Raw genomic sequence first — 288358 nt, forward strand, 5'->3', positions numbered from 1 at the left:
TGTTATTCGAGGGGTCCTTTTGGGGTGAATTTGTCATTCCAAATACTAATACGAGCTCCATTTCCAGTGTTCCAACTGGTGATCAAGGATTAATGGAGCAACCCCTTTACACAATTTCAAAATTTTGGATCCTACGTCTTCCCATTCAACTGCTTTGACTCTGAGCATTCAATTTATATGGAAGTGTTTTCTAATGTAATATCGCTTCCACCATTCTTTGTAATTGGATAACAAGCACCATAATATCATCACCCCAAGCGCAAGATTTATAAAATGAGGATCCATTATAGCGAGACATCCATACATTTTTGGGAGCTAAACAACATTCCAGTGTACCAGATGAAACTTTTTTTTGTTATGTTTTACCCCTTGCCACATAAATTTTCAGATGAGAGATCCTATTTGATTGACCACATATTTGGGGGCTAATAGACCAGAGCACAGATATATCGGAAGTGCATATAATATACATTTAATTAAAATTGTTCAGCCCACTGTATTGAGCCAATTCACCCCCCATATCTCCTTTTGAGTTTCTGTATAACTCCACTCCAATCTTTCATACTCATAGTCCCAATTAATATGAGGGTTCCCATATACTTGAAGAATATCCACTTATTCTATATTGGGAATTCAAGGGCACTAAAAGTTTATTTCATAGTTGTATCTGAGCAATTCTATCCATATATTTGACTTTTTTTTTATTCACAAGCCCTCTCGAGAGATCCAGGCATGAGTCAAACACTCACTTGAATTTGGAAGAAATTATTTTTTAGGATCCCCCTAAAAGAAGCTTGTCATCCACGAACTAAGAATGATTTACCTCTTTTATGTCTTGAGCAATGTTGAGTCCCCTCATTCTACCTTTCGATCTTGCTAATTCCAATTTTTTCCTTAAGATTTCTACTACTAGTATATAAAAAAGGGGGAAAAGAGGGAAACTTTTTCTTAGGCCCCTTGAATCAGAGAAGAAGGGAGAAGGTATGTCATTAAGTAATAGAGCTATCCAAGGTGTGCAAATACAAGCCTTTACCCAACTAACAAATTCAGAGCTTAAGCCAAATTTTTCCATGACAAAAAATAGGAAAAAGTGTCGTAGCCGATCAAATGCGTTGGCCATGTCCAGTTTGGTGATGATTCTTGGATCCTATCTTTATTTTCTTGAGTGGATGGCCTCTTGGACCAATATAAAATTATCCAAAATTCGGTGATTATGCACAAATCCACCTTGATTTTCCAAAATTAATGCTGACATGATGCTATTTAACCGATTTGCTATAATTTTTGTGAGGATCTTGTATGCTACATTACATAGAGAGTCGGGCCTAAAACAAGAGAAATTGGTGGGCCTTGATTCTTTAGGCATCAAGGCAAGAAAGGAGAAATTTGTGCCTCCTCCCAATTTTTCCTATTTCATGGATTAGTTGAGAATCCTCATTAATTCCTTTTTTATTAGATTCCAAAAGGCTCTATAGAAACTGAAGGTGAAGTCGTTTGGTCCAGGGGCCATATCCATATCTAAAGACCATATGGCCTCAATAAGTTCTTCATCCTCAATTTTATTCATAAGTAGTTGATTTTGTTAATCAAAGATGAGTGTTTGCCGATTTGAGAGGAATTCCTTTGCTTTTTCCAGATCATTTTCTTTTCCCTCAGAATATAATACCTAAAAGTGTAAATATGCTTCATGCTTTATCTCAGCAAAGGATGAATTTTTTTGCTTTCCTTCTAGGGTGATTTCTTTGACTTGGTTGTGTATTTCCCTTTCCTTAGCTTGCTTGTGAAAATAGGACATTTTTTATCCCCAGCCTTAAGCCATGTGTTATGTGATTTGAGCCTCCAATAGTTTTCCTCCTATATATTTTCTTTATGCATCTTTTGGCTTAACTCATTTTCCTTTACTATATGTGAATCCTCCACCAAACCAATCTCCATTAAGAGATAATGTTGCTCCAATAACTTGATAAGTTCATATTTTTCTTAACCAGGGGGTTTGTATTTTTTCTTTACCCATGGTTTGTAATTGACTACTCTTAACTTGCACTCCTAGACAAAAGTGGGGGATCCAACTACCAGGGTTATCCATGCCTATTTTATAAAATCTACAACCCCCTCATTCTGTAGCCATCCTGGATTATATCGAAATCGAATCAGGGCCAAAATATCTTTTGGGATACATCTCCAATTCTATTAGTTGACGATACAAGTCATTGTGCACCAATATTGAAAAGGAACACTCCATTCTTTTAATTAACCAATTTTTATGAAATAAGAACCAATCCAACCTTGTTGCTATATGCCTGCCTCCACTTCTTCTATTAGACCACATGTATTTGCCTCTTTTTGGAAAAATGTTAATAAGGTCCCATTCATTCACCAGATCCTCCATCTTCTCATAAAAGGGATCCCTTATTACATTGCCCCTATTTTCTTATTATTATCCCTTATTATGCAATCTTTTAGTGTGAAGTGTGAGTTCATCCAAAAGGTGGCCAGTCCACTAGATGCTCCTCACTAGTTTTGGGCTACTCCTAAGAAATCCCTCTAGAAGCTTCTCGAGAGGTTCAACAACTTACATTCTTCTAGTTTTATTCAAGAAGGAGAAGAATTTGCGGATTTTCCTGCTTGACTATATCTTGTATTGATTAGGATTTAACAGGGTTCCCTAGTTCCCTTGTATTCCAAGAAATAATTTTCACTTATTTTTGGAAGAGTTGGGCTTACCTCCTCTTGACTTAGTACCTCCTTGATCCCTATTTGCTACATTTTTGAATTCTTCCGTGATTTTAGGCTGAGCTCTCTCTCTCTCTCTCTCTCTCTCTCTCTCTCTCTCTCTCTCTCTCTCTCTCTCTCTCTCTCTCTCTCTCTCTCTCTCTCTCTCTTCTTTTTTGGAATTCCTATCTCGCCCCTTTTTATTACTATGTAGTTCATTGTTGGTAGAAGCATTCCCCTAACTCACTTATTTTCCTACATTTATTGTCATTATTTTCCAACACTTATCTCTACTTCCTTTCTTACCAAGGTTGAGTCTTTTGCCCCCTGTTTTTGTGTGGATCATTAGAGGCTTGATTCTTATTCTAATCTAGAGTTAGCATCTTTTTTGGAGTGTTTATGTCCCCTTCGGGTTCTGAATCTTGGATCTCTCTTTCTTCCTCTTCCAGTGTCAACTCATCCTCGTACATGATCTCCTCTCTCTCTCTCTCTCTCTCTCTCTCTCTTCTTTTTTGGAATTCCTATCTCGCCCCTTTTTATTACTATGTAGTTCATTGTTGGTAGAAGCATTCCCCTAACTCACTTATTTTCCTACATTTATTGTCATTATTTTCCAAGGTTGAGTCTTTTGCCCCCTGTTTTTGTGTGGATCATTAGAGGCTTGATTCTTATTCTGATCCAGAGTTAGCATCTTTTCTGGAGTGTTTATGTCCCCTTCGGGTTTTGAATCTTGGATCTCTCTTTCTTCCTCTTCCAGTGTCAACTCATCCTCGTACATGATCTCCTCTCCCTATTTAGAGGTGTTTTTATCCTTCTCTTATTGATTTTGAAGGTCCTCATAGGGGTTTTTTGTAGCCATAAATTTATTTATGCCTTGTGCTAGTGGGGGTTTACTCATAGTCACTTTCCCTTTATGTCCCGGTTTTCAATGTGTTTTCCACTACACTTCCTGAGATGTAGTGTCTCCCTTGTCAAATTGTGCTTTTTTACAATCCCTAGTGAAAGCCAATATTCATGGAAAATCATCCATTTAAATGGAAGTTGTTCATAATTTAGTACCTTTCAATGGCTCCACTCTCCTTGTGTCAGGTTGATATCCAAAGGCAAACCTTTTCCAGATTGACTTCTACATATATTTGGCACAAGAAAAGTGGTTTCCCTTAGGCTTAGCTTGATCTATGTATTTTCCCACTCCGTTTCCAATAGCTTTCATAAATTTGTCACTCCAGCATGAGAGCGGGAGTCTTGGGAGCTTGACCCAGAATCGTATTGAAATCAGAATATCATCATTTGGATTGAAATCTAATGACCATGAGTTCAAGTATATCCCTCTGGTCCCAAATATATAGGGCCCATTCTTGAATATTTCGTCTTTATCTTCCCTTTTTTCAAAGAGAAAAAGAAAAAAAAAGCATTGTTGCAGGTGAAGAGTCCAACATTACCTTTCATCATTGGTTTCCAGGCTTTCAGGCTGGCCACATGCCCATGAAATTTCCAACTAAGGCCCTACCCGTGAAATTCATAGTTGTTCAAAAAAATCCAGCCATGAGAGTGATTGAGGGAATTTTTTCTGCACTCTTAACGAAACGAGAATGATTCTCTTTCACTTGCGGCCTTTTATTGAGAGAAGCCACAAGGGCATGAAAAACAGTTGCATCATCGATTGGAGGGGAAGACACCCCTTCGAAGGCTATTTCCATGGACACATAATCGATCTCTCGCCAGAAAGTGCAGGGTTAAAGTTTTTGTAGAGCAGGAGCAGAGAAATGTATGCCACAATCTAGCTTAATCTTTGATTGTAACAATCATTGTATTTTTAAAACATGTGTCTTACTAGTTTTGGAAGCATACATGATTTAAGAATAAATTTATATCTTGAACATCGACTCCTCTTAAATAAGGTTTTTAAATTACACTTTAAAACTTTGTGACATTGTTTTGTATGAGACATGATACATGGTTGAGAGATCATAAAGAAAAAAGTCCAAACTTTGAGCACATGAAATTTAGAACAACACATCTCAGTAATGCATTCTTCAATAAACTTAAGTTATATATATATATATATATATAATCCAAATTTTATTGACTATAAGTCAATTAATAGAAACATAATCTATTGATTATCAAAAGGTAAAATCCGCTCAGTGAAAATACAAACCCCATACATGCATTTTACCCTTCAACTTCAATTCCATAGAAAATTCCTCGTAATAAAATGAGGAAATCTAAACCACTATTTTAAATAATATAGTAAATATTTATTTTAATCTTAACGATGAATCATATTGAGTAGTTCAAAACACCTTGACACAATAATTTATATTTAATTTTTTACCAAAATATTTTCAAAATTTACAATATAGATAAAAAAAAACCTAAATTAAAAAAAATGCATTACTAATTAAATAATAAAGCATTTAATCATAGTTGACTGACCATTGGGTTCACATGGTTCGCTGTGAATATTTAAAAAGGTTTCATAACAAAGTTTTGTTGTGATGACATGCACAAACAAAATGGGTTGAACAAGACTTTAAGAGACAAAGGTCAATATGTTTGGAAGGTAAGGAAAGGCCAGCTTTAACATCATAAGATTAAGCAATTATAACATTGGGACCATGTGACATCACTCTTCCATCACCAGGATTGCGTAATCATTAATCAATTATTGAGCCAAGCATCTTATTCCTAGTTTGGTCATTTATTATGTAATATTAAATTATTGATATTTTTAAGTTAAAATAGTGTGAGAAGTTTTTACTATGTTCATGTTTGTCGTGTATGAATACTTGCAACTTTAATTAAAGTGAGGCACAAATATCAAGAGAATCTAATCGAATAGATATTTAACTATATTAATTTTATTAAAGACTTATTTTCATAGATTCACATATTGTGCCTGTATGGACGAGAAGTATATATTAAAAAATGGAAGTTTTTATTAGAGTTTAAATTTTATTTAATGTAAAAATATTTTTTAATTTATTTTATTTAAAATTGAGTAGGAATTTATTGGAATTGTAGGTTTGATTTATATAGTGGAACATAAGAAGGATAAAATTTTGTAGTTTTTGGAGAAAACACTATGTTGTGGCATGAAAGAATGAGATCTATTGGAGAGAAGGACCTTTGAATATTACATGGTAATGATATGGTAGAAGGTATGTTTAATTTCTCTTTGGATTTTTATTTCTGTGAACATTATGTATATGTAAAGCAGAATTGGGTGAGATTCTCCTCTGGTGCTAAGAGGGCAAAATAAATATTTTAGTTAGTGCCCAGAGATGTGTTTGGACCTATGTTGGTTTCATCACTGGGAAAATTTGTTTACTACGTCTCGTTTATAGATGATTTCTCCAGGAATACATGGATATATTTCCTTAGCAATAAATTTGAAGACTTTGACAGGTTTAAGGAAGGAATTCAAAGAGTTTTGTAAGAAGTGTGGTATAGCGTGGTAGAAGACTACTCCATACATGCCTCAACAAAATGGAGTTGCAAAAAGGATGAACAAGACGTGATGGAAAAGCAAGGAGCATTCTCAATGGTGTTGGGTTAGGACAAAAATTATGGGAAAAAGTAGTGGATACTACATGTTACTTGATTAATAGACCACCTTCATCAACATTGGAGGATAAGACTTCACATGAGGTATGGACTAGTAAGAAAACCTCTCTCTCACATCTCAAGATGTTTGGCTACGATGCATATGTACATGTTCGAAAGGAGAAATAACCAAGTTGGATAGTAAATATGAAAGATGCATCTTTATTGGGTATAAAGATGGTTTTAAATGTTACAAGGTTTGGAACGCATAAATAAAGAAGGTTATGTATAGTTGAGACATGGTATTTAGAGAAGTGAATGATGTCATGAAACAGGAAGTCCTACCAAGGGAAAAGGAACCAAAGAAGTTAGAGTTTGAACTAAAGGATGAAGAATTAGACTCCTTAGAAGAACAATAATAATAAGAAGAAGAACCACATACTCCAGATTTGAGAAGATTAGTGTGGGAAAGAAGGCAACCAAAAAGGTATACTCCACTTGATTTCCGTTCAAATGTTGCTTTATTTATTACTAATGATGAGCCTAAAATTGTTAGGGAGGCAGTGGATTTAGAGGATGGAAAACTTTGGAAAAATGTCATGGTTGAAGAAATGGAAGCATTGGACAAGAATGAGGATTAGGATCTGGTGGAGTTGCCAACAGGAATAAAACATATCGGAAAAAATTGGGGGTTTAAGAAGAAGTTGAATGCAAAAGGAAAAGTGGAGAAATACAAAGCTAGGTTAATAACAAAAGGTTATTCCTAGGTGTAGGGAATTGATTTTGGTGATATTTTTTCTCCTATTGCCAAGTTAGCTTCTATTAGATTTCTTTTATCTATTGGTGCTACTACAGATTTTGAGGTAGAATAGAGGGATGTGAAGACAACATTCCTGCATGGGGATCTGGAAGAAGAGATCTACATGAAGCATCCATAAGGCTTTGAAGTGAAGGGTAAGAAAGAATTGGTATGCAGCCTAAAAAAGTCTTTGTATGGGTTAAAGCAATCACCAAGATGTGGTATAAAAAAATTGATACATATATATAGGGACTTGCCTTCACAAGGAGCGAAGGGGATCGCTCTGTGTATTTAAATTAGTTGGTGATTGTGTTATTTATCTGGTCTTGTATGTGGATGATATGTTGCTGATTGGAAATGATAGAGAAATTATCCAACATGTGAAGACCCAATCGTCCTCTAAATTTGACATGAAGGATCTTGGTTCTACACATTTTATTTTGGGCATGGAAATTAAAAGAGATCAAGCAAAGAGGAAACTCTGGTTAAATAAGAGGACGTATGTCAAGACAATATCATAGAGGTTTAATATGTAGGAAAGTAAATCAATGAAGGTCCTTTTTCCAGTAGGTGTAAAGTTAGTTGCAGAATAGTGTCCCAAGACATAAGAAGAGGAAGAGGACATATCCCGTGTTCCATATGTGAGTTTTGTTGTAAGTTTGATGTATGCAATGCTCTATACCATGCCAGATATTTCACATGTAGTGGGAATATTGAGCAAGTTTATATCAAAATTAGGGAAGGAAAATTGGACAACAATAAAGAGGGTTTTTAGGTATCTGCATGGCACCAATGATAATGGTTTGTGCTACCAAGGAAGACCAGGATTGGATAGAGTGTTGGATATATGTGGCTTTTTTGATGCAAACTGGGTTGGAGACATGGATCATATACTATCTACAAGTGGGTATGTTTTTAACCTATTTTGAGGAGCAAAAGACAATATGTAGTGGAACTTTCAACTACAAAAGTTGAATACATGGCAACCACTCATGCAAGCAAGGAAGCAATTTTTTTACATAAACTGTGTTCAGGTATAGGCTTGGTACAACAAGCTATAAGGATATATTGTGACAACCAAAGTGCAATTTTCTTGGCAAAGAACCTTGCTTATCATTCGCAAACAAAGCATATTGATGTTCAATATCACTTTGTGAGTGATATGGGTTGAAAATAAAAGAGGTGTTGATGGTAAAGGTGGACACTTTGAAGAATGTTGTAGATGCATTGACAAAGTCTATGAGCACTAAGAAGTTCTATTGGTGTAGAGAAACAATGGGTGTTACTTCCCTAGATTGGTGACCGTGTACTCTTGTGACCCCCTACGTGCAAAGAAAATAACAAGTGGGAGAATGTTGGGTATGTCTTATATTCTTTGCACGACTATCCCCACACACGATACATATGTGTAGGGAACAATGTGAGGGGGATATCCCCCCGTGTCAGGGTGTTTGCAGGGGATGGTAGCCCCTTGCACTAGGTTTGGGACAATGCCCCCCAGTGTGTGTATATATATATATATATATATAATTGGGCGGTTTTTTCTTTTATTTTCAGTGGTTTACAACAAGTGATTTTCACTGTTTGCAATTTTTGGGCGCATGGTGCTTTGGCCCATGGTTTTATAGATCTGGTCAAAGGAACTACGATTATATTTTAATCTAGGGTTAATGGATTGGGGGTTTATGAAGGCTACGACATGTATATAATGTATTATAACATTGTAAAGGAAGAAAATGAAAAATCAATATGGTTTTCCCTGTTTTGTGTTACGGGAGAAAAATCTATGTGTATACTTTTTGTGATTTCCATTGTTATTCTATATTAGATATAATAATTTGTTTGCAGGTATTATCTATATAGGGTTAAAACCTACACAATATTGTGTTGTTAAATTGATCCACTGTTGTTTTGTTCCATTGTTATCCTATTGTTGTTACTTTATTGATGGATCGAGGAGGGATTGTTGTATAATTTGTTCGTCTCAATGATGTGTATTTTAATGCTTAATCTCTTTGGGTCTTTCTTGGATATGTATTATGTTGATTATAATGGCATTGGAGAGGGAATATAAGATAGAAACTCACAGTCTAAGTTATTTCATTAGGGTGTATAATCCCCACTATAATGTGTGTTCATGCTATTTTTTGTTAATATAAAATTTCTTGAGGTTTTTGGCAAGTTTCTCATGACTCTATTGTATTACAGTTTTGTACCAAGGAATGAATGAATCATAGATTTTTGGCTGAGAGTTCTTGGCAAATGTTCCGAATCAATATGTTGTAATTAATGAGAATGTATGTGTATGAATGAACTCAATGCCCTCTATTTTGCATCGAAGTTATTTTTTGAGCCATTTGAATCTCAAGCTACATTGCATCCTAATTAATAAATACATGTCTCAACAAACCTTATTTCAATTTTCAAGTGGGGGGGAAGGACTTATAAGGATGTGGCCTCATCCTTCTTACATTCACAAAATTAATTATTTCTCTTTCTTTCGTTTCCCTTATTATGGATTATTATTGAAGAGGTGGGAAAATTGTTGGCATGCAAGGGTGACCCAAGGTTCAGATGTAATCTAACAAATCCCCCTCGGACATCGGTATTTTCAACACTTGCGAGAAGGTGAGTTCTCACCCAAGGTATACTAATGGGTTTTCAAGAGGTTTTGAAGGTTATGCAAGGGAAGGGGAAATATACATGACTCTAGTGCAAAAAAACCCACCCCAAATTTTTTCATCCACCATATGTTGCAAATCTATTCATTAAATGGAAGTACATTCTAAAACCTTTACAACATAAGTCGAAACATTCCCAGTAAACTACAACATGCATCAGTTGAATAAATTACATTGTTTAACCAAAAAAGTGAGCATTCAACATGATTTCATTGTCTAAGTGAAAAAATAACTTCAATGCAAAATAGAGGACATTGAGTTCATTCATACACATATATTCTCATTAATTACAACATATTGATTCAGAACATTTGCCAAGAACTCTCAGCCAAAAATCTATCATTCATTCATTCCTTGATACGGAAGTGTAATACAACAGAGTCATGAGAAACTTGCCAAAAACCTCAAGAAATTTTATATTAACAAAAAATATCATGAATACACATTATAGTGGGGATTATACACCCCAATGAAATAACTTAGACTGTCAGTTTCTATCTTATATGCCCTCTCCAATTCCATTATAATCAACATAATACATATCCAAGAAAGACCCAAAAAGATTAAGCATTAACATACACATCATTGAGCCGAACGAATTATACAACAATCCCTCCTTGATCCATCAATAAAGTAACAACAATAGGATAACAATGGAACAAAACAATAGTGGATCAATTTAACAACACAATTTTGTGTAGGTTTTAACCTTATATAGATAATACCTGCAAACAAATTCTTATTTCTAATAGAAAATATACAATGGAAATCACAAAAATTATACACATATTTTTCTCCCGCAACCCAAAACAGGGAAAACCATATTGATTTTTCATTATCTTCCTTTACAATGTTATAATACATTATATACATGTCGTAGCGTTCATAAACCCCCAATCCATTAACCCTAGATTAAAATATAATCGTAGTTCCTTTGACCGGATCTATAAATCCATGGGCAAAAGAACAATGCACCCAAAAATTGCTAACAGTGAAAACCGCTTGCTGTAAACTACTAAAATAAAATAAAAAACCGCCAAATTATATATATATATATATATAGAGCTAGTTATTTATTTTTTTCCTGACCCCTTGCAAGAGAGAGGTGGATTCTTTGGCTAACAAATCAACTTGAGTGTTGTGATCTCATATAAAATAGAACTTGATAGAATTAAACTCTACACGTACTTTTGGATTCCTTCTTAATTCTTCCAATGATTGAGGGTAGCTAGTATTATTTCAAAGTTGTATTTATTGGTTGATGTTCTTAGTCCCTAGGAAAAGGTTACTTTTATTCTTCCTATAGGATGAAATATAATCCCCTCCACACTTGCCACACCTCTTCTTAGTAATGTTATTTTTCAGAATTGCATGCAAAATCATTTATTTACTGATGACATTTGAATATCGAACAACATTTAATGATTTTATGTTGGAGTCCTTTGCAAGGAGGAGACTATAGAAAGGAGCATAAGCTTCATCCTAATTCTTTGTTGATGTTCCTTTTTTAAAAGGGAAATAGTTAGGAAATTTTATTAAAGAAAGAAGTTAGGATTTAGCCCAAAACTGTTACATTGCTTCAAAATTTCTAATATTCCTTACTAGAGTGAGATAAAATTTAACCCATTGTACAAAAATTTTAGTCCTATTCCAGGTATAAATTTTCCAGAACACTCCCAAGATCCAAATGCATTTACATTCCATCACTAATATGATTTATAAACATGAAGGGATTATCTTCCACCAATATGATGACCTCATTGATTTGAGGTTGACTTCTAGATTTTTTATTTATTTTTTCTTCTGCCTCTCTGATTTCCTTCTTAGAGTGTCTCCCCAATCCTTTTTTGGAGCTTCCCATTTCTGGGTTAATTTTTCATCTCCCCAATTCATATTTTTATTTGCCTATCCAGCCAATACTTTCTCGATACTTACCTCTTGATCCTTTGGTATTGTAGGCATGTTTCCCATTTTCTTCACCTTATTCCCTACAGATATGTCCATTTGTTCTAAAACTAGAGTGTTTTTATTGTTGATCTGATCCATGGATAGAGATTACTCCTTTACCAACGAATTCATTTTCCCTTTTGGATCATTTCCAGGAATTCCTCCTTCTTTTCATCTCTTGTGGAGACTACATATTGGATTTCCTTATCTTCTTCCTCAATCTTTTCTTCTTCATTACTCAGTGCTTCTTCCCCTTTCTTTGGAACTTCTTTTTCCAATTCTTATTAACTTTGCAGGACCTCATAGGGATTAGTTGAAGATGAGGCCTCATTCTATTTTTCCCCTTAGGGTTTCAATTAGAGACTCCTTTCCCTTTGGATGCTCCCCTTCATCAAGTCTGCCAATGCTCATCCTGGGTTGTGACCACATCATCCCCTTTTCCAGATTGATATTTCTTTCAATCCCTTGCAAAATGTCCATACTCGTGCCTTATTTTTCACTTTAAAGGCAACCGCTCATAATCGAGAACTTGGCGATGGCTCCATTCCCCTTGTGTTAGGTTGATCTTTGAGGGTAATTCTTTTTCTAAGTCAACCTCTACACATATTTTTGCACAAAAGAACTATTGACCTTTTGGTTTGACACGATCCAAATAACGACCTAGTCCATTTCCAATTTCCTTCAAACAATCATCACTCCATCATGCAAGTAGAGGTCTTGAAAGTTTAACCCACACAGATACTGCATTTGGGATGTCTTCATCTAGGTCAAAATCTGATGACCATGCATTCAAGTACATTCCTTTAGATCTGAAAAATATGGGTCGTTTATGAAGATAACATCTTTGTCCTCTTAATATTCAAAGAGGAAGGCAAAAAACCCATTTCCCACAACATAAATACTGAGGTTTCCTATTATCTTTGGTTTCCAGGTATTTTCATACCATTTCTCTATGGTTTTTGGAGACGGTCACATTCCTATAAACTTACCCATAAGGGCTCTGTCAAAGAATGATATTGAAGACCTGCAAAACCCGGAAGGAAGAGTGTCAAAGGGGATATTTTCCAACCTATTAATGAATCAAGATTGTGAATTAGGGCACAATACTTTTCTTAGTGAGGCCGCGAACGCATGGAAGACCTCCACTTCATCACAAGGAGGAGTGGGGTAGGACCCTCCTGTGTTGACTGCCATGACGGATTAGCAGAGCAATGACCGTAGAGAAGGTTGGCCAATGATTCAAGGTAGAAATTCAAATGATATATCCACGACTGTCTTATTCACCAAATTTCCTTCAAGACCGACTTGAATCCTGTGCCCGCAACATGAAAATTTCAGCGGTTAGGGAAACCTTAGTTTCCATGGCCCAACAAATGTAGAGCTCTGCATCTTGTTTTTACAAGATTTGTTTGTTCATGTTCCTAGTCCCTAGGCAAAGGTGAATTTAGTTCTTCCCTTAGGATCACAAATAATCCCCTGAACACTTGCCACTCGTTTTCTTAGTAATGTACTTACTAACTAGTAAAAAATTAATTGTGATATAAGGAATGTATATGACATAACATATTACAATTGATTTTATTTTAAAATAATGGTCATATCACATATTCCACTAACTTTAACAAAGTTACAAACAACAATTTTACATTTACAATCTCTAATCAACAATATAAGAAGACTCTTATTATAAAAATTATTTGTTGAAATAGATAAAAGAAATTGAGCACACACATCATTGTAACTATTTGGAATTACTAGAATTATTCACATTTGTGTTATCTATAATGAGATTTACCTAACTAGCGGTTCAATCTTGATTATAATTAAGGTAGTGATTTACCATTTCACATTTTCAAAAAAAAGGAGTGAATTATACTTTTCCTATTTTCACTAGAACAAGGGAGGGAAAGGGTTTTAGAAGGTCCCCTTGTAAAAAATGGAAATGCTTAAGCTTGTTTTATGTTTCATTAAGTGAAGGAAGAGATTGTAAGAGGAATCCTCTTAAAATATATGATGGTAGGTGTTTGGTTTTGCCTAGGGTTTTGAGCATTGTGGACTGGATTGAGAGAGATTAGTGCCCCCACAAATGATTTTTCATCATTGTGGTCTCATGACCTTTTATAGGAGTGGCATCTACAACAAAGCTCTTCACATAAAAACACCATAAAACTTATGAGCTAAAAACACAACAACAATCATGGTAATTTTAACCGCATGTATCTTACTAGTCGAAAGTGTATAGAATTCAAGAATTAATTTATATCATGAACATCAATTCCTTCTCTTTAAAACTTTGTAACATTGTTTTCGACCAGACTTGATACATGGTTGACAGATTAAAATGTATAAAGTTCAAACATTGAGCACATGAAATACAGGGCAACACATCTCAGTGATGCATTCTTCAATAAACTTAAGTTTGATTAAAAAAAAAACACAAAAAACAAAAAACAACACTATTATTTATTGACTAAAATGATTAAGACAAGTCAACAAACAAAATGGGTTGACCTAAGTCTTTAAGAGATAGGTGTCAACTTGTTTGGTAGGTAAGGAGGGTTTCAAAAGTAGGTAAGGAGGGTTTCAATACCATGTTTGGTAGGTAAGGAGGGTTTCAATGTTTGGTAGGTAAGGAGGGTTTCAATACAAAAATGAGTTGTGTTCACACGAAGAAAAGGAATGGGTTAACAAATTGGGTTGTGGTCACATTAACAAAAAAACAAAAAAAAGGGTTGACAAAAGTCTTTAAGAGATAGAGTTCAACATGGTTGGAAAGTTTGAAAGGTCAGCTTTCACATTATAAGGTGAAGCCATTAGAACATTGGGACCATGTGACATCACCCTTCCATCACCAAAATTATGTAATCATTAATTAATTATTGAGCCAAGCATCTTATTCCATGGTTGGTCTAATTTAATATTTTTAAAGTTAATAAGGTTAAAATAGTGTTAGAAGTTTTTGAATATGTACACATGTTCATGTTTCTCGTGTATCTATATGTGCCACTTTAATTAAAGTGAGCTACAAATATCAAGAGAATCTAATCGAATATATTTACTTATAATAATTTTATTAAAGACTTATTTTCACATATTATGTGTTTGTATTGACACGAAACATTTATCAGAAAAGTTTTTATTAGGGTTTAAGTTTTACTTAATGTAAGTTTAAGTTAAATTAATAATATTTTTAAAAGTTAATGAAGTTAAAATGGTGTTAGAATCTTTTATTAAGTACACATGTTCAAGTTTGTCGTTTATCAACATGTGGACTTTAATTAAAGTTAGGTACAATTATTAAGAGAATCTAATCGAATAGATATTTAATTATAATATTTTTATTAATAATTTATTTTTAATTTGTATTGACAAGATGTATCTATAAGAACAAGAGTTATCTGGTGTCAATGTCTTTTGCACATTGGTATCACGTGGTTTTTGTTTATTGTGTAATGTTGTGTAATATATATGGTGTGTGGTTGAACAATGACATTGTTAATAATATGATTAGTTGTAATGCTTATTTATGTATACTTTAATTTAGTTAATAATGAGGTAAACCAAAATTGATTTCAATGAATAATAATTATAATATATTAAATATTACTCAAATAATTACATAAAGGAGAAACATGTTAGTTCTTCTTAAATTATTAGGAATATCTCATTTTTACTTATTAATTAATTTATTAAAATTTTAATCTTATAAATAATTTATATACTAATATTATTTTATAATTATATATTTTTAAAATATATATTTGATGATAATACCATTTTTTTTAGGAAAATAAGACTAAGTTGTAATCAATTTTTAATTTCAACAAATCCATGTATGAGGGGAAAGCTAAATAATTTTCTTTATGACGATCTCTCAAATGATGTGATTTTAGTAGATTATCATGGACTCACATGATGCAATCTTTCTCAAAATTCTATTTTAAAATTAATAAAATTATTATTTAATATAAAAATTAAGTCATTATCCTCCAATATTTACGCATGATGTGATTTTAGTAGATTATCATGGACTCACATGATGCAATCTTTCTCAAAATTCTATTTTAAAATTAATAAAATTATTATTTAATATAAAAATTAAGTCATTATCCTCCAATATTTACGCCGTAAGGCATTCCCCTCTGAAATCAACCCCTCTGAAATCAACTCCCCTCAGTGCCACCTTGCACCATTATGCACCTTCAGATTTAATGTTAGATGATTGAACAAAAATCAACCATTAGATTAATAATCAGTTAATAGTTAATAATAATTTTAAGTTAATAGTTAGTAATAATTAACTTAAAATTTAACTACTCAGAACTCATTTTAACGATTTTCCTTAAGTGTCTTAATATGGAGAGAGGGAGATAGCAAAAATCTGAAAAAAAAAAACACAGTGAAGTCAGTTTTGTGGCCGGTATTATGGAAAAAGCAGAATACTTCTTGTACGCACTAGATTTAGTTGGAAGAACTTGGAAAGATTTAGTTGGGGTCGAAATTGCAGTGAAGTTATGCATTTTTTCCACTTTATATATAAATTCCCAAATAGATTTAGTTGGAGGAACTTGGAAAGATTTAGTTGGGGTCGAGATTGCAACGAAGGTATGCATCTACTAACATCTCTGTGTTTTTTCCACTTTATATATAAATTTCCAAATAATTTTTATGACGATGAGTTACTGGCTTGTGAAGGAGCCCGAGAGATTGCAAGAAGAGCTTCTGTTGCGCATCGATGAAGAGTGTTCGGGTAATGGTGATCTCCATCTGAAAATGAGTGTCAAAAATCTGCAAAGGAAATCGGAGGAGCGACGGAGCCTTCTGTCGAGAAGGGGACAATGGTGAGTTTAATGGGTCCTAGCGGTAACAGTAAATCCACATCCCTCAGGGCATTGAACAGCTCTGCGAACTGCCCGCGGTTAGAAGGAGAGCATTTATATTATGATGCTTCCTTTGGACATCCAACCAAGTTGGCACGTAGGTTTTCAGATGTACCTCTTGCTGCCAATCAGGTTGGCACGTAGGTTTTCAGATGTACTTCTCGCTACATTCTGAGAAAGGGAAAAGGTAAGAGGCCATTGCAGGCACCGGAACTGGACAAACTCTGTATCACATCCAGATCGCCCAAAATGGGGAAGATGGAGACGAAATGCATTAAAAACGCCATAGTCTAACTAGCCGGAGGAATTGCCCGGAAAGTTATGGAAATTCTTGTCATATTTAGAGAATATCCGGCAAGGATTTTTGTAAATCCAAGTTATAGTTGTTAAACTTCAAAATTTTAGGTGTCCTAGACGTTTTTGATGGTGCTGAATCCATTTCTACCATCAAAAACACGATTCAAACAATGCCTCTACAAGATTTTTTGGAATTTTTTTGCCTGAATTCCGTCACTTTTGGCTGTCCAGACAATTCCTCCACCTCGGTAGATGACTCTATTAAAAACCCTAGCCACGACCAAGTTACTTTCTCCAAACACAAGAATTGATTGGTAACAAAGGCATATGATTGGAGATAAACTTTTTATAATTTTGATTGGAGATAAAAAAAAAATTAACTCTGACATCATTTTTTTACTTTAATTGTTATATGTGTTTAAATAATTGTAGTATATTTAATAAAAGTGAAGTCATTTGTTCAGAAAATTAGTTAAAAGAATATTACTTCATTTTTAAGTTGAGAAATTTTAAATCTATGAATAGAAATATAATAATTCTAATTTTTCATAAAAAGTTTTATTTTCTATTTAAATATTATATTAATTTTTTTGATATGTTATTTTATGATTTTTAGTAAGTAAATATTTTTAATATTTAGTATAATAGTAGAATTTTTCTGGGCAAATAATCACTTGCTATTCAATATATTTTTAATATATTTTTAGAGTTGTTTGTTTTTTTGAATAGTGTTTAGGAGGCAAAAGTGATGGTTGATATGTGCAAGGAATTACAAAATTGAAAAATAAAATTTGTTTAAAAAAAAGTTATTTTCATTATATATATATATATATATATTTCAAAAGGCTTTGTATTAAAATAAAATCCCTAAATTTTATGGATACTAAATCAAGAATAATTATTTTGAAGTTTATTTTCATATAATAATCCTAATTTTTTTATAAGAAGTTTTACTTTCTATTTAAATATTTTAATAATTTTTTTGATATTTTATTTTATGAACCATAATAAATTGTTGATGAGTGTTAGTTAAAGGAAAATTACTTCATTTAATTCATTTAAGTTGAGAAAGGTTAAAAGTGTGAGTAGAAATATAATAATCCTAATTTTTCATAAAAAAAATTACTTTCTATTTAAATATTTTAATAAATTTTTTGATATTTTATTTTATGATTTTTAGTAAGAAAATATTTTAATATTTAGTATAATAGTAGAATTCTTCTGGGCAAATAATGACTTGTTATTTATTATATTTTTAAATTTGTTAGTTTTTTTTAATTAAAATAAAATCCCTAAATCTTATGGATACTAAATCAAAGATAGATATTTTGAAGTTTATTTTCATATAATAATCCTAATTTTTTAAAAGAAGTTTTACTTTCTATTTAAATATTTTAATAATTTTTTTGATATTTTATTTTATGAACCATAATAAATTGTTAATGAGTGTTAGTTAAAGGAAAATTACTTCATTTAAGTTGAGAAAGGTTAAAACTGTGAGTAGAAATATAATAATCCTAATTTTTCATAAAAAAAATTACTTTCTATTTAAATATTTTAATAATTTTTTTGATATTTTATTTTATGATTTTTAGTAAGAAAATATTTTTAATATTTGGTATAATAGTAGAATTTTTCTCTTCAAATAATGACAAAAGTGATGGTTGATATGTGCAAGGAATTACGAAATTGAAAAATAAATTTTGTTTAAAAAAAAATAATTTTCATTATATATATTTTTCAATAGACTTTGTATAAAAAAAAATCACTAAATCTTATGAGTACTAGATCAAGAATAAATATTTTGAAGTTTATTTTCATATAATAGTAAATAAGAGGCTCTATCGAACTGAGAACGTGTACGTCGCTGATTGTTGGGGCAAAGTGATTGTCTGTCATTTAATTTGTCAACCCGGGGGTTTCATAAACTTGTGAAGCATGCGTGCACTGTGTGCGTTAGAAGTTGTCTTTCAGTTTAGATCAATCTAACTACAAAATAACGAAAACCAATTCATCTAATCTATGAAATCAAATAAGGAAAATGAAATTCAACTAACCTGTGAAACCAAAAGTAGCTAATGTATACTTAGTTACTCCAGCATTCAATTATGAAGTGTTACCTTCTTGAGATGATGTATAAGCAACTATTTATACTTTAACTTCTAATGTCCTAGAAAAGCAAGTAAAGTGTGCAGAAAATAACTCAGTAATTACATGTATCAAATATTCAACCATTCAATCTTGAAATATGATTAAATCAATTTCTTAGAATGATCTTTAGGAATATCAGCTAATGCAATTAAATGAGGATTTTAAAAGCAAATACATAGGTTGAACATTCAATCACCCAATTTGAAGTCACCTTCTTGGCCTGATCCTTTATTCAATTATACAATGAATTGATGGTTTGATCTAAGAAAGTAAATAACATAACATGAAAGGAAACTAAATAACTATGAGCCCTTGCCTCAAACTTAATCCAATTAGAAAATGCATAAATCTTCCCTATTGAAATGTTTTTAGAAAAGCAAAGATTACATAGTCATTCTAAAACTAATGCTAAGAAAGCAAATGAACATTAATCTATAAAAGCAATTAAATCTCACAATCATTAGATGGCCATTCCAATGGTGTATGAGGATGGCAAGTGAAGAAGCTCCATATGTAAGCAAAACTAAATCTTCAAATCTCCAAGTATAAGCTCCAAATTCTCTATTAAAAACATGAGCATTTCTCCAACTTTACACATGTCTTTCAAAAGAGAAGGCTCTCCTATTTATACAAAAACATAAGAAGCTACCCTATTTAATGAGGATCCACTAAAATCTCATATAGTTCAACCAAATGACTCATAATGAGACACATATCCCATAGGTGTCTCATAGAGTTCTAATCCAAATAAGAAATGATGAGACACCTCATAGAGTTACAATCCAAATAAGACACATATCCTTCTTTGACCTTTATCCAAATCTCCTTTGAAGGGAATTTGAGCATTGGAGGCCACATAAGGGTGCCTTGGAAGCTTCCAAATAACCTACACATATCATGAAACTCAAACCACATAAATAGATACATGAAATAATGTTAATTTCCTAGTTTTTAATCATAAATTCACTTTAAACACATAACATAAATAACTTTGGTAAATAAGGATCCTAACCCATATATTTATGAAAATAGTGGCCAATGAAAGGTTATATGGTTATGGAGTTGTGACATGTGAGTGAAATGGTGGCGATAAAGGTGAAAGTGGATGTCATTTTGAAGACATTTTGGAGGCCAACATACCCCCAACTAGAGTAATTGCATGTCCTAATGCAAATATTGCATTAATTCTTTTGATTTGCGTGCAACATCTTTGCTTTTGAATGAGCTTGACTTATATCATATGTCCTTAAACTTTGCATTTGACAATTTATTTATTTTTGCAAATTATTCCTTATCATACATTGAACTGCAACATGTTTGGTTGGTTCTTACGTTTCAACCAAATTCTAATTGGTATTGGTTCTTGTGTTTCAATACCTTGTTTCTTTTTGTTGCAGCAAGATTCATTGAACATATTTAAGAATGCATCTTTAAAATTAGTCATATAGTGTGCTTGAGGCATTATTTGCAAATCATTTAACTTTTTGAACCATAATGCAATCATAATTGATTAGGACAAGTATGTTAGGATGAAATGAAAATGTGTGAGGGTGTATGATATATGAATATGAAATGATGTCCCTTCCCCCCAACTAAATATATGACAATGTGAAAGAGGAAGTGAGGAATTTCTCAAAGTTATAATTTTAGTATCTTAAGGAATTGCATGACTAAAAATTAGAAAACCACATACTGTCACTTACCTTCAATGTGCATGAGTTATAGAAATTAACAAGTGTGGCTGCTTCTGGATCATGGAATGAAATGTAGAATTCATCTGCTTCTTGGTTGCATAAATGGTGGATGAGGTTGTGAAGTGGATTATTTATTTCTACTGCTAAATCTGTTGTATCTACTGCAAAATGTTGAAATGATATAGTCTTCAATCGCTATAAAACTGATGGTACAACTCTAGTCATGCGAATAAATGTGTCGGTGTCGAGCATGAAGAGAGGTCATTGGATTACCGACCATTGATGAATGTCGTTAACCAATGCGAGACAAACTCACCATTAATGTCAACGAGTGCCAAGGTACCTAAGTACATCTTGCAAAGGGCAAATAAATGAGCTGATGTCGAGCCACTTGCAAGATCCAACAATCAAGGGACATTGATGTATTCCCATGATTGTTGGTGAGAGAGCCTGTCATTAAGGCATACAAGCCTCAAGGTACTAATGAGGACTCTAGCCCTGAACCTAGATAATGTGTCGATGTTGATAGGCCAAGGCTTGTTAGAAGGAAGGCTTTAAGGAATCCTCCATCATCTAACGCGAGCATGAAAAAATGATTTTGAAGGACTATGAATGGAAAATTTTGCAGTGGATCAAGGTTTATTTAACAGAAAGGAAAATGACAAGTGAATGGAAAGTAAAAGGACAAATCAACATGTAAGTGAGCTGAATGTCTTTATGAAAATGGGTTATGAGTTAGTGAAAGCAAGGCAGGAAAATATAGTTTCTATGAATAAAAATGAGCAGTGAAGGAAAATGAGATGAGAATTTTTATTGACTGACTAAGTCAAATGCAATGCGATGGCAAATGAAATGAGATGAAGGTTTTATTGATTGAAGGAGTATGGATGCAATGGAAACACTGGCATCTGAAAGGCTTGGAACTATTGGATCTGATATGCATTATCATGTGCTCATGCATTAATGTTTCATCTCTGTTGCTGCTTTGATCATTTTCTTGTGAAATAAATGTGGTCTTTGAGAGACACTATTTGCTTATGGTCATCTGTTCTTTCTCTTGGAATCTGCAAAAACTAGTACTTCTTCTCCAATGGATTGTAAAGTTATCAAAATAGAGAGGTGATCAATCTCTTTGTTAATGACATTTACATAAAAAAAAAAAAAAGAATCGGTACTATTAAACAAGTTCATGAAAGAAAACCAAAAGAGTTTATACCTGTGTCAAAAGTAGTGCCTCAAGTTACATGTTGTTTCTTTTCAGCAATTTTTTCATTCTTTAATGTTTCAAAATCTGATAATAGCTTCCTCATTTTGTAGATCTCGTCGTGATCTTTCCAACAATGCTTGAATCATCGAATTTCGATGTCGTATGAGAAAGTTAGACTGTTTTGAAATTTTTATGAAACAGTGAAAATTGTCATGTAAAATGTGGCATGGAAAAACAATGCTACAATGAAAGATGATGTAAGCAGATGAAATGTCATGTTGATCATGATTTTCTAGTTAGAATGCATTGTTTGAAAAATAAATCATTGAGTTAAATGCATAGCTTTAGAATTGTTTTCCAGCTGTAGAATTGTTTTCTAGCTGCAGAATTGTCGATTCGCTACATAATCGTCATTCAGCTGCAGAATGTGCACAGTTTCTGTAGCTAAAATCTTGTCGATCTTCTTTGGCTGTGCCATGGCATAAGATTTTTCATTTGTAATGCCTTCATCTTTTGTACCTGCAAGACTCAAAGAAACATGATCATTCTTGTATAGAAACATGTTTAGCATAAAGCTATTAACCTAATCCAACCCAATCAACATAAGAAAGGGTTACAAAACCGCTAGCAAAGGCAAGGGCTATGTGCATCTGCTGGCTGGAAATTTGGTTAGATAATTTATCCTTGCAAGAACCTTCCAAGGGATACATCAAAGCTTCCATAGTACTTGATACGAGATATCTGGTTCCTCTCACATACTGTCCCCTTCAAAATACAACGTCGAGATAATGAAACCAAGATACTTGGATGATCAGAACAGGAAGGTGTTATTGCTGCTTTAGAGAATCCTGTTCTTTCTTATGTTCAAATGTGTATTGAGGTTGTAATGAAATAGAATCGGCCTTCTTATCAATTAATTCCTTCATTCTTTAACTGCATGAGGTATCAAATAGTGAATATCACTGAACCATTATTCGATCTCTTGAAATCCCTTCTCATTCTATCTCACGGTGGCTCCTTCAATGGAGGAAATTAACAATGCCAACGCACAGTGGATGACTTGGCACAAGCGATTGGGGCACCCAAACTCAAATCATTTTCTCCAACTGTCTCAAGCTGGAATTTAGCTAGGGAAATTAGATCTGGGCAGATATTTCTCAGAGAAATCGGAATATGGCCGCAACTGTGCATTAATTAAAACTGTTTTTCCTCACACAGTCAGCAAAACAGGGTCTCGAAGAATCTCAGATTTCTCTCAAATAGTTGCTAAATTAAGGAAACCATTTTTGGGTTATCTAATTCACCCTGTTCCTAAAAAAACCCATGTCTTAGTTTTCCTAAATTCGTTTTCATTTGGCCAGAAATCACGTTTAAAAATTGATGTTTTTCAGTTGTTACGCATTTCCTCTGCAAGTATTGCACTCGGGCTTTCTGGGTTCGATTTGCTGTGTGGTGGCTCTCGAGGCTAGTTATGTATCTATCCAGTAAGGAGATACACATCTAATGGGATACACATATAATTGATTTCATCAATGCACTGATTCTACTTCTTCCATAAGCATGGATACAGACACCTCTGTGCAAGCCTCAAGATCTTTAGGGATGAAGTCGATAGGACTGGCCACATAAAAAACTTCATCAAAGCCATGAATGGAAGCCACGAAACTACTGTCTAGTAGATCCATTGTGAAGAGCTTGATCAGCTTCTCCCCAACGTCTGGTTCGACTGTTATTCTTCAAACAGATTATGGTAGCTTCGATTCTTATTTCTGAAATTGTGAATTTTTATAGAAATGATTAATGGTTCTCAATTTCAGGCAACTAAGGCTTCAAAGTGAATGTACTGGAACCTGAAAACAGGGTTGTCAACAAGCAAGTGTCAAACCAGGATCTGGACGAAAGGGTAGACAAAGAGTCCTATTGCTTCCAGGTTTCATATGTTTGACTCCACCTTTGACTGTGGTCTTGAGCTGGCTTTTTTATTGATCTGGGCTGGGTGATTAGGATAGAATTCATGTCGAGACGATTCCAGAGATGCCCATGTGGCCGGTTTCTTCGTTTGACACCTGTAACTTGTTAAACCATGGAAGTAGCTACGGAACACACACTTAGCTGCAGAATAGGTTGCATTCTGTAGCTAATTTGCAAAATCATTAATTGATTAATTACAAAATCTTATTCAAATATCCAAATTAGCTGCGAAACACAGCGTTTAACAATCACTATTTTGACCTAGCCTAAAATTATCTTTTAGAAATAATAAACAATGTGTTGTAATCAATAGAAAATTCCACAATGTATCCTTCTTTTTCCAAGGCAAATGTATCCTTATATGATTTACTCAAACTAGAAGTCAATATTGCGGACCTCCTTATTATGTATGGTTTTCAAATTCTCTACTTGCTCTCAACTCGATAGAATACTCTCTCCAAAATAAAGTGTAATGTCAATCTTGGTCTATATTTTGATCCATTCATGCAATAAATAAGATAACTCAATAAAGAAAATATCATGCTTATTTGAATAAATTTATATATCTTTCCACTATTTAAGATATGCATAAAGTTCTTTGTCTCTTCCCAGACAAACTCAACTTCTTTGTTGATTATTCAATCCTAGATCTCCTATCACGAGGGCTTCCATGACATGTATGTATTTATTCTTGCAAAAAAACCATTATTTCTTAATAACAAAAAAATATTAACACTAAGCATTAGAACCGAAGTTCAAGGTGCGAGCCAATAATAGATTTTAGTAATATCAACATTTTCATACCTTAAAAGGGATAAGGTCTCACAACCTCACTTGAGACATTAATAACATTACACAAATAAATAAATATGACAAAGAAACTAGATATAAATCATAAACATACATTAAACCTTCACATATCACTCATCATACATTATCTTTCATGGGAGAATTAACACATCATCCTTTCCTTTCTATTCCAATAAAAACCTTACATATAATTATCCTTGTCACTCCTTATAAACATCCAACGTCTATCTCTATAATAACAATAACCATACTTATTAATAACTAATGGACAAGTCTACGGAGGTGGAGGAATTGTCCGGACGACCATTTTTTGTCAGAATTCGGGAAAAAACATTTCCGCAAATCTTGTAGAAGCAATGATTAAATTATGTTTTTGAAGGTAGAAATAGATTCAGCACCATCAAAAACCTCTAGAAAACCCAAAATCTTGAAGTTTAACAACTATAACCTGGATTTACAAAAATCCCTGCCGGAATTTATCAAAATATTACTGTAAATTTCATGATTTTCAAGACAAAAAAACAATCTGTTTACAATAAATATTCCTCTCTATTCCTTTATGTACATCTCTATCCACTTACGAGTGTCACAAATCGTTTCTCGAAAAGCATGTTGTAGCATATAAACCAACCTTTGCACAATCAAATACCTTACTATACTTTTAAAAAACCTGGTGTGTGTACACTTCAACTTCTCACATAAGTACCAAACTTACAAAATAAAACACCAAACATAGTTTCAATTATTTTCCATACCATGACTATGAAATTAGTATAATAAATATATTCCTGTATGTACATCTCTATCCACTTACAAGCACAAATCATTTCTCGAAAAGCATGTAAAACAACCTTTGCACGCTCAAATACCTTACTATCCTTTTAAAAAACTAGTGTGTGTCCACTTCAATTTCTCACATAAGTACCAAACTTACAAAATAAAACACCAAACATAGTTTCAATTATTTTCCATACCATGACTATTAAATTAGTATAATAAATATATGTGGATATTTTAATCAAGAAATTATGCAAAGGCTTCGTCTTCTTCAAAGACTTCATGTCATCTATTCGTTGTTGGAAAATAAATTTTGATTATATTATTTTTTCATATAACATTATTTAGAAAAAGGAAAATAACATAAGGAAGATTGTTATTTTTTAATTAAAATTTTAATTTTTTTTATAACCATTTTTAACTATATTAAAAAAGACATGCTTGATTTAAATGTAAAATGAATAATCTAATTAAAAACAACCATCATAAAAAGAACAAGATTTAATGACTTTCTTGATTTCTATTGGTTATGTTCCCTGATTTTTATCTAATTCTTTAGATTTCTTTTTCCACATGTTTTCATTAGTTATATTCATTTTTCAAATTGATATTACATACTAACATAAATTTATCTTAATCAAGGGTTTATCAAGCGCTAAGAGGGATCAAATATTTTGATGTGCAAACATCTCTCTGATTGCAAAACTTGAAAGAAGATTTTCACCTTGAGGGATTTGATTCCTTTTGGTCCTTAACATATCTGGGTCCATATATATATATATATATATATATATATATGCCATGTGTTAACTCCATGTTGAGCATGGAAGGAATTAAACATCTCGTTCACTTAGAGCAGTACACAAATAAAATGTTTTAACCAAGAGTTGAAGGCCAAACTGGGTATAGGAGATATCATTTAATGGTGGACTATCTTACTACTATCAAGATAATTGCAGAGGAATGCCACAATAACAAAATTGATCTCTTCTACTGTTTTGTTGACTTTATACAAAAAATTGACACAGTGTCTTGAAAAAGGATTTAGAAGAGGCTAGATGAGATATTGGTTCCTCTTGAGCTGAGGGTAGTTGTGACAAGATCATAAAAGAATGTTAGTACCAAGCTGAGGACCACTAAGGGTTGGGTGGAAGAAATTAAATGCAATATTGGAGTCAAGCAAGGGTGTCCCTTATCGCCTACCCTTTTTGGTATATATATTGATAAGCTAGAAGAATTTTTGGAAGATGTTGGTTGTGTTGGCCCCACACTTATTGGTATAGTCATAACTCTTATCCTTTATGTTGACAATATTATTCTTTTGACAAGGAGCCATTACAATATTGGAACGAAACTTCAAATCCTCCAGGATTTCTACTCCAAGATGGACATGAATGTTAATATTGACAAAGCTAAAGTCGTGATAATTAAATCCAAAAAGAACATCGTTGATACTTTCATTTATGACACCATCTATTTGGAAGAAGTTCCTTTATAAAAATATTTGGGAATTGGCATCCATCATAAACTCAATTGGACTTATAACACTGAGAAAAAGCATAATTATTGTTGGAAAGCTTACTGTGGGCTTGAAAACATTGTAAGTTAGTTGAGATTTGGATATGGGGTAAAAAAAAAAACTCCTCTTTCGAACTCTCGTCACTCCCATTATTTAATATGGATGTGAGGTTTGGGGCTGCAGTATATCTAGAGAGTCATGGAGGAATATTGAACAAATTCAAAGGAATTTTAAACCAACAACCTCAATATGAAAGGAAAGATTCCCTACCCTTGTTAGGAATCACGATTTTCGTTAGACCAAAACTCGCAGGTGTTAGTAAGAAATCACATCGCTAGAGATAAGGATCCATGAGAGGTGGTTAGCCCATGTCGCGAAACACACGGGGAGCTCAAGTTTATCCAATGTCCAACAATCTTCCCCAAGCACAAGCTAGGTGTGTATAGAACTTGTGACCTGCACTCTAATACCATTTGTTGGGAACCATGATTTCCTTTAGACCAAAACCTGCAATAGTTAGTCAATGATCACATCACCAAAGATAAAGATCCATGAGTGGTTGTTACTCCATGGCATAAAACACACAAGGAGCACTGATTTATCAAATGTCCAACAATCATATCCTCCTTATTTTAGCAAGAATTTACCCCATTGAAAGCATGACGATCACTAGGTTTTTATGTATAATAAGAAGTTATGCAACATAGAAACCAAGAGGTTTCCTAAAATTTCTTCTAACTCTTGAAAAAACTCCCACCTTCAACTCCATTGAGGATGTTGTAAGAATGCTGAAGCTTGGATCTCTTTTGGGGGGTTAAGGAGGAGATCATCCTGCACAATAAAGATAATATTAAAAATATTATTACTCCAAAATTGAAGGAGAATTTTTGGGGGTGATAAAGAGTTAGAGTGAAAAAGGAAAGTAAGATATTATAAGGAGGTGATAAACCCCAATCTTGAAAACCAAAGTTATCTTTTTGTCTTAACCAATGTTAGAAGAAAATGAACATTGTTGAGATAAGAATCAAGTCTCATGAGCATCATAGTGAAACTAGGAATTTTTCAATTCCGAAAACACCATGGGATGAAAGATTCTATCAATCATATGATACCAAGAGGATTGAGGATGGAAAACATTTTCTCTTATATTACTAGTATTATACTCACATTCGATCTAATTTTCAAAATATTTGGCACATTACCAAACTTCTTGAACTTCTAAGCCAACAAAACTAATGTGATTTGGGATGATTCTATAATTTCTTTTTGATTATAGGAATAAAATGTTAAAGACTTTTGATTAGTCTATTGCATTCTTACAGGTCTAATAAATCATATAGGTCTTAGTGGGTATTAATAATAATCATAATATATACATATTTGACATTGCAATATTTTACTCGACATGGACATTGAAATATTTTATCTATGACCCACATTATCCATAATTAAATGATTTATTTTTATGAGTATATTTTTAAACACATTTTTCTCGAAATAGAAAATATATATCCATGGGACAGATACACTCTCTCTCTCTCTCTCTCTCTCTCTCTCTCTCTCTCTCTCTCTCTCTCTCTCGCTCTCTTTCTTAATATTTTTTAAAGTGTCACATGTCAACTTCATACTAAGCATGGAGGGAATTAATATCCCTTATAGTTGAACAAGAAATCTCTCTCTTTCTATATCTATAAAGAAAAATAGTCAATATTGAAATATTTTATTTATAATCCACATTTTTTTTGTTATTAATATTTTTTAAATGTTACCTCTCAACTCCATATTAATGCACCTCTCTCACTTTGGAATTTAATAATTTAATGTAGTTGATATGATTTATTTTTTATATGTTTCACTTGACATTTGATTATTTGAGTTAGTGGAGAGAGATTCATTAACAAAAGTTAGAACTAGATTCCCAAGTGTGTTGCACATCGCTTCAAGAACATCCATTTTTTGTCTTTGTTAGATGAGAAGATTCATGCTTGTCATATTCAAAAGTGCACATCAATTTATGCTTCTATGGACCTTAGAGGTTATTGAAAACCATGATGTTTTGTTTCTTTGAATAGTGTCTTTGTGCCAATGAATATCTCTTACAAACTCTTATAAATCCCTCAAATCCCTAAACTCTTATTCCATTACAGTAATGCTTATGAGTAGTAGAGTTAGGTTAGAACTAAACTAACTAGAACTCATATACCAAGAATAAAAACGTCTAATACTGCACTTCTAGAATTTTATGTTTCATGGAAAGAGAATCCCCATGAGTTGGATCCCAAATAACAAAGTCATAATACTATACCCCAAGCCAGAGAGTGAATAAGGGAATAAAAGTAGTTATTACACCCAAATTAGAACTTGAAATTAGACTCCAAATATTTCGGAAGTGAATTGGACTCAAAAGTTAGAGAACTCCATAATTTAACCAAGGAATAAAACTAATATGCTACAACCTAAGGAGAGAAATCCTTGTATACCATCCAAATAAATAAGAAAGCGCTTTCTAGGTGAGCATAGGTATTATTGGGACATCTAGAGATGCATCAAAATCTTGTCCAAGTTCCATCCATTTTTCCAACTCATTGGAAATAATCCATAATGAGGGAAATAAAAGGTAGAAAAATGATTATTTTTTTCATGCAACAAGAATGAGCTCACATCCCTGCAATTTCTTTCCCCACACTTGAAAATTTAAATAAGGTTTGTTGAGTGATCTTTTATTAATTAGACTATGATGTGGATTTAGATTCAAGTGGCTTACAAAATTATTTGGTTGAATTTAAACTATTTGGTTGAATTTATTCTCTAATCTAATACAAAAATTTAAAATGATCTGATGAAAGTTAAACAATTTAATTCAGATCATAAGAAACGGTTGTGGAATAAAATCAAAATGCACAAAAACCTTTATTATTAAAAAATGAAATTTATTCATTAAGTGGCATTTAAACAAGCACACTTATGCAAATCTTTTGACTTTTTTTTGATCGGGTTTTATTTCATTTTTTTATTTTCTATTTTTTTAGATATTCATTTTTTCTTTATTCTTTTAAGATACTCAGTTTTGTAAAATAAAACTAACTATCAAAAATAAAGCATGTTACAACACATATCACATATTCCACTGAATTTAGCAAAGTTACTAAGAACAATTTTACATTTACCATCTCTAATCAACACTATTAGAAGACTCTTATTATAAAAAATAAATGTTGAAACACATAGAATAATTTGAGTAACACACATCATTGCAACTATTTGGAACTACTAGAATTATCCACATTTGTATTATCTATAATGCGATTTACCAAATTAAAGATTCAATCTTGATTATAATTAAGGTAATTGTTTACCATTTCGCATCTTCACAAAATAATAATTGAATTTTTGCAGTGGTATGATTCGGATTATCCACAGTTTTGTGTTCATTCTGTCGACGTTTCAAACCCCAAAGAGGGTCCATCATCAGGACTAATAGAATATGAATGAAAGCTTATTGAGAGAAGAGTCAAACGACCTCGGAATAAATAAACCTAGATCCCTAATTTTTTAAAGAAGCCATTGTTTCAGAAATTGCAGGTTAGCAGTTCTCCTCTCAATTTTTATCCTCAAGATTTCGAGAAGACAGATCTCCTTCCATGTTTCCCCTTCGTACAGGGAAGTTATGTTAGATTTTAGGCTTCTGTGGAAGTTTTTTGCAGTGGTATGATCCGGATTATCCACAATTTTGTGTTCATTCTGTCGACGTTTCAAACCCCAAAGAGGGTCCATCATCAGGACTAATAGAATATGAATGAAAGCTTATTGAGAGAAGAGTCAAACGACCTGGGAATAAATAAACCTAGATCCCTAATTTTTTAAAGAAGCCATTGTTTCAGAAATTGCAGGTCAGCAGTTCTCCTCTCAATTTTTGTCCTCAAGATTTCAAGAAGACAGATCTCCTTCCATGTTTCCCCTCCGTACAGGGAAGTTATGTTAGATTTTAGGCTTCTGTGGAAGTTTTTTGCAGTGGTATGATCCGGATTATCCACAGTTTTGTGTTCATTCTGTCGATGTTTCAAACCCCAAAGAGGGTCCATCATCAAGACTAATAGAATATGAATGAAAGCTTATTGAGAGAAGAGTCAAACGACTGGGAATAAATAAACCTAGATCCCTAATTTTTTTAAAGAAGCCATTGTTTCAGAAATTGCAGGTCAGCAGTTCTCCTCTAAATTTTTATCCTCAATATTTCGAGAAGACAGATCTCCTTCCATGTTTCCCCTCCGTACAGGGAAGTTATATTAGATTTTAGGCTTCTGTGCAAGTTTTTTGCAGTGGTATGATCCGGATTATCCACAGTTTTGTGTTCATTCTGTCGACGTTTCAAACCCCAAAGAGGGTCCATCATCAGGACTAATAGAATATGAATGAAAGCTTATTGAGAGAAGTTTCAAACAACCTGGGAATAAATAAACCTAGATCCCTAATTTTTTAAAGAAGCCATTTCAAAATTGCAGGTCAGCAGTTCTCCTCTCAATTTTTATCCTCAAGATTTCGAGAAGACAGATCTCCTTCCATGTTTCCCCTCCGTACATGGAAGTTATGTTAGATTTTTAAGCCTTATTCTGCACTTTAAAGGAAACCGCTCATAATCGAGAAGTTGGCGATGGCTCCATTCCCCTTGTGTTAGGTTGATGTTTGAGGGTAATTCTTTTTCGAAGTCAACCTCTACACATATTTTTGCACAAAAGAACTATTGACCTTTTGGTTTGTCACGATCCAAATAATGACCTAGTCCATTTCCAATTTCCTTCAAACAATCATCACTCCATCATGCAAGCAGAGGTCTCGAAAGTTTAACCCACACAGATACTGCATTTGGGATGTCTTCATCTACGTCAAAATCTAATGACCATGCATTCAAGTACATTCCTTTGGATCTGAAAAATATGGGTCGTTTATGAAGATAACATCTTTGTCCTCTTAATATTCAAAGACGAAGGCAAAAAACCCATTACCCATAACATAAATACTGAGGTTTCCTATTATCTTTGGTTTCCAAGTATTTTCATACCATTTCTCTATGGTTTTTGGAGACGACCACATTCCTGTAAACTTACCCACAAGGGCTCTATCAAAGAATGATATTGAAGACCTGCAAAACCCGGAAGGAAGAGTGTCGAAGGGGATATTTTCCAACCTATTAATGAATCGAGATTGTGAATTAGGGCACAATACTTTTCTTAGTGAGGTCGCCAACACATGGAAGGCCTCCACTTCATCACAAGGAGGAGGGAGGTAGGACCCTCTTGTGTCGATTGCCATGACGGATTAGCAAAGCAATGACCGTAGAGAAGGCTGGCCAATGATTCAAGGTAGAAATTCAAAAGATATATCCATGACTGTCTTTTTCACCAAATTTCCTTCAAGACCGACTTGAATCTTGTGCCTGAAACACGAAAATTTCAGTGGTTAGGGAAACCCTAGTTTCCATGGCCCAACAAATGTAGAGCTCTGCATATTGTTTTTACAAGATTTGTTTGTTGATGTTCCTAGTCCCTAGGCAAAGGTGAATTTAGTTCTTCCCTTAGGATCACAAATAATCCCCTCAACACTTGCCACTCATTTTCTTAGTAATGTACTTACTAACTAGTAAAAAATTAATTGTGATATAAGGAATGTATATGACATAACATATTACAATTGATTTTATTTTAAAATAATGGTCATATCACATATTCCACTAACTTTAACAAAGTTACAAACAACAATTTTACATTTACCATCTCTAATCAACAATATAAGAAGACTTATTATAAAAATTATTTGTTGAAACAAATAAAATAAATTTAGCACAAACATCATTGTAACTATTTGGAATTACTAGAATTATTCACATTTGTATTATCTATAATGAGATTTACCTAACTAACGGTTCAATCTTGATTATAATTAAGGTAGTGATTTACCATTTCACATTTTCAAAAAAAAAAGAGTGAATTATACTTTTCCTATTTTCACTAGAACATGGAAGGGAAAGGGTTTTAGAAGGTCCCCTTGTAAAAAATGGAAATGCTTAAGCTTGCTTTATGTTTCATTAAGTGAAGGAAGAGATAGTAAGAGGAATCCTCTTAAAATATATGATGGTAGGTGTTTGGTTTTGCCTAGGGTTTTGAGCATTGTGGACTGGATTGAGAGAGATTAGTGCCCCCACATATGATTTTTCATCATTGTGGTCTCATGACCTTTTATAGGAGTGGCATCTACAACAAAGCTCTTCACATAAAAACACGATAAAACTTATGAGCTTAAAAACACAACAACAATCATGGTAATTTTAATCACGTGTATCTTACTAGTTGAAAGTGTATAGAATTCAAGAATTAATTTATACCATGAACATCAATTCTTTCTCTTTAAAACTTTGTGACATTGTTTTTGACCAGACTGGATACATGCATAAAGTTCAGACTTTGAGCACATGAAATACAAGACAACACATCTCAGTGATGCATTCTTCAATAAACTTAAGTTTGATTTAAAAAAAAAAAACAAAAAACAAAAAACTATTATTTAAAAAAAAAACTATTATTTATGGACTAAAATGATTAAGACAAGTCAATTAAAAAAAAATGGTTTGAAAATTGAGTTGTGGTCACATGAACAAACAAAATGGGTTGACCTAAGTCTTTAAGAGATAGGGGTCAACTTGTTTGGTAGGTAAGGAGGGTTTCAATACAAAAATGAGTTGTGTTCAAACGAAGAAAGGGAATGGGTTGACAAATTTGGTTGTGGTCACATTAACAAAAAAAATGGGTTGACAAAAGTCTTTAAGAGATAGAGTTCAACATGGTTGGCAAGTTAGAAAGGTCAGCTTTCATAGCATAAGGTGAACCCATTAGAACATTGGGACCATGTGACATCACCCTTCCATCACCAGAATTACGTAATCATTAATTAATTATTGAGCCAGGCATCTTATTCCAAGGTTGGTCTAATCTAATATTTTTAAAGTTAATGAAGTTAAAATAGTGTTAGAAGTTTTTGAATATGTACACATGTTCATGTTTCTCGTGTATCGATATGTGCCACTTTAATTAAAGTGAGCTACAATATCAAGAGAATCTAATCGAATATATATTTACTTATAATAATTTTATTAAAGACTTATTTTCACATATTTTGTGTTTGTATTGACACGAAACATTTATCAGAAAAGTTTTTATTAGAGTTTAAGTTTTACTTAATGTAAGTTTAAATTAAATTAATAATATTTTTAAAAGTTAATGAAGTTAAAATGATGTTAGAAGCTTTTATTAAGTACACATGTTCAAGTTTGTCGTTTATCAACATGTGGAATTTAATTAAAGTCAGGTACAATTATTAAGAGAATCTAATCGAATAGATATTTAATTATAATATTTTTATTAATAAATTATTTTTAATTTGTATGGACAAGAAGTATCTATAAGAATAAGAGTTATTGGGTGGCAATGTCAATGTCTTTTGCACATTGTTATCACGTGGTTTTTGTTCATTGTGCAATGTATATTATGTGTGGTTGAACAATGATATTGCCAGTAACATCATTAGTTGTAATGCCTATTTATGTACACTTTAATTTAGTTAATAATTAGGTAAACCAAAATTGATTTCAATGAATAATAATTATAATATATTGAATGTCACTCAAATAACTACATAAAGGAGAAACATGTTGGCTCTTCTTAAATCATAAGGAATATCTCATCTTTACTTATTAATTAATTTATTAAAATTTTAATCTTATAAATAATTTATAAACTAATATTATTTTATAATTATATATTTTTAAAATATATATTTGATGATAATATCATTTTTTTAGGAAAATAAGACTAAGTTGTAATCAATTTTTAATTTCAACAAATCCATGTATGAGGGGAAAGCTAAATAATTTTCTTTTGACGATCTCTCAAATGATGTAATTTTAGTATATTATCATGGACTCACATGATGCAATCTTTCTCAAAATTCTATTTTAAAATTAATAAAATTATTATTTAATATAAAAATAAAGTCATCCTCTAATATTCCTATTTCTTTTATAAGAACACATAATGTATTAGAGGCATGAGAAGTAGATTGAACTTGTTTCTTTGTTATGCATTTTTTTTTTGCACTTTACTCTCTCGGCTTTAGCAGTGATCTTCTTATATTGATGCAAGGAAGGCTTTAGAGTTAGGATTTTCTCTAAGAAAACAAAGGAAGCTAAGGTCTATGAGAAACCTTAGAGAAGCAAAGGGAACACTTGTTTTTGTGATTCTTTTCAAAGAAGAAGCTTACATTTTTTTAGTATTTCTAAACACTCCTACTACTTCAGGTGCTTGATGTGAAGAAGACAATGGAAGACTATATTGTTGTATATTCTACACTTGTCTCATGTAAAAATGCAAAGAAAAATGATTATTGTGTACACTTTCCTATTGTAAATTTTTAGTAGAGAGACTAACTTTAATTGAGAATAATTTTTAGCAAAGTTAATTACTAAGATTTTGTTATCATTCCCCTCATTAAAATTTAAAAGTATTTTAATAATTCTAAAAACTTATGATAAGCTTTAAAAAGTTACATATGAATGTTGGAAGTTTTATTAATATATAATTTATATATATGACAAATTTCTTATCATCCAAACTTTGCATATTTTGTAACTTTATTTTCAACCCGTGTTCTCATGATGAACATTTTGAGTAAAATATAACCTTAAAATTTATTATTATTTTATTATTTTACAAAGTTATCAATCCATGTTAGGTGCAGGTGACCTCATCTTAAATTAAAAAAAAAAAAAACATATTTGGTGGCTTAAATGTTAAAAACAATGAATAATCATGCATGGCTTTGTTGTAAAATTAATAAAATGGAGTCCTTATTGTAGGTTTTAACCTCGTATAGAAATTACTTGCATACGAATTCTAAAACACAAAAAATAACAATGCGAGAGTATAACACATAAAACACATATACATAGAGATTTTCCCTTGGATCCCAAAACCGAGACTACCAGCTTGATTTTTCATTATGTTCCTTTCAATGTTATAATACATATTTATACATGTCGAAGCATCCAATACCATGGACCGAAAACCATCGTGTCCAAAACCATGGACGGAAATCCATCGCGTCCAAAAACATGTGCGAAAATCATACACAAAACCATAGGTGGGTTCACCCAACCTAATGTAGGTTCCAAAACCAAAATTTTTTGGGGCGCTGCCCCGGACCCCATAGAGTGGGGTTACCTGCAACCCTTAAACCCCCTATGACTCCCTCCGCTATGCAATTGGCACAACAAAGTGGGGGCTCCGCCCCCCTCCTAACCCCCTGGTTAACTACGTGGGCTAGTTGTGGAAAGAATATAACACAACCCAACACTTATCCATTTGTGACATCTACAATACAAATATTCTTCCAGTGAAGATTCGATTTCATTATGTACTTTTATATATTTTAATTTATTAATAAAAGGTTGAATTTGAGGGATAAAAAAGTACAAATGCTATTTTACTAGGATTCTATAATTTGTTGTTTGAAATTATAGAATTAGCATTCACATGATCACATCTAAATCCATGCCCTCCATAATTAATATATGATCCCTATATATATCTATCCACTCATTAGACAGGTGATCCATTTATTATTAGGATGACCATATTACATATACATTGACACACTACATGTACATTTAGCCCTGCATGTGCCCTCTCATGAGACATACTATATACATTCAACCCAATATAAGCCCCACTCAGGGTCATATCATTGTGTTCAGAGCTTAGAATTGGATGAAATTTAAATCGTTGAAAAGCTCTCGATGACTTGAAGACGACATTGATTTCAAAAAATAGTTTTAAAGTGGTTTAAGGAAGAGAAATGTTGATAACCCCATATCCATAAAATAATCTTGGATATTGGTTTTGTTCACTTCATACCTTTAAAAAAACCTTGAGAGGATTGCATGTATGACATTTTATTTACCAAAAACACACAACTTATAACTCTAGGCAATGATAATATAAACACACTATCATTTTCTCCCAAAACATAAAGAACCTACAAAACTCTCGGCCATTAACTTAACCTATATTGACACAATTTCACATTGATACATATCAACATCATCACTTATAAATAAAACGTGACCACCTAAAATACCACACTAATAATCCATAAAAGAGTGGATTTCCACTTTTACTAAATACTTTTAGATTTTAGAGTGTTAAACTTATTTCCTTCTATTACAAAAAAAACTCCTTAAAGAATACTCAAAACAAAAGATTAATTTAATTCAAATAATATTTTGATAGAAAACCATTATCCCTTCCCACTTTTAATACTAATAATTTCTCATGTAAATCTCATACATGATCCCAATAACTATGTCAATCCCAAATAATAAAATATATTATGACCGGTTAGGGGACAGGGAAATGGATAGTATGGGTTTTGGTGTGGCCCACCATGCTACGAGTTGGTGCCTCGAAATGAAGATACGTTAGATGGAGATGGCGACAAGACTTGATCCATTGAAAAGTGAGAAAACTATAGTTAACCTTGTAGATCCAGGGAAATTAACCCAAACCTTTTTGTACGTCCACAATTATTGTAACATCATGGATGCTATATGTCACTACCCGTGACATAATAAGAAAAGTTTTTATTAGGGTTTGAATTTTACTTGATGTAAGTGTAATTTAATTGTTATATGTTTTAAATATATTTTTTAATTTATTTTATTTAAAATTTAGTAGAGAAATTTATTAGAATCGTAGATTTAAATTGTATAATTCTTTAGAACATTAAATTATTCATGTATTTAAAAATTTAATTATAATTATTAAAAAAATTACAATCTTATTATATCATTAAATTCATATATATAGATAATCATGTATTTTTTTATTAAAGGGGTCTCAGCATAAGGCTCAAGTGATTTACATATCAAATTGATATATTGATATTGATTTTAGAGATGTAACTTTGTCTTAAACCCAATTTTAATTTCATTAAGTAGTAGATAAAAACTTATAGATATATTAATCTCCTTGTAACACCTGTATACATGCCAAAAATGGTGAGTTAAGAAGCAAAAATTGCATTTCATGAGACAGGTAGAGATTGATTTAATTATTGTTGTTCTTGAAGCTAATTATAGCTTCAAATTACTTGGTGATTAGTCTCCAACTGAGTCTGATGACCATTCAAAGGGGAATGCCCTAATTTTACTTTGATCATCACCCTGTAGGAACATAAATGGTAAACAAGGCGTTCTTCCACAACTAGTGACATTTCCTAAAGAGTTCGGTTGATACTTTGATCTACAACTTGAGCATTTGTCTGCTAGATTGATATTATCCCTTAATAACAATGAGAAGGAACGTTCGGGCTAATATTCAGAGAGAGCTCAATCCTGTAACTAGGAGTCCTGGTATTCAACGTAGGAATCTTGAGCAACCGTCCTCCAAAATCATAACACATATAATCAACAGGACAAAAAGGAGCAGCCAAAATTTCAACGTGGCCATAAAAACTCTGTAACAATGAAGGCCTAATGAAGGGAAAGTGTTATGAAACCAGCTCACAAAAAGATAGAAAAGATAGATCAGCTCCTTACAAATAAGCCTCTTTGAGGGGGCAACCTCCTTTACATTACATAAATGAACAATTCTTAGATTATACAAATGACAAAACCTCCTTTCTATATATAGGAGTCTAAGGGGTCATAATATAATGAGAGCCGACATAACAATAATAATGTAAGGGCACAATAATAATAATAGTGGACTTCTATGGGGCACAATAATAACAATATGGGGACTACATGGGCACAACAATATAATAAGGGGGTTGTACTAATAACAATAAGAGGTTACACTAGTAGTATAGGGACCTAACATGCCCCTCTCCTTTAAAAAGTGTTGTCCTCAACGCTTGAGTAGTTCTGGATGCTTCTATATAAATTTTTGTCCTCCCATGTGGAATCTTCAGTGGGTAAGTTGTTCCACTTGATGAGATACTCTGAAATTGATCTATTTTATAGCTTTTGATTTCTCGGTTTTGTGACTGCTTCAGGTTCCAATATGATTTTTCCTTCCTTGTCAAGTTCTCACAATACTGTTTGAATCGGGATCTTCTGCAAATTTCGAATGAGTTCCCACTCCTTTGGGCATATGGATATATGTAAGGTCTGATGTTTGGAGGAACACTTCGTGGAATCAAATGAATAGCATGATCATGATCACGAATAGGTGGGAGGCCTTTGGGAGTCTCAAATACCTTGGAATGATTGTCCAAAAGGTTTTGGAGATCTAGAGAAATACATGATTTCGATGTGGGCTCCTCTAGTGAACATAATTGTGCAATTACACCCCACTGTTCTTTATTTAGAAGCTTTGTCATGCTGTTAGAGTTGATTATCTTTCCAGGTTTTCCTTCGATACCCCTCAATTCAACTTCCTTTCCTTTCCAAAAATATTTCAAGAAAAGTTCTTGAAAATTAAAAGCTATTGTACCCAAAGATTGTAGCCATTGGACTCCTAGTAAAAAATCAGCACCACCCATTGGAATGGAAAGCATTGGGCTATTTAATACATATTCTCCCATGGATAGCTTGATATTATGTCACTTTTCAGAGCAATTTATGGTTTCTCCACTTGCAACCATCACTTGACACTCCGGTGCTAGACATAGGAAGCAATTTAATTCCTTGGCTATCTTACAATCAATAAAATTATGGGTATTGCCCGAATCAATCAACACCCTTACCTTTTTCTTCTTGATATGTCCTTCTATCTTGATATTTTGAGGAGTGGTAATTTCTTCCAATGCATTACAAGATATGGTTGGATTGATTTCTTGAGACTCGATGTGATATTTCAATTCTTGAACATTTTTCTTCTTGATATGTCCTTCTATATTGATAGTTTGAGGAGTGGTAATTCTGTCTAATGCATTACAAGATATGGTCGGATTCATTTCTTCTTTCTCGATGTGATCTTTCACTTCTTGAACCTTTTTCTTCTTGATATGTCCTTCTATCTTGAGAGTTTTAGGAGTGGTAATTCTTTCCAATGCTTTACAAGATATGGCCGGATTCATTTCTTCTTTCTTCGGGGTTGGTTCTTGGTGTATATACTCTTCTTTTGACGTTTCTTGATCCTTTTCTTCCTCCTCTCCACAATCAATGTAAAATAATTTCTTCTCAACACACTTATGACCTTTAATGTATTTGTTATCACGATTGTAACAAAACCCTTTTTCTCTTTTTTCTTCCAACTATTGTGGTGTAACCCTTGTAGGTTGTTGAAGGCTAGGAGAAACAACACTTCCATCTTTGTAGTTGTGAGGGTAGACTTCCTTGTTGCTATAATTTTGCTTTCCGCTTTGTAACAAAGCCCTTTTTCTCTTTTTTCTTCCAATTGTTGTGGTGTTGCTCTTTATATCCTCATAATGTGCTACCATTTCCTCCGTGAAAATTGACCACATAACAAGTTGTTTACGAGAACAAAGCCCTTTATACCATAAAAATTGATTCGGTTCTAAATATGAAGATGCAATACATACCTTTTGTAACAGTGGTACACCATGTAGATCAAAATATTTCTCCATCTGTAGTATCCAATTTACTGGATCCTTTCCATCAAACTTCCTCATATTGCCTTTTCTTGATTTCAGGAGCTTGATACTGAAATGACTGTAACTCTGTACTTTCAGATCTGAAAGTTCTGAAATTGTCTCCTATAGTAGCCCTCTGAGTTCTCTTTCTAACCCCGCAAATCTGATCAGAATTTGATTCTCCAAGAAAGAGTTATGCCCAATTTCCTAAGATGACCTGATTATATAATGTTTTAGTAGAGCGAACTTGTATGACGTTCCATGTGTCACTGTTTCGACCTTCAGATCTGAAAACTATGCACAGAAAACTATAGTTCGTCCTCTTTGTATAACTTCTTACGAAATTTCAATTTGTTTCTCAGAGAGAAAGTTATGATGATTTTCCCAAGGTCACTTGTTTAGGATGTAATTCGGGAGTCTGCAAAAACCCTAATTTCCTAAGATCATATATCCGAAAATATAGTGAGACAACATCTGAAATTCGGACCCAAGATTCAGAACGATTTCTTCTTAAATGGGTTTTTTATTTAGCTTCTGAAACTTCGTAGCGAGAAGGTTATAGAAAAAATACCATGATGACCTGTTTTAGATGAAATTCTAGAGCTTGCAAAAACCCTAACTTCCTCATATCATATCTTCGAAAATATAGCAAGACGAGATTTGAAATTTAGACGCGCAGTTTAGAAAGTTTTCTTCTCAAATGGTTTTTTTTTTAGCTTCTGAAATGTCGCAAAACAAAATTTATAGCGAAACTACCACGATGACCTGTTTGGAGCAGCAAAACCCTAGAATCCAAAGCTCTGATACCAAATGTTATAAAACTAGCTCACAAAAAGATAGAAAAGATAGATCAGCGCCTTAGAAATAAGCCTCTTCGAGGGGCAACCTCCTTTACATTACACAAATGAACAATTCTTAGATGATACAAATGACAAGACCTCCTTTCTATATATAGGAGTCTAAGGGGTCATAATATAATTAGAGCCGACATAACAATAATAATGTAAGGGCACAATAATAACAATAGTGGGCTTCTATGGGGCACAATAATAACAATATGGGGACTATGTGGGCACAACAATATAATAAGGGGGTTGTACTAATAACATAAAGGGGTTACACTAGTAGTATAGGGACCTAACAGAAAGTGAGGAAGGTCGTCAAAGGAGGAAAAAATGGAGCTTCCAAGGAGCATAGAGGGACAATAAGGGAGTCCAGGTAGCTCTATTCTAGACCACCACTAGGGAGAACCAACACCATGAAGAGGGCCACAGGCGAAGGCACTAATAAAAAAGAACCTAGAATGAGGGGAACATACAAAGAGAAACTAAAATGAGAGCTCCACTAAAGGAGCATCAACAGGGTAACAAAGCATGACAAAAGGAAATCCTAAAGAGGGGCTTTGAAGAGCATACTGTAATGCAGTGCATCATGAGAATGAAAACAACCACCTATTGACATCAACAACATCAAAACCTTCCATTATCTCACAAAACATGTTGGGGGGTGTTCGGATCTATGAAGTGTCAATCCATTTCTGGGCATCATTCCTCATGCTCGTCCTAATTTGAGTTAAGTGGAAACAAAGGATAATTGTCCATCATGATTCGATGAGAGAGCATGTATTTCCAGTGTTCACCCATATATTTGTTATACATATTGTTCCTTGGCTTCAAATTTAAGAATGCATGGGATGTCTCTTGAATGATGGACCACATGTTTTCTTCGTGTTGAGAGAAGTGCCTTGGGGGGATCTCATTAAATAACCCACTTATGGCAAAAAATGTGCATACAATATGATTCATACTTTTCATTAAAGGAGATGGGCCCTTTGGGGCTGCCCTTGGACAACTAATTCACCTTTGGGGAGAGTAGCTCCAAGGTTAGCAAGTTTGTCAACTACTGAATTATTACTTCTTAAGACATGGAAGTACTATATTTTAGAAATGAGAAAGAACATTTTAAATACCTTCTTTATTATTTGAGCAAGTTTGAGATTGATAGAGAGAAATCTATTTAGAATCCTAGAGAGAATAATACATGAATCCTGAATCACTGTGATATCTTGGATATTTAAGTTAAATGCTTGTTTTATTCCTTGGCAGAGAGCATATGATTCTGCTATATTATTGATCACCTCACCCAATCCCTAAACAAATTTGATTTCCAAATTATTCTCGAAGTAAATAATCATCCCCTCCTACTATTTTTGAAAAAATATAAATACTAAATAAATTTAAAAAAACATAAATTTTAATTTGGGATTCAATAATATTACAAAAACTTAAAAAAAATAAACCACTGCAAAATTATTATATATAAATAATAAAATAAAATAAAAATATTACCATTTATATTTTAATTAATTATTTTATAATCTAAATTTTAAAAAGAAAGACATTGTACATAAATGATGGAGAAGCCATATTCTCTTCCTTAACAAAACTCTAAAAGGTAACCTAAGTCTTATGGATGTATGGGTCATTAATTTTAAGAAAAGAATTTTATGGCTACATGGTTGATTAATTTTGGTAAATATTTTTTTTTGTAAATATCTATAAAATATTAATTATTAAATAAATTATATAAATATATATATATATAATCTTTCCAAAAATTCTGATTGAGGTGATTGAGTAGTGCACTATATATTATAAAACAGTCTATAATAAAAAGTTCAATGAACCTACTTTATTTAATAGTATAGTTACTCTTTATAGTACGTAAATACACTCTATAAACATAATTTGACAAATTAAAAATCATAAAGATGAAAATATATTTTATTATAACTAATTAAATTTTTAAATATTTTTTATTTATTATGTTGATTATGAAAATACTTAACATAAATAATTTTGAATATTTATCTTCAATATTTATGTTTCTCAATATTTAGTTTCAAGCAAGTTGCACTATTTATCGAACTTTATTCACTGAAATGACTAAAAGTATAAGGAAGAGTCTTTCCATACTATTGCAACATTATTATTTGGTGAATGGTTGGATTTCATGTTATTATTATTTAATGAATTTGGTTTTTAGATTAAAAGATAAATTAGAGAATGTATTGATTGAATATTAGTAAAAGAGATCAAGAATTTGGCTGGTTGGTAAGTAAGAAAAAGAAGTCTTTAACATCCTAAGTTAAAGTAATATAATACCAATTAATAATATTTTGTGATCTCAAAAAATTATTAACTATGGACTAAGATTTTAGTCGTATGAATTTAATATTTTGTTGGAACTAAATATTAGATATGATATTCAAAATGTAGGTCAAAAATAGAATTCATTAGTATTGACATTTTCAACCTTACAACGCATGGGATATTATCGAAAGCACTAGTGAACATTATAGAAAATGTACTAAATGAAAAAAAGCATATATGAATCATAAACATATATTAAACCTTCATGTATCACTCATTTTCTATAAAAACAATATATATAAAAGAAAATAAATATAAGAAACCATGTTTAGAAATTTCAAAAGGAAACTAATACATAATCCATTCCATTCTATATGAAGAGAAGATTTGCATAAAATTCTCCTTGTCAGTCCTTATCAATATCCAACAACTATCTTTACAGTAACAATTGCCTTAATCAACTAGTAACACCAATTCCTAACTCTCTACCTCTATATATACATCTCAAATTAGTCACAAAGTGACATGACCATTATAAAATTCATTTCTTGAAAGTGCATAAGAAACCCCATGTGTGATACACAAGTAGCTTACATGGTTCATCACTATCCATTCAGAAACCTAGGGCATGCAGTTTTTAAATTGCATAGAGGTCCTAAAATTGAAAAATAGGGTACCAAGAGGCCCCAAAAAAAAGGTTTATATCTTGTTTATGAAAAATCAGGTTAATCCTACAAAATAGGGCCCAAGGATGAGATTTCATGTTTCATTTATTTGTACAAGTTAGTGAATGCCTTAAGCACTAGACTACAAAAAGAGTCAATATTTTAAATATGTTGTTGGTACCTAAAACTACTTCCTAAGTGACTTGCATAGGGAGGGGCTTATCAACTATTTAAAATACTTTTGCTACAATATCATGCGAAATCAAGAAAATCTATGGTTTTCTTCTAAGAAACTTCCTAAAAACGTGCCACTTTTCCAATTAATTGTTGCTACAATATTTTTAATAAATTTGTTATCTTTGCCATAATAGTTGTGCATACACTAACTAGTAGGCATTTCAAGCTTCTTGACTTCTGAACCATCTAGATTTCCATAACTTTAATAGTATCTTCCTTTTCTTTAACATAAAGTAGATTTCACAAATTGCTCCATAACTAAATACTAGAATCCACCAAGCCTATGACCTTCGCCATGTTATTGTTTACTCTTTAAAATGTCTCCTCAACTTCATTCAATTTTTTCTCTTATTTCTTTTGTTCTTGGGTTGTCACTTTCTAAATATTCTCCTCTAATTACTTGTTTCTTGTGCACAAAGCGTAATGAACTTGTTTGATCTCGCTAACCTACTTCTACATAGTTATATGGGGAAGAGGTTTTGAAGGGCTAGTTGGAAAATCAACATATAACTCATCTACCTCCACTATCAATGACTCTTTTTTGGCTACTTCTTGTGCATGTCTTTGTGTTAGGCTCTTATATGCAATACAAAGTGCTTGGTGCCAATCATCAAGCTCCTTCATCATCATAATAATGTATCTGTGAAAGATATAATTAATGGATAGTGTGTAAGCCCATATTAGACTTGGTGAGCTACTAAAAGGCCTCTCCTAAGGCTAGATCCTAGTGCAAGGCAAGGGACAAGGGGTTAAGTTCAATGTTGTTCCAATGACCCCTAGTCCATGGCACAATCCGTGTTTAGGACATGGTGTGAAAATAATGCATTGTGTCTTTGTTAATTTTATGATGATGATGGTTCTTTATCCAACAAATCTCTTCATGCTAAAAGGCCATGTATCATATAATCCATAGCAAGTATCTTGAATGATCACCTTATAAACTTACATGTGGGATTACAAACTATTGACTATCTTTTGTACTTGTTGGGTAGAAGGGACCTCGTGGCCATCTCTGTGACATATTTTTTCTAACTTAATATAAACATGATATCACTTCCTTCTTTGGCCTTATGTATCTCTATTTTACTATATTCAATGGATTTGTTTGAAATGGTATATTTTGTTTTCTAGATGTAAGTAACATCCTTTGCGGTAGTAAGTTGGTCTTGGGATGTGTGCTAGCGTCTTTTCCCTTGATGGAGTCTATTTACTACAATGAGGTTACAATAAAATTTGGGTGCTTTGTTCACGGAGGAGTCGTGCTATTCATCCTCTTCATACTCTTTTTATGAACTAAACTTGCCTCTCTCTCTCTCTCTCTCTCTATCTCTCTCCTGGTTTCTTCCACTCCCTTGCATTGGCACTTCTCTTCTCCTTATTCCCTTTGTCATTTTTGTTCGCTAAGCCCTAAGGATTCTTAAATCACTATAGGATTTTATTGCTAAGGTGGTGATGATGATTTTAATTCTTTACCATTATATTGCTTATTCATTTTTCTAGGCTCTTCAACTTTAATGATTTCTAGCTCGGAACTATGCTTTCAACACAACTACCCTAGCCATTTTATTACAATTAATCAAATGTATTCTTCAATGGTCATATATGGAAAGATGTCTAGAAGTGCCGATGGATATATGCGAGGAATAATAAATACATTATGTTCATCAACCTCAAAATAATAACATCATCATATTTGTCTATACGATGGCAAGGAATATGGAAAGACTATGCAGTTTCTCATATCACGAATGTATGCTATCATCAGAATGAATGATTTATCTCCACATAATAGGTCTTGTCCTTTGAAACTATAAAATAATGAACTTCAATACAGGGAATGTATTTGTAACCTCAATTTTAGATAACCTTCATGTGGTTGCTTTCTAGAATATCATTGCCAAGAGTAGGATCACCCAATTGTAATAGAAATATTAAGTACAATCTAAGGCTTCAAAATAATCCATGATGAACTCATTAAGGAAGTACCTATACCAAGACACATGAAGTAGTTTCCACCTCACCATTCAATTCACCTGTTGACCTTAATCTCCACCAAAGTCTAATATCTTCACTATCTTCTCCTATCCCTTCAATTCTTTGGTAACACCCCAACTCTAATGTCTCTTCCATCTATGTGCACTACTTAGGCATGACCTCTCACTCAATGCTCCTCAAAAATGTTTGCATTATCCTTCTCCTCCTGCCATTATTTCTCAAGGTGTCTTCACCCTTTTTCTCAAACTACCCATTTGGACCTTCCAAACTACTTATGTCAGTGAATTTCTTCTCCCATATCTCTTTGCTTTGGATTTTCTTTGTTCCTTTGGATCCCTTTTTCTTTCCACTTTCTTATTTCAATGCACCCCCTTGATTTTCCAATCTCCCATAGTAAGGGCCAATCCTAGAATAGGACCAAGTCATATATGCATCAACCCTTTCTCAACAAACATCATTTTAATCTGTTAAGGTATATTATTTAACAATCACTATTTTGACCTAGCCTAAAGTTCTCTTTTAGAAATAATAAACGATGTGTTGTAATCAATAGAAAATTCCACAATGTATCCTTCTTTTTCCAAGGAAAATGTATCCTTATATGATGTACTCAAACTAGAAGTCAATAGTGCGGACCTCCTTATTATGTATGGTTTTCAAATTCTCAACTTGTTCTCAACTCGATAGAATACTTTCTCCAAAATAATGTGTAATGTCAATCTTGGTCTATATTTTGATCCATTCATGCAATAAATAAGGAAACTCAATAAAAAAAATCTCATGCTTATTTGAATAAATTTATATATCTTTTCACTATTTAAGATATGCATAAAGTTCTTTGTCTCTTTCCAGGCAAACTCAACTTCTTTGTTGATTATTCAATCCTAGATCTCCTATTACGAGGGCTTCCATGACATGTATGTATTTATTCTTGCAAAAAGACCATTATTTCTTAATAAAAAAAAAAGTATTAACACTAAGCATTAGAACCAAAGTTCAAGGTGCGAGCCAATAATAGATTTCAGTAATATCAACATTTTCATACCATAAAAGGGATAAGGTCTCACGACCTCACTTGAGACATTAATAAACATTACACAAATAAATAAATATGACAAAGAAACTAGATATAAATCATAAACCTTCACATATCACTCATCATACATTATCTTTCACGGGAGAATTAACACATCATCCTTTCCTTTCTATTCCAATAAAAAACTTACATATAATTATCCTTGTCACTCCTTATAAACATCCAACGTCTATCTCTATAATAACAATAACCATACTCATTAATAACTAATGGAAAAGTCTACAGAGGTGGAGGAATTGTCCGGACGACCAAAAAATTCGGGAAAAAACATTTCCGCAAATTTTGTAGAAGCAATGTTTAAATTATGTTTTTGAAGGTAGAAATAGATTCAGAACCATCAAAAACCTCTAGGGCACCCAAAATTTTGAAGTTTAACAACTATAACTTGGATTTATAAAAATCCTTGCCGGAATTTATCAAAATATTGCCGTAACTTTCATGATTTTCAAGACAAAAAACAATCCGTTTAGACTAAATATTCCTCTCTGTTCCTTTATGTACATCTCTATCCACTTACAAGTGTCACAAATAATTTCTCGTAAAACATGTAAAACAACCTTTGCTAAATTAGTATAATAAATATATGTGGATATTTTAATCAAGAAATTATGCAAAGGCTTCGTCTTCTTCAAAGATTTCCATGTCATCTATTCGTTGTTGGAAAAGAAATTTTGATTATTTGATATTATTTTTTCATATAACATTATTTAGAAAAAGGAAAATAACATAAGGAAGATTGTTATTTTTTAATTAAATTTGTAATTATTTTTTTATAACCATTTTTAACTATATTAAATAAGACACAATTGATTTAAATGTAAAATGAATAATCTAATTAAAAGCAACCATCATAAAAAAACACATTACCATATTTTTTATATAAATAATTTAATGACTTTCTTGATTTTTATATAACTTTTTAGATTTTTTTTTCCACATGTTTTCATTAGTTATATTCATTTTTAAAATTGATACTACATACTAACATAAATTCATCTTAATCAAGGGTTTATCAAGCGCTAAGAGGGATCAAATCTTTTGATGTGCAAATTTCTTTCTGATTGCAAAACTTGAAAGAAGATTTTCACCTCGAGAGATTTGATCCCTTTTGGTCCTTAACATATATATATATGCCATGTGTTAACTCCATGTTGAGCATGGATGGAATTAAGCATCTTGTTCATTTAGAGCAGTACACAAATAAAATGTTTTAACCAAGAGTTAAAGGCCAAACTAGGTATAGGAGGTGTCATTTAATGGTGGACTATCTTACTACTATTAAGATAATTGCAGAGGAATGCCACAATAACAAAATTGATCTCTTCTACTATTTTGTTGACTTTATACAAAAAATTGACACAGTGTCCTAAAAAAGGATTTAGAAGAGGCTAGATGAGATATTGGTTCCTCTTGAGCTGAGGGTAGTTGTGACAAGATCATAAAAGAATGTTATTACCAAGTTGAGGAACACTAAGGGTTCGGTGGAAGAAATTATCTGCAATATTTGGGGTCAAGCAAGGGTGTCCCTTATCCCCTACCCTTTTTGGTATACATATTGATAAGCTAGAAGAATGTTTGGAAGATGTTGGTTGTGTTGGCCCCACACTTATTGGTATAGTCATAAACCTTATCCTTTATGTTGACAATATTATTCTTTTGACAAGGAGCCATTACAATATTGGAACGAAACTTCAAATCCTCCAGGATTTCTACTCCAAGATGGACATGAATGTTAATATTGACAAAGCTAAAGTCATGATAATTAAATCCAAAAAGAACACCTTTGATACTTTCATTTATGACACCATCTATTTGGAAGAAGTTCCTTTATAAAAATATTTTGGAATTGGCATCCATCATAAGCTCAATTGGACTTATAACATTGAGAAAAAGCATAAATTGTTGTTGGAAAGCTTATTGTGGGCTTGAAAACATTGTAAGTTAGTTGAGATTTGGATATGGGGTAAAAAAAAAAACCTCCTCTTTCGAACTCTTGTCACTCCCATTATTTAATATGGATGTGAGGTGTGGGGCTACAGTTGTTATGCTCTTAACCTGCAAAGTAATACCCAAACACAGAATATGCGAAGAAAAGATACCCAGAACACAGAATATGCGAAGAAAATATACCCAGAACACAGAATAGCAATGATTTTATTATTCAGAGAGAAATGTTCACAGGCCTCTTCGAGGGGGCAACCTCCAATAGAGCAGAGCTCGATTACAAAAACAAGACACGATACTCCTCGCAGGGAGTCTCTATCCTTTATATATGACTCATACATGCAATACCACGGGTCAATACCGTGGGTTTTATTAATACCATCTATCTAATACTACTGCGCATTTACCATCTATCTAATACTACCGCCCATTTGCAACTAACTGTGGTCCCGTCATTAATTGTGGGTTAACCACTTACAAATATTAATATGGGCTTTATTGACTCTTGACTATGACGTGATCCCATGACATAAATAAGGGGGTTAGGGTGGGACCCTAACATGCCCTCCCCCTTAAGACTAGCCTTGTCCTCAAGGCTGAAGCTGCGGAAACTGCTGAAGAATAGTGGCTGGTTCCCAAGTTGCATCTTCCAGAGAGGTGTCTTTCCATTTGACGAGGACCTCCTTAATCATGCGGCCGCGCAGGTGCTTGTCTCGTGTGTCTAGAACCTGTTCAGGTTGAAGCCAGATTGACCCTTCTTCGTCCAATTCAGGTAGACTGGTTTGAACTCGGCAATTGTTCCCAATCACTTTCTTGAGGCACGATACATGGAAAACTGGGTGGATTTTTGCTGTAGGTGGCAAAGCCAACTTGTAAGCCACTTCTCCAATGCGCTGAAGTACTTGGTATGGTCCGTAGAATTTTGGAGAGAGCTTTTGACAACCCTTGTCTTTGAGTGATGTTTACTTATATGGTTGCAGCCTCAAAAAGACCTGATCCCCTTCTTGAAATTGGCGCTATGAGCGATGTTGGTCGGCCTGTTGCTTCATACGGTTCTGAGCTTGATGAAGATTCTTGCGCAGATGGGCGAGCATGGTTGCGCGGTGTTGTAGGAGTTGATCCACGGCTTGTACTTTGGAGCACCCCGTGAGATAAGAAGTAGGGGAAGGCGGAAGTTGACCATAGACTGCTTCATAGGGAGTCATTTTGGTGGTGGCATGATAGTTGGTGTTATACCACCATTCAGCCAGAGGTAACCACTGTACCCAAAGGTGTTGCTTTTCTGAAGTGAAACACCTAAGGTAGGTTTCTAGACATTTGTTGAAGGCTTCGGTTTGACCATCTGTTTGCGGATGATATGAAGTACTGAGTTTGAGTTGAGTGCCTTGTATTCTGAAGAGTTCCTGCCAAAGATTACTGGTGAAGATCGGGTCGCGGTCGGACACAATAGAAGTGGGCATGCCATGCAATTTGAAGATCTGATCCATGAAAGTTTGAGCAACCAAAGTTGGTGTAAACGGTTGGGGTAGGGCGCAGAAATGAGCATACTTCGACAGTTGGTCCACAACCACCATGATGACTGACTTGTTCCCAGACTTTGGAAGACCTGTAATGAAATCCATGGAGACCTTCGTCCAAATTGACGCCGGAATGGGCAATGGTTGTAATGTGCCTGGTGTGTTGACGGTTTCCCCTTTGTGGCGTTGACAGACGTCACATTCTGCTACGAAAGTAAGGATGTCCTGTTTCATGCTGGTCCAAAAAAATGATCTTCTGGTGCGAGCATACGTCTTCTGAAAGCCCGAATGTCCTGCAATGGGAGATGAGTGCAATTCTGCCAAAATGCGACTTTTGAGGGTGGATGTTGGTGATATTACGACTCTGTCCTTGTAGCGAAGAATATCATTCTGCCACGAGTAGCCCTTGCTGGAATTAGGATCTACCTGCAATTGAGAAATGAGTTGGAAGAGCCCGGGATGTGAAAACCATTCCCTGCGAGCCTCTTCAATCCATTCTGGAATGGGGAGGGAAATTGCGAGCAGGGTACTTTCCTCCTCAAATTGGCGCGACAATGCATCTGCTACACTGTTGTCTTTCCCTTTCTTGTAAATGATCTCATAATCATATCCCAGCATTTTGGCTAACCATTTATTTTGTTGTGGGGACGATAGGCGTTGCTCCAAAAAATATTTAAGACTGTGATGATCTGTGCGGATTTGGAAACGTCGCCCCAACAAGTAAGGTCGCCAGGTCTCGACTGCATGTAAGATGGCCATCATTTCCTTCTCGTAGGTAGATTGGCCCAGATTCCTCCCACTTAGTTGTTGGCTGGTGAAGGCCAATGGTCGCCCTTCCTGCATTAAGACCGCTCCAATACCTGTACCCGAAGGATCACATTCAATGACAAAGGATTTGGTGAAGTCAGGTAGTGCTAAGACGGGAGTGGAACACATGGCGGTTTTGAGAGCGGTAAATGCCTGTTGTGCTTCCTCGTTCCAGAAGAAGGAATTTTTCTTTAGGAGTTGAGTTAGGGGCTTCGCTATGCAGCCATAGTTGCGGACAAATTTACGATAATAGCCTGTGAGACCCAAAAATCCTCTCAAGCTTTTCAAGGTCTTAGGTTGAGGCCATTCTTGCATTGCCTGGATCTTTTTGGGGTCCACCTTGACACCTTCACGCCCCACAATGTGGCCCAAATACTCAACTTCTTCCATGCCAAACGAACACTTAGACATCTTGACAAATAATTTATGCGTGCGGAGCAGTTGCAAGAGTAGATCTACATGCTGCAGATGTGCCGCCCAAGTGCCACTATAGATGAGGATGTCATCGAAGAAGACAAGGACAAATTTTCTGAGATATGGTTTGAGGAGGTGATTCATAAGGCTTTGAAAAGTAGAGGGGGCATTACAGAGACCAAATGGCATGACCAGGAACTCATAATGGCCTTCATGAGTTCTGAAAGCCGTCTTGGGAATGTCGACTTCCTTCATGCGAATTTGGTGGTAGCCTAAGCGAAGATCCAACTTAGTGAAGAATTGAGCCCCATTGAGTTCGTCCAGCAAATCGTCAACCACCGGGATGGGAAATTTATCTTTTACTGTCAACTTATTGAGGGCCCTGAAGTCGGGACACATCCGCCACTCCCCATCTTTCTTGAGGACCATGACCACTGGGGATGAATAAGGACTAATGCTGGGACGAATGACACCTGCTTCCAACAATTCCTTGATGATTTTTTCTATTTCATTCTTTTGGGTGAACGGATATCTGTATGGCCGCACATTTGGGGGTTGGGCCCCTGGAACCAATGTGATGCTATGATCATGTTCCCCTCGCGAGGGTGGAAGCTCATGAGGCTTGTCAAAGACCGTCCGATGTTTATTTAAAATCTGTTGCATCTCAGGATGAATTGGCAGAGACATGGTGTCGACTACCTGGATGGCATTAAATTGAGTTACCACTCCATGATGGCCCTTTTTTAACAATTTTTCCATCCTATGCGAGCTGATGATAGAGGGGGCTCCCGCCTGTAGTCCACGGAGGGTATGTGTGGAGTTGTTCTGCTTAAAACTCATATATAACTCCTGGAAATCCATTGTGATTGGCCCAAGAGTGCGGAGCCATTCCGCGCCTAGGACAATGTCGCAACCCCCCATGTGTATTGCAAACATGTGGGTTTTCAATTGATAATCCCCCATTTGAAGTTTGACATTTTCACAGCGACCTTCACATTTCATTGTGCCCCCATCTGCAATCTGGACTTGGAAGTTAGAAACTGCCCGGACAAAACAATGTGCTGCTTCAGCGATCTTTTGATGGATGAAATTATGGGTACTTCCACTATCAATCAAGACTACTACTGGGCGATGTTTAAGAAAACCCCTGATTTTGAGAGTTTGAGGGGAAGAAATTCCTGCCAATGCATTTAGCGAAATAATTGGTTCATCAGATACAATCTCCTTTTGGTTATCTTCTTCGATCGCCTTCGGTTCCTCAAGTGGTGGATCTTCCTCGGTGGAGCTGTAGTCAGTGGCATCTATTTGAAAAAACTTGACCTCTTTGCATTTATGACCCGGGGAATATTTTTCATCACAGTAGTAACATAGTCCTTGCTTCCTTCTTTCGGCCATTTCCGCAGGTGACACCTTTTGAATCTTAAGTGTCTGAGTCGTGTTGGGAACCTGTGAGGGATGACCTTTAGCGGGGAAGTTGGGGCAGCTGGATTGGGCTGTTAATGCACGTTCCACCTTACGAGCTACCTGGCAAGCCTCTGTCCATGTGGGAGGGTGGTGGAGTAGAACCTGAGCTTTGATGGCTTCTTTAAGACCACTGATAAAGCATTCCATGTAGAACTCATCTGTGAGACCCTTAGTGCGGAAGGCTAAGGCTTCAAAAGCAGTAATATATTCCTCCACTGTACCCGTCTGTCAGAGCTTAGTGAGACGCCCCAAAAAAGAGTCTTCCTGTTCAAAGCGATTTCGAAGAGCTTTGGCAAATTGGGCCCAATTCTGAAAATGTCCATTGCAATGCTGATGCCATTCCTTCCATTTCCATCGCTCATTGTCCAAGTACATGGTGCCCACCATAAGCTTAGTCCCCTCATCTATGATATGATTCAATTGGAAATACTGCTCCATTTGTGCTAGCCATGCGGACGTGTGAGAACTGTCAAATTTATGCATATCCAACTTGGGAGGTCGCTGAGTGGGTGGTGGGTGGGTGTGCCAGACGTGGGGAGAGTGGCTAGACTCATCCTCATGGTATTCATGACCATTATTCGCCTCCTCGTGGGCTGGCTCCTTGCCCTTCAGTGAGTTCTGTATCTGGATACTTATTCCTTTAATCTCATGTTGTATTTCGTTCGCCGAAAATTGGATGGAGTTCACCTGGTCTTCAATTTTGTCCATCCTTTCATTGGCCATTGCTTGAGCGCGAGTTTCTACCATACACCAACCTGATGAAAAATTGGGACCGCCAAAAATTTTTTACTAAGAAATTGAATGGTACCACCTTGCTCAGCTCGTCGTCCTGATTCTGATGGGCTAGGTCACCAATAAGCGCCCCGGAAGATTGGAAAACTCCTAACGGAGTTTTACTCCTTCCTGATCAATACTGCAGTGGCCAAATCCTCAAAATGTCAATGCCGCCAAAAGTCTTGCGAAAATTATATCCAGGTACAGGAACCCTTCACAACTACTCCGATCTGGTGGATCTGAGAGATCTGAATGGTGTAGCAACTGCTGCTGCTGATCTGATGGAGCTGCGGGATTGATGTCTGCTGCTGCTGCACTTGCTGATCTGGAATAGATGATGTGTGATCCCCTGATAGAAAGGGAACTATGGTCTTGAGGAGTGTCAGGTGCTACAGATCGCAATATACATAAGGGTCTGACAGTAGTACTCGCCCCAATGTTTCAGGGCTCTAACTAAGGAGGATCGACCGTACCCTTAGCCGTACAACCCGACTACCCTATTGTACGGGCGAGTAATCTCTCCGAGTGCTATTCTCGGTGTACTGTAGCCACAAGACGGTCGAAGGTTTATCTATGGCGAGGTTTCAAGGGAGCTAGGGGGCTTCCTATATACCCAGAGGGTACGTGGAAGACAGTCCGTGCGCGGTTCTGTCTAATGCGCTACTACTCGAAGGGGTACCCACAGGGGTTATAAGGGAGTCCAACAGACGTGACCACCTCTTGTATTTCCTGCGTGCATGCCTCCCCAAATCTGCAGGTTTATGCGCTTAACGACAGATCCCGTGGTTTAAAGACGCCGGAACACGTCTCTAGCCAAATTTTTTTTTTTCTAAAATTTGGAGATCCCACCGAGCCCTGGAAAGTGCTCTGATACCACTTGTTATGCTCTTAACCTGCAAAGTAATACCCAAACACAGAATATGCGAAGAAAAGATACCCAGAACACAGAATAGCAATGATTTTATTATTCAGAGAGAAATGTTCACAGGCCTCTTCGAGGGGGCAACCTCCAATAGAGCGGAGCTTGATTACAAAAACAAGACACGATACTCCTCGCAGGGAGTCTCTATCCTTTATATATGACTCATACATGCAATACCACGGGCCAATACCGTGGGTTTTATTAATACCATCTATCTAATACTACCGCCCATTTACCATCTATCTAATACTACCGCCCATTTGCAACTAACTGTGGTCCTGTCATTAATTGCGGGTTAACCACTTACAAATATTAATATGGGCTTTATTGACTCTTGACTATGACGTGATCCCATGACATAAATAAGGGGGTTAGGGTGGGACCCTAACAACAGTATATCTAGAGAGTCATGGAGGAATATTGAACAAATTCAAAGGAATTTTAAACCAACAACCTCAATATGAAAGGAAAGATTCCCTACCCTTGTTAGGAATCATGATTGTCGTTAGACCAAAACTCGCAAGTTTTAGTAAGAAATCACATCACTAGAGATAAGGATCCATGAGAGGTGGTTAGCCCATGTCATGAAACACACGGGGAGCTCAAGTTTATCCAATGTCCAACAATCTTCCCCAAGCACAAGCTAGGTGTGCATAGAACCTGTGACCTGCACTCGAATACCATTTGTTGGGAACCATGATTTCCTTTAGACCAAAACCTGCAATAGTTAGTCAATGATCACATCAACAAAGATAAAGATCCATGAGTGGTTGTTACTCCATGGCATAAAACACACAAGGAGCACTGATTTATCAAATGTCCAACAATCCTATCCTCCTTATTTTAGCCAGCATTTACCCCATTGAAATCATGACGATCACTAGGTTTTTATGTATAATAAGAAGTTATGCAACATAGAAACCAAGAGGTTTCCTAAAATTTCTTCTAACTCTTGACAAAACCCCCACCTTCAACTCCAATGAGGATGTCGTAAGGATGTTGAAGCTTGGATTTCCTTTGGGGGGTTAAGGAGGAGATCATCCTACACAATAAGGATAATATTAAAAATATTATTACTCCAAAATTGAAGGAGAATTTTTGGGGGTGATAAAGAGTTAGAGTGAAAAAGGAAAGTAAGATATTATAAGGAGGTGATAAACCCCAATATTGAAAACCAAAGTTGTCTTTTTGTCTTAACAACAATGTAAACTTTGAAACGGGAACTGATACTGTTACCCATTTCGTAGAGATAGCAAAAAAATGACCCGATTTTCAAAAGTGGTGATGCAGAATACACATGTTTTTTTTAGAACATGGTTTTTGGAACTTTAATTTTTTTTTATGTTCAAGGATGAAATCAAGTTTTAGAATGGTAGTGATTTTCATGCTGATTTTAAAAAGTGAGTATTCTGCATCACACCCTTTTTTTAAAAGACCTAATTTTTTGACTTTTAATTTTCTAGTGTGTGAAATGTAAAAAATTATTTTCTAAATTTGATAGTTTTTGAAGTCGTCATTTTATTCATATTTTCTTGTTCTCTATCTTAATTTTTTTTTTTTTTTAAGGGGGTTTTTGTTGTTTTGCGTTTTTAAATTAGAAAGTCGATAGTTTGAATTTTAGATAATCTACATATTTATACATCCTTAATTAATTTTTCAATCCACATGAAATAATTGTTTCTAAAAAACAACATTTTTTAACAATGGACATAAAAATAACCATTTTTAACATAAATATAACAAAAAAACTAAACGTTTTGATTATTTTTTGCTAGAATTAACATGTCAAAATCACAATTTTTATACAAAAATACTAACTAAAAATGGTCAAATAATAGTTTTTTTTATGAATTTCATGTCAAAAAAATAATAATAACAACTTTTTTTTCAAAAAATAATAATTAACTTAAAAATCAATGCGAAAATCACAAATTACAAATATTGAACACATAACAACTTTAATTCATTGATTATTCTTTTCATGAAATGTCAGAGTCAAAACATTGCAAAGCTTGATTTCCAGGTATAACTTAAATTTAATCAACAATGTCACGTAATCCAAACTCTTCGTCCTCTAGAGTTTCATCATTGTCATCTTCCACAATATTTTCTGCTTCCTTTTGCGCAATTTCCTCTTCTAATGGGCCTTTGATGTCTGCAAATCTCCCAATATATGTCCAAACATTCCATGTAATGGTGGTTGGGGTTCCTTTGCCTTTTTTGCCACACGTGATTCATTAAAGTCCCCTTTCCTCAACCCAATTTCTTGCATTTCATCTGGAAGAAATTGAAGAGCATTAATTCTTTGCTGAATGAAATTGCATTGTAATGGATCTTTCTCAATTGCAATGCAATTTCTTCCTTTTTGAAGACAGCATGCTAGTGTTGTACCTAATTATCAAGCACAAAAAAATAATGAAGTAAATTAGTACAATGACATATTAATTAAAAAAAAGAACATATTGAAATTCAATTCCATGTGGCAAAACCTACCTGAGCCAGAAAATAAATCCAGAACCCAATCTCCTTCATTTGAACATATGTCTATAAGATAGTTAATCAATAATTGTGGTTTCTGATAAATGTTAACTATCTCTCCTTTCGTTTCTTTGTCTTCATATGTTAGTTTTCTCACAACAGCATCATAAGTCAGTATTTGGCTATGACTCTTTCTCTCCACCCGATTAAAAATCATAGACATATGGCTATCATCTTTTGCCCAACTATCAATATGAATGAACTCACAGTCATTTATAAATTGTTGATCTTCATTGTTAAGAAGATTTGACTTTTGCCTGTAACATAAAATAGTAAAAGTTCAATTAACTTGTACATAAATGAATTTTTCAACATTAATCAAATATACCTTTAAACATCTTACCATGTAAGCTGCATCCTTGAATTTGTTTTCCCCTTGAAGCTTGACAATACCATTGCCAATTGTGTGTCTGAATGAAATGTCACAAATCTCCATAATGGTGATGACGTCACTTCCATAAATCCCGCCACCACTTTATTAAAAGCTTGATAAGTATAAGGGTCACTATCATAGCAAATGTTTGGAATATTGAAACCATGGGGAATATCTGCAATAACCAGGGCATAATCCCTTTTTGGTACGAGTTTAGCAATGTCTTCACAGTCGCCTTGTATTACTTGATATTGAATAGTGTCTAGCCCATTCCAAATGAAATGATTAAGAGTTGGATCAAGTACAACATTCTTAATACGTTGCTTTCTCAGTCTTTCAATCTTTATTTTTTCAACAAAAGTCTTGAAACTGTCTGGTGCTCCATTATCTTCTTTCTTCTTTTACCAAACAAACAAATGTATGTGTAAGTTTTAAATTAAAAATAGTACACAGATGATTAAAACTGAATGTATAAATCAAGTTACCTTTTTAAATGCAAGATAAAAAGCTTTTAATGTTGATGTAGAACTTGAATCTGGATAGTTGCGTACAACATCATCCCAACTATCTTCATTCAACAGTTTAACCATTTGTTCCTGAATTTTCATCTAAACTTTGTGACTGCATAGATAAAGTAAGAAAAAGTTAATATAATGATATGTATAACAAATACTACCAATAACAACATGTTTTATTTAAAAGATAACTATAATCCTGGAAATAAGTAAAAATAATTCAGCAAACTTACTTTTGAAATTCTTCAGACATTTCTTCCAATGATAATTCCCCTGACCTCACACGAGATAATATTGTTTTGAAAATTTTTTCATCTTTCACTCCTTGCATCGCCCTCCAAAGCGTGATGGTCATATCATCTGGAAGTTGCTTCAGTTCAGGAGCTGATTTATTGTTGCTACATATCAATGGCTTAGACTTTTTGACCCTCTGGTTTTTAATGCCAATGTCTTCCCACATGCTAAAAATGTCATCAATCAAATTCCAAATATCTCCAGTTCTAAATGCCAATTGGAAAATGTTATAAATACCTCTGAATAAATCGCTATATCTGCTGTCTTTTCCACCTTTTGAATTGGTTTTCTCTTCAATTTGATAGCCTATTTCCATACAACATTCCTTTCGGAAATCTGCAGTAATATTTATTTTATCCCCACCACATTTTTCTAGGAATTCACTATGAATAAATCTAACCTTTTGGATCAAAGTCATAGACATCCTATATTCATTATCTGAATTATGATCCAATGCCACTAACTTTGCTTTTGTTTCATTTAAACCAGCATAAATGATACATTTCATTGTTTCAAAACGTGGGTTATTAGGATATTCCTCCATCAATTTTCTTTGAGATTCAACAGAATGGTTCCCCCCAAGCACATAATAATTGTATTCAAAACATTTTGACTTATCAAATGCTTCTTTGTTGGGAACTTGAAGTGGATCAACAAGAAGCACATAACTAACCACATGAGCATATGGATTGTACCTCATCAATGTCTTCAAGTTGTGAACATGCAGATGATGTGGCTTTCTGATTTGAGCATTGTCCTTCACTTGCCTTATAGGTTTGTCTGACATTTAACTGAAATGTACGACCACCATCAATTAAGTTTCTATTTGTCAAATTTTGTCGAATGACATTTTGTTTTGTTTTGATTATGCCATCATCTAAATCAACTCCTGGTGTAATGATTTCTCTGCTTTCTTTTGAAGTTTCACTAGGTTCTTGACTGCTGGTAATGACTACTTCAAGATCTTCAACTCTACTTTTTTTCGTCATAACATTCTCAAGAGATCTATTCTTGGGCATTGTTACTTTTGGTCTTTTACGACCTTCTTCAGTTCCAATGTCATCTTCAGTAATGGCAACATATGCTTCATTGTCAATTTCAACTTCATCGTCCTCAAAAGTAACTTATTTACCCTTGCTAGATTTATCCACTCGAGGCCTTTTTTTCTGATTCTTTGGATGTAGTTTTGTAGCATCATCAATTACTACATTTTCCATGTTTTCCATATCTTCTTCTGACATTGAGTAAAAATGGCTGACAACTTTCATGATATCATGCTCTATGAAATGAATGCCTCCCAACCTAATTGAACAACATTCAACAAAATTCTGCCAAACAAAATATCATATGTTAATATAAACAAAGTTAAAAAAATATAGCGAGACACTTTCAAAACGCAAAATAAAAATACAAATAACAATACTTACGATGTTTTGTGTCATCTCATTTACGAGTTGTTTACACAACTTTGTAGATACCTCTCTCGTGTCATATAATGAATATGATAGTCGCTATTTAATCCTTTCATGTGACTTGGGAGCTTTTGTAAGTACGTAAACAACTTCAGTGTTTGGTACCGAACACATATCTCTGACTCTTCCCATCACCTCCAAATTTTCATTATTTTGGGGTATATCAATGTATAGATATATATTCACAGTTGTGCTCTCTCTTTCTTTCACATACCAGACTCTTGATGGAAATTTCACCTCTTTTGAATTTTTCCAATCTGAGATTAGCTTCTTATCACTTGAAGCACTTGAAATATTTGTAGGCATGAACTCAGGTGGAGTTCGTTCACCAATGTTTTTTGAAGATACACCTTTAAGACTCTTTGGTCCAAAAAGATTCACAGAAATTTTCCTTGATGCCATTTTCCTAAAAAAAAAACACATAAATTAGTAAATAAAAAAACATATTAACTTAAATTAATAACAAAAATATACCATAAATTTTTTATTTGTATAATCAGAATTGCCCAGCCACCTCTAACGGGCAGGTGGGTCGATGGGCGAGCGGGAGGTCAGGTGAGGGATAATGAGGCTAAGTAGACATTTAGGCAAGTATGAGTGAGCCCCTACCCACGCGCCCCCCACAACCCCCTAAGCTTCCTCCCTCTCCGCCCCTCACCCCACCCCCTACCGTCCCCCCACACCCCCGCCCCCAAAACCCCCATCCCCCGCCCCCAAACCCCCTACACCCCCCAACACCTCCCCGCGGCCGCCCTTCCCCATTGCGCCCACCACTCCCCACACCACCCCCCCACCCCCAACATCCCCGCGCCCTAGCCCCCCCCCCAACACCCTACCCGCGCCCTACCCTTGCCCCCCCCCTACCCCCCCGCGCCCTACCGTTGCCCCCCCCTACCCCCCCGCGCCCTACCCCTATCCCCCCCTCATGCCCCCCACCGTTCCCCCCTCATCCACCCCCTACCCTATCCTACCCTACCCTTACCCCCCCCCATCCCCGCCACCCTACCCCCCCACGCCCCCTACCCTACTAACCCCCCATCCCCCCCACCCTACCCCCCCTATCCTACCCCCCCCCCCCCAACTCCCCCCACCCCTATCCTACCCCATCCCCACCCCACCCACCAGGCCCACCCGGCCCCGCCCTACCCCCCTACCCCGCCCACCCGGCCCCGCCCTACCCCCCTACCCCGCCCACCCGGCCCACCCCATCCCCACCCACCCTCCCGGCCCACCCGCCCTCCCCGCCCACTCGGCCCACCCGGCCCACCCCACCCGCCCTCCCCGCCCACCCGCCCGCCCACCCGGCCCACCCGCCCCTCCCCGGCCCCCTCCCCCTCTGTCGCCCCTCCCCCTCCCCCTCCCCCGCTCCTCCCCGGCCCCCTCAGCCTCCCCCTCCGCCCGCGCAGGGCCACCCCCGGGCCGCCCCGCCCCGCCCTACCGGCGGCGGGTCGATTCCCGGAATCGACCCACCGCCGGTAGGGCGGGGCGGGGCGACCCGGGGGTGGCCCTGCGCGGGCGGAGGGGGAGGCGGAGGGGGCTGGGGAGGGCAGGGGAGGGGGAGGGGGAGGGGGAGGGGCGACGGAGTGGGAGGGGGCTGGGGAGGGGCGGGTGGGCCGGGTGGGCGGGGAGGGCGAGTGGGCCGGGTGGGGAGCGGGTCGGCCGGGTGGGGATGGGGTGGGCCGGGTGGGCAGGGAGGGGAGGGCGGGTGGGTCGGGAGGGGAGGTGGCGACGGGGGGGATGGGGGCGTGGGGGGGGACGGGGTAGGGTAGGGTAGGGGGGGTAGGGGTAAGGTAGGGTAGGGTAGGGTAGGGTAGGGGGGTTGGGGGTTGGGGAGGGGCGGATGGGCCGGGTGGGCGGGGAGGGCGAGTGGGCCGGGTGGGATGGGGGGTGGGGATGGGAGGTGGCGACGGGGGGGATGGGGGCGTGGGGGGGGGACGGGGTAGGGTAGGGTAGGGGGGGTAGTGGTAAGGTAGGGTAGGGTAGGGTAAGGTAGGGGGGTTGGGGTAGGGTAGGGTAGGGTAGGGTAGGGGGGGTCGGGGTAGGGTAGGGGGGTTTGGGGTAGGGTAGGGTAGGGGGGTAGAGGGGGCGGGGCAGGGCTAGGGGCAGAAGGGGGGGGGGTAAGGGTAGCGGCAGAAGGGGGGGTAAGTGGGCACGGGGAAGGAGTTAGGGGGTGGGGCCCATGGGGTCGGCGTTAAGGAAGGGGGGGAGGAGTTGAGATTGGAGGGGAATGGGAGTTAGGGGCTTGGAAAAATTATTAATTAAAAAAAAAAAATTCTTCGACGTTAAATTAATTTAATATGAAAATTTTGAAAAAAAAATTGAACTTACCTTTCAATTGTGATAATTGTTGTTGATAGCAATATAGCTGCTCCACAAATTCACGTCTTTCAACGAACTTCAGAAAACCTGGATGTGAGGTAAGTAATAGTGATAACGAAATTTAATATATAAGTGAAAATACGAAGATGTTTTTCTATACGATTAATGTGGGATAATTTGTTTTAAATTATTATAGAGCGAATATTGTAGAGTTATTTTACAATGGATTGAATGTGGGATTAATTTGTTTTAGAATATATTATAAAAATTAAAAAAAATAAAAATTCGCTGTTTAGTAAATATTATATACTTTAACTATAATTTGTTTTAAATTATTATAGAGCGAATATTGTAGAGTTATTTTACAATGGATTGAATGTGGGATTAATTTGTTTTAGAATATATTATAAAAATTAAAAAAAAAAAAATTAGTTGTTTAGTAAATATTATATACTTTAACTATTAGAATAATTAATATAGAAGTTGTTGTTTACAATTTGAATTTCAGTGATTGATTTCATAAAAAAATGTAGTTTATTTTTTTCAATGAATTGTAGAATAAAATAATAAAGGCAATTAAATCTAACAAACTTTTGGAGGGAAATATTTTCGCGAAAATTTTTGGAGGGAAATATTTTCGCGAAAATTTTTGGAGGGAATAATTTTGGAGGGAATATTTCATTCTTTAAGCTATATAATATTCTTAGGAGACTCCATTTGTATCATTCAACATCTTCTATTTGAAAGGGATGGATTGTTCTGATGGTGAAGTTTCGGTTTATACACCATCAACATCTTCATCGCGTAACAACTCTATTCATATTGATGAATATAGCGGGAATTATTCCACTATGAATAGAAAGTCAATTCTTCCACTTAGTCCCGATTCTAAGGACTATGAAAGCAGCGGTGATGAAGAGCATGATGGTGAAGTTCAAAAGAATGGAGTGCCACGATGTCCACTTAGTCCTAATTCTGAGGACTATGAGAGTAGCAGTTTTGAAGAGCGTGATGGTCAAGTTAAAAAGAATGGAGGGTCACGGTGTCCACTCAGTCCTAATTCTGAAGACTATGAGAGCAGCAGTTTTGATGTGCATGATGGCGAATTTCAAAATAATGGAGTGTCACGGTGTCCACTTAGTCCTAATTATAAGGACTATGAGAGCAGCGGTGATGAAGCGCGGGATGATGATTTTCAAAAGAATGGAGTGTCAAAGTGTCCAGTTAGTCCTGATTCTAAGGACTATGAGAGCAGCAATGATGATGAGTGTGATAATGAATTTCAAAAGAATGGAGTGTCAAAGTGTCCAGTTAGTCCTAATTCTAAGGACTATGAGAGCAGCGATGATGAAGCGTGGGATGATGATTTTCAAAAGAACGGAGTGTCAAAGTGTCCAGTTAGTCCTGATTCTAAGGACTATGAAAGCAGCAGTGATGAAGCGCGGGATGATGATTTTCAAAAGATTGGAGTGTCAAAGTGTCCAGTTAGTCCTGATTCTAAGGACTATGAGAGCAGCAGTGATGAAGCGCGGGATGATGATTTTCAAAAGATTGGAGTATCACAATGTCCTCTTAGTCCTGATTCTAAGGACTATGAGAGCAACAGTGATGAAGCGCGGGATGATGATTTTCAAAAGATTGGAGTATCACAATGTCTTCTTAGTCCTGATTCTAAGGACTATGAGAGCAGCAGTGATGAAGTGCGGGATGATGATTTTCAAAAGATTGGAGTATGATTTTCAAAAGGTTTATTCTAGGATCATATGGTGAGGGGAAATGCATTGAACAACTTAATGATATTAGCTTCCAACATCAATTTCGTATAAAAAAAATTGATGGGAAAACACTAATATGGGGCAAGAAGTTTTCAACTACTACAGAATGGGCACCGTCATGAGGTTTACAATTTTTGAAGTTCATTCCAGATCGTCCAATATTTGCATCAAAAATATTGTTATTACAATCAGTTGGTGAAGTTCAGAATGCACGCAGACAGAATAGACATATAAATTATTCTGATTGCCTAGAAGAAATTAAAAAATGTATTAGATATACATATGAGTACTTTGACATCGCTGATTCAGTTTGGTGGGAGTCATTTTTCAATAATCAAAGTGATATCATTTCAACAACAACCAATGAAGATATACCTTTGAAAAATCCATTTATTTGGCCACAAAATGTGTCGAATGAACAAGAGGAAGTAAACATTGTTGAACAACAACAAACTCAAGGTATTATTAATTCTTCACAAGCAATGGAAAGAGAGATGTATATTGGTTCCAGAAGATCTCATGCACAACATGAAGCCATGGAAGACCTTTATAGGGGTTTAGTACATGATATTAAGGAGGGTTGCATGATTGCAGTGCTAGCAGATGGAGATCCCAAAGGCTATCCATTTTGGGTTGCTAAAGTTATAAAGGTCTTTATAGAAAATGAGGATGTTACAAGTGTTGAAGTACATTGGTATGCCACAAATACACACCCATTCAATGGTGTGTATAAGCCAGAGATGGTAGTTGACAAAAAAAATGGTGGAAAAAGAAAAAGAAAGGGTACAAATATAAATCGCCACCGCACAGACATATTATAATTGGAGGATGTCGACATACTTGTTTATGACTTCAATTTAACAAAGAGAGGAACTCTTCGCTTCAAGACGATAGAGATTCTGAAAAGGTTGTTACCAGAAGGAATAGTGTTGACATGGGAGTCTGCTGAAACCAGTCGTAGATCTAGAAGACTTTTGAAACCTGGAATGTTGGGCATGCATGTGGACTCAGATGGGGCACTAGTTGATGAAAGAGAAGAATATGGAACATCTTCGTCAGCATCCAGTCACTCATCTGAAGATGTGAATTGTGATGGTGTGCAAGAAAATATGAGTGATTTCGAATAATTGTTTAAGACAGATTATATAACTGATGTATGCATCATATCTTCAAATAAAATTAATGTTTTCCATATGTTGTTAAATGAAAAGTTATGAAGCATTTTTATGTTGTTGGATTATGTATTAAGTATGATAAATTTTATTGTTTAAATATCTACAATGCAATATCTACAATGCAATATCAAATTAGATATATAATGTCTGTTTTATTCAGTATACAAATAAAGACTTTTGATTTCATTGACTGATATACTTTGTTCATAATGTCATGGTTTTTTAATTTTATAGTTGAAAAAATTTCAATTTCTTTTGTATCTACCATGGTGTGGTTGAAAACATGTTAAATTTATACTTAGGAAAGAAAAATGATATTCTACCAAAAACATTAATGTGTTTTTTCCTTAAAAATTAACTTTGTTTGAGACATAAAAAATTGGTTTTATTAGCATTTTTTAAAAAGTTTGAAAATTGACCCTAAAAAAAAAACGTTATTCCAGTAGCATCACTTTCGTTTTGAAGCTATATTTTGCACGAAAATTTCGTAGTAAATTTCGTAGTCACCGCCATTTTTAAAACACGTTCAAAATTGGCACCTAAAAAAAAAACATCGTTCCAGTATACACACTTTTCGTTTTTAGCACTGTTTTTGATGTTTTTTTGGGGTTTTTGGGCCAGAGTTCCCGTTTTGAGTTTATAGTTCCCGTTTCAAAGTTTACATTGTTTAACCAGTGTTAGAAGAAAATGAATATTGTTGAGATAAGAACCAAGTCTCATGAGCATCATAGTGAAACTAGGAATTGGTCAATTCCCAAAACACCACGGGACGAAAGATTCTATCAATTGTATGATACCAAGAGTATTGAGGATGGAGAACATTTTCTCTTATATTACTAGTATTATACTCACATTCGATCTAATTTTCAAAATATTTGTCACATTACCAAGCTTCTTGAACTTCTAAGCCAACAAAACTAATGTGATTTAGGATGATTCTCTAATTTCTTTTTGATTATAGGAATAAAATGTTAAAGAATTTTGATTAGTCTCTTGCATTCTTACAGGTCTAATAAATCATATAGGTCTTAGTGGGTATTAATAATAATCATAATATATACATTTTTGACATTGCAATATTTGACATGGGCATTGAAATATTTTATCTATGATCCCCATTAGCCATAATTAAATGCTTTATTGTTATTAGTATACTTTTAAACACATTTTTCTCAAAACAAAAAATATATATCCGTGGGATAGATACTCTCTCTCTCTTTCTCTCTCTCTAATTTTTTGTTCTTAATATTTTTAAAGTGTCATATCTCTCTCTCTCTCATTGAAATATTTTATCTATGACCCGCATTATCCATAATTAAATGCTTTATTGTTATTAGTAGATTTTTAAACACATTTTTCTCGAAATAGAAAATATATATCCGTGGGATAGATACTCTCTCTCTCTCTCTCTCTCTCTCCCTCCCTCTCTACTTAATATTTTTTAAAGTGTCATCTCTCTCTCTCTCTCTCTCTCTAATTTTTTGTTCTTAATATTTTTTGAAGTGTCATCTCTCTCTCTCTCTCTCTAATTTTTTGTTCTTAATATTTTTTAAACTCTCTCTCTCTCTCTCTCTCTCTCCCCCCCTCCCTTTCCCTCTCTCCCTCTCTCTTGCTCTCCCTCGCTCTCTCGCTCTCCCTCGCTATCTCGCTCTCTCTCTCTCTCTCTCTCTCTCTAATTTTTTGTTCTTAATATTTTTTAAAGTGTCACTTGTCAACTTCTTACTAAGCATGGAGGGAATCTCTCTCTCTCTCTCCCCACTATGGATCATCGGAGGGGACTTTAACATGATCACCAAGCTAGAGGAGAAGATTGGGGGGCGCAGCAGATTGGAGCAAGAAAACACCCATTTCAAGGACTTCATTCAAAACACCTCCCTCATAGATCTGCCTTTCTGCAATGGAACCTTTACATGGAGTAATCGCAGAGCTGGAAAACATCAAATCGCCTCCAAGCTAGATCGCTTCCTTATCTCTGATAACGCGGTTCACCTAGGAGGAGATATCACAGCTGCAATTCTTCCACACACAGGTTCGGACCATTGGCCGATTGCCCTCCAATGGCAAAGACCAGGCGATTTGACCAGACGGCCATTCCGCTTTGAAGGATTTTGGCTCTCGCATCCTGAGTTTAAAGATTTTGTCAAAAATACTTGGGCCTCCTTCATTCCTCCAGAAGGGTCTAAGATGTATGAATTCCAACAGAAGCTTAGGTTCCTAAAAAACCACTTAAAGCGCTGGAACAGGGAAACCTTTGGAGACATCTTCAAAGCGCAACAAGATCTAAAGCAGGAACTGTTGGATCTCCATCAAAGAGTAACCGCTGGGGGACACACGGAAGTAACCCTGGAACAAGAAAGACGCATCCATAGGCAGCTTGAGGAAAGGCAGAAGCAAGAAGAAGTGTACTGGAAGCAAAAATCCAGAATAAGATGGTTGAAGGAAGGCGAACGCAATACCAAATTCTTCCACAGTACTACTATCCAAAGAAGAATGCACAATCGCATTCCTTTCATCCAAAAGCAAGGAGGGGAAAAAGTAGAAACGCATGAGGAAATCGAGAAGGAATTTCTCCAGCACTTTAATCAAGTCCTTCAAGAGCCGGAGGGAGATAGGCGACAGGCAATTGAAAGGATCACTAACAACGTGCCAAAGATTATTACGGAGGAACACAATAAGCTTCTCCTTCACCCAATTCAGCTTCAGGAGGTGGATGACGCAATGTCCCAGCTTAAGGAAGGAAAAGCCCCTGGGCCGGACGGATTCACCACCACTTTCTTCCACACTTTCTGGGAGATGATAAAACAGGAAGTCTGGCAAATTGTTGAAGAATCGAGAGCTCACCATTGGTTGCTTCCCTCTCTCAACTCCACCTTCATTGCCCTGATACCAAAAGAGGAAGACTCAATCACTCCAGACAAATACAGGCCGGTTGCACTCTGTAATGTCATTTACAAAGTGATATCCAAAGTAATTGCTAACAGGCTAAAGCCTCTGTTACCTCTGCTCATATCACCGGAACAGTCGGGCTACGTTGAAGGAAGACAGATCATGGATGGCATCCTCCTCACGCACGAGATAATACACTCTCTCAAACAATCAAAACAGGTAGGTATGCTACTGAAACTGGATCTTTCTAAAGCTTTCGACAAACTTAGCTGGACTTACATTCAGCAAATGCTAAAGGCTTTTGGTTTTTGCTCTATGTGGATCCGCTGGATTATGAGTTTAATTAATTCTACTCAATTCTCCATCCTTGTGAATGGGATCCCATCCCGCCCCTTCAAACCAACAAGAGGAATTAGGCAAGGGGACCCCCTGTCCCCTTTCCTCTTTGTTCTCATGGCAGAAGGGCTTGGCCGTCACATTAAACATGCCCTTCAATCCCATCGTCTCAAAGGCCTTACAGTTCACAACACCCCTGCTACCTCTCATCAGCAATTTGTTGATGATACCATGCTATTTGGATATCCCTCGGTCCAGGAAGCCGCATGCTTCAAATCCCTGCTCAATGACTTTGCTGAAGCTTCAGGAACTGATGTCAACTGCACCAAATCGCAGATCTTCTTCTTTCATACCCCCCCCCCAGTTAAAACTGCAGTAACCCGAATCCTTGGCTTTCCCACAGCCTCCCTCCCCTCCAAATACCTCGGAGCCCCCCTCACTGCCTCTGCTATAAAGCACTCCTCCTGGCGAACCCTCATTGAGAAGCTTGAAACTCGGCTTAACCTATGGACGCATAGATCTCTCAATCTTGCCAACCGAGTAGTGCTCATTAAGTCTGTCCTTCAGGCAATGCCTCTGTATCTTTTCTCTATTCTGGCTGCGCCCAAATGGGCTCTAAAAAGAATCAGGAATCTTCAGCGCAGTTTTCTATGGGGTGGCTCAGCAACCAATCGTAAATGGGCTTTAGTCAAATGGCCCACAGTCTGTCTGCCCAAAGATAAAGGAGGTATTGGTCTGAGAGATCCGGAGCACAGCAATTCCATTATGAGCGCCAAAATATGGTGGCACTGGATCACAAACCCAGGAAAACCCTGGGCAAGAATCTGGACAGCTAAATACGCTAATAACAGACCTCAGGAGGAGCTCATTAGATTCACCCCTACGGAAAAAGGCTCGCTAATATGGAACGCAGCCAAACAACACTTCCAGTTAATTCAGCAGCACAGTTTTTGGGAGATCAGGAATGGCAAGTCTGCACGATTTTGGACTGATGCATGGAACCAGCTGCCAAAGCTCACCCAAGTTCTTCACTCACTCCCGGATCTCATTAGGATGGAGCAGCAACAAGAAAAAATCCATCATTACTGGGCACAGGAAATGGAGCATGGTTTCAGGAAATGGAAACAAGGCAATCAGTTAATAACCATCACAAATCTACAGGACATCAAGGATTTGGAGAAGGAGCTCGAAAAAAGAACCATCAGATACAACGAAGGCAATGACATCCTAAGATGGGGATACAAATCTAAGGGTGACTTTACTACTTCAGAGGCCTACAAGATTTTATGCAACACTACCACCCCTTCTGATCCTATCTGGAGCAAATTATGGGGCCTTGGATCCTGGCCCAAAGTCTCTCATTTCCTATGGTTGGCTAGCCACAAAAGAATCCTTACCTGGGACAAGCTAAGAAGAAGAAACTTTCATGGCCCATCGATCTGTCCCAACTGCAATCAAGATGAGGAAACGCTCCAACACCTCCTGGACAACTGCCCCCTAGCAAATCAGCTATGGGAGAAGGCTAGCTTCAGATGTCAAAAAAGATGCAGAACAGAGAACGACATTATCAACTCCCTAAGACAATGGCCGCAGAATCCTTATAAGAGTGTGTTACTCAACTGTCTGTGGAACCTGCTCCCTGGTCTTCTCCTATGGGGTATATGGAAGGAAAGGAATAAACGTATATTCAAAAATCAGCGCTCAACGATCGAAGACATCTGGACCAAACTCCATGGGAACCTTAACGAAACGCTGATGCTCCATTCCTGGACCCAGGATGATCTCCCATCTCTAGACGTCGAGAAAGGCATTCTAAGCAACTGGCAACTGCTCCTACCTTCGAACCTTCTCAAGACCAACACCTCAAAAAGCAGCAATTCAAACAAAGGCACTTGGATCGCCCCTCCTGAGCATTATTACAAGCTCAATTTTGATGGTGCCTCCAAAGGTAACCCTGGCAAGGCAGGTTTTGGAGGTATTTTGAGGAATCACAAAGGTACCCCATTGCAAATATACTTCGGATACCTGGGTTGGGACACCAACAATTCGGCTGAGCTTGAGGGCTTATGGCAAGGGTTCCTTCTCGCCTGGAATCTCAATCTCCAACCCTTGATCGTGGAAGGAGACTCTCAGATTCTCATAAACATGGCCAAGAGAATGCAAAATGGATCCCAAGCAAAAAAAGTCGCGGACAGCTGGAGGCTCGCAGCCCGATTAGAAGCCATTGAACAAGCTCTCCGTAGCAACAGGGCACTCACCTTCAATCACACAAAGAGAGAGGGCAACAAGGTCGCAGACCTTTTAGCAAACATAGGAGCAGATAATGAACACACTCTCCTTACTGGAACTATGGCCATTATTCCAAATAAAGCCCAAGCTCAGGACTGCGCTAAGCTGGTTCAAGAAGATGCTGCCTCCCCGGATGCAGGTGACATCAGGGACGACGGAGGGGAGACACATGGAGGCCATGTGTGGCCTCATGCCTGAGACAGGCCTTTAATGCGTTCCGCCGTCGATGAGTTTAAGTGTGGGGAATGGGACGGCATTTCAATGCACAGTCCGGAGCTCAAGTGTGGTCTCAGAGCGCAGTTATGGCCTGCAGATTACGAGGAATTGCTGAAGAGATTAAAATCGATGAGGGGATGGATTGTTCTATGTTGTTTCGAGCTCAGAACTTGGAGCTTGGCTCACGGTTCAGGAAGAGCGCCCCTGTTGTGTTTATGGTTTGCGGAGCGGCTGCTCACGCCTTTCCTCTGTCAACTAATTGTGGCCTCCAAGCGGAAGACGCGAAAGTTGAACGCTTCAATTCCTCCCTTGCGATTCTGTTCTTCCCTCCGGGTATCAGTGGGAACATGGTTCTGCCACGGCAGCGTCTCCTCAGCCGGCGCGGCACTAGCCGAGGCGGGTCGTCACGCCCCTCCGAGGCTTCAGCCCAATCAAGATGCTGTAGATGCCTCTGCCACAGAGTTGCAGAAGCACACCCCATTCAAGCGAGTCAGTTCTTGGACTCGAGTGGCCCAGATTTGGACTCGGCACCTCTACCAGCGTTTGGCACGGCTGTCTTCTCTTTCAGCAGTTCTCAAGAGAATTCTCGCATCAACGCCCATGTCTCGGTCCTTTTCCTTGAGGAACCGAAGGACGAGAGCGAGAATCAACCCAGCAAGAAGAAGCACCAGGCAGGAAGCTCGAGGGATGCTGAGGGACCGCCAGAGGCTGCTCCAGAACAGGTTGCCAGTCCACCTCTGTCTCAGGCAGTGCCATCTCCAGCGGAAGCTAAGAAAGAACAGGACCCTCTCCCTGATGACTATGGATGGTATCCAATTGTCGAGGAGGAACCAGAAGATTAGCCATCCTCTTGCTCAGAATCATTGTTCAGGTTCTCCCATGTTATGTTATGTCTGCTTAAGCCTTCTGTTTGTTTCTGCTGTTTACATTTGGGTCGAAAATTTTTTTTTTTTTTGGTTTTTGAAACCCCTGCGCGGGTTCCTAATGAAGATCTCCCCTTACCTTTTTGATCCCCTGCGCGGGTTCCTAATGAAGATCTCCCCTTACCTTTTTGATCCCCTGCGCGGGTTGTCAAGTCTGGTTCAGAAAATATTTCCATGGTTTAGAACCCCTGCGTGGGTGGTTTGCTTCAGTTTTGGTGCCCCTGCGTGGGCTGCTTTTGCTGTTAAACTCCAATCCACAGTGCCATTCATGGCCTTGGACAGTATGACTCAACGACTGTAATTGTTCTCCTGTTTTGTATATAATAGAATAACATAGTATTAACGATAAAAAAAAAACATTTAGCAATAGCTATTAGTTTCCTTTTCAGATCTACACATTTTCATAGTGATGTCAACTAGTTAACAATGATATGTCGACTTGGTATTGCAATATGGTTTCATGTTGTGGCCACATAGCCAACATATCAATCACTAGTTAACGATGGTTGCTCCAAAGTCAACTTTTGGAACTCGACACATATTTTTACTTGTTTTTTATGCTGACCAAAAAATGATAAACAAGATCAATTTTTGTTGATAACCTGTTGTGGCCAGCAACACCCCCCCCCCCCCCCTTGTTCATTTAAGTGTTGTCCAAAATACTAAATGAATGGGGACCCTTAGTTAAATTTTAAAGAAAAAAAGCAAGAGTTTCCTTTCTTCAAAATAAGGTTACCATCGTAAGCTTAGAAAGGTCTTTTGAATATTTTTAACCTAAGTATACGATAAGGGAAATATCTTTAAAACCGCGTTGTAAAAAAGGTAGGAAATGCCTCCATTTCTATATAGTATCGGTATGCGCAAGACTCTCGTGTTAAGCATAATATCGCATCGCAATAAAGTGATACTCATAAGGAAAAACTTCAAGATTTTTCGATTTGTGATAATGCCGATCGCAAGATCACCTATCGCAAAAATGAGGTGGCAAGATTCGGCAAACATTAAACTTCTGTGACCTGCGATGTTGCGATCGTTGCGATATTATGTTCGCGCGATCTGCGATGGTGTGATTTGCGATGGCGCAATCTGCGATGTTACGTAAGAAAATCATAAATCACTTCATCACGAATCTTTCGGGCACGCTATTCAAAGAAAAGCCACTTACCATAATCTGACTCAAGATCATGCGTTTTTAATGATAGTAAATGTATAGTTGTCAGCTATTAAATGAAATGAGGATGCGTGCTTTTGTAAAGAATTACTTCACGTAAGGTGGCATATTTGATATATCTGTTGCATTTAAAACTCTCCCATCACCTTTCTTGATCAGTCATTTCCATTTCACTTGTAATCTGTAGGAACGAAGAGCTAAGACGATTCAAAGCCAAACGCGGGAAGAAATGGGAAAGAAAAATAAAGCTCAAGGCTCTGAGGCGAAGGAAAAGACGAAGGAGATGGCGCCTTTGTATACAGACACAACCTGTAACAGAGACGCAGGGATATCGACATGGGAAAGCATGTATAGGCTGCTTGAAGAAGAAAATCCTAGAATAATGAAGGTTGATGCTGTCGTGGGCTCACAACGCTCTTCCGAGGCGTCCTTAGAGGAACTAGCATGTTCATTTCTTCACCGGATAGCAGCAAGGCCCAAAATTCTACCATATACGGATATGATCAAGTGGATACTTGACAATGCAGAGATGAATAACAGACAATTCAAGGTTCAAGGTCATGGGCTCATCGGATCATTCGCTGCGCAAGATTTAAAGCTTATGTATCATCTTCCTGAACCACAGGCGACTTACAATGCACAATTCGTTAAGAAATTTGTGGCAGAGAACCCAAACCTAGCAGAGACCACCAAAGATTGGTCCAGAAAAGAGGAGCCACTCAAAAAAGACAAAAACAGTATGTACAACACTGGTTCCCTCACCTCTCCGTATTGTTTTGCTGCGGCCATGCTTTGTAGATTATTTGGGATGCCGGATATCAATAAGTTTTCGTCTGAATGGCTACCATTAATAGATGCTGCCACAAATGCCGATATTATGGATTGGGCCAAGATCTTTTCTGATAATCTATACATGGCTATTATCAATTACCGGTCTACAAGATCCTTGTCTCAAAGGATCTATCCTCCTTTTTATTTGTCTGCATATGTCATGGATTCTATTTGTTATGTGTCTAAATTTCCCACTATGGGTTGGAAATGGACTACCCAGGACCCATTACCTATCCATGTTTATCATAAGGTGTTATGGGATTCTCGGTTCGTCCCACACTTCTACCAGATTTGTCACGGGCTTATCTTACCCTTGTATAGAATGATGTATGAAGAGACCACCCCGGGGTACCTACCAAATAAACTACGACTGGAAGCAGAATGGAAGCAGAAGGCGCAGGAAAAGGGAAAAGCAATCCAAGCATTAAACAGGTTGAATTCGGAGTATTACTGGGCATACTTGGTCAAGCCGCATAGTCAATGGATGACTGTGAAATGCATCATAAACGCGGCCAAAAAAGTAGTGCCAGCTCTCATAAAATCTGTTTTCGCAGCCCAGCTCAGCGCAGAAGTCGGCCAGCCGACTCTCCTCAAGCCCATGATGAACACTTGCAGCTTTAAAGACCAAGTTCATAAGTAGCCTTATTTTAGAATGTTGTTTTTTCTTTTTAGAAAAAGGACGGTAATTTGAAAACCGCATCCTAAAATTTTGTAAAAACACTATTATTAGAATTAGGAAGTAGTATTTTAACCCTTCTCATGCATTTGGAGAAGGGTCCAGAAATTTGTCAAAAACTTTTCCTCAGAACATGCACTTCTGCACCCTCAGAGGAGGTTTTGATGAATGGATGGATCGAGATTTATTGATGTTTGCATTTTAATGTCTGCTACTGATGTTGCACTTTTGTACTCTTAGTAGATGTTAGAACAAGTAGAGATAAATCGTTTTTGCTTGAAGCTTATGGGTAGGATTAGTCATAAATGGTACTTTTATCTCTTGGCCATTTCTGCTTATATTCTTAAAGTGATATACAATTTTCAGTTGTTTATATGTTACTGCATGAATGTATGAGTTACCATTTGGCACTTCTGTACGGTGGAGTCATGTATTTATGTTTAATATATGAATAACTTATTATGTGATATGCTGTTCACAACTGTTTTGCCTAACTTTTTATGCAAAGTGGTTTATCTTAATTGATTTCTATTCTTATGATAGCTGAATGATCTTTATTACCAGTTATTGTTTGAAATATCTTTAGATTGCATAATAGAAGAAATTCACCCCGGGTTAACGTAGATTAGATGTGTTGTTTCTCATTAGATTACAATAGCATAGAGTTAGTTTAGAAGTTTGAATTAAATTAGCTTTAAGTACTCTTAGATCAGCATCATCCAACTCTACACACACACACACACACCCTTAGATTGGGAAACTGGTCCCATTATCCCCAGTCGGACCCGTTATACCAAACGGATAAGGAGCTGCCAACCAAGGTCCGGACCGGGTGGGTATCCCCCTTGTTGTTGACCCGATTTTTGGGGCTTCAACATATTTGGCGCTAGAAGGAGGGCCTGAACATAGTGTCTGTTGGAATGATTTTCAATTGTAACATCTGAATCAGGATGGCTTCTCACAAACTTCCCATTTGGAGTTGCATCCATGTTCCTACCTCTTCCAACACTCCACCTGATGTGGTAAGACTCTTGTCTCAAGTAAAATTCAATGGTAAGAATAATTCTTCTTCTTTTAATCATGCTCTTCAATTTATTCAAAGAGTTTCAAGTTCGGATATTCAAAGAATTGATGAAGGCGTTTTATGCAGAATTTTTACTCTTACATTCACGGCGGAAGCTAGAAAATGGTGCAGAACCCTCCCAGTTGCATCAATTCACAGCTGGGACCAATTCGTCAAGACTTTCATTTTTGAATTTGATTGTTATGACTATGACCAGGTATATGATGAAATTGATTATCTACGGAAACAAGATGAATCTGTTAGGGATTTTAATATGCGATTTCATCTTAATTGTCTAAAGTATGATCTTGAAAGTGAACTCATGGATAAAGAATCTTCAGATTATGCTGAGTATTCCCTGCCTCCTATGTCTGATAAAGCAGAAATTAGTTCAAGCTTTGTCTCATTTTCTTCTAATGTGAATGAGGATTCCAATTTGAATATACAAATCACCCATGATGAAGAAAGTTCCCAAAGCCTAGGAGACATGCATGCTCTAATGCAAGAAGACAAAATCGAGAATGCTGGAGGAAAGCCTGCCTTGGAACCAGGAGATGACTTCGATACAAGGTCAGATAATATCGTTGCAAATCAACAAATGCAGATGCCAAGGTTAGAACAGCAAACTATTTCTCTTTCAAAAAGTATCAGTACACAAAGGTATGATCTAAAGCCCGATGTCTATGATGAATCTGATGAACAAAGATTTTTCCATGATGATATTTTCAAATGCATTGTTCCAGAATCACATTTTTCTCTTTATCCTGATGTTTTTAGTGATGATAATTTTTCCCCTCCCAATATTAAAGATATCTCAAAAAGTACAGAGGATTATTGAAATGAATCATCATTAGGTTTTCAAGATAAAAAGATAGCTATAGAACATCCTTTGATCATTTTCAAACAAGAGCCGCTTGACCTTCCTTGTCTGAAAATATATCACGAAAAAGAGAAATCTAGGGAAACTTGTAAAATCATTTATGATAGCTACTTTGACAACGATGATTTTGTTGATTTATCGCAAGTAACTCAACAAAGCTCAGATAATGAGAGATATTCTAATTCAGAAATCATATCAGTCAATCCTCATTTCAAAGTAAAAGATCATTTGATGATTTTACTATCCAAGACAATACCCCGATCTATGATTCATATCATGAGGAAACCCCCATGCCTGTTCACAATCATAACTTCTCTTCTGATTCACAAGACGGAATTCGAAATTGCTCGGATCCCATAATTCTGGCCAGTTCTTGTGAAAAACAAGATATTCCAAGTCAATCCCAGTTGTGCTGTAACGCTACTTGTACAGATAATCATTTCTTTCTTTCTCACTTGCACTCATTTTGTACAAAATCGGATTGTGTTTTAAATTTTCAAACTTTTGATAGATTACTGTGGTATGTTGAACACCTTATCAAAGAACATTCGAAAGATGTGCTACCATTTTGGCAAGCTAAACTGTGTCAAGGAAGTATAGAACTTTTTCAATTCTAAGATCAATCAATATCAGACTTCCTTAGAAAACTTATTTGGCATCCAAAACACCATCAACGAAGGAAAGTACCTTTCGAAACTTGTCGGCAATTCGTACCAATTGATAAATCTCTTTCCAGAAATTTCCATCTATTCTTCATTGATTTATTTAGTGATTCATATATGGAAACTTTCCTTTTACAAGAAATTGCTAAAAGCTCAACTTCAACCCACAGTAGGTTACATGCCATTAAAACTAAAAAATCATATTCGCAACCTGGCTTGTCATCTTTCCTATTACGAGATCATCAATCCATAACAGAAATTCATCCTGATTTTTATGATCCAATAGGTATCCAGTTGGAAAGAAGTTTTCATGAGAAAGAGATTTCAGACAGAATTCCAACTGAAGTTACACATTCTTATTCCACATCCAACATTAACAGTCCAAGAAAAATTTTGTTCTTAACACTGAGGTTTGAAAGTTACATACGTGTAGCAATAAAAATGAAAAGATGGCTCCACTGGAAATATCATTTCACCTAGTTAATTTTCTGTATATAGTTAGAATAGGAGTAGGAGTAATTTAGCTAGGTTATTAGGTTTCCTTTTAATAGTTGGTAGGCAAAATAAGAGAAGAGATTATCCCTATTCTGTACATAACCCTAGGGAATGTCTACCTCTCATTTCGTTAAATATTTTTCTTCGTAATAAAATTTGCCATGGTTAACAAGCATTTGACATTTACTAAAGACACCTTTTCTCTATCAAGATTTTGAACTTCTGCTTCAATGAACAACAAATATTTTTGAAACTTGATCTTTATTATCAATAGAACTTTAACCCAGATATGATACTAGTTTCAACTCCAAGAAATTTGAAGAAAGCTATCTTAGTGAAGAAATTGTTTTATGTCAGTACAATGAAAGGTATCAATACTGAAATAAAGATTCTCTGTAGAAACAACCATTTCCAAAAAACTCTATTATTGTCATCCAGAACTTTCTTAAGGAAAGAAAATTTGACTTCCTCCCTGCTAAAGGAAATCACAGCATTCAGAGGAACAATCCGAAAAGACACTATATCTCAAAGAATAAGAGGTCTCATCACGAGCCGGCTTATCATGATCACAGATATTATAACTTGCTGACTTTGCCAATACTGTCCACCAAAACAGGGCAACGACTCAAGATTGCTGCAATCAAAAGACAAGGGGTCTCATCACGAGCCAGCTTGTTCAGCAAAAGTGTAAATCAAGTGAATGACTGTGTCATAATTTGGCCACCAAACCAAGACATTGTTCTTTAGAGAATAAAAAAGGAAAAAAGTGTCAAAATGGGTTTTTCTCTGAAAAGTTGTAAATAGCCTTAAGCAGGATAAAGGATCATTACTGGGTAATAGGTAACCCTGTCGAGGCTATAGACGCCTGCTGGCAGCAGAGGCTCTACCTGCAACAAAGGAGCATATTTAAAAGGCTGCTACACAAGGGAAACTTTATTTTATGTTTTACAAGACCAAGTAATGGTTGATGTAAATGCAAGGACGCGCTGAGGATACAAGTAATTAAAATAGAAAGAGGTTGAAACGAAATATCATTGACAGTTTGAAGTATAATATGCTTTATCTTTTTATAATAAAGTTTAAGTTCTCTGAGAAAATTTTTTGTTTCGGAAGTTTGAAAACGTCAATAGAAGATCAGAGATAACTGGTTCTCCCAAGTGAATCGCCAATTGTTGTGGCCAGCAACACCCCCCCCTTGTTCATTTAAGTGTTGTCCAAAATACTAAATGAATGGGGACCCTTAGTTAAATTTTAAAGAAAAAAAGCAAGAGTTTCCTTTCTTCAAAATAAGGTTACCATCGTAAGCTTAGAAAGGTCTTTTGAATATTTTTAACCTAAGTCTACGATAAGGGAAATATCTTTAAAACCGCGTTGTAAAAAAGGTAGGAAATGCCTCCATTTCTCTATAATATCGGTATGCGCAAGACTCTCGTGTTAAGCATAATATCGCATCGCAATAAAGTGATACTCATAAGGAAAAACTTCAAGATTTGCCGATCTGCGATAACGCCGATCGCAAGATCGCATATCGCAGAAATGAGCTGGCAAGATTCGACAAACATTAAACTTCTGCGACCTGCGATGTTGCGATCGCTGCGATATTATGTTCGCGCGATCTGCGATGGTGCGATTTGCGATGGCGCGATCTGCGATGTTACGTAAGCAAATCATAAATCACTTCATCACGAATCTTTTGGGCACGCTATTCAAAGAAAAGCCACTTACCATAATCTGACTCAAGATCATGCATTTTTAATGATAGTAAATGAATTAGTTGTCAGCTATTAAATGAAATGAGGACGCGTGCTTTTGTAAAGAATTACTTCACGTAAGGTGGCATATTTGATATATCTGTTGCATTTAAAACTCTCCCATCACCTTTCTTGATCAGTCATTTCCATTTCACTCGTAATCTGTAGGAACGAAGAGCTAAGACGATTCAAAGCCAAACGCAGGAAGAAATGGGAAAGAAAAATAAAGCTCAAGGCTCTGAGGCGAAGGAAAAGACGAAGGAGATGGTGCCTTTGTATACAGACACAGCCTGTAACAGAGACGCAGGGATATCGACATGGGTAAGCATGTATAGGCTACTTGAAGAAGAAAATCCTAGAATAATGAAGGTTGATGTTGTCGCAGGTTCACAATGCTCTTCCGAGGCGTCCTTAGAGGAACTAGCATGTTCATTTCTTCACCAGATAGCAGCAAGGCCCAAAATTCTACCATATACGGATATGATCAAGTGGATACTTGACAATGCAGAGATGAACAACAGACAATTCAAGGTTCAAGGTCATGGGCTCATCGGATCATTCGTTGCGCAAGATTTAAAGCTTATGTATCATCTTCTTGACCAGTCGGACCCGCTATACCAAACGGATAAGGAGCTACCAACCAAGGTCCGGACCGGGTGGGTATCCCCCTTGTTGTCGACCCGATTTTCGGGGCTTCAACATAACCTTGTGATAATTTGTTTGGAAGAGGTACTTATTAAAAGAAATATGTGCATTATTTTAACATTGTATGGTGTCTCTTTATTCTCCAATGGAACCTTTAACAAACATGCCCATGTGCCAAATTTATGCATGATGGTATTGCACTTTTTTTATTCCACCCAAGCTTGAAGCACTTCTTCCAATATCAATTTCTATGGCATTGTATTCCCCCATGTACTTGGTAGCTAAGGAAAGTTGTCAAGATTCTAATATGGGTTGTGGAAACCATGCGAGATGAGCATTGACCATAAGTTGGACTATATAAGAAGAAGCCAAATTGAGTGATAAAATGGCCAACATATCCCCCCTAAAATCACTTATTAGGATGAAAAGAAGGCCAAATGATTTTGTTGTTGGCTCTGACACTTATATAATAGTAAAAGGCATAAAAAAGATGCAATTATATAATAATTTTCAAACCAAGGGCATTTCCAAATCATTGGAGAATTACGACATGACTAACAACTCAAACTTATAACACTTTTTCTTTTCAATATTTATTTATTTATTTCTTTTTTTTTCTTCAGATAATATTCTTTTGATGATATGTGCATACTTTTCCTTACTCTCTTAGCATCAATGTACAAAATCATTCCTTTTCATAAGGATTAGACTTTTATGATTGTATGTTTCCACTCTTGCATGTGTCAATGTTTGCATACACAAGAAGTGGTTGACAAGTGGTAGTTAGACACACTAGCAAGAGTTGAGGACTGGTTGACAAGTGCTAATTTGGCTAAGCTCCAATAACAAAATCTAGATGCAATCATTGTAATTTTTGGAGAATCAAACACAATGCACTTTTCCTCAATAGGCTCTACAACAATTTTAACAATTGGTCGACTGTGAATATAAGAAAGTCAAACATGTAGATATCTCTACTTCTATACATTAGATTTATATTCCATATATGAACATGGAACAACATCAAATCTTGGACAAAGAATATGCATATAACTTTTTTATCCAATCATACATGATCCAACAAGGAGAATCCATAATAGGTGTAAGTTGAGAAACATCCACTGGCGTACATGATAATATTTTTAATTTGTAGGTCTTCCACAAGCATCTTCGTGAGATTGAAACCATGAGAAATCTTGCTTTTTCATGTAACAAAAAAATTCCTCTATAAGTATTATGGATCATCTTCTCAAACATATTTTAAATTGTAGGTTAATATTCTCAATCTTTTCTTCTTGCAGGTTCATACTATCCCCATTTTAGATTTGTTAATCCCAAACTCATGTACCGATGACAACAGAACTAGTGTTGAAGGCAAAGCCTTCACATGAAGCTAGAACATAATACATTATGGGAACATATTAGGAATATACATAATACACAATGAAGAACATAATTTTGAGAAGGAATTCTAACTTTATGCATATTTATATAGTAGATGTGGTTAGAGCGATTGTAGCTACTCCAAACATTCACTCATACAGTTACCTTTTACCATTTATCATATAAATTCTCTTATAAGTATGATGAATTACATAGGCTTGAGAGGCTCCAATAACACCATAAATGTGGAGTCTTATCATCCAATTTTGACGGGGTCAGCCTATTTACTAGATAATACATAGTGTCCACTACCTTTTCCTAGAATTCCTATCCTAAGTTAGCACCATTGAGTATTCTCCTTGCTTTCTCCATCAGTGTCTTGTTAATCCTTTTTGTAATTCAATTATGCTAAGGTGTGTATGGAGTAGTCTTATGCTTTTCTATACCACTCCTCTTACAACAAACTTTAAATTCATTCCCACATAATTCTCCACCATTATTTGTCCTCAACACCTTAATTTTCTTTTCAGTCTACTTTCCCACAAGAGACTTAAACTCTTTGAATGTCTCAAAGACTTCAGATTTCTTCTCGAGCAAATAAATCCATGTATTCCTAAATAAGCCATCTATAAATGAGATATAATGCATATATGTATTCAATGATGGAATTGACGCATGTCTAAACAGATCACTGCACCAATGATAATATTCCCTTTGACCTCATAGAACCATAGGATAATATTACCCAATTTTACTTCCCATATAAATAATTCTCACATCAATCAAAATATAGAGAGAAAATAGTCATACCTTCTACCATACAATTATTGTGTAGTACTCGAAGGCCCTTCTCTCTAATATATTTGATTCTTTTATGCCATAGTGTTATGTATCCAAATGAAAAATATCATATAAATATGAGAAAAGATAGATCAACAACTAGATAATAAGCCTCTTCAAGGGGGCAACCTCCCTTTACATCAAATAAATGAGTAATTCTTGGATGATTCAAATGAAAAGACATCCTTCCTATATATAAGAGTCTAAAGGGTCAAAATATAATTAGGGCCTACATAATAATAATAATGTAAGGGCTAAAAAATAACAATAATGGGCTTCTATGGGGCACAAAAATAACAATATGAGGGATACAACTAGTATTATAGGGACCTAACATGCCCCTCTCCTTCAAAAAAATGTTGTCCTCAATGCTTGAGTAGTTCTTGATGCTTCTATATGAAATACTCATCCTCTCATGTGGAATCTTCAATAGGTAAGTTCTTCCACTTAATGAGATATTATGTAATTGATCGAGTTCGTAGTTGCCAGATTTGTGCTTCCATGATTTCTTCATGCTCCAATATGATTTTTCCTTTCTCGTAAGGTTCTAACAATATATTTTGAATTGGAAGGTTGTCAACTATAACGTTATTTAAGCATGAAACATGGAAAATTGGGTGTACTTGTGAAGATGCCGAAAAATCCAATTTGTATGCCATAGTAACAATATTTCACAACACCTTGTAAGGGCCATAGTACTTGGGTGACAAAATTATTATGCTTCTTAGCATGCTTGAGGGACATTTTTTTGTATGGTTATAGCCGTAAAAATACCTAATTTCTCACATTAAAAATTATTTCACTATGATGATAATCTACCTATTGCTTGATTTGATTATACACCACAGTCAGGTTATCCTTTAAGAGTTGGAGAACTTGTTATTCATTCTCGATGTGATATTCCACTACTTGAACCTTAAAATTGTCTCTTAAAGACAATGTGATGGATGGTGGTTGATATCCATAAAGCGCCATAAAAGTGTTTTTTTTTGCGGTATAGAAGGAAGTGTTATACCACCATGCTTCTAGAGGTAACCACTTGACCCATTGTGTTTGTTTATTAGATACAAAGCAACAAAGATATCATTCCAAACATTTTTTCACTATCTAGTTTTACCATCAGATAGAGGATGATAAGAAAAGCTATGAGCTGATTGAGTACCAAGACAAATAATTTTGTCAAATTTTTTATAGTGAAAATGAGATCCCTATCATTTACAATAATCTTTGGATTTCCATCTAGCTTTTGAATTGTTTTCACAAATGCAATAGAAATTGTAATGGCTTTGAAAGGATGATATAGTGCACAAAATTGTGCATACTTAGTAAGTCTATCAATTATTGCCATGATGACACCCATTGCTTTGGAATTGGGTAAACCTGTGATAAAATCCATTGAGACCTCCTCCCAACATTGAATTGGAATGGCTAATGGCTGTAAAAAACCTAGGGTCTTAATTGTATCAACTTTATTTTGTTGGAAAACCAAACATTTGACCACAAACTTCTAAATATCATATTTAAGCCCATCCCAAAAAAAATTCCTTCTTGACCCTGTGGTAATTTCTTAAAAATCCTAAGTGTCCTCCTATAGGAGAGGTGTGCAATTCCAAAATAACCTTTTGTTTGAGTTGGGACTTCTTACATATATATAAGTGATATTTGTACCATAGTGAATCAATTTTTGAGATAAATGTATTAGATGCATTGGGATCTTTCTCCAACTTTTGAATGAGTGTTCACACCTCTTTTTCATTATTCCATTCATCCCTTGCTTCAGTTATACAATCAGGTTGGATAATAGAAATGACATAAAGAAATTATTCCATATTCTCATCCCTTATTGAGAGTGCACCTGCAACAACATTTTTCTTCCATTTTTTGTAGGTGATTTCAAAGTCATAACCAAACATCTTTGTGACCCATTTTTGTTGATCTTCTGAAGATAATATTTCTTCCAAGAAGTATTTAAGACTATCATGATCTTTTTTTACCTTGAAATGTCTTCCCATTAGGTAAGGTGTCATTGCTTCAGGGCATGTAGTATTGTCAACATATCCTTCTCATAAATAGGTTTATGTAAATACTTTTCCTTCATTGGAAAATTTTCAAATGAAATGGATCTTCCTTCTTGCATTAAAACAACACCAATGCCATTTCCTAAGGCATCACATTCCACAATAAAGGTTTTTGTGAAGGCTGGTGTAGCTAAGACTAGAGCTTGGAACATTGCCTCTTTAATATGTTCAAATGGTTTAGTTTCTTATGGAGTTCAAAAAAATGCATCTTTCTTCAGTAATGTTGTTAGTGGTGTTGTTATTTTCCCACAATTCTTAATAGACTTGCGATAATACAATATAAACCCGAGAAATCATCGAATATTCTTTAAGGTTGTGGGGTTTTCCCATTCCTTTATGGATTTAATTTTTTTAGGGTTTACCTTAACAACCTCATGAGAAACAATATGACCCAAATATTCCTCTTCTTATACCCGAAAGGAACATCTAGAGGGTTTTGCATACAATTGTTTTTCTCCAATAGTTTGAGCACTCTACCAACATGTTGAACATGATCTTTCCATGACATGTTGTAGATTAGTATATCATTAAAAAATACTAACATACATTGTCTAATGGTTGGTTTCAAAGTGGAATTCATCAAACCTTGAAATGTAGAAGGTGCATTAGTAAGTCCAAAAGGAATGACAAAAAATTCCTAATGACCTTCATGAGTTTTAAATGTTGTTTTAAAAATGTCTTTTGTCTTCATTCCAATTTGATGATATCCTGAACGAAGATCCAACTTGGTGAATTAAATTGCTCCATTTATTTCATCCAACAATTCATCAATGATAGGAATGGGAAATTTATCTTTAATAGTGAGCTTATTGAGCTCTCCATAATCTAGACGCATACACCATGCTCCATCCTTCTTGTGCACATATACCACTTGAGAAGAGAAAGAACTTTGGCTAGGTTGAATTACACCTGCTTCTAGCATTTCTACAACCATGCGTTCAATTTCACTCTTCTGGGCATAGGGATATCTGTAAGGTGTGATGTTTGGAGGAAAAATTCTTGGAATGAAGTGAATAACATGATCATGACTGTGAATAGGTGGCAGACCTTTGGGAGCCTCAAATACCTTGGAATGATTGCCAAGAACTCTTTGGATATATGGAGAAATGGATGACCTAGATGTTCGTTCTTGTCAAATACCCCTCATTGTTCCTTCTTCAAAATCTTTGTCATGCCATTAGAGCTGACTATCTTCCGAGGTTTCCCTACAATACCCCTTAATTCAATTTCCTTTGTTCCTAGAAAAAATTCTAGAAAAATTCTTGAAACTTTAAAGCTATCATCCCCAAATATTGTATTCAAGAAAAATTCTTGAAACTTTAAAGCTATCATCCCCAAATATTGTAACCATTGGACTCCTAATACAACATCAACACCACACATTGGAATGGAAAGAATTGGACTATTCAATACATATTTCCCCATGGTTAGATTGATATCATGGAACTTCCTTGAGAAATTTATAGCTGCTCCATTTGAAACCATCATTTGACACTCTGGTACTAGGTATATAACAATTCAAACCCTTGTCTATCTTACAATGAATAAAATCATGGGTACTACCTTACTCAATCAATACTATTACATTTTTCTTCTTGATATATCCTTTGATCTTGAAAGTTTTAGGAGTGGTAATTCTTGCCAATGCATTACAAGATATGGTCAGATTCATTCCTTTTTTCTCAACCCCTAGGGTTGGTTCCTGGTGTAAATCTTCTTCTTTTGATGCTTCTTGTTTTTTTTATTCCTCCTCTTCATAAGAAATGTAAAATAATTTCTTCCCAGCACACCTATGACCTTTAGTGTATTTGCTATCATAACTATAAAAAAACACTTTTTCTCTTTCTCCTCTAGTTGTTGTGGTGTCAACCTTGTAGTTTATGGGAAGCTAGGAGCGACAAAACTTCCATCTTTATAGTTGTGAGTGGTAGATCTCCTTTTTTCCATAAATTTTCTTTCAACTTTTCTTGCCATCCTGAATGCATTCTCTAATGACTTAGGTTCCCAAAGGTGAACCTCAAGTTCGATTTTATCCTTTAAAGTTTCTATGAAGAGATCAATCAGATGCTCCTCTGGAACATTATTTACCTGGATATTCAATCTTTGGAAGTCCTTAATGTGCTCCCCAACTGAACCCTTTTGTTTGAGATTTGTCAATTGGAAAAATAATGTATTGCTTTATATCCTCATAATGTGCTATCAATTCCTATGTGAAAATTGTCCAAGTAATGTTGTAGATGCATTGAAAAAGTGTGTGAGCACTAAGAAGTTTTCTTGGTGTAGAGAAACAATGGGTATTGCAGGGTTGGACAAATGACTAAGCTCTCCTATGACCCCTTGTGTGGAAAAGAAAACAACAAGTGGGAGAATGTTGGGTGTGTGTTATATTTTTTCCATGACTAGTCGCATGCGTGAGGGGTGTCATAGGAAACCCTGTTTGTTGCACTAGGCACAACAGGGGGGCAGTAGCTCCCCTGCATGGGGTCCAGGGTAGCGCCCTGAGAATTTTTTTTGGACCCTATATTAGGTGGGCATTCCTACCTATGGTTTTGTGCATGGGTTTTGAACATGGTTTCGGGCATGATGGTTTTCTTCCCATTGTATTTTGTAGATCCGGTCAAGGGAACTACGATTATGTTCTAATCCAAGGTTAAAGGATTGGGGTTTATGAACGCTTCGACATGTATATATATGTATTGTAACATTGAAAGGAACATATTGAAAAATCAATCTGGTAGTCCTAATTTTGGGATCCAGGGGAAAATATTTGTGTATAGTTGTTTTATGTTTTATGTTCTCGCCATTGTTTATTTTCCGTTTTTTGAATTTGTCTGCAAGTAATTTATATACAAGGTTAAAACTGTAACAACCCTAGTGAAAATTCCATGTAATAATGTAAATAAAGGAAAAATAAGACCAAAGGTAAGGGACATGTATTCCAAGCTGAATGTTGGGAAAATATATCCTAGTGGGTATCACTGGATGTGTGTTTTGGCTGAGGAAAATTAGCAAAGGCTAAGGCAAAGCATTAAAAGGCAAAAAAGGCATTTTGGCACATTTATTTATGAAAATAAAGGAAATTAGGAGAAAAGGAAGGTAAAGGTCACATGTTGCATGCGAGGACGAAATTGAAGGAAAATAATGGAAAATGAAGAAAATATAGGCCTCATTCATAAAAAGGCTTATGAGGATCAGTTGGCAAGGTTGCTCAGTGTTAGGCTTGGTCAATGAAAGTTTGGATCTCTCTCATTATTCTCTCTCTCTCACTCTCTTGGTCACTTAGAGTTTTCTTGGAGCACTCTAGTTTGGAGCAAAGGAAAATGGAAGGCAAGGAAAGGAAAGGAAATACAAGCAAGGAACAAGGAAAGGAAAGCAGGATCAAGAAACTTTAGCAGGAATACTTGCAGGTAAGGTTTTGCATGTGTGATTTCCTAGCTGGTTTGGACATGCAAGGATTTTCATGTTGGTGTATGGTTCTCTTTCTGTCGGTGGCATGGTTTTGTCAGGTTATGACAATGGGTTTTAGCCTAGCCTAACCTTTTTCCAGATGCCATGGGATGTTGGGATGTTACTTTGGTTTTTTGAGCTTTGGAATTGCCAGATGGATTTCAGAATCCAAGGCAGAGGTGGTCTCAAGGTTCATTCCCAAAGGCATAGGAATCCCTTGGCCAGTTTTGGCAGGATACATGGTAAATCCTGAGGGAGTAGTCTATGTTTAGGGCCTAGTGATCAGGGTTATGATTGAGGTAAAGCTTGAGAGAGAAGGAGATGGAAAATTCCTTAAGGATAGTGATGGATTCTAGATGGAATTCCAAGTTCTGTTTGGTTTTGATCGGAGCACTGGTTTTTGTGTGATCATTGTTTGGTGAGGGTGGAGGTGGTTTAACCTCTCGATTCCCATGATTGTCCTTGGATTGGTTGTTCTATGAAATCCCACATTCATGCTTGGAATATGGCATGGGGATGACTAGCTGAAAGAGAGATTTGGTTCAACCATGTCGATGGTCGGGTGGTACGTGGAAGTCCCAAACTTGGTTAGATTTTCTTATGATTAATAAAAACTAAGTTCTCTTAATTTTGCACTGATTCATATATGGATTTAATGGTTGTCCTGTATTTTCTATTTACTTGGTTTAATGATTGTTATAAGCATGGTTGAATGACTGGTTCATGTCATGGTTATTTCATGTATTTACTTGTAACTATTTAATGGATGGATGCAAGACCTAATTGATGATCTAGTAGTTCAATGGAGAAGCAGGTGATCCTTCTGGTTATGTTTCATAAGTTGTTTCAATCATTTATGCTCTGTCTTGTATCCTAGACCTGTAGGTTGCATTTATGCCAAGTGTTTGACAGAATGTCAATCCCGGTTTGGGATGCTTAGGCTTAATCCCGAGGGTGATTTTTGATTGATCATTATTGTTATCATGTTTTTTATGATTTCTGAAGGTTACAACAAGTTTTGGACACATGCCAGGATTCTGAGCTAGAAAAGTGCCTTAAATCCCAGGATCATTGGCACATAATTGGCAATTTTGGACTACAGTTTCTAGAAGGCAGGCATGTGTGAGTGAATTTGAGTTTTTGGTCGCTCCCTTGACCATATCATGAAAGAGATTGAGGGCTAAGAGTTGCAGAATAATAGTGCGACCCAGGGACAAGATGTCTAAGTGGATGACTTGTCTCTTGAGGGGTCTGTTGATGATGTTGGATGACTATATGTGATGTTCCCTCGATTCCACTACCTTAAGGTGACATAGGAGGTTGAATCTGATTGTAGTAGCATATCTCCTCATGTTTACCCTGGTTTGCATGGTTACTTTGGGTAGACCCGGGAGGGGGTGTTACAGAGTGGTATCAGAGTGTGGTTGCACTTTCCTTGGGTGGAAGTGTTGGTCATGCATGCATCTCAATTTCATGTGCGTCTCTTAAGCTTGCATTCCATGTGCTTGTTGCATTAAATAATGATTGGTCATGATGGTAGTAAGATATTCATGAGGGACTTGATGTTGATTTTATTGAATGCATCGTCATGAGTATATGACTGGTTACATGAGTATATGAAGCTTGATTACATCTTTGTATGTTGGGTTCCATTCTTGGTTATTTGATTACATGCATTAGTCTTGTAGGTTGATTACAATAATTTATCGCTTATGCTTGACTACATGCGATTATGCATATGTGTAGTTGATTAAGCATTTCTTATGTAGGTTGATAGTTGCATGAGGCAATGTGTATAATGGAGTAATGGTTTTGATCATGCATGTATGGTCTTGGTTATAGTTATGCAGGAATAGTAGGTAAAACATGCCTTGTGAAGTCATGGTATGCAATTTAGGTCATCAGTGTGATATTGGTATGTTATGATGCTAATGTGTTGGTTGAGATAGAGCAAGAGATGCAGAGCACCATAATGAGGTTGCAACATTGTACTTTGGGGTAAGAGCATATCATCATACATGTAGTGTATGTTTGGCATGCAAGTATTTAAGTCAATGATTGTTATATGCATTAGGTTTATATACATTAGGTTTATGTACATGTATTTTGATTTTATGGTTACATTCATGATATATGTTAGTTGATTAGTGTAGTTATATGCACATGTGTTAGACGGTCAAGAATGCTAGTAATATGTAGTTTTATGCATTTCTATTGGTGTTTTATATTAGATAACCTGATGATTATGTTATATGTTGCTGATGAGTATGTTATAGGTTAACTTGTTGTTGTCATATGACAATTAGTTTTACGATTAGGTTATATGTTGTTGATGAGAATGATAGTTATCTTGATGATTAAGGTTATAGAATTTATAACCTGATGTTATATGTATCATGCTAAATTGGATTGGCCTATGCAGATGGTTATGGTTATGATATTCAGGTATGAGCTGACATATTTGTGATATGGTGTTGTACTAATCTAGATTGACTTTGCATATGTGTGAACGATAATTGTGCATGAGTTATGATGTAAACATGATTAGGTAATGACTATTCTAGATATCATGATCTTATTTATGTTTGAGTTGATATGTTGTGAAGTTATATTGTGCTAACTAGATTGATTGTGCAGACAAGATAGCCTCCACTGAGACACAGTAAGGTATGAGTTTTCTTATGTTGTATATTTGGTGCTTGACTGTTTGATTATGTCATCTAGTTGATTTATTTAACATGGTATGTTACAAGTTGGTTGAATGTTTGATGAATTTCATGATATGAGTATGTGTTCAAATGATATTGTTTCAAGATGATTGTTCTAATGCACATGAATTGAGATAGCTGACATGTACTTGAGTATGATAGGTGATAGTTGTAGCGTTATGTATTATGACTGATGACTATGAGTTGACTATGGATTATGACATGATTGTTAGTCTTGGTAAAGGCTGATTTTGAATTGATAGATATGATTGTCTTGATATGTGGAACATGTGGTTGACATGTGTGAGAATTTGCAGGAAACATGCTTGGTATTAGCGAGACAAGGTAATAGTTGATTTGTTTAGTTGGTTGGGTGATGCGACAATGCATACTAAGCCTGGATCACAGTAAGGAAAAAGGTAAAAGAAAGGAATCAGGAAAGAATTTCTTTGGCTAAGTTTGGAAACCCTAATTCCAAACAAATGAGTGCTTTGCATACATGGAGTCTTCTTAACCTTGATTTTGTTGACATTATGTGGATATGTGCTAGATTCATGAACATGTACTTGATAGGTATATTAGCTAGTCTCTAGTTATAGGTGGATCTATCAAGATAATTAGAGTCCTTTGAGAGATAGCATGGATGTGTTCGGTTGCAAGGAAACAAGATCGGAATGACAAGGTAAGGTAACTGATGTATTGTTATGTTTATTTATGCACTAACATTATGTGTTTATGGCAATATAATGCAGGGAGTTGCATGGCAAGAGAGATTGCCATGAATCTTGAAGAAGGATTGGGTTGAGATTTCCTTTGGAAACACTAGGAACCATGAGGATTGAGTGATGGTGTCTGTTGTTAGTCTTGTGATTTTAGTATTTTTCGATTGTTGCGGTTGATTTATGATTTTACGTGTGTCTGGTGCATAGCTATGCCACTTTGCTGCAGTGTTGTATTGTTGTTATGGGTTTTCATGATCTTCTTCTTGTTTGTTTCTTGGGTTGCCTTTTATGTTTTGAGTCTTGGGAATTGGTTGGGAAAGAGGAAAGTTAGTGGAGCTCGAGGAGAGTCATAAGGTACCCAATAGGCAAGGTAAGATTCAAATGAATCTTTGTGCATAAGTAAGCGTAGTGGAAGGTAAGGCTATGACAGTCGGTTGGACTAGTTGGTCTATAGTGGTATGGATGGTGGTAGTAAAAAAATGTGAAAGGTAACTAGAAAAGGTAAATTAAATGGATCTAAGGTGTCAGATGCCTTGGCTATGTTGGGAACGATTATTCTCAATGTTGTACATGTTGTACACGGATAAAGGAAGTTCTCTTAACCTAGACCTTATGTTATCTGGTAATTATGTCATGATCATGATTATGGTGATGTTTATATATGTATACATGTATGTATGTATGCATGTCGTTGTCTAATAGGGTGATGATTGTTTTATGCTAATGATTATTTATGTATGTATGTATCTATGCTGCTTTCTGACAGGGTTGTCAGGGATCATTCTGGTGGAGGAATGATTTCTTATGCTGGCAAATGGCATGAAGAGATTCCTGGTTCATGAGAAATCGAGTGGGAAGAGTAGTCATGACAAATATACAAGGTCAATATCATGTGGATATGAATTGATATTTTATACTTGTATTATGCCTATGTTTATGTTATGACACATAATGTGGAAGGATAAATCAGTGAAATGAAAGAAGTGTGGTCTGCGATATACTGGGACAAGCATAGATAAGACACTGGGAGAGAGGTTTCTTGGTAGAGATAGTGCGCTTTTGAATGTGAGGTACTATTGTTGTGCATATGTTGTACATGTTGCATCTATGATGTTGTGCGCATGCGGTGTTGTGTATACATAGTGTGTGTACATGTTGTTTATGCAATGTTATGTATATGATAGTACCTATAGTGTTGTACAAATATTGCATATGCAGAGTTGGGTATAGATGGTGCTATGTACATGATGGATATGCGGTGTTGTGTGGATATGGTGCTATGCACATATTGGATATGCAGTGCTGTGTATAAATGATGCTATGTACATGTTGGATATGCGGTGCTATGTACATATGGTGTTATATGCATGTTGTACATATGGTTCTAGGTACATATGGTGTTGTGTGCATGATTCTACAAGTGGTAATGTGAGGATGTGGTGTCGTGTACATGTTGTACATGTGGTGGTATGTGCATGTGGTGTTGTGTACATGTTGTGCATGTAATGCTATGTACATGTGGTTTCATGCACATGTCGTGCATGTGATGATGTGTACATTTGGTATTGTGTACATGTTGTACATTGGTGTAGTGTACATGTGGCATTGTGTACACGTTGTGCAGATGGTTTCAATGTACAAGTGTTATTGTGTACATGTGGTACATATGGCAATGGTGTAGATGCATGCATTGCATACTGTATATGATGTGTGTAGTTTTATGTGTGTGATGCACACTATGTGTATGTGCACATGGTTGAGGAGAGGGCACTGGATGTTTGTTCGGTGTGACAACCAATCCAAAGTGCATACGGAATAAAGAAAAAGGTAGGAGATGAGGATTGATGAAAGGATAAGTATCAACATTTTATTTCGGTTTTATTATGCATGTGATTTGTGACTATGGTATATGATGATTATATGTGATCCATGATTCTGGTTTATGATGGTTACATGTGATTTATGATGTTGATCTATGATGGTTGTGTTTTGAGCTAACAAGATGTGATGTTTTTATATGTGTTGATTTGGTCAAATATGCTAGTTTGACTTGTTGTGATAGGAAGCGAACATGATTGCAAATGTACCTTATTGACGAACTACCAATGAGGTATGATTTGAGGTCATTTCAATTTATTTGAATCTAATGTAAGTTATGTGCTTGGAACAGGAATGCATGAACATGCCTGGTTGGGTGATCAAAATTGACTGCAAAAATTGGCAACAGCAACAAAATAAATTTGAACATGCAGCAGTATGCTGGTAAAGTACTTCAGGAGCAGGGCCATTGTTGGACACTGGTACCCAATAGTGTCCATTGATTTCCATGAGCATGCTATGGTATGAAGGTTTTGAGGTAGGTATATGCCTTGGTTTTGTATCTTCCGATGTGAGGGAGCCTTGCAAAGGGATGGATCGCCCAGGATAGGGGATTCCGAGGAACTTGGAAGGTGAGTGACTACATGGAAGGGGGTGACCGAATTTTCTGAGGGACTGTGTAGTAGAGAAGGGAAGGTCACGAATATATTGGTTTTGGTCATTAACATTGCCATATGGAATCAGAGGCACATTGGGAGTGCACCCTAGAACAATGAGTCGATAACTGTTCACTGAGAGGACATGTGGCGCAGGAATTTGGATGAAACTTTGACCGTGACAGTGGATTATGGACTTCCTGGGAAGGAGGTGAATCCTGGTACTACTTTTGAGGGTGGAGGTGTGAGCCTCTATATTCCTTTCTTGATTGATATGGGCATGCTATCCTTTATTTTCTGGTTTAGAAAATGTGCATATGTGTATATGTGGTTATTGTAAATATCATAATGAGTTGTGTTATAAAGCTCTAGTAAGCGGTATGGTTATTATCTTGTCATGTTGTCATGATGTTTTGATTTTGAGCAGGTCCTTCATTGTAAATAATGCAATGAGCTAAGTTATAAAGCTCCATAGGTAGTATGTTTTCTTTTCAACAGTTTTGTTGAGGTCTTGGTGTGGTTTAACATCGAGGATTGTGTTCCCCAAGGGGGAGGGTTTTGTAACAACCTTGGTGAAAATTCCATGTAATAATGTAAATAAAGTCAAAATAAGACCACGGGTAAGGGACATGTATTCCAAGTTGAGTGTTGGGAAAAGATATCCTAGTGGGCATTACTGGATGTGTGTTTTGGCTAAGGAATATTGGCAAAGTCTAAGGCAAATGCATTAAAAGGAAAAAAAGGAATTTTGGCACATTTATTTATGAAAATAAAGGAAATTAGGGGAAAAGGAAGGTAAAAGGTCACAGGTTGCATGTGAGGAGGAAAGTGAAGGAAAATAATGGAAAATGAAGAAAATAGAGGCCTCATTCATAAAAAGGCTTTTGAGGATCAGTGGGCAAGGTTGCTTAGTGTTAGGCTTGGTTAGTGAAAGTTTGGAGCTCTCTCATTATTATTTCTCTCTCTCTCACTCTCTTGGTCACTTAGGGTTTTCTTGGAGCACTCTAGTTTGGAGTAAAATAAAAAAGAAGACGAGGAAAGGACAGGAAACACAAGCAAGGAACAAGGAAAGGAAAGCAATATCAAGCAACTTTAGTAGGAATACTTGCAGGTAACCTTTTGCATGTGTGATTTCCTAGTTGGTTTGGACATGCATGGCTTTTCATGTTGGTGTATGGTTCTCTTGCTGTTGGTGGCATGGTTTTTCTGGGTTATGATAGTGGTTTTTAGCCTAGCCTAGCCTTTTTCTGGATGCCATGGTATGTTGGGATGTTATTTTGGCTTTTTTAGCTTTGGAATTGCCGAATGGATTTCGGAATCCGAGGTGGAGGTGGTCTCAAGGTTCATTCCCAAAGGCCTAGGAATCCCTTGACCGATTTTAGTGGGATACATAGTAAAGCCTGAGGGACAAGTCTCAGTTTAGGGCCTAGTGATTTGGGTTTGGATTGCGGTAAAGCCTGAGAGACAAGGAGATAGAAAATTCCTCAAGGATAGTGATGGTTTTCGGATGGCATTCGAAGTTTTGTTTGGTTATGAATGGAGCATCGATTTTTGTGTGATCACGGTTTGGTGAGCATGGAGGTGGTTTAACCTCTAGATTCCCTTGATTGTCCTTGGATTGGTTGTTCTATGAGATCCCACATTCATGCTAGGAATATGGAATGGGGGTGACCAGCTGACAGAGAGATTTGGTTCAACCATGTCTATGGTTGGATGGTACGTGGAAGTCCCGAACCTGGTCGAATTTTCCTATGATTAATAAAAGCTAAGTTTTCTTACTTTTGCACTAATGTATATATGGATAAAATGGTTGTCCTTTCTCTTCTATGTACATGGTTTAAGGCGTGTTATAAACATGGTTTAATGATTGGTTCATGTCATGATTATTTCATGTATTTACTTGTAACTGTTAAATGGATGGATGCAAGACCTAATTGATGATCTTGCAGTTCAATGGAGAAGGATGTGATCCTTCTGGTTATGTTTCATAAGTTGTTTCATTCATTTATGCTCTTCCTTGTATCCTAGACATATAGGTTGCATTGATGCCAAGTGTTTGATAGAATGTTAGTCCCAGTTGGGGATGCTCAGGCTTAGTCGTGAGGGTGATTTTTTAATGATCAGTATTTTTATCATGTTTATAATGATTTCTGAAAGTTACAAGAAGTTTTGGGCACAAGCCAGGATTCTGTGCTAGAAAAGTGGCTTAAATCCCGGTGTCCCTAGCACAGAATAAGCAATTCTGGACCACAGTCGCTGGCAGGCAGGCCTGTGAGAGAGACTTTGAGTTGTTGGTCGCTCCCTTTCCCATAGCATGAGAGTGCTTGAGGGCTAAGAGTTGTAGAATAATAGTGGGACCCACAGACAGACTGTCTAAGTGGTTGACTTGTCTCTTGAGGGGTCTATTGATGATGTTGGATGATTGTATGTGATGTTCCTTCAATTCCACTTCCTTAAGGTGACATAGGAGGTCGAATCTGATTGTAGTAGCATATATCCTCATGTTTACCCTGATTGGCATGGTTACTATGGGTAGACTTGAGAGGGGGTGTTACAAAAACCTACACAAGGTACTCCCTACATGTGTTCAATACAAGAAAGCTTTGTATAAGATAAATTTCAATACTTGGCAGACAGAAATTTTTTTAAGGTGCAAGCCCAATAGTCTATGAAATATTGTTCGATATTTGATCAACATATTCAAACACTTGCACCTATAATTTATCAGATGAAATTCAAAGAAACCTGTGTCCAAGTACCATTAGCACAACCAACTCCACATTGACCTAAGTTCCAATATTATGAACCAAGTACATTGGAATGTGTGCCTTTGATGCCTCAACAACATTCCAACATTCCAGAATCAGAGATCAATGGTTCCAACTTGTTTCCATGGGAAAAACAAAGAGATGCATTCACATCTCAAGCACGCTTAGGAGGAGCTCAAGGATCAAAGGAAGATCAACCTATAAGATCAATCAACCAACCAACAAAGGAACATGTAGTATAAAAACTATCTCCATTGACCAAAAAATGATTTTTCAACATTTAGCCAAAATTATCTTTTATTATTCTCTCTTTCTTTCTTCTAGCCTCTTCTACTATATTTCTATAATTTTTGTAATTTTCCAAGTATCTGCCTCCTTCGAGATGAAGGAGGAATTGAGGGTGGGGGAGGTGTTAGAGGGTCTAGTCAACTAAGTAAATAAGCCAAGTCGAGCTGACATACCAAATGATGTATTGTAAGTTAGTCAACTCCTTAGTTAAGTCGATCGACCAAGTCAATTTGGTTAAGTTTGTTGAGACTTTACTACTATAACTTTCTATTCATGAGGATATAAATATGAATGTACTTGACTCCATGTATTAGTCAGTTGGTTGTTAAGTATATATTAATACAACTGTGAATTTGTTGGCTCTCTATTACTTTTGTCTCTCTTTACTCTACCATGTATTGAATATAACTCTTTAAGCTTTCTTATTGTTCCTTTCTACTGGTAACCAATGCATACCTTTCACTCAAATTACAACAAGTGGTTAATTTCTATGATCCTTTTGGTGACCCCTAGTCCTTTGCACAATCCCTATTTAGCACTTGTTAAAATGGTGTACTTTGTCTATGTTTATTTTTGTGACAGCAATGGTTCTTCATCAAATAACTCTCTTCAAGTAAAGGTCCATTTAACAAATAAACTATATCAATTATCTTTAAGAATCACCTTATTAACTTACATGTGGGATTTCAAACTATTGACTATATTTTGTACTTTTTTGGGTATAGAGGACCTTATGGTCATCTATGTGACATATTTCTTGTACTTAAATAGAAGCACATCACCACTTTATTGCTTTTCCATGGGTATCTCTATATTTTCCCAAATCCAATAGCTTTCTTTGAACTTGTATCTTATGCTTTCTAGATGTAAGTAATGTCTCTTGAGGAAGTGAATTGGTATGGGGATGTATGCTTGATTCTTTTTCCTTGAAGGATCTATTTACTATAGTGAGTCTAAAATAGAATTTGGGTCCTCTTTACATGGATTATATGCAACATTCATCCTCTTCATTCTCTTTTAATGAACTAAACTTGTCACTTTCTCTTGGCTTCTTCCTCTTCCTTGCATTGACACTTCTCCTATTCTTATTCCCCTTGTAATGAGGATTCTTAAATCGCTATAGAATTTATTTACTAAGGTAGTGATAAAGATTTTAATTTTGTACCTTTATTTGACTTTTTTTTCTAGTCTCTTCAACTTTAATAATTTATAGCTCAAAACCATGATTTCTGCACTACTCCTCTAGTTATTCTATTCCAATGAATGGAATTTCTTCTTTAGTTATCTAGTATGGAAATATGTTTGAAGGTGATTATGGATCTATTAGAGGAATAAAAAGACATCATGTTCAACAACCTCAAAAAAATAAAATCATCATATTTTTCTATAAGATAGCGAGGAATATGGAAGGATTATGCAATATATTGTATCACCAAAGTGTATCATCATTGAAATGAATAATTTATTTCTAGTTAATGGGTTTTGTACTTTCAAAACTACCAAATATTGAACTTCAACATATGGAATGTATTTGTAACCTCAATTTCAAATAATATTCCTTTGGCTTCTTTTTAGAATATCATTGCCAAGAACAAGAGCACCCAATTGTAATAGGAATATTTAGCATAATCTTAGGCTTCCAAACAATTCTTTGTGAAATCATCAAGGAAGTACCTATCCCAAGACATACGTAGTTTCCACATCAACAATCAATTCATCTTTTGACCTTATTGTCCATGTACAACCCTACTGCCAACAGATTCTCACTAATATGAAAACAAAAATTGTTTTCTTTTAAATAATTCACTAAACATATATAACTAGCTAGCAACATAACATAGTATATATAACCACATATATAGTTTCAAATTATTAAGGACAATGTGGAATTAAAAAAAATTCAAATGTAGGTTTAACCCACAATCATTAGTTCTTGAGATAGAATGAATCCACCCCTTTAATTTCTACTTGATTAAGACGAGACTGCAAATGTGATATAGATAGTGTAATTACTTCCAACATGGAAACTAATATTATATAAGTGTTAACATTTCAACTAGTGTATATATCATGAGATAATTATATTCTGTTTATTCTTACTTACATATATGATTAATGTTGGATTCACACTTATAATGAGTGTAGGGGAAAGGAGGTGAATCCATATAAGAAATCGTTTTTCTTATTTAAACATTATTGAATCATAAAAAAAATATCTCACATATGGAATACAAGATATAAATGAAAATTTATTTGTAACAGATATTTGTAACCATGAACCTACAAATACAAACTTTATAAGCACCAGCCTACTATTACAAACTTTACAGGCACCAGCCTACAAGAGAAACAAATTCCACCTCTTGTAATATTTGTAGGCAACAAATTATAGGAGACACCACTCCCCCTTGTTGCAAGATTTATAGGAACCAACCTACAAGATACACCAATCACTTTTGATACAACATTTGTAGGCACCAACCACATAAGACACTAATCCCCTCTGTTATAAGATCTATAGGAACCAACCTATGAGAGACACCAACCCCCTCTGTTACAAGATTTGTAAGCACCTATCTACATGAAACACAAATCCTCTCTTCTACATAGTATTTGTAAGCACCAACATACTTCTAATGTTTCCTTTACTAGGTTATTATCTACTTCTTCCCTCACTAGGTCTACTTGTTGCTTCTACCTTCACTAAGTTTGCTTGTTTCTTCCACTTTCGCTGGGGATGTTTCTTCGAAAGCTTGTTGTTTTTGGCCTCTTAAGAAGAGTTAAAATTATAAAACATGTCATGTATCCAATATTGCAAATGTGCTTTTGGGATTATTACTCAATGCACTTATGTATGTCTACTCATGTCTTTGAATTTTTCAGAAGCTACGAAGTCCCACAAAATAAGTTATAGCAAAAATTCCAAAGTGACATGCTTGAAGTTGATTTTAGGACTATTTGGTAACCCTAACTTCCACAAGGAACATATCCAAAATTGTACCAAACCAAAGTATGAAAAAATTACTACAGGTGCCTAGAGATATCTTCTTTGTCTTCTTCATATTTCATAGTCTGAAACATCTCATAATTTTTTTTTATAGAGAAAATTCCAAGTTGCCTTGTTTGAAGCATATTTTAGGAGCATCCAGGAACCCTAACTTCCATGGATCATATCTCCAAATTATAGAAAAACAAGGTATGAAACTATAGAGAAACAATTGCATGTATCCAATTTTGCAAATATGATTATGAAATTTTCACAATATAGAAAGTCCCAAAAAATAAGTTATTGCAAAAATTCCAAAATGAAATGTTTGAAGCTAATTCTAGGACTATTCAATAACCATAACTTCCATAAAGCATATCTCTGAAATTATAGTGAACCAACGCATGAATTTCTTACCACAGGTACCTAGAGATCTCTTCTCTCACTTCTCCATATTTCACACTCTGAAACATCTAAAAAAATTATAGTGAACATGTCAAGATGCAATATTTGAAGCATATTTCAAGAGAATTTAGGAACCCTAACTTCTTATAGCATATCTATGAAATTATAACAAAACAAGTTCTAAAATTTCTATCGTAGGTACCTAGAGATATCTCCTTTATCTCCTCCATATTTCACAGTGTAAACCATCTTAGAAATAAAGTCATAGATAAAATGCCAAGATGATTTATTTGAATCATATTTCAAGAGCATTATATAACCCTAAATTCCTCAAAGCATTATTGGAGCATCGAAATGAACTCTTTTTGTCACTATTTTTCGATCCTTATCTTCATCACACTCCTTAGAAACTTATCATATCAACCACCCTACACTTTATTGCTATCCTTTTTTATGAAAATTCATGTATATATTAATATATAAGGTAAAATGCCCATTCTTCACATATTTTTATTTATTCTTTTGTAAAAGCAGGTTTATAGTCATGGCTACAGAATCAACAATTATGTAGCTACGCATATTATGTATCCATTTACTGATTCTATAGATACGAGCACGGAAAAACAAGATCGAAAGTTGGAGATAGTTACAAATGTGAACCTCGAGCTTCTCCATTTCTCAGTTTTGTTCCAACATTTTGCAGGGTAGGATAAGAGAAAGGTCAAAGGTGCAGTCAAACGAGAGTGCGCAGACTAGTAACTGAGTATTTGATTTAATGGTGTGAAATATGGATCAGTTTCACACTTGATTAAGCCATATTAGATCACAATATTAGTTATGATAAATTCATGCATTTAACCATGAGTTTCTCATAGCTGGGAAACAACCCTATCTTTTGTATTCATAAAAATCCAAGAGCTAATATAATAGGGATTTTGTTCTGAAATCTCACACAATAGATCTTTAACAATGTTTATTTGAATTATATAAATTCCCTTAGTGTGGCCAATAGGGGACAATATATGATTTTGGAAACTTTACACTCTAATATTATTAATACAAAGATTTGTTTTTAGTGAATTAATATGCTTGTGCAAGTGTATTTTGTGAGTTGTTTTATATTCTAAAGTTTTTAACAATCTAAGCTTATAAGACTTTTCCAGCAACACTTAATTGAGCCAGTTTGGACCCCTGTGTAAGGAATGTATTTCTTATCCTTTGTTACGAATTTTCATTAATTTAAGTTGAATGAATGTGTTTTAGTTTAATTCTTGTTATTTACAATTTGCATGCGAGTGCACAGTAAAGACTATTTGCATGAACTATTAACCTAATTAAAGAATTGTTTGATTCGGTTGCAGAACATGTGATTCAATGGATTATTGATTAAATGGTTCTACAATTGTCTTATGGAAATAAGCCTTTATAGCCTATTATTTTTAAAGAATTTAGAAACAGTATTGTGATGATTTTTTTAAATTTCATTTACTTTTTCTAATTAAACTTTCTCTCTTTAGTTAATGACATATAATACCTTGCAAAGTGATTTTTAGTAGGTCCTATGTGTATTTTGCATTACAATTTATAAGTTTACAAACTCGGATTGATGATTAAATGTAACATAATTCTAGAACAAAAAGAATTGACAAACATTTTTGGAATCGTTTCCAAGGAAGTGTACACAAGATTTAATTTCTACTTTGGGCATATAATTATTTTCATATATAAACGATGACAAGTATGATACATAATAGGGAAAGATATTCTAGAGGTGGAATCACTCCAATAATTCATCCACCAATCACCCCAACTAGTTCAACAAATTGTGCAGTAAGAGCCACATCACACATCCCCACATTTGTAGGTAGAATAAGGTATCTTGAGGAAAACCATTAGGTACAATTCATCTAGAGAGTACATGCCATTGAATACAATCCATCTAGAGAGTACGAGCATCGACACTTGGATCTACTCTTGTCATTGAGAACCAACATTGACAAGCGACTTTTAAAATCACTAACTAGTTTCACCGACCATAGGTAATAAGCCAATTGATTAAAGAAGGTTCCCTTTAGGGAAGGATGAACCCCAATTGGCAGGAAAAAACTTGTGACCCCCTGATGGATTCAAACTAATGGAATGGGAGAAAATAGATGAGTTTGTTTGGGAACGAACCCGGGTGGGATAGAGGGACTTTAACCCTAGATTTTTGATCCACCATTCCAGAATAAAGTAATCTAGGTCATGAATAAATGATCGATCCACATAATTATCATGATTTCTGAAGAGTAGGAAGATTCTTCAACACAAATTTTCTTTTGTTGACATCCAACAAGAGTGTTATTCAATGGACACCAATTGGAAATACTAATTGAAGAAACAGTAACAAAGAAAATTAAACTTGAAGAACAACCAATCCAAGATAAACTAGTTAAACAAAATATAGTTGAGGAACCAACATACTCTCATACATTAGAAGAATTAATGGTGATAATAGGTGGCAAGGCGCATGAGAAACAAAAGTTGGAACAAAACCAATAGGACGAGGAAATGGAAAAAGAAGATAAGTACATCATGATGATGAGGAAGAGGAAGAAGAATAATTTGTATTTTCTACTTAAGATCTAACACTTAATGTGGATATGAAAAATATCTCACTGTCTGTCTTACCAAATTTTCATGGTTTGATATTAGAAGATCGTGAAACTTTTCATTTTGAGTTTGTTGTATTATGTCAAAGTTATGAGTATTCACTTGACACTCAAAATTAAAATTATTTCATGCAACTCATAAAAGATGGTGTTTTAGGATGGTTTATGGGGATAGGTACAAATTCTATTAGAACTTGGGATGAAATATGTCAACTTTTCCTTGAAAAATACAAAAAATATTGCATAGATCATGACCTTAAAGAAGAAATTTTAAAATGAATCAAAAGGAAGATGAACCTCATGAAGATTATGTGGAAATATTTTCCTGTAATGTCAAAAGAGATAAACAACATCATTGAAGTCTCAATACTCTTAAAATTGTTTTGCTTAGGGTCATTAGAGATGAATGGATAGATCTTTTACATCTAATGGGATAAGGAGATGTATCTCAATTAATTTTTGCAAAAGTTTGTTAATTACTTAAACACATTTCAATAGGAAGATCCAAATATTGTAAGGGACTTAGAGATCTCCCCATTTCTAAAGTAAATCAATAGCTAGTGGGGTAAGTAGAGTTGAACTAGGTAATTGACTTGAAAACCTTAAAACATATATCCTTGGAAATATTAGTGAGAAATAATATATATTTAATTTCAAAATAAACAAAAAGAAGAAAATGCAACATTAACAATATTTTGTCTAAAATGTAGAAAAAAATACCCTTGCATGAATGTCCTTAAGATAACATTGAAATTTGTGTTGTTTGTGCATAAACCATGTGAAAATGGATTTCCCATATTTGTCAACAGTGAAGGAAATTTATCAAGGAGATAACGAATCAAATGAAGCTTCAAATTAGATTTCCTATGTTACAATAAGAAGACCATGGAAACATGAAAAATGAGTTGTCACTCAAGATCCCACACAATGGTTTAACCCTTATCAACAATATCCACAACATAGTTGGGATACACCTTTACCTTGTGTTAATGTCAGTCATTTTTGCGTGTCACTAGTGATTAAATATGCTTTTACCAAGTTTTTTTAGGGTTCTCAAGGTCAAATTTTATCATGTCACGATATTTTCAGAATAAAATTTGGTCACTGGTTAGTTTGCCTAGGATTATCTCTATTCTCTAAAGTTTTTCACATGTCGGTCACTTACATCACTCAGATGAGTGTATCATCATAAAGAGAATATCATCATCATGTCAGTCATCACCATCATTATTTCACTCAGTCTAATGTCTCCATTAGGTCATTAGGGTTTCAAGGTCACCTACATTTTCATTTCATGCATAAAAATCCAACATAGGATGAGTTGTGATAAGCAACTATTTTCAATAAATTTTTATGTAATTTCATAAGTACTTCATGGTTACAGTCTCAAGGTTCCAAAAGAAAGAAGGTTCACTGTTCAAAAAAGGTAAAAAGAAGTTCAAGTTACAAATCTCCAAGGTGGTCAAGTTCAAAAAGTCATGTTTGAAAAAGATATGTGGGGCCCATTTTCACTCAAAAGAGAATCATGCTATGTCTATAAAAGCCCAAAAGTCTCAAACACATTTCATTTGCATCCTTACCTCATTTGGTTATCAAGCTCTTTCCTCCTTAGGTGAAAAAACATGGGTTTTTCAGCTCAAATTGGGAAAAATTCCTTGGTGCTATGCTTCTATGAACTACGCTGCACACAGGATAGAGTATCCTGAAACTCACAGAAAATCACCCAAATTAAAATTTTAAACTTTAATTCCAATTTATTATTGCTCTGAGCTATTTAGCAAGTAAGTATAATCTTTCTTACTAAGGCAAGAGCGGATCCTTCTATTCAATCTAAAAAAAGAAATAGTGTACAAAAGGATTTAACCCACAACTAGCTGTTAGATCCTGATCTAAAGATCCAGCGGCTGAGAGACAATTCAGGTGGCTAACAAGCACACTGTTTAACAAGCAAAACGGACCCGATGGACTCAGTAGATCCTAATTGATAATTTCATCGGGTCCATTTTTCACATAACCATCGTTTAATTTCTCCTCCCGAAATCCGTCATATGCACGCGATTCCAGATGGTTCGTGCTAACAGCTCGAGCATTAACCTCTGTTTCGGACCCACCAACTAGCTCGATGAATCCTGGCCGTAGGTTGACCGTGATTGATCCAACGGTTACAAATCATATCGCACGGCCTTAACCCACCGATGATTACCATGCGATGAGGGCGGTATTTCCTCCCCACTCTGAGCCACGTGTTGCGTGGTGAATGGAATCGCTTCCAAATGAAAAAAACCGCTTCCGACCTGAAGGTGGTGCGATACATCAGAAACCACTTCAAGGGTGGTAAAGCTACCGCAGACAAAAAAAAGGGGTTTTGTGGCTGCCGCGAAAGACTGGATTCCAGTGCTTGGGCCAAAGGAAGATGAAGATCCCTTCTTCCAGCCAACTCCCTGAAACTTCTGGTTCGCTGTTGCCAATCATAGACCTGCATTCCAAAAGCGCTCTTACTTGTGTCATAATACTGCATAAAAGTCAATCAGATCCCATTTCTGTGGCCCTGTTTCGGAATATCTTATTGTCCTCTTCTGCCTGACTACAACACTACTCCCTTAATCTATTCTGAGACATCTCTCACCATATCAACTTGACCCTGTTTTTAGTGCATACTACTCCTTGATTGGCCAGAATGTCTGCCAATTTATTGGCCATCCTTTGCACATGAGTGAAACTCACTGTGCATAAGTCTAGGAGGTGAATTTGTATCCTTTGAAAGACTTGGATCAGCCTCCAATGACTTGAGACTTTTTCCGGCTCTGTTCCACAACATATTCTTTTAACTGAGTTAATGATCAACTCAAAATCAACTTCAATAATAATATTCTGGAGATTATCCTACTTCAGGAAATCTAAACACTGTTCAAGAGCCATTAATTCAGCCATATTGTTTGTAGCTCTTCCCAGATGGCAATGGAAAATAAAGAGAATACAACCATTATCATCTCGTAGCACTCCTCCAAAACCAGCAAGACCTGGGTTGCCTTTTGAGGCCCCATCAATGTTGAATTTCAGAAAACCATGAGGGGGAGGATGCCAATAATCTAGATTATTAGCTAGATTCATAACCATCCCCTGTGGTATAAGCCCCTGCATCCCCAGCGGACGCAGAGTCTGCATCTCTTTTTCAGAAGGTGGATTTTTTGGGGAGTTTTTCACAATAGTGCCAACCGTCTCCTTGAGTTGTCTTAAGATCCACTCAAAAATGTGTTGGGTGGTGCTATGAACATTTTTGAAGATTCTATTGTTCCTTTCTTTCCAAATATTCCAAATTATGAAGCCTGGAATTAAAACCCAAGCCAGACGAAGAAACTCATACTCAAATAAGTTTTGTCTCCAGTTATTTAGGGTATTGATAATGCTTGTTTTGTCCCTGTCCATCTGTTGGAAAATTGTGGCAAAGGTGTCCCACAACCTAGAGGTAAAGATGCAGTCATTGAGAAGGTGCTCCATTGTCTCCTCTTGAGCTTCACAGAGCTAGCATCTAGAAGGTCCCAGAACACCCCTCTTTCTAATATTATCCCAAGTCAGAATTTTTTTATGATGTACCAACCACATGAAGAGTTTGATTTTCATCCAACCTTGATGCCTCCAAAGGTTCTACCACACTCTATCTGGTACATTGGAATCCAGCTCAAGAAATATCTTTTTGGCTTCCTTAATATTGAAGGTACCTTCTTTATTGTTGCCCCATCTAAGTTGGTCATGCCCCTCTGAAACAAGAATCTTCCTTTGTTCCAAAATAGTCAGTAGTGCATCTGCTTTTGCTTTCAAGGGGTTGTTATCCCCAAATTCTATATTCTTCCAGGTTCTCCATTTGTCTTCTATACTGGTTTGTTCCCAAAAATCTCTAACCTTGAAAAGCCCTTTGGTGTCAATTTCTTTCTTAAGGTCCAGAAAGTCCTCTCTTAACAGTGTAGGTTCTTGTTGCCATTTATCCTCCCAAAACAGAGCCAGGTCTCCTTCTCTGATCTCCCAAAAACTGTTTTTCTGCACTAAGCCTCTATTCTCCCATGCCTTATTCCAAATGTGGGATCCTTTTATGATACCCGTCATCCTTATGTGATCATTATCTTGCCAAGTGCTGGCATATTTTTCCTTCCAAACACTAGCCCACTGAGCCTTTGGTTCTTTCACCCAACGCCACCATAATTTTTCTCCTAGAACCTTGCTGAGTACATCTGGATCATCTAGTCCAAGACCCCTGTGGGTTTTTGGTTTGCAAATCTTATCCCAGGCTACTAAGGCCCATTTCTTTCTCTCCTCCCCCTTACCCCAAAGAAAGTCTCTTTGAATGGTTTTGAATTGATGTAAAACTCCCTTTGGAGCTAGAAGTGTTGAAAGCATGAAGATGGGGATTGATTGCAAAACCGCTTTTGTAAGCACCAACCGACCTGCCAAGTTTAAAGATATGATAGTCCATTTTCTGATTTTGTCTTGCATCTTATTAATTACTAGCTCCCAGATGCTTTTGTGAAAAGGTTGATCAGTTAGAGGAATTCCTAGGTACTTGGAAGGAAGAACCTCCCTTTGAAATCCCAGAATTCTAGAGCTATTTCTCTGAATAACGATATTAGTATTAAAGAAAAAAATCTTAGATTTGGATAGATTTACCTCCATACCTGTGGCCATGGCAAAGTCACGCAGGATTTGTTTATAAGCAAGAGCTTCTTTTACTGTGGGGACTCCCTACAACATAGTGTCATCAACGGATTGTTGATGGGACAAAGCTTTTCCAGTTTTAGAACGTTAGATACCCTTGATGTTACCCCCTTCTTTCACATGCTTGATAGATCGCCCAAGTCCTTCCATCATGAGGATAAATAGAAAGGGAGAGATTGGATCTCCCTGTCTGAGACCTCTTGAAGGAGTAAAGGTCTATTGAGAAAAATTGAAAAACTAGAGGAAGTGACCAATGCCATAACCCATCTCACCCAGTTATGATCGAAGCCAAAGGCTAGAAGGACCTTCCTAATATAGGTCCAATTCAATTTATCATAAGTTTTGGCAAGGTCCAATTGCATGATCATTCCCGCCTTCCTATAGCTTAACAATGAATGTACCACTTCATGCACTTGAATGATGTTGTTGAGAATTTGTCTAACCTCTACCTAACCTGATTGCTCCACAGAAACTAGAGTAGGAAGAAGGGGTTTTAGTCTATTGGCAACCACATTGGATATTATTTCATACACCACATTGCACAAAGCTATGGGTTTGAACCTGTCCAAAGTCTGAGCATTATCCTATTTGGGGATCAAGGAGATGAAAGAAGTATTGAGCGCCTTCAGAATGGTTCTATCCAACCTGGAATCCTCCACTACATTCATGATATATTATTTAACAATTTTCCAACAGGATTTAAAGAAATACACATTAAAACCATCAGGTCCTGGCACTATGCCATTCTACATCTCCTTAACTGCCTCACTTACCTCCTCTTTAGTCACTGTCCCGTTGAGATTGAAATTATCCTCTCTTGATACTATTATAGGTATATGCCCTGTTAAGTCTCTGATAAAATGATCTCTTTCTGCATTCCTTCGCTATACCTTGAAAGTGCTGGACTAACATAGTTTCAATCTCTTCATGGGAATTGCAAAGATGACCTCCCTCGTCCTTGATTGAAGAGATCCTATTGTGGGATCTGTTCGCCATGGTGGATCTGTGGAAAAAATCGGTGTTTCATTCCCCTTCTTTTAGCCATTGCACTCTAGATTTTTGTCTCCAATATATTTACTCTTGTTTACATAAGTTCTCCCAGCCTTGATGAAGTTTGGTGAATTTTTCATCTCTGCCTCTATCAAAGCCCTCTGTAAAAAGAGTTTGATTGAGTGTCTGCATTTTATCTTCAACCTCTTTTTTCGCTGCAAAAATATTTCCAAATTCATTCTTGTTCCAGTCTTTGAGTTTGAGCTTGATGTATTTTAGTCTTTTGTGGAGTAGAAAAATTCTTGTTCCCTGAATATGCAGATCTTCTTTCCACCATCTTGCTATATTGCTGATAAAATCTGGGTGGGTAAGCCAGATATTCTCAAATCTAAAAGGTCTATTCTTGGGGGTTCCAATACCATGTACCTCCAGTTGAATAGGCCAATGGTCCGAGCCACCAAAGGGGAGAATTCTCACTATCATTTCCTTGTGTGTGAGCATAAGGTCCTCTGAAATAATGAATCTAAATTTGAGGCTACTTGAGACTCCCTTCCTCTCTTGTTGTTCCAAGTAAAGAAGCCATTATTCATTTCAGTGTCAACTAGCTTCATATTATCTATGAAAGCTTGAAATGTTGTAGAATCTTTGCTTAAAGTTCTTGTTCCCCCTTTTTTCCGAAAGTGATTTGATCATGTTGAAGTCCCCACCCATGATCCATGGAACTCCTGCATGTCTATCTCTTAGTTCTACAAGAGAATCTAGAAATCTGAGTTTGTCATCCAGTCTTTGTGGGCCATAAACATTCGTGACCAAATAAGTCTCGCTGTCTCCCACAGGCTGAATAATCACTGATAAATAATTCCTAGATGCCTCAGCATCTATTATGCCAATCTTTTGGGGGTTCCAAAGAGTGAGTATGCCTCCTGCTGTGTTATCTGCTTTAACTTCTAGAAACTCAAATCTATTGAGCCATTTGCTATGAATTTCTTTGATTTTTTGAATGGAACATTTAGTTTCCTGGATAAAGATCATATCCAGAGCTTCTTGTTTCATTCTATTGCTAAGTATTCTTTGTTTTCTTTTACTACCTAAACCTCTGATATTCCAAGTTGTGAACTTCATTATTAAATATTTGTGAAAGAGTAACTGGATAGATCTTTCATCTTACCTGAATCTATCATTAGCTTTCCACATTCCATCAATAGCTCATTCTGCTTTTTCTTGCCTCTTTTCTTTCCTGGGTTTCTAGGAGCTAATCCTGGTGTGGTTTTCATAGTTTTCACTCCTTCGTTGCCCTGCCTTTCATTGGTTCTTTGCATTTTATATATTTTTATATTTTCTTTTTTTAAATAATCAACATTAAAAACAAAAAACAAAAAACAAAAACAACAACAACAACTTGAAAATTTGTTAAGTAATCATGATTTCAAAAAAAAATTGGACAATAAATTTTAAAGTGTCAAAAATAAGCCCTCTAAAAAAAACGGTATGCTACATCAACACGTTTCAAAATCAGCATGAAAATCACTAACATTTAAAAACAAATATTTATATTTCATACATAAGAAAATTTAAAGTGTCAAAAATATGCTCCAAAAAAAAGAAGTCTATTCTGCGTCTCCACTTTTTAAAATCGGGTCACTTTTTTACTACCTCTACGAAACGGGTAATCGTATCGGTTATTTAAAGTGTCAAAGACTATGCTCTAAGAAAAATATGTGTGTTTTGCATCACCCCTTTTCAAAATCGGATCACTTTTTTGCTATCTCTACGAAACGAGTAACAGTACAAGTTCCCGTTTCAAAGTTTACGTTGTTATTGGAAGAATCATGAGATCAATGGAAGTTGCAAAACATTCAAAGGCAACCTTTGGCTTTGGCATAGTTGGAAATTTTCTCTCTCTTAATGATAGCAAGAATATCATGACATCTTGAAGAAAAATTTGCAACAAACATCTTGTAATATTGGAGAACTGAGGTATGTAGTTCTTGAGGTACATATAATTCCTTTATTGATTTAAGGTCTAATTTGGATTAGGATTTTGGGGTATGTAATCTTCATATTGTTGGAGATTGTTAGCATCTAAGTTTTTTTGTAAACCCTAGTTGGTATTTGGAAACCATAAAGAGAAAACCTAAACCTATTATATTTTGTTTCCTCATAGAAAACCTAGCTTTTGGTCTCTATGGTTTGTAGGTAGTCTAGGGAGAAATGACTACCCATAGTAAAGGTAGAATTATAATTGAAATTCAAACTCTAGGGTTGATGTTTCGAAAGGTAACTTAGGGTTTGATATGGAAATCCTAAAGTTTCCATGGAATCCCTAATCATGATTATGCTCTTGTACTTGTATATTTTTCTTGGTGGTACTTGTCAGTAAATGTTGCAGGTACTTAATAAGTAAGATATGTTGATCTTATGAAGAGTATGATGAATAAAGACTTGGTAATCAAGTTGGATCCTTGGGAACTCTAATAAAAGTAGACTCATATGGAGATGGACCATGAATATGTTGTCATGATAATAGGTAGCCCTTCAAGAGGGAGTCCTTTCAAAGTTTGTAGAAGAAGCAACTCAAGGTATGTTTAAAATTCTAAGATTTGTAGCAGGTCCCCATTATATGAGTAGGTACGATCATTTTGTCTTTAAAATATATTTATGGTAATGACTCTCTCATCTCTAAGGTTTTTCCATAGAATCATAAAGATTCTTATATTGATAAGGTGTTTGATATTTAGATTAAATCAACCCTTGTAATAACTATCTTTTGTTATTTATTCACTTTGGTGAAACCCTAATTTTTAGGGTTTGTTGTTGGGCATACGATAAAACCCTTGCTTGTTAGGATTTGATTATATTATCTAGGGTTTATGATAAAAACCCTAGTAAAAGCTGAAATAAGATTCTAGGACTTGAGAAAGAAACCCTAGATGCTTCCATTATGGTTGAAACCCTAACATGGCTTAGTTTTTGGATATCTAAAGTTTAATATTAAAGTTTTGATGATAATATCTAAGGTTTGTAACAAAATCCTAGCAAAGGTTGTTTTAAGTGTCTAAGGCACGAAAGTGTAACCCAAGTTGATTTTTTACGCTATCATTGTGACACTAAATAGGTATTGAGTATCTAAAGTTTAATTTCTTATTTAAGGTTTTGATAACCCTAGATGATCTCCTTGTGATTACATGATAACCCTCATTTGATAAAGTTAATCTCATGCTCTTTTACATATATATTTGTATGATTAGTTACATATATATAGATGGCACTTGGATCATTGATGAGTTGAGTGGGTACTTTGGTAGATAGCCTTGATGGTACGCTAGTGGCTTGATACCTTTGTTATAGCTTGATGGTACCTAGATTGGAAGTGATCCTAGAATGTTCCTAGATCTATGTGCTATAATGAAATGGGCTTAAAACATGCTTATCCTATTTCTTTTACCCAACATGAACAACGCCAAAAGGAATACTTCATGAGAAGAAAATTTTCAAGCAGTTGCGAAAAGAGAACATATTACTCTGAGAAATTTCAAGAATATTTATATATATTGAATCTCTAAAGAATGGCATCATGTATTATGATAACTAACCCAAGAATACAGTGACAGAAATCTAGTGTTATCACCTCAATTGGTGTCATAAATTCTAAACACTTCTCCCAACTTGACTCCCTTTTCTTCTTATTAAATTAAAATCTATACAAGATCATAAGATTGCAATTCACTCAAAAGTTCCTTTTCAATTTAGGTATTGTAAAACCTAGAATTAGTAGGTACTGGAATGTACAAATTAAATTTCTTCCTAGAGGAAGAAATTTCACAAAGCTTCCAATGTATTGGATACAAAATTTATTTGTTGCGTAATATAAAATTGTAAATGATTTGAATGATTTTACTATTTCTGTTGAAGGTATTAACTAAATATAAATTGAACATGTAAGAAATGGGCATCAACTTGAAAGTAACTTACATTGAATGTTAACCGTAATGTTACCATTTTGAGCTATTTTCTCCCGATAGTTGTTCCACTTCAACATCTGAATTGATACTAGTTGTCCTACACATATTCATTAGATTAATGAGGCAAACTTAAATTAAATTTGAAAAAAAATTAAAGTTAATTTCATGAATAACTTGTTAGAAAATTATATATTATAGAGCAATGGAACACATAAAATATTGAAAAAATACAGGCACATACAACACTTAAAACAAGAGAGACACAAATATACATGGTTCATCCAATTTGGGCTATGCCCACGAAGAAACAACTAGTCCTTCCTTTTATATTATCTGGAGAAATAAAGAGATACAACCTACAACAAATCCGATGTAATTTCCTCTTTGCTCTCACACAATCTCCTCTCTCTCTCTCTTGCTCAGAATACACATATACAAAGCCATAATACAAATCCCTCATATAAATTGAGGGGTTTCCTTTGGAAAAAAACCCTAAATTAAACATAAATTCTACCATCATATCATCTACCTAATGAACAACCCAGATTGACTACGAAATTACAATATTTTACTAAGAAATTTTACATCTAATTTTTAGCATCATGGGAATTGAATCTGAACACTTGTCGGGGGGGTGCTGCCCCCTGGAGCCCCCAACCATGGGGAATGCCCCCCCCCGGCGCCCCGAACCCCCATGGGGAGGACAAGTCCCCCCCCGCTTGGAGGGGTGTACAATCTTCCTGGGGTATACATCCGGCTGAAACAAAGACCTCTTAATCAGGAAGATAACCAGGCTCCACACCCAAAATAAATAATAATTAAAAGGAATTAAGTACATGAATACCTGAATGAGATCCTCTTGGTTTCAATAATAAATTATTGAAGTAGTTTAATCTTGGAGCAAACCTCCCTCCACTCGACGAAGCAACAATGAAGTCAACATTGAATTTGTTGCTGGTTTTTTGGATCAAGGGTTTTTTGTTCCAATATTATCTAAATCCTAATTTATTCTCTATTGAACAGTCCCAACCATGTGAAGGTGGAAGCTCTCGTGGATTGCCGCCCGGACACCCCGCACACCCCCCCGCCCCCCCATATCACTCTTAATTCACCAATGCCCAATCTATGTACTATATAGGAAATAGTTGAAAGCAAGACATTAAGATACATAAAAAAAAATAAAAAATAAAATAAAAATTTATATATATATATATATATAGCAAACAATCATGCATTCATTCATTCTTAGATCCACAATATATTTCATCTCAATAAATGTTATCATAAAAAATATGTTTACATGATATGAATCAAGGTCGTGTACATAAAGAAACATATATCAATTATTCATTAACATACAACATTCATTCATTAATCATAAACAAAAAATACTTCATCTCAATAAATTTTATCATCAAAAATATGTTTTCATAATATGGTAAGTGATGTTTCTAATGATATAACTAGTACAATCATTTATTTTTATTTTTCTTTATTTTTGAAGGTCTGGTAATGTACTCATGATGTCATCTAGGCTTCCACAAGAGGGGTGAATCATCAACTAACAAGAAATAAATGTTAAATTGATATTTTTAGTTATTATTATTACAATTATTTCATTAATAAAAAGAGCATTACACTTTTCTTTACCTTGTGCACTAGTCAACACTATTCAAATGGTTTCCATGTGCTCCTCTTCTAGTATAGGATCCTCATGTATGACACTCTCTACCATTGAAAGCTGACTCATGTTGTTTGTATGTTGTGGTGCGATCTCTACTAAAAAATCCATATAATAAAGAAAAGAAAAAATTCGATTATATAATGTAAAAGTTAAAAAACAAGCATTCATAATTGAACTTATGACATAAAAATTCACTTTAAAATATGGTTATTAACTGATATCTATAAAGATGTTGGTTGAACATGTTGATCCCATCTTTAATCTCAAAACTTTTATTTCTAATGTGAATCAAATGAACAAGTCTTTCATCTGTTCTAACCACAAGCTTATTGACTATTACAATTGGGTTGAGAGAAATGTACAAATCATCATCATTAAACCAATCATGATCATTGTTTTCATGTCTCCCATACTACATATTTCAACAAAATAGTTTTTTTTCCAATTATCTAAATTAATAGTCAATCCCACATTAAGTTATTTCAATTATTTAAGCAAATAATTTGCTACCTTCCTTTCAAACCTTACCAATATTTCTGAAATATATCTTCAGCGAAAGAAAACATTTCATTTTCCTATGGTAAACATTCTGGAAGTAGTGAAATAAATAAAATATTTTCTTTTCCTTTCATAAACATTCTTGGAAGTAGTGAAATAAATATATTACAATAACCTATCTTGCATATAGTATAGCTAGCAAGGAAAGAAGTCAAGAAGAGATAGAGATGCAACATTATTGATTATTATCAAACAAATTATATCAAACAATGTCCATTAAAACTCTCTTTATAAAAATGTAATCCTCCTAAAGGAGGCACCACTCCCATGAAACGTGCCTACCTTGACTTATGGTGAAGTGAAGTGAAGGAGAAATAGGTGACTTCTACTCTTCTCATGGTTGACAATACTTCTGCAATCAAGGTGGCCAAAAATCCCATATTACATGAGAAAACCAAGAACATCAAGATAAAATGAAATCTGATTCAATATCATGTAGAGGGAAAGACTATTCATTTGATCCATTGTTCCACAAATGAGAAAATTGTTGACATCTTCACCAAGTCACGTTGATCTAATATCTTTTACTTATAGATGCATCATAATTACATGAAACGGAACTTATTAACCATGGAACTTAAAAGCATGTAAAACAATGTGGAAATAACAAGATAAGAATGAAATAATGACACAAATATTTGATTACAGATTTCGCCCAATTTGGACTATGTCTCCGGGCCCTGTTCAATAGTGGGGAGGTCTTCTTTCATTAAGTGGAATAAAAAGAGATAAAAGTACAAGCAACATTCATTTACAATCCTTATACCTCCATGGGGATTCGCCCATTTATTATACATATAAATTTAGGGTGGTTCTTAAAATTTTCCCTTCTCTTCAGATGCAAGAAGTGCCACGAGCATGGGCATCTCTTCCGAGACTGTCCTCTTAACAAAACACCTCAATCTTCATAGTAGGCAAGCAAAAAAAAATATAATGAAGGCTTCACTAAAGTCATCTCCACGAATAAGAACAACAGGAAAAAGATGATCCCAGAGGAGAATCAATACAAAGAGGCAATTCAAAACCTATTTGACGCACTGAACATCACTCAAGAGCAAACGGATCCCAACTAACTGACAGGAGATGAAGCAAGAGAAGAGGGACTGAACGAAGCAGACAGATAATACGAATATAGGGACATAGTCTACATGAATAGTGGGAATGAGAAGTCACAAGAGGATACAGAAATGGAGTAAAGAGTGATAGAAGAAACACTAGAGGAAAGTGCTATAGAAGAAGATCTAGAGGGGGTAGACTTAGCTACAATTGCAGAGGCATGGAAATTAAATGGAATTAATGCCATACCAAAACACCAGCTACAAAAAATTGAAGGTTCTTATCTCCTCCAAGAAGATTTAAAACTCAAAGCACTCCACCCCGCACAAGAAAGTATGGCATCAAAGGGAATCTTAGCAAATATTCCAGTAGGAGGACTCAACCTCAAAGGCCCAAGCCAGAAAAGAGGCAAAAAGACCACCAGTCAGCTCCTCCAAGAACTGGGAGCCAAGCTAATCAATGAAGGAAAGGTAAAATATCTGGCCCTTAACCCCTCTCCATGTCAATGAATTGCATTTCTTGGAATATTAGAGGACTGAACAGTCCTGGGAAGAAACGAATCTTGAAAAACAAAATTATGTCTGATAATCCTGATATCCTTCTAATTCAAGAAACCAAACTTGAGTTGGTACACCCCCCTCTCCTTCTCAACTCTTGTTTCAAGCCTTACAACTTCTTAGCCAACTCGGCCATAGGTTCGGTGGGAGGAATAATGACCCTATGGAAAAACTCCAAGTTCGACCTCATATCCTCCTTGGCTACTCATCATTCCATAAAATTGGTCCTGAGAATCATTGGCAACAAGGAGAGTATCAACATAACAAATGTTTATGCCCCACACAAGGTTATAGACCGAATAAAAATGCTCGATTGCATCTCCAACCTTCTTGATCCTATACACCTTCCTTTCAAAATCATATCAGGTGACTTTAATATGATAACTAATATGGCTAAGAAGAGAGGTGGTATCTCGAAGCTCGATAAGGACTCTGAGGCTTTCCTTACTACCATAGAAAACCTCAACCTCATAGACATACCTACCAGTAATGGCATTTTTACCTAGAATAACGTAAGAGGATGAGACCATTAAATTGCCTCACAGTTACACCACTTCCTTTTATCAGAGGCAACTTATCTCACCTCTTGGGAAATGGAGGTGAGAATCCTCCCACAAGCAGGCTCAAATCATTGTCCTATCTCTCTCAAGATTCAAATTTCCAATGGCCAAAAAAAAAGTCTTTCAGATTTGAAGCCTTCTGGTTGGATCACCTAGACTTCATGGAAAAAATGAAACAATGGTGGACAAATCCTCCCACCAGATCAGGCAACAAAATGTACAAATTCCAACAAAAGCTAAAACATATCAAAGAGGAAATCAAAAAATGGAATAGAGAATCATTCGGCAACATCATCACGGACAAAAAAAAAATTGGAGCACAAATTGGAACTTCTCCAACAAAATATAATTGAAGAAGGGCTCACGGAGAGCAGAAAGAAAGAGGAACAAAGATTACAACATAGCTGGGAGGAAATAGCCATCCCAAAAGAGAAGTTGTGGCAAATAAAATATAGAATCAATTGGCTGAAATGTGGGGAAAAGAATACTGCTTTTTTCAATAAATCAATGATATAACATAGGAGAAACAACAAAATTTTGGCATCGAAGAACCAAGAGGGTCATCTCATTCACTCTCAAGAGGAGTTGGAAGTAGAGCTCACTCATTACTTTAGCTCTCTTCTCAAAGAGCCAAGGAATGACCAGGTTCAGGAAATTAAAAAGATCACCAACCACATCCCCAAAATCCTCACTAAAGAGCATAACAAAATGCTCCTAAGAAAAGTGTCCCTCCAGGAAGTGGAAGATGTGATAATGGGAATGCCTAATGGCAAAGCCCCTGGTCCGGAAATTTTCACCATTGACTTCTACAAACCTTGCTAGCCCATCCTCAAACTAGAAGTCCATGCCCTTGTGGAAGAGTCCTGCATTCAGAAGTATGTCCTAAAAGCCCTTAACTCCACTTTCCTAACCTTGATTCCCAAAGGAAAATCTGTTGACTCCCTGGAAAAATTTAGGCCCATAGCCCTCTGCAATGTCATTTACAAAATTATCTCCAAAGTCCTCGCCAATCGGATAAAATCCATCTTGCCTCTCCTTATCTCCCATCACCAATATGACTACGTGGAAGGTAGGCAAATCCTGGATAGTATCATATTTTCTCACGAGCTCATCCACTCTCTCAAAACTCAAAAAAAAAACCTTGGTATGATGATTCAATTGGACATGTCCAAAGCCTTTGACAAAATCAGTTGGGAGTATATGAGACAAGTTCTGGAAGCATTTGGGTTCCACAAAGACAACATCAAATGGATCATGGCAATGGTGTTGGGAGAATTTTTCTCCATCCTCATGAATGGTTCCCCTTTGCAACCCTTCAATCCTACCAGGGGTATCAGACAAGGAGATCCTATCTCTCCCTTCCTCTTTGTCATCATGGTTGAAGGGCTTAACCGCTCAATTTCTATTTCTTTGCACTCTAACAAGCTCCCAGGTCTCCAGCCTTATGCCTCTGCTCCCCCCTCCATGCACCAGTAATTCATGGATGACACCCTTATTAAGGGGCTCCCGAAAATCAGAGAAGCTTCCTCTTTCAAGTCCATTTTGTCTGACTTCTCTGTGGCCTTTGGCACCACTATCAACCATGAAAAATCCAAGTTTTCCTTCTTTAACACCCCATTGTTGATCCGTAGGAACATCACCAGACTCTTGGACTTCCCCATCAGCACCCTCCCCTCCAACTACCTTGGGGTTCCCCTGATAGACAGGCCACTCTCCAAGGCTACTTGGGAAGACCTGATCAATAAGTTGGAGAAAATAATTGCCAATTGGACCTTCAGATCCCTCAATCTGGCAGGTCATCTTGTCCTTGTTAAATATGTTCTTTAGGCCATCCCACTCTACTTGTATTTTACTTTGGTTGCCCCTAAAGTGATCTCAAAAAAAGTTAGGAATCTGCAGAGGAATATCTTATCGAGAAGCAGAGAGGTTAAGTAGAAATGGGCTCTAGTTGCATGGGAAAAAATTTGCAAGCCTAAAAAAGATGGAGGCCTTGGTCTAAGAGACATAGACCTTTTGGGGAAGGCCCTGGGTGCCAAAACCTTATGGAGATGGATTGCAAATCCCAAATCCCCTTGGGGAATCCTTTGGAAAGCTAAGTACACCCCTTCCCTTTCGCAGTATAAAAACATCAAGCTAAATGGAAACATCAAAGGATCAATTATCTGGAATCAAGCGTGGGAGAACAGGGAAACAATTCAAAAACATAGTTTCTGGGAGATCGACAATGGAAACAAGGCTCTCTTCTAGTAAGACGCTTGGAAACAAAGGTCAGAACTTAATTAAGATCAATACCATCAACTCAAGACCGACATGCAAAACAAAGGGAAGACTAAATTAAGCCAGTATTGGAAACCGAGTGAGGAAGAGGACAGATGGAGAATCTGGCTGGATCAAAAGGACTAGTCTCCCCATATTAATCCTCAAGCATGGTCTGATCTATCTTTAGAACTTCAAAAAAGAAAAATCCTCCTTGACTCCACTGAGGACAAAATCATATGGGGCAAAAATTTAGCAGGTCTTTTCAATTTAAAAGAAACCTGTAGATACATTTCCAAGTTGGATCAACTACAACCAGACTCGAAATGGAATTCCATCTGGGATATGAAGCATTGGCCTAAAATATTTATCTTTCTATGGCTAGTTATGCATAGGAAGAACTTAACGTGGAGCAACTTAAGGAGAAAAGGATTCATCGATCCCTCTAGATGCCATCTCTGTCAGCAAGAAGAAGAAACCCCCAATCACCTTCCTAATGAATGCCCATACGCGTCCAAATTCTAGGACTGGATATTACTAGCCTTCAACATCTCAGATCAGGATCCCTCCTCTGTACAGACCACCATCGCAAACTAGAGATCATCCTTCTCCTCACATCCGTTGGTTAACCACGCATGGAATTTAATTCCTAGTCTGGTCTGTTGGGCACTTTGGAAGGAGTGCAATGCAAGAATCTTCTGGGGCATCTCCACTCAGGAGGAAATTATAATATCAAAGATCAAAAGAGAAATCTAGGAAACTGTGACTTCTCTACCCACTCAGACTTCCAAAGCCCCTCCCACCAACTCTGAAGTGAGAATTCTCTCAATGTTGGGCCTTCTTCAGATCAAGGTTAACAAAGTCACCTCCTTCTCTAAGCATGACAAACAAAAATACATCTGGAGGCTGCTAGAGCTGGGCACCTTAAAGCTCAACTACGATGGTGCAACAAAAGGTAATCCAGGCCAAGCAAGTTTTGGAGGGGTCTTTAGGAACACAAAAGGTGAAATAATTTGGATATATGAGGGAAACATAGGTTCAGCCACAAATAATGTTGTTGAACTTCACGCTCTGGAAAATGGCATTACCATCGCGCACAACTTAAGCTCAGTCCTCTGATCGTGGAAGGAGATTCCACGCTCGCCACCCAGATAGGAAAAAAGATACAACAGGGCATCGAGGTGGAAAAAGTCTCTGACAACTTGTGACTAAACAAAATTATACATCGGATCAAACACAAAATAGAAGGAGTGTTAATAATCTTGCAGACAGACTTGCAAATGAGGGTACAGTGAGAACCCTTTAGTTGGACTCTAGAGCATGGAAGGACTTGGAGGACAGTGACCTCCGTCAGCACTGCACAACCATTAATGACAAAGATATCCAATCTACTGAACAATAATTGTTCACGTACCCTTCATCATTTCAAGGTCGATTCCAATTTCAGGAGGAAGGATATCATAATGATGCATGAACCCAGACCCATCTTCGGCTGACCATATGTCATGGCCCTTCCTAACACCTCCCTTCTCCCTTGTGTGGACGTTGCCTCCCCGTCACATCCTTTCTACTTGGCTCTACATCCATCGCCTTGCATCCGTTCTTCGCATGCTTCCCCTTCCTGCTCCTCTTACCCGCTTCATACCTCCCTTCATCCCCTTGCCTCTATATATATCCCCCTCACCTTTGTCCCCCTCATATTCTCCTCTGCTCTCTTTCCTCCTTGCTCGTCCTTCACTCTCTAGTTCCTCTCGCTCCCCAGCCCCTCTGTTTTTCTCATGGCTCCGAAGAGTAGCTCCATCCCTGGCTCTAGTCGGGGAGGAGGGCATAGTCCTGCAGCTTCAAGATGGAATTCACTGGGTTCACCCCATACTACTCGCGCGGATACCTCTACGAGGCACACATCTCTGCTCTACATGGCGGTTGTTAATCCAGAAACTCAAAAACACATAGAAAATTTGGAATCCCAAGCAAATGTTCTTCGCAAAGAGGTCATGACTAAGGAAGTTGACACCGACTTCGCCTGGATCCATGATCCTGCCCTCACTAGAGCACGTGAGAACCTCTATGCGTGAACCATAGAAACATGGTGGTAGATGAAAAAAATCACGGGGCTTGCAATGTAGGATCAGGAGGAGTGTACCAAGGTACTCGAAACAAAGATTGACAGTCTCACTGAAAAGTTTGTTATCTATGTTGAATTCGTCCACCACTGTTGGTTCATAATGCGGGATTCACCTCAATATATGGTTATCAGGAGGAAGTCGACGAGGAAGGTCCATTCTGCAGTTGAAGGCTCCCCAAGCATCAAGAAGGAGACCACAAGAGCCTCCACCAGTCACCCGAACACTATCGCGCAGCAAGAGGGGAGCACCCAAGAGACTCCCATTAGCCTAGACGATGATCTAGTGACCACCAACTAAGAATGACTTCAGCTAACTCCTTTTTGTCTCTTTTCCTCCGCGGAGGTCTAACTATTGCGAACTTCTTAGTCTTGGAAATAATAGACTCAGGCCTAGTCTGCTCCGCTTCAGTTATAAGTAATACTCTCCTTTTTGAGGATGTAGTAAAAAGGGTTCTCCTTTGTTTCCACCGAAGACTTCGAATTTTTGCCATGGTTTCCATGTAAAAAATACAATACTAAGGCCACATCAGGCTTCTTTGTTGATCCTTGTGTCGGGCTCTCTCCCCCACACAACCCAAACATTGTCATTTTTAGGTTTTTTCAATGATATGTAATATCTTATTCACAAAAAAAAAAATTATATTATAAACCCAAGGTATATAAACCTTAAGATAAATATTGTAAACACTAAAATAAACATGGTTTACCATGGTTGATTTTCATATAGAGAGAATCATTGTGACATTGTGACACTAGACTACAGTTGACCATGCTTAGCCATGGTTGATTTTCATATCAAGACATTTTTGTCACAATGCGACGTTCGACCATGGTTGAGCATGATTGACCATGTTTGACTTTATAAAACATGGTTGACCATGATTAACCAATGTTGACCGTGATTTACCATCACTGGCCATGATTACCATATTGAGACAATCTTTTTCATAATGCAACATTGGACCATGGTTGAGACAATGATTGATTTTCGTTTTGAAATAATCATTGTCAGAATGTGACGTTTTCTAATGGTTTCCCTTGATTAAACATGGTTGATGATGGTTTATTTTCATATTGAGACAATCCTTGTCACAATTTGATGTTGGACCATAGTTGACCATGCTTGACCATGATTGATTTTCAAATCGAGAGAATCTTTCTCACAATGCAGCATTGGACCTTGGTTGACCATGATTGATGATGGTTGATTTTCATATTGAGACAATATATCTTAGAATGTGACTTTGGACCAAGGTTGACCATGTTTGTCATAATGTGACGTTGGACCATGAGACAATATTTGACACGATGTGACCATGGTTGACCATCATTGATTTTCATATTAAGACAATCTTTGTCAAAATGCGACATTTGACCATGATTGATGATGGTTGACCATGGTTGGCTATGATTAACCATGGTTTAACAAGATAGATATTATAACCAAAGGGAGTAATAAACCCAATGGAATAATTAACCTAAGAGATTAATATTAAAACCCAAAGTTATTATGAACCCAAGTGAATAATATTAAACCCAAGGGACTAATATTATAAACCCAAGATATATAAACCCTAAGATAAATATTGTAAACACAAAAATAAACATGGTTTCCCATGATTGATGATGGTTGCCTATGATTGACCATGGTTGACCATGATTAATATTATAAATCCAACAGATTTTTATTATAAATGCAAGGGAATAATAAACCCAAGGGATTAATACTAAAACCCCGAGGGATTATGAACCCAAGTGAATATTATTAAACCCAAGGGACTAATATTATAAACCCTAAGATAAACACATAAATAAACATGGTTGAGCATGGTTGATTTTCATATTAAGACATGGTTGACCATTTTTATTTGGTAAAATTTACATTGAAAAAAAAAAAAAAAAAAAACTTTAATAATTAGTTTGGTCGTATCAAGCACGATGTATTGATAGGGTTTCATGAATGAATTTGAGGGAAAATTTTATTTAGAATATAATAATATATCTTTGGATGGGCTCCAAGTTATGATTTTTGCTATTCTTTAGTTGAGATATTGTATGTTGCAAAATTCAATCCTTAATTGTCCTTAGGTTTTTTAGAAGATCTTATTGTATATTGCAATTTTTATATACATATAGGATAGACTATAATCTGTATTGTCTTTAGGTTTTTCTATAATTTTATTAAAGGTAATATTATTATTTTTGTTTATTTATTTTATATCTTCAATATAATTTTAAAATTAAATCCAAAGCTAAGTTATTTGTTTGGTTATCAAAATAAATAAGTAGTTTGGTTGTATCAAGCATGATGTATTGATAGAGTTTCATGGATGAATTTGAGGGTAGATTTTGTAATATATTGATAGAGTTTCATGGATGAAATTGAGGGTAGATTTTGTAATATATTGATAGAGTTTCATGGATGAATTTCAGGGTAGATTTTGTAATATATTGACAGAGTTTCATGGATGAATTTGAGGGCAGATTTTGTTCAGAATATAATAATATATATTTGGATGTGCTGCAATTTATGAGTTTTGTTATTTTTTAGTTGAGATATCGTATGTAGCAGACTCCAATATATAGAGTCTAATCTATATTTTCTTAAATTTTTTTATAATTTCATTAAAAGTAATATTATTGTTTTTGTTTATTTATTTTGTATCTTTAATTTTTTTTAAATTAAATCCAAAACTAAATTATTTGTTTAGTTATTAAAAAATCAATTAAAAAAATCCATATATCGGGAGAGCCCTTTTCCATCCGTTTTCTTCATATATTTCCTGAAATGAAAAATTCTAATTTCTAAATTATTTTAATTTATATAATTTTAATATTTATATTTATTTATATATGGTTGATATTATGTTTAAATAAATCTTATTTTGTTTTTGAAATTAAAAATTTTAATTTATATAATTTTTTGATATTAGTTTTTTGGTTTATTAAAGATCACAAAATGGAAGAAAACTCAAAAAGAATTCCAATCACATTAAATTGCAATCTTATTTTTAAATGCACGGTGATTCAAAATAAACAATGGGTTAACTATTTTTATTAAAAAAAGTCAACGAGGATACTTCCACCCGAGGTTGAAATAGGGGATCCTTCGACTAAAATTAGTAGTTTCGACACAAGGGACATAAAAGATATAACAAATTTTGTAGTAGAGTTAAAAATTTAAAATATTGTTGAAATAGGGGATCCTTCCATTAAAATTAGTAGTTTCGACACAAGGGACATAGAAGATATAACAAAATATTTATTTTATTTGTAGTAGGGTTAAAAAATTAAAATATTGTTGAAATAGGGGATCCTTCGACTAAAATTAGTAGTTTCGACACAAGGGACATAGAAGATATAACAAATATTTTTTATTTGTAGTAGGGTTAAAAAATTAAAATATTATATTAAAAAAAGTTGTATGAGAGTTAACAAGAAGTATATTAAATGTATTATTATGTAATTTTAAATCAAATTAACAACTCCTATAAATTACATAAAATAGTAACCATATAATTATACTTATTACATCTCAGTTATTCAAGTAGGTATATTGTTCGATTAAAATGTCTAAAATATTAATCATTTTAAAAAGCATAAAAATTAGTAGAATATATGTTGATTAGTGGTATCTTCCTAGTCAATATTGGAGGGAAGGAAAGTTTATCATTTAACATCTATGTCCTTTTTCACTTAGGGAGTTATCATCTCCTCTTTGAAGTCTAGATAAGAAAAGTTGATTTATATTCTTATAACCTCCTAAAATCCATAAATTTTGATTCCATTATAATAATGTTTATGAGTGATAGAGTTAGGTTAAAACCAAATTGATTAGAATTCTATAGATTAAGAATAAAAGCCACTAATACACTACACATATTAAAACTTTCTGTTTCTGGTATAGAGAATCCCTAAGAGTTAGATCCCAAACAACAAAACCATAATGCCATACCTTAAGCCAAAGAGTGAATAAGGGAATAGAGGGAGACATTGCACCAAGACTAGAACTTGAAGCCAGACTCCAAATATTAGGAAGCAAATTAGACTCAACAACTAGAGAACTCTAGAATTTAACCATGGAAACAAACCACTATGTTGTAGCTCAAGAACTAGAATCCTTTATACACCATTGAAAGAAATGGGAAATAACTTACCAAGTGAGCTCAGGTTTGATTGGGACATCCATATATGCATTGAAATATTATTCAAACTCCATCCATTTTCCCACTTCACTGACAATAATCCATAATGAGGGAAACAAAAGGTAGATAAATAATTAATTCTTTCATGCAACTAGAATGGGGGCATGTCATTGTAATTATTTCGCCACACTTGTAAATTCAGATAAGATTTGTTATGACATGTGTTTATTAATAATGATGTGATTTGGCTTGAGATTCAAGTGGCTTATACATTTAGGCGATGTGATAAAAACAACTCCCCATAGTTTTTTTCATAAGCCCTTGCAAGAGAGAGGCAACTTCATTAGCTAACTGATTAGTCTAAGCATTGTGATCTCTGACAACTTTATAAAATGAAACTTAGCTCAAATTCTTTGTTTCCTTGCTAATTCTTGTAATGACTAATGTTAGCTTGTTGTCTTTTAGATTTGTATGTAAAACCATCGATTGGATGATGACATTTTAATATCCAATCACAATCAACAATTATATGTTGGAGTCCTTTGCAAGAAGGAGACACTACAAAAGAGCATAGGCTTCACCCTGCTTATTTCTTAATCTTTATAATCCCTAGGTAAAGTTTAATGTCGTTATTCCCTTGGGGTAAAAAATAATCATGTCCACACTTACCACCACTCTTCTCAGTAATGTCACATTTCAAAGTTATAGGTAGAACCATTGATTTGATGACGACATTTAAATATCCAATAACAATCTAGGATTCTATGTTGGATCCCTCTGTAAGAATGAAACCTTGGAAAAGAGCATTGTCTTCATCCTAGCTGGTTTTTAATGTTCCTAGTGCCCAAATAAAGGTTAATTATGTTCTTCCCTTGGGATCAAATATAATCCCATCCACATCTGCCACACTTGTTTTTAATAATGATTTTTTCCTAATGGGTAGAAAAATAGTGTAGATGTTAAGAACATGTAAAATGTGACAAAAAAATTTATTACGAAGTCTTATGGCACATATCCAACTAAATATTGGAATGTATAAGTTGTTGAGAAAAACTTTAGATTCACTATCTCTAATCATCATACACTTATCAAGAGATTCTTATTGTACAATTATATGTTGAAATACACCATAAAGTAAGAACAATGGATCATTGCAACTATTTGGAACTAGCATTATCCATATTTATAACTATTTGGAAGTACTAAATTATCCACATTTGTATTGCTTATAATGAGATTTATCTAATTAAAGGTTTGATCTTGATTTTTATAGAAATTTTAATTTATTTATAATTAAAATCGTGGTTTTTCATTTTACATGTTCAAGGAAATGTGAGTGGATTATATTTTTCCTATTTGCATTAGAACGTTGGAGGGGAACGATTTCCAAAAGGTCTAGTTAGCATAAAAGGGAAATGCCTAAATTTTTTGTTGATTTTTGTGTAGCATCAAGAAGTATTCCCACATGTCAAGAGGTCGCCTAAGACAGCCTAGAAGAATTGTGAAAATGAAAAATTTATTTTTTGGCCATCATGTATGCTCAAAAAGGACAAGTTGCCCCCACCATGAAAGGGTGTGTCCCTTAGTAAAAATTCAACCCATTTGACAAGTATATATACATAATGTGACATATTCATTTTTTTCATTCATCATCACATCCTCTAGACTCTTCTAGAGCAGTGGAATGTGTGACAGAAAGAGGTTGAATTGCTTGAAATTTGACCAAGTTGAGATTGACTGAGTTTGATTGTTAACTGGAATTTATTGTAGTACAGATATGACTACAAGACTGAGCTTTACTGCAAGTTTAAATTTGGCTATTTGACCAGTGTTGACTTTTGTATTCTTGGATGATTTGACTAGTGTTGACTTGATGGAAATTGACCAAGTTTGACTAGTATTTGGACTTGGATGTTGACATAGATTTCTAGAAAAATTGGATTTATAAACCTTGTTAAAGAATAATTTCTCCTAGAAGAAAATTTGTTGGGTTTTCTCTCATGGTTGGGTTTCCCAAGTTAAAATTATTGTCTCTATTTTGTATGGTTGTCTCTTTATGATCTTATTATTTTTGTTGCATTTACTGCTGAGATTTTCTATGTGTAATTACTTAATGATATCAATGGCATGAGATAAATTGTTGAAGATCATTAGGTAGTAATTATCAGATTAAAAAATTGGTTTCTACTATACATCTTGTAGAAAATTCAACATGGTATTAGAGCTTTGTTGAAAAGAAGCCATTGCAGTCAACAACTTGATCGATTTTTGGATATCTTATAAAAATGGCACTTAGTCTTATAGTTGAAGACAGGTTAGATGGTGCCATCAACTTCAAATTTGGAAGACCAAGATACTCATTATCTTAGAGGAGAATGAGCTTCAGGATCTTGTGGAGAGTTCTTACAGAGCTAGAGGGAGCTAAGGAGAAAACCAAGTATAAAAAGAATGAAGCCAAGGCTAAGAGAATGTTAATAGATTCTATAAAGGACCACTTGATTCCTCATGTTGTTGCATTGAAGACTGTCAAGGAAGTATATGATGCTCTAGTAGGATTGTATGAGAGCAATAACACTAATAGGAATTTAACCTTGAGAAATCATCTCCATAATGTCATGATGGTTAGATATGATTTTTTTATCCTCCTAGATCAGAGATAAGTTTGTAACCATTGGAGATAACATTGATGATATAGAGCTAGTTATAGTTACTCTCAATGGATTTCCTTCCTCATGGGAACCATTTATTTAGGGAATTTGTGCATGAGAAAATTTACCTATGTTTGACAAACTACTGACTAATTGTGTCCAAGAGGAGACCATATTGTTGTCCATGAATCATTTACAGGATTTGCAAGATGAAGAAACACAAGCCCTTATAGCTCATACAAGGAAGGAAAAACAACATGCATTAGCAGCCAATGTTGATGATGATGATGAGGAACATCCACCTCACAAGAATTCAAAGTAATTATTCCTTTAGGATCTACTACCAGTAATGTTTGTGGACAATCATGCCTCTAGGCACATGACAAGTTTTTGAGTTTCTCTTACAAATTTGTCAAAGAGGGAGTTAACAATCCTCAACAGTTTCTTCCTTAATCAAGAGATAAGTACTTCATATTTTTATTATTAATTTTGGTCAGCCTCTTATCAATGTATTTTTCTTGGTTATAATTTTTTCTTCCATGGCCTCTTGAGTGGAGTTTTGTAGGAAGAATTTTGGAGGCTACCAATATAATAGACAGCAACTTCGAGAAGTACAAAGAAAATTTTGTGGCAAGAGGGTTCTCCTAGAAAGAGGGAGTGGAGTATGAGGAGATGTTTGCTCTAGAATCCTAATGGTCAAGTTCTTGTATGGCCTAAGAGCTCAGGCATAAGACTCAAGAGGAGTGATTGATGTTTAAGAGGGAAGATTGTACAGATTGTTAGAACATCTAGGACAGTGCCAGATGAATGGAAGAGATTCCATATCTAAGGGAGAAAAAAATAAGGCAAAATGGAAGGAGTATCCTTCCAAGAAGCTGTCATGGGTCAAGATTTTCAAACTAGATGCTCAGAGATAGGAGGTCTCTAGGAGAAGTATGCCTTCTATGAGGGGACCATGCCAGAAAACCAAATATACTTCAGTGACAAAGGGAACAACACTAGCAGAGGAGGCAGCCAGGATTGCCACAACAGGATCTACTTCAATTTTAGAGGGAGCACCCATTCAGGGTGACCATAAAGAAGTTGTGGTGATGGATCCAGTGAAGGAATCTAGTCAGTTTATGGTTGAGCTAAGGCATGTAGTGGAGCATGTGTTAAGGTACCTATGTGGTACAAATAGATATGGTCTGAGATGTGTCTCAATTGGTGAAGTGAGGCTGTAGGGATATGTAGATTTAGATTGTAACAGGAGCACTGAGGATAGAAAGAGCACCTTAGGGTGCAAGTTCAACTTGGGATCAACTACGATTTCCTAGTTTAGCGGGAAGGATACTTTTGTCACACTCAGTACAACGGAGGTGGAGTATATCATAGCCAATGTCGCAATTCAAGAAGTAGTGTGCCTTTAGAAGCTTCTTGTAGGACTCTTTAATCTGGTCACTTCATCTTAGACATGGTGCAGAAGGGAGCATTGAAGCTCCAATACATATCCACAAATGAGATTACAAACATTATCACAAAGCCTCTACCTAGAGCGAAGTTTGTATACTTCATATACAAGCTTGGAATGATGTTGAATGTCTCCCTTATTGAGAGGGAGTTTTGATGTCTTTGTAGCATCAAGAAAACCATCTCTTGAGATGTCATATGAGCTTGGATAGGTCATGTTGATTTGACCACAAAAGATGGATACATTCACCTGAGTAGTCATGAAGGTCTTTGGATGGGTCTTGCTTATTTGACCAGGGATGAATGAGTCAGGGTAACTATAGGATTGGACAAATATTCTCCTAAGAAGCCAGAAAGACTTGACTAGGTCATGTTGATTTTACTAGAGGAGATAGATGTAATTTATCTGAGAAGCCATAAAGGAATTTGGTTGGGCTAGTTTGCTAGAGGTGAATCGTCCACAAGAAAATATTCTCCTAAGAAGCCGTAAAGGACCTTGGTTGGGTAATGTTGATTTGACAAGAGGAGATTGATACATTTACATAAGGAGCCACAAAAGACTTTGTACGGGCCATGTTGATTTGGCCAACGGTAAATGGCCCAGGGTACTCACATTGCCTACTCTAGGATGGAGTGATCTATAGGCATGCATATGAGGAGTCACACTTCCTACTTTAGGATGGAGTGATTTATAGATATGCATTAAGATAGCAAGCTCGTGAACTTTTCTTATGAAGGAGAAATTTTAGCTAAGGGGAAATATGTTGCAACCAAGGATAATACCACCTTTGCTAAGAAGGATGTTGATTTTTGTGGAGCATCAAGAGGTATTCCCGCATGCCAAGAAGTCACCTAAGTTGACCTAGAAAAATTGTGAAAATTGAAATTGAAATTGAAATTGAAATTTTTTGGGCATCATGTAGGCTTAAAAATGACAAGTTTGCCCCGCCATGAAAGGGTGTGTCCCTTGGTCAAAATTCAACCCATTTGACAAGTATATATACATAATGTGACATCTTCATTTTGGTCATCATCGTCACATCCTCTCTCTTCTAGAGCAATGGCACGTGTGACAGAAAGAGGCCAAATTCACTGAAATTTGACCAAGTTTGAGATTGAAGAAGTTTGACTGTTGACCAGAGTTAACCATAGTACAGATTTGAATGCAGGTCAATCTGATCACAGGTCATTGACCACAAGACTGAGCTTGACTGCAGGTTGAAATTTGACTATTTTACCAGCGTTGACTTCTATATTTTTGGTTCATTTGAAAATCATTGACTTGCTAGAAATTGACCAAGTTTGACTGGCATTTAAACTTGGATGTTAGCACATATTTCTAGACAATTTGGATTTCTAAAACTTGTTAAAGAATAATTTCTCCTAGAAGAAAAGTTGTTGGGCTTTCCCCTAAGGTTGGGTTTCTTACAGTAAAATTATTGTCTCTATTGTGCATGGTTGTCACTTTATGATCTTACTATTTTCGTTGCATTTAGATTTTTTGTGTATAATTGCTCAATGATATTAGTGACATGAGATAAATTGTTAAAGATCAATAGGTAGTAATTATCATATCAAAAGATCAGTTTCTACTATACATGTTGTAGAAAATTCAACACTTTTGTAGTGTTTTATTAAGAGAAAGAGGATCAATGCTAAATGGTGGATAAATGAGACCTTAGAAGGAATCTTCTTGAACGATATGGTGGTAGGTGTTTAGTTACCTAATATTTTGAGCATTTTAAATTGGGTTGATAGAGATTAATGCCCCATAGATTATATTTCCATCATTGGAATCTCATAAACTAGCATAGAGGTGACATCTACACGAAAGTCCTTGAAATAAACGTGCTATTAAATCTCATGAGCTCAAAACACAATGATGATAATGTCATTCTTAAATTTATATATTGAACATCAATTCCTGACAAATAAGGTTTTAGAAAATCAAACTTCAAAACATTGAAAAAATGTTTTTAACAAGACATGGAAAAAGGTTGAAGGATGAAAATTTATAAAGCTCACACTTTAAGTGCATAAAAAAGTACGCAAAATATTTGAGCATTTTTTCCAATAAATTTAAATTTGATTTTTCAAATAAAATCTAAAATTTACTAATTGAAATAGTTAAAAAAACAATTTAATTGATTAAAAATTAGTTCAATAACTAAATGACTAAAGTGTTGAAATCAAAACCTTATAAAAATAAAAACCTTACCTATACCATTTTTAAAGTCTTTGAAAAATTCTTTAGAAACTTTAAATTTGATCCAAGTTTATAATCCACACTCATTCAACTTTAATTCCATGATAGAATTCCTTATAATAACATGAAGAAATCTAGACTTTTTTGGTTTGTTATAAGTTAAGATTCTTATCTTATGGATTTTCTTTGTTTTAGCATTTAATATTTATAAAATATACTTTAATTTTGTTGCACAATACTAGTTTCTTTTCAAGTTACCAAATATTAAAAACAAACACTATACATTAGACAGAAACCCATCTTGAAATTTATATATATTATTAAGCCGATAGGCTTTTTATTATGAGGTTCTTCCTCACGACATTGTAGCAGATTCATCGGCCTAGAAAGAATATACCAATTCGACAATGGTTATTGACTCACAGTTTATCAACGGTGGTTATTGACTCACAATTTAAACAAAGACCCAAATGCACATGCTCTTAGCCTTAAGGTGCTAGGGTATTTAGACAACCCATGGATGAAGATGGTATTTCTTCCCATTAACTGCTTGAATTCCCAACTTTCTACAACTGTGAGCGATCAACTGTGGTGGCCTTATTGGTGTTCTAGAATTATAGTTTCCAACTTATCGATCTCTTAACTCTTCTTCTTTACACCATCATAACCCAATATGTCCTGTAACATTACCATGGTGCTATATCTAAACTTTAATTCATCGAAGCTTCATTTGTAAAGACATTACGAAAACACCGAGTTCTATGTCCTTGGCCCTTCTCCGCTTAGCTTCTCTACGAATTTCTCATCATAGGACCACTACCTGTGACCTACCACTTAACCTTAAGGTGCTAGGGCATTTTGTTCCTACCAAGGGATATTTCTCCTTTGTTAAGTGCTTTATGCCCTGGGTCCTTTAAACACTTCTCGACCATGTGCCAGCCCAATATCGGAGCCCCCTTATCGGAAGTTTCCAATCGCCAACTGTTATAAAGTGCTGACATCTTCAACCTCCGATATGTCGACCTCCAATATGACGTCATCATATTCCACGTGGCACCTTGTGAGTGGTGTTGCGTGTCACCCAGATTTGACCCCTTAGGCCCCTCAAAATGTCAAAACTGCCTACCACGTGTCATGTCGTACCACCACATCATGCTAATGTCAAATACCATTGTAGCTTTATCAGAACCAATCATATGCTGCCATGTGTCTTTATCGAAGCCAATCATATGTTTCCATTTGTAGCTTATCGGAACCAATCATATGTTGCCACGTGTCCTGCTAGAGGAGAGAGAAAAGGGCCCGTCAACCTTTGGTTTTGCGATGAAATCCTTTGTTAATATTTATCAGTGCTCCCCAGTGGTTTTTAACGTTATTGGCACTTTATGCATATCGCAACTTTTTAAGGTTGTCACCTTAAGAAGTTCTGATTCATCGACCTTATGATGTATCGATGTTCGGATATTGCGATGCATCGATGTACCTAATGCTCTAATGTTGCGATTGTCGATATGCTGGACCTCCGATATCCGATGCGGTGACATGTAGGACCTCTGATGTCCTAACCTCCGATATGTCAATATTTCGTTCTTCAACTTCCATTATGCCAACCTCTGATATGACGTCATCATATTCCACATGGAACCTCATGAGTGATGCCACGTGTCACCCAAATTTGTCCCCTAAAAACGCCAAAACTTCCTACCACATGTCCTGCCATGTTGCCACATCATGATAACATTATATGTCACTCTAGATTTATCAAACCAATCATATGTTTTCATGTGTCTCTATCGGAGCCATTCATATGTTTTCATGTGTAGCTTATCATAACCAATCATATGTTGCCAAGTGTCCAGCCAGAGGAGAGAGAAAAGGCCCCGTCAACCTTTGGTTTTGCAATGAAATCCTTTTTTAATATTTATCGGCGCTCCCCAATGGTTTTTAACACTATCGGCACTTTATGCATATCGCAACTTTTCATAGGTTGTCACTTTAAGAAGTTTCGTTCCTCCGATTCACTGACTTTCCAATGTGTCAATGCAGATACCATTGTAGCTTTATCAGAACCAATCATATGCTGCCATGTGTCTTTATCGGAGCCAATCATATGTTGCCATTTGTAGCTTATCGAAACCAATCATATGTTACCACGTGTCCCGCTAGAGGAGAGAGAAAAGGGCCCATCAACCTTTGGTTTTGCGATGAAATCCTTTGTTAATCTTTATCGGCGCTCCTCGACGGTTTTTAACGCTATCGACACTTTATGCATATCGCAACTTTTTAAAGGTTGTCACCTTAAGAAGTTTCGATTCGCCGACCTTCTGATGTGTTGATGCTCCAATATTGCGATGCATCGATGTACCTGGTACTCCGATGTTGCAATCCCCAATATGTTGGATCTCCGATATGCGATGCGTTGATATGCAGGACCCTTGACATCCAAGCCTCTGATATGGAAATATTGAGATCTTCAAACTCCAATATGTCGTCATCATATTCCACATGGCACCTCATGCGTGGTGACACGTCTCACCTAGATTTGTCACCTTAGGCCCCTCAAAACGCCAAAACTTCCTACCACGTGTCCTGCCATGCCGCCATGTCATGCTGATGTCAGATGCCATTGTAGCTTTGTCAGAACCAATCATATGCTGCCATGTGTCTTTATCAAAGCCATTCATATGTTGCCATGTGTAGATTATCGGAACCAATCATATGTTGCCACATGTCCCGCTAGAGGAGAGAGAAAAGGGCCAGTCAACCTTTGGTTTTGCGATGAAATCCTTTTTTAATATTTATTAGTGCTCCCCGATGGTTTTTAATGCTATCATAATTTTATGCATATCGCAAATTTTCAAAGGTTTTCATCCACAACTTGTTACCCTTGTAGTGCTTTTGCATTTCATCAATGTTTTACACTCTCCTTTACTTAGACTAATAATACTATGATTATGATTTCCACTTATGGCATTCAAGTAATTCAACAAATCTAGTTTTTCCCCTTTTGAAAACTATCAAGATGGATAGCGAGTACCTGTCCCTACTATATGGATATTATAAAGAGATACGTGTCAAGAAACTTTCTCTTCTTGACATAAGGACAGACACCTTACGTGCCCGATCTTCCTTCCCCATCGTCTACATTCAACTATTAACCTTATTAGTAAGTTGAAGGCCTTCCTACAATGAATTGTACATATTCATCAAAGATATAATGTAAAAGACTTTCTGATTGATTGGTAGTCCCACAATTCTCATCTTGGTATGGTTGAAGATAAAAGTTGGTGTTGTCGTTGTTGTTGCTCGTATTGTACATATGAATAGCAGTGGACACAAAATATTTCACTTTTCTTTGTACCTATTTCATCACGAGAATTTATGCAATTTTTTTTGCACCTCTTCCTCTATTTTAGTACACGTCAAACAAATATATCTAGAACTCAAACAACCAATTTTATAAGCTTTTTAATATTATAAATGGATAATCCTTCCTTTTGTTAATTTGAATATCAAGTCATAACTTCTTTCAATTTGATAAGGCCTACTATTATTGTTAAACCTTTAAAATGTCTTATGTACTGTCTTTATGATATAAAAATTGAAGGTTCATTATTAAATGTAAAGGCATCTACTCATCATGTCTTCAAATATTTGCCTGCTATACTTGTCTCTCTCTAACTGGTTTTATATTCATTTCAATTAAATACTCTTTCCAAGTTCATTATAGTATTGTTACATGTTCATTGCAAGTTCATTATACTGTTGTTACATGCTCCTTTGTTGTATCTGATTCGATTCTCAATCATTTCACTGTTATTTGATCGTTCCTATAAAGTTCTGGAAAGTCACTATTATAAGGTTCTCAGGCTATCTGTTGTGGTTTTTCTTTGCGATTGGTTATGATTTGGGTTATTTCCAATAAAACATTGATGAGTTCTGTTATTTAAATTTTCGGGATAAACCCAAGGTCGATTATGAAAGATCTTTTCCTTCTGATCTCAATTGAACAGATGATCCACTACAACGCTAAAGATTTAGTTTGCCTTGATCTTACTAAGTTTGTTGTTAATAAAACTTTGTTTTAAATCTTAAATGATTAGGATTAATTAATAAATAGCCCCCGAGACCAAGCTCATGTTACACCATGTGGCAATGACTCTTTAATAAACAAATACCAGAACTTTAGGCTATCAGAGTATTCTTTTGAAAACCTTTATAGCCAAATTTCAATGAATATAAAGTGAAAACTACCACAAATAACACACAAAATGTATAATAACACACTATCAGAGAAATACGCATATTGGAGTTTTTTTTACGAGTCACATTATGAAACTTGTGATAAACCAAATTTTCGATATCTGTTGGACCCACCTACCACATCATTTCTTCTACTCCCAAGTATTGGCGATCAGAGATTTTCACCTAAGAAAGCTTTTAAAAACTTTGATCTCTGATAAGCGATACAACACTCCCTCCAACCTCCGATATTCTCTCCATGTCGATATCCCAATGCACCTCCCCCTCTAACTTCCGATATGTTCCAACCTCCGATATCCATCCACGTCTGCCATTTGTCACACTTTGGTTTCATCATTGCAAGAGCTCAGTGGTATTACTTATACATGGCAAGAACTGAGTGGTATCAAAGGTAAGCTCATCGGAAATTTTAAAATGAGACAAAACGAAATAGTTGCGATATTGGGCGGCTCCAATATGGAGCGGATCCGATATCACATTCAACTCCCTGCTTCTCTTTACACAACTCAGAATTCAAAGAGACCAAACCCCAATCACATAAATCATAGATATGTGAAAGAATCTCCTATTCTAATAATGCCTCTCTATTCTATTCTCTACTCTATCTCATGCAATCCCCCCTTCCCCCACACCCCCCCCCCCCCCCCCCCTCCACCCCCCCGCCTCGACTCATCAAAAAAATCATATAGGAGAGAAATAACAATCCCCCCATATTTCTCAACATCAAAGTTTACTAAAATAATATAGATCTAGAGGTTAAGCTTTTGTTGGAGCTATGGTTGAATATAGATTTCCATTGTTAACAAAATGCCCAGCTAGGTTAGCGCTCTGATAAGATTGTACAACTTGCTTGGAACTGATAGGTGGAATTCACATGCGTGGTGATCTTTGAATAACGGCTTCAACAGCCCTTGCCCATTCGAAGTTTCTTTCACGCCACCTGAAGGAGTTTCTTCGAGAATGTTGACTAGATGCGTTGATTCTCATCGGCTCTATATGCCTCTCTGTTATAACAGAAAATAAAATCAGTTGTAAATAGAGGATTTTTATTAAAATGGCGAAAACAGGTCAAAATGCTATAATACATATAAAACATCATTTATGCCATGAGACCCTTTTTAAATTAATTAAGTGGTTTTTTATTTATACGTGGCAAGAGCTTAGTGGTATTGGAGGTGATGACATAGGCAGACAAGTGGCGGGCACAAAGGTATGTCGGAGATTTTCCAATATCGGCAATTTCTAACGTGGTTACATACGGGAGCTCTGATATGCAGCAGACGTGATATCTTTATAGACCAAAATTAATACCATATCGGGTCCGACATATCGGAGCCTGGTATTAGAGATCGGTGATATGAGGATATCAGAGTATCGGGGATGTCATATATCGGAGGTCAGAAGGATTGATTATCAGAATATCGGCGGAGTGCCATATTGGAATATCGGCAATCGGAGGGATATGAATATCGGAAGTCGGAGAGGCAAGGTGTATTGGTATATCCAACCGGGAGGTTATATCAATATCGAAGATCAAAGGGAGTGTTGTATTAGAGTTTTTAAAATCTTGTTCAGCCAAAACTCTCTGATAACTATTGACCCTGCTAGGAGCAAGAGTAATGATGCAGCAAGTTGGTCTTCCTATTAGTTATATGGTTGGACTTCAGGTTTTGATTAATTTTTAATATATGCCATAAGCCATATAAATATGAGTTCATACTTTGAATATTTTTAATATAGCTCTGATACTAATATATAGATATATATATGTGTGTGTGTGTGTGTGTGTGTGTGTGTGTGCCACTGTGTGTGTGTGTGTGTGTGTGTGTGTGTGTGTGTGTGTGTGTGCCACTTGTTTTAAGCCTTCAATTATGACCATTTTTTAAATGTGAAAGGTTTAAATCTACTTTTAAATGTTAAGCCATTACATAATAAAAGGCTTGGTCTTGGGGGCTATGAGATGCAAGATACGAAAAAAAAAAAAAAAAAAAGAATAAAATATATATATATATATATATTTAAAAATATAAACATTTACAAAAAAATATCTATTTATAAAGATACAAATTTATAACATAAAAGGTAAAATACATTATATATGGCCAAAGCGGCGAAATACATTCAATCTTCAATTAAGCAATATTGCAAACCAAATGTCCAAATGAGAACAAACGAGTTTTGATAGAAAAACAGATTGAAATCATCAGAGCAATCCAATTTCTCAATAGTAAAATAGTAATATGACCAATCATTCAGTTAAAGAGTCCCCATAATGAGAATTAAGTGAATAATAGAGGGGGGTGTGTTTTTACCACAACACGGTCTTGGAAAAAAAAAAAAAAAAAACTAACCTAAATTAACAAAATAAATGTTTTTAAATATTCTTCTTATAGTTAGTAAGTTGTTAGTCAGAAATCCCCAAGAACAATTGAAGTGAGGATTCAAAGAACCTATGTTTCTTCCCAATAAGTAGAGGTGAAGACTCCTTAGAGAATTACTTTTTTTTTTAAGGAAAGGTAGTTATTCAAGTTAATTTCATTGATATTCTCTCGAAATGAAATTAGATTGTTGTTACATAACTTCAATGTAAAGTCATATAGAATACAAAGTAATATCGACTCTTAGATATGTCAAATTCACATTCCCTCAACAAAATGCAAAGCCTTGCAGTAATGCTATTTGAGAACAAAAATATAACATTTATATTATATCAAAGTTGGTAACCAACTTGCCACAGAACTCTAAGAACTTACTCCTTGCTTGGGTTTTACATGTCTGTTGTCATTAAAAGCTAATTTGGATTAGCTACTTAATCAAGATTACTTTTATCATTTAAGGGAATTACTTCCAATTTTACTTATTAATCTATATTACTAAGTAACATTGGAAAATTGTAAAAGCATGTCAACTCAATAAAACTCGGGTACATTTACTTAATAGGCTTATAGTTTACATTATATTAGAGTAATATGTATGCAATACATACCTTAGAGTTATAGTTTATCTTTCATTTATTCTTGTATTATACACTTGTTGTGTAAAAGGATAACTAGTCCCATTATACTAGTAGGAACCACCACTTAAACATATATAGATCTAAGTTACAAATCTTGACTTCATGGATTTCCCCAAATGTTGATCAAGACGTTTTTCCCGATCAACACCACCGAATAAAACAAATATGTGTCGGCAATGTTTTCCAATGTTTAATCTAGGAAGATTCAGTCTGATGTATCATTAACAGTAGGAATTTCCATTTTATAGTCTTATCAGCGTGTCTTTGCGCCCTTCCAGTGAAAATGCTAGTATAAAAATATGAGAGACATTCCACGATACACTTTTCATGAAGTAATAACAACAAAGTTATAATGGAAACACTTTCTTTATCGTTAATTTTGTACATCGGCATTGTCACCAAAGCTTTTGGCAATCCATACAAACTCATAATGACCATGACCACCAAAGTATGGAAAAGTAGAAATCAAGTTATCATATAGAAAATAAATAATAAATTGAAAAAGAAAAATTAAAAATAATGTTATATATATATATATATATATATATATATATATATATATATATATATATATATCTATATATATATATATATATATATATTGTTGTGTATATAGAATGAGAAAAGTGTTTTTGGATGGACACTCCACTTATCTTCATGGACCATATAAAGGAGATGTTGTTTCATTTGGTCCCTGAGGATGGGTGGAGTGTCCACCTAAAAGTTGGACACTATCTTTATTCTACATTCACATCAAAAATATCCAAAAATCTCAATACTAGGGGAGAGATGTCTAATGTTGTGTAGGGACCAGTAATTGATATAGCACTGGTCCCACCAAACCACCAAAAATTGAGACTTTTGCAACCAATATTTAAACAAAGATAAATAACATTAAGTATAAATAAGTATTAATTTATGTCCAAAATTTCCCAATACATTGACTGGGCCCACAATTGTCCATAAATAGTATCTTAATACTTAAGAGTGCAAACCATATTGACCCAACTAGAAAACAGATAAAACCATAAATGCTTCCAAAATGGTCTATTCTAGAAGTACAAAGTAGCAGTCACTTCAACCCCCACTCATCAGAACTGAAGCTTTGTATCCCAAATAAATATCCATACCTGCACATAATAAAAGTGAATGTATGTCATCCATAACTGTTGTGTTTTTCAACAACTAAACCCCCTATGTTCAATAAATGACACCCAACCCAATAATATTTAAACCCACTTTGTTTAATAAATGACACCCAACCCAATAACTGCAATGAATGACACCCAACTCATTCTATTTCTCATTAAAACAAATCAAAGCACATGGGTCAACAAATAACAAATTCCCAACCAGTAGATCACATCAAATTAAATCCAGACCACACATTCAAAATGAAGCCATTGCAATCCATGTCCATCCATGTCCACCAATTAAGTTCAAGTGCCAAAAACTATAAAAGAAGTTACCCACTATTGAAGTTGCATGTTATGCTTTCAAACTATTCAGCAACCTTGAAGACAAAACATCACAAAACAGTTGCCAGTATATCTAGGTTAGTTATATCAATTACAACACATTTTTCTTACATTTCTGTTTTCATTTATCAAATTTCTTGCAGTTTCAGTTCTTACAGATTCAGTTTCACTTTCATGAAAATCAACACACAGCCAACAGTTCTATTTCACAATTCACCTTCTTACAGATTGAGTTTCACTTTCATGAAAATCAACACAGAGCCTACAATTCTATTTCACAATTCACCTACTTCTATGTTCAGACTTATAGACATATTGATGTGCCCAACAAGATTTTATTTGCTTGGTGTGCCCGGCAAGAAAATATAGACATCATGCAAAAATATGTAGGAACATGATGATCAACTCAACTGAAATTTGATGGACTAATTTTGTGAGCTACTATCCAAAGATAGATAGGTTAGAAGACTTGTGAATAACGACTTCCTACCACAATTTAATGCAGTGCTTCAGTAACATCGACTATGTTCAAACGACCTGCTATTATATCCTATGTTACTATAACCTGCAGTTACATTCTCTATTCCTAAAACCTAGAGTTACCAGGGTTTAAGTTAGTGAGTGAAATTCATTAATAGGTAGGTTAATACTGAAATCTACTTTAACATGACCTGTGAACAAGAACCAGAAATTCAACCCATGGACCATAATTTTACAAAAGACTGCAGTTACCGCCATCATCTCAACTCGCAATTCCACTTAAAAGTCTACCATATGCTAACCCCCAATTAATGGGTCAAAATGTAAGTCTAAAATTTCGTTACAGCCGCCATGAGAACTAATGCCTAAGAGAGATTACTTCAAAAGCATAATCAAATTACTACTACTTAGCGAGATCCCATAAATCTGTCGATCAGGAAAATAAAATTGAAGTTACTAGGCAAATCCCAGGGCTCGTTTCTGTAACTGAAAACCTTGTATGAGGTCAGCAATAAACATCATCAAGACTAATGGTAGCATAAACAAGACTTGCAAAATAAATTGAAGAAAAAGTTGAAAGGAGAAAAGGAAAAGGGGGTTTAGATCATTCTTGAAATATGATCAGAAAGTAAACAAAACAATGTAAAAGGAAGAAAATAACATAAAAAAATGAACAAGAAGCAGTGGAAGGGCCCTATTGGAAGGTTGTTGTACACAAGGGGAAACCTATCAGAATGAAGGACCACAAAGAAGGCACAACCAGCCTCAAACTATTGCAAATATGGCAAACTGCACCCTCATTACTCCTATTCACTTTATCTAATTTGATATATGAGGTCAATAATTACTCAAAACTTTACAAATTGATAATATGCTTTCCTGATTTAAGAAAAAGGCATGGCCTCTCTTATATATGTAGACAAGATGCAAATAAGAGTTGTAGTTGAAATGAATGTTTACATGACTAGAAACTTCAACTGTAAGTGACATGAGGAAAAAAATTGTTATGGTGGCAAAGTTGTGATCAAGAGTGCTTCAGGGGGTCTCAAGTTGGAGCCTTGGTCAAATTAAATACCATGCTTGGTTTGGCCAATGATAACTCCTTGATAGCCAGAGATCCATTTCTGGAGAAGTGCATCCTTACAGAAAACAACAAAACAACAAAACAATATTTTAAGTAGTCAAACCGAACAAGAGCTCTGTTGGGAAATGCATAACAAAACCAATCAATACAGTCATGGTATTTTAAGTGTAAAGACAAGTTATCAAAACAACAATCACTGATAATTTTGAAGACATACAACAAAATGATTCTGTATATTTGATTTTTCAAGGATACTAACATACATGTTGATAATTTCCTATAATAAAGCAAAAGTATTTTTGCCTTGTATGAAAGCATAATTTACAAATATTCTAATGTCTAAATGCATGCAATAATTTTACAGGTTGTTGCATCTATGGAAAAAGGTAGTTATGTTGCTCGTACAAGGAGAAGTGGCAGGAGAGTGACAAGGGGTGCGCAGCTGCGATGCACATCATTTGATGAGGACAGGACAGTTGATGTCAATGTCAACAATGCCCCAAGGAACATTGTTGAGGATGACCATGCGACTGAAGCTGATGTTAACACACCATCAGCCACAGAACCACCGTCAACAACAGTCCAAGGGGCAAGTTCAACTAAAAAGATCAGTGCTATAAGAGGATGGACAAAAGAAGAAATGTTAGTTGCAATTGACGACATAGAGTTTAATGGATACTCAGTTCGGGCATCTGCAAAAAAACATGGTATTCCTCCCTCATCAATACATTATTGGATAAATGGACTGACTCATACAAAACATAGAGGGCCTCTTACAGTTATGACTGAGGAGGAGGAGGCCGAGGTGGTTGAATGGTGTAAAGAGATGGCCCAATTGGGACATGGGCTAGAGTTGATAGAACTCAAATCCACGGTTGCTCAAATATGTCAAGGGACTCCAAACCCATTCAAAGATGGGTTTCCTGGTAAATCATGGTGGTTTGGGTTTAAAAAAGGCATCCAGAACTTGTATTGCGTATTGTTGAGGGCCTTGACAGAGACAGAGCATTAAATTTGCGCCTTGCAGTTGTGTAAAAGTTCTATGACACACTTTCTAGTGCTTACGATAAACATTCTTATGGAGAAAACCATATATGGAACTGTGATGAAACAGGTTTACAGGCAGGGTGGAATTGTGGCATGCAGTTAATTTCCAAGAGAGGGAGCTGAAATGTGCCAAAGATTTTGCCTAAGAGTAGGGAGTGGATAACTATTTTATGTTGTGTCAATGCAATTAGTACTTCAATCCCAGGATTTTATCTATTCAAAGGTAAAAATCAACTGAAAAACTATATATAGAACTGTGAACCAGGTGCATGCATGGATGCACATCCCCATGAATGGATGACTGAAGAACTGTTTTTATGTTGGCTTTTTCACTTTGCTACATCGGTACCAGGTGGCGTCTCGCCTAATAACAAACACCTATTGATATTAGATGGCCATGGGAGCCACATGGTTGTACAAACAATTGAGGAAGAAAAAAATTTAGGCATCGACCTGTTGAAATTGCCTTCTCATACTACTCACAGACTGCAACCCCTTGATGTTAGTGTGTTTGGCCCTTTCAAGAACTATTTCAGGTGGGAGCGCACTGCATGGATGGCAAAGAATCTAGGGGTTGAGATGAAAAGGTTCGAGCTAGCAGAGCTTGCAAGTAAAGCTTTTAAAAGGGATTTGACACCATCAAATATCAAGGTTGGCTTTAGGAGGATAGGAATCTGGACACTGAACTATGGTGCTCTTATGCATGATACTGGTTGTAGCCAAGCGTTTCATGTGGATGGTCAGGAAGAAGGGAATGCCCAAACAAGTGTTGAAGTGAAAGAAGTAGATGACCAAGATGATGTTGTTGTAGCTGGTAATATGATTTCCCTCTCTCAAGGACACTTATATGATGAAGATGATGAAACTGTATGTGAAACACAGTATAACCATGAACAAATTCGCAGTAACATGGAGATCGTTCCACCAACTCAAGAACATGAAACTCCTGTTGTTGATATTGTTAATGACATTGTTGAACATGCAGTTGACAATGACCAATTGACATTGCCAAGCCAAGTAACCCCACCTTCATGGCTAGCAGAAGCAATGATTAATATGAATGCACATAGTGTCTCAACAACCAATGAACAAAGCATGAACATGCCCTCACAACCAGCATAATTGAACAGTGAAATTGTTCATTTTTTTGTGGACAATAGATCAATGGAAGAAGATGAAGCACATAATGAGGCATCAAATGAAGATAATGATATAGTTCAATCAGTTCCATCAGATACTGAAAGGGAAGTACCAAGCAATGACATGCAGGTGGGAGGGGTGGAGAAGATACTTGGCCGGTTCCTAAAGCTACCAGTAGAGAGAGTATCAATGAAAAAAAAGCAAGGTGCACCGGGTAGTCTTCGTTTGGGCCGAAGCTCACAGTTACTCACCTCAGAGGACTATATAAACCTATTAGTTGAGTCTGAAAAAAAAGAAATTTGAAATGCAAGAATTAAAACAGAAAAAAGAAGGATCTAGTCAAGGAGAAGAAGGCAGCAAGGATTGTTGCAGCGCAACGTCGAGCAGATGAAAGGATTGAAAGAGATAAAGCAAGGCAAGTTAAGGACCAACAAAAACAAATGGCAAGACAGGAAAAGGAATCAAGAAAGGCACAACAAATGCTTGAAAAGGAACAAGGGATGATCAATATGGTTGATAATGATACAAGAATAGCTTATGAAACCAGGATTATTTCAAACTCATTGGACTCCATTGTAGATAATACACCATTATTCCAAGATCTCATAAACATTCAAGTGCCTCACTATCAAACTGAGGGTTTACCCACTTTCCTTATTCCTACCAGAGTTGGTGTCAATTCTATGTATGCTCATTACACGCCTCCACTTAATGCAGGGGTCAGTAGTGCAAATGTGATGTATGGGTACTCAATACCTCCAGGTTGGAAGCTGCAAATTGGACTCAATCATATGGCAGCAATCAACAATTTCCTAATCAACCCTTGACAGGTAGGCCAACCTACCTAGCTCAAGAAGGTAACTCGGGGAGTTTTGGCACTGAAGATTCTCAGTGCCATAAAGAATAGGGGTGTCATATGTTTTTGGTTGTAACCACATTATGATGTGGATTTTGGATGGATTGTATCTTTTTCTTGTCACAGAAACATTTTGGCTTACAACCTAGGTTGTTTTATTTCATAATGTGTGCGACATTGTAGCCAAAATCCATTTTAGAAGGAACATCTATAGTCTATTATAATGTAGAAATCTTACAAGATTCTTAGGGCCATAAAGAATAGGGGTGTCATATGATTTTGGTTGTAACCACATTATGATGTGGATTTTGGATGGATTGTATCTTTTTCCTGTCACAGAAACATTTTGGCTTACAACCTAGATTGTTTTATTGCTTTGAAATGCTAACAACATTATGGTTCTATGTATTCACTACATTGAAAAGCCAACAGCAGCTTGGTTGGTTGTAAAGTAGCTTTGTTTGCAAGCTAAGCACAGATGTTTATAAAAATTTGATTAATAACACTGAAAGACTATTTATTACAATGGAAGAAATATAGTTTGTCCTGGTTAAAAATCTAAACAAGGATCAAATATTGACCTGCCTATCTATTGCAGTGGAAGAAATATAATTGGGCTGGCTAAAAAACCAAACAAGGATCAAGTCCTAACCTACCTTTCGTTATTGGACTGCTCTCCTACTGAGATACATGGCTTCTTGATCATGCCTGTGCCATGTTCAGGTGTGGATTGACAGTCAAACACCTCCCCTCACTCAATATTCATAGTTAAGATTTAGCTATAAGAAACTCATAGAATGCAACCATGGTTTCCATAACATGAATAAATTTAAAATTCCAAGATCAAGCAAGTAATATTCATCTAGTGATGTGCAATAGTACCTAATCACAAATGTTTATAAAATATTGATTAATAACACTGAAACATTATTTATTACAGTGGAAGAAATATAGTTTGTCCTGGTTAAAAATCTAAATAAGGATCAAGTCCTCACCTGCCTATCTATTGCAGTGGAACAAATATAATTTGGGCTGGTTAAAAAGCCAAACAAGGATCAAGTCCTAACCTGCCTTTCATTATTGGGCTGCTCTCCTATTGAGATACATGGCTTCTTGATCAGGCCTGTGCCATGTTCAAGTGTGGATTGACAGTCAAACACCTCCCCTCACTCAATATTCATAGTTAAGATTTAGCTATAAGAAACTTTGGCCTATGAACTCTAAATGCAATGGCTACATGGTACTCTCAATATTTTTCTATTCAGTGATCTTAGGCAGGAAAAACAACAGCTCAATAATTCACGTGCACAGATTAAAATGGGGAAAACAACAACTTAATGCAGCCTGGATTCAAAATGATGGATCCTGCATTCTGTAGTACCACATCCCTATTCTAATTTGCATTTCCACCAACCTCTCAACTTTTCTTAACCTAGAGAATTCAGCGAGATGAGATATAAAGTTTGTCAGCTTGCTTGACAATGGAGTCTTAATATCAAAGACTTATACTAAATATTAATCCATATAACGCCAATGAAACATGCTAAGTTGCTATTTCACGTCAGTTTTAATATGAAAGAGGCTAACTAATATTAATTCGCATAATGTTAAATAAACTGAGTTTTCCAGGCTACCACCCAATCAGAAGGACTACTGCACTATGAGAAGTATTTATAGCCAAATTTTCTTCATGAAATTTAGAGCCAGTAATCCTCTGCCTCACTATTGATATGATATGGCTAGCTTGTGGGCTGTCCAGACAAACTACAAAACCCACAGGCTACTCACTGTGGATAATGACAAAGAAACTGAGTTTATTATATGCTACTACCCTACCAGAAGTACTGCTCCAAAGTACTTATAGCCAAAGTTTCTTCATGAAAGTTAGAGTGAGTAATCCCCTGATATGATATTGCTATCGGCCTGGATTCAAAATGATGGATCCTGCATTCTGTAGTACCACATCCCTATTCTAATTTGCATTTCCACCAACTTCTCAGCTTTTCTTAACCTAGGGAATTCAGCCAGATGAGATATAAAGTTTGTTAGCTTGCTTGATAGTGGAGTCTTAATATCAAAGACTTATACTAAATATTAATCCATATAACGCCAATGAAACGTGCTAAGTTGCTAGTTCAAGTCAATTTTAATATCAAAGAGCTGCACTAATATTAATTCGCATAATGTTAAATAAACTGAGTTTTCCAGGCTACCACCCAATCAGAAGGACTACTGCACTATGAGAAGCATTTATAGCCAAAGTTCCTTCATGAAATTTAGAGACAGTACTCCTCTGCCTCACTAATGATATGATATGGCTAGCTTGTGGGCTGTCCAGACAAACTACAAAACCCACAGGCTACTCACTGTGGATAATGACAAAGAAACTGAGTTTATTATATGCTACTACCCTACCAGAAGTATTGCTCCAAAGTACTTATAGCCAAAGTTTCTTCATGAAAGTTAGAGTGAGTACTCCCCTAATATGATATTGCTATTAGCCTGGATTCAAAATGATGGATCCTGCATTCTGTAGTACCACATCCCTATTCTAATTTGCATTTCCACCAACCTCTCAACTTTTCTTAACCTAGAGAATTCAGCCAAATGAGATATAAAGTTTGTCAGCTTGCTTGACAGTGGAGTCTTAATATCAAAGACTTATACTAAATATTAATCCATATAATGCCAATGAAACGTGCTAAGTTGCTAGTTCAGGAAAAACAACAACTCAATAATTCATGTGCACAGATTAAAATGGGGAAAACAACAACTTTTGTGGTATCAAAATCAATCATAACCTGCTAGTTTGTGTCTTTGTTAAGCAATGATTCAATCAAATAATATTACAATGGCTATCAACCAGTGCTAAACTTGTAAATAAACTTGAAAGAATGAGAAAGGTCTTCCACATCAAACCAATATTTATAAATGATTTAATATTTTACAAAATAGTTTCAACTCCAATGATGTACACATGGAAAGGAAATTATTTATTAAAAAAAACTGACTTTGCAACACATGCACCCCTTGGGATCTAGTGCTACGCAAATATGTTTGGATGATTCGTAAAGAACATGGAGTAAAAGTGAGACAAGGAAAATTCACCAATTTCTGACATTCAAAGAGGAGGTAAAAAAAGATCTGAAAGCAAAGAAATCAACCATAAACCTTGTTCTCAGAATGCATTACTCTTGAAAGAACTGAAAAATAAATTATTGGCAAAGGAAAATCCATATATATCGAGTACATGAATTAGAAAGGAGAAAAGAAAACTGAACAGGTAGTGTCTAACCTGCAAAACCCTAAACCCTCAAAACCCCTAACCTGCAAAACCCTAAACCCTCAAAACTCCTAACCTACAAAACCCTAAACCTGCCTGAAACTCCAAGTGCAAATTTAACAAAAATTCCAATAGGAAGGTGAGGTGTTGAAAAACACAGTGGCAATGGCTGGTAGGATTTTTCCTACTGGATAGAAGCCATGTCCAAGCGTCTTCCATGTCCAGAGCTCGCCAGACCTTCTCCAGAGCTCGCCAGACCTGCAACAAGTTGGAAATTAGCAAATGCAAAAACCAAAAAACCAAACAAAAACCAAAAAAACCTGCAATTACCTGTAAATGCAACCTTCGACCTTGAACTGGCTGAAATTGGTACTGGCTCCTCCCCAAACAACAGGTCGTGCGAATGAAACAAGCACCAAGGGAACCCTAAACCTCCGTCGGTCCGAAATGAACAACAATTGCAAGCGGAATGAAACAAGAACAATAGAAACCCTGTTCCAACCATGGACGCATGCAAGCAAACAATGGCGAACAACAGCTCAACAATGGCGGACGAGGCGCACAGGTAATGGAGTCGTCCCGCGCCATCGTCGGCAGAGGGCTTCGCCCAAACACCGGACCCGAACAGAAAAACAAGGAGCAGAGCACACATCGTGGCAAACAGGCGGAAACAACCGGGCGAAAGGTCGGCAAACAGGTTTTGAAGGGCTGACACGCACCACAACACGTGGCAGTCCACGTCGGGCACGTGTTGTACATGCGAATGTGTTGTCCACGTGGGTGTAGGTGAGGTGGAGGGGAGGGCGCACAGGTAATGGCATCCCTCCCCTAGATTTATTGATTGTGGAAGTCTATATTCTCTTATATATATGCAAATTAACTTTTGTTTTGGTTTTTTAATTAAAACTTAAGATTTTCTGTAAAATTGTTATTTTTTTGTTATTTTAAATATATTTTAAATGTACAAGTAAATTTAGTTTTCTAACAATTCTTTTGAAAACATTAAAATTACACATATTTCACAACTCATATTTATAAATTTTGCAAATCCCTACCAAACTTTAAGTAACCTTAAAAAATAAACCCAAAATCTATAAAAATTCAGCTATATTTACACATTATGAAAATATAAGAATAAATTTTTTTAAGCTATGTTTACACATTACCCAAATATTGAAAAAAACTAAAATAAAAGACGATGTTAAATTATACAAATATTAAAAAAAAAACAAATTGATAATTGCAAACATAAAAAAATGTAGACAAATGAGATTACAATTTTGTTCAGAAAATAGTGAAAATTCTAGTATGATTTTGGTAAAAATTAGGTGGAAATTTTGTTAAATTACAGTTGTCAACCTTCAGGGTTTTGGGTGCCTTAGGGGTTTTTCATGGCGCTGAATCAATTTTTTGAAAAAAAATGTGAAAAATGATTTTCGAAACAAAATTAAGTTAACAACGCCAAAAAAAAAAAACTAAATAATTGGAATCATCCATCTAACTAAAATATTTAATATCTAAATTTTTTTAAATATGTATTATGTCAAACTTTAAAATTTTGGGTGTCCCAAAAATTCTTAATGATACTGCCATTTCCACCATAAAACAATAATTCAAACACTCCAACATTCTAAATTAGAAAGGAAAAAAAAAAAAATTAACAAATTCAAACAAAATCTACCGTGCCATCCGAAAAAATTTATAACCTTAATAGACAATGCCACTATAGAATACCTAAATTCATTTCCCTGTCCTGAACGGTAGATGGGGTTCATAAATTCTTGAACGTGATGATGATACATACCTTTCGCATTAAAGTCAGTCAACCCAACAACGGGATGGAACCATTACACGTGTCTTTCCACTGGCGCTGGAAATTTTTCAAAATTTTCAACATATTTGATAATGAACGAAAATTTTGAGTGAAGATTTTTTCAAACATTATATTTGACATTTAAACATTTAAGTTGCTCGTCATATTTAAACATTTAAGTTGAGTGGTTTAAATTTTAATGAGTTATTAATTTAGAGAATTTGCTTATATCCCATATTTATTTATCATTTCTGGGTTGATTAGTTAGAAAGGAGATTTTTATAAATACACATAAAAACAAAAATAAAATAGAGATGGTTGATTAGTTAGAAATGAGATTTTTATAAATATAAATAAATATAGAGAAAAATAATATATTTTTAATGTTTAAAAATGTGATTTTAGAATATATATGGATATTTTTTATGTGTATAAAATATAAAGATAATGTTTTTGGGTGGACACTCCTTTTATCTTTAAGGACCAAATGAAGCAGAGGTTTTATTTGGTCGCTGAGGATAAGTGGAGTGTCCACCAAAAATTGGACATTGTCTTTATTCATAAAATAATAACATTTTACATCAACATTGCCCCCAAAGTTTTTGGCAATCTATACAAACTCATAATGACCATAACCACCAAAGTATGAAAAAGTAGAAATCGCCTTATCATATAGAAAATAAATAATAAATTGAACAATAAAAATAAAAAATCATGTATTTTAATTTTTTAAAATATGATTTTCAAATATATATATATATATGGATATTTTTGTTGTGTATATAGAATGATGATAATGTTTTTGGGTGGACACTCCACTTATCCTTAGGGACCAAATAAAGCAGATCTTGTTTCATTTGGTCCGGAGAATGGGTGGAGTGTCCACCCAACAATTAGACACTATCTTTATTCCACATACACATCAAAGATATCCAAAATCTTCAATACTAGACTTATGGATTGTGGAAGCCTATATTCTCTTATATAGATGCAATTTAACTTTTATTTTGGTTTTTTTACTAGAAACTTAAGATGTTTTGTAAAACCATTATTTTTTGTTATTTGAAAATACATTTTAAATGTATAAATAAATTTAGTGTTCTATAATTCTGTCTAAAATCATTAAAATTAAGTTGATTTCACAACTCATATTCTTTTATTTTGGTTTTTCTACTAGAAACTTAAGGTGTTTTGTAAAATCATTATTTTTTGTTATTTGAAAACACATTGTAAATGTATAAATAAATTTAGTGTTCTAATAATTCTCTCTAAAATCATTAAAATTAAGCTGATTTCACAATTCATATTTTTAATTTGGAAAATCCTTATCAAAATTGAAGTAACATTAACTAACCTTAAAAAATAAACCCAAAACCTAAAAAAATTCAGCTATCTTTACACATTACCCACATATTGGAAAAAATAAAAATAAGAGATGATGTTAAGAGAGTATACAAATATTAAAAAAAAATGATAATTGCAATCATAAAAAAAAAATAGTCTAATGAGATTACAATTTTGCTCAGAAAATAGTGAAAATTCTGGTATAATTTTGGCAAAAATCCGGCAGAAATTTTGGCAAATCACAACTTTCAATCTTTAGGTTTTTGGGTGCCTCAAGGGTTTTTGATGGTGCCTAATCCATTTCCATCATTGTGGAAGAATGTGTGTTTTGTGGCATGATATGGAAGTCTTAAAATTGTGATAGACGTTTCAAAGTTTGATGAATTGAGTTTATATGCAAAGGACAATGTTTTAACACACGAAAAAATAAAGGATTGCAAAGAGAACATATTTAAGTATCATCCCTGAGACACAAATGCACAAGGAAGCATAAGAGAAGGACTGAATACAATACCAACCATTATTGTGAGACATATAAATATTTTCTTTGTGACACCAATATATATAGAAATTATGCCATCCAAACATATACTTGAAAGAAGGATAAGAACAACATGGTTAAAAAATGATTAAAACACTTCTATAGTCAATTTTTTGAAAAAAAAAAATGGGAAAAATGATTTTCGAAACAAAATTCAGTAAACAAAGCCAACAAACCTAAATAATTGTAATCATTCGTCTAACTAAAATATTTAATAGTTGAATTTTTTGTACTCTCTGTTATGGAAATTTTGGCAAAATTATGATAAAATTGGCAAAAATATTTAAAAATCTGGATTACAACTGTCAACCTTTAAGATTTTGGGTGCTCCATGAGTTCTTGATGGTGTCGAATACATTTCCACCATTTAAAACAATTCAAACACTCTAACATTCTAAAATTTTGAAAATCATTTACCAAATTCTTACCATCCAAATGAATTTGTAGCTTACCCAAATATAAAATACCTAAATTCCTTTCTCTCCTCTCTCTCCGGAATCTCTTCTTTCTCTCTCCGGAACAGTGGATGGGGTTAATAAAATCTCTATCATGATCAAACCGTTACACGTGTCTTTGCACTGCCTCCCCATTGACCCTGGAATTTGACTTTGTATATAAGGGTTTTTTTTTTTAAATGATGAACGAAAATTTTTTGAGTAAAGAATTTTTCAAACCTTATATTTGCCATTTAAACATTTAAGTTGATTGGTTTAAATTTTAATGAGTTATTCGGACAATGACAAACGTCAGATCAATTTAGACAATTGGCTTATTTGTAATATTTATTTATTATTTTTTTTATTAATTGTAAATAAGTTTCCTATAAACACAAAAAGAAATATAGGTGAATTTAGACAATTGGCTTATTTGTAATATTTATTTATTATCTTCTTGTTGATTAACTGGAAATGAGTTTCCTATAAACACAAAAAGAAATATGGAAAAAATTAAAGTAGTGACATTTTTTAATACTGATTTATATTTTATAATAAATTTTTAGCGTTATAGAGCATGTGAGTAGAGTATAAATTTGGTGGGCATTCTTACTTGTCAAGTAATTTTTTTATGATAGAGTTTCTTTTAAAAACTACCTTTTCCATGATGTTTGATATTTATTTTTACTCATTATTTTCATATTATATATTATATATGTGTTTGGCTAAAAAAAAATGTTGTAAATACAAAAGCCAATTTTTGTTGATATAAGTTGCTTTGTTTTATTTTATAAGGAAAATATTTAATTTTAGCTTGAACATACAATAATATTCAACCAACTAATATTATAGATGCACATGTTTTATTTTACTTTGAAAATATCAAATATATTCAATCATGTTAATTCAGAGATTTATGTAATTTATGTAATTTCAACAATTTTACAAATCATTGTGAAATATTCTTGAAAAGTTTACAAGTAGATTGGTCAAGCCCAAAGGTGTAGTCATGCCAGATGAATCTCAACAATTTAAACTTCAAGATTATGTGTTCAAACTTCTTAAGTGTGCACAATGTAGGATTTCATGATGTGAGTGGAGAGAAGCACAAAGTTTTTCTAACAAAGTCCAAAGACCCACTATGGGTGGGTCTATGCTTATCTTAGAGTCTAGCCACTATAAGAACATTTCCCCCTTATCTTGCAGCCTCATTTTGGGGTCTTAATAATTTTGGTATGCCACATCTTATGATATACTTATCTTGGAGTCTCAACCATCATAATCATTGGCTTGCTTCTTTTATTTTCTGCAATCTTATTTGGAATTACTTATATATGAAATATTACACATATACATATACTAGTAAAATTGCAAACATAAAAAAATTGTAGTCAAATGAGACTACAAAAGAATCATCCATCTAAGTGAAATATTTAATATCTAAATTTTTGAAAATCAGGGTTATGTCAAACTTTAAAATTTTGGGTGTCCCAAAAATTCTTGATGGTGCTGAATCCATTTCCATTATAAAAAAATGATTCAAACACTCCAACATTCTAAATTTTGAAAAAAAATTAGCAAATTGAAACAAAAATCTACCATATCATCCAAATGAATTAATAACCTTAATAGACAATGCCACTATATAATACCTAAATTCATTTCCCTCTCCCGAATGGTAGATGGGGTTCATAAATTTTAATGAGTTATTCATTTAGAGAATTTGCTTATATGCAATATTTATTTATCATTTCTTGGTTGATTAGTTAGAAAGGAGATTCTTATAAATACAAAGAAAAATAAAAATAGAGATGGTTGATTGGTTAGAAAGGAGCTTTTTATAAATAAAAATAGAGAAAAATTGTAGTGACATTTTTTAATACTGGTTTATATTTAATAATAAATTTTTGGTGTTATAGAGCATGTGAGTAGGGTATAAATTTGATGAGCACTTTTACTTTTCAAGAAAAAAAAAATTGTGACAACTTTTTTTTAGAAACTATCATTTTTATGATGTTTGATATTTATTTCTACCTATCATTTTCATATCATATATTATATATGTATTTTGCCAAAAAAAATATTGTAAATACAAAAGGAAATTTTTATTGATATAAGTTTTTTTTCTCCATTTTATAAGAAAAATATTTAATTCTAACTTGACCATATAATAAGGTTCAACCAATTAATATTATAGATGCACATGTTTTATTTTATTTTGGAAATATCAAATATATTCAATCATGTTAATTCAGAGATTTATGTAATTTATGTACTATTTATGTAATTTCAACAATTTTACAAATTATTCTTAAACATTCTTAAAAAGTTCACAAGTAGCTTGGTCAAGCCCAAAAGTGTAGGCATGTCAGATGAAGCTCAACCTTTAAACTTCAAGACTATGTGTTTAGACTTCTTAAATGTGCACAATGTAGGATTTCATGAAGTGAGTGGAGAGAAACAAGTTTTTCTAACAAAGTCCAAAGACTCACTATGAGTGAGTCTATGCTTATCTTGGAGTCTCGCCACTATAGGAACATTTCCCCCTTATCTTGCAGCCTCATTTTGGAGTCTCAATATTTTTTGCATGCCACATCTTATGATATACTTATCTTGGAATCTCAACCATCATAATCATTGGCTTGCTTCTTTTATGATATATTAACACTCACAAGGAAGTATGTGATGCTCTAGAAAGATTGTATGAGAGCAATAACTCTACTATGAATTTGACCTTGAGAAATGATCTTCGTAATGTCATGATGACTAGATATGATTTTTTTGTCTGATATCTTATGATAACCTCCCAAATCAGAGATAATCTTGTAGCCATTGGAGATAACATTGATGATACAGAGCTAATTACAATTACTTTCAATGGATTTCCTTCCTCATGAGAGCCATTTATTCAGGGAATATGTGCAAGAGAAAATCTACCTAAGTTTGATAAACTATGGACTAATTGTGTTCAAGAGGAGACCATATTGTTCTCAAGGAATAATTTGCAAAATCTGCAAGATGAAGAAACACAAGCCCTTACAACTCATACAAGGAAGTAAAAACAACATGCATCAGCAACCAATGTTGATGATGATGAGCATTCACCTCACAAGAATTCAAAGGAATTATTCCTTTAGGATACTACCAGTAATGTTTGTGGACAATTGTGCCTCTAGGAACATGGCAAGTTTTTGAGTTTCTCTTACAGATTTGTCAAATCCTCAATAGTTTCTTCCTTAATCAAGAGATAAGTACTTCATATTTTTATTTATTATTATTATTATTATTATTACTTTTGGTCAGCCTCTTGTCAAATTATTTTTCTTGGTTATAATTTTTTCTTCCATGGCCTCCTGAGTGGAGTTTTGTATGGAGAATTTTGGAGGCTTCCAATACAATAGATGGCAACTTCGAGAAGTACAAAGCAAAGTTTGTGGCAAGAGGGTTCTCCTAGAAAGAGGGAGTGGACTCTGACGATATGTTTTCTCTAGTTTCTAGATGGTCGGGTTCTTGTATGGCCTAAGAGATCAATAATAAGACTCAACTGGAGTGATTGATGTTCGAGAGGGAAGATTGTGTAGATTGTTAGAACATCGAAGAGAATGCTAGATGACTAGAAGAGCTTCCATATCTAAGGGAGAAAACAATCAAGAAAAATGGAAGGAGTAGACTTCCAAGAAGAAGTCATGGGTCGAGATTGCTAGACTAGATGCTCAGAGATAGGTCTCTAGAAGCAATTTTCCTTATATGAGGGGACCATACCAGAAAACCAGATATACTTCAATCAATGTTTTAAAACTCCGACTCCGACTCCGACTCCGACTACGACTTGGCCGAGGATCGACTCCGACTCCGACTCCGAAACGGTAATGACTCGGCCGGCTCGATTTCAATGACTCGGTCGTTGTAAAAAATACATAAAATATTTATTTTTTTTATTAAAAAACATAATTTTAAATATTTTAAACATAATTTTAAAGATTTTCATTCATGTTTCCAAACACACAGCATTATAATATAGATGGAAGACAACATATGATCAAAGTATGCTCATGAACCAATCCACTATATCAAAATGGTACCCAATGGCAATACATATTCAACTGTCATACATGATCAAAGACTCAAAACAAAATACAAATAACCAAGGAGGCTAGAAATGGCCTCTACAACAAAAGAAAACTGTGATGGTGACCATACTGCAATACTAGTACTACTGGGCCACTGGCTAGTAGCTACTGCTAGAGGAGCCAAGATCATCTCAACCAATCTCTGGATCATCATCATCAGAGTCAGACTAGGGGCCCCATGGCTCCTCCTCCTCATCATCGTCTCCAACTGCAACTGTAGAAGTGGTGTCAGTACCACTAGCAGGTTGTGCAGCAGATGCAAGTTGAGATAGAGTAGATATGCGGCTGCGCTTCTGTCGTGGCTGAGCAGAGGAAGCACCTACAACTGGAGTCCTTGCTGGCTGTGAGACTGAGGCTGGTGGATTGGGATCTACATTCGACTGAACAGGTTGAAGTTGAACAACATGTTCAAGTTCAACTGATGTCTCCATATCTATATCTACATCAAGATCCTCATCAGGATCAAACTTTGATGGACGACTCTCCACTACCCAATCTGATGTTGGATCAATGTCTTCCAACACAATGGGATCTGAATCAGGTCTTTTGTTCAGCAATTGGTTTCGTCTGAGCCGAAGGTTGTATTGGACAAAAACTAGATCATTCAACCGTTTTTGATCCAAACAGTTTCTCTTCTTTGTGTGAATCCTCTCAAAGACAGACCAATTGCGCTCACACCCAGATGCACTGCAAGTTTGACTCAAAATACAAATTGCAAACCTTTGCAATTCAAGGCACTGGCCACCAAAGGCCTCCCACCATTGTGCTGCAAAAAACATAGGAGTGTAATGAATTATGAGTTAGATGAAGGCTGAAGCTCAACAAAATTACAAATTATATCTAACTTTCAAATTATAAATGATTTAACAAACTTTAATAAAAAAAGTAAAACCATTAAGAAATTGAAAATTGAAATTTTTGTTTACCTGGCTCATCTGCTTCTCTTGCAATCTTTGCTAGGTTCTTCCCAAAGGTACCTGTTGCATTGCTGAAGGATGTGACCTGTCAATGTATCTCCAGCTGATCAGACTCCGATGGGATCATGCGTTCAATGCAATCAACCAGTCCATCTCTGACCTCCCCCCTCAAAGCTCCTGACTCCTTAGCTTTATAATGATACCGTGGGTTCAAAAAATACCCAGCTGCATGTATAGGGCGATGGAGTTGATTGTTCCATCTTTCATCAATGATTGCCCAAATGGGCCCATACTTTGCCACTCTATCCTTGTATGTTTTCTTTATTTGCTCCTTTGCTTGATCCATAGCCTCATAAATGAAGCCCATAGCCAACCTTTCCCCATCCACCAACCGCAACACCTTAACTAGTGGCTCAGCAAGCTTCACAATCTCTGCTGCCTTTCTCCAAAAAGTTTCTTCATGGACTTTCCTTTTCAATTCTTTGCCTTCTGGTTTGTTAGACCAATTGCTTTGATTCCATTCATCACTGGAAAACATCTTTTGCAAGTTTCTAGGTTGGGAAAGCATAGATTGCAATGTCAAAAAATGTGTAGCAAATCTAGTGATGGCAGGCCTAATAATATCCTTGCCTCCAGTGTGTTTCCTCATGAGACTCAAAACTAGTGTATGATTGTAGATAAATTTTGTTATGCTTTTGGCATGATCTACAGTGTTTTTGACCAAATCTAATTTTTCAATATCCTCAAGCATGAGGTCTATGCAATGTGCAGCGCGTGGGGTCCAAAAGATGGTCTTGTGTTTTTCCTCTAACAGTTTACCAGCAAGAACATAGTTAGAGGCATTATCTATGATGATTTGAACAACATTAGCCACCCCCACCTCGTGAACAACCTGATCCAATAGCTGAAACAACAAGTGGCCATCTTTTACCTTATCAGATGCATCAACTGATTTTAAAAAGATGGTTCCCTGTGGGCAGAAGACAAGAAAGTTTATGATGGTACGGTTTCTTTGATCAGTCCATCCATCTGACATGATGGTACACCCTGTTCTTGCCCATGAGTCCCTGAACTCTTGCAAATACTCATTAATGGATTGAATTTCTTTCTGCAAACAAAACCCCCTTAGCTCATGCATAGTAGGGCCTTTGAAGCCTTTTCTAGCAGCATGTATGGCATCAAACATAGGCTCATAATATGGTGAACGAGCAGCATTAAAGGGGATATCAGCATCATACCACCATCTAGCTATGTAGTCACAAGCAGTCTCCCTCAATTCTTTCTTCAAATGGTCATCTAAAGTGGGCTGAATTTGACCTTTACTAACTTCAGGACCATGTGCATCTGATGGAGAGGAGGGAGTGAAATAACTTTTGATAGTCACATCACCCTTTTTCAAATTCATTCTACGCTTTCCCTTATCTTGAACAGAACCAAAAGAGGGAGGAACATAACGGAAAGGATTGGATGCCTCAGTTTGAGGGATAGAGGAAGAACCCTCAAAATCATAGTGGGGGTTGGTAGCCATCATTTTTTGTATCTCCCTCTTCCTCCCAATTTCAACCTGTATCTCTTTTTGCCTAGCCTTATCTTCTTTAAATTTCTCAAAGTTGGCCAACAAATTCTTTCTAATCTCCCCAATTTCTGGTGAGGTACATGGGGTAATTTGGCCTCTAATCCCTGCCAAGTGTTGTTTCAGCCTATTAATGCCCCCAGGACCTTCCTTAATTTTCCTATGGAAAAATTTGCAATGCATTTGACTATCAACCATTTCAACATATGCCCAAGCAGGATCTTTTGCTCTAGGTGCCATTTTTTGACTAGGAAAACAATCTGAAAATGAAAAAAAAAAAAATGATTCAATGTTCATTTATTTGACAAAAAACACTCTCTAAGCTTTCTTGATATGCACCTAAAATTTACTAAGCAAAAACAGATTTATAGAGGTGGAAAAAAATACCTCCACGCACAAACTGCCTCCTCAAGCTTGCTCCAAGAATTAGCTCCTCAATGCTGCTCCAAATGGCTGTCCAAGAAGCTCCTCACTCCAGCTACAATGCTCCTCCAAGACTCCTCACTGCTGCTCCAAAACAAGCTCAAGAACTGCTCACTAATTCTCAAAGAAGACTCTCACTCAAATGCATAAGACTGCTGTGAGTGAATGAGAACATTTGGGTGTCTTAAATAGGGTTTGGGAGGGGGAAATGGACCCCAAAAACATTTAGCAAATTATTATAACACTTTGGAATCCATAAACTGCATTAAACATTTGAAAAAATACCAAAAAAATGAATTTTTTTTATGTTTTTACGTTGCCCAGCCGTCCCCTTGTGACTCGGCCGGGTTGACCGAGTCACACATGACTCGGCCGAGTCATGTGTGCCTCGGTCAACCGGACCGGTTACTTGGCCGGGTCAGTCCTCAGGCTATTGAAACGGTTCGACTCGGCCGAGTCGGTTTCGAAACGGCCGGTTTGTAAAACAGTGACTTCAATGATAGAGGGAGAAACATTAGCAGAGGGGGCAACCAAGATTGCCACAAGAGGGTCTACTTCAATGTTAGAGGGAGCTCCCATTCAGAGTGACCGAAAAGCAATTGTGTTCATGGATCCAGTGAAGGAAGTTAGCCAATTTATGGTTGAGCTAAGGCGTGCAACCAAGTATGTGTTAAGGTACCTGCATGGTGCAATTGGTCTGAGATATGTCTCAAGTGGTGAAGTGAAGCTGCAAAGAAATGTAGATTTAGATTGGAAAAAAAGCACTAAGGACAGAAATAGCACCTCGGGGTGTTGGTTTGGCTTGGGATCAACTACAATTTCCTAGTTTAGCAGGAAGGATAATTTTGTCATACTCAGTACAACGGAGGTGGAGCATATCATAGTCAGTGTCACAAGTCAGGAAGTAGTGTGCCTTCAAAATATTCTTGTAGGACTCTTTAATATGGTCACTTCATCCAAGACATGGTGTAGAAGGGAGCCGTGAAGCTCCATTACATATCCACAGATGAGAAAATTACAGACATTATCATGAAGCCTCTATCTAGATTGAAGTTTGTATACTTCATATACAAGCTTGGAATGATGCTGAATGTCTCCCTCATTGAGAGGGAGTGTTGATGTCTTTGTAGGATCAGGCAAACCATCTCTTGAGATGCCAGGTGAACTTGGCTAGGTCATGTTGATTTGACCAGGGGAGATGGATACATTCACCTAGTAGCCATGAATGTCTTTGGATGGTTCATGCTAATTTAACCAGGGGTGAAAGACCAAGGGAAATTATAGGACTGGACAAATCTTCTGCTAAGAAGCCAGGAAGACTTGACTAGGTCATGTTGATTTTACCAGAGGAGATAGATGCAATTCACTTGAGAAGGCATAAAGGAATTTGGTTGGGCTAGTTGGCTAGATGTGAATGATCCACGAGTAGATTTTCTCCTGAGAAGCCATAAAGGACCTTGGTTGGGTCATGTTGATTTGACTAGAGGAGATTGATACATTTACCTAAGGAGCCATAAAGGACTTTGTACGGGCCATGCTGATTTGGCCAAGGGTAGATGACCCAAGATACTCACATTTCCTACTCTAGGATGGAGTGATCTATAAACATGCATATGAGGAGTCACATTTCCTACTCTAGGATGGAGTGATTTATAGACATGCATCAAGATAGCGAGCTCATGAACTTTTCTTATAAAGGAGACATTTCAACTAAGGGGAAATCTGTTATAGCCAAGGAAATACCCCCCTTGCTAAGAGGGATGTTGTTTTTTGTGTAACAACGAGAGGTATTCCCACATGCTAAGAAGCCACCTATGTCAACCTAAAAGACTTGTGAAAATTGAAATTAAAATTTTATTTTTTTGGCGTCACGTAGGCTCAAAAAGAACAAGTTTTCCCCACCATGAAAGGGTGTGTCCCTTGGTAAAAATTCAACCCATTTGACAAGTATATATACATAATGTCACATCTTCATTTTGGTCATAATCATCACATCCTCTCTCTTCTAGAGCAGCCACACGTGTGACAAAAAGAGGCTGAATTGACTGAAATTTGACCAAGTTTGAGTTTGAACAAGTTTGATCGTTGACCAGAGTTGACCATTGTACGGATCTGACTGCAGTTCGAGTTGATCAAAGGTCATTGACCACAGGACCAAGCTTGACTGCAAGTCGAAATTTGACTATTTTACCAGCGTTGACTTCTATATTTTTGATTGATTTTACTAGCATTGACTTGGTTTAATTGACATTTAGACTTGGATGTTGCCACAAATTTCTAGACAATTTGGATTTCTAAACCTTGCTAGAGAATGATTTCTCCTAGAAGAAAAGTTGTTGGGTTTTCTCCTAAGGTTGAGTTTCCCACAGTAAAATTGTTGTCTCTATTATGCATGGTTGTCTCTTTATGATATTACTATTTTCCCTGCATTTACTATTGAGATTTTTTTTGTATAATTGCTCAATGATATTAGTGGCATGAGATAAATTATTAAAGATCAATGCTAAATGGTGGATAAATGAGATCTTAGAAGGAATCTTCTTGAAAGATATGGTGGTAGGTGTTTAGTTACCTAAGATTTTGAGCATTATGAATTGGGTTGATAGAGATTAATGCCCCATAGATTATATTTCTATCATTGTAATCTCATAACCTAGCGTAGAGGTAACATCTACACGAAAGTCCTTGAAATAAATGTGTTATTAAATATCATGAGCTCAAAACACAATGATGATAATGTCATTCTTAAATTTATATTTTAAACATCAATTCCTGGTAGATAAAGTTTTAGAAAATCAAACTTCAAAACATTGATGAAAAAACCATGAAAAAAAGTTAAAAGATGAAAATTATAAAACTCACACTTTAAATACCAAAAAAAAAAATTAACATTTTTTCCAATAAATTTAAATTCGATTTTACAAATAAAATCTAAAATTTATTAATTAAAAACAAGTTAATTAATAAAAAAATAACTAAATTACCAAAATGTTGAAATCTAAACCTTATAAAAAATACAAACTTAACTATACCATTTTTAAAGTCTTTCAAAAATTATTTATAAACTTTAAATATTATCCAAATTTATAATTCAAACTCATTCAACTTTAATTCCATGATAGAATTGCTTATAATAACATGAAGAAATCTACATGGTTTTGGCTTGTTATAAGTTAAGATTCTTAGCTTATGCATTTTCTCTGTTTTAAGCATTTACTATTTGTAAAATATACATTAATTTTGTTGCACAATATTGGTTTCTTTTCCACTTACCAAATATTAAGAACAAACATTAGACAGAAACCCATCTTGAATTTTATATGCATTATATAAAAATGTGAGAGACATGAATAGAAGCATGACAAATAATAGAAGGGTGGGAACATTTCACGATACACTTTTCCTGAAGCAAAAACAACAATGTTACACTAGAAAGTCAGCATTCTTGCCCAAGCTTTTGGTAATCCATACAAACTCATAATAGTCATGACTGTCAAAGTATGGAAAAGTAGAAATCACGAAAATAAATAATAAATTTATGAGAGCTTTTTCGGTGTAAATGACAAGATATTTCATTTGTCGACGCGTTTCGAATTAATTGGTGTGGTTCATCGCCAGGGCAAGTTGAATGAGCAAATCAGGCTTTGCATGTTAAATAGATAGAGCAAAAACTCCAACGACTGTATTCTTTGACCAGGTAGCGGCTATATTGACAACGGCTAGATTTGACTGGTTAGTTAGGACAAGATTAGGGGTATAACCATTATTTAATTAAAAATGAACTTTGGTTAGTTAAATTCTTATTAAAACAAAAAATAATGGACCCTTTTTAACCACTTATAAGAATAAATATATATTAAAAAATAAATTATAACCTAAATTAATTTACTTTAATAGTTAGTTATCAAAGTTATTATATCTAAATATTAGAGTAATTAATAGTTAGTTATAAAAATTATTCAATATATAAATATAAATATCTAGATATATTTTTATTCAAAAATAAGTCAAAGGGACTGTTCCATATACTAATAAATATTAAATTAATTATAAACTAAATTAGTTTTAAATAATAGTTATTTATAGAAGTTAAACAAATATATAATAGAGTAATTTAAGGTTATGATAATAGAGTTATATATATATATATATATATATATATATATATATTATAAAATAAATTAATTTAAATTAATAATAAGTTATCCAAGTTATTAAATTTAAATATTAGAGTAGTTAGCTATAAAAGTTATAAATATTAGGGTAATATATAAATAGTAAGTTAAAATTTTATTAAAATGTAAGTTAAAGGGACACTTTATACATCTATAATTTAAAAAATATATTAAGTTAAATTAATTAATTATAATTCAATGGTTATTTATAAAAGTTAGTTAAATATATAAATATTAGAGTAATTTAAGGGTTAGAAAGAAAATTTTAATATTTAAAATTAAAGGTTTATTTAAGGGTTAAAATTATCAAAGATTAATTTCAAGCTTATTTTCTTTAAGTTATTAGCATAAATAAGTGCTACACCAAGGAAAAATCTTAAAAGACAATAAGAAAAAACAAAACAAAGGGAAGGGAAGGCAGGAAGACCACGACTAGGAGGAGAGGGCTGGGACGCAGCGACTACTGATCTTCCAGCCATCCTCTCTATTGAGATTGTTCGGCCTTTTTTCAATCTCAAGTGCTTCCCTAAAATTCTGGTGATGGAATTGGGACACTCTAGCAATCACACTAGCCTCCTCAGCAACCACTGATCTTAGAGCCATCCTCTCTATTGAGATTGTTCGGTCTTTTTTCAATCTCAAGTGCTTCCCTAAAATTCTAATGATGGAATTGGGACACTCTAGCAATCACACTAGCCTCCTCGATGCAGACATGATGACTGGTTTTCTCCACATGCTCTGCTAAAGCATTTACTTTTGTTTTAATAAGAATTTAACTAACCAAAGTTCCTTTTTAATTAAGTAATGGTTATACCCCTAATCCTGTCCTAACTAACCAGTCAAATCTAGTTGTTGTCAATATCTGCTCATTCAACTTGTCCTAACGATGAACCACACTAGTTGGTTCAAAACACGTCGACAAATGAAATATCTTGTGATTTACGCCGAAAAATCTCTCATAAACTTAATATGGATCACAGAAGCCTCAATTCAACAAATAATAAATTGAAAAATAAAATAAAAAAATAATATATTTTTAATTTTTAAAAATATGATTTTAGAATATATATGGATATTTTTGATGTGGACACTCCATTTATCTTTAGGGATCAAATGAAGCAAATGTTTCATTTAATCGCTGAGGATAAGTAGAGTGTCCACCCAAAAATTGGACATTGTCATTATTCATGAAATAATAACATTTTACATTAACATAAGATTTGGCAATCTATACAAACTCATAATGACCATGACCACCAAAGTATGAAAAAATAGAAATCACCTTATCATATAGAAAATAAATAATAAATTGAAAAATAAAAATAAAAAATCATGTATTTTTAATTTTTTTAAATATGATTTTCAAATATATATGGATATTTTTGTTGTGTATATAGAATGATGTTAGTGTTTTTGGGTGGACATTCCACTTATCCTTAGGGACCAAATAAAGCAGATTTGGTTTCATTTGGTCCCTGAGAATCGGTGGAGTGTCCACCCAATAATTAGACACTATCTTTATTCCACATACACATCAAAGATATCCAAAATCTTCAATACTAGACTTATGGATTGTGGAAGCCTATATTCTCTTATATAGATGCAATATAACTTTTATTTTGGTTTTTTAACTAGAAACTTAAGATGTTTTATAAAATCATTATTTTTTGTTATTTGAAAATACATTTTAAATGTTTAAACAAATTTAGTGTTCTAATAATTCTGTCTAAAATCGTTAAAATTAAGCAGATTTCACAACTCATATTTTTAATTTGGAAAATCTTTACCAAAATTGAAGTAACATTAAGTAACCTTAAAAAATAAACCCAAAACCTAAAAAAATTCAGCGATGTTTACACATTACCCAAATATTGGAAAAAAAAAAAAGAAAAAGAAAGAAAAAAAGAGATGACATTAAGAGAGTATACAAATATTAAAAAAAATGATAATTGCAATCAAAAAAAAAAAAGTTTAATGAGATTACAATTTTGCTCAGAAAATAGTGAAAATTCTGGTATGATTTTGGCAAAAATCTGGCAGAAATTTTGGCAAATCACAACTGTCAACCTTTAGGTTTTTGGGTGCCTCAAGGGTTTTTGATGGTGCCGAATCCATTTCCACCATAAAAAAAAGATTAAAACACTTTTATAGTCATTTTTTTGAAAAAAAAAATGGGAAAATTGATTTTCGAAGCAAAATTCAAAACAAAGCCAAAAAAACCGAAATAATTGTAATCATTCGTCTAACTGAAATATTTAATAGTTGAATTTTTTGTACTCTCTGTTATGGAAATTCTGGCAAAATTATGATAAAATCCGCCAAAATATTTAAAAATTTAAATTACAGCGGTGAAACTTTAAACTTTCGGTGAAACTTTAAACTTTAAGATTTTAGGTACCTAGAGATTCTTGATGGTGTTGAATCTATTTTCACCGTCAAAAACAATTCAAACACAAAAATTCTCAAATTTTAAAAAACATTTACCAAATTCCTACATTCCAAATTATTTTAGGTTACACAAATATAAAATACCTAAATTCCTCTCTCCTTTCCCCTTAACGGTAGATGGGGTTAATAAAATCTTTATCGTGATGATGATACATACCTTTCTCATTAAAGTCAGTGGACCCAGCAACGGGATGGTACCGTTACACACGTCTTTCCACTGCCTCCCATTGGCCCTGGAATTTGACATTCTATATAAGGTTTTTTTTTAAATGATGAACGAAAATTTTGAGTAAAGAATTTTTCAAACCTTATATTTGCCATTTAAACATTCAAGTTGATTGGTTTAAATTTTAATGAGTTATTATAAAGACAAAGCTCAGTTCAATTTAAACAATGGTTTTTGTTAATTAAATGGAAATGAGTTTCCTATAAACACAAAAAAAAAAATTGGAAAAAATTAAAGTAGTGACATTTTTTAATACTGATTTATATTTTATAATAAATTTTTAGCGTTATAGAGCATGTGAGTAGAGTATAAATTTAGAGGGCACTCTTACTTATAAAGTAATTTTTTTTATGACAATTGTTTTTTTTTAAATTATTTTTTTCATGATGTTTGAAATTTATTTTTACTTATTATTTTCCTATTATATATTATATGTGTTTTGTTAAAAAATTGTTGTAAATACAAAAGCCAATTTTTGTTGATATAAGTTGTTTTGTTATATTTTATAAGGAAAATATTTAATTCTAGGTTGAACATACAATAAGATTCAACTAATTAATATTATACATGCACATGTTTTATTTTACTTTGGAAATATCAAATATATTCAATCATGTTAATTCGGAGATTTATGTAATTTATGTACTATTTATGTAATTTCAACAATTTTACAAATGACAATGTAAATTTTGAAACGGGAACTATAAACTCAAAATGGGAATTTTGGCCAAAAAACCTCATAAAAACATCAAAAATAGTGCTAAAAACGAAAAGTGTTGATGCTTGAATAACACCTTTTTTTTTTTCTAGGGTAAATTTTCAACATGTTTTAAAAAAGGTGGTGAAAACCAATTTTTTGTGCAAAAATTGTCTAAAAAACACCCTCAAAATGAAAAGTGTTGATGTTGGAATAACACCTTTTTTTTTCAACGGTAAATTTTATGCAAAAAACACCTTCAAAACGAAAAGTGTTAAAGTTGGGATAACACTTTTTTTTCTTTTTTTTTCAAGGGTAAAATTTCATCATTTCCAAATAATGATGTAAAATATTTTATCATGACCCAAAAAAACATTAGAATTTCAAAAAAAAAATGAAAACATAAAATAAAACAAAAAATTAAAACAATGAAAAAACACAAAACAAAACAAAAAAGTTAAAAAAATAACAAAACATAAATTAAAGTATATAAAAAAAAAACAAGAATTAAAAAACTAAAAAAAATCTTAAAAATTATAAACAAATAAATAGTAAAATAAAAATAAAAATAAAAATAAAAATAAAAAAATCTTGTAAACCATAAAAAAAATTTGGCAAAAAAAAGCTATAAAATTAAGTAAGTAAAATAGAAAAATTTTAAAAACATTAACAAAACACTAAAAAAATGAAAATTAAAAACAAAATAGATTTAAAAAAAAAAAAATAGAAAATTAACCAAAAAAAAATTAAAAGCTAATAAAATTGGTTGCAGACCCTCCGCCCAAGACCGCGACACCACGTGCGGGCGGAGGAGCTTTTAATTTTTTTTTAATATTTTTTTTTTAGAAAAAACATTTAAGTAATTTTTTAATATTTTTTTTAAATAAAAGAAAATTTGTTTAATTTTTTTTAATAATATTTTTGTTTAAAAAAAACCCTTGTTAAAAAAAAAAAATTAATAATTTAAAATAATAATAATAATAATTAAAATTGTTTAAATTTTTTTTTTTTATATATAAAAAAATGTAAGTTTAATAATATATATATATATATATATATATATATATATATAATACATTTTTTTATAAACTTTAAATGTTTTTTAATTTTTTTGATTTGAAAAGACATATATATATATATATATATATATATTTAATTTAATTTGAGTTTATTTTTGTTTTTTTTTTTATGTTTTTAATATTAATTTTACTAGTTTTTTTTGGGTTAATTTTCTTTTTTTTAATGTTTTTTTTTTTTTTCTAATTTTTCTATTTTTACTTACTTAATTTTATATATATATATATATATATATATATATATTCCAAATTCTTTTATGGTTTATGAGAGAAATTTTTTTTTTAAACATTTTTTTGTTTGTTTGTTTGTCCTTTTTTATATTTGTTTTTTTAAGTAATTAACATTTAAAAAAAAAATGGACATACTAAATCTTGAAGTGTGAAAAATAAGTCCTCTAAAAAAAGGTATGCTGCATCAACACGTTTCAAAATCAGCGTGAAAATCACTAATATTTAAAAACAAATATTTATATTTGATACATAAGAAAATTTAAATTGTCAAAAATATGCTCTCAAAAAAAAGAAGTATTCTGCGTCACCACTTTTCAAAATCAGGTCAAGTTTTTACTACCCCTACGAAACGGGTAATCGTATCAGTGATTTAAAGTGCCAAAAACTATGTTCTAAAAAAAATATGTGTGTTCTGCATCGCCCCTTTTCAAAATCCGGTTAATTTTTTGCTATCTCTACGAAACGAGTAACAATATCAATTCCATTTCAAAATTTACGTTGTTAAATCATTGTAAAATATTATTGAAAAGTTTAAATTCCATTTCGAAATTTACGTTGTTAAATCATTGTGAAATATTATTGAAAAGTTTACAAGTAAATTTGTTGGAGTATATATCGTCAATTCGAATAAATATATTGATATTTTAGATATATTTTGACTTTATAATAGTAACAAATAAAAATAGTATTAAGTAATTTAATTTGTAATAAAATGTTTAAATGGAAAACCAAACAACGTATTTAATGGAAGGTTCCATAACAACCATTACTTTGGTACTTTGGGTTTTTTTCATTTTTGAGATATTTGCCCAGCCTTGATATTGAGGTAGAAGTGTAAAAACTTATATTTTTGCAAAGGATTATGTCATCGCTAGATGCACTTCCACTATGCGCTACTTATGTATTAGCAGTTACTTTAGATTATTATTCACCATGGTACATGGTATAGATGTTTAGTACATATTTTGGACAGAAATGGATTCTGGAATTAAAAATATATTTTGGATATTTTCTTAGTGCTTTTGTTGGGATGAGAATTTACCCTTCATATTTCATGGTTTGATTGGTTCTACTTAATGAGAAGAGGATGAAGATTCCAAAGGTGACATGTCAGATGAATCTCAATATTTAAACTTCAAGATTATGTGTTTAGACTTTTTAAGTGTGCACAATGTAAGATTTCATGATGTGAGTGGAGAGAAGCACAAAGTTTTTCTAACAAAGACCAAAACCCACCATTGGTGGGTTTATGCTTATCTTAGAGTTTAGCCACTATAAAAACATTTCCCCTTATCTTGCAGCGTTATTTTGGAGTCTTAATATTTTTGTATGTCACATCTTATGACATACTTATCTTGGAATCTCAACCATCATAATCATTGGCTCGCTTCTTTTATTTTCTATAATCTTATTTGGAATTATTTATATATGAAATATTATGCTAATAAATTTTAAACTTATTCATCAAATTAATAATTTTAAAAATTGAATAAATGTCATTCATAATATACAGATTTTAAAATATGAGTATTTAAAGTTTAAAATATGAGTATTTAAAGTTTAAATAAGCAAAATATAAGTAAATACCTCTCAAATTTAACTTTAAATATGATTTTTTTTTCAATTCAACAAATATTAAAAAAAAAAATACACCATAGAAAAAACCATTTATGAATTTAAATATATATATATAGCGCCCTCAATTAAATCCCTTTCAGTAATGAAGATTGTCCATCTTCATTCAATCTTTATCATTATAGTGCCATTCAGGTTTCCACCTTTTCCATCTTCACGAATAAATAATTTAATTATTGTGCACGGATTGATGAAACAAGGAAGAGTCCTCCTATACGTTTATTATTGGCCACATAGTTGGATTTTTTGTGAGGATATGGTTGTGAGAAAATCACGGAGAAATTTTTGATAATCTAGCTTATATTATGGTTGTTATGTTTGAGGATTTGGGGTGTTTTAGGAATTTTTGAAAGTGCTGAATTTATTTTTGTCATAAAAAAAATGATTTAAATATTTTTGGTTAGATTTTCTTAAAAAAATTAATCTTATTCTAGTAAATATGAGAGAAATTGTGGCTTCATTAGACAATCCATTAATGATTAATTTTGAATGTGTGTAGTGATATGGAATTTGAATATAAAATTCGCCTCGATTTCATTTGCAAATAACTTAGTAGAGATTTATTGGAATCATAAGTTTGAGTTGTGAACTCTTCACAATCTGAGTGTCTAGGGATACGGAATTCAAATATAAAATTGGCCAATCTATTTGTTATCTTTTTTTGAGGGTTTTTCCAAGTATTCTCCGGTTTCATTTGCACATATCTTAGTAGAGATTTATTGGAATCATAAGTTTGAGTTGTGAACTCTCCACACTCTGAGTGCCCAGGGATATGGAATTCAAATATAAAATTGGCCAGTCTTATATTTTTTCGAGGATATTTCCACGTATTTTCTGGTTTCATTTGCACATAACTTAGTAGAGATGTATTGGAATCATAAGTTTAAATTGTCAACTCTCCAAAATCTGAGTGCCCAGAGAGATTTTTCAGTATGTTGAATCCATTTATGTAGTAGAAAATTGATTTTAAACAACAAAGATAATTTCACCAAAAAAGTTCAGCAAATTCTAAAAAAAAAAATATCTCTAAAAATATAAAATTTAGAAAATATCATAAATAAAGAAAATGAGTTAATATTAATACTAAAAGGATAAATATGGTGTTTAGTACATAGTGATAAGCCTTTAACATCATGAACTTAAGCCATTATAACATTGGAACCGTGTCACACCATTATTCTATCTTCACAATTTACTCACCAGTAATCCATTATCAAGTTATTATCAAGTTAAGCGTTTCATTGGGTCCAAGTATAAATTATTATGTATTTTTTAAATTGATGAAATAAAGATATATATTTTTTAAATTGATGAAATAAAGATGTTGTTAGGAATTTTTATAAGGGATTAAGCTATAGATAATATATATTTGATTTTGTATTAATAATTGTGATAACAATTAGACTTAGGTAGAATTATTGAGAAAGTTTAACACGGTTGTATTTGTTTTAACATGAAGCATTTATCATAAGAAGTAGTACTTGTTTTTATTAGGATTTACATCTTATTTAAGAGGTGGTTATGTTTGTTTTGTATTTATAGTGTATGGTTAGATACTAGTTTAGTTATATAAATTAGATGGTTGGTCAAAATACTTATTATTGATTTGTAAATATTATTATGAATATTTTAACATATTTTATGGAGGTTAAATTTCTACCATCCACCTAATAATTAGTGATAATTAAATTAAAATTTTGGGAAACTTATTATGAAATAGACATGTTTATTAGCATAATAAGTATTCAAAGAAACTAAGAGAAGATATAAGTTAGTCGTAATTAGCACACAATCTAATTAAATGGTAGGTAAATGCTTATAGGCATTAATCCAAAATAAATATCAAAACAATTACTTCACGATACATCAATGTGTGAATATGCTTTGTTACAATACTATAGGCCAATATTGTGGCTTATCAATGACACATGCCCAAAAAACCATAACTCACTTCATATGACGCTTGCTAATATGACATATTTTTTAATTAATCAATGTAATTAAAATGGCATAACTACTTTACAGATAAATCTCAACCACTAATTTGTGTATACTAATTTTTGGGTGGACACTCCACTTATCCTCATGGACCAAATAAAGGAGATGTCGTTTCATTTGGTCCTTAAGGACGGGTGGAGTGTCCACCTAAAAGTTGGACACTATCTTTATTCTACATTCACATCAAAGATATCCAAAAATCTCAATACTAGATTTATGGATTGTGGAAGTCTATATTCTCTTATATAGATGCAAATTAACTTTTGTTTTGGTTTTTTAATTGAAACTTAAGATTTTTTTGTAAAATGGTTATTTTTTGTTATTTTAAATGTATAAATAAATATAATTTTCTAACAATTCTTTTGGAAACATTAAAATTACACACATTTCACCACTCATATTTATAAATTTGGCGAATCCCTACCAAACTTTAAGTAACATTAACTAACTTTAAAAAATAAACCCAAAATCTAAAAAAATTCAGCTATATTTACACATTACCCAAATATTGGAAAACATAAAAATAATTTTTTTAAGCTATGTTTACACCTTACCCAAATATTGAAAAAAATAGAATAAAGACGATGTTAAATTATACAAATATTAAAAAAAAATTGATAATTGAAAACAAAAAAATAAAAATAAAAAAATTGTCAAATGAAACTACAATTTTGTCCAAAAAATAGTGAAAATTCTAGTATGATTTTGGTAAAAATCTGGCAGAAATTTTGTTAAATCACAGTTGTCAACCTTTAGGTTTTTGGATGCCTCGGGGGTTTTTGATGGTGCTGAATCGATTTTTTGAAAAAAAAAATGTGAAAAATGATTTTCGAAACAAAATTAGGTTAACAACACCAAAAAAAATCTAAATAATTGGAATCATCCATCTCACTGAAATATTTAATATCTAAATTTTTGAAAATATGGGTTATGTCAAACTTTAAAATTTTGGGTGCCCCAAAAGTTTTTGATGGTGCTAAATCCATTTCCACCATAAAAAAATGATTCAAACACTCCAACATTCTGAATTTTTGAAAAAAAATTACCAGCTTCAAACAAAAATCTACCCTGCCATCCAAACAAATTTATAACATCGATGGACAATGCCATTATAGAATACCTAAATTCATTTCCCTCTCCCGAACGGAATGGTAGATGGGGTTCATAAATTCTTGAACGTGATGATGATACATACCTTTCGCATTAACGTCAACCCAACAACGGGATGGAACCATTACACGTGTCTTTCCACTGCTTCCCCATTGGCCCTAGAATTTGACATTGTAGGGAAGAGATGTCTAATGACCGGTAACTGATATAGGTCGTAGTCTAACTAGCCGGAGGAATTGCCCAGAAAGTTATGGAAATTCCGGTCATATTTAGAGAAAATCTGGCAAGGATTTTTGTAAATCCAAGTTATAGTTGTTAAACTTCAAAATTTTAGGTGTCCTAGACATTTTTGATGGTGCTGAATCCATTTCCACCATCAAAAATACGATTCAAATACTGCCTTTACAAGATTTTTTGAAATTGTTGTGCTCGGATTCTGACCACTTTTGACCGTCCGGGCAATTCCTCCGCCTCGGTAGACGACTCCATTGATATAGTACTGGTCCCACCATACTACCAGAAATTGAGACTTTTGCAACCAATATTTAAACAAAGATAAATAACATTAAATGCAAATAAGTATTAATTTATGTCCAAAATTTCCCAAAACATTCACTGGGCCCACAACTGTCCATAATTAGTATCTTAATACTTAAGAGTGCAAACCATATTGACCAACTAGAAAATAGATAAAACCATAAATGCTTCCAAAATGGTCTAAGGCTTTGTATCCCAAATAAATATCCATACCTACACATAATAAAAGTAAATGTATGTCAAAAATTAACTTTTGTTTTGGTTGTTTAATTGAAACTTAAGATTTTTTGTAAAATCGTTATTTTTGTTATTTTAAATGTATAAATAAATTTAGTTTTCTAACAATTCTTTTGGAAACATTAAAATTACACACATTTCAAAACTCGTATTTATAAATTTGGCGAATCCCTACCAAACTTTAAGTAACATTAACTAACCTTAAAAAATAAACCCAAAATCTAAAAAAAATCATCTATATTTACACATTACCCAAATATTGGAAAACATAAAAATAATTTTTTTAAGCTATGTTTACACATTACCCAAATATTGAAAAAAAAAAATAGAATAAAGACTATGTTAAATTATACAAATATTAAAAAAAAATTGATAATTGCAAACATAAAAAAATAAAAATAAATAAATAAATAATTCAAATGAAACTACAATTTTGTTAGGAAAATAGTGAAAATTCTAGTATGATTTTGGTAAAAATCTGGCAAAATTTTTGTTAAATCACAATTGTTAACCTTCAGGCTTTTGGGTGCCTCAGGGGTTTTTGATGGTGATGAATCAATTTTTTGAAAAAAATAATGTGAAAACTGATTTTCAAAACAAAATTAGATTAACAATGCCAAAAAAAATATAAATAGTTGGAATCATCCATCTAACTGAAATATTTAATATCTAAATTTTTGAAAATATGGGTTATGTCAAAATTTAAAATTTTGGGTGCCCCAAAAGTTTTTGATGGTGCTGAATCCATTTCCACCATAAAAAAAATGATTCAAACACTCCAACATTCTGAATTTTTGAAAAAAAAAATTACCAACTTCAAATAAAATTCTACCATGTCATCCGAACAAATTTATAACATCGATAGACAACACCACTATAGAATACCTAAATTCATTTCCCTCTCCTGAATGGAACGATAGATGGGGTTCATAAATTCTTGAATGTGATGATGATACATACCTTTCGCATTAACATCAACCCAACAACGGGATGGAACCATTACACGTGTCTTTCCACTGCTTCCCCATTGGCCCTGGAATTTGACGTTGTAGGGGAGAGATGTCTAATGTTGTGCAGGTGCAGGGACCAGTGATTGATATAGTACTGGTCCCACCAAACTACCAGAAATTAAGACTTTTGCAACCAATATTTAAACAAAGATAAATAACATTAAGTGCAAATAAGTCTTAATTTATGTCCAAAATTTCCCAAAACATTGACTGGGCCCACAACTGTCCATAAATAGTATCTTAATACTTAAGAGTGCAAACCATATTGACCCAACTAGAAAACAGATAAAACCATAAATGCTTCCAAAATGGTCTATTCCAAAAGTACAAAGTAGCAGTCACTTCAACCCACACTCATCAGAACTGCAGCTTTGTATCCCAAATAAATATCCATACTTGCACATAATAAAAGTGAATGTATGACAGTCATAACTGTTGTGTTGTTCAACATTTAAGCCCTCTATGTTCAATAAATGACACCCAACCCAATAACATTTAAACCCACTTTGTTCAATAAATGACACCCAACCCAATAACTTCAATAAATGACACCCAACCCATTCTATTTCTCATTAAAACAAATCAAAGCACATGGATCAACAAATAACAAATTCCCAACCATTGGATCACATCAAATTAAATCCAGATCACACATTCAAAATGAAGCCATTGCAATCCATGTCCATCCTTACCACCAATTAAATTCAAGTGCCAAAAACTATAAAATAAGTTCAACCACTGTTGAAGTTGCATGTTATGCTTTCAAACTATTCACCAACCTTGAAGACAAAACATCATAGAACAATTGCCAGTATATCCAGGTTAGTTATATCAATTACAACACATTTTTCTTACAGTTCTATTTTCATTTCTCACAGTTCTTACAGTTTCAGTTCTTACAGATTCAGTTTCAGTTACAGTTTCAGTTTCATGAAAATCAACACACAACCTAGGGTATTCTCTCTTAGGTCCATAATGCTTATTTTAAGGGATGGATAAAGACTAACAATATAGAAAGCTAATGGGGCGATATTAATAGTATCAAGTTGGTAAATTAAAAAAAGAATTGGTAGATGAGGCAAATTAATGAAGAAAGCGACTCTAGTCACTACATGAAGAGAAACATGGTGTCGCTTGGTGCCTTTAGCACATCAAGAATCTCATGTTTAAATACATAAGCAACATGCAACAATAAAAAGTTGAGTGAAATAGAGGAACATGTTGAATGGGGATTTGGACAAAGAAAGCCTGAAGAACCACTTAGGTAACATAACACATTGAAGGCATTAAGACAAGATGGGAGTCAGACAAGGAATGATGTAGGGATTCAAACAAAATGCAGCAAAATGTAAGAAGTATGCCTGCAAAATACTCACCCACATTAACATTTCAAATACATTTCTATCTCTACTGAATGCAAAAAATTTGTTTATAGGATACCACTCAAAATATCAGAGTACATAGCATAAATGAGGTTAGAAGTGCCATGCATCTCTATGAAATTAACATTCGAAATTTAGAATTTTTTATATGATTTATGAATTAACACACCAGACTAGATTATTCTTAGTTCTCTCCTAGGTCCATAATGCTTATGTTAAAGGATAGATAAATATTAAAGACTAATACTATAGAAAGCTAATGGGACTATATTAATAATTTAAAGTTGGTAGATAAGAACAAAGAACTGGTAGATGAGACCCATTAATAAAGGGAACAACTCTAGTCAATAGATGAAGAGAAACAGGGTGCTGGTTGATGCCTTGAGCACATCAAGAATCTTGTGTTTAAATTATAGAAGAAACATGCAACAATAAAAAGTTGAGTGAAAAAAGAGGAACATGTTAAATGGGGATTTGGACAAAGAAACCCTGAAGAACCACATAGGTAACATAACATATTGAAGGGATTAAGACAAAATGAGAGTCTGACAAAGAATGATCATAGGGATTCAAACAAAACGCAGCAAAATCTAAGTATGCTGGCAAAATATTCACCGACATCAACATGAAGATTGGACTAAGAGCTATCATCCTTCCTGGAGTCAATGTAAGCACAAAAATGTACATGCAAGATCCATTAAGAAAATATGAGCATGTGGTTCACCTCATTTACATATAGAGAGGAAGTTGAAAATCACCATAACTTGAAAAGCCCCCAACTTTTAATGGTAGCACCTTAGGTATTGCAGCAGAAGTTTGGTTGCTTGGAAATTTCTATAGAGACATGAAGGCTAATATAGTAACTTATCATAAGACAGCATGAAAAAATATGTAGGAACATGATTATCAACTCAATTGAAATCTGTTTACCCATAATTTCACAAGGCAATTTCTTTCTGAGAATCATTTTTAACAAAAGCTTAATGAAATTTTATAATAAGAAACAAAAACTATGGCCCAATTGGAAGATAAGCATAGATTTATTGTCCTTGTGTTGGCTGTAAAATATTGTCCTTGTGTTGGTTCTAAAATAGATCAGAAGCTTTAGATGAGTTACTTAATTAGTGGTCAACTATTGCAATACAACTTTGGGTGTTGGAACCGAAAACCTTGTATGAGGCCACCAATAAACATCATCAAGACTAATGGTAGCATAAACAAGACCTGCAAAATAAAGTGAAGAAAAAGTTGAAAGGAGAAAAGGAAAAGGGGGTTTAGATCATTCTTGAAATATGATCAGAAAGCAAACAAAACAATGTAAAAGGAAGAAAATAACATAAACAAATGAACAAGAAGCAGTGGAAGGGCCCTATTGGAAGGTTTTTGTACACAAGGGGAAACCTATCAGAATTAAGGACCACAAAGAAGGCACAACTAGCCTCAAACTATTGCAAATGTGGCAAAAGCTACATCTGGCAAGGAAGATTTTTGAAGAATTCAAGAAATGCAAACATAGAACCAAAAAAGTTGATGCTTAGTAAACTCATTGACCAATCACTTTCTATACCCCAAAACCACCTGCTATAGATAGCTTTCTTTCCTATTATGCTAAAGTCTAAATGTGTTCTTAAACAAGAAAAGGATGATCAACATTGAAAAGAAGAAATGGCAACAGGAACCAAGGCTAGTTATCCATGTAACGAAAAATTTTCAACTAGATTGAATGGGTTGAATACATTTCCATATTTTACATGTTATTCAACAAGGATCTTATGATGCGAGTTCTGATGAACTAGAACTAGAACTAGTGGGAGGAACTAGAATTGAATTGAACTTAGAACTTAACTGGATGTTTAACTAAATGGGAGGTTGATCTGAAGACCTACAAAAGCAACACTCTAGTTCACTGAAGGTGACACATGCATGCACCCTCTACCAAACAGTAGCCTATATTTCTATCTAACTTCACACTCATTACCGAAGAACAAACCTAGAACAGACCTAGAAGGCATTATGCAAGTCCACTTGGTGAGAAAGCGGGGACCGTGAATGAATTCAATTGCGATAACAAACAGGAGTCTAAACAAATTAATTCAAACAACAGTAACTACTAGATCTTCTCATGGTATCTTAACTGTAAAGACAAGTTATCAAAACAACAAAACAATATTTTAAGTAGTCAAACCGAACAAGAGGCACTATTGGGAAATGCATAACAAAACCAATCAATACAGTCATGGTATTTTAAGTGTAAAGACAAGTTATCAAAACAACAATCACTGATAATTTTGAAGACATACAACAAAATGATTCTGTATATTTGATTTTTCAAGGATACTAACATACATGTTGATAATTTCCTGTAATAAAGAAGTATTTTTGCCTTGTATGAAAGCATAATTTACAAATATTCTTATCTAAATGCATGCAATAATTTTACAGGTTGTTGCATCTATGGCAAAAGGTAGTTATGTTGCTCATACCATGAGAAGTGGCAAGAGAGTGACAAGGGGTGCACAGCTGCGATGCACATCGTCTGATGAGGACAGGACAGGTGATGTCAATGTCAACAATGCCCCAAGGAACGTTGTTGAGGATGACCATGCGACTGAAGCTGATGTTATCACAACATCAGCCACAAAACCACCGTCAACAACAGTCCAAGGGGCAAGTTCAACTAAAAATATCAGTGCTATAAGAGGATGGAAAAAATAAGAAATGTTAGTTGCAATTGACGACATAGAGTTTAATGGATACTCAGTTCGGGCATCTGCAAAAAACATGGTATTCCTCCCTCATCAATACATTATTGGATAAATGGACTGACTCATACAAAACGTAGAGGGCCTCTTACAGTTACGACTGAGGAGGAGGAGGCCGAGGTGGTTGAGTGGTGTAAAGAGATGGCCCAATTAGGACATGGGCTAGAGTTGATACAACTCAAATCCACAGTTGCTCAAATCTGTCAAGGGAGGCCAAACCCATTCAAAGATGGGTTTCCTGGTATATCATGGTGGTTTGGGTTTTAAAAAAGGCATCTAGAGCTTGTATTGTGTATTGTTGAGGGAATTGACAGAGACAGAGCATTAAATTTGTGCCCTTTAGTTGTGCAGAAGTTCTATGACACACTTTCTAGTGCTTACGATAAACATTCTTATGGAGCAGACCATATATGGAACTGTGATGAAACAGGTTTACAGGCAAGGAGGAATTGTGGCATGCGGGTAATTTCTAAGAGAGGGAGCCAAAATGTGCCAAAGGTGCTCGACCATAAGGGAGAGGAGAGGAGAGGACCGGTAGGGGCTCGACCATAAGGACCGGAGGGGCTCGACTGGCCGCCATCGATTTCTCGCTCGACCATAAGGTCCGGAGGCGCTCGACTGTTAAGGAGAGGGCCGCCATCGCCGCCATCGATTTCTCGCTCGACCATAGGGATTTATCGCTCGACCATAAGGTCCTGAGGCGCTCGACTGTTAAGGAGAGGGCCGCCATCACCGCCATTGCCGCCATCGAGAGGAGAGGGGCTCGACTGTTAAGGAGAGGGTGAGTAAGCGAACAAAGATTTTTCCTAAGAGTAGGGAGTGGATAACTACTTTATGTTGTGTCAATGCAATTGGTAATTCAATCCCAGGATTTTATCTATTCAAAGGTAAAAATCAACTGAAAAACTATATACAGAAATGTGAACCAGGTGCATGCATGGATGACTAAAGAACTGTTTTTAAGTTGGATTTTTCACTTTGATGCATCGGTACCAGGTGTCATCTCACCTAATAACAGACACCTATTGATATTAGATGGCCATGGGAGCCACATGGTTGTACAAACAATTAAGGAAGCAAACAATTTAGGCATCGACCTATTGACATTGCCCACTCATACCACTCACAGACTGCAACCCCTTGATGTTAGTGTGTTTGTCCCTTTCGAGGACGATTTCAAGTTGGAGTGTGCTGCATGGATGGCAAAGAATCCAGGGGTTGAGGTGAAAAGGTTCGAGCTAGCAGAGCTTGCAAGTAAAGCTTTTAAAAGGGCTCTGACATCATCAAATATCAAGGTTGGATTTAGGAGGACAGGAATCTGGCCACTGAACTATGATGCTCTTATGCATGATACTAGTTGTAGCTAGGCATTTCATGTGGATGGTCAGGAAGAAGGGAATGTGCAAACAGGTGTTGATGTGCAAGAAGTAGATGACCAAGATGATGTGGTTGCAGCTGGTAATATGATTTCCCTCTCTCAAGGACACTTATATGATGAAGATGATGAAACTATATGTGAAACACAATATAACCATGAACAAATACACAGTAACATGGAGATCGTTCCACCAACTCAAGAACATGAAACTCCTGCTGTTGATATTGTTAATGAAATTGTTGAACATGCAGTTGACAATGACCAATTGACATTTCCAAGCCAAGTAACCCCACCGTCATGGCTAGCAGAAGCAATGATTAATATGAATGCACATAGTGTCTCAACAACCAATGAACAAAGCATGAACATGCCCTCACAACCAGTAGAATTGAACAATGAAATTGTTCATTCTTTTGTGGACAACAAATCAATGGAAGAAGATGAAGCACATAATGAGGCATCAAATGAAGATAATGATATAGTTTAATCAATTCCATCAGATACTGAAAGGGAAGTACCAAGCAATGACATACAGGTGGGAGGGGTGGAGAAGATACTTGGTCGGTTCCTAAAGCTACTAGTAGAGAAAGTATCAATGGAAAAAAAGCAAGGTACACTAGGTAGTCTTCGTTTGGGCTGAAGCTCACAGTTACACGCCTCAGAGGACTATATAAACCTGTTAGTTGAGTCTGAAAAAAAAAAAGAAATTTCAATTGCAAGAATTAAAACAGAAAAAGAAGTATCTAGTCAAGGAGAAGAAGGCAGCAAGGATTTTTGCAGCGCAACATCGAAGAGATGAAAGGCTTGAAAGAGATAAATCAAGGCAAGGTAAGGACCAACAAAAACAAATGGCAAGGCAGGAAAAGGAATCAAGAAATACACAACAAATGCTTGAAAAGGAACAAGGGATGATCAATATGGTTGACAATGATGCAAGCATAGCTGATGAAACTAAGATTATTTCAAACTCATTGGACTCCATTGCAAATAATACACCCTTATTCCAAGATCTCATAGACATTCAAGTGCCTCACTATCAAACTGAGGGTTTAGCCACTTGCGTTATTCCTACCAGAAGAGGTTTCAATTCTATGTATGCTCATTACACACCTCCACTTAATGCAGGGGTTAGTAGTGCAAATGTGAGGTATGGGTACTCAATACCTCCATGGTTGGAAGCTTCAAATTGGACTCAATCATATGGCAGCAATCAACCCTTTTTAGGTTGGCCAACCTACCTAGCTCAAGAAGATAACTCGGGGAGTTTTGGCACTCAAGATTCTCAGGGCCATAAAGAATAGGGGTGTCATATGTTTTTGGTTGTAACCACATTATGATGTGGATTTTGGATGGATTGGATCTTTTTCTTGTCACAGAAACATTTTCGCTTACAACCTAGATTTTTTATTTCGTATTGTGTGTGGCATTGTAACCAAAATCCATTTTAGAAGGAACATCTATATTCTATTATAATGTAGAAATCTTACTTGAGAATGCAAATGGGATTTTCTGTTATGCATCTACACATCAAATGGTTTACACATGTGAAACAATGACAACATTTTTAGTTTACATTTCATGAGATTGTAGTAATACTTCATGATGAAACAACAAATAATGCACATAATACCTAATATTAAAACATAAAACATTTCAGGGATTTCCTTGCACGGGAAGGAAGATAATTGACTACTTGCATCCCTTTCATTTTCTACTATACATTTTGAACTCTCCATATGTTGTCTGGTTGCACACAGCATTATGAAAGGAGTCTATTCACTCCTTGTCTTTTTTGGCTTTACATTGTATAAAAATCCTCTCTGGAAGCTATGCAAAAAGAGCACTGAACTAATAATCATAAACATCAAGAAAACACAACAAAAATGTGTCTACATAAAGTAAATTTGAACCATTACAAATGAATGAAAATTACAGTTTTTTCCTCTGGAAAAATCTTGCATCTTTCCAAATAGTGCACACAAAAAAACCCTAATTTTTGTTGAGCAAAAATCTGAAACAAGTCAATCAACTTCATTATTTACAATATAGTAAAATCACTGAAAAAATTAACCAATACCAGAAGTACCAGTAAAAGAAATCAAAATATTTGAATGCAAAATTACCATAGAAAATATACATAGCATATGAAAACCCAAATCTACTAGAAAAAATTAAAACTAACAGACCTAACAAAACACAACAAGTGTAAAAGCCTGAATGGACTACCTCCTTGATGAAAATTCAACTCAAATTTTCAATTAAATTGGTCATTTGTTACTGAGAGCATAGACCAAAAGTGTAAAAGAACAAAGATTCAGAGCCACTGAAATAGCAATATGCAGGAAATGGTCAACATTCATCCCCTGCAGACAAAAACGCAGGGCCACAGGAAATGGCTCCAATAGTGAACATGAGCAAAAATGAACAAGTGTTCATTATAATATTGTCCATAAGAGGGGCCAAAATGGCCCTCTATACATCCATGCATACACTGTCATTGGAAATAATTGGCACCATAAACCCTACATACCCCAACATTTCTAACCATAAAAAGAAAGCAGATCCACACCAATCTATTTAATGGCATCTAAGATGGCCAGAGATCACCAGAATGAACTCCCCAAGGTTAGGATGGACAAAGTGTTCTATGGCTAAAGGTAGTTTGCTGCAAGCATGTTCTCTACCACATCATGTAACAACTATCTGATTGAGATGCATAAACACAATTGTGTAAGCATAATCAATCTAATGAGTGTGTTGCTTGCAAGTTCAAATCCATTAAAAAGTTCACAATGCTTTATTTGTGAGAACTGTTGGTTTTGCCTTGGCTTGGAGGACAGATTCTACTTCACCATAGCTACTCCTGCTACTCCTTTTGGCACCACTAAAGAAATCATTTACATGTTTAGTTATTGTGGCTCTGAAATATTCTATGGGGCTATGGCTCAACTTCAGTCTCTGTGACAACTAGTGCTTAGTTCCAATGTACTTAGCCACCTTTTTGTTGTCAATCATATTGATCCCTTCAATGGTACCCTATATTTTGTGGAAGGAAAAAGGTTGGCTAGCTTGTTAGTTTACTTTCAAGAGCATGCCTCCAACACATGGTTTCCTCTGTTATAAGTTTATTGGTAGTTTATTTTGCTAAATGTCAATCTCTATACTTGACACTTCCAACTATCCAATTTCAAGTTTTGGAATTGAGTTCATTGCTACTCTTTAACATGCTCAAATATCCACATTTAAATATTAGATTTAAATGCCTTAAGAAAATGTTTTTACTTGTTACAATTGTTGCCAATAACTTTGTGGTTCATTAAAATATACCAAATACAAATTAAATTATAACTGACTCAAGCAACACATGATGGCCTAAAGAAAACTATAAACGATGTAACCATACCAGAACTTAATTAACAATCTTCCACCAACACAACTTATAAATCAATCTATCTGGGAACACACTACCAATTAAATCCAATGTATAGCATAAACATCAAAACTCATACATTCACATTAGGCATAAGCAGCAAAAATATCCAACAGAATATGAATTAGTGAAAAACCTAATTCACCCAAACATGATAAAGTTGCATCCGAACAAATTTCGTCCGAAATGAATAAATTAACACACCATATTGTTTAAGCTAAGATAGGATAAATACATAGGCCATGCTTCCATATAACTTTGTGGTTCATTAAAATATACCAAATAAAAATTAAATTATAACTGACTCAGGCAACACATGATGGCCTAAAGAAAATTATAAATGATGTAACCATACCAAAACTCAATTAACAATCTTCCACCAACACAACTTATAAATAAATCTATCTAGGAACACATTACCAGTTAAATCCAATGTATAGCATAAACATCAAAACTCATACATTCACATTAGGCATAAGCAGCAAAAATATCCAATAGAATATGAATCAGTGCAAAACCTAATTCACCCAAACATGATAAAGTTGCATCCGAACAAATTCCATCCGAAATGAATAAATTAACACACCCTATTGTTTAAGCTAAGATAGGATAAATACACAGGCCATGCTTCCATATAACTTTGTGGTTCATTAAAATATACCAAATACAAATTAAATTATAACTGACTCAGGCAACACATGATGGCCTAAAGAAAACTATAAACGATGTAACCATACCAGAACTCAATTAACAATCTTCCACCAACACAACTTATAAATCAATCTATCTGGGAACACACTACCAGTTAAATCCAATGTATAGCATAAACATCAAAACTCGTACATTCACATTAGGCATAAGCAACAAAAATATCCAACAGAATATGAATCAGTGCAAAACCCAATTCACCCAAACATGATAAAGTTGCATCCGAACAAATTCCATCCGAAATGAATAAATTAACACACCCTATTGTTTAAGCTAAGATAGGATAAATACACAGGCCATGCTTCCATATACGTCGATGGCATGGACCACCCTTTTCTTAAATAAATGTCCTCTGAGAATGAATCAATTGCAGAGCAGAATGACAGTTACAATAAGAAAATAGTTTATGAAATTTGGAGTAAAGACTGAGGACTTACGAAGCGGGAAAGCCAATGCACACAAAACCATAATGAAAATAAAAAAGTAAGCAAAACTGTGAAGAACTCTGAAAGTTAAGAAAACACCTAAAGACACACAAAACCCTAAACCTGCAAAACCCTCAAAACCCTAAACCTACAAAACCCTATGAAATGCAATGGGAGACTGACCGAACACAAAGCAACTGAAACTCCAAGAGCAAAAATAACAAAATTTCCAATATGAAGGTGAGGTGTTGAAAAACACAGTGGCAATGGCTGGTAGGATTTTTCCTACCGGATAGACGTAGAAGCCATGTCCAAGCGTCTTCCATGTCCAAACCTTCTCCAGAGCTCACCAGAATTTCTCCATAGCTCTCCAGACCTACAACCAACTTGGAAAACATGAAAAAAGTAGGAAATTAGCCAATGGCATAAATATTCAAAGACAATTCAAAACAAAAACCATAAAAACCTGTAAATTACCTATAAATTTACCTTCGACCTTGAACTGGCTAGAAATTGGTACTGGCTCCTTCCCAAACAACAAGTTGTGTGAATGAAACAACCACCAAGGTATGTGTAAACCCTCGGTAGTCCAAAACAAACAAGACTGGCAGGTGGAATGAAACAAGAACAGCGGAAACCCTGTACAGATAACGAGCGCGTGTAAGCAGTTAAGTAGGGTTAGTAGGCCAATAATGGTGGACAAGATGCATAGGAAATGGACCCGTCGTGCGCCACCATCGATAGAGTGCTTCGCCCAAACACTGGACCCGAACAGAAATACACAGAGCAAAGCAGACATCGCGACAAACAGGCCAAAGCAAGAGGCGGAAAGGGTTAAAATTAGGGTTATAAACCTTGACACCCACCACAACATGTCAGGTAGGTGTCATATGAGTGCCTGTGTGAGCCACATTCCGGTAGCTGAGGTGGAGGGGAGGGTGCATAGGTAATGGCGTCCCTCCCCTATATAGGTTTTTTTTCAAAATTTTCAACATATTTGATAATGAAAGAAAATTTTGAGTGAAGATTTTTTCAAACATTATATTTGACATTTAAACATTTAAGTTGCTCGTCATATTTAAACATTTAAGTTGATTGGTTCAAATTTTAATGAGTTATTAATTTAGACAATTCGCTTATTTGCAATATTTATTTATCATTTCTGGGTTGATTGGGAAAAATTGTAATGGCATTTTTTATATTGACTTATATTTAGTAATAAATTTTTGTTGTTATAGAGCATGTGAGAAAGGTATAAACTTGACGAGCGCTTTTACTCTTAAAGCAATTTTTTTTTGTGACAAATTTCTTTTAAAAACTACCATTTTCATGATGTTTGATTTTTATTTTTACTTATCATTTTCATATCATATATTATATATGTATTTTGCCAAAAAAAAAATATTGTAAATACAAAAGGAATTTTTTATTGATATAAGTTTTTTTTGCTCTATTTTATAAGAAAAATATTTAATTCTAACTTGACCATATAATAAGGTTCAACCAATTAATATTATAGATGCACATGTTTTATTTTATTTTGGAAATATCAAATATATTCAATAATGTTAATTCAGAGATTTATGTAATTTATGTACTATTTATGTAATTTCAACAATCTTACAAATTATTGTTAAACATTCTTAAAAAGTTCACAAGTAGCTCGGTCAAGCCCAAAGGTGTAAGCATGTCAGATGAAGCTCAATGTTTAAACTTCAAGATTATGTGTTTAGACTTCTTAAATGTGCACAATGTAGGATTTCATGATGTGAGTGGAGAGAAACAAGTTTTTCTAACAAAGTCCAAAGACTCACTATGAGTGAGTCTATGCTTATCTTGGAGTCTCGCCACTATAGGAACATTTCCCCCTTATCTTGCAACCTCATTCTGGGGTCTTAATATTTTTTGTATGCCACATCTTATGATATACTTATCTTGGAATCTCAACCATCATAATCATTGGCTTGCTTCTTTTATGATATATTAACAGCGACAAGGAAATATGTGATGCTCTAGAAAGATTGTATGAGAGTGTTGGGCAGCAGATCCCTCGTGTAATGGTTTTGGGGCTTAAAGCCCACAATTTTGGGTAATAGTATTGTAAAGGCGCCGCGAAGTGCGTGGAACACGAATTTTTTTTCCCTCAAATATCGTAGTTTAATATAGAGTGGGTCGGCCTACCCATGGTCCACGTACCATGGGAATGTATAAATAGAGTGAGGCTCTAAGGGTAGTAGTCAGTTTTTCAGTTAGTCTTGAACTTAAAGGGTATGAGATATTGAATATTCACTCTGAGTTTGTAAGTCCAAGTTGCGGGTTGTCGTAGTAGAAGAGGCTTTGCAGCTGTGTGTGCAAAGGCCTGGTAGAGTCCGCAGCTGTGTGCGCGGACCCCTGCAGCTGAGTGCGCAAGGTGGAATTGGATTGTACTAGAACAGAAGATTAATAAGAGATAAGTTGATTCTGAAATATTGAGCATCTAATTGCAGATCTATATGTATATGCTTTTGTTATGATTTTATGCATCTCTTTAAGGTTTATGTTTGTGCGCTCTAGTTACGAATATTGAAAGATTGATAAAGACTACCAAATTAAGTCAGATCTATAATAGAATATACTAAGGGTAAGGAATCTTGACGACGCCACCTCGCACCCAATCCAAGGGCTACGCGAAGGTCGGATAGCTGCGCAAAACAATACAAGTGCGAAAGATCGGTTCGCGAACTCTCCAGACCTCATCAAGACATCCTTAGGGTGTAGAAACCTGGTTCCAACACTCTCCCATACTACCTCGAGTGAGACCTCAGTCCACACTCTGCGAACTGTTGCCGAAAGGGCCGGTAGTTCAGAATTTGTTTAGCTAAAACACATCTGAACCTGGGTCAGGCCCCAACAAGCCAACAAATGGTTCCGTTTCCGGGACCGGGATCTGCCTAAGGGATGTCTGATGTCGGAACACTGGAACCCTATGAAGAAGGAAATTGAATATTTGTTGGATCAGAAGCTTCACGAGTTCATGATACAAGAAAACAAAACCCCACAGATATCCGAGAAGAGATGGCTGGATCGCTACGTATATACAAAAATCCACGAGATCCTCTTTGCCACCTTCTCCTCAGAGCTATATGATTGGATTGCGAGGCTAGCCGATAGCCAGGGAAGGTGCAAGCTCGATCAACCGATAGTGTGGACTCCGGAGTTAGTGCGCAGACTAGAGGCATCAGAAGATAAGATCGCACGGGTTGTGGACCATTGGCTCGACCAAATAATAGGAGGGTTTATTACTGAGTTCGTAATAGACACTACTGTGAGTTATAGCGAAGCAGAACGACATTTTCTCAAGGGACCACGAGGTAGGTACATCAAATCCCTGAATACCTGGATTAAGATGTTGTTATGTGAAAAGTGGGTTATGTGAATACATTAATGAGTGGAGCAACGTGGAGTGGAAAGATCTACAAAGGGATCGAAGGGTTAGGGAACAGTCCTTTAATTTCACCTTCGCGAGAGAGTGAGGAAGAGCGCGCTTGGGTTTCTCCGAGGAGTGTGGTCAGTTTGATAAGGCAACGCATTCCACAATTATCACCTCCACTTACGCCATCACCCACTTCACCTACTTCACCTCCATCTTCATCCACCCCACCTCCACCAAACCCGCAGTTCAGCATGGCAAGCGCGATCAAGCTACCTGTATTCAGAGGAGTAGGGAATGAAGATCCAGATCAGTTTTGGTTCATAGTAAGAGCAGTGTGGGAAGCACACGGGGTTATGGATGACAACATTAAGAAGGCCACATTGGTAAGTGCATTGCAGGATCACGCACTGACATGGTATATCAAGCACTCGAATGATCACCCAAATGCAGGAATAGTGGAGATTCAGAATGCGCTGAATAGAGAGTTTAGCCGGCCGAAGTCAGAGACACAGTCAATCATTGGGTTTAAAGAGATCGCGATGCTTCCAGGCGAAACCCCTTGGGATCTAGATCAGAGACTGAAAAGTACGATCCGCAAGGCTAATATGACACTGACGGATGCGCAACACCACACGTGGTTTGTGGCATCTTTAACACCACACCTGAGGATGGTGTTGTCACAGCAGAAGCTTTCAACCCAGGAAGAAGCATTGGAAATGGCGATGAGGCTGCATGAAACCCCGATACAGGATCCTGGGTTGGGAGTCCAATAGATCCACGCGCAACTACAAAACCTATGCTTGGAGATGCAGAGTTTGAAGCAGGATAGGGCGCCCTGGCCAGAAGCGTGCAAAGAAGTGTGGTGCATAAAATGTAAGGGCTAGGGCCACGATAAGGATCGTTGTCTGATATTCGCAAACTACTTGATAGGAGGGGGCCAATGCCATTGAGACCAGAGGCACAAGTAGGGCCCAGTGCGACACCCGCGCTCTGGTGCGTGCTCTGTCAGGTAAGAGGGAAGCACACTATGGACAACTGTCACATGTTGCAGAAGTATACACGACTCCACAACAACTATTTTGTAATTTTTGTAAATCAGTGTGGCATGATGAGTGAAACTATCAGAGTTATGAATTGTTGATGGATCGAACACCTGCCTACAGGATGTAGATCGAGGTGTGAGGTCAGGATCCAACCACAACAATAGCGCGCGGTCGATTCCAGGGACGCGGATGAGGATGAGGAGGAATGGGACCCGAACGAGGGCACAGACAGTTAATCTGCTATAATTGCGGAGGACCTGGGCACTACGCACGTGACTGTACGAATCCGACCAGAACATGTTGTCCGTACTGTTATCAGTTTGATCATGAAGCGGTATATTGTCCGACATTGATCGCACAAATGCGTGAGAAAGGGGTACTATAGCCTACTCCGACTCAGAATATCCAAATGATGAGGTCTGAACTACACAAAGAAGACCCCAACGTGAACATGGTGCTTAGAAGCAGCGCGACCATAGGGGAAGATAAGGGAAAGCAACCCGAGGACAATACATGGGTTCACAAGGCTCCTACGAAGGAACCTAAGTTTGACTTGGAGCGCGCAAGGGAAACGTTTATGGAAGCTAAGAAGAGCTTCACGGAGGCCTCTACTTCAGGTAGTAAGGATCAACCAGAGCCAGGAATGGATCCTTCTATGCTTACTACCTTTTTAGAGACATGCATGAAGCTGCTACGCGACAATAAGGCGATTAAAGGATTACAAGAGTTGATAACTAGGTGCGCAGGGTCAGGGGAACCACGCGTAGTCCGGAAGCTAGGAAAGCATGCCTTGCGCACCGGGAGGGAAATGCGATTGACGGCACAAATTGGCGAATATGAGATGGATCAGGTCATCCTAGACCTGGGTTCGGATGTGAATGTGTTACCAAAGCAGACATGGGAACGCATGGGCAGGCCTGCGTTACAGTGGTCTCCTATTCAATTACGGATGGCAAACCAACAAAAGATCATGCCCATGGGAAGATTGCAAGGGGTAACAGTGGATATTGAAGGTGCGAGCATGCAGATGGACTTTGAGGTAATAGAGATTGTGGATGATAGTAACCCTTACCCTGCGTTGTTAGGGATAGACTGGGCCATGAATATGAATGGAATCATCAACTTGAAGAAGTGGAAAATGATTTTCGAAAAAAAGTCCCTATGCGTAGTAGTTCCACTAGATCCAGCCGAAGGAGCGTGCTACACTGAACTTGTGCGTGAGGATGACAACAATGATGAGCTGGATTGCATCTACCAGATAACAACGCAAGACTAGGATCGGGTGAACCCGATTAAAGATGGGAGAATCTCATGGGAGTGCGACAGTTCCTGTACTTTGGATTCGGACAAAGAAATAGAACACTGGCAGAACTAGTTGCACGAAGTAACAATGCTAAATTGCAACATGATGATTAGATCACTACAGTGCGTGAGGACCGAAGCAAGGGAACTGCCAACACATGATGGGGAGACAAGCGCAGATGAATTCTTAGACAAATTCGAAAGGTCAGTACCAAAACAGTAGTGGTACGGTGCGATGGAATGGGCGTTGCGCACGACACCCGCACAATGGTGGCAGACACACCAGAAGAATATTGGGAGTTGGCGCAAATGCAGAAGATGGATGCACTTACGGTTTGGAAGTCCCCAGCATCGAACAGAATCTAGGAAGCCAGGGCGAGGTAGTTTGTGTGCCCACCTGTGTCGATGTGTGCAAACGTGTGATGGGCAAGCACATCCCAGGTTAAGGATCAAAATTCAGAACCTGACACGGCAGCAGGAAAAGTGATGCACACCGCAAATACCCCACGATGGGGCATTCACAAAGCTACGTGGAATCATGAATAGAGTTTACCAGGGAAGATGAACAGATTGGGACCTACGCGTACTATAAGCAAAAACCGAAGTGCAGAAATGACCTCAACAATGTCAAGAAGAGGGGAAACCAAGAGGACGGAGAATAATCCCTAGACCACAGTTCCCGCAGTAGGGACAGGACGCGAGGACTTGGGTAAAGGAATTAGGCAGTTGCAAGAAGACCTTCGGCAAGGGAGCATGAAACTTCGTGAACTCGATGATGAGCAGTGTGACATTGGACGAAGAAATCAGTGAATTGGAAACCAAAGTCGCACAAGCGGGCCGCGAAAAACTAAGCAGGCTGGGATCAAGTCTTGTCAGCCCTACTACTACATTAGAAAGAGTTTTGACCCTGCTATCATGGCTACAACCGCACCTTACTGAACAAGGGAGTGTACCACACAAAGAAGAATGCGATGCACTACTGGACGCAAGGGTATTTGAAGGGTGCCCGCAGCCTAGGCTAGTAGGAACATTGAAGCCTTGCACCAGGGGTGCAACCACCTGACTATCTGTAGAAAGCATAGTCTCAGCACTCCCAATAGTTGAAAGAAGGCGCGGGACTATAAACAAGTCTACAGGAGAGCTGCGCGGAAAGGAGGTTCTGCGCAGGGCCAGTCTGCCACCCGGATCGCGGTTGCGCATAAGGGGCTGCGCTACTACACAGGTAGGCTGGGAGGAGACCATTGATGTCACTATTCATGACAAGGGGTCTAATTTAAGGCAGAAAGGAGTGGGCGGTGGGCCATTAAGACAGGATTTAAGAGCTAGATTCGAGATGATCTGCCGCCAAGAAGGTACTGTTGACTTAGATATGGAGGGAATGGCCGAGTTCAAATTCAAATGTTAGTATAAAATTTTGTGGGGTAGCTATGAAGCAACACTTGGTTGTTTGATATTTGAGCCAGTACAGAGTAGCGACCACCAAGCTACCTTGCCACCTGTGAATACACAACCAAGAGAATCCAGTATAAACACAATTTCGAGAACCAGAGTGTGATTCACGTAAGTTACCCTAGAGCCCCGGGAGACCCAGGAGGAGCCTGGAGAGGCAGTAGGTGCACCAGAGGTACCGAAGTCCCCACGCACGCCATGACCACAAGAAAACAAACAACCAATGGGACCAGTTCGGGTATCACTACAGAACCCAAAAGTTAGTAAACTATCAATGACAGAGAAGGGCAAAGTTGTCACTGTTGAAACAGAGGAGGAGGAGGAAGATTTGCAAGCCCTGATAGCCCAAATTGAGGCACAGGACGATGAGGCAGAGAATGTCTCCCAAGTACCTTCAGCGATAGAGTTACCCCCTACATTCCCCCGTGGAAAGGGATAGCCAAGATACCGAAGGACCTGGAGGCCACGAAGAGTGCGCTCCAGACCCCGCTTCTTCCGGATGAAATAAGGTTTGACGGTCCGCCGCTGGGATGGGTACCGAATATAAAATTTGAAGACTGGGACCTCGCGGATAGTGAGAAGTTCCCACAGTTGGCCACGGAGAAATTACTGTAGTAGAAATGGTTGCGCGGTGTGGAGAAGGCTAGGTTACTCCATCTGCGGTGGATACCCCACTACCACTGCGCGCCCATCACAATTTTTGTCATTCGACAGCTACTATGTCTAGTACATGATGGGTATCTTTGGCTGGAGGAGCCGATTCCCATCACGGCCGACTTAATTCATTGAATTTTGTGGCTACCCATTAAAGGAAGCAATCTCGCAGACATCACAGGAAAGAGCAACGACTTGGGCCTCGCAGAAGCTATGAAGGCCAAATATAAGCTAGAGAAAAGGAAGCGAGGGTATGTAATAGCAAGCATCAAGGATTGAGGGGTGTGCATCGCCACCCAGCTACTGGCTGGCAAGCTCATGAGGAAATTCCGTACAGACGAAGTGCCAGCATCTGTAATTGCATTGGCGGAGTAGTGTGCAGAAGGGGTCCAGTTCAACTGGGCGCAGTTTCTCTGCAATGAATTTTTGACGAATTGTAGGGAATCCCAAGAGCAGGGTAAGACCTTCCACTACGCATGGTTACTCTTATCCATCCTGTTGGTTGCCGAGGAGCTGCCGGCGGACAGCCAGTTTCCCACCATTGAGAGGAACCTACCCGAGGCCGTGAGGTACACCTCGCTTTGGGCAACCAAAGACGTGACGAGGATTCGGGAGATAAAAGTGTTTTGGGCATTCGTAGAGGTGACCTTACGAACATGGATCAACCGCAGGCGCACTTGTCCCCGATAGTATATAACAGTTTACAAAGTGCGACAGAATTCAAGGTGGATATGCATAACCTATATATCCAGGCGCACAAGGATCCAGCCCAAGAATGGGTAAAGTTATCATTCAATGCCACAAATGATTCAATCTTCGAAGTAATGGCGTCATGGTCTCCGGAGTGGCACGCCCCGGACATGGCGGAATTGGAAAAGATCGGAGCACGACAAAGGAAGAGGGAGACCCAGCTACGCATCACGAAGCTGGTGGAGAGAAAGCATCAGGAATAGGAAGCAGCCACGTAGTGGAAGGTGGCTAAGGCAGCAGCAATAGAGAAGATGGTACAAACCACAACCGCACCCACCAAGGAGACCAAGGAAGGTCAGGAAATGTCCATGGAGCAGGACATACAAGGGAAGGTGGAGACACAGGAATGCACAGACCTTACAAAAAAATTGATCCAACTCAAGAGGCCACACGTCCAGGAGCAGCCACCCACACACAAAAAGACAAAGACAACGAAGAATGGGGAGGGAGGCCTTGTTGACAATAGGAAACCAGTTCGCGATATCACTAAGGATTCCCTGGAAGAGTTGATGACGGAGCAGACAACTATGTTGGGGGTGCTCAGAGCGCAGTTGCAAGCATTATAGCTACAACCCCCAACACCGCACCTTACGGAAGGTATAGCCGAAGCTGAGCAGATGGTGCACGCACACACAACGAACATTTTGGTGTTACCACAAGGCATTGTCTTAGCAAAAGCCGAAGGTGACATGAGGGGCTGGGGATTGAATTTGGCCACCCTTCCCAGAGAAACCCTATACCAGCTGCAGGATGGGGTAACTGGTGAGCTTCGCACTAGGGAGGACCGTGCTCTTCAAGTCTTGAATGAGCAGAAGGTAAATTTAGAACAGCTCAGCCTGCAGTGCGACAGCCTGGCCGCCCAAAACTAGGGATTAGAATAGGCAGTGGAGGAGGCCTGTAGCAGCATTCTGGAGTTGGTCATGCTGATGGCACTCCCCACCGCGGAAAAGATTCATCAACTGGCAGTTGGAGTCCACAGGACCCAGGAGGAGGCCGCGAAGGTATAGTTGGCATTGAACCTGCAGATCGTAGAGCTGCGACTGAAGGCGCCATCCTCTACACCCCGGAAGTCAGAGAGCAGTTCCACCGCGCCATTCAATCGGGGTTGAAAGAGATAGAGCACATTGTACAAGACTGCACAGGATTGTTAGACCAGCCCCTATTCATGCTCACTTCACTACAGGAGGACCCAACGCTACAACAATTAGAGACAGAAGTGCAGGAATTGCAGCAGGCCTATGACAATGTTCGTTGGACCGTGCAAACGGTCGCCCTTACCTAGCAATTGGCCAAGATGAGGGAGGCCCAAGCTCTGAAAGAACAGGTGGACGCCACACACCAGAAAAGAGCAGGGCTTAAAGCACGCATCCAGCCTTGGCTCGAGGAAGCGTTCACGGTCACTACCACGATTTAGGGGAAGCTGGCCTAGATGCAGGACACACATGCGAAAAGACAAGAGGGTGCCTCTAACAATGATGCATCAGAGAGTCGCGCACAATTGATACAACAGACAACAGAGGAATGTGTGGCAGATGTCCGCGAAGCGCAAAGGTTGCTGGATGGACTTCGAGCAAAGATTTCCACACTGGCCAAGTGACTCGGGATGAGTCATGATGTTTGTGTTAGGAGCTTTTTGGGCTGTGGATCCCCCGCGTAATAGTTTTGGGGCTTAAAGGTCACAATTTTGGGTAATAGTATTGTAAAGGCGCCGCAAAGTGTGCGGAACGCGAATTGTTCTGCCCTCAAATATCGTAGTTTAATATAGAGTGGGTTGGCCTACCCATGGTCCACGAGCCATGGGAATGTATAAATAGAGCGAGGCTCTAAGGGTAGTAGTCAGTTTTTTAGTTAATCTTGAACTTAAAGGGTATGAGATATTGAATATTCGCTCTAAGTTTGTAAGTCTGAGTCACAGGTCGTTGTAGTAGAAGAGGCTCTGCAGCTGTGTGCACAAAGGCCTGGTATAGTCCGCAGCGGTGTGTGCAGACCCCTGCAACTGAGTGCGCAGGGTGGAATTGGATTGTACTGGAACAAAAGATTAATAAGAGATAAGTTGATTCTGAAATATTGAGCATCTAATTACAGCTCTATATGCTTATGGTTCTGTTATGATTTTATGTATCTCTTTAAGGTTTATGTGTGTGCGCTCTAGTTACGAATATTGAAAGATTGATAAAGACTACCGAATTAAGTCAGATCTATAATAGAATATACTAAGGGTAAGGAATCTAGACGACGCCACCTCACGCCCGGTCCAAGGGCTACGCGAAGGTCGGATAGCTGCGCGAAACAGTACAAGTGCGAAAGATCGGTTCACGAACTCTCCAGACCTCATCAATATATCCCTAAGGTGTGGAAACCTGGTTCTAGCACCCTCCCATACTACCTCGGGTGAGATCTCAGTCCGCGCTCCACGAACTATTGCCGAAAGGGCTGGTAGTTCAGTATTTGTTTGGCTAAAACACTTCTAAACCTGGTTCAGGCCCCAACAAGCCAACAGAGAGCAATAACACTAATAGGAAGTTAACCTTGAGAAATGATCTTCGTAATGTCATGATGACTAGATATGATTTTTTTTTTTCTCATACCTTATGATATCCTCCCAGATCAGAGATAAGCTTGTAGCCATTAGAGATAACATTGATGATACAGAGCTAGTTACAATTACTTTCAATGGATTTCCTTCCTCGTGGGAGCCATTTATTCAGGGAATATGTGCACGAGAAAAATCTACCCAAGTTTGATAAAATATGGACTAACTGTGTCCAAGAGGAGACCATATTGTTCTCAATGAATAATTTGCAGAATCTGCAAGATGAAGAGACACAAGCCCTTACAACTCATACAAGGAAGTAAAAACAACATGCATCAGCAACCAATGTTCATGATGATGAGCATTCACCTCACAAGAATTCAAAGGAATTATTCCTTTAGGATCTACTACTAGTAATGTTTGTGCATAACTGTGCGTCTAGGAACATGCAAGTTTTCGAGTTTCTCTTACAAATTTGTCAAATCCTCAACAGTTTCTTCCTTAATCAAGAGATAAGTACTTCCTATTTTTATTTATTATTATTATTTTTATTATTATTACTTTTGGTCAGCCTCTTGTCAATATATTTTTCTTGGTTATAATTTTTTCTTCCATGGCCTCCTGAGTGGAGTTTTGTAGGGAGAATTTTGGAGGCTTCCAATACAATAGATGGTAACTTCGAGAAGTACAAAGCAAAGTTTGTGGTAAGAGGGTTCTCCCAGAAAGAGGGAGTGGAATATGACGATATGTTTTCTCTAGTTTCTAGATGGTCGGGTTCTTGTATGGCCTAAGAGCCCAAGCATAAGACTCAACAGGAGTGATTGATGTTCGAGAGGGAAGATTGTATAGATTGTTAGAACATCCAGGACAATGCTAGATGACTAGAAGAGCTTCCATATCTAAGGGAGAAAACAATCAGGAAAAATGGAAGGAGTAGACTTCCAAGAAGAAGTCATGAGTTGAGATTGTTAGACTAGATGCTCAGAGATAGGTCTCTAGAAGTAGTTTTCCTTCTATGAGGGGACCATACCAGAAAACTAGATATACTTCAGTGACAGAGGGAGAAACATTAGCAAAGGGGGCAACCAAGATTTCCACAAGAGGGTCTACTTCAATGTTAGAGGGAGCACCCATTCAGGGTGACCAGAAAGCAGTTGTGTTTTGGAGAATTTAGTATCTATGAATAAATACTAATTCCCTAGATAAGTAGATGTATCTAGAACAACAATTTAAAGTGTTTTAGACTTTTCCTATAAGCAATAGATAAGATGAGAAGATAGAAGGCCTACCTGTAGTTCCGCTTTCCTCTTGTCTCCCTTGTATTGATTCTGTCGCTCCTTCCTGTACTTAATCCGCTTGAGAAGTACCCTGTAAACATAACAGAAGACAAAAACCGATCAAAGCATACGATCTATTGAATATAAGTGAAAGGAATCAAATACAATTCACACATATAAGCATTATGAAACAACACAAACATATGGGAAAAAGGTTCAAACACTTTATTAGATAGAAGAAGGAATTACAACCATTGGTGTCTGATTCAAAGCCATTCCTCCAGCTTGGATCCCATCCACATCACATCAAAAGCATGACAAACTTGTAGCATCACAATACTTGCTTTAAAGCCAAATCTCATAGTAGTGTTATCAGCTTACAATTCAACGTAGTCCAACCCCTGATCACTTAGATGAGTGGTCAATTTATAGGAAGATGAAGGAGGTTTTTTCATTAATGGTGGCATTGAATGGCCTTCCATACTTAGAATTAGTTCCATGGAGGAAGGGATGAGAGGATAGGATGCACCTTAACTCATTCCTCATCCATTTTCGAGCTCATAGGAGTTGATAAGTCAGGGAAGCTTCTAGATGACTCCAAAATATAAGAATATTCCCCAAACCCTATGTGAATTTCGCTCATTCTTGCCCAGTGCAGGTGAAAGGAAGCTTAAGTGCTCTGTAGAGCACTCTAGCAGTGGACTTAACTACTTTGCAGTGCACCTTCATAAGGGCTTACCTGCGCTGGTCCATCTAGAGGCTATTTATGGATGTCTTCAGGTCATGAAACTGTCTGGGAAGGATGCATTCAAAGGGGTGACTTTTTTAGGGCATAAATCAACTGAAATTAAGGTTTGATGAGCCCTAAAAAAATTATATGAATGTTTGTATTTGATGTGCCCAAATAGATCTGTAACAGCTGCCCCCTAAAGCATGAAGTCGGAAAAATTCCAATGTCGAATGAAATGCTTTACGATGTGATGAGGAGGTATCAAAGTGGAAGGTGACCTGCATCAATTACAATACATATATCATGGTATTTGATTATTCATGAATTGCTGAGGGAAGGAATACCCATGCTCAACTTATAAACTTTCATTACATGTACATAAACAGTCATCTACAGATATAGACCCATGATCAGAATGACTATCAATGTAAAGCCATTGTACATATGATTTAGCACTCCTGAAATCGCAGCCCGAATGGATGAAACTAGATCCGGAGTCTTCAATCTCTTCTAACCATTCGCTCAAGTACCAGTCTTAACAATTTGAACATGTGATTTGAAGTCGAACATGGGAAGACACCATTTGATTACCAGCCAATGATGTAAGTTGTTAACAGATGCGAGAGAAATCATTGATAATGATAATGATCCTCAAGGTACTACAATACATTCTGCATGGTGTGAATGGATGACTTGATGTCGAACACGATACAAAGTCTTTCGGTCGAAGGCCATTGAGGTATGCCTGTCGCCGGAAGTGAGAAATCTGCCATTGATGCATGCAAGCTTCAGGGTACTGAATGGGTGTTTATAAGTCAACTTCTTGGATAATGTGTTGATGTCAACAAGAAGTGACTCATTACAGGAGGGCCTTGATGTATCCCACATCAACGACATGAAACGAGTGTACTGATTTTAGAGATGGAATTTGATTGATGACACAAGGTTCAGGAATGATGGTCATGAAAATGAAGTCTTATGGTATTGCAAAAGATACATTTTAACTGGATGAATTCTCTTAAACATGTCAGTGACACTAAAGTGAATTGGTAGCATTGACCCAAAACAAAGTGATGGATGGTATGATAGACCAACGGTGTGATAACCATCAAGCTAATAACCCAACCCATATAGTCACGATGATGGAGTGAAAGTGTTATGTTCAAGAGTGGTCTGCTACCATAAAGTGGTTTTCCCCTTTTTCCCATTTCCCCAGTCATTGTTGACCAGTACCTCTTTATTTTATCAAGCTTGAGGAGGAAAACATATGCTTGTTGTATAATTTCACCCTTTAGGCGAATCCATCGTTATTTGATGCTTTAACGAGTCTAGCGAAGGTGAAACTCAATCTTGTCTAGATGGAAAAGTTTGTCGCTATTTGATGTTTTAACGAGTTTAACAACAAAGATAACTCGGTCCTTTTCATGTTTAGAGAGTTTGAAAAGGGACAAAATAAAACTCCACAAGTTCTTTTTCGTAAATTAATCTCCCAAGCCCGAAAAAGCGTAAAATAATACAATAGAGATGTCGTTTCCAATCCGTTAACGAGCTAGAAATGACAAGCGCTCGACAATCTTTTCATGTTTGGAGAGTCTGAAAAGAGATTAAAGAGAACTCCATTTTGAGGAACGAGTGGTGTCTAGGATAGCAACTGGTTCCGATGATGTTGGAACTTCTCAAAACATGTTGATTTATGTGAAGAGGCTGGCTAATAAGACCACTCATTGCAATTGTTCCTCCAAAAGGGTAAAACAACCAAGTGAAAACGTATGATCGGGCAAAGGGATGGTGGCGATGGGATGAAAACAGCCAAGGCTCATCTGACAAAAGAGGCTGATAGAATGGCAATCACAAGGGTTAAAATGGAGTTGGGTTCATTTTTACACAAGCTTGAACCATAGGGAACTATGCTTGGATTCAATTTCATGTTTACACAAGCTTGAAACGAAAAACTATGCTTGGTTTCAGTTTCATTTTTACACAAGCTTAAAACGAAGAACTATTCTTGAATTCAGTTTTATTTTTGCACAAGCTTGAAACGAAAAACTATGCTTGAGATTGGTTTACATGCCCCCAGAATGATGAAAGGGAGAGTCTCTTGTAACTAGATGGAACTCGTTGTGGTGAAGCGGGATGGTTATCCAACACTTTCCTGGCTTCGTCCAGATAGGGACAAAGGTGAATGGGGTCATTCCCTTCACATAACCTACAGGGAAACTTAACTTTACCACTAGGTGCATGCCCCCCAAGCTTCATTACAATCACCTAAGTAGACTACTCAGGGCTATCAGGTGGATGGAATGAAGGTTCTTTTACGAGATTAAGTGAAAGACTCGACTAGGATTTTACGAGATCTAATCAAAGACTCGAATTGGAACTTTTCTCCAGGGGACCTTGTTTCTTTTTTTAATGAGCTTGACACAAGACAAGGAACTTTTCTCAGATTCCTTGTTTCATTTTTTAATGAGCTTGACACATGACAAGGAACTATGCTCATTTTCCTTGGTTTCATTTTTTAACGAGGTTGACACAAGACAAGGAACTCTCCTCGTACTCCTTGTTTCATTTTTTAACGAGCTTGACATAAGACAAGGAACTATGCTCATACTCCTTGTTTCATTTTTTAACAAGGTTGACACAAGACAAGGAACTCTCCTCGTGGAAGTTGTTTCATTTTTTTAATGAGGTTGACACACTAAAAGAACTATCCTCATACCCTTTGTTTCATTTTTTAACGAGGTTGACACAAGACCAGGAACTATCCTCATGGACCTATCACAACTCATAAGAGGTCATGAAGGAGAGATCTAGTTCCAATGCCCCTAGTACATGATGTACAACATCACTGAATTGATCGTTAGTTGATGTAGGCATCGAACTGGTTGCCACATAATTAACCCGTGGCGGGGATGATACCATTGGTACAAAAGGACCATTTAGGGAATATGGTTGACTGGAAGCCATATTTGGACTGGGAAATGAAAGCTAGTCAACGATGACAATTCTGCCTTCATGTGGGAAACAAATTACTCGAAAGAGTGTTGAAACAATAGCTCCCATGTCATAAACATAGTAGCGCCCAAGAAGTAAGTTGTAATCTAAAGGTCCTGGCACTACCATCGCATTTAGATAAATGATTTTTCCTCCCAAAGTAATAGGCAACTGTGGAAGGATCCCTAATGGTTGACTAGTTCCTATGTTAAAATCCAATAGATTCTGGGTAACAAGCACAAGTGGCGGCGAACCAAGCGCTTGCCAAGCAGTTGAGGAAAGGATACTCACAAATGCACCTTCATCTATAATAGCACCAGATACAATCATATTACAAACCTATACTATGATCTGGAAAGGCACATAAGAAGGAAGACAGAATCCTGCTAGTCGATTCTAATCGAAGGAAGTGACTAGACTACTTGGAGGGGGTACCATAGAAATGGGAGAATTAACCCCTTGAGTTACGAGAGTGGGAGGATTTTCCTCCTGTCTTGATGGAATAGGAGGATTGCCCCCAAGCTCATTTGAATATGAAGAAACAAAAAGAACCTGAGTGGTATCATATTCACTCTCTTCGAGAAAGGTACGATTTACTGAAGGTGAAATCGGGTCAACTATTACCTCGACCTGTTGATTTGGGTCAGGTATAGACTCATAGGATTCACTTCAAAGAGAGTGGGTTTGACCGACGGTTGATTTTGGTCAGTCAATTCATCAACTAGTGAAGTATTTAGGGAGAGTTTCCTGTAACCAAATGGAAGTCGCTGCGATGAAGCAGGACGGTTATCCAACACTTTTTTGGCTTCATCCAGATAGGGACAAAGGTGAATGGGGTGATTCCCTTCACATAACCTACAGGGAAACTTAACTTTACCCTTCTTTCCATGAACTTTACTATCACTAGTTGATGGTGTGTCACCAACATGATCTCCAAAAGTTGATGACACAAGATGATGTGAACGAGAAGACCATTCTTCTAAGATCTGAGGAATATCAGGACAATTTCGAAGAAGATGGTCTCCCGCACAAAGTTTGCATGGATATCAAACTTTGTGAGGCTTGATGGACAGTTTCTCATCAGATGTTGCATTCAAAGCAATGGTTGCTTGGTTGCCCCTCTGCTGAATTTGCTTCTTCTTCTTCTTCTTAGCCACCTGGTTACTAGTACCAATACTTTCACCAGGCGAAGAGGAAGAAGGGGAGGAAGAAACAACCAAGGAAGAAGGCAAAGGGTCAACTTTAGGATCAACTGGAGGTTGATTTTGTCCAATTGGAGGAGTACTCGATTGCGAAGAAATCACGACATTTTGAACCAAGGAGGTTGAAAACAATCATATTGGCAAGCCAATGGTAAATCCCGGAAGGGACAATGTAGCCCTATATGAAGAACCAATATTTCCAGAAGAAGGAAAAGGATTAGGACTCCCATCAAAAGGAATTCCTTGATCGGTGGACTCTGGATTTGTTGCCATATGTTTCAACCTAAGATCAACTAAAGAGTGAGCATGGAGGATGTTATCTGCGGTCAATTAATTTTATTTTAATCAAAGTAACATAACAAAACAAAAGAGGGATAATCTAGGCAAAAGGTTTACCAAGCAACTGTGAACTGCAAAATACCTCCTGGCGAACCAAGAAGTAAGGGCAGGAAATCTCCCTGAATGTTGTGTTCGGTGTATCACAGTGTATAAGGCGACCGATTCAGTTACCTAAGGATGGATAGCAACCTAGTGTTGTCCTCCCATATATACCCGAAAATACGTGGAGGACCAATCCGTATAAGCGTTGTCTAATGAAAAACCGCACAGTGACAACATTCCCATATACTTTACATACTGTAACACTGCCCTATATACCTAAAGGTACGTGGACGAGCTATGATATACTCACATACGTGGAATGAGGTATCACACTCGGGATGTATTGCAGACACGTTAGCAACATCTGCTTTGTTTTACGACGCCAGAACACATCTCTAGCCTAGACCTCTAAATGTTTTTCGTTAGGTGAAAATGCTCCATTAGGTAAATTCATATAAATTTTAAGTTGATCTTCTTTAGAATTTTCCTTTCAAGGTTCACCATGTGATGTATGTTTGCAATTCCTAAAATGCAACTAATATGATAAGCATTATTTTCATTCAATTTAATAATGAAAACCTTAGCTAGTAGGGACAGAGCAATCAGATCTTTGACAAAGAGCAAAGAGCACAACTAATGCAATTTCCCTAGATATTCCTTTCAAGCATTCACAAACTACAATATGAATGATGCAATTCTTTCTTTTCGAATCCCTTAATGTTATGATGAACAAAAAAGTAAATATGCACATACAATCAATCAATCTTTCATAAGAACAAAGACTTTGACGACAGTTCTATTTCGAAGGAAAAGAAGACTTTACAACACTTTCTTTCGAACAAAGATTAATCAATTGTATTCTAACTTTGATCATAGACTGATAATGACAAAGAAAACATTTAAGAAATATTAATCAATCAAGTCAAAGTAGGGCTAGACAAGGAGATAGAAATTTGTTCTCTGAGACATGACATTCATTGATCAATCAACAAGCAAACAAACAGAGAAAAGTTGGAAAAAACACTTTCCAGAGGTGGGAATTTGACCTAAGGTTGATCAGCACAAGTCAAAGAGGGCCTAACTGCACTGCAGAGCACTGTCTCTCACTCAAGGGTGCTCTACAGAGCACTGTCCCCTGACCAAGCCTGCGCTGATTTCTGAGAGGCCACTCAAGAGTCATCTAACCTCAATTTTTGACCAAAATTCAATGCAAAAGAGCTGAAATACAGTCATTGAACACAAGTACAAGAATGTCTTAGGAGGTGAATAAGCTACTATGAAAGGTGATAGTTTCCCCAGTGGAGTCGCCAATTTGTTTTGGAGAATTTAATATCTGCAAATAAATACTAATTCCCTAGATAAGTAGTTGTATCTAGAACAACAGTTTAAAGTGTTTTAGACTTTTCCTATAAGCAATAGATAAGATGAGAAGATAGAAGGCCTACCTGTAGTTCTGCTTTCCTCTCATCTCCCTTGTATCGATTTCGTCGCTCCTTCCCGTACTTAATCCGCTTGAGAAGTACCCTGTAGACATAACAGAAGACAAAAACCAATCAAAGCATACGATCTACTAAATATAAGTGAAAGGAATCATATACAATTCACACATATAAGCATTATGAAACAACAAAAACATATGGGGAAAAGGATCAAACACTTTATTAGATAAAAGAAGGAATTACAACCATTGGTGTCTGATTCAAAGATATTCCTCCAGCTTGGATCCCATCCACATCACATCAAAAGCATGACAAACTTGTAGCATCACAATACTTGCTTCAAAGACAAATCTCATAGCAGCATTATCTCCTTACAATTCAACATAGTCTAGCCCCTGATCACTTAGATGAGTGGTAAATTTATAGGAAGATGAAGGAGGTTTTTTCATTAATGGTGGCATTGAATGGCCTTCCATACTTAGAATTAGTTCCATGGAAGAAGGGATGAGAGGATAGGATGCACCTTAACTCATTCCTCATCCATTTTCGAGCTCATAGGAGTTGATAAGTTAGGGAAACTTCTAGATGACTCCAAAAGATAAGAATATTCCCCAAACCCTATGTGAATTTTGCTCATTCTCGCCCAACACAGGTGAAAGGAAGCTTAAGTGCTCTACAGAACACCCTGGCAGTGGACTTAACTGCTCTACAGGGCACCTTCATAAGGGCTTACCTGCGCTAGTCCCTCTAGAGGCTATTTCTGGATGTCTTCAAGTCATGAAACTGTCTGGGAAGGAGACATTCAAAGGGGTGACTTGTTTAGGGCATGAAGCAACTGAAATTAAGGTTTGATGAGCCCTAAAACACTTATCTAAATATTGGGATTTGATGTTCCCAAATAGATCTATAACAAGTTATGCTCATGGATCCAGTGAAGGAAATTAGCCAATTTATGTTTGAGCTAAGGCATGCAATGAAGTATGTGTTAAGGTACCTGCATGGTGCAATTGGTTTGAGATATGTCTCAAGTGGTGAAGTGAGGCTGCATAGAAATGTAGATTTAGATTGGAACAAGAGCCCTGAAGATAGAAAGAGCGCCTCGGGGTGTTGGTTCAGCTTGGGATCAACTATGATTTCCTAGTTTAGCAGGAAGGAGAATTTTGTCACACTCAGTACAACGAAGGTGGAGTATATCATAACCAGTGTCACAAGTTAGGAAGTAGTGTGCCTTCAAAATCTTCTTGTAGGACTCTTTAATCTGGTCACTTCATCCAAGACATGGTGCAGAAGGGAGCAGTGAAGCTCCAGTACATATCCACAAATGAGCAGATTACAAACATTCTCACGAAGCCTCTATCTAGAGTGAAGTTTGTATACTTCAGATACAAGCTTGGAATGATGCAGAATGTCTCCCTCATTGAGAGGGAGAGTTGATGTCTCTGTAGGATCAGGCAAACCATCTCTTGAGATGTCAGGCGAACTTGGTTAGATCATGTTGATTTGACCAAGGGAGATGGATACATTCACCTAGTAGCCATGAAGGTCTTTGGATGGGTCATGCTAATTTAACCAGGGGTGAAAGACCCGGGGAAATTGTAGGATTGGACAAATATTCTGCTAAGAAGCCAGGAAGACTTGACTAGGTCATGTTGATTTTACCAGAGGAGATAGATGTAATTCACCTGAGAAGTCATAAAGGAATTTGGTTGGGCTAGTTGGCTAGATGTGAATGGTCCACAGGCAGATTTTCTCCTGAGAAGCCATAAAGGACCTTCAATGGTTGGGTCATGTTGATTTGACTAGAGGAGATTGATACATTTACCAAAGGAGCCATAAAGGACTTTGTACGGGCCATGCTGATTTGGCCAAGGGTAGATGGACCAAGATACTCACATTTCCTACTCTAGGATGGAGTGATCTATAAATATGCATATGAGGAGTCACATTTCTTGCTTTAGGATGGAGTGATTTATAGACATGCATCAAGATAGTGAGCTCATGAACTTTTCTTATAAAGGAGAAATTTCAGCTAAGGGGAAATCTGTTGTAGCCAAGAGGGATGTTTTTTTTTGTGTAACATCGAGAGGTATTCCTACATGCTAAGAAGCCACCTAAGTCGACCTAAAAGAATTGTGAAAATTGAAATTAAAATTTTATTTTTTGGGCATCACGTAGGCTCAAAAAGAACAAGTTTGCCCCACCATGAAAGGGTGTGTCCCTTGGTCAAAATTCAACCCATTTGACAAGTATATATACATAATGTGACATCTTCATTTTGGTCATCATCATCACATCCTCTCTCTTCTAGAGCAGCCACACGTGTGACAGAAAGAGGCTGAATTGACTAAAATTTGACCAAGTTTGAGTTTGAACAAGTTTGATCGTTGACCAGAGTTGACCATAGTACATATCTGACTGCAAATCGAGTTGATCAAAGGTCATTGACCACAGGACGAAGCTTGATTGCAGGTCGAAATTTGACTATTTTACCAGCGTTGACTTCTATATTTTTGGTTGATTTGACTAGCATTGACTTTCTGGAAATTGACCTGGTTTAACTGACATTTAGACTTGGATGTTGCCACAAATTTCTAGACAATTTGGATTTCTAAACCTTGCTAAAGAATAATTTCTCCTAGAAGAAAAGTTGTTGGGTTTTCACCTAAGGTTGAGTTTCCCACAGTAAAATTGTTGTCTCTATTGTGCATGGTTGTCTCTTTACGATCTTACTATTTTCGCTGCATTTACTGTTGAGATTTTTTTTGTATAATTGTTCAATGATATTAGTGGTATGAGATAAATTATTAAAGATCAATGCTAAATGGTGGATAAATGAGATCTTAGAAGGAATATTCTTGAAAGATATGGTGGTAGGTGTTTAGTTACCTAAGATTTTCAGCATTTTGAATTGGGTTGATAGAGATTAATGCCCCATAGATTATATTTTTATCATTGTAATCTCATAACCTAGCATAAAGGTAACATCTACACGAAAGTCCTTGAAATAAATGTGTTATTAAAGCTCATGAGCTCAAAACACAATGATGATAATTTCATTCTTAAATTTATATATTGAACATCAATTCTTGATAGATAAAGTTTTAGAAAATCAAACTTTAAAACATTAATGAACAAGACAGGAAAAAAAAGAGTTAAAAGATAAAAATCTACAAAATGTTGAAAGATAAAAATTTATAAAACTCACACTTTAAGTACATTAAAAAAGTAAACAAAATATTTTGAACATTTTTTCTAATAAATTTAAATTTGATTTTACAAATAAAATCTAAAATTTATTAATTAAAAAAATTAAAAAACAAATTAATTAAAAAAAATTATTAAAGTGTTGAAATAACCTTATATACCATTTTTAAAATCTTTGAAAAAATATTTATAAATTTTAAATATTATCCAAATTTATAATTCAAACTCATTCAACTTTAATACCATGATAGAATTGCTTATAATAACATGAAGAAACCTAAACTGTTTTGGTTTGTTATAAGTTAAGATTCTTAGATTATGCATTTTCTTTGTTTTAAGCATTTAATATTTATAAAATATACATTAATTTTGTTGCACAATTTCTTTTCCACTTACCAAATATTAAAAACAAACATTAGACAGAAACGCATCTTGAATTTTATATGCATTATATAAAAATGTGAGAGACATGAATAGAAGCATGACAAATAATAATAGAAGGGTGGGAAACATTCCACGATACACTTTTCATGAAGCAAAAACAACAAAGTTACACTGGAAACACTTTCGTTATCGTTAAAATTTTTACATCATCATTGCCGCCAAAGCTTTTGGCAATCCATGGAAACACTTTCGTTATCGTTAAAATTTTTACATCATCATTGCCGCCAAAGCTTTTGGCAATCCATACAAACTTGTAATGACCATGACCACCGAAGTATGCAAAAGTGGAAATAACGTTATCATATAGAAAAATAAATAAGAGTAAGTAAAAAAGAATATATTTTAATGTTCATGAGGCTAAAGATAGTTTATGGGACAGATTGCTTCTTTGTCTGATTGATGTATTTGTCCCTTTTTCTGTGAAGCTTCAAAATAAATGCTTCAACCCTCTCGAAAAACCCTTCGCTAAATAGATTATCCCAAGAGCTAGGTACCAGCGTATCTATATAACTTTCCCTATTGTCTTTGAAGACCTCACATTCTAATAAAAAATAAAAAAATAAATAATAAATAATGTATTTTTAAGTTTTAAAAATACGATTTTCAAATATATATACATATATATGGATATTTTTGTTGTGTATATAAAATGATGATAGTGTTTTTGGATGGACACTCCATTTATCTTCAGGGATCAAATAAAACAGATGTTGTTTCATTTGGTCCCGAGGATGAGTGGAAATATATATACATATATGTGGATATTTTTGTTGTGTATACAGAATGATGATAGTGTTTTTGGGTGGACACTCCACTTATTTTTAGGGACCAAATAAAGCAGATCTTGTTCATTTGGTGCGTGAGAATGGGTGGAGTGTCCACCCAAGACACTATCTTTATTCCACATACACATCAAAGATGTCCAAAATCTTCAATACTAGACTTATGGATTGTGGAAGCCTATATTCTCTTACATAGATGCAATTTAAATTTTATTTTGGTTTTTTACTAGAAACTTAAGATGTTTTGTAAAATCATTATTTTTTGTTATTTGAAAATACATTTTAAATGTATAAATAAATTTAGTGTTCTAATAATTCTATCTAAAATCATTAAAATTAAGCGGATCTCACAACTCATATTTTTAATTTGGAAAATCCTTACCAAAATTGAAGTAACATTAACTAGCCTTAAAAAATAAACCCAAAACCTAAAAAAATTCAGCTATGTTTACACATTACCCAAATATTGGAAAAACTAAAAATAAGAGATAATGTTAACAGAGTATACAAATATTAAAAAAAACAGTCTAATGAGATTACAATTTTGCTTAGAAAATAGTGAAAATTCTGGGATGATTTTGGCAAAAATCATGTAGAAATTTTGGCAAAAATCCAGCAGAAATTTTGGCAAATCACAACTCTGAGCCTTTAGGTTTTGGGGTGCCTCAAGGGTTTTATGATATTGGCAAAAATCTGGCAAAAATTTTGGCAAATCACAACTGTCAACCTTTAGGTTTTTGGGTGCTTCAAGGGTTTTTGATGGTGTTGAATCCATTTCCACCATAAAAAAAAATGATTAAAACACTTCTATAGTCAATTTTTGAAAAAAATGGGAAAAATGTTTTTCGAAGCAAAATTCAATAAACAAAGCCAAAAAAAACCTAAATAATTGGAATCATTCATCTAACTGAAATATTTAATAGTTGAATTTTTTGTACTCTCTGTCATGGAAATTCTGGCAAAATTATGATAAAATGGGTAAAAATATCTAAAATTTTAAATTATGGCTGTCAAATTTTAAGATTTTGGGTGCCCCAGAAATCCTTGATGATGTTGAATCTATTTCCACCATTAAAAAACAATTGAAATACTAACATTCTGAAATTTTAAAAAATATTTACCAAATTCTTGCTATCCAATTGAATTTGTAACTATTTTTTCTAGAAAGAAAATCTTATATTATATTGAGGAGATATACAGACAAAAAGATTAGGAGATCTGAAGGATCGCCATATGACACAAAAACAGCATGTATCAGCTTTCATATACAAAAACAGCATGTATCAGCTTTCATGAGCAGGTTGCATGAAACAGTTTCAGAGCTATGGCAGAATCTGAAAAACATCTCTGAGAAACATCTGTTAGAAAAATTGCCCATATGACTTAACCTGTATACGTGCAGCAATGTCAGGAGATGGAAAAATCAGACCCCATGGAGACCGATCAATTGTCCGGGGAGAACAGAGCGGAGACAGATTGCAGGACAAAATCTGTTGAGAGAGTGGAGTCTTCAAAAATTAACCGATTTCGCCACCGCCATAGAGACGAGATGGTAATGGGGAGAATGGGGCGGAGGGATTTTTGACGCCCCCACCAGGCAAAGGCTGCATCCACAGAGATGAAACATAGGTGTTGAAAAGAGAAATAATTTGCAAGGACATACCAGATGTGTTGGGCAACAGAGCACTTGAAGAAGAGATGAAAATTTGTTTCCTCGTCCATCTTGCAGAGAGCACATCTGTTGGGGCCATGCCAAGACCGCCGCCTCAAGGTGTCCCAGGTTAGGTTCTTGTTGAAAAGCACCAACTAGGAGAACAGTATAATCTTGAGGGGGCAACGAACCTTCCACCAGAAGACTGGAAAGCACCGCGATGCAGGAGCACAACCTGAAATGAGATCTGCGTATATATCTTTTACAATGGCATGTGGAGCAGAGAAAGGGAGAGACCATGAAATATGATCAGGAACGTTGGAGTGCAGAAGACCACCCCGCCGGAGAGAGTTTGAGAGGTCAGACCAGAGGGGGATGAGGTCGAGAGGGAGGTTGATATCATCAGCGTCCCGGAGCACAGGCTGGGGGCCATCCCATTCCTTTATGATTTGATCCCATGTATATAAGCCCGATCTTCGAAGGAAGAAAAGTAGAGGTGGGGGAAACTGCATAGTTCCCTTGAAGCCAGCAAGGGAGTCTAGCCCGATGTAAATCTTGCTGCCTGTGTGGATATTCCATTTCAGATTGCTGAGGAAATATCGTTGAATCCTTCGAAAACTTGACCAGATAGCAGAGCCTCGTTTGGTGCCAATAGAGTCGAACCTGAACCAGTAATCAATTCCCCTGCCTTTGAGGTATTTCTGCCTGACGATGTCACTCCAAAGGCTGGATCCATAAATACCCCTCCACAATGATTTGCAGATTAGTGTTGTGCAAAAAATTTTAATATTCAGAATGCCCCATCCGTCATAGTTTTTCGGCAGAGAGAGAGAGTCGAGCTTGGAAAGATGGATTTTATAGCGTTCAGCTTTCGCACCCCAAAAGAAACAGGAAAAAATTCTGTTTATAGAAAGTATAATGCATGACGGGAGAAGGAAGAGATGTCCCCAGAACACAGAGAGCTGAGTGAGGACAGATTTAACAAGGACCACCCTGCCTCCCAAGGACAGGGTGCGGAAGCTCCAATCGGAAAGCTTCTTGTGGAAGCGGTCAACGATCCAGCGCCAATCCTCCGACTTGTAGGAGCGACACTTCAGTCGGAACCCAAGATACTTTATGCCCTCTGAAAGCAGCAAATGTGTAATGTCGAAGATCTGAGCAATCTGGGAGATAAGGAGGTCATCGGCATCATTATAATATAGAAATGACTTTGCTTTGTTCATGGCCATTCTTGTTGCCTTGTGAAAACGATCCAGGATGGACTTGATGCAAATCCAGGTGGCCATAGAGAGCATAGCAAAGATGAGAACGTCGTCCACGAAGAGGCTGTGGGACATCTTGATGTTCTTGCAGATTTTAATAGGAGTAAATTGTTTCAAGGCCACCGCGCGATTGATGTGGATGCTCATGGCGTCGATTGCAAGAATAAAGAGGAGGGGGGACAAGGGGCAGCCTTGTCGAAGGCCCCTCTCAGCCTTGAAAAAATGTGAGGGTTGTCCATTGACCAGGATCGCATAGTTAACGTTATCAATACATCCCATAATCCAGCGAATGACTGCATGTGAAAGCCCAATCTTGGCGAGAAGACATTGAAGGAATGCCCAGTCGATGACATCGAATGCCCGCTGAAGGTCGATTTTTAGGATGGCGGCCTTGGTGTTATTTACAGCAATGGAGTGTAAGCATTCTTGAGTGGAGGCTATGGCGCCATAGATGATACGGCCTTTGAGGAAGGCATGTTGATTTGGAGTGAGGTGGCGAGCCAGAGAATCCTTGATTCTAAGCGCAATTATCTTAGTGATGATGTTGAAGGAGATATTGCAGAGAGAGATAGGGCGAAAGTCTGAGAAGGTATCGGGGTCATCTTTCTTCGGAATGAGGGCTATGAGAGTGGAGGATGTATGGATGTGAATTTGACCAAAGTGTTTGGAGGCAAAGACCATACTCAGCAGATCGTTTTTGAAGAGGTCAAATAAGTGTAAAAGGAAGCCAATAGTCCAGCCATACAGGCCAGGGGCTTTGTCCCTTTTGAATGTTTTCATGGCGCGAAGGAGCTCTTCTTCGTCAACAGGACAGGAAATTTCTTCATTCATAACATCGTCAAACATCACTGGCATAGGTTCAATCGCCCATCGGATGTCATTGAAAGTGGTGTCGCCAGATCGGCTGTAGTGTTTGCTAAAGAAATTTACCGCGAACCGAGTGATATCTCCCTGCGAGGTAGCCTCATTTCCGAATTCATCCTTTATTTTCCAGATGAATTTCCTTTCTCTGCGGGCGCTGGCGAATTTATGAAAAAAATTTGTGTTTTTGTCTCCCAGTTCGAGCCAAGTGGCTCGGCTCTTGAGGCGCCATTTGGCTTCTTCCTGTTTTAGAAGAGCAAATCTACACTTTTCGAGTTCCCAGATGCGATTCTTCCTTTCAAAAGAGCATGAGGAAAAATCTGTGGAGTCCATATAGGACTGAATTTCCATTTGGATCCTTTTGAGAGCCGCTCTGTCTTGTTGATGTCGATTAAATTGCCATTTTTTGACCAGGACTCTGAGTTGAGATAATTTCTCTCTGAAGGTGGAGAAGATGAAATTTGTTTGCTCTCAGGTCTTTATGTCTTTCCAGGATGTCTGAATAAAGAGATTGAAAGCAGGGTCCAGGAGGAGGCTATTATCGAACTTAAAAGAATAGCCTGTTTTGAAGATCTTGCCTGGCCACGTCAAGTGGATGGGGAAATGGTCGGATATCATGATATGTTCCACCGACAATTTTGGAAGACCGAATTTGTGTAAGAGGCGGAGATGGATGAAGACCCTGTCCAGCCGTTTAGCGATGTAATCCCTCCCTGTTCTGCCATTAGACCATGTCGGCCTATTCCGAACTGGGCGAACGTCGGCCATATCCCTGTTTACCAGTTCTGTGGAGATGAGATCCGCCAGAGAGCTATTTACCTTGCCCGTACCCCATACCTCATTTGAGGATAATACAGCATTTGTATCTCCCACTATGATTAGACTGTTTAGATTGAAGAGGTGAGAGGCAAACAACCTATGCCAAAAGGAGATACGGGACTTGTACGGGGCGTATAGATTAAGAATGTTGATAGGTAATTCTATGCCCCGGATGGAGACTGTGATGAGGATTCCTGCAAAGCAGTTGTAGGCCTTCGCCTTGACCTTAGTCGGGTCCCAAAGAGAGATCATGCCTCTCGAGAGGCCATTAGCATCTATAGCAGCCATATGCCAGGGTGGCAGCATCTTGCGGAAATAAGACAGAGTTTCTTCCTTTCCATGCATCGTCTCCTGTAGAAGAATTATTGAAACCCTGGAATGGAAGAAGAAATCCTTTAGCGTGTTGAATTTAGGGTCCACGCCAAGACCACGGATATTAAAAGATAAGATTGAGATCATTTTGGAGCGTTTGCAGCCTTGCTTGCTCTAAGACGCTGTGTGGATGTGTCATCAAGAACAGGGACTTCGACTAGGGAGAGTTTTCGGATGTCTGCGTTTGATGCAATGGATCTGCCTCTGAAGTGTCGAGAGCTACCTCGACCCCGCTTCCGGACCGTGATGTTCATGGCTGATGCCGGACTGATGATTGGCGAGCAGGGTCCAGGTTTGTGGATCGTCAAGGGAGCAAGCTGTAGAGACTCCCTGACTTGCGAGAGGTCGAGGTCACTGTCGAAGAGGTTGACAGGGGAGGAGAAAGGGGAGTTTGGAGGGGTGGGGCCGACTGACTGCATTTTTTGCTTTCCTTTATCAGGCCTAGCCCCCGGGGATGAGGAGGAGATTGGAATGGGGATGGTACCGACAGAGAAATCCTTTTGGAGAAGGGGGGAGTGTAGGGGGGGGGGGGGCGCGCTTCCATCGGTTGCGGGGAGGGGACAGGGGGATCGCCGAGGGGTTCTGTAAAAGGAGGGGATTGCATGAGAAGAGGGGGAACTTGATGGGGGGGGTTTACTGTGGGATCCAGATTTGATAGCGGAGGAGGGGGACGAATTGCTTCCATTGAGGAAGGTTCTCCAGAGATTTTTCCTGTGGGCGTAAAGCTTGGAGCTGGGACAGTTTCTAACGAGATGACCTGTCTTTTTGCACGCAGCACATCGGAAAGGGATTCCCCAGTAATCCAATCTTTGGGAGATTGATTGATCTTTCCAGTTGATCTCAATGTGGTCGGGGAATCCACCCTTGTATGTTCGCTAGATGAGAATCCAAGCGATGCATTTATCACGTTCTCCAATGCACCAGGGATCTACATAGATAAAACGGCCGATGGCATTGCCGATCATTTGAAGGATTTCCGGAGTCCATAATTCAAGAGGTAAATTTGGGCATTTAACCCAGATCAGATTGTTTACTGGGGTGTTCTTCAGCGGATTGAAGCCCAAGAACCACCTGTGCAAGGCCAGAAAGCTGCGCTTGTAGACCCAGGGTCGACCAAGAATTTTTCCTGCATCTTCAGTTGAGAGGAATATAAAGCTATACCAGTCACGCATGAGACTGGAGATGATCGGGACATATCCGATGACCGGTTTCCAGGCTTTGACAATCCAGGATCTCATCTCAGCGTCGGTCATTTCCGGGAAGTGCCACTTCCCCACTAGAGCATTTTGTTGGAGATTCTCCAGCCTTTCATTGAGCTGTGCAATGTCGATCCGGATCGCACGAGGAGGTGTTTACAGCCTTGTGTTGCTTTTTTCCACGTTCCATATGACGTGGATTAGCTGTTGGCAGAGATGGAGAGGCAAGAAGACTGTTCATAGATGCCAGGGTGGCAGATGTCCACACATTCTCCGCGTTGACAGAGACGTTTATGAGGTCTTCTGTCGGAATGGATCCGTATACTTCCTCCATACACCGCCAAATTGGGCATACCCGAGGAGAAGGACGAAGGAGGAGGAGAGTGGAAGGGGCGAAATGGATGGTTCTGACAACACTCAGCTACCCAATGACTTCCAACGTATGGAAGGAATAAATGTTCCAGCAATTGAAATGGAAGAAAGGACGAAAGAGTACAGATATCTGATGTACGATGGAGAAAACAAGATCCAGAAACGGATCGGACAGGCAGATGGTAGTTGCGGAGAATAATGCCCGGATGCAACAATGATCGGGAAAGGAGAGCCGGTTTGAAAGTATGGCCGGAAAAAACTTCCGGGAACCCAAGTTCGAAACGCTGCAGAGGAGGATGCAAAGGAAGTCGGTGACTGAAGCAGGAGTGGAGAGGAATTACTGTGGCTGTTCATCACAAAGGATGCAACAGCAGTAAACTTTCATAATGCACCAGCAGTGGCCAATTTTGAAGCGAAAATCGCTGCAAGGTTTGTAGATAATGAAAAGGCTTCGAAGCTTGCAGAGAAGAGATTTTAACATACTGCCTGTAGCAAGGAAGGGAGCTAGAGAGAATGTGGAATCCCTAGAGAGGAGCTCGTAGGGAGAAGGACTGTAAGGTGCTTTGTGCCTGTGTGGTTTCTACAACCATGGGGGCCTATGACTGCATGTAATACCTGAAACTTTAAACCTGTGATATACAGAGAAAAGAATACAAACAAACAGTTAAAGAGACTTACCTGGAGCCGAAACCCATGTGCACGAGTCGTGAACACCCCATGAACCAGATGAGCCAATGTGCAGGAGGCTAGTGCTCTCGGAATCGCAATAATCAGGGATGGGAAGTTTCAGAGACATTTCAGAGCAGGTAGAGGGACGTTCATTATTGTGAAAGCAAACTTGTAAGCGAAGGTGGTGGAGAGTGTTTGAAGGATGGACGGCGAAAGCGCTAGATGGTCGGTGAAAGAGTTACCTGCAGGCAGTAGATTGGCTGTAGAAGCGGAAGGGAGGTTTAGAGGACAGCGACGCGTAGCACTCCGGGATCGCTCCAGTCCAGCTCCACTTCAATTGAATTTGTAACTTACGCAAATATAAAATACCTAAATTCCTTTCTCTCCTTTCTCTTTCTCTTTCCGAAACCGTAGATGGGGTTAATAAAATCTTTATCGTGATGATGATATATACCTTTCGCATTAAAGTCAGTCGAACCAGCAACGGGATGGAACCGTTACACGTGTCTTTCCACTGCCTCCCATTGGCCCTGGAATTTGACTTTGTATATAAGCTTACGCAAATATAAAATACCTAAATTCCTTTCTCTCCTTTCTCTTTCTCTTTCCGAAACCGTAGATGGGGTTAATAAAATCTTTATCGTGATGATGATATATACCTTTCGCATTAAAGTCAGTCGACCCAGCAACGGGATGGAACCGTTACACGTGTCTTTCCACTGCCTCCCATTGGCCCTGGAATTTGACTTTGTATATAAGGTTTTTTTTTCTTTGTTCTTCTTATGAACGAAAATTTTGAGTAAAGAATTTTTCAAACCTTATAAATGCCATTTAAACATTTAAGTTGATTGGTTTAAATTTTAATGAGTTATTCAACAAAGACAAAGTTCATGTCAATTTAGTTTATTATCTTTTTGTTGATTAACTGGAAATGAGTTTCCTATAAACAAAAAAAAAATATGGAAAAAATTAAAATAGTGATATTTTTTAATACTAATTTATATTTTATAATAAATTTTTAGCGTTATAAGCATGTGAGTAAAGTATAAATTTGGTGGGCACTCTTATTGGTTAAAACTACTCTTTTCATGATGTTTGATATTTATTTTTACTTATTATTTTTATATTATATATGTGTTTGGCTAAAAAAAATTGTTGTAAATACAAAAGCCAATTTTTGTTGATATAAATTGTTTTGCTTTATTTTATAAGGAAAATATTTAATTCTAGCTTGAACAATGAACATACAATAAGATTCAACCAACTAATATTATAGATGCACATGTTTAATCTTACTTTGGAAATATCAAATATATTCAATCATGTTAATTCAGAGATTTATGTAATTTATGTACTATTTATGTACTTTCAACAATTTTACAAATCATTGTGAAATATTCTTGAAAAGTTTACAAGTAGATTGGTCAAGCCCAAAGGTGTAGGCATGCGATGAATCTCAACATTTAAACTTCAAGATTGTGTTCAGGTGTAGGATTTCATGATGTGAGTGGAGAGAAACACAAAATTTAACTAACAAAGTCCAAAGACCCACTATGGATAAGTCTATGCTTATTATATTTAACCTCCTTATCTTGCATCCTCATTTTGGGGTCTTAGTATTTTTGTATGCCACATCTTATGGTATACTTATCTTGGAGTCTAAACCATCATAATCACTGGCTTGCTTCTTTTATTTTTTGCAATTTTATTTGGAATTACTTATACATGAAATATTACACATATAAATATACGAGTAAATTTTAAACTTATTTATTAAATTGATGATTTTAAAAATTGAATAAATCTCATCAATAATATGCAGATTTTAAAATATGAATATTTGAAATTTAAATAAACAAATATAAATAAATACCCCTCAAATTTAACCTCTCAATATTATTAATTTTTTTCAACTTAACAAATATTAAAAAAAACCAATACACCATAAGAAAAACCATCCATGAATTTATATAATTTTTTTTTTAAATATTAAAAAACTAAATACAACCATGACATTTTTTTAATGAAATCATGACCACACGGGAAGGAAACATTCCTTGATACACTTTTCATAAATAATAACAAAGTTATGATGGTTCCACCTTCGTTCTCATGATTTCATGAAACTTTGTTTACTTCATCATTGCTCCCTTCATAGATTTGGGCAATCAACTCATAATCTATACCTAATTTAAAGTACGGAAAAATAAAAAGCACCCCATTATATAGAAAATAAATAAAAATAATTAGAAAAATTAATGTTTTAGAATTATGAATAAAATATAAATTATTTTTGGGTTTAGAATATGTTGTCAAAATGTGAATTTAAAAAAAATAAAAAATAAAAAAAATTTGGAGGTAAATAAATGAGTTAATTACTTAAGACCTAGAGACATGACAAGAGTGAAAGCGTGTTTCTTTACAAACTACTTAATTGTAATTTTAATTAGTGATTTTCTTTGAATAACAATAAGTCACTCTATTGAAGAGGTGAAGGATGGAGCTCCGAAACCCTTCGCTAATAGTGCCTGACACGAGCTAGGTTTTGACTGCAACGAGCATATGATGAACCTTCCCTTCCGCTTCGAACAACTCTGTCACCACGTTGCTATTGTACCCCTCTGACGTTGTTTTCACTCGCTCCCGTTTCACGTTCGCTGACTTGTGTTTTATTCTCCCCGTGATTCCGTCGAGCCCCTCACCATTCTTCTATCTACAGTCGGTTACCTCAACAACGATGGTTTAACAATCTCGGTGGTAGCTGACGCGTAGCAACCAGAACAGTTATGGAAATGAAAATGGTAGATTATTCTAAAGACCCGTTCCTGGATGTCTCCATCTAGACATCTCCCCATTCCAACACGGAAGGACTGCTCCCCTTCAGCAATGATCTGTCGGATGTTATCGTCCCCTTTCCCTCGATCTCGGGGCCCTCATGTCTGGTTATTACCCTACCAGAGGTCCCCCCCTCTTGGTCGGTTTCTTCTACCCCTCCCCCTTCGCCATCCTCCCTACAATTTGTGGCTCGTTGCATAGGTCTTGACCTCACCGCAAGCTCCTCGGGCTGCCCACCATTCCCTTCATCCACCGGATCTCATTTCCCTTCATCTACTCCCCTTAGTAAACCCTCGGTCTTCCCTCAAAGTACCCCTCTCACGGCACTGTTATCATCTCCCCTCTCCGGCAGCTTCACATGCATACCACCTTTCTCAGATGCTTACCCTTCTGGACCTGGTTTGAACCCTACAAACCCTCATCCGAACCCTCACCCTAGCGACTTTCAGGAGGATACCATCGACGCAGGCCACAAGCCGAGCAAAAAGTAGAAGTGTGTCAAAGCCATGACACAGGAAGTAATTATCCGATTGGCCGATGACACACAGTGGGGTGAAACCATGGATATCGCAGATCGAGTCTTAGTGGGTAGGGTGTGTGGGAGGAGCTACATTACGGCACGACTAAAGCAATGGACAACAGAAGTCTGTGGACAACATTTGGCGGAGCTACCCTTCGTTCAAACCTTTGTCCGAGGATGGTTTACATTACGATTCGTCGGAGCTGAGCATACAAATTGGGTTTTGTCTTCTTTCTGGCACATTGAACAAGCCCCTATGCTTCTACGACGATGGAACCATATTTTCAACCCTGAGAGGGAGCAATTAGGTGCTAGCCCACTATGGGTCTGACTTCCAGGCCTGCCTCTTCATTTTTTGTCTGAGGACATTTTCAGGCGCATCGGAAACAACCTGGGCACATATCTAGAATTTGATAAATCATACATCACCACAGGCATCATGGCATACTCGAGGATGTTGGTCCATCTAGACACCAGGGAAGGGCTGCAGGAACATATCACACTGCAATGGAGAAATTTCTCAAGGACGCAGATCCTTGATTACGAGGGGGTACCTTTTAGGTGCAGGAGATGCCATAAGGTGGGTCACTTATTCAAGGACTATCCCCTGAATGGAAAAGCAAGAGCAGCGGAAAGGGGAAGGACAATCCCTACAAAGGATATATAGGCACCTGTGAACCACACCTCCCTTGAAGCAACAGCGGCCCAAACCTCCCTTGAAGCAACAAAGACAACATCAGCTAAGGGGATTCTGAAGAAGTGCGGCAAAGAACCATATCGGCCTCCCTCTCCTCCTTTGACCAGGGCAAGGGTGGCTACAGAGGTTGCACTATCTTCGGGTATGTCCTTTTCTAACCCCTGCTCTGTTCATCTCTCTAATTCATATTTTAGCATAGCATGATCTTCGGCGAATCATCAGGTCTCTGCATTCATGCCCTCGCCCCCCATTACATTGTCATGCTCTTTGCAACCTCCCCCCTCCCATTTTCTCTTGCGCCCCCCATCCTTCCCAGAGGAGACCCCATCTACTACATCCTCAGACTCTGATCAAGGGTATCTATCCCACAGATACCCGCTTTGATCCCTATCCCAAAATCAGCCTCCCGACTCCATTGGCATTGGACTTGTATCTCCCCCCATTCCCCCGAAGCCACCAAGAGGCAGACCTTCCTCCCTATCCAAAGACAAAATGCAGGCAAGGGAGGAGATTGCCTCAGGCCGACAACTTGCTATTGACCAGGTTCATAGAGCACAGATGATCCGGATTTAAACAGGAACGCAATAAAGTACAGAAACAACCATAAATATAGAGATGCAGCATAAATAATACTTCATTTCATTAATGTAAAATACTAAAATATGGTTACAAACAGAAATGGAAATAAACTAGCTAGGGCGATGGTAGCTTATCTTTGAGAAGAGATGTGGTGGATACATGCCTCTGAACTATGTTACAATGAGGCTCAAAGGCCTATTTATTGTTGAGAAACAATGGAAAACCCTAAACATCCAAAAACCTAACCCTAGGAGATGAAATGCCAAACTATGGGCCCCGTTTTAGGTAAATTAGTACATCAACTTGCTGGGGTCGTAACTTCGGCATACGATTTTCGTTTGACGTGCACAATATCTTGTTAGAAAGATCTATCCGAGGACTACAACTTTGGGAAGAGAAACACCAATCCATGTACCCATGTTGCTCCAAAGTTTCGCAAAAAACGTCGTTTAGGGCCTCAAAACGGCTCTGGAAGTTCAGGACCCGAAACACTGCTAAAAATAGTAAATTGTGCTACAAATAAGGAAACTGAAAAACTGAAAGAGACAGTTGTGGGGGTCCAAGTGGGATAGGTGGGTGATCACCAACATCCACCTGCATCATTCCTCCCCCCTTAGGAATCAATGGTCCCCATTGCATCGAGTTCCTCCATCTACTGAACTTTGTCCGTGGTGAGCTGTTCTGTGATCTTTGATGTGTCCAGTAATGGTGGGAAGCATAGTAGAGGGCGGTCCACATTGAACACTCGATGCAAGAAAAGAAATGGGGGAATGTTGTGCTCCAAAGCATTATTCCCCACACCCTTGGTACCTGTGTAAGGACCATGTCGCTTCTTGTACTTGTCATTTTTGAGAATGGAGCGGTGATATATCGGCCCGTTGGGTAGAGGTGCCCTGGGAGTCATATCGAATGAATGCTTGACCTGATAGTGCAATGATACCCCTGTGGGTGAGGAGAAGATGTTCTTGTATTCCTTCATGACCGTATCCATGTGCTGCTCTTGCTGCATGGAGGAACTCTTCACGGGAATCAAGGATGTGGCAATGATATTCCCCTTACTTTAGGAGCAAACCAAACAAAAAATGAATTTCCTAGACTGGGAGATGAGCTTGTTGCATTTCTTAGTAGTGATCAAAGAGGTGGCGGTAGGTGGGGCTACCTCCGGTATCCTGTATAATGAATTACACAAAGAAATAATGACAACGCGAGGCCTTGACTCATACACAACATTTCACCTCCACAAGTATGGTTGGCCTAATAATACATCACAAACATCCAGAGGTGCAACATCACATAATACCTCGTCTGTGAAGGGTTTGATGTTGTAGGGAAGTCAGAACTGCTGGCAAACTCGGAGATCTCGTCCTTGGTGAAGCCACCTGATACTGTATGGCTGCGGGTGTGGTGTAGTTGGTAGGCCCAACCACTTCATGACCTCTGCTGAAATGAGGTTATTTTGGATCCCACTGTCAACAATGAATTGCAACGGCGAACCCTTCACCCACATCTATGAGTGGAAAAGACGCTCCCCCTCCTCTGGATCTTCAGGCTTTTTCTTCTAGATCTTGGCGGTGGCAACAATGGCACTGGGCTCCACATCAATGATCTGCTTCCCTTTTCCATTCCCCTCGTCGGGTTCTGACTCAAGGTCAGAACATGCATATGATTCGAAAGCCTTCAACTCGGCCACCACCGACTACTTTGTCAAACACTCACTTGTGTTATGAGTGGAGCTCTTATAGAACTCGCACCACTTTCCTGTGTCCTTCTTTAACTTCATGGTGTTGTTCTTTTCTTGTGGCTTCAGTGGGTTGTCTTGGGTCACCCCGCCTTGGCTTTGTCCCTTGGTCTTCAGATTCATAGATCCAAAGTCTCTCTTATTTTGTTTAAACTTTTGCTCGATCTTGACAGCATATCGGTACACCGTGCTGAGCGAGGAGATGTTCAAGAACTCCATCTCGTCTTGGATGTACCTGTGTAGGCAGCCGCGGTATTTGAGTACCAAATGCAGCTCAGAATCCTTGATACCCAACTGTGTGCAAAGGGTATGAAAAATGTTTGTGAACTCCAGCACATCTTGGTCCCTTCCCTGCCACAACGTGGTCCACTTTATGTATTTGTCCTCATAGCTTTTGACAGGGTAATATTGCTCCTTGATGGCATCCCAGAATGAATTCCAAGTGGGAGCGGCTGAAAACAGTGAGTTCGTACTTTCATCCTTCTGCTCGGAGTAGGTTTCCCACCAGTCCTTGACGTGAGGGGTTGCTTTGAGAAGAGCGAAAATAATCTTTTCCTGACTAGAAAAATCATGACAAAAAATACCCTTCTAGCAGATTTAACAATTTATCTACGACATCTGCGTCTATTTGACCCTCGAATATGGGGATTTCAAAATTAACTTGTACCTTAAAGGGTGTGGCATTTCCAGAGTAGTTGTTGGAAGTCGATGCATTGCCTCGGGTACTACTGAAGGATCTGGGCAAAGTTGTCCATCATCGTGTTCCTTTGTCGCTTGAGGGCCTCTTCGAGAAAGATTTTGATAGGATCTCCTGCCCCCTCGTCTTTTTTTTCATCCACCATGGGAAGATGTCGGGATTTGCGAGGCTGGTCTTGCAAAGGTTCGACCAGTTCAAGCCCTAACTCCTTATATCCCGACCTCGTTGGGGACATGTAAAGAAAAACAAAGAAAGAGAAGACCACTTTGATACCACTGATCCAGATTTAAACAGGAACACAATAAAGTACAAAACAACCATAAATACAGAGATGCATCGGAAATAATACTTCATTTCATTAATGTAAAACACTGAAATATGCTTACAAACAGAAATGGAAATAAACTAGCTAGGGCGATGGTAGCTTATCTCTAAGAAGAGATGTGGTGGCTACATGCCTCTGAAATGTGTTACAATGAGGCTCGAAGGCCTATTTATTGTTGAGAAATAATGGAAAACCCTAAACATCCAAAAACCTAACCCTAGGAGATGAAACGCCAAACTATGGGCCCTGTTTCGGGTAAACTAGTACATCAACTTCTCGGGGTCGTAACTTTGGTATATGATCTCTGTTTGACGCGCACAATAGCTTGTTAGAAAGATCTATCCGAGGACTACAACTTTGGGAAGAGAAACATCAGTCTATGGACCCATGTTTCTCCCATATATCCCAAAAAACGTCGTTTAGGGTCTCAAAATGGCTCCGGAAGTTCAGGACCAGAAAAACTACTAAAAATAGTAAATTGTGCTACAACTAAGGAAACTAAAAAACTGAAAGAGACAGTTGTGGGGGTCCAAGTGGGATAGGTGGGTGGCCACCAACATCCACCTGCATCATTCCTCCCCCCTTAGGAAGCAATGGTCCCCATTGCGTTGAGTTCCTCCATCTGTTGAACTTGGTCCCTGGTGAGTTGTTCCGTAATATCCGATGTGTCCAGTAATGGTGGGAAGCATGGTAGAGGGCAGTCCACATTGAACACTCGGTGCAAGAAAAGGAATGGGGGAATGTTGTGCTCCAAAGCATTATTCCCCACAGTCTTGGTATTGGTGTAAGGACCATGTCGCTTCTTGTACTTGTCATTTTTCAGAATGGAGCGGTGATATATCAGCCCGTTGGGTAGAGGTGCTCTGGGAGTCAGATCGAATGAATTCTTGACCTGACAGTGCAATGATACCCCTGTGGGTGAGGAGAAGATGTTCCTGTGTTCTTTCATGACCGTATCCATCTGTTGTTGTCGCTGCGTGGAGGAACCCTTCGCGGGGATCATGGATGTAGCGACGATCTTCCCCTTACTTTGGGAGTGAACCAAACGGAAAATGAATTTCCTAGTCTGGGAGATGAGCTTGCTGCATTTCTTAGCAGTGATCAAAGAGGTGGAAGTAGGTGGGGCTACCTCCAGTATCTTGTATAATGAATTACACAAAGAAATAATGACAGTGCGAGGCCTTGACTCATACACATCATGTCGCCTCCACAAGTATGGATGGCCTAATAATACATCACAAACATCCAGAGGTGCAACATCACACAATACCTCGTTTGTGAAGGGTTTGATGCTGAAGCGAAGGCGACACTAATGGCGAACTCGAAGATCTTGTCCTTGGTGAAGCCACCCGCTACAGTACGGCTGCGGGTGTGGTGTAGTCAGCAGGCCCAACCGCTTCACGAACTCTGCTGAAATGAGGTTCTTTTCGCTCCCACTGTCAATAATGAATTGTAGCAGCAAACCCTTCACCCACATCTCTGAGTGGAAAAGGCGCTCCCCCTCCTCTGGATCTTCAAGCTTATTCTTCTGGATCTTGGCGGTGGCAATAGTGGCGTTGGCCTCCACATCAATGATCTGCTTCCCTTTGTCATTCCCCTTGTCGGGTTCTGACTCAAGGTCGAAACATGAATCTGATTCAGAAGCCTTCAACTCGGCCACCAACGACTGCTTCGTCCGACACTCACTTGTGTTATGAGTGGGGCTCTTATGGAACTCACACCACTTTCCTGTGTCCTTCTTTGACTTCATGGTGTTGTTCTTTTCTTGTGGCTTCAACGGGTTTTCTTGGATCACCCCACCTTGGCTTTGTCCTTTGGTCTTTGGATTCACAGATCCAAAGTCTCGCTTCTTCTGTTTAAACTTCTACTCACTCTTAACAACGTATCGGTATGCCATGCCGAGTGAGGAGATGTTCAGGAACTCCATCTCGTCCTAGATGTACTTGTGTAGGTAGCTGCAGTATTTAAGTACCAAATGCAGCTAAGAATCCTTGATACCCAACTGTGTGCAAAGGGTATGAAAAATGTTTGTGAACTCTCGCACATCTTGGTCCCTTCCCTGTCGTAGTGTGGTCCACTTTATGTATTTGTCCTCATAGATTTTGATAGGGTAACACTGCTCCTTGATGGTGTCTTGGAATGAATTCCAGGTGGGAGTGGCTGGAAACAGTGAGTTCATACTTTCATCCTTCTGCTCGCAGTAGGTTTCCCACTGGTCCTTGACGTGGGGGGCTGCTTTGAGAAGAGCGAAAATAATCTTTTCCCGACTAGAAAAATCATGAACATAAAAATACCCTTCTAGAAGATTTAACTATATGCCATCTGCGTCTATTTGACCCTCGAATATTGGGATTTCAAAATTAACTTGTACCTTAAAGGGTGTAGTGATTCCATAGTAGCTGTTGGAAGCCGATGCGTCACCTCTGGGTAGCCGCTGAAGGATCTAGGCAAAGTTGTCCATCATCGCTTTCCTTTGTCAGTCGAGGGCCTCTTCAAGCAAGATTTTGATAGGATATCCTACCCCCTCGTCTTTCTTTTCATCTGCCATGGGAGGCCATCGGAATTTGTGAGGCTGGTCTTGCAAAGGTTCAACCAGTTCAAGCCCTAACTCCTTATTTCTTGACCTCGTTGGGGACATGCAAAGAAAAACGGATAAAGAGCAGATTGCTCTGATACCACTGATCCAGATTTAAACATGTATGCAATAAAGTATAGAAACAACCATAAATATAGAGATGCAGCAGAAATAATACTTCATTTCATTAATGTAAAATACTGAAATATGCTTACAAACAGAAATGGAAATAAACCAACTAGGGCGATGGTAGCTTATCTCTGAGAAGAGATGTCATGGCTACATGCCTCTGAACTGTGTTACAATAAGGCTCGAAGGCCTATTTATTGTTGAGAAATAATGGAAAACCCTAAACATCCAAAAACCTAACCCTAGGAGATATATCGATGGCGATGATTAGGGTTCGCGCAAACAGCTTCCTGAGTGCTGCCGCATCGGCTCCCAATTTCGCCTCAGGGGCCGAGGGCGCTTCAGACTTAGGGGAAACAGTGTTCGATGGGGAGAGGGCATCTTCCCTGCAAACAATATCAGAGAAATGGCCGACATGTCAAAGAATACCGGTTCAAACACGCCCAGAAATATGCAGCCACGCGGGTATGGGGCTTTCTGTCTCAAAGATCTGCGAGAGCATGGATGGGGAACGCAATACAAGCTCACAGAAAGACGGCGGGGCGTATACACCATCGGTAGCTCCCCCTGCGGCGTGGATAGATGAGGAGGTTTTCCCTCTGCAGAAGACCGGGGTTTTCAAATGCGGCCCGGAACAAAAAAATGTGCAGGAAGTATGGAGTTTAAAAGCCAAGCAGATCATGCAAAAGAGCTACAGGCAAAATAGGAGCCCCGATCCGGCAAATAGCACTTCAGATCGGGCAAAAACTTGCAGATCCGGGGTGGATCTTACTGATTTGGCAAAATCATTAGCAGATCCAGACAAGTTCAAGAAAAATCAATCAAAATCTGGGTCAGATCTGGAGGCATGCTTTCAGCCAGAGCAGGTAAAAATTTCTTGTTTTCAGATTTTGATCAAACCCCCTCAAGGAAAATCTCGTTTAGTTTGGGTTCATGCAGGAAGCACATCCCTGCAGCTGAAACAACAGATCTGGGCTGAAATGGGTTACCCTGTTCAGATCCAACATCTGATCAGTGGAAGGAGGACTCTCCAGGATATCAGATCGATTGATAGCTATGAGATTGGACCTGGATCAACCATTACATTAAATTTCAGATTGAGAGGAGGGGCTATGCCTCAGGGACAGCCAAGGGCTCCACCTCAAGGACAGCAAAATGGAGACAAGGGGAAAAAAACTACATCCTACAAAAACATTCTTCAGGGCAGCAGAGAAGCAGGGCCATCTTCAGATCCAAGCAGAAACGTACCCAGGCCATACATTGTAGATCAGGCAGAACAAACCCCAGCTATAAATCTAGATTCTACAGGGCTTGACGATTTCGTCCAATCCTATGAAACACAAGCTCTAATCTGCCGATTTAACAGCTATTGGCCCAAACCCTTGGATCTATTCCATTGGATTTTTACCAGTTGGACCATGGAATGTGAGATCCACCTATGTTCTAAGGGGTTTTTTATCGTAAAATTTACATCCCAGGAGGTCAGAGATACAGTCATCAGTTCAGGCCCATGGTTCTGGGGAACTTCGGGGCTGTTTATGACTCCATGGTTCCCGGATTTTGATCCAAACAAAATGACAGTTACCAAAATGCCAGTCTGGGTCAGACTATACAACCTTCCTTTGCACTTCTGGAACGATCGAGTCTTGGAAGGCATTGGAAACAGTATAGGGAAATACATTAAAACAGACCTGGAAAGGATCGATGACAGGATCTATACTTTCGCACGTATTTGTGTGGAAGTAGATTTAAGTAAAGGGCTGCCGGACAGTATAAAGCTAATCTACAAACAACAAAACTGGCAGCAAGTACTAGACTATGAAAACACGGCCTTCAGATGCAGGCTATGTAGGCAGACCGGACACCTGCAAAGCACATGCCCAGAAGCAAAGAAAACCAACAAGAAGCAGAAAGGGAAGCAGAAGAAAGGCTGGCAATTCTCACCCCCAGATTCTGAGGAAGAAGAGTCAGAAGCAGAGGAGGAAGTGACCCTTGCAGAGAAAACTGAGATATCACAAGAAATGGAGAATCAGAAGGGAACTAGTCTACATGACAAGACAGAGATGACAATGGTGGATCCAAGCACGGGAGGCACCAAACGACATCACCACTCTGATACTTCAGATTCAGATAAAGAAACCATCCCACAGAATACAGAAACTCAGATAGTCATAGCTTCGACCGAACCCTCTCAAGGAGAATGGCGTAAGGTCGAAAAGAAAAAGGGGAGAAAAACGTGAAGCATGAATCTCATTTGCAGCTGAAATTTTTGTTCTGTTTCTCTTTTTCTCTCTCCTTCTTCTCTTCTCATTTCCTCTCTTTTCTTTTCTTTTATTTTGCACGTTAGCCTCCTAACGTTGCGGGGGTGTGAAAGCACTCGGGCCTTAATGGCATATGCAAATTTTGTAACTTTCATTATTTTTTAATAAAAGTTACTGCTTTTTCCTTTGGAAAAAAAAACCTAACCCTAGGATATGAAACGCCAAACTATGGGCCCCGTTTTGAGTAAATTGGTAGATCAACTTCCCGGGGTCGTAACTTGGGCATACAATCTTTGTTTGACGTGCACAATAACTCGCTAGAAATATCTATCTGAGGAATACAACTTTGGGAGAGCAACATCAATCCATGGACCCATGTTGCTCCCAAATTTCTCAAAAAACGTCGTTTAGGGCCTCAAAACGACTTCGGAAGTTCAGGACCCGAAAAACTGCTAAAAATAGTAAATTGTGCTACAAATAAGGAAACTAAAAAACTGAAAGAGAGAGTTGTGGAGGTCCAAGTGGGATAAGTGGGTGGCCACCAACATCCACCTGCATCATCCCCCCCCCCTAGGAAGCAACGGTCCCCATTGCGTTGAGTTCCTCCATCTGTTGAACTTGGTCCCTCTTGAGCTGTTATGTAATCTCTGATGTGTCCAGTAATGGTGGGAAGCATGGTAGAGGGTGGTCCACATTGAACACTTGGTGCAAGAAAAGGAATGGGGGAATGTTGTGCTCCAGAGCATTATTCCCCACAGCCTTGGTACTGGTGTAAGTACCATGTCACTTCTTGTACTTGCCATTTTTCAGAATGGAGCGGTGATATATTGACCCATTGGGTAGAGGTGCTCTGGGAGTCAGATTGAATGAATGCTTGACTTGATAGTGCAACGATACCCCTGTGGGTGAGGAGAATATGTTCTTGTGTTCTTTCATGACCGTATCCATCTACTGCTGTTGCTGCGTGGAGGAACCCTTTGTGAGGATCATGGATTTAATGACAATCTTCCCCTTACTTTGGGAGCGAACCAGACATAAAATTAATTTCCTAGTCTAGGAGATGAGCTTGCTGCATTTCTTAGCAATGATCAAAGAGGTGGCGGTAGGTGGGGCTACCTCCGGTATCCTATATAATGAATTACACAAAGAAATAATGACAATTCCAGGCCTTGACTGAGACACAGCATGTCGCTTCCACAAGTATGGTTGGCCTAATAATACATCACAAACATCCAGAGGTGCAACATCACACAATGCCTCGTTTGTGAAGGGTTTGATGTTGTAGGGAAGGCAACACTACTGGCGAACTCGGAGATCTCGTCCTTGGTGAAGCCACCCGATACTGTACGGCTGCGGGTGTGGTATAGTCGGTGGGCCGAACCGCTTCACGACCTCTACTGAAAATGAGGTTCTTTTGGCTCCCACTGTCAACAATGAATTGTAGTGGCGAACCCTTCACCCACATTTGTGAGTGGAAAAGATGCCCCCCCTCCTCTGGATCTTCGGGCTCATTCTTCTGGATCTTGGCAGTGGCAACAGTGGTGTTGGTCTTCGCATCAATGATCTGCTTCCCTTTTTCATTCCCCTTGTCGGGTTCTGACTCAGGGTCGGAACATGCATCTGATTCAGAAGCCTTCAACTCGTCCACCACTGACTGCTTCGTCTGACACTCACTTGTGTTATGAGTGGGGCTCTTATGGAACTCGCACCACTTTCCTGTGTCCTTCTTTGACTTCGTGGTGTTGTTCTTTTCTTGCGGCTTCGGCGGGTTGTCTTAGTTCACCCCGTCCTGGTTTTGTCCTTTGGTCTTCGGATTCATAGATCCAAAGTCTCGCTTCTTCTGTTTAAACTTCTGCTCGATCTTGACAGTGTATTGGTACGTCGTGCCGAGCGAGGAGATGTTCAGAAACTCTATCTCATCTTGGATGTCCCTGTGTAGGCAGCCGCAGTATTTGAGTACCAAAAGCAGCTTAGAATCCTTGATACCCAAATGTGTGAGAAGGGTATGAAAAATGTTTGTGAACTCCAGAACATCTTGGTCCCTTCCTTGCGGTAGCGTGGTCCACTTTATGCATTTGTCCTCATAGCTTTTGACAGGGTAATACTACTCCTTGATGGCGTCCCGGAATGAATTCCAAGTGGGAGCAGCTGAAAACAGTGTGTTCGTACTTTCATCCCTATGCTCGTAGTAGGTTTCCCACCATTCCTTGACGTGGGGGGCTGCTTTGAGAAAAGCAAAAATATTCTTTTCCCGACTGGAAAAATCATGAACAAAAAAATACCCTTATGGTGGATTTAACCATTTATCTACGACATCTGCGTCTATTCGACCCTCGAATATGGGGATTTCAAAACTAACTTGTATCTTAAAGGGTGTGGCGTTTCCAAAGTAGCTGTTGGATGCCAATGCGTCGCCTCTGGGTAGCCACTGAAGGATCTGGGCAAAGTTGTCCATCATCGCATTCCTTTGTCACTCGAGGGCCTCTTCAAGCAAGATTTTGATAGTATCTCCTGCCCCCTCGTCTTTCTTTTCATCCGCCATGGGAGGCCGTTAGGATTTGCGAGGCTGGTCTTGCAAAGGTTTGACCAGTTCAAGCCCTAACTCCTTATATCCCAACCTCGTTGGGGACATTCAAAGAAAAACAGAGAAATAGTAGACCGCTCTAATACCACTAATCCGGATTTAAACAGGAATGCAATAAAGTACAGAAACAACCATAAATACAGAGATGCAGTGGAAATAATACTTCATTTCATTAATGTAAAAGACTAAAATATGCTTACAAACATAAATGGAAATAAACTAGCTAGGGCGATGGTAGCTTATCTCTGAGAAGAGATGTGGCGGAAACATGCCTCTAAACTGTGTTACAATGAGGCTCGAAGGCCTATTTATTGTTGAGAAACAAAGGAAAACCCTAAACATCCAAAAACCTAACCCTAGGAGATGAAACACCAAACTATGGGCCCCGTTTCGGGTAAATCGGTACATCAACTTCCCGGGGTCGTAACTTTGGCATACGATCTTCGTTTGATCACACAATAGCTCGTTAGAAATATCTATCCGGGGACTACAACTTTGGAAAGAGAAAAATTGGTCCATGTTGCTCCTAGATTTCCCAAAAAACGTCGTTTAGGGCCTCAAAACGGCTCCAGAAGTTTAGGACCCGAAAAAACTGCTAAAAATAGTAAATTGTGCTACAAATAAGGAAACTTAAAAACTGAAAGAGACAGTTGTGGGGGTCCAAGTGGGATAGGCGGGTGGCCGCAAAAATCCACCTAGATCAACAGAACTCCTTGGATTCATCTCCCCTATGAAGCTGCTATCCTTTAATTGTCGAGGGTTAGTTAGCCCTGACAAAAAACTAGTTTTCCGCAGAATTCTTAGGACTGAACTGGTCGATGTCATATTTTTTCAAGAAACCCTAGGTCTTGCAGAAGTAATCTCACACCTGCTAGAATCCGTGCTTCTTGGTTGGTCATTTCAAGCCCTTGATGTCAATGGCCGCTCGGGAGGCATTGCTATGGGTTTCAACTCTCGGACTATCAAATTATATAACATATGGGGAGGCAATGGACACATCGGGGCGAACATCTTCTCATCTGAACTGGGCACCGACTTAAGACTTATCAATGTATACGGGCCATGTCAATCCCGTGGAGAATTCTGGGAACAATTACTGAACTCCAATCTTCTGCAAAAGGACAACATAATCCTTAGAGGAGACTTAAACTTCTCTATTTGATTCTCGAAATCATGGGGACATCATGCCCAAATTGACCCCCTATCTGCTTTCTTTGAGAACATACTGGAGAGTCACAGTCTTATTGATATTCCATCTGCAAAAATTCAACCTACTTGGAGGAATAAAAGAATTGGAGAGGACAACCTCGCTAGAAGGCTAGATCGCTTTCTCATCAAGGAGCGATTGTTGGGTATGGGCTATAACTACAGGCAATGGGTTAGACCAGGGGGGTATATCAGACCATTTTCCGATATACCTTGAAATAAGAGGAGGATTGAACAAACCTAATGCCCCTTTCAAATTCAACTCTACTTGGTTGAAGGATGCAACCTATATTAGAATAGTAACTGAATATTGGAAGACATACCCTCCTGCTACTGGTGGGAATATAGTTAAAGGCTTTGAACACAATCTAAAGGAGCTGAAGAGATTATCTAAAATCTGGGCACACAACAAGAGAGAACAATATGATCAAACCCTAAGGGACACTAAAGCAGAGATTGTTGCCTTGGAAGATGAGCAGGGGGGGGTTCACCTCTATTGAACAGAAGGAAAAGCTCACTTCCTTAATATCAAAGAGAAGTAAAATTGTAAAGGATCGAGAAGAAACCTGGAGGCTGAGAAGTAGAGCTATATGGTTGCTTGAGGGAGATGATAACACAAAATTATTTCACAAATATGAAAATGGACGAAAATCTATTAACTCCATTTGGCAATTGACAAATGAGCAGGGGAATAATGTGAAAACCTTACAACAATTAGCTTCCCTGGCCACATCCCACTTCAGCGGATCTACAAGGCACCTCCCAATGTCACTCTTGTTGAAGTCATCTGAGTGGCACAATATTTTCCTTGATTTGTGGACCAGGAGACCGCCATGGATCTCAACGGGGAGGTCACAATGGGGGAACTCGAGGCTACCTTGAAATGGTTCAAGAGAGACAAGAGCCCAGGACCAGATGGTTGGTCGATTGAGTTCTACACTGGTTTTTTCAAAATCCTTGGAGTAGATCTACTTAAGGTCATTGAAGACTGCCAGATTACTCGAAAGATGTATGTGTTGAAAAGTGTGCAACAAGAAATGCTTGTTGAGAATGCAACAAGATGATGGAGCTTAGTGGAAAGGAGTCGCCTTCACTAAGTGGGCCCGCAGGCAAATTATGGTGCAAAGTCTATTTTTGGATCACAGCAGGAGTGATCACAGCAGGAGTGATCAGAGTCTATTTTTAGACTGCTAGTCAAAAATAGAAAAGTCAAATATTATTGTCTCATAATAATATTTAGACTATAAACTTTATCTTATCCTCTTGGAGCACTTCAGTTTGAGCTACAGATGTGGCACATGCAGCTGTCAAAAGGAAATATGCTTTCTTTATGAGTCAGTTGAGCTATTGCATGCAGGACATCAGTTAGAACTCATGTGGTTGAGTTCTGTGGAGTTGGATGAGCAGTTAATGGAGTTGTGTTCAGTTTGACTTAGTTGAACTAGTTGTATTTAGTCTAATTGATCAATAGACTAAGTGATGAGTTGTGTGAATTAGTTATTAATTAATTCACTAATTATTAACTCATAATGCAACTAAAGAATACATCAGTTAACTCAGTGCATGTACAGTTCAACAGGGACAGGTGTTAGAGGTTGAGATTTCTATCAGTTGTGACTATAGTTGTGCATGAGACTTTGCAAAAGCAATGTATTGAGTATGCCCATGAGAATGCCTAGTAATAAATCCTGTGCTCACATGATTTCCAGTGTGAGTGATTTTCCAAGGTAAATAGAGCTTGGAACGAGTTTGGATTCATTCATTCTCAGCAGGTATTGTGCAATGGATGCAGGCAAGCAGCAGAGGAGATTTGGAGATCAGATCTGAGATGTATTGTGTAACAAGTGGAGATAGTGTTGGATACTTGTGAGGAGTATTGTACTATGTATTGTTACATATTCTCAATCAATATAATATACAGATAGTTGCGGTTTTTAGCGAGATGCTTTCCTCGGGAAAATACTATGTTGATATGAGTGATTGATGCTTTTATGTGCGCATGTTATTGTTTCTGCTTCTGTAAATTGATGATCAATGTAGAGGAGGTTATGTATTATGCATGTTTTCCGCAATAGTGTATAATCGGGATAATCTCTGTTGAATATGTGTTTATTATTCAAAATTTCTACATGGTATTAGAGCTGTTGATACTCAGATCTACTATTCAGGAAGTGTTTACATTCTATTTCTTCAGGCAGAGTCTGTAATCGGGCCAGGTAGCCTCTGGATTCATCCTTCTTTTGGAAGGTGAGATATCCGGTGAATTCCCATACAGTTGATCTCTGTAGAAGAAATACTTTGTTCTCACGAATTCTAGATCAGTGGCGGTTGAGTTGTTGAGCTGGTGGAATTCGAATTTGCAGCAGTGTTTTCTTGGTGTCAAAGTTGAAATGTCTTTCAACGGATTGCGATTGGAGTATGCCCTTGAGGGCAGCTCGAACTATATTGCATGGAAGGACAGGATGGAGGCGGTATTAGATGATAATGGGTTGAAGGAGTTCATAGATGCGGATGTCCCAAAACCTACTGATGCTGCTCAAGTCGGGGATTGGCAAAAGAAGACAACAAAGTGTCGAAGGATTCTGCTGGAGGGCATGAGGGATCACATTGTGTCCAGCCTCCATGGAAAGGCTTCTCCATATTTGATGTGGAAAACATTGATAGAATTATTCCAAAGCAAGAGCGACCAGAGGAAGTTGGCGCTCAAGGATAAACTTAGAAACATTAGGTGTGAGAATGGAGACAGTATGCCCCAGTATCTCACGAAGTTCACCCAATGCTGGGATGAGCTGGGAAGTGTGGGGGTAACTATTGAGGATGAGGATATGGTAAGTCTAGCACTCCTTGGCCTTCCTAAGAGTTGGCATAGCTACCAGGACTCGGTGAATGGAAGGGAGAAATTGCCAGGATGGAAGAGACTTTGGTCGGATCTTGTGCAAGAGGAGATTACACGACGCACCAGAGGCAGTTCTTCATCTATGCATGATGAGGAGAATTGTGCCTTAGCGAGTAAGGCGAAGAAGGGGAAGGGGAAGGTTTCTCTTTCTGAATCCAGTTCTTCCAATGATGGGAAGAAGGTTGACAAGTCGAAGGTGAGATGCTTTCATTGTCATGAGTTGGGCCATTATGCTACTAATTTCCCAAAGAAGAAGTCCAAGAAGGGATTCGGGGAAGGATCTGAAGGTGAGGCAGCCTCACTTGCTTCACAGTTTGAGTTGGACTTCACACTCTTCGCATGCATGGTTTCATCCATGGTGGGAAGTGGTTGGTTTCTTGACAGTGGAGCTTCTTTCCACATGACCGGTGACAAAAGTTTGTTCAGTACTTTGGAGGAGAAAGATCTCCAGATACTCATAGGGATGGGTAATGATGAGAAGTATAGTGTCTCACGTGTAGGCACGGTTATTTTTCAGAGGGAGCATGGAGCTTGCCTTACCTTGACCGATGTCAAGTATGTACCAAGACTGAAGAGAAACTTGGTGTCGATCGTGATCCTGGAAGACAGAGGCTATGATGTAGTCTTCATTAAGGGAAAGGTTTTCCTTAGACACATCATCACTAGACAGGTGAAGCAGATTGGTTCACGGGTCAAGAACTTGTATGCTCTTGAGGTTCAAGATGCATGCAAAGCCTTGAGCAGCGAGGCAACTGATGGAGACTTGGTGGTTGAGAGGGAGGGTATATTACCTCTCAACATGCAGAGCCAAAAGAAGTCTCAGACAATTGTGGAGGAGCCACGATTGGTGCAGCAGCTTCAGGAGGTTGTGGAGCAGCCACAACAAGGGAAGCTGAGAGGAGATCCAGTAGAGATATCTACTCATGCAGAGACCTCCAGTAGGGGGAAACTTCGAGCCAGGTGGGCTGAGGGATCACATGCAGCCATACCTCCAGGTAGGAGGTAGGGTGATGTGGATTGATCGTCCCAAGGAGGAGGGGCAGGATCCTTGAGGTACCCAACCTCTTGGATGAGACCTTGCTATGGGAGCCCCGATGTGGAGTAGTAGGAACTGACTGACTAGGTAGAGACAGATGCGGATGGAGCGGCAGAGAAAGCGACAGTGCAGGGAATCCCAGGACAGTGCATAGCATGCAAGCTGCAGCAATGCGAGAGGCACAAGTGTTTTGCACAGTGCTAGGTGGTATAGAGAGGTGTGCAATGGTGCGAGATGCATGGAGATGTTGCAGTAGCACAGATGTCAAAGAGGGAGCACTTGTCAGCGACAGGTAGAGCTTCAGCATCAGAGTATGTTCCTAGCCCAATAGAGTGGTCAGTTGGGAGTGTTTTTGTTCCAAGTGTTGTTGGAGCAAAGTGGATCGGGCAGATGTGTTGCATGCAGAACATTCCAGAGTTACAGGATCGGGTTTGAGAGGAAGCCTTTCTTCTTGAGAGGGAGTGTTGAAACGTGTGCAACAATAAATGCTTGTTGAGAATGCAACAAGATGATGGAGCTTAGTGGAAAGGAGTCGCCTTCACTAAGTGGGCCCGCAGGTAAATTATGGTGCAAAGTCTATTTTTGGATCACAGCAGGAGTGATCACAACAGGAGTGATCAAAGTCTATTTTTAGACTGCTAGTCAAAAATAGAGAAGTCAAATATTATTGTCTCATAATAATATTTAGACTATAAACTTTATCTTATCCTCTTGGAGCACTTCAGTTTAAGCTACAGCTGTGGCACATGCAGCTGTCAAAGGGAAATACACTTTCTTTATGAGTCAGTTGAGCTATTGCATGCAGGACATCAGTTAGAACTCATGTGGTTGAGTTCTGTGGAGTTGGATGAGCAGTTAATGGAGTTGTGTTCAGTTTGACTTAGTTGAACTAGGTGTATTTAGTCTAACTGATCAATAGACTAAGTGATGAGTTGTGTGAATTAGTTATAAATTAATTCACTAATTATTAACTCATAATGCAACTGAAGAATACATCAGTTAACTCAGTGCATGTACATTTCAACAGGGACAGGTGTTAGAGGTTGGGATTGCTATCAGTTGTGACTATAGTTGTGCATGAGACTTTGCAAAAGCAATGTATTGAGTATGCCCATGAGAATGCTGATCCAGACTTAAACAGGAACGCAAAAAATTACAGAGATAACCATATACACAAAGATGCAGCAGAAATAATACTTCATTTCATTAATAGAAAATACTGAAATATGCTTACAACCAGAAATGGAAACAAACCAGCTAGGGTGATGGTAGCTTATCTCTGAGAAGAGATGTGTGGCTACATGCCTCTGAACTGTTCTAAATTGTGTTACAATGAGGTTCGAAGGCCTATTTATTATTTAGAAACAATGGAAAACCCTTCACATTCCAAAACCTAACCCTAGAAGATGAAACGCCAAATTGTGGGCCCCCTCTGGGTAAGGAGAAGTTGTTCCTATGTTCTGTCATGACTGTATCCCTATGTTGCTATTGCTGCGTGGAGGAACCCTTCACGGGGGTCATGGATGTAGCAACGATCTTCCCCTTACTTTGGGAGCGAACCAGACAAAAAATAAATTTCCTAGTTTGTGAGATGAGCTTGCTGCCTTTTTTAGCAGTGATCAAAGAGGTGGCAATAGGTGGAGCTACCTCTGGTATCGTGTATAATGAATTATCCAAAGAAATAATGACAGCACGAGGCCTTGACTCATACACAGCATGTCGCCTCCACAAGTATGGTTGGCCTAATAGTACATCGCAAACATCCAGAAGTGTAATTTTATGTAAAAAAAACACATTGTATATAGACAGTAACTATAATAATTTTAAATAAATACTAATAATCATCCATCTATAATAAATATTAAAACACTTTATAATATATTTTAAATTACTAAAATTTAAAATGTAATTTTATATTTAAATTATTATTATTAATTATAATATATAGGTGTAGTATCATGAGTTGACGATTTCGACTTTCTTTGATAACTTTGAAATTCTTCGTGATGTTGGTTGTATGTTCCATTGAGGTCTCCGCTCCCCGACTCTGTCATTTTCTCCCACCATTTTCCAACGCCTATGTTCTGACACCCATCTGCCATCATCCGTGTATCTACCATGCTATGGATCCATCAAATTCAAATTGAAATTTGAAATGTGAAATAGTGGCAAGATTGCAAGTTGAATTATCCAGATTTGAAATTTGAATCTCGTCATTCGCCATTGTTTACCCGTTTCATCCGCTAATAGCAGGATTTGTTTGCAGAGTTAATGAATACCCACAACCAGATGATTGAGTTAGGGCATAAATTTGTTTGCAGAGTTAATGAATACCCACAACCAGATGATTGAGTTAGGGCATAATAAAGGTATGGATGTGCACGGGTATTTTTATGTTGATGGTTGATTTCGCAAATATTTTGGAATTAAACGAACAGAAGTGCAATTAATTTTTTGATCATACCTATGTCCATCCGATTCCGGAATATTTGGAGAATCATCCGATTCCGGAATATTTGGAGAATCAACAATCCACTTAAGCTTAACAAATGTGCACAAAAATCTACCATACCATCCAAACGAATATATAACCTCGATAGACAACGCCACTATAGAATATCTAAATTCATTTCCCTCTCCTCAACGGTAGATGGGGTTCATAAATTTTAATGAGTTATTCATTTAGAGAATTTGCTTATATGCAATATTTATTTATCATTTCTTGGTTGATTAGTTAGAAGGGAGATTCTTATAAATACAAATAAAAATAAAAATAGAGATGGTTGATTAGTTAGAAAGGAGAATAAAAATAAAAATAGTCCAAAGACTCACTATGAGTTAGTCTATGCTTATCTTGGAGTCTTGTCACTATAGGAACATTTCCCCCTTATCTTGCAGCCTCATTTTGGAGTCTTAATATTTTTTGTATGCCACATCTTATGGTATACTTATCTTGGAATCTCAACCATCATAATCATTGGCTTGCTTCTTTTATGATATATTAACACTCACAAGGAAGTATGTGATGCTCTAGAAAGATTGTATGAGAGCAATACCACTAATAGGAAGTTAACCTTGAGAAATGATCTTCGTAATGTCATGATGACTAGATATTATTTTTTTGTCTCATATCTTATGATAACCTCCCAAATCAGAGATAAGCTTGTAGCCATTGGAGATAACATTGATGATACAGAGCTAGTTACAATTACTTTCAATGGATTTCCTTCCTCGTGGGAGCCATTTATTCAGGGAATATGTGCACGAGAAAATCTACCTAAGTTTGATAAACTATAGACTAATTGTGTTCAAGAGGAGACCATATTGTTCTCAAGGAATAATTTGCAGAATCTGCAAGATGAAGAAACACAAGCCCTTACAACTCATACAAGGAAGTAAAAACAACATGCATCAGCGACCAATGTTGATGATGATGAGCATTCACCTCACAAGAATTCAAAGGAATTATTCCTTTAGGATACTGCCAGTAATGTTTGTGGACAATTGTGCCTCTAAGAACATGGCAAGTTTTCGAGTTTCTCTTACAGATTTGTCAAATCCTCAATAGTTTCTTCCTTAATCAAGAGATGTACTTCATATTTTTATTTATTATTATTATTACTACTTTTTGTCAGTCTCTTGTCAATGTATTTTTCTTGGTTATAATTTTTTCTTCCATGGCCTCATGAGTGAAGTTTTGTATGGAGAATTTTTGAGGCTTCCAATACAATAGATGGCAACTTCGAGAAGTACAAAGCAAAGTTTGTGGCAAGAGGGTTCTCCTAGAAACAGGGAGTGGACTATGAAGATATGTTTTCTCTAGTTTCTATATGGTCGGGTTCTTGTATGGCCTAAGAGATCAAGAATAAGACTCAACAAGAGTGATTGATGTTCGAGAGGGAAGATTGTATAGATCGTTAGAACATCCAAGAGAATGCTAGATGACTAGAAGAGCTTCCATATCTAAGGGAGAAAACAATCCGGAAAAATGGAAGGAGTAGACTTCCAAGAAGAATTAATGGGTCGAGATTTCTAGACTAGTGCTCAGAGATAGGTCTCTAGAAGCAATTTTCCTTCTATGAGGGGACCATACTAGAAAAATAGATATACTTTAGTGACAGAGGGAGAAAAATCAGCAAAGGGGGAAACCAAGATTGCCACAAGAGGGTTTACTTCAATGTTAGAGGGAGCACCCATTCAAGGTGACCGAAAAGCAATTGTGTTCATGGATCCAGTGAAGGAAGTTAGCCAATTTATTGTTGAGCTAAGGCGTGCAACCAAGTATGTGTTAAGGTACCTGCATGGTGCAATTGGTATGAGATATGTCTCAAGTTGTGAAGTGAGGCTACAAAGAAATGTAGATTTAGATTGGAACAGAAGCACTGAGGATATAAAGAGCACCTCGGGGTGTTGGTTCAGCTTGGGATCAACTATGATTTCCTAGTTTATCAGGAAGGATAATTTTGTCACACTCAGGACAACAGAGGTGGAGTATATCGTAGTCAGTGTCACAAGTCAGGAAGTAGTGTGCCTTCAAAAGCTTCTTGTAGGACTCTTTAATTTGGTCACTTCATCCAAGACATGGTGCAGAAGGGAGCAGTGAAGCTCCAGTACATATGCACAGATGAGCAAATTACAGACATTCTCATGAAGCCTTTATCTAGAGTGAAGTTTGTATACTTCAGATACAAGCTTGGAATGATGCAGAATGTCTCCTTCATTGAGAGGGAGTGCTGATGTCTTTGTAGAATCTGGAAAACCATCTCTTGAGATGCTAGGCGAACTTGGCTAGGTCATGTTGATTTGACCAGGGGAGATGGATACATTCACCTAGTAGCCATGAATGTCTTTGGATGGGTCACGCTAATTTAACCAGGGGTGAAAGACCCAGGGAAATTGTAGGACTGGACAAATCTTTTGCTAAGAAGCCAGGAAGACTTGACTAGGTCATGTTGATTTTACCAGAGGAGATAGATGTAATTCACCTGAGAAGGCATAAAGGAATTTGGTTGGTCTAGTTGGCTAGATGTGAATGGTCCACTGGCAGATTTTCTCCTAAGAAGCCATAAAGGACCTTGGTTGGGTCATGTTGATTTGACTAGAGGAGATTGATACATTTACCTAAGGAGCCATAAAGGACTTTGTATGGGCCATGCTGATTTGGCCAAGGGTAGATGACCCAGGATACTCACATTTCCTACTCTAGGATGGAGTGATCTATAAACATGCATATGAGGAGTCACATTTCCTACTCTAGGATGGAGTGATTTATAGACACGCATCAAGATAGTGAGCTCATGAACTTTTCTTATAAAGGAGACATTTCAACTAAGGGGAAATTTGTTATAGCCAAGGAAATACCCCCCTTGCTAAGAGGGATGTTGTTTTTTTGTGTAACAACGAGAGTTATTCCCACATGCTAAGAAGCCACCTAAGTCGACCTAAACGAATTGTGAAAATTGAAATTAAAATTTACTTTTTTGGCATCACGTAGGCTAAAAAAGAACAAGTTTTCCCCACCATGAAAGGGTGTGTCCCTTGGTCAAAATTCAACCCATTTGACAAGTATATATACATAATGTGACATCTTCATTTTGGTCATCATCATCACATCCTCTCTCTTCTAGAGCAGCCACACGTGTGACAGAAAGAGGCTGAATTGACTAAAATTTGACCAAGTTTGAGTTTGAACAAGTTTGATCATTGACCAGAGTTGACCATTGCACGGATCTGACTGCAGATCGAGTTGATCAAAGGTCATTGACCACAGGACCAAGCTTGACTGCAAGTCGAAATTTGACTATTTTACCAACGTTAACTTCTATATTTTTGGTTGATTTGACTAGCATTGACTTGCTAGAAATTGACCTGGTTTAACTCACATTTAGACTTGGATGTTGCCACAAATTTCTAGACAATTTGGATTTCTAAACCTTGCTAAAGAATAATTTCTCCTAGAAGAAAAGTTGTTGGGTTTTCTCCTAAGGTTGAGTTTCCCATAGTAAAATTGTTGTCTCTATTGTGCATGGTTGCCTCTTTATGATCTTACTATTTTCCCTGCATTTACTGTTGGGATTTTTTTTTGTATAATTGCTCAATGATATTAGTGGCATGAGATAAATTATTAAAGATCAATGCTAAATGGTGGATAAATGAGATCTTAGAAGGAATCTTCTTGAAAGATATGGTGGTAGGTGTTTAGTTACCTAAGATTTTGAGCATTATGAATTGGGTTGATAGAGATTAATGCCCCATAAATTATATTTCTATCATTGTAATCTCATAACCTAGTGTAGAGGTAACATCTACATGAAAGTTCTTGAAATAAATGTGTTATTAAAACTCATAAGCTCAAAACACAATGATGATAATGTCATTCTTAAATTTATATATTAAACATCAATTCCTGGTAGATAAAATTTCAGAAAATCAAACTTCAAAACATTGATGAACAAAACATGGAAAAAAGTTAAAAAATGAAAATTATAAAACTGACACTTTAAGTACATAACAAAACAAAATATTTTAAACATTTTTTTCCAACAAATTTAAATTTGATTTTACAAAAAAAATCTAAAATTTATTAATTAAAAAACAAATTAATTGATATAAAAAATAACTAAATTACCAAAATATTGAAATCTAAACCTTATAAAAAATACAAACCTTACCTATACTATTTTTAAAATCTTTAAATTCTTTATAAACTTTAAATATTATCCAAATTTATAATTCAAACTCATTCAACTTTAATTCCATGATAGAATTGCCTATAATAACATGAAGAAATCTAGATTGTTTTGGTTTATTATAAGTTAAGATTCTTAGCTTATGCATTTTCTTTGTTTTAAGCATTTACTATTTATAAAATATACATTAATATTTACTATTTATAAAATATACATTAATTTTGTTGCACAATATTGGTTTATTTTCCACTTACCAAATATTAAAAACAAACATTAGACAGAAACCCATCTTGAATTTTATATGCATTCTATAAAAATGTGAGAGACATGAATAGAAGCATGACAAATAATAATAGAAGGGTGGGAAATATTCCACGACAAAAACGACAAAGTTACACTGGAAGCTTTTGGCATTCAATACAAACTCATAATGACCATGACCACCCAAGTATGGAAACGTAGAAATTATGAAAATAAATAATAAATTGAAAAATAAAATAAAAAATAATATATTTTTAATTTTTAAAAATATGATTTTAGAAAATAAATGGATATTTTTTTATGTGTATATAAAAAAAATAATATTTTTGGGTAGACATTTCATTTATCTTTAGGGACCAAATGAAGCAGATGTTTCTTTTGGTAGGTGAGAATAAGTGGAGCGTCCACCTAAAAATTGGACATTGTCTTAATTCATGAAGTAATAACATTTTACATCAACATTGACGCCAAAGCTTTTGGCGATCTATACAAACTCGTAATAACCATCACCACCAAAGTATGAAAAAAAGTAAAAATCACCTTATCATATAGAAAATAAATAATAAATTGAAAAATAAAAATAAAAAATCATGTTTTTTTAATTTTTTTAAATATGATTTTCAAATATATATACATATATGGATATTTTTGTTATGTATATAGAATGATGATAGTGTTTTTGGGTGGACATTGCACTTATCCTTAGGGACCAAATAAAGCAGATCTTGTTTCATTTGGTCCGTGAGAATAGGTGGAGTGTCCACCCAATAATTAGACACTATTTTTATTCCACATACACATTAAAGATATCCAAAATCTTCAATACTAGACCTATGGATTGTGGAAGCCTATATTCTTTTATATAGATGCAATTTAACTTTTATTTTGGTTTTTTAACTAGAAACTTAAGATGTTTTGTAAAATCATTATTTTTTGTTATTTGAAAATACATTTTAAATGTATAAATAAATTTAGTGTTCTAATAATTCTGTCTAAAATTATTAAAATTAAGCGGATTTCACAACTCATATTTTTAATTTTGAAAATCCTTACCAAAATTGAAGTAACATTAACTAACCTTATAAAATAAACCCAAAACGTAACCAAATTCAGCCATGTTTACACATTACCCAAAGATTGGAAAAAATAAAAATAAGAGATGATGTTAAGAGAGTATACAAATATTTAAAAAAAATGATAATTGCAATCATAAAAAAATAGTCTGATGAGATTACAATTTTGCTCAGAAAATAGTGAAAATTCTGGTATAATTTTGGTAAAAATCTGGCAGAAATTTTGGCAAATCACAACTGTCAACCTTTAGGTTTTCGGGTGCCTTAAGGGTTTTTGATGGTGCCGAATCCATTTCCACCATAAAAAATGATTAAAATACTTCTATAGTCAATTTTTTGAAAAAAAAAATAGGAAAAATGATTTTCGAAGCAAAATCCAATAAACAAAGCCAAAAAAACCTAAATAATTGTAATCATTCGTATAACTGAAATATTTAATAGTTGAATTTTTTGTATTCTCTGTTATGGAAATTCTGGCAAAATTATGATAAACTTTTGGCAAAAATATTTAAAAATTGAAATTACAGCTGTCAAACTTTAAGATTTTGAGCACCCAAAAATTCTTGATGACGTGAAATCCATTTTCACCGTTAAAAACAATTCAAACGCAAACCTTCTGAAATTTTAAAAAACATTTACCAAATTCTTACCATCTAGATGATTTTGTGACTTACGCAAATATAAAATACCTAAATTCCCTTCTCTCTCCTGAACGGTAGATGGAGTTAATAAAATCTTTATCGTGATGATGATACATACCTTTCGCATTAAAGTCAGTCGACCCAGCAACGGGATGGATACGTTACACGTGTCTTTCCACTGCCTCCCCATTGGCCCTGGAATTTGACTTTGTATACAAGGTTTTTTTTTTTTCAAATGATGAACGAAAATTTTGAGTAAAGAATTTTCCAAACCTTATATTTGCCATTTAAACATTTAAGTTGATTGGTTTAAATTTTAATGCGTTATTCAGACAAAGACAAAAGTCAGGTCAATTTAGACCATTGGCTTATTTGTAATATCTATTTATTATCTTTTTGTTGATTAAATGGAAATGAGTTTCCTATAAACACAAAAAGAAATATGGAAAAAAATTAAAGTAATGATATGGAAAAAAATTAAAGTAATGATATTTTTTAATATTGATTTATATTTTATAATAATTATTTTAGTGTTTTTTTTTCTACATAAGATTGAACTATTATATTACAGCAAGAGCAAAATTACATCAGTGGTATTACACCAGGGTCCAGGCCCTGTAGAACATGTCCTGGGACGAACAGTAAGCTCGAGAGAATGCATACCAGAATTACAAAAATGGAACCCAGAGTGATACTCCTGTAGCCGACACACGGACTGAAGCAAAAGGAGATTGAAACAACAGAAACACATAGAGGACATCGACCCCATGACAGAGATAACAGATAACTGACACCATAACAGAGATGGACAGAGATACATAGTAGCAGACACATATAAGATCGCGAAGGGAGCTGACAGAGAGAAAAATTCGTGTAGAGGAACCTGGAGCGCAAGCCGGGCAAGCTAATCTTCATCCGTAGTCTGCGGTTCATCCTCCTTCTTGTAGCAGGGAGGCTGGAGTATTGCCTTACCAGTATTGCATTGCATTGGCTCACTCGGGCCGGCGCCAGGATCAAGAACAGGCCTCAGCATGTCAATGGCAGGAAATTCCATTTCCACGGTGGGAACAATCCCAGGAATACGCGGAGGGTTGACTCGAGGGGCTTCCTCTTCTTCCCACGGATTACTACAGTGCTCTACTGAAACTGTAATGAAGAAAGTGGAATTGGATAAATTGCATGGAAGACGATATCTTACCATAGGGTGTTCAGTATGTCCACATTCCATTCTTGATGGAGGTTCCGCCATTCTTCCTCTGCCCGGAGGCCTTCCCCTCGGTCTTCTGCGTGCAGAAGATTCCTCAATTGAGGAAGAGGGCGAAAGGGCTCTTCCACTGAAACTACCCTGTCGACTGGTTCCCCTCTGACGTTCCGGCTGCATATTGGAAATGGGCGGTTGGCGAGTGTAAGGCAGGTTCGCAACTCCTCCAATCTCCCTCTGAATTGGATTATCCCTCTGGACTGGATACCCAATCTCCCAACCAGAATGCGGAAGGCGGGTTCGCAACACCTCCAATCTCCCTGGATCACACCCAAACTGCCCGTGAACTCTCCAATTGCCCAAGTCGACGACCTCTGGACCCTCACAGTCGCTCTCAGAGCCTGGCAGAGAGCCGAAACATTGAGCCTCCGCCACTTCCTTCAAGATCAGAACAGGAGCAATCGAAAAATGCGGGGGAATGTCTGAAACCATCCAGCTATAAAGCGCCATGTTACCTTTCTCAATGCAGGCAATGAATGCCGAAGAGACGTCGCTGCAGTAGACCTTAACTGCATACCTTAAATGCTGCATGCCTGAACGTTTATGGCTTGTCCTCCTGAGATACGTGGCTTGTCCGGGCAGACAGATGCCCTGCAGACAAGCTATGAGCTCTATGTTTCTAACAACCACCCGCATTCAGAGAGAATTATTTTAGTGTTAAAGAGCATGTGAGTAGAGTATAAAATTGGTGGGCACTTTTATTTCTCAAGAATTTTTTTTTACAAAATTTCTTTAAAAATGATCTTTTCCATGATGTTTGATATTTATTTTTAAATATTATTTTCATATTATATATGGGTTTTATTAAAAAAAAATGGTTGTAAATATAAAAGCCAATTTTTGTATGATGGCGATACATACTTTTCAGTGTTCACATCAAAACCGACTTCACTCAACGGAATGGAACCGGCTGCAAGGGTCTTTCCACCGGCTCGCCAGTGTCACCACTTTCCGTCGCTAGTTTTGAATTTTAGTTATTAATAGTAACAAATTCATGTACTGTCCTGATCTTTCATTGATGTTGACACGCCTTCAATTAAATCCCTTTCAGGAATGAAGATTGTCCACCTTCATTCAATCTTTATCTTTATAGTGCCTTTCAAGTTTCCCACTTTTTCCGTCTTTACGAATTAATAATTTAATTCTGTGCACGGATTGAAGAGTCCTCCTATACCATTATTATGCTTGTGCCACATAGTTGGATTTGCCGGATATGCCGTAGTGTAACAATTATTTTCAAAAGATATGCCGTATTGTAACAATTTTTTTTTGGAAAGTTATAGGAATTTTGGTTATATTTTGAAAAAAATTGTTAAGATTTTTTGTAAATCTAAATAAAATTTGTTAAAATTTATAATTTTAAGTGTTTTAGAGGTTTTTGATGCTTCTACAAGATTTTTTGAATTTTTTTTGCCCGGATTACAGCCACTTTTGGCAGTACGGGCAAGTAGTGATAGTATGTTTTTGAGAAAATTATGAAGAAAATTTTGAAAATCTAAATTTTCAGGGCTTTGGGTGTTTCTGCCATAAAAAAAGCGATTTAAACACTCTCACTTAGATTTCTTTAAAATAAAATCATATGATTCTAGCAAATACAAGAGAAACTGTGGCTTCATTAGACAAGCCCATTAATGATTAATTTTGAATGTGAGTGATATGGAATTCAAATATAAAATTGACGAGTCTATTTTTTGGAGGGTTCTTCTACATATTTTCCATTTTCATGTGTACATAACTTAATAGGAATTTGTTGGAATCATAAGTTTGAGTTGTGAACTCTTCACAATCTAAGTGTTTAGGGATTTTTTCCATTTTCATGTGTACATAACTTAATAGGGATTTGTTGGAATCATAAGTTTGAGTTGTGAACTCTTCATAATCTAAGTGTCTAGAGATTTTTTTCTTTTAATGCCTTTGCCTTGTTGCCAATTCTCCTTAACCAAAATACATATCCAATGATTCCTACTAAAATATTTTTTCCCAACATTCAACTTGAGATTTTTCATAATGTTGAATCTATTTATGTAATAGAAAATTGAATTTAAACGACAAAGATTAAAATTTAGCAAAAAAAAATATCACCAAATTTTAATAAAAATTTTCAAAAATATAAAGTTTAGAAAACACCACAAATAAATAAAAAAATGAGTTGATATTAATACTAAAGAAATAAATATGATGTTTAGTACATAAACGTAGGGCTTTAACATCCCGAACTTAACCCATTATAACATTGAAACCCTGTGACACCATTCTTCTATCTTCGCAATTTACTCACCATTAATCCATTATCAAGTCAAGCATTTCATTGAGTCCAAGTATAAATTATTATATTATAATTATTATATATTCTTTAAATTGATGAAATAAAGATGTTAGGAATTTTTATAAGGGATTAAGCTATATATAATATATATTTGATTTTGTTTAATAATTGTGATAATAATTAGAATTAGGTAGAATTATTGAGAAACTTTAATATAATAAATATAATTTACATTAAGACATGTTTTCATAGGTTCACAGGGTTGTATTTGTTTTAACATGAAGCATTTATCATAAGAAGCATTACTCGTTTTTATTAGGATTTATATCTTACTCATGATGGTTATTTTGTATTTATAATAATGGTTAGGTTTATTTTGTATTTATAGTGATGATATTAATTATAGTTAAATATTAGTTTAGTTATATAAATTAAATGGTTGATCCATATTAAGAATTAAAATATATACAGTTTATTTGTAAATATTTTTTTTTTCTAAATAAGACTGAGCTAAAATATATTACATCGAGAGCCAAATTACATTATCAGTATTACACCAGGGCCGCGACCCTGTAAAACTGGTCCTGGGACCAATTGTAAACACGAGAAAGTTCATAACAGGGATACAAAAGTTGGAACCAGAGTGACGCTTACGTAGCCGACACATGGACTGAGACAACATAGACATTTAATCAACACATAGACACCATAGACACGATGGACACATAGACACCATAACAGAAGTAACAGATAACCGACACCATCATAGAGATGAACTGAAGTACAAAAAGACTGATTGTAGACATATATGTGGTCGCAAGGAGAGCTGACAGCGAGAAAAATCATGCAGAGGAACCTGGAGCGCGCACTAGTCTTCATCTGTGGTCTGTGGCTCGTCCTCCATCTTGCAGCAGGGAGGCTGGAGAATTGCTTTGCCCTTACCAACATTGCGCTGTACAGGCTCGCTTGGACCAGCACCATGGCGCTGCACAGGCTCGCTTGGACCAGCTCCAGGGTCATGAACAGGCCTCAGCATATCAATGGCCGGAAATTCCATGTCCAGAGTCGGGACAACCCCAGGAATCCGCGGAAGGTCAGCATGGGGAGCATCATCATCACCCCACGGATTACGGCAATGCTCAACTGAAACAGTGATGAAGAAGGTCGAATTGGCCAGAGTGCAGGGAAGGCGATATCTTACCATCGGATGTTCTGTATGCCCGCAGTCCATTCTTTCCGGCGGTTCCACAATTCTTCCTCTGCCCGGAGGCCTTCCTCTCGGTCTTCTGTGCTCAGAGGAATCTTCTATGGAGGAGGAGGGGGAAGGGGCTCTTCCACTGAAACTGCCCCGCCGACTGGTACCCCGAAGCCGTTCACATTGCATTCTGAAGGAGAGCGGATGGCGGGTGTGTATACACAAATTGTTCCCCTGCACCAGACTCCCAATTCCCCAACAAGACTACGGATTGAAGGTATGCAGAACCTCCAAACGACCAGGCTCACAACTGAACTGCCCAGCTTTCCAATTGCCCAGGTCTGTGGCACCTGAACCGTCACAATCGCTCTCACAGCCAGATAGAGAGCCGAAGTAATGAGCTTCCGCCCCTTCCTTCCAGATCAGAACCGGTGCAGGCGAAAAATGCAGAGGAATGTCCGCGAGCTTTCGGCTTTGAAGAGCCATGGTTAGCGTTTCAATGCTGGCAATGAATGTCGAAGGGACGGCTCTGCAACCAATATTAACGACCCTCCTTGAATGCTGCATGCCTGCGAGTTTAAGGCGTGTCCTTTGGGTGTACGTGGCTTGTCCGGGCGGACACCTGCCCTGTTGACAAGCCATGGGCCCTATAGCGCTAACAACCACCCGCATCCGGGGAGTTTATTTGTAAATATTATTATGAATATTTTAACATATTTTATAGATGTTAAATTTCTACTATCCACTTAATAATTAGTGATAATTAAATTAAAATTTTGGAAAACTTATTAAGAAATAGATATGTCTATTAGCATGATAAGTATTCAAAGAAACTAAGAGAACGTATAAGTTAGTCATAATTAGCACAAAAATCTAATTAAATGGTTGGTAAATGCTTATAGGCATTAATCGAAAATAAACATCAAAACACTTACTTCATGTTACATCTCAAATAAAAATAAAAATAAAAAAACCTAGCTAAATATGACTTTATTTTGAATAATAATAATAACAATTAATTATGAAAAGAATTAATACATAAGTTAAACAAATATACATTTAAAAACATGGAACTATATTCTTAACCATGGAGATTCATCTCTGTTTTATTTTGAAGATTCTTAATGTGTGAATATGATTTGTTACAATACTATGGGCCAATATTGCGGCTTATCAATGACACGTGCCCAAAAAACCATAACTCACTTCATATGACATTTGTTGATATGACATATTTTTTAATTAATCAATGTAATTAAAAGGACATAACTACTTTGGAGATAAATCTCAACCACCCATTTGTGTATACTACTAAAAATATTCTTGAATACTTCTAGAAGTTAAATCTCTAACATTCACCTAGTAATTATTGATAATTAAATTAAAATTCTAGAAGCACTATTCAAAATAAACATGCCTATTGGCATAATAATTTCAACAAAAACATAGTTTTAGGAGTACATATGCTTGTCCTTGCATTTGTCACGTAGGAAAATCTGAGCAGATCCCTGAAGCAAGCAAATCAAATTCAGGGCCTAACCCCAAGGGCATCGAGAAGAATTAATCGGCACTTAACAATAAGAACTCAACTGATTGAGCTAGGCTTCTTTGTACTTGTATTGTTGGAAAGCATCCATTTAAAGAAAAACAACAAACAAGCTTTAAATTGAAATATGGAAAAAAAAGTATTACCATATTGTAAAGAAATGAAAGAGGAAAAACATTTATCACTTTCAATTTTGAGTTTATATTTGATTTTGTTTAATTTTATGTAAAAAAAAATGTATATAGACAATAACTAATATAATTTTAAATAAATATTAATAATTATCGATCTATAATAAATATCAAAACACTTTATAATATATTTTAAATTACTCAAAATTAAAAAAAAATCATAAAATCTTATTACATTATAATTTTATATTTAAATTATTATTATTAATTAGGCCGATAGGCCTTCCTTTGAAAGGGACCTTTCGTCGTCCTTCTCATTCTCACGCTGACACCTGGCCTTTTGTTTCTGACGTTGACACCTGGCGTTTAACGGGCATTACACTTTGTTTCTCTGCTCCTTTTCAGCTCTCTGCTCTTCTGTTTTCATCCACGACCATTTCTGTTCTTCCTGTTCCGCTTTCCACTCTTCCTGTTCTCTTCCACGCTGGGTTGCAATAATGTTTTCCTGCTCTTCCATTAACTGCTGTAATGATGTGTCCTGTTTCTGCAATGTAATCAGGGCAAGTGCCATTACAGATCAAATCGAGGCCGAAAACCAGGAGGGCATGCTTCATCCTTTTTCCTTCATGGTCCTATGAAAATATTTTACGCGGCCTCGCCATGAGCTCTGTTATTTCCGGTCCCTCAGACCTTTGATGCCTATCTCCGAAATCTCAAAAATTTTGGCCGCCAAGTTTTATGCTCTGGAAATCCAGACGGATCCTTGATACTTTGTTTCCTACTTCAGAGTTGGTTAAGAATGGGAATTTCTAGCGAATCAATGAAGACCTTAGCAGATAAGCAGGAGATGATTACTTGTTTTGTTCAAATGGTTGGAGAATCCACAGACAGGGCACAACAGTTTCTACAGGCGAGCAACTGGCAGCTAGAGGAAGCAATCCAGTTATCCCAGGCATGCTTTCTGTTCTCAATTTGTTGTTCTTGAATATTTTTAGTTTAGATTTGTTTTTATAGTCGGTGGTTCTTGGTTCTCTTTTGTTGTAGATCTGTTTTTTATAGTTTGGGGTTCTTGAATTTTTCAGATCTTTCCGAGTTGTAGATGACTTATTCTGCATATTCGAGGGTATCTTGGATAATGTAGCGGTGTTGAGACAACGATATGGTCTCAACAAATCTGCAGATGAAGTGGCGATTATCATAGAAGCTTATCGGACTCTCAGAGATAGGGGTCCTTATCGTGCAGATGAGGTCGTTAGAGATCTATTGGGGAAGTTTTCCTTCGTTCTTTATGACTCCACTTCCGAGGCTCTCTTTACAGCAGTTGTACGCTTTCTTTCTCATCCTTTCCTTTTCTGTGCTTTATTTTCTATTTTCCATTGAAATATTTGACATAAACACTTCTATTGTTCCCATCTCAAACCTGCTTCATCGCACATTTCCTTCAATCCTTCATGCTACATACCTTGCTCAGATAATCCTTCATGCTACATACCTTGCTCAGATAATAAATGAGGGATTCCAATATTTCTCCTTTCGTAGTCGTTTCTAGGGAATCGATTTTCTTGATCCAGCAGTTGAGAGGGGATAAGGGGCGTTTTGAAAAATTATAAGACCGTCCTGCTTGTTTTATTTAGTCCATAGATTTACCATATTCTAGCCTGGGCATGCTCACACTGCAGACTCTTTCCAATCTGGTCTGTGTTTTTGGAGTATCTTCACATTCGTAGATGGCATATGATGATTTCTTGATCCTGTAGTTGACAGAGGATAAGGCTCGTTTTGAAAAAATATAAGACTTTGTTTGTTTTATTTAGTCCATAGATTTACCATTTTACTATCCTGGACACGCTCACACTGCAAACTCCCTTCCATCTGCTCTATTTTCTGGAATACCTTAACATTAGTACATGGCATGTGATGAGATGAATTTCACAGAGCACATGGGAAGCTTATGAAACCCCCCCTTTGATAAGAATCTTTTAAGAAATTCAAATTACCAACCCCAAGATAAAGTATTATGACTCTACAATTAGCTTGTGGCCTAAGGGGTAGGTGGAGAATTTACCAGGCTTCCAGTGAATTCGTGGTCTTTAGGTTCCATCCTCACTGGAAACAGTGTGGCAATCCATTAACCTGCGTACTAACCTGCATTCTAGATCTAGTGCTTTGAAAGCGTTGACTTTCACAATGTGGATATTTCTGAAATGAAGTGGCAGTTGAAGTTATGTACTCTGTTTTTTAATTAGAGAAAGTATATATATATAGTAACTTGTGGACAATTTACGGGACAAATTGCCAAATTCATGACTTTCTATCTGATTCCAGAGTCCAGATGACAGAAGCTATCCATTGTAAGATCCTATGAAAAATTCTATCCATGGTAAAACATCATCTGCATTTGTCATCATAACTAAAACTATCCCTCAATGATCATTGTTGATTCATGTAGCAAAGTTGGCCTTTTCTAAAGAAATGTTGTAATCTAAAGAAATATTTACTTGGTGGTTATCGTTACAGCCATTATGTTGTTGATGGAGACAGTACTGTGTGGGAAGAAGCGTTCAATGGCAGATATATGTCGCTCCTACTCGCACACTGGAGGATTTGGAACACAGTACTGCAGAACAGTTGGCCTTGGATGATGCTAATCCCTTAGAGTTGGATAGTTTTAAATGGAATGACAGTGATATAAGGAGGCAACCTCGGACATCTCTTTACCGAGCGGCCAAAAAATATATTAGCTATATAGATCCGAAGGAAAGTAACCGTGAGAATTCCCAGAACATGAAAATGGAATGCCAGCCTCTTTTGCAGAAGGAAAAGCAAAATGAATGCCCACCATTATTACAGAAGGAAAAGCAGAAGGAATGCCCACCTTTTGAGGTCAAGCTTGACCAACCACACGTCATGAGGAAAAACAAACGGTCCAGTTTGGGTGATTTCACAGGAGCAAGCCAAAGTTCGCATTCTCATACTCTCATAAAGGTTAAGGTATGCTATTTGATTTCCAGCCTTTATAATTTTATGTCGACAAATTGTAGAATTGAAATAAGGCACCAAAACATTTGTTCTGTAAATGTATATGATATGATAGTTAATTTTATTTAAAACGATGTTAGTTTTTGTCTTTTCAGGTTCCAAAAGCTTCACCAGCTAATCGCCTAAATGAATGCATACCCCAGCACAAGTCTCGAATTCAAACACATGAAACTGCAATGGAGGAGAAACTCCCAAGTTCTGTGAATGCATCTGCATGGACTTGCTTAAACAAACAGGGAAGTTTGAGAACAAAGAAATTCAAGCAGACGCTGGTCAGATTGAGTTTAGCAGGATTTGGAAAATGGCATTGCAATGAGCAACATGGTGTGCCAATGGATATGTTGGAACTCAAGGATAAGAGTCATTTAGAGGGGTTAACACTTTCTCACGGACCTGTTGTTGAATCGAAGGAGTCACCTCGAAGATCTATATCTCATTTATCTGATAAGGAACATGATTCGCCTTTTATTATTCCATCAAAAAGAAATAGAGCAAAACAGACAACAAAAGTTCAGGGAATTAATTGTACTCCATCTGTGGAAGTTGAAGAGTTTTATACTTCCAAAAGGATGAAGAACTTGTCAAGCTTGAATTTCCAAAAGATGGCAGCATGCACAGATACAAGAGGCCAATCATCAGTCAGCCTGAGAAAGTCACCTACCTCAGAAAAGGGCCAAGGTGAACAAGAGGTAAGTTTTTTGTATCAGAGTTCAATTGAGAAAGTACGACAGGATCCATCTGACTCAGATCAACTGTCTGTCGATAAAACATTAATTTCTCAAAAATCTGGGAGTGTTGCAGCGTCAAAGCTTTTGGAGAATAAGGCAGGTTCATCTGTACATGTAACACAATCATCAGTGCACAGTCATGGTAGAAGGATAAAATCAAAAGAGCACTTTTCACAAGAAAGACGTTTCTCAAATCTGAAGACCTTAAAACTATCAAAATCAACACAATCAGCTGCAGGATTATCTTTGAAAAGGTCTGGCTTGGGGTTTTCCAATATGGAACTGAAACGACTGAGACATTTTAAAGGTAGCCTTAGTTCACAGAAAATGAAAAAAGTTGCACATATAATGCATGACTCAATGAACGTTGAAGATGATACTAAGGATGTTGTTTGGAAGACAGCTCATAATCCCGATTCTAGCAGGGAATCTCACGAGTTTATTTATGATGCTGGATCCACCAGCAATCGAGCTTATAGCATAAAGCTTGGGGATTGCGTGAGCTTTAAAGCTCAACAGTTTTGTGCAACAGAAATCTCTTCTCTGGATGGGGAACCAAGGGCAAGCCCTGATTTACAGTCAGTAGCAATGTCAGCCAGTGAATATGTGCCAAACCGTTTAGGAACCTCTTCAAAGACTGACGGAGCTGAACTGCCAAATGAAATTCAAGCTCAGCTTGATTCCATAGTTTCCACTATTTGTGAAGCTTCACAGATGTCCTGTGCAGGTGGAGCAGTTGCCATTGATGAAAATATGCAACATTGCATGCTTAAACATACAACTGTTGATTTGATAGGTGCTGCCTCACGTTCATTAGAATCTCTGAGTAACCAACCATTAGATCAACAAGATGCTGTAATTGAAGGTATAGGCAACGAAGTTATTGTCAATCAATCACTTGGCCAAAATAAATGTTCAACTGAATTCTGTGGAGCTATTAAATATGAATTAAATCCATGTTTTTCAGGGGAACATGCAGATATATATGCAGATGATTGTCTGGGAAAAAGAACTGGAGCGACATATATCTGCCATTGAACGCTTCTTCCCACACAGTACTGTCTCCATCAACATAATAATGGCTGTAACGATAACCACCAAGTAAATATTTCTTTAGATTACAACATATATCTGCCATTGAACTTTTGTACCCACACAGTACTGTCTCCATCAACAACATACTTGCTTTTGGTTTTTGCTCTACCATGTTTACTTTTCTCAGACTTATGATACAACCTTTATGGTTATTATTTTTGGCTTTCATATACAGGCAGATGGTAATTGGGTACTTGTTTTGGCTGCGGACTTGGAGGATAATCTCCACCCTTGCATGTTTTGGTTTACTGTTTGCGCATTGTATCTCTTATGACACTCATGCCCTTATGGTGGATTTTTTTTATAATATTTGCAACATGATATGATGCACTGGTTTTTATACTTTCTAATAATAACCAGCTTTTTTTTTCTTACTGGAGACAAAATGCAACACCAAATTGAATTTCAATTTATTGGAGACTTCAGAACACAAAGCAATTCAAACTGCCTTCTCATTGAAGAACGATGCAATGTATGCAAATTGGATAAACACATGAAGAATCAATGTTTGCAAAATGATAAACAAATAAAGTATCAGAGGATTCCCTTATTGGAATATTTACTCATTATGGCTTTTACAACATGTGGCTTCTGCTGTCCGTAAACGCAGATGCAAGCCTTCTTCGACTGCTCCTCAGCCCTCTCTCTGACATAGCTAGACATCATATAAATTTCAGTATTTCCTGTATTCTTGGCTGCTACTGCAAGATTTCTCCAAGCCTGGGCCATCTTTTGACATAGCAGTAAATAACGAGGATCCCCAGGACATGTTCCACCTATTGCTTCTCTCAAATCCATTAAAATTTTTCTGCAAGCTTTACCCGTGTCATCCTCATGTTCTGCAGGATTCCCTCTCCCCGATTCCAGCGTCGTCTCCACCAGAAACGCGAAGTAACAGAACGTGAACGCATATCTTAGCCACAATCGACCTTCTTGATCATCGACATTAATGTCCTCACAAAATAATTCGACGTCGGCATTAACGTCCTCACAAAACAATTCGACGTCGGTAGCGAGGACACTCATGGGTTCTAAATCGATGGGCTTGCAGCCAGACCATAACTCAAAGTTGGGATCACATAGCAGAAGAGGAGCGACATATATCTGCCATTACCCCATTTCATTCTAATGGTCAATGAACTGTTCATTGGTATTTAAAATTAAATTGTGGTGTTTGGTTATTTCCTCTGGCATTTCTGATGTAAAAGTGTAGAACAAGGTCTGTAAAAGTGAATTGAATTTGTTAAATATACCATAAATGTGTAATTTTTTCGTTTTCACAGATCAATAAACTCTATTTTAAAATCAAGTTTACATATTGGAGAGATGGGTTTAACCATATCTCCTTGCGGAATGTTGTTCTTTTAGTTAATGATATAATTTTTTTAGCTTAATATTGTATTCAGCTTTACTCTAAAGTATTTTATTTCCTCTGGCATTTCTGATGTAAGAGTGTAGAACAAGGTCTGTAAAAGTGAATTGAATTTGTTAAATATACCATAAATGTGTAATTTTTCGTTTTCACGGACCAATAAACTCTATTTTAAAATCAAGTTTACATATTGGAGAGATGGGTTTAACCATATCTCCTTGCGGAATGTTGTTCTTTTAGTTAATGATATAATTTTTTTTAGCTTAATATTGTATTTAGCTTTACTCTAAAGTATTTTATTTATTTACTTTTTTTTATTTTTTTTTCAGTTAGATGAATAACTGGAACTTTTCAGTTTAATTAGATAAAGGACTTGCATTGTGGGGTTCTTAGTTTAAAAGCCTAATTATTTAATAGTTAAGATTTCAGAGAACTATAATGATTTCAGAGAACTATAATTTCTGTACTTCGTCTTTTCAGTCTTTGGCATCCATATTCGATGTATCTTTGAGAACCGTGTATATATGCTTTCATTCTTGTACTTTGAAAAGGTTTTTATTCTTCTGTCTCAGAACAGTCTGTGTCATTCTTATGTACATGTGAGTTTCTGAGAGCCCTGTATATATGCTTTCATTCTTTTACTTTGAAAAGGTTTTTATTCTTCTGTCTCAGAACAGCCTGTGTCATTCTTATGTACATGTGAGTTTCATTTGAGGATCTACAAAAAATTATAGGTCTCGGAACAGTCTCTGTCATTCTTATGTACATGTGAGTTTCATTTGGATGCTGCCCTTGTATTGGAACTCATTTAATAGATGGCCAATAATTGCAATAAATTTTCACATTCGTGAAAAGGAAAGCGAATTGCCAAATAAAATTTCACATTCGTGAAAAGGAAAGTGAATTCCCAATTATGGGAGGCTACAAGTTGCAGGTGACTTGAGGTGTTCATTAACGTACTTTGAAATGAATAGAATGAAGAGTCTTTGATAGTAAAGTCATTTATTTATATTTACATATATATATATGAAAGATAGAAATTACAAACTATAGTTGAATGTACGAAATGTCGGGTTATATATGATCAAACAAATTGCAAAAGAAGTTGCAGGTGACTTGAGGTGTTCATATATGTACTTTGAAATGATGAATAGAATGAGGAGTCTTTGATAGTAAAGTCATATATATATATATATATATATATAAACTATAGTTGAATGTACGAAATGTAGGGTTATATATGATCAAACAAATTGCAAAAGAAGTTATAGCAATGTTGATCGTTGTATAGGTAAAGGTTATATGTTTTTATGGTCAGTTTTTGGCCACAATTTCTTGGACTTGTTATATGTTTTTATTGTTATAAATTTTTTATGCAATTGAATTCAACAAAAAAAGAAAAGAGGCTACTTGAAATGAGATGTTGGAATGAGATTTTTACATGCAGTGACATCATATGTAAACAAAATCCAACCACATGAAATATTTCATTGGTGCTTGGTAAGGAAGAAGAGATGTATTCTTGATATCTTTGTCTTTGATTGTTATTGTTTCTTTACATCCAATGACTATGAGCTCTTAACCAATTAGATATATAATCTTAGGTCATACCCCAGGGATTGCAGGGTAGTTTTAGTGTAATCTCCCTCTTGGAACCCTTCATTCTTCCCTAATATAGTGCCCCTCTGTGTCTCACCATTTTTAGATTTTAGGTATGTTTTCCAATGGCTCTGTTTGGCTGTTCCTTCGTGCCTCCTTTCAATGAAGACCTCAGTGGATAAGCGGGAGATGATTACTTGTTTTGTTCAAATGGTTGGAGAATCCACAGACAGGGCACAATAGTTTCTGCAGCCGAGCAACTGGCAGCTAGAGGAAGCAATCGAGTTATTCAATGCCCATAACCATGGTTAGGGCCGAGCTCGTGGGACAATGTTTTCTTCGTTTGCTTGTTCTCTAGATAGAAGATCCCTCCCCTCGTCTTCAACGACTCAGAACATTCAAAATGACACATCCTGTGACTATGCGCGCCCGCCATTATCTGGGAAGAGGAACAGCATGTGTGATGCAGATCCCTTGATACCTAATATGGACAACGGCTCCATGGGTCGCTCCTACAAATGGCAAAGATATGCCTCTGAGGTACCAGCTGTTGAATCTTCAAGAGAAGCCAAACTTCATTTACTGTCATTTCTGCCAGAGGAGCCACAAGAAGATAAAGGGCTCAATATTTGTAGGGTATGTGTCCATTTCCCTGATGGCTAGAGAGTGCGGAGGAGGTTTCTGCGCACCTATCCAATGCAATTACTTTGGTCTTTCAGTTCCTCTCAAGTTCAAGAAGTTGCAGAGGGCCGACTTTTTAGATTGGCATATATAGTTCTTGGTTCATCTCAGACATTAAATTATTATCATAAGAGCCTAAGCTTCGGAGATGCTGGATTTTCCAATTCGCTCATATCCATGATCTGGGAATGAGATGTGATTAATGCATCTATAAGTAAATTGGGAAGATATCAGCTTTCAATCAATAAGCATTTATCAAGGTTAATTGCATCTACAAAATCATTGCCAAAATCATAGCCAATCGCCTCCGTCCCATACTATCCTCCCACATATCTTCTGAACAATTTTCTTTCCTCCAAGATCGACAGATACATGAAGCTGTTGGAACAACACAAGAAGTGATGCACTCTATTCAGATGAAGAAACTGAAAGGTATGATCCTAAAGGTAGATCTCTCAAAAGCCTTTGATCGAGCAAGTTGGTTATACATCAAAATGCTCCTAACACATCTAGGTTTTCCTTATGAATATATAAAATGGATCATGTGTTGTATAACAAATATATATTTCAGTGTCCTGGTCAATGGAGCAGCAACACCCTTCTTTCACTCTGAAAGAGGTCTCAGGCAGGGTTGTCCATTGTCCCCATTATTATTTCTACTTATCATGGAAGGGCTCAATAGACTTATTAAAGATGATCATAGCATGGGAAGACTCAAGCGAATCAGGATCACAGATAGATGCATCCTGACTCATTTACTATTCATGGATGATGTGTTGATTTTCCTCAATGGTGGTATTAGGGATCTGACTATTCTACAGAACACCATAACTTTATTTCAAACTGCTACAGGTATGGTCATCAATAGCACTAAATCCACCATTACAACCACTAGGTGCACCCCTCATGAGATTTAGTATGCACTCCATAGATTCCCTTTCACCCTTCTACAGATGGAGGATGGCCTTAGATACCTGGGGTACAGATTAAAACCCCATGGTTACAAGATAGCAAACTGGACATGGTTAATCTCCAAGATAGAAAGAAGGCTCAACATCTGGTATCATAAGTACCACTCCAGAGCAAGGAAACTTGTACTCATCAAAGTTGTTCTTAAAGCCACCCTGGTATATTGGATGTCACTTGCATGGATTCGTAGAGGTATCCTCTCCAGAATACAAAACCTCTATTGCAAGTTCCTCTGGAAAGGCAATCAATCAGGGAGAATATTTTCCTAGGCCAAATGGGAGTCGCTTACTCTCCCAAAGAAATGGGGAGGCTGGGGAATAAAAAGGCTGGAGGACTTTTCATCTGCACTAGCGGCCAAGTTAGGCTGGCAATTGATCACTACAAATAGCCTATGGACTAAGGTGGCTTATACAAAATACATAGCCCCCCTTAACCTAATGGATTGGCCCCAACAGCCAAACTGGAACAAAATAGGGATCTCAATCATCTGGAAAGTTATGTTAAATTCCATGTCTATTATCTGAGGAGGGCTCACTTGGAGAATCCAATTGGGCACATCAGTACGCATCGGATTAGACCCTTGGATCAGATGCGGTAACGCCCACAGGCTGCCCAAAGACCTCATGGTACATCTTAATAATTCAGGCATCACACATATCAGTCACATCGCAGACATGGAGCGCACCACCATATTTTATCAGGCCTGGAAATCTGCCTGTAGCCTTCACATCCCACAGATATGGCAACAACAATGGGAGGATTATATACTAGCATTGATAGAATCACACATCATAATTGTTGAAGGGGACGATGAGATTATTTGGGTGCATGCTAAAAATGGGATATACTATCCTAAGGAGGGATATCTTTGCTTAGCTTCTGTTCATAGACCACATGATATCGAACACTGGTGGAAAAACATGCGGAAATTAAAAGTGCCACCCAGAACTAGATTATTCATGTGGACAGTTCTGAAAAAAAAGCCTCCCATGGGAGACAATCTAATCAAATGAGCCTAGCATGGACCTTTTTGGTGTTGCTTTTGTAAGAACAACTTCGAATCTATTGATCATCTCTTCCTCACATGCCTGGTCATTAGGGACCTCTGGAACTCTATCCACTCGACAATCATCACCCAATGCATATGGCAAGGCTTGACAGTAATGGAAGCTTGGACCACATGGTGGACCTCCGCAACCCCGACCAAGGCTAGAAATCTTCCTCTCCTCATTCGCTGGGTGATCTGGATTGCCCGTAACCGCTGCATCTTTCAGGACACCATTCCTCATTGGCCCTCCATCACTACTCGCCTTCTGGCAAACTATGATACCATACCTGAAGATGATGACAACCCTCCCCCTAGGCACATTGTTCCTGAAGACATCAACCGTACACATCCCTGGGCTTATTTTGATGGCTCAGCACAGGAAGCTGGGTGCGGGGGCGGAGCAATTCTATATCTATCTGAATCCCACTACTTCCAAATCCAAATGGGCCTGGGTAGGGGCACCAACAACTTTGCAGAACTGATCACTGTTAAATATCTCATACAATTTGCTTTGGAAAAACATTGCAAGAATCTCCAAATATTCGGGGACTCAAAAATTGTCTGCAACTGGATTAACAAATCATCAAACTGTTATGCTTACACTCTGAGACCTATACTGGATGAGGCACACCGACTCATCACACATTTTGATCTCTTTGTTTGTTGTCATATCTACAGGGAATGCAACACATCTGCCGACCAGCTATCCAAGGAAGTTGCGATCCGGCCTCGTGGCACATGGCTGATCCAGGAGCAGAGGGACGGGGCACATTATCAATATTATCACCGTCCATTCATGGACTATATAGATTAACTGGCTCAGCGGCAGCCTGTTTTATTTTTGCACATGTTAATAGTATTATGTTTCTAAATTATCATATGTATATAAATGACAGACATATTTACTCTCTCTGAGGAGATTTTTGATTACCTTTATCATGAAAAACACTGAAAGCAAAGCCTCCCTGCATGGAGTGCACTGAGCTATTTTGATATTCTCTTACTTGATAGACACTCAACGTTACATACAACATATGCGTATCGCATCTACAATATGTAATTTTCCTTTTCTAATGAAAATTACGATTTTTCCAAGGGAAAAAAACAATAAATCACACTACATTCACAAATAACAACTAATAATAATTATCCCACCACTAATTTAACAACTAAATTATAATATTTTCCACTATTAAAAAATAAAAAATAAAAATCCCCATACATGTTCCCATATTGAACAAACATTTATGAGAAAACTTAAATTGCTTGTACTCTCTCTCTCATGAAGGGTAGTTAGGGTTTAATACCTAAATTGCTTGTACTCTCTCTCATGAAGGGTAATTAGGGTTCATAAATTCTTTAACGTGATGATGGCGATGCATATTTTTCAGTGTTCACATCAAAACCGACTTCACTCGCAACGGAATGGAACCGGCTGCAGGGGTCTTTCCACCGGCTTGCCAGTGTCGCTTGTTTTGACTTTATCCACAGAAATTAGTTGTTAATAGTAACAAATTCATGTACTGTCCTAATCTTTTCATTGATGTTGACACGCCTTCAATTAAAGCCCTTTCAGGAATGAAGATTGTCCACCTTCATTCAATCTTTATCTTTATAGGGGAGGGATTCCTATTCTTGTGCAGGGACCAGTAGTTGATATAATACTGGTCCCACCAAACCACCAGTGATTAAGACTTGTGAAACCAAATTTTAAACAGAAATAAATAACATTATGTATAAATAAGTTTTAAATTATGTCCAAAAATCACCCATACATTGACTGGGCCCACAACTGTCCATAAATAGTATTTTACTACTTAATATTGCAAAACATATTGACCCAAGTAGAAAACAGCTAGAGCCATAAAGGCTTCCAAACTGGTCTATTCCAGAAGTACAAAACAACAGTCACTTCAACCCCCACTCATGAGAACTCCAACTTTGCATCCCAAATAAATATGCCTACCTGCACATAACAAAAGGAATGTATGTCAGCCATAACTGCTGTGTTGTTCAACAACTAAGCACCCTATGTTCAATAAATGACACCCAACCCAATAACAATTAAATCCAATTTGTTCAATAAATGACACCCAACCCAATAACAATTAAATCCACTTTGTTCAATAAATGACACCCAGACCCAATAACTGCATTAAATGACACCCAACTCATTGTATTTCTCATTAAAACAACTCAAAGCACATGGATCAACAAATAAACAATTCCCAACCATTAGATCACAGCAAATTAAATCCATACCACACATTCAAAATGAAGCCATTGCAATCCATGTGCATCCATGTCCACCAATTAAAATCAAGTCCCCAAAACTATAAAACAAATCCACCCACTGTTGAAGTTGCATCTTATGCTTTCAAACTATTCAGCAAACTTGAAGACAACATCACAAAACAGTGGCCAATATATTCAAGTTAGTTATATCTTCTTACAGTTCTGTTTTCATTTATCAGATTTTTCTTACATTACAGTTCTGTTACAGTTCTGTTTTCATTGTTTTCATTTATCAGATTTCTTACATTACAGTTCTGTCCATAGGGTGGTGACAGTTAACCTATACAGTTACAATTAACCTTTTTTATACAGAGTTTATAGATCATTTTTTCTAGGATTACAAACAAATTAGTGCAGTAAGCTATCAAACATATTGCTCAGAAAGACAGCAAATCAAATAAGAGGACAAGATGCTATTAGATTTTAAGTCTGCTTAATAAAACAGGTGTTTTTAAGTTTAAAAATACTTGGGCTAGGGGAGGGACGCCATTACCTGTGCGCCCTCCCCTCCACCTGGCGGACAAGCACGTTGCAGGCACGTGGCCTCCTACGACACCACGCCAACTCAATCCGCCACCTGTTAAGGAACGTGTCAAGGGTTTAGTGTTTATTTAACGACCATGGAGGGGCTCATTTCCGCCTTTACCGCGCGATGTATGCTCCGACTGTGGGTTATTTTTAAGTCTGCTTAATAAAACAGGTGTTTTTAAGTTTAAAAATACTTGGGCTACATTAGTAATCCAGCTCGCTATTAAGCCATAGCTGCAAAACTCAAAACTTTAAAGGTGCCAATTTCAGAAATACTAGTTTAAGTTCAGTTACATTTTACAATGGTCGCGCTTAAGTGGTATACCAGGAAAAACAGATACTGAAGAAACCCGTGAACTTACATGATTACGAGAGAAAATTTCACAAATATATCAAAATATAATAAAAAGTGAGACCTCTCAGCCGAATTTTAAGTTCAGTCACATTTTACAAAGGTCGCGCTTATTTTTGCTCATGCAACAAGCACATGGAACAAACTAAATAGGATTTTAGAGAACTATCGGTGAAGTAATATGAGGAGATGCAAGCCATTTGTTTCAAAAAGCCTAAGGACAAATTAATTGAAAGAAGAGACAGAGTAACTGTAAAGGAAACAATCAAAACAGGGCACTGAATCCAAATTTCCAGTAAGCATGGTAAACACCAATAAAATACTAAGCACTGAAGCAATAATTTCAACGATTCAAATTTCCAGTAAGCATGGTAAACACCAATAAAATACTAAGCACTGAAGCAATAATTTCAACTCTTTTGAAATTATGTAAAGATAGAGAAAAAGACTCATTTAGACATTACATGAAAAACTAAAATCAAACTCACAAATTCCATATCAGTCAAGTGGGAAGCATTTCTAAGTTTTTGTAACCAGATATGCGAAGCAGAGGAAGACATGTCCCAATAATGTAAATAAAAGCACAAGTTTACCTCCATCGTAAAAATCTTGTTTTGACCTTATTTGTTGACCTTATTTGTTGCTTACCTTACAGGAAGCACTGAAGCAATAATTTCAACTCTTTTGAAATTATGTAAAGATAGAGAAAAAGACTCATTTAGACATTACATGAAAAACTAAAATCAAACTCACAAATTCCATATCAGTCAAGTGGGAAGCATTTCTAAGTTTTTGTAACCAGATATGCGAAGCAGAGGAAGACATGTCCCAATAATGTAAATAAAAGCACAAGTTTACCTCCATCGTAAAAATCTTGTTTTGACCTTATTTGTTGACCTTATTTGTTGCTTACCTTACAGGAAGCACTGAAGCAATAATTTCAACTCTTTTGAAATTATGTAAAGATAGAGAAAAAGACTCATTTAGACATTACATGAAAAACTAAAATCAAACTCACAAATTCCATATCAGTCAAGTGGGAAGCATTTCTAAGTTTTTGTAACCAGATATGCGAAGCAGAGGAAGACATGTCCCAATAATGTAAATAAAAGCACAAGTTTACCTCCATCGTAAAAATCTTGTTTTGACCTTATTTGTTGACCTTATTTGTTGCTTACCTTACAGGAAGCACTGAAGCAATAATTTCAACTCTTTTGAAATTATGTAAAGATAGAGAAAAAGACTCATTTAGACATTACATGAAAAACTAAAATCAAACTCACAAATTCCATATCAGTCAAGTGGGAAGCATTTCTAAGTTTTTGTAACCAGATATGCGAAGCAGAGGAAGACATGTCCCAATAATGTAAATAAAAGCACAAGTTTACCTCCATCGTAAAAATCTTGTTTTGACCTTATTTGTTGACCTTATTTGTTGCTTACCTTACAGGAAGCACTGAAGCAATAATTTCAACTCTTTTGAAATTATGTAAAGATAGAGAAAAAGACTCATTTAGACATTACATGAAAAACTAAAATCAAACTCACAAATTCCATATCAGTCAAGTGGGAAGCATTTCTAAGTTTTTGTAACCAGATATGCGAAGCAGAGGAAGACATGTCCCAATAATGTAAATAAAAGCACAAGTTTACCTCCATCGTAAAAATCTTGTTTTGACCTTATTTGTTGACCTTATTTGTTGCTTACCTTACAGGAAGCACTGAAGCAATAATTTCAACTCTTTTGAAATTATGTAAAGATAGAGAAAAAGACTCATTTAGACATTACATGAAAAACTAAAATCAAACTCACAAATTCCATATCAGTCAAGTGGGAAGCATTTCTAAGTTTTTGTAACCAGATATGCGAAGCAGAGGAAGACATGTCCCAATAATGTAAATAAAAGCACAAGTTTACCTCCATCGTAAAAATCTTGTTTTGACCTTATTTGTTGACCTTATTTGTTGCTTACCTTACAGGAAGCACTGAAGCAATAATTTCAACTCTTTTGAAATTATGTAAAGATAGAGAAAAAGACTCATTTAGACATTACATGAAAAACTAAAATCAAACTCACAAATTCCATATCAGTCAAGTGGGAAGCATTTCTAAGTTTTTGTAACCAGATATGCGAAGCAGAGGAAGACATGTCCCAATAATGTAAATAAAAGCACAAGTTTACCTCCATCGTAAAAATCTTGTTTTGACCTTATTTGTTGACCTTATTTGTTGCTTACCTTACAGGAATTGAAGGTTAGCTTACAGGAATTATTCGATCATCAGCTTCATAGGGATAATTTTTGCAGAAGTAATAAAGCATAATTTAACATATATTCTAATGTCTAAATGCATGCAATAATTTTATAGGTTGTTGCATCTATGGCAAAAGGAAGTTACTCTGCTCGTACAAGGAGAAGTGGCAGGAGAGTGACAAGGGGTGCGCAGCTGCGATGCACATCGTCCGATGATGACAGGCCAGCTGATGTCGATGCCAGCAATGCACCAGGGAACATTGTTGAAGATGACCATGTGACAGCTGCTGATGTTAACACACCATCAGCCACAGAACCACCATCAACAACAGTCCAAGGGGCAAGCTCAACTAAAAAAATCAGTGCTATAAGAGGATGGACAAAAGAACAAATGTTAGTTGCAATTGACGACATAGAGTTTAATGGATACTCAGTTCGGGCATCTACAAAAAAACATGGTATTCCTCCCTCATCAATACATTATTGGATAAATGGACTGACTCATACAAAACGTAGAGGGCCTCTTACAGTTATGACTGAGGATGAGGAGGCCGAGGTGGTTGAGTGGTGTAAAGAGATGGCCCAACTGGGACATGGGCTAGAGTTGATACAACTCAAATCAACAGTTGCTCAAATCTGTCAAGGGAGGCCAAACCCATTCAAAGATGGGTTTCCTGGTAAATCATGGTGGTTTGGGTTTAAAAAAAGGCATCCAGAACTTGTATTGCGTACTGCTGAGGGCCTTGACAGAGACAGAGCATTAAATTTGCGCCCTGCAGTTGTGCAAAAATTCTATGACACACTTTCTAGTGCTTATGATAAACATTCTTATGGAGCAGACCATATATGGAACTGTGATGAAACAGGTTTACAGGCAGGGAGGAATTGTGGCATGCGGGTAATTGCCAAGAGAGGGAGCCGAAATGTGCCAAAGATTTTGCCCAAGAGCAGGGAGTGGATAACTATTTTATGTTGTGTTAATGCAATTGGTACTTCAATCCCAGGATTTTATCTATTCAAAGGTAAAAATCAACTGAAAAACTATATACAGAACTGCGAACCAGGTGCATGCATGGCTGCACATCCCCATGCATGGATGACTAAAGAACTGTTTCTAAGTTGGCTTTTTCACTTTGCTGCATCGGTACCAGGTGGCGTCTCGCCTAATAACAGACACCTTTTGATATTAGATGGCCATGGGAGCCACATGGCTGTACAAACAATTGAGGAAGCAAACAATTTAGGCATCGACCTATTGACATTGCCAGCTCATACCACTCATAGACTGCAACCCCTTGATGTTAGTGTGTTTGGCCCTTTCAAGAACTATTTCAGGTCGGAGCGTGCTGCATGGATGGCAAAGAATCCAGGGGTTGAGGTGAAAAGGTTTGAGCTAGCAGAGCTTGCAAGTAAAGCTTTTAAAAGGGCTTTGACACCATCAAATATCAAGGCTGGCTTTAGGAGGACAGGAATCTGGCCACTGAACTATGATGCTCTCATGCATGATACTGGTTGTAGCCAAGCGTTTCATGTGGATGGTCAGGAAGAAGGGAATGCCCAAACATGTGTTGAAGTGCAAGAAGTAGATGACCAAGATGATGTTGTTGCAGCTGGTAATATGATTTCCTTGTCTCAAGGACACTTATATGCTGAAGATGATGAAACTGTATGTGAAACACAATATAACAATGAACAAATTCGCAGTAACATGGAGATTGTTCCACCAACTCAAGAACATGAAATTCCTGTTGTTGATATTGTTAATGTTATTGCTGAACATGCAGTTGACAATGACCAATTGACATTGCCAAGCCAAGTAACCCCACCTTCATGGCTAGCAGAAGCAATGATCAATATGAATGCACATAGTGTCTCAGCAACCAATGAAGAAAGCATGAACATGCCCTCACAACCAGCAGAATTGAACAGTGAAATTGTTCATTTTTTTGTGGACAATATATCAATGGAAGAAGATGAAGGACATAATGAGGCATCAAATGAAGATAATGATATAGTTCAATCAGTTCCAACAGAAACTGGAAGGGAAGTACCAAGCAATGACATGCAGGTGGGAGGGGTGGAGAAGACACTTGGACAATTCCTAAAGCTACCAGTACAGAGAGTATCAATGAAAAAAAAGCAAGGTGCACCAGGTAGTCTTCGTCTGGGCCGAAGCTCACAGTTACTCACCTCAGAGGACTATATAACCCTGTTAGTTGAGTCTGAAAAAAAGAAATTTGAAATGCAAGAATTAAAACAGAAAAAGAAGGATCTAGTCAAGGAGAAGAAGGCAGCAAGGATTGTTGCCGCACAACATCGAGCAGATGAAAAGATTGAAAGAGATAAAGCAAGGCAAATTAAGGACCAACAAAAGCAAATGGCAAGACAGGAAAAGGAAAAACGAAAGGCACAACAAATGCTTGAAAAGGAACAAGGGATGATCAATATGGTTGACAATGATACAAGAATAGCTAATGAAACCAGAATTATTTCAAACTCATTGGACTCCATTGCAGATAATACACCATTATTCCAAGATCTCATAAACATTCAAGTGCCTCACTATACTACTGAGGGTTTACCCACTTGCCTTATTCCTACCAGAGTTGGTGCCAATTCTATGTATGCTCATTACACACCTCCACTTAATGCAGGGACCAGTAGTGCAAATGTGAGGTATGGGTACTCAATACCTCCATGGTTGGAAGCTGCAAATTGGAGTCAATCATATGGCAGCAATCAACCATTTCCTAATCAACCCTTGACAAGTAGGCCAACCTACTTGGCTCAAGAAGGTAACTCGGGGAGTTTTGGCACTCAAGATTCTCAGGGCCATAAAGAATAGGGGTGTCATATGTTTTTGTTTGTAACCACATTATGATGTGGATTTTGGATGGATTGTGTCTTTTTCTTGTCACAAAAACATTCTGGCTTACAAACTAGGTTGTTTTATTGCTTTGAAACACTAACAACATTATGGTGCTATGCATTCACTACATTGAAAAGCCAACAGCAGCTTGGTTGGTTGTAAAGTAGTTTTATTTGCGAGTTAAGCACAAATGATATCAGTCCACAAAAGACACTACAATGATAACTTAGATACTTATTTCCCTTTTGAAATTGTTATGTCAATTCATATTATGTCTTGGGGCATCTTTTTCCACTGCAAAGATGAACTATATTTCACAAAATAAATCACTTAATACTTCACCATTAGCTTCAAAATGATGCTCCCAACACTGATAAGTGATTTCTTATGGATATTAAACCTTAGCAAATTGATTTCTTCTTACTAAAACAAGTACACCAGATCTCGAAAAGCATATTTCAGATATCAGAAAACATATACCAGACCTTAGATAAACACTTGGAAAGTCACCAACAGAAAAACATATGACTTTATTAGTCTCTTATGGTCAATGTGCAGTGGTCTTGGGCTTATTATTATTGTCTTATGGTATTTATGCAGTCACCGTAGCAATATGCTTTAGATCTAATTATTCATTGCAGTCAACAAGTATCATAGAAAGCAGGCCACTGTAAGCAGTTTTTCAACTTTGAAAGAATAACCTAGATCTAAGTAAGCTTACCTACAAGCACATACTTCTGTAAAATATCCCAACTCTCAAACACATCCATCTTCTATTGAATACAGAAAGAAGTCAATACACAACAATAGCTCAAAACCAAAACTGAACTAAACTTAAAGCCTACACAACATATTTACTCCACAAAGATCATAAAGAGTTACAATTGGAACTACTGGACTCTTTGAAGTCATTTTCTTCATTTTTGAAGTAATTATTATTTAAATTTGTTGAAGAAAACCTGAAACACTGAGATAATAAGACACAGAGCTGCAAATAAATTCTCAACCATAAATAAGTAAATAAATCCAACAAATCTGATTTTAATATAATCAAATATGTAGTCATATATAGTTCTAAAATAATTGAGCTAAGTATTTTTCCAAGGAAACGAACAAAATGCATGTGATAGACAAAATTGAATGGCATAGGCAAACATGGGAGATAGTCTTTAGGAACCTAACCCAAACTACTGCAAGCACTATATCGGTATTCATCAGATTAGTCCCATGGAAGTGAGAAGCTAACACAATGCTTGAATAAGAGTACTCATTGTAATCAATTCAATGGGAATCAGAGCCATATGTGTGAAATAGTTATAGGTATAAATGTATTACAGCTTCTACTAATATGGAGTTTAAGCTTAGTCAATTATATATGGTACATCAATTGATCCCGTGTAAGTGATTAGACTATACGCTTCATATTCCATATCCTTACATTGAGCTTATATCAGTAATATGTAAGAGTTATGATATCACTGTAATCAAGCTATACTAATACAGGAACAAGAGCTTATCGTAATTAAGGCATGTAGATTATGTGAACACTGTCCATAAGGTTATGCATTGTGATTACTAGTAACCAATACAGAGAAACAAGCTATCATAATATATGAATAATACGTAAGCTGCTTACACCATAGGCTCTAGTATCCTTCAAGAAGCAAACCAACATTCCGAAGAAGGACAGAGACAATCTGAAGATGGTCTGAGACATTAGCTTAGAAGGACTGAGGAAGCTAGATCTTTGGAATGAAACACTAGACCTTGAATCCTTACAATACCTGCTTAGGAAGGAATCCGCATACCTTCTTATCTGTATAACTCCCTTCAAACCCTCAGAACAAGACTAGACGCAGTAGAACCCTAGAAACAGCTTAGCCACCTTAAGACAGTCTGACAAACTTCCTACAAGCAAACAACCTTACATCTCATAGAAAACATAAGGTGGAAAAACAAAAAGAAAACATCCTAGAGCATGCGTTAAGGTCCCAAAATATTGTGAAAAAAGAATATAAGAAAGTGAAACAATCTAGTAGTCATAAGTTAGACTACTCGTAAGCTCAACCACGCTTCAAGAAGATCCATGTAATGATAGTGTAACTTTACCCACTATTTATTACTTTATGGTTCCATATAAACATCAATTCAATTCTTGTATTGCGTTATGGCCTTGGGCAACTCCTCCAAAGTCTTTGATATTTCTGTAGACTTTATCCCTATTCAACTCCTAGTAGAGTAAATGTAAGAGAAACAATGTTAGAGCTACTTGTTGTTGGATATACTTTCCATCTAGCGATACAAACAAAATACCACAACAATCTTTATTGGACAGAACTAGCGATAAGAATAAAATACAACAACAATCATTATTGGACAGAACTAGTGGGGTACTCAATTAACACTGTTCAAAGCTTAGGTATGATAGTGTTAACACATATAAGATGTATTCAAATTAGTAGCAGTAACCTTGTTCAAATCATGATATCAAAGAACTAGTGGTTCAATTCCAATACCTGCTTAGGAAGGAATCCGCATACCATCTTATCTGTATAACTCCCTTCAAACCCTCAGAACAAGACTAGACGCAGTAGAACCCTAGAAACAGCTTAGCCACCTTAAGACAGTATGACAAACTTCCTACAAGCAAACAACTTAGAACACCACCGGCTTAGGAGTCTTACAATTCATGAAGTATGCCTAAATTATATGGAATGGTACAGAAGCTCGAAAGGCAGTTGAAACATTCTCTGTTCATGCTCCAATATTGAAAGGCAGCCTATAATATGGCAGGGACCTGAAGCCTCACAATCTCCTGGTGGATACGCGAAGAGGTGTAGTAAAAATAGCATATCTTGGCCTCGGAAGAGCATTTACAATTCCTATTAAGAAATATACACATGAGAATCCAAAACCCTAAACCCTTCAACAAAGCAGCTAATAAATTATACCTTCAACAAAACCAGAGGGCTACCATTATATCAGAAAACCATTATATCAGAAAAAAGCACAAGACCTTAACACCGAAAAGCTACAACATCATTTCCGTATGTTCCGAGTCTCACACTAGCTGCAAGCTTTGGAGATGGCAAACAAAACCAAGCTGCCATTAGAATCCAAAACCCTAAACCCTTCAACAAAGCAGCTAATAAATTATACATTCAACAAAACCAGAGGGCTACCATTATATCAGAAAAACCAAGCTGCCATTAGAATCCAAAACCCTAAACCCTTCAACAAAGCAGCTAATAAATTATACATTCAACAAAACCAGAGGGCTACCATTATATCAGAAAAAAGCACAAGACCTTAACACCGAAAAAAGCACAAGACCTTAACACCGAAAAGCTACAACAAAACTTCCAATAAGCGAGGTGAGGTGTTGAGAAACACACGGTGAGAGGTGTTGAAAAACACTTCAGAAAATGGCTGGTAGGATAAAAATCCTACCGGATAGAAGCCATCAGTCCAGAGCTCGCCACACATTCGGCGGACCTTCTCCAGTGCTCGCCGGACCTGCCACACCTGCAACAATTGGAAAAAATTAACAAATGAGCAAATGCAGAAGAAAAAAACCCAAAAAACCAGTCAAATACCATCGAAATTTGCAGTTACCTGTAAATTGGTACTGGCTCCTCCCCAAACAGCAAATAGCACGAATTAAACCACCGACGGTCCTGGCTGAACAGCAATTGGCGGACATGAGCTCAACAATGGCGGACCACCCTAAACCACCGACGGTCCTGGCTGAATAGCGATTGGCGGACATGAGCTCAACAATGGCGGACCACCCTAAACCACCGGCGGTCCTGGCTGAACAGCAATGGGCGGACAGGAGCTCAACAATGGCGGACCTCATGCACAGGTAATGGAGCCCTCCCGCGCCATCATCGGCGGAGGGCTTCGAACAACCACCAGACCCGAACAGAAAACCCACAGTCGGAGCATACATCGCGCGGTAAAGGCGGAAATGAGCCCCTCCATGCTCGTTTAATAAACCCTAAACCCTTGACACGTTCGGCAACAGGTGGCGGATTGAGTTGGCGTGGTGTCGTACGAGGCCACGTGCCTGCAACGTGCCCGTCCGCCAGGTGGAGGGGAGGGCGCACAGGTAATGGCGTCCCTCCCCTAGTGCCTTTCAAGTTTCCCACTTTTTCCGTCTTTACGAATTAATAATTCAATTCTGTGCACGGATGGAAGAGTCCTCCTATACCATTATTGTGCCACATGGTTGGATTTGCCAGATTTGCCTTAGTGTAACAACTATGTTTTTCTTTGAAAGTTATGGGAATTTCTGTTCTATTTTGAAAAAATTTGGTAAGATTTTTTGTAAATTTAAATAAAATTTGTTAAAAATCATAATTTTAAGTGTTTTAGATGCTTTTGATGGTGTTGAATTCATTTCCACCATCAAAAACATGATTCAACTCTTGCTTCTATAACATTTTTTGAATTTTTTTTATCAGGATTCTGGCCACTTTTGCTCTTCCGAGCAAGTGGTGATAGTATGTTTTTGAGAAAATTATGAAGAAATATTTGAAAATCTAAATTTTCAAGATTTTGGGTGTTTCTGCCATAAAAATAACGATTTAAACACTCTCACTTAGATTTCTTTAAAATAAGATCATATGATTCTAGCAAATACAAGAGAAATTATGGCTTCATTAGACAACCCCATTAATGATTATTTTTGAATGTGAGTGATATGAAATTCAAATATAAAATTGACGAGTCTATTTTTTGGAGGGTTCTTCTACATATTTTCTGGTTTCATTTGCACATAACTTAGTAGGGATTTGTTGGAATCATAAGTTTGAGTTGTGAATTCTTCACAATCTGAGTGGCTAGGGATTTTTTCCTTTTAATGCCTTTGCCTTAGACTTTACCAATTCTCCTTAACCAAAACACATATACATTGATTCCCACTAAGATATCTTTTCTGAACATTCAACTTGAGGTTTTTGAGTATGTTGAATCTATTTATGTAGTAGAAAATTGAATTTAAACAACAAAAATTAAAATTTAGCAAAAAAATCACCAAATTTTAATAAAAAATTCTAAAAATATAAAGTTTAGAAAACATAACAAATAAATAAAAAAATAAATTGATATTAATACTAAAGAAATAAATATGATATTTAGTACATAAACGTAGGGCTTTAACATCCCGAACTTAAGCCATTGTAACATTGAAACCTGTGACACCATTCTTCTATCTTCGCAATTTACTCACCATTGATCCATTATCATTATCAAGTTATTATAAGTTAAGCATTTCACAATTTACTCACCATTAATCCATTATCAAGTTAAGCATTTCATTGAGTCCAAGTATAAATTATTATATTATAATTATTATATATATTTTAAATTGATGAAATAAAGATGTTAGGAATTTTTATAAGGGATTAGGCTATATATAATATATATTTGATTTTGTATTAATAATTGTGATAATAATTAGAGTTAGGTAGAATTATTGAGAAACTTTAATATAATAAATATAATTTATATTAAGACATGTTTTCATACTTGTTTTTATTAGGATTTATGTCTTATTGGTGATCGTTATTTTGTATTTATAATATTGGTTATGTTTGTTTTGTATTTATAGTGATGATATTAGTTATAGTTAAATATTAGTTTAGTTATATAAATTAAATGGTTGATCCATATTAAGAATTAAAATACCTACGATTGATTTGTAAATATTATTATGAATATTTTAACATATTCTATAAATGTTAAATTTCTATTATCCACCTAATAATTAGTGATAATTAAATTAAAATTTTGGAAAACTTATTATGAAATAGACATGTCTATCAGCATGATAAGTATTCAAAGAAACTAAGAGAACATATAAGTTAGTCATAATTAGCACAACAATCTAATTAAATGGTTGGTAAATGTTTATAGGCATTAATCGAAAATAAACATCAAAACACTTACTTCATGATACATCTAAAATAAAATTAAAAATTAAAAAACCAAACTAAATATGACTTTATTTTGAATAATAATAATAACAATTAATTATGAAAAGAATTAATACATAAGTTAAACAAATATACATTTAAAAACATGGAACTATATTCTTAACCATGGAGATTCATCTCTGTTTTATTTTGGAGATTCTTAATGTGTGAATATGATCTGTTATAATACTATGGGCCAATATTGCGGCTTATCAATGACACGTGCCCAAAAAACCATAACTCACTTCATATGGCATTTGTTGATATGACATATTTTTAAATTAATCAATGTAATTAAAAGGGCATAACTACTTTGGAGATAAATCTCAACCACCGATTTGTGTATACTACTAAGAATATTTTAGAATATTTTGTAGAAGTTAAATCTCAAACATTCACCTAGTAATTGCTGATAATTAAATTAAAATTCTAGAAGCACTATTCAAAATAAACATGCCTATTGGCATAATAATTTCAACAAAAACATAGTTTTACAAGTACATATGTTTGTCCTTGCATTTGTCACATAGGAAAATCTGAGCAGATCCCTAAGCAAGCGAATCAAATTACAGGCCTAACCCCAAGGGCGTCGAGAAGAATTGATCGGCACTTAACAATAGGAACTCAACGGTTGAGCTAAGCTTCTTTGTACTTGTATTGTTGGAAAGCATCCATTTAAAGAAAAACAACAAACAAACTTGAAATTGAAATATGGAAAAAGAGTATTACCATATTGTAAAGAAATGAAAGAGGAAAAACATTTATCGCTTTCAATTTTGAGTTTATATTTGATTTTGTTTAATTTTATGTAAAAAAAACACATTGTATATAGACAATAACTATAATAATTTTAAATAAATACTAATAATCATCCATCTATAATAAATATTAAAACACTTTATAATATATTTTAAATTACTAAAATTTAAAAAAATTCATAAAATCTTATTAGATTGTAATTTTATATTTAAATTATTATTATTAATTAAAATATATAGGTGTAGTATCATGAGTTGACGATTTCGACTTCCTTTGATAACTTTGAAATTCTTCGTGATGTTGGTTGTATGTTCCATTGAGGTCTCCGCTCCCCGAATCTCTTGTTTTCTCCCACCATTTTCCAACGCCTATGTTCTGACATCCATCTGTGATCATCCGTGTATCTACCAGGCAAGGGCTAACGAGCCTGCCATAGGGCATTAAATGCCCGCTCAGCTTGCAGCTGAGCGGGCATTTAATGCCCTATGGCAAGCTCGTTAGCCCTTGCCGTATCTACCATGCTATGGATCCATCAAATTCAAATTGAAATTTGAAATGTGAAATAGTGGCAAGATTGCAAGTTGAATTATCCAGATTTGAAATTTGAATCTCGTCATTCGCCATTGTTTACCCGTTTCATCCGCTAATAGCAGGATTTGTTTGCAGAGTTAATGAATACCCACAACCATATGATTGAGTTAGGGCATAAATTTGTTTGCAGAGTTAATGAATACCCACAACCAAATGATTGAGTTAGGGCATAATAAAGGTATGGATGTGCACGAGTATTTTTATGTTGATGGTTGATTCCGCAAACATTTTGGAATTAAACGAACAGAAGTGCAAGTAATTTTTTGATCGTACCTATGTCCATCTGATTCCGGAATATTTGGAGAATCAACAATCCACTTAAGCTCAACAGATGTGCACAAAAATCTACCATACCATCCAAACGAATATATAACCTCGATAGACAACGCCACTATAGAATATCTAAATTCATTTCCCTCTCCTGAACGGTAGATGGGGTTCATAAATTTTAATGAGTTATTCATTTAGAGAATTTGCTTATATGCAATATTTCTTTATCATTTCTTGGTTGATTAGTTAGAAAGGAGATTCTTATAAATACAAATAAAAATAAAAATAGAGATGGTTGATTAGTTAGAAAGGAGAATAAAAATAAAAAATAGTCCAAAGACTCACTATGAGTTAGTCTATGCTTATCTTGGAGTCTCGTCACTATAGGAACATTTCCCCCTTATCTTGCAGCCTCATTTTGGAGTCTTAATATTTTTTGTATGCCACATCTTATGATATACTTATCTTGGAATCTCAACCATCATAATCATTGGCTTGCTTCTTTTATGATATATTAACACTCACAAGGAAGTATGTGATGCTCTAGAAAGATTGTATGAGAGCAATACCACTAATAGGAAGTTAACCTTGAGAAATGATCTTCGTAATGTCATGATGACTAGATATTATTTTTTTGTCTCATATCTTATGATAACCTCCCAGATCAGAGATAAGCTTGTAGCCATTGGAGATAACATTGATGACACAGAGCTAGTTACAATTACTTTCAATGGATTTCCTTCCTCGTGGGAGCCATTTATTCAGGGAATATGTGCACGAGAAAATATACCTATGTTTGATAAACTATGGACTAATTGAGTTCAAGAGGAGACCATATTGTTCTCAAGGAATAATTTGCAGAATCTGCAAGATGAAGAAACACAAGCCCTTACAACTCATACAAGGAAGTAAAAACAACATGCATCAGCAACCAATGTTGATGATGATGAGCATTCACCTCACAAGAATTCAAAGGAATTATTCCTTTAGGATACTGCCAGTAATGTTTGTGGACAACTGTGCCTCTAAGAACATGGCAAGTTTTCAAGTTTCTCTTACAGATTTGTCAAATCCTCAATAGTTTCTTCCTTAATCAAGAGATGTACTTCATATTTTTATTTATTATTATTATTATTACTACTTTTTGTCAGTCTCTTGTCAATGTATTTTTCTTGGTTATAATTTTTTCTTCCATGGCCTCCTGAGTGGAGTTTTGTATGGAGAATTTTTGAGGCTTCCAATACAATAGATGGCAACTTCGAGAAGTACAAAGCAAAGTTTGTGGCAAGAGGGTTCTCCTAGAAACAGGGCGTGGGCTATGACGATATGTTTTCTCTAGTTTCTAGATGGTCGGGTTCTTGTATGGCCTAAGAGATCAAGAATAAGACTCAACATCAGTGATTGATGTTCGAGAGGGAAGATTGTATAGATCGTTAGAACATCCAAGAGAATGCTAGATGACTAGAAGAGCTTCCATATCTAAGGGAGAAAACAATCAAGAAAAATGGAAGGAGTAGACTTCCAAGAAGAAGTAATGGGTCGAGATTGCTAGACTAGTGCTCAGAGATAGGTCTCTAAAAGCAATTTTCCTTCTATGAGGGGACCATACTAGAAAACTAGATATACTTCAGTGACAGAGGGAGAAACATTGGCAAAGGGGGAAACCAAGATTTCCACAAGAGGGTTTACTTCAATGTTAGAGGGAGCACCCATTCAGGGTGACCGAAAAGCAATTGTGTTCATGGATCCAGTGAAGGAAGTTAGCCAATTTATGGTTGAGCTAAGGCGTGCAACCAAGTATGTGTTAAGGTACCTGCATGGTGCAATTGGTCTGAGATATGTCTCAAGTTGTGAAGTGAGGCTGCAAAGAAATGTAGATTTAGATTGGAACAGAAGCACTGAGGATATAAAGAGCACCTCGGGGTGTTGGTTCAGCTTGGGATCAACTATGATTTCCTAGTTTATCAGGAAGGATAATTTTGTCACACTCAGGACAACGGAGGTGGAGTACATCGTAGTCAGTGTCGCAAGTCAGGAAGTAGTGTGCCTTCAAAAGCTTCTTGTAGGACTCTTTAATTTGGTCACTTCATCCAAGACATGGTGTAGAAGGGAGCAGTGAAGCTCCAGTACATATCCACAGATGAGAAAATTACAGACATTCTCATGAAGCCTTTATCTAGAGTGAAGTTTTTATACTTCAGATACAAGCTTGGAATGATGCAGAATGTCTCCTTCATTGAGAGGGAGTGCTGATGTCTTTGTAGAATCTCGAAAACCATCTCTTGAGATGCCAGGCGAACTTGGCTAGGTCATGTTGATTTGACCAGGGGAGATGGATACATTCACCTAGTAGCCATGAATGTCTTTGGATGGGTCATGCTAATTTAACCAGGGGTGAAAGACCCAGGGAAATTGTAGGACTGGACAAATCTTTTGCTAAGAAGCCAGGAAGACTTGACTAGGTCATGTTGATTTTACCAGAGGAGATAGATGTAATTCACTTGAGAAGGCATAAAGGAATTTGGTTGGGCTAGTTGGCTAGATGTGAATGGTCCACTGGCAGATTTTCTCCTAAGAAGCCATAAAGGACCTTGGTTGGGTCATGTTGATTTGACTAGAGGAGATTGATACATTTACTTAAGGAGCCATAAAGGACTTTGTATGTGCCATGTTGATTTGGCCAAGGGTAGATGACCCGTGATACTCACATTTCCTACTCTAGGTTGGAGTGATCTATAAACATGCATATGAGGAGTCACATTTCCTACTCTAGGATGGAGTGATTTATAGACATGCATCAAGATAGCGAGCTCATGAACTTTTCTTATAAAGGAGACATTTCAACTAAGGGGAAATTTGTTATAGCCAAGGAAATACCCCCCTTGCTAAGAGGGATGTTGTTTTTTGTGTAACAACGAGAGTTATTCCCACATGCTAAGAAGCCACCTAAGTCGACCTAAAAGAATTGTGAAAATTGAAATTAAAATTTTACTTTTTTGGCATCACGTAGGCTAAAAAAGAACAAGTTTTCCCCACCATGAAAGGGTGTGTCCCTTGGTCAAAATTCAACCCATTTGACAAGTATATATACATAATGTGACATCTTCATTTTGGTCATCATCATCACATCCTCTCTATTCTAGAGCAGCCACACGTGTGACAGAAAGAGACTGAATTGACTGAAATTTGACCAAGTTTGAGTTTGAACAAGTTTGATCGTTGACCAGAGTTGACCATTGTACGGATCTTACTGCAGATCGAGTTGATCAAAGGTCATTGACCACAGGACCAAGCTTGACTGCAAGTCGAAATTTGACTATTTTACCAACGTTAACTTCTATATTTTTGGTTGATTTGACTAGCATTGACTTGCTAGAAATTGACCTGGTTTAACTCACATTTAGACTTGGATGTTGCCACAAATTTCTAGACAATTTGGATTTCTAAACCGTGCTAAAGAATAATTTCTCCTAGAAGAAAAGTTGTTGGGTTTTCTCCTGAGGTTGAGTTTCCCACAATAAAATTGTTGTCTCTATTGTGCATGGTTGCCTCTTTATGATCTTACTATTTTCCCTGCATTTACTGTTGGGATTTTTTTTTGTATAATTGCTCAATGATATTAGTGGCATGAGATAAATTATTAAAGATCAATGCTAAATGGTGGATAAATGAGATCTTAGAAGGAATCTTCTTGAAAGATATGGTGGTCGGTGTTTAGTTACCTAAGATTTTGAGCATTATGAATTGGGTTGATAGAGATTGATGCCCCATAAATTATATTTCTATCATTGTAATCTCATAACCTAGTGTAGAGGTAACATCTACATGAAAGTTCTTGAAATAAATGTGTTATTAAAACTCATAAGCTCAAAACACAATGATGATAATGTCATTCTTAAATTTATATATTAAACATCAATTCCTGGTAGATAAAGTTTCAGACAATCAAACTTCAAAACATTGATGAACAAAACATGAAAAAAAGTTAAAAGATGAAAATTATAAAACTCACACTTTAAGTACATAAAAAACAAAATATTTTAAACTTTTTTTCCAACAAATTTAAATTTGATTTTACAAAAAAATCTAAAATTTATTAATTAAAAAATAAATTAATTGGTATAAAAAATAACTAAATTACCAAAATGTTGAAATCTAAACCTTATAAAAAATACAAACCTTACCTATACCATTTTTAAAATCTTTGAAAAATTCTTTATAAACTTTAAATATTATCCAAATTTATAATTCAAACTCATTCAACTTTAATTCCATGATAGAATTGCCTATAATAACATGAAGAAATCTAGATTGTTTTGGTTTATTATAAGTTAAGATTCTTAGCTTATGAATTTTCTTTGTTTTAAGCATTTACTATTTATAAAATATACATTAATATTTACTATTTATAAAATATACATTAATTTTGTTGCACAATATTGGTTTATTTTCCACTTACCAAATATTAAAAACAAACATTAGACAGAAACCCATCTTGAATTTTATATGCATTATATAAAAATGTGAGAGACATATAGAAGGGTGGGAAACATTCCACGACAAAAACGACAAAGTTACACGGGAAGCTTTTGGCATTCCATACAAACTCATAATGACCATGACCACCTAAGTATGGAAAAGTAGAAATTATGAAAATAAATAATAAATTGAAAAATAAAATAAAAAATAATATATTTTTAATTTTTAAAAATATGATTTTAGAATATAAATGGATATTTTTGATGTGTATATAAAATAAAGATAATATTTTTGGGTAGATATTTCATTTATCTTTAGGGACCAAATGAAGCAGATGTTTTTTTTGGTGGGTGAGAATAAGTGGAGTGTCCACCCAAAAATTGGACATTGTCTTGATTCATGAAGTAATAACATTTTACATCAACATTGACGTCAAAGCTTTTGGCAATCCATACAAACTCATAATGACTATCACCGCCAAAGTATGAAAAAGGTAAAAATCACCTTATCATATAGAAAATAAATAATAAATTGAAAAATAAAAATAAAAAATCATGTTTTTTTTTTTTATTTTTTAAATATGATTTTCAAATATATATATGGATATTTTTGTAATGTATATAGAATGATGATAATGTTTTTGGGTGGACATTGCACTTATCCTTAGGGACCAAATAAAGCAGATCTTGTTTCATTTGGTCCGTGAGAATAGGTGGAGTGTCCACCCAACAATTAGACACTATCTTTATTCCACATACACATCAAAGATATCCAAAATCTTCAATACTAGACCTATGGGTTGTGGAAGCCTATATTCTTTTATATATATGCAATTTAACTTTTATTTTGGTTTTTTACTAGAAACTTAAGATGTTTTGTAAAATCATTATTTTTTGTTATTTGAAAATACATTTTAAATGTATAAATAAATTTAGTGTTCTAATAATTCTGTCTAAAATCATTAAAATTAAGCAGATTTCACAACTCATATTTTTAATTCGGAAAATCTTTACCAAAATTGAAGTAACATTAACTAACCTTATAAAATAAACCCAAAACGTAACCAAATTCAGCCATGTTTACACATTACCCAAAGATTGGAAAAAATAAAAATAAGAGATGATGTTAAGAGAGTATACAAATATTTAAAAAAAATGATAATTGCAATCATAAAAAAAAAATGGTCTGATGAGATTACAATTTTGCTAAAAAAATAATGAAAATTCTGGTATGATTTTGGTAAAAATCTGGCAGAAATTTTGGCAAATCACAACTGTCAACCTTTAGGTTTTCGGGTGCCTCAAGGATTTTTGATGGTGCCGAATCCATTTCCACCATAAAAAAATGATTAAAACACTTCTATAGTCAATTTTTTGAAAAAAAAAGGGAAATATGATTTTAGAAGCAAAATCCAATAAACAAAGCCAAAAAAACCTAAATCACTGTAATCATTGGTCTAACTGAAATATTTAATAGTTGAATTTTTTGTACTCTCTGTTATGGAAATTTTGGCAAAATTATGATAAAATTGACAAAAATATTTAAAAATTTAGATTACAGCTGTCAAACTTTAGGATTTTAGGTACCCAAGAATTTTTAACAGCGTTGAATCCATTTCCACTATTAAAAAACAATTCAAACTCAAACATTCTGAAATTTTGAAAAACATTTACCAAATTCTTACAATCTAGGTGAATTTGTGGCGTACGCAAATATAAAATACCTAAATTCCCTTCTCTCTCCTGAACGGTAGATGGGGTTAATAAAATCTTTATCGTGATGATGATACATACCTTTCGCATTAAAGTCAGTCGACCCAGCAACGGGATGAATCCGTTACACGGGTCCTTCCAATGCCTCCCCCATTGGCCCTGGAATTTGACTTTGTATACAAGGGCTTTTTTCTTTTTAATGATGAACGAAAATTTTGAGTAAAGAATTTTTCAAATCTTATAAATGCCATTTAAACATTTAAGTTGATTGGTTTAAATTTTAATGAGTTATTCAGACAAAGACAAAGGTCAGGTCAATTTAGACAATTGGCTTATTTGTAATATCTATTTATTATCTTTTTGTTGATTAAATGGAAATGAGTTTCTCTAAACACAAAAAGAAATATGGAAAAAATTAAAGTAATGACATTTTTTAATACTGATTTATATTTTATAATAATTATTTTAGTGTCATAGAACATGTGAGTAGAGTATAAATTTGTCAAGCATTTTTTTTTTACAAAATTTCTTTTAAAAACTCTCTCTCAACTCTCTCTTTTCCATGATGTTTGATATTTATTTTTACTTATTATTTTCATATTATATGTGTGTTTGGTTAAAAAAAATGGTTGTAAATACAAAAGCCAATTTTTGTATGATGGCGATACATACTTTTCAGTGTTCACATCAAAATAGACTTAACTCAACAACGGAATGGAACCGGCTGCAAGGGTCTTTCCACCGGCTCGCCAGTGTCACCACTTCCCGTCGCTAGTTTTGACTTTATCCATAGGAATATTAGTTATTAATAGTAACAAATTCATGTACTGTCCTAATCTTTCATTGATGTTGACACGCCTTCAATTAAATCCCTTTCAGGAATGAAGATTCTCCACCTTCATTCAATCTTTATCTTTATAGTGCCTTTCAAGTTTCCCACTTTTTCCATCTTTACGAATTAATAATTTAATTCTGTGCACGGATTGAAGAGTCCTCCTATACCATTATTATTATTGTGCCACATAGTTGGATTTGCCAGATTTGCCGTGGTGTAATAATTATGTGTTTTCTTTGAAAGTTTTGGGAATTTCGGTTATATTTTGAAAATATCTGGTAAGATTTTTTGTAAATTCAAATAAAATTTGTTAATATTTATAATTTTAAGTGTTTTAGATGTTTTTTATGGTGCTGAATTCATTTCCACCATCAAAAACATGATTCAACTCTTGCTTCTCCAAGATTTTTTGATTTTTTTTTTGCCGAGATTCGGGCCACTTTTGGCCGTCCCAGCAAGTGGTGATAGTATGTTTTTGAGAAAATTATGAAGAAATTTTTGAAAATCTAAATTTTCAGGATTTTGGGTGTTTCTGCCATAAAAAAACGATTTAAACACTCTCATTTCGATTTCTTTAAAATAAAATCATATGATTCTAGCGAATACAAGAGAAATTGTGGCTTCATTAGACAACCTTTTAATGATTATTTTTGAATGTGAGTGATATGGAATTCAAATACAAAATTGACAAGTCTATTTTTTGGAGGGTTCTTCTACATATTTTCCGATTTCATTTGCACATAACTTAGTAGGGATTTGTTGGAATCATAAGTTTGAGTTGTGAACTCTTCACAATCTGAGTGTCTAAGGATTTTTCCTTTTAATGTCTTTGCCTCAGACTTTCACATATCCAGTGATTCCCACTAAAATATCTTTTCCCAACATTCAACTTGGGATTTTTCAATGTATTGAATCTATTTATGTAGTAGAAAATTGAATTTAAACAACAAAGATTAAAATTTAGAAAAAAAAATATCACCAAATTTTAATAAAAATTTCCAAATATAAAGTTTAGAAAACACGACAAATAAAATGAGTTGATACTAATACTAAAGAGATAAATATGATGTTTAGTACATAAACGTAGGGCTTTAATGAAGTGGTCTTTTGAGTGGGAAGATGAAGGAAATCGGAGGTTTCTAGTGGGCAATTTGGAGCTTACATCAAGAGACGCGCGCGCCAGGTTCAGGAGGGGAGCTGCCATTCGCTGGTTGCCATGTCCACCATCATCCTCGGTTCTGCGCATCATCTGCGCCAATAGTCGCTAGCCTGTGGACCAGTCGACCTCTTCTCTACCCCCCCTAGCTGCCATTCGTTGTTCGCCATGACCACCAATACATATTCTCCTGCTGTTCTTCCTCGCCAATACTGAACAGCCAGTGGACCAGGCGACTCTACACAGCTCCGTCTCATTGTTCACGCATCCCGCTTTCACATAGCCACTCCACCCGCCACCCGCCTCACCTAGCTCTACCGTTCTCAACTACGTGGAACTCCGCTGCTCACCGTCTCATGCAGCAAGCCATCCCACCCTCTCCTATATAACCAGCTCTCTGCTGTCTTACGGGTTTCGCTCCTCCAGTCCTGCGGGCTGGAGGGCCTCCTTCTCATCTACGTCTGGTTGGCTCCTGGTTTGCTCCTTGCTCCTGGCGTTGCGTGGAGACGGTAACAGGTCAGTCATTTTTTCTCTAAGCATGCATTCTCAGGGATTTCCGATATAGTTTTCTTACATTACAAGGGTGACTATAAAACATTTCGGGTTTCTGCCTCTGGTTTTTCGAGTATCATAATAGTCTAGATCGCTGAATATTGGTTACTAAAGGCTATGTTCTCGTCCTGTTGTTTTTAAAGGTGGTTTACACTAATCTCCTCTTATGATTTTTCATGTCTGGGGGGGAGGGCTTAGATCTTACGTTACAGTATGTTGAAGGCATTCCTCAACAGGATAAAATCTTCCTTCCTTGTATTCCGCCCCTGCCAGGACATCCGCTTCCGGATTGGACATTGCTGGTGTATTCTCTATTGTTACTGTTGCTGTATTGACTGCAGCAATCCGGCTCCTATGCATCTTTAGAACTCTGGAGGTTTGCTATCGAATCCTACAGAGGTCCTCTGTTTCTTTTTCTGGTAATCGTCGTCCCGGAATTGTATTCAAATTTAGTCTTTCCGGCGTCCTCCTTGACCATTAATGCTCCCCCTCTTCGTCTTTATTTCTATTTTCACCTCTGTCACCAGTTCACATTAATATCTGGTCCATTGCCTCCACGGTCCATCTCCTTTGGCGGCAGGCTCCCGTCATCTGCATCCGTTGGAATCCTCACACCTCATCGGTTTCTCCCCTTCTCTCTTCCAGAGAGCGTCCTTCCCTGACGCTATCTTCTGAGAATGATCTAATAGGTACTTCCTATGAAGAAACCTTTATTCTCCAGGTGTTTTTCTCCGTCGGTCTTGCCTTTTGAGCCTTCCAAGAAGTACTTGTTGTACTTGCTGATCCTTTTCAGGCTTTCCCCCTTCTGATATAGATGGCAGTTGAAAGTGACTCATCTGGCACAAAGGCTTTATTTGCTGCCGCCATCTTGGCCGAGTCGACACGTGATCCCGCCTCACAGTATCCCAGCTGGCATTCCACGGTGTCTGACATGATTCCACATGCTCTTCGGGACCCCCCTCTTCAAGGTTTTCCGGCCTCGCATTAAAAAAAAAAGGGTTTGTCACCCCCTGTGAGGCCTTGCCACCGGTAAAAGGCTCCCGTAAATACGGTTGATCCCCCAAAGCCGTGTCTGTCTCTGGAATTTCTCTAACGGACCGCATTCAAAGTCTCCAAAAGCATGCCCTTGTAGGAAAATGGTATTTTCCTGAACTGAAGGAGGACGACATGCGACACTGGATCTCATCTTCCTGGTCTCCTCTCATTGGATACACGCCGATCATCTCTCGTTTAATGAAGGATTGGTTTTCCTTTCACTTTCAGAAAGAATCAGACCTCGAGTTGATAATTAACAAGCCGTGGGTTTCCGGCCGAAGCTTCCTCTCTTTGACTAGGTGGTATCTGGGTTTTGACCCGCTCAAGAACACTCCGTCTCACAGCATGATCTGGGTCAAGCTCCCCAACCTGCCATT

The 288358-nt window shown here is 36.5% G+C and overlaps 2 protein-coding genes across 6 annotated transcripts; both read left to right on the forward strand.

The window, feature by feature from the left end:
- The first annotated feature begins 252133 nt into the window (after positions 1–252133).
- Positions 252134–257957, forward strand: LOC149219898 (uncharacterized). 5 transcript variants are annotated; one of them, XM_089384536.1, is made up of 4 exons: positions 252134–253109; positions 254112–254166; positions 254304–254777; positions 254921–256756. In XM_089384536.1, the coding sequence occupies exons 3-4, from the start codon at positions 254571–254573 to the stop codon at positions 256589–256591; spliced, it is 1878 nt and encodes a 625-aa protein (XP_089240662.1). In that variant the 5' UTR covers positions 252134–253109; positions 254112–254166; positions 254304–254570; the 3' UTR covers positions 256592–256756. The 5 variants fall into 5 exon arrangements, 4 of the variants coding, with proteins under 4 accessions (XP_089240662.1, XP_089240661.1, XP_089240664.1 ...); XM_089384535.1 differs by lacking the exon at positions 254112–254166; XM_089384538.1 differs by lacking the exon at positions 252134–253109 and having other exon boundaries at positions 253922–254777; positions 254921–256418; positions 256521–256756.
- A 4475-nt stretch (positions 257958–262432) lies between these two features.
- Positions 262433–263131, forward strand: LOC149219899 (uncharacterized). The gene has a single exon (XM_089386948.1). The coding sequence runs from the start codon at positions 262433–262435 to the stop codon at positions 263129–263131; it is 699 nt and encodes a 232-aa protein (XP_089243074.1).
- The last annotated feature ends 25227 nt before the right edge of the window (positions 263132–288358 follow it).

The sequence above is a fragment of the Pinus tabuliformis genome, chromosome Q (genome assembly GCF_031772625.1).
Source record: "Pinus tabuliformis cultivar Carrire ecotype Pingquan chromosome Q, CPIR1, whole genome shotgun sequence".
In the NCBI taxonomy this organism is placed as follows: Eukaryota; Viridiplantae; Streptophyta; class Pinopsida; order Pinales; family Pinaceae; genus Pinus; species Pinus tabuliformis.

Bases quoted from the DNA above. Each gene is read 5' to 3' on its own strand.
- LOC149219899 (XM_089386948.1), top strand. From the start codon at position 262,433: ATGGAAGCTTGGACCACATGGTGGACCTCCGCAACCCCGACCAAGGCT.
- LOC149219898 (XM_089384536.1), top strand. From the start codon at position 254,571: ATGAAAATGGAATGCCAGCCTCTTTTGCAGAAGGAAAAGCAAAATGAA. The intron at 254,778-254,920 runs GTATGCTATTTG...TTGTCTTTTCAG, and splicing joins ATACTCTCATAAAGGTTAAG to GTTCCAAAAGCTTCACCAGC.